At 38.8% G+C, this 266837-nt stretch overlaps 3 protein-coding genes across 9 annotated transcripts; 2 read left to right on the forward strand and 1 right to left on the reverse strand.

Annotated features, from left to right (window-relative positions):
- Window positions 1-7917: 7917 nt before the first annotated feature.
- MCPH1 (microcephalin 1) lies at window positions 7918-142001 on the forward strand. 4 transcript variants are annotated; one of them, XR_015258073.1, is made up of 14 exons: window positions 7918-8034; window positions 9502-9593; window positions 11685-11803; window positions 22754-22838; window positions 23474-23594; window positions 23902-24042; window positions 25246-25341; window positions 26686-27690; window positions 34100-34212; window positions 49178-49215; window positions 52693-52855; window positions 59294-59371; window positions 74522-74782; window positions 75309-75382. XR_015258073.1 is itself a non-coding variant. In XM_086743983.1 (14 exons), exons 1-14 carry the CDS (start codon window positions 8016-8018, stop codon window positions 141890-141892), a joined length of 2364 nt encoding a protein of 787 aa, XP_086600109.1. In that variant the 5' UTR covers window positions 7918-8015; the 3' UTR covers window positions 141893-142001. The 4 variants fall into 4 exon arrangements, 3 of the variants coding, with proteins under 3 accessions (XP_086600109.1, XP_086600110.1, XP_086600111.1); XM_086743983.1 differs by lacking the exons at window positions 74522-74782; window positions 75309-75382 and adding exons at window positions 138219-138456; window positions 141837-142001; XM_086743984.1 differs by lacking the exons at window positions 25246-25341; window positions 74522-74782; window positions 75309-75382 and adding exons at window positions 138219-138456; window positions 141837-142001.
- Window positions 62627-105466, reverse strand: ANGPT2 (angiopoietin 2). 4 transcript variants are annotated; one of them, XM_086743988.1, is made up of 9 exons: window positions 104809-105466; window positions 82047-82202; window positions 79877-79998; window positions 77898-78130; window positions 75495-75616; window positions 69127-69228; window positions 68435-68601; window positions 65341-65471; window positions 62627-63942 (listed from the first exon to the last, which is right to left on the reverse strand). In XM_086743988.1, the coding sequence occupies exons 1-9, from the start codon at window positions 105091-105093 to the stop codon at window positions 63782-63784; spliced, it is 1479 nt and encodes a 492-aa protein (XP_086600114.1). In that variant the 5' UTR covers window positions 105094-105466; the 3' UTR covers window positions 62627-63781. The 4 variants fall into 4 exon arrangements, with proteins under 4 accessions (XP_086600114.1, XP_086600112.1, XP_086600116.1 ...); XM_086743986.1 differs by having other exon boundaries at window positions 75495-75619; XM_086743990.1 differs by lacking the exon at window positions 82047-82202.
- Window positions 142002-173065: 31064 nt separating the features above from the next.
- AGPAT5 (1-acylglycerol-3-phosphate O-acyltransferase 5) lies at window positions 173066-232232 on the forward strand. The gene is made up of 8 exons (XM_086745245.1): window positions 173066-173511; window positions 190138-190207; window positions 190435-190550; window positions 196219-196308; window positions 203996-204086; window positions 212685-212846; window positions 227835-227958; window positions 229678-232232. The coding sequence occupies exons 1-8, from the start codon at window positions 173293-173295 to the stop codon at window positions 229901-229903; spliced, it is 1098 nt and encodes a 365-aa protein (XP_086601371.1). The 5' UTR covers window positions 173066-173292; the 3' UTR covers window positions 229904-232232.
- The last annotated feature ends 34605 nt before the right edge of the window (window positions 232233-266837 follow it).

The raw sequence follows: 266837 nt of genomic DNA on the forward strand, positions 1-266837 counted from the left end.
ACGTGTAATAGCATTCCTTGTTTTGCTGTCTGTTCCTGAAGAGGTGGTACCAAAGGGCTCCCTTCTTGTGTGAAGGGATGGATGGATGTCATCCATAAGACACTAGAAGCTCTAGTTGGCAAGTAAAGCATTTTAGATGCCTTCAAATGAGCTTTGGTCATTCATTTCAGGGAGATATAAGAAGTTCACACTTAACCATTGTTCTCTTTGCTATGTGCACTGCTTCAGGAGCTGCCAGCTGCAGCAAATGTGAATCAGAGCCTTTCCTGCTTCAGTTCACAGCCTGAACTCCAAACTTACCCTACAGTTGCTTTTCCTGAGACTCACATAAACTGTGGAGCTCACAGCAGGAGATGAAAACCTCTTAAATTGCTCTCACATGTACCAACCAGAACACACGCAACAGGACAGTGTTGTTTAACAGTATCTTTAGGGCTGCTTTGCCAAGTGAGAACAGCATAATGACGCATTTTGGATACCCTTCCTTAATGCTGTCTTCCATAGTCTGGATTTGCATCTCCACAAAGAGCTGTATGAAAAGCAAGCAGCCTGTAGTCAGCAGTCCAGTTCTGCATTGCTTGGGAAAATCACAAACCTTCAGCAGAGAATTTTAGTACAGAGGTCAGATAAACTGGCTTTCCCACCCCTTCACAGCTGCAGTCATAGCCTGAACTGCAGGCAGTGAAAACTGTTCAGAGGGCAGATGCATAAGCCTTCCGCATCAGTGTGAACAACACAGACACCTACTTATTAGCATGTTGTTGAGTTATGCTCTCAGTTACATGATGGGCTGTTATTTTTCAGCATGGTGCCGTGTTTTAATTCCGTGATAGGCCTTTGGGGTCATAGTTTGTCAAAGACACTGTCTTACTGGGTGAGTTAAAACTTACCAGGGTAGGTCTCTATCCTATGATCAGCATTTCACAGACTCAAAATAAAGTTAGTGCTGTGTCAGCAGACTAGCTGAGGATCTAAAAGGAGTGATTTCTTAAATTACAGGATAGATAGAGAAAATAAATTGGTGTCACTGCCTCAGTTGAAAGAAAAAAAAATAACTCCTTTTTCCTTTCCTGAAGACCTCATACTTAGTACATGTCATTTTCCTGATCATGAACATCAGCATTAGAAAATTAACAGTCATCTCATTGATGAGAACATTCAACAACTTTGTAAGACTACATGATCCATAATATTACACCTTCTCAGTGACAATAAATAAACGTTTCTCATATTTTTTTCCACATTCCATCAAACACAAATAAGAAGTGAGACTATCAGTAAAGTTTTTTGACAATGATAAATACACATCCATCTAACAAGTTTATGCAACCTTTTTTTCCCAATGTTGCTTACAAAGATCCTTTGGCTATTAAAAAAACCTGTATTTTTTGTTTGTTTGTTTTAATAATACATACTAATACTCCATATAACATATACTAAAAGAAACGGGGAAAATATGAGGTAATAATTTCCCCCCCGTCTGTTTAGATTGAATTACTCTGCAAAACAGAAAAGCTTTCACTGTTCTGTGGAACCAAAGTGGGAAGCTAAAACATGCCTTTTAAAGCATCAGTCAAAGGAGGAAAACTGGAAAACAAACAAGCCACTGCTGGCAATCTCAGGAGGCATTCTCCTTGTGCAGAAGCAATGAAACTAGAATGCCTCTGAGACTAGTGAGGCATAACTCCTATATCTTATTTACAACAGCTCAACACAAACAACAGCCGGTATGTGTGTCAGATTACTATGTGGTACAAAAAAAGGCAGTCAGACTTTCCTTTCACTAGTAAGGCCTCAATTTTGAGCTACATTAGCACCACTTTTAGCTGGTTTCCTGGCCTGTAATTCTACTGTGTGTCATCAAAATTCAGTTCTACCCAGCTGGAGGTGGCCATTCCTGGGCTCAAAGATGTCTTCCTGGTGCTATCTGGTCAGGAACAATTTTGCTGACTTTTATAGCAACTACAATAGGAGAAAGAAAAAGGCATTTAGGGGCAATGTATGGCATAGGGAATGGACAAACATTGTCAATGACATAAATTAGAATTCCTGAGATCATGCTACTATATACCTCTTTTTCACAAGAAAATTTTTTCTAGACAATGGTAACAAAGATCAAATCTATGTTGCTTTAATAATCCATTTCATATATGTTAAGTGATTATGGCATATGACAAACAAGGGGGTTTGTTCAAGAAGTCCTACATGGGGAAGGTAGATAGAGCTAAGATAGATCACAGCAGAGAGAGAAGTAAAGAAGGTTCTAATGGAGATCCTGAACCAGCAGTTAAGACCCAGTCATAGTCCCAGTTAAGTCTTAGATCCAGTTAAGATCCCATCCTACTTGCTATTTTAATTATGAGCTTGGAAATAAAGAAAGTATGTGCTAATGAAATTTGCAGATGGCCTGAACAGAGGCTTTATTAAAACAGAAGCAGACCAGAAACAATTGGATGAGCTCACATATTGGAATGCAATGAAATTAGAAACTAATAAACAAGCAGCTACATTGGTGGAGCTCATCAGCTAGAAATATTAGTCTATTGCAGAACAATTATACAGCCCTGAGAAAAGGCACATATGATCCTAGGGTGGATTATGTAAAGCATATCCAGAAGTCTAGTATTAACATCATGTTACATGGCAGTTGAAACGCTGTACAAGTTTGTATGCTACTTAAGAAAGTGACATTCCAACTGAAACAGGCACAGACAAGAACTGTTTTGAGAAAATGAGAAGTCTACTTTGTCAGAGGAGACTATGATATTTGATGTGGACAATCAGAGCTGCCTTCTGGGGCTTCCTCCATGAAGGCAACACGCAACTTTCCACCCCCTTCAAGCATTTCTTCCCCTCTCTACATCTGGAATGGTGAAGTAGCATTGTAGAGAAGATAACTCCAAATGTGTGTTGGTATACAAGCATTCAGGTGTTAAATACACAGATTGACTGACTGGCATTTATGACTTTATCCCAACTTTTAAAGTTTACCTGGGACTCATGGCTCACAGTTGGAAATGTAAGAATGACGAAAAATAGAAAAGGTTAAAACCGTTTGTCCAAATTGGAAACAGGGCCATAAAGCCAGCACAACAAACAAACACGACCCAATAACAGATACACTAAACTAGACTATACTTAATAATAACAAACCTTCTTAATTGTTCTAGGTATCTTTCATATGCTTAAAGAGAGTAATTCATAGCCTACCATCTGAACTCTGTTTCTGAGAAATTAACCTTGTCTCTGTGTTACAGCCTTAAAAAATATCATCCCAAAGATCCCTTCCAAGGTATATCGATCAATTAAAGACTGGATGAGAGAGATTTTTTTGAATTATCAAAGAAATACTTGAGAATATGGTTTCTTTTCATATTATACTTAATTTTGGAAAACTACTGCATTGTAGTTTTTTTTTTTTTAGTTTTTCAAGATTGGACATCTCAGAAATGTGTAGGTGTTCACAGGACTGTTACATCTTTGGGACTAGTACTTCTTTTTGATTAGGAGCTCAAGTGAAATGTAACTTTCAGTAGTGCTTCCTTTTTCAACATAATATAACCTGTAAACCCCTTTCTTCCTAGTGCAGCCTTCTATTACCTGTATGTCCTGTATATATAACCTTTAAGTACTGACTGTACAGAAACCACATCAATCTTACAGTTTATGCTACATTCCTAGCTTTATAGAGACCATGAAATTATGTATCATCAAGCCAAACAAGCCTATTAAGAGGGCACTTAAATTAAGTTTACTTCCACTCCATTTGTTGTCATTTTCAGGACTTCATTATATCACGAAACCTAAAACAGCCTGATGTATTCAAACTGGTAAAATAGCAGCTGTAAATATAGCTGCTTTCTGTAAGTACTTCAGGACAACAAATGCTAAGGAGGAACTGACAACAAGACAATACTGGCAAAAGAACAGACAGCTATTAACTACCAGTGCGATTACAAAGTTTTGTGACCATCAGAGAATGAAGTTCTTGTAAAGCTTGAAGTAACTGTGAGGTCAAAACTTCAACAGCTTGAGAAAAAAAAAAAAAGTAAATTCATGAGATACTTTCATTATTGTATGCATTTCTCTCTAATAAAAATATGGGTTTCCCAAGTCCAATGTTCCCATGAGTAGTCCTAGTCTGCTCCAATAATGAGTTGTACCACTTTTGGCAGCCACCACTCTTCATTGTCTCTACCAGTGTGGAATCAGAGCAGAAAGGTATAATTGCACATTTCAGCACACGTCCCTTTATAGTCTTAAAAACTACTTTTCGGTTAAAGGCTAAAAGACAGCCTGTGTTTTTTTTACTGAAGCTCTTCAGTCTGGTATCCTAGATTAAGTATTATGCCTGGATACATACGTACAGACTGATGCATTTTAATTATGCTGAAATTTCCCTCTCTCTGGATTTTACTTTTATTAGAACTGCTGCTGTAGGATCCTGATGTTTGTGTCAGCTTTGGTCACGTGGATTGAATTGTTCCACTGACACAGCTGGAAACTATTAACAAGAAAATGTAGTTTTCATGGATATGGTGAAGATAGTACCACCATTTTCTTATGGTGGTACTATCTCAGCTGTCTCACATTAGGTAGTTTCCTATCCCATATGAATCCAAAGAGATTGTGTGGGTGTGTCCAATTTTGAACTAATGTTATTTACATGTGCTCAACAGAATTTGATGTATTTACACATGCTTAACAGAACGGGATCTGCCTGCTGATTTCCTGAACACTCTAGTTTTATTACGTGTGTTTCCAAACTCCAACTGAAAGCTCACAGCTACTTATTCCACCCATAAGCACTAACTTAGAAATGGTTCTGAATCTAAGGAAGCACTAACTCAATGACAAGACCCCCATTAATTTCAGTGGGGACGGAGTTTCAGAGATTAAACGCTGCCTCTTCAATGTTATCACTTCTATACAGTCATACATGACAGAGCTCTCACTGAGCAGGAGGTTACCTCCAACAGCACTGAGAACTGAATCTCTCTGACAGTGTCCACTTAAATCTCCCCTACATCCACTTCTGGAACTGCCTTCAGGCCAATGCTTATAGACACTGCATTAAGACTAGACTCTCTTAAGCCATGGTTTAGAATCTTTGTGAAAATATTTCATTATTGCCTAGCAAAGAGCTGTGTAACATACTGGCAGAACTACAAAGGATAACTAAATACATACAAACATGCATACGTAGATTGATTGGTCACTTTATTCACATAGTGAATGCACAGGTGAAAGGAAGTCTGTCCCAGGTTGTCATAGTTCAGCCCTGATCGGGACCAGACTACGCAGTCTCTCTCTCACTCCCCCCACCCTCTGAGAGAACAGGGGGAAATGATATAAGGAAAAACGGCTCAAGGTTTGAGATAAGGAAAGGGAGAAATCCTTAAAGTTACCGTCACAGGCAAAACAGATTCGACTTGGGGAAAACTATTCATTTATTTCTAAAACTAGCAGGAGAATGAGACAGGGAACCTGCCCCTACCCCTCCTCCTTCCCGGGCTTAACATTATCTCTACTACCTTCCCCCCACCCCGGGCGGCACAGGGGGGAAGAGGGAATGGGGGTCACGCGTTGTTTCATGCCGCTGCTTCATCGTCAGGGGAAGAACTCTTCACATTCCTGCTCTGCTCCAGCGTGGGGTCCCTCCCATGGGCCACAGTCCTTCGTGAAACTGCTCCGGCATGGGTCATCTCTTCCACGGGGTGCAGTCCCTCCAGAACAGCTGCCCCAGTGGGCCCTCCATGGGCCACAGCCTCCTTCAGGCCTCCACCTGCTCTGGCATGGGGTCCTCCAGGGGCTGCAGGTGAATCTCTGCACCTCCATGGACCTCCATGGGCTGCAGGGGGACAACCTGCTCCACCATGGTCCTCAGCACAGGCTGCAGGGGAATCTTGGCCAGGAGCCACATTACTCCTCTCCCTCCTTCTTCACTGACCTTGGCATCTGCAGCCATTCCTCACAATAGGCTGACAGACACCTCTCAGGATCCTTTTCACATCTCATCTCCTCTCCACTTCTTGTAGCCAGGCCAGGCCGAGTTGGGCTCAGTCGGCTGCCCGGCGGGACGCCAGAAGGTGAGGCCTGTGAGGCCCACAAGGCTCGCGCCTCCCCCTCTCTGCCCCGACTCAGCTGCTTCACATCTTCTCTTTTTTTTTCCCTGTTTTTTCCCTTCTTAAATATGTTATCGCAGAGGCGTTATCACAGAACATTCTGCTACCAATTGGCTCGGCCTTGGCCAGCAGCGGGTCCGCCCTAGGCCCGGCCGAGTCCACTGAACAAAGGGGAGCAACTTCTAGCAGTTTCCTACAGAAGCTGCCACCTTAGGCCCCCCCTCACTAAACAAAATCAGAACACAGGTTCAGAAGACAGAGGAACCAAGACCTTGTGCCCAAGATGTGCAATAGATCTAGGGTCATGTTAATGCCCTGGAAATTAAACAAATCGTATCAATGCTAAAATATTATATACTAGATTAAGATACTTTAAATAGCATTGGTATAGCCATCTGCTTGGTAGACTTCTAGGGCCTGTCCATAACAGACCACACGAAAGCCTCTTTAGGTCAGCACTGTCTCTCCAGTGGGAGAAGACTGAAGATAGCATGAAAGAAAAGAAAAACCCAAAGTGTTGACTGTACATTCTCAGAGTCCAGCAACCTGCAATTCAGGCCTTTACTGAACTAAAGGTGGTTTTGTACATTTTTGATAGTCCTAAGATGGATTTCACACATTTGCTGGATTTCCTTCTAGAAACAATGTGGTTTGCCAGCACCCTAAGCACAAAATGATGAGGCACAATGTGGAAACATCTCGTCCAAGAAGACCCCATCTGCTAGCTTCATTTGGTGCCCACTCACTCTCATTGAGAATGCACCGCTCTATATCCACCTTCTTGACACGCTCATGATTTTAGAGACCTCTAGCACATCCACCTTCCGCCATTCCTTTTCCGGGCTGATGAGTCTCTGTTTAAATAGCTACTTCACATATGGAAATCATGCGGTACCCTATTGTTTTTCCATTTCTACTGCATTATTTTTCAGACAAAGAAACGAAGATTGCACACTGAATATTTCAGAACAGGGCCAATTTATTCAAACATATAGCAATGCCTGTGCTTCCGAGCTGTGCGAGTTGCATAATAAACCTGTGCAGCAACATTTTCCTTTAAAAAAGATGTGCTCCTTCTTTCTCTCTGTAAATCTCCTTATACTTACTAATTCCATTATTTTATTATAAATTTTACCAGTTTTTCCTGGGGAAGACACCAGGTTTTCTCTGTCTTAACTTCCCTCTGCTATCACACTTCCTACACTCCAGCCTTCCAGCACCAAAGCCACTTCATGTAGGGGTGAGCTATGTTAGGCGTGAACTATAGTTAACAGTACAGTTGCCATCAAGTAATTTTGGATGCTCTGGTAAATATTGCCAGTAGGCGCCTATTTTCTAGTTCCCATGTTGTGGGCCTTCTCTGTTTTCACTTCAGATGCTCCAGTTTCAGGCACCAGAGAGTTCTGCGGACACTGGTTCTCTTCCTATAAAGCAGAATTCTTCAGAGACCTCCCTATGGCTCTGAGGACTCCCCATGGCAAACATACACACAGCAAATTAACTTATTGTTTGGCTTTTCAAAACAGTTTTCAGCAGCATTCGGCTACCTATTTTTAAAAAAGGACTTCAGGACGCCAGAACTACTTGGCACCCCTGACCTCTACAGCCACGACGCTGGCACGACACCGCCCCTCCGGCCGGGCCGGGCCGGGCCCTGCCCGCAGACTCTCCCTCACCCGGCAGAGCCGCCCAACGGCCACAACGGCCACAACGGCCACAACGGCCACAGCGCCCGCTCGCTCCCGCCGCAGGCGGCCAGTCACACCGCGCAGGCGCGGCGGGGGCCCGGCAGGGGCCCGGCACGGCACGCAGTGCGCAGGCCCGGCGGCGGTGCGCGGAGGCGGGTTTGAACCGTGGCGGGTACCGGGGCCTGTCGGTGCTGCACCGCTAATGGAGCCCGTCCTGAAAGGTACCGCGCTGTGCGGGGGTAGGGCTGGCGGTCGGGCCGCATTTCTCCCGCTGCGGCTGAGGGGAGCTGCCGGGCTGGAGCGGGCCGGTTTTACAGCGCTTCTCCTGCACCCCTTCTTGCGGCCCTTTCCCGGTGCTTCCCGGCAGGGCTGCCACCGGGCCTGGCGGGTGAGGGGCCGTTGTGGGAGCTCCGGCTGTCGGTGGCCGCTCGCCTTTTTTTCCCGCCCGGCCCTCTTCCCGGGTACGGCCCAGCGCCGAGCCTGGGATGGGATACAGCCCTTGGGGCGGGGTCAGCCGTCAGCTCGACCTCTTGGCGTGGCTCCCCCCGCGGGTGGGAAGCCCTCCCGTGGGCGCAGGAGCGGGGCGAGACAGAGTGGGGTTCGCCGCGGAGCTGCTCTGGCTCATCGAGAATCCGCCCGAAAGCGGCGGCAGGGCCTGGTGGCCGCGCCGGCCCCGGCGGGACAGGGGTTCGGGCGGGCAGGGCTGGAAGCCTCCCTCAGACAGGGGCAGGGGCGGCTCCCGTTACGGCACTGGCTGGCGCTGCTGCCGCCCCCACCTCCGCCCCCACGCGTGGGTGCCCGCACGGCTCTTCCTGTCATAGTCAGTCATAGCTTCATACTCTCTGGTTTCTTCTCCAGCTTTCTAAATTTCTGCCTTGCTAGGTTGCCCTCTGATGTTTATTTTCCCCACTGCCATTGCCTTCTCTGAGACCTTCTAGCATAAGTTGCCCTTTACAAGAACTGAGGTCTACTCAGAGCTCTTCTCGTTCAAAAAAGCTACAAATCCTTCCTCATTTTCTTTTCCACCAACTGTACAAAAACTACAGTGCTTGTCTTCTGTTGGAGTATATTTGACTAGCTCAAATGGGCTAATATTGTAAAATACACCGTTGATCCTACTGCAGGTACATGCAGCTTTGAAGTTCTTAGTTTGACCTTCACTGAAATGATCTAACCTGTTTTTCTAGAGTTATAACTATGAAGGTTCTAAGATATTTGATGTAAGTAGAAGGTATTGTTTTCTTGAATGTGAGTGCAATATTTTTTACAATGGAGCAATCAAGAAAAAAAGCAACTCTGGCAAAAGCTGCCCTGGTCCAGTACTAGAGTGAACATAATTAAAAGCCCATTGAAGTAGACTTCTCTTAAGTTCCCATGTATATTTGAAGTCATAGTACTGATAATAAAAGTACTTGTTAAGCTGGTAGTGTGTTTTAAATAGATAAGTGAAAAGTTGTGTAACTAGTGTCAAACTTCTAAGTTTGTTCCACTACAACTATTTGGGGGGACAAAAATACTCTAAAGAGAACCTGCTGCTGTTAATATCTAATACTCAGTTTATTAAAAGCTATACTTGCTACTGATTACAATAGGTATAAAAGCAAAATTTTGTTTGAAAGGCAGTTTAACCAGTCTTACCATAGTATATACTTAATTAGCTGTTTGTTGTTTTCTCTCTTCTGATCCAGGTGTTTCCGCATTTGTAGAAGTTTGGTCATCTAACAGAACAGAAAATTACTCAAAAACCTTTGAACAGCAACTTCTTGATATGGGAGCAAAAGTAAGGAAAATATTTTGAAATAAATACAATAAGAAGGCTCTTAATTATAAACCAACTTGCTTGTTCTGCTTGTCGTGTATTTCTTCATAGCACAAGTTTTGAAAGTGCAGGAAAGAATATAATCACAGATCTGAGAATAAACGAATTCACTGTAAAAGTCTTATCAGTGACAGATGAGAAATGCATTTAAAGCCTCTATATGTATAAACCTCTCTGTATATTAATATCATAACATGCATTTGTTGTGAAGAATTTGGCTTGCCACATACTGTGGGCAAACCAAATCTAAGTGTTGAAAACCTGTGGTTTACAAATATGTACCTTATGTTGTTTTGTTTTCTCTAACTTGTAGGCAGCTGCTCTTTTGTTACTACAATATTTTCTAACCCAAGTAACATGACATTTTATTCTTGTAGGTGCAAAATATGTTTAAGTACCAGCTGAAAAATTTCAGTCAAAGACCAAAGTCAAACGGGCATCTTCCCTTCTTGGACATTATAAACAGTTAACAGAGACTTTTACAGACTACATCATGCTATAAATAACACTTGTGTGAACTCCTCGTGCTTTTTAAGTGGGCGTATGTAGGTGTGTCTTTGTAGTTTAGGAGTTTTTGCTAATCTTCCCAAAGCCTCTCTTTCTATATGAATTTAGCTGAGATAGCACAACAAAACAGTAGAATAACTATTTTTTACTATAAAAGAAAATACAGCTCTCAAATAATTTAAGTAAGAAATATTTCTTGTTCTTTTGTGCTGTACTATCAGATCTATGGAATTCTGATGATGTTAGGTTTTTCTCGCAGAAAATATGACAAAGCATAAGACTTCAAAATTCCTCAAGTTGATCAAAAAGTAGCTGGATATTGTGAAACATATAGGCAGATGATACAGATGAGCCTATTTAGCAGATCTCTATGACTGAAAAGGGGTGGTTCTGCCCCCTCACTATTCCAGATACTTCCTTGCCTTTTATTGGGCTGAGCACAATAGTAAACTGACTTGGCTCAATCTGTCAGGAAATAAAATTCTAAATTAGTTTTTCACTAGATTGTTGATTTGGACATGTCCAGCTAAGGTCAGCTGAGCAGCAGAGGATGACCAGGGTAAGGGAGGAGACAAGAGAGGTGAGAGGGAGGTGTAAGGTGCTGTCCTCCATAATTTGGAGGCAGAGCGACATCAAGCACCTGTCTTCTTAGGATAAGGGCTGCAAGCTGGATACTAGCATCAGTGAATAAGCAATTTCATCTGGAGTCATAACTTATTCTGAAAGAGATTAACTGGTCCTGTATACTTAGATACTTAAATATCATGGGTTTTTATCTTCTGAGAAGCAATAAAATCAGCTTGCCACCAGAAATTTTTGGAAATCTGAATAGTTTTCTTAAAGCCAAATATAGATCCAACCTATTGGGAGCCAAACATGGTGATGCAATTGAGAACGCAACAGAAAGCTACACAGCTATTTTTGTTTGGCTGTGCTGAGAAGATACTGCTGTAAAACAGGAATTGTATTCATCTCACCATGTCAGCAATCACAACTGATTGAACAATTTTATGCATAGGACATTTAGTCTTCACAAAAGGCAACTTTGGTCTTCAGTCTTCCTTCGAAACTAAAAGTTATCTTTATTGATTAGAATTAATTTAAAGAATGAGGCTAGCTGTGCTCTTTAAGCCTGTGAGTTCTTTGCTGAATAAAAAATGTAATTTGGCATTTCTTTGGATAGTGGCAACTACTTTCTGTTCTGGCTGTTGCATAAGAAATGATGTTGGGCTACATAAATAAAACTGTTGTAAGACTAGTGATACAGCTAGAGTAGGGAGATGAAACTGGTAACCTAGAGAAAATAAATTTGAAAACAAAAGGCTACTCTAGCCCTCTAGCATGCATTGCAGTGGCTTGACTAATGAGACTTTGAGTTTTGATTGCTTGAAGCTTATTGCGAAAATGAGAAGGGTTAAAAGAGCCCTTGACATAATGTTCGAAGTAGGTTTTTACGCTGATGGTTTATACATTAAAAACAGTCTAGTTTCATTAGCATTTTCTAATTAGCAGGCTTAAGGGTGAGATCTCTGTGTGCTTCTGCAGGTTTCAAAAACTTTGGACAAGCATGTGACCCACATAGTCTTCAAAGATGGACGTTTTGCTACCTGGAGAAAAGCACAGAAGATGGATGTAAAAATAGTTTCTGTACTCTGGGTAGAGAAGTGAGTACTCGTGAATATAAAGGATATGACCTATTCCAGAGATAATGGATTCCAGTATTGTTTTATTAAACTTAAGTACAGTACCTGTTCTTTTAATGTACTTGAAATAGTAATAAATCTATGAGTAAATTATAACTTTCCTATGACATTGTTTCTGTTATTAAGCATGTTACTTGCCTGAAAAGGTAAAGTGTTAATGCTTGAAAAATGAATGTGTTGAAGCAGTTCTGTAGGATATTTGTTAACCATTCATTGTTCCACTCCTTTGCTCTCAGATGGCACGTGTAGGTAGTGAAGACCAGATATTTATGTTGAATATAATTCTTCTATTTTCATATGAAAAAGTACATTTCATCAGGGACATTGTACTGTTTCTCTGCTTAACTCCTGTAAACAGAGTATCTCCTAGCAAGAAAGAAAAAAATCCATATGTAGTCTGGCATTTAAGACATTTGACAGGTTCAGAACACCACTGCTTGAAGATTCTCAACTAACATATGGATAAATAGATAAATTGCTCTGATGATGGAAATTAAAATATAAGTAAAGAGGCTCTTTCCTATATTAGTTGTAATAAGTATGGAGTGATAGAAGTCTGCCAAATGCAAAAGTGAAAAAAAAAAAAAGGGGAGGGAGGCAAAACTGAGCTTTGCAGCCACTTAAATGTAGACCATATAACGGCAAAACTTGTGATGCAAGTCTGTTAGCCAATAAACAAGTTCCTAGAGTTCTGCAGAAGCAGCAGGATTTTTTTTTTTTTTTTTAAGAGTGTCAGATATAGAAGTTACAGCTGCACAACCCAGCCAGCTTTAACACCGGGGAAGAAATACCTTAAGTTCTCAGAAACTAAGATGATGCAAAATTTTATGTATGTGAATATATCTTTCTGAGACCTGGTGCTATCTGAGTGTGTGAAAATTATCATAATTTCAGTAGGAATTTTTGGTTATAAAATTAAATATGCTCTTCAGATGCTCTGAGTGTATAAATACAGAATTTCAAATATTAATCACAGGAGCTATAAACTATTTGAGGACTTGAGTGTGCTTATAGTAAAAAAGGATCCCAGAAAAGGATCCTTAAGGAAGCCTACAGAGAGTAGAAGCAAGGACAGGTAGCCTGGAAAGATTACAGAGAGATTGTTTGAGCGGCAGGAATCAGGTTAGGAAGGCTAAAGCCCTGTCAGAATTATATCTGACCAGGGGTGTCAAGGACAACAAGAGAAGCTTCTTTAGGTACGTCAGGGATAAAAAAAAAAAAAACAGGGAGAATGTGGGCCCTCTACAGAAGGAAACAGAAGACCTGGTTACTTGCGACATGGAGAAGGCTGGGGTACTCGACAACTTTTTTGCCTCAATCTTAGCCAGCAAGGGGTCTAGCCGCATCACCCAAGTTGCAGAAGGCAAAAGCAGGGACTGGGAGAATGAAGAACCACCCACTGTAGGAGAAGATCAGGTTTGAGACCATGTAAGGAACCTGAAGGTGCACAAGTCCATGGGATGCAATCCCAAGTCCAATGAGATGCATCAGTTGGTCCTGAGTGAACTGGCGGATGAAGTTGCCAAGCCACCATCCATCAGATTTGAGAAGTCATGGCAGTCTGGTGAGATTCCTGCTGACTGGAAAAGGATTAACATAATGCTCACTTTTAATCAGGGAAATAAGGAAGAACTACAGGCCAGTCAGTCTTACCTCTGTGCCTGGCAAGGTCATCAAGCAGATCCTGCTGGAAACTATGCACATGGAAAACAAGGAGGTGATTGGTGACAGCCAAGATTATTTCACTAAGGGCAGATAGTGCCTGGCAAATTTGGTGGCCTTCTACAACAGTGTTACAGAGTTGGTGGATAAGGGAAGAACAACTGATCTCGACTTGTGCAAAGCATTTGACACTGGCCCACACAACATCCTTCTCGCTAAAGTGGAGAGACATGGATTTGATGGGTGGACCATTCAGTGGATAAGGAATTGACTGGATGGCTGCACCCAAAGAGTTGCAATCAATGGCTTGATGTCCCAGTGCAGAACAATGACAAGTGGTGCTCCTCAGAGGTCTGTATTGGGCCCGGCCCTGTTTAACATCTTTCTCGGTGACATGGACAGTGGGAACAGGTGCACCCTCAGCAAATTTGCCAATGACACCAAGCTGTGTGGTGCAGTCAACACACTGGAGGGAAGGGATGCCATCCAGAGCATGGCTGGAGACGTGGGCCCGTGCAAACATCATGAAGTTCAACAAGGCCAAGTGCAAGGTCCTGCACATGGGACGGGGCAATCCGAGGCACAAATACAGGCTGAGCAGAGAATGGATTGAGAGCAGCCCTGAGTAGAAGGACTTGGGAGTGATGGTGGATGAGAAGCTCAACATGAGCTGACAATGTGTACTTGCAGCCCAGAAAGCCAACTGTATCTGGGGCTGCATCAAAAGAAGCGTGGCCAGCAGGTCGAGGGAGGTGATTCTCCCCCTCTGCTCTGGTGAGACTCCACCTGGAGTAATCCGTCCAGCTCTAGAGCTCCCAACATAAGAAGGATGTGGACTAGTTGGAGAGGGTCCAGAGGAGGGCCACGAAGATGATCAGAGGGCTGGAGCACCTCTCCTATGAGGACAGGCTGAGAGAGTTGGGGCTGTTCAGCCTGGAGAAGAGGAGGCTTCAGGGAGACCTTATAGCAGTCTTCCAGTACCTAAAGGGGACTTATAGGAAAGATGGGGAGAAACTCTTTAACAGGGCCTGTTGTGACAGGACGAGTGGTAATGGTTTTAAACTGGAAGGAGGTAGATTCAGACTTGATAAAAGGAAGAAATTTATCAGAATGAGGGTGGTGGAACTCTGGAACAGGTTGCCTAGAGAGGTGGTGGATGCCCCATCCCTGGAAACATTCAAGGCCAGGTTGGACGGGGATCTGAGCAACCTGATATAGTTGAAGATGTCCCTGCTCCTTGCCAGGGGATTGGACTAGGTGACCTTTAAAGGTCCCTTCCAACTCAAATTGTTCTGTGGTTCTGAAAGTCCAAGTGAGTAGCACCTGCAGTGGAACAAGAATGACAGCACCTTACGGGGAGAGTCTAGGATGTGTCATACAGAAATTCTGTCTCTGTAGTAGCAGTTCCACCACAAGTGTCTCCTCTGCAATACTGGAATCTGAGTGGATGATTACTGTAGAAAGCTGGGTATGTGATACTGTAGGGAAGAGCATGAAGCTTTGAGATCCAGGTGCCTCAAGAAACCTGAACTGTTGCTGGATACCAGCAACAAAAGAAAAGACAAGAGAAAGGGATCTGGAGGGAAAACGTGAACTGTTTGGTAGGGAAGAGAAGTCTAGCATCTTCCTGATATTTTTTGAAGTGTTCCTAGTATCATGCCCTGCACATGGCAAGGTCTTGGTATATAGCTTAGAAGATGAGGTTCGTTGCAACCATCGGAATCATCTGAAATAGAGGTGTATTTTATTGTGGAGGACCCAAGCTGTGAATTATGATGGAACTTCTCTGTAATCTTTTTCTTCTGCCTTTTAGTTTAAAGTTAATGCCAAAAAGTACCCAAGAATGTACACCTTGGATGGATGTATACTCTAGGGAGAATTCATAGGAGTATCATATCTTTGAGCAAAGTATAGGTCACGAGCAGTAGAAGCTTACATAAGAGCTAGTGATGAATGGTCTCACTAGTCATAGCATTACTCAGGTGAGGCACAGAAAATACAAAATTAAAATGAGTCTGTGCAAGCATACATGCTAAAATTTTGTGTAATAATATGAGGAAACTGGAGTGCCTAACTTTAAATTATATGCGTAGTGTATCAATAACTCAGAGATTTGGTAGACAGAAGACAGACTGTTGAGCCCTGGGACAATGTAAACAGGAAGGACTGAATAGTATATGCTGCTCAAGTAGTGGTCCTTCAGGAATGGAAGCTTAGTTTGAACATGATAACTGTGTAAGCAAATAATGCAGGAGTTTGTATGAGTTGAAGTTTTAGCGTTATTAAAAAAAAGATGGCTCTCTTCAATAGCAAGTGGAACGTTCTCAGGATGGTCAGAAATGCTGTGAATTGTCATTTCAGGAAATGTGACAGTAAGGAGCACCTTTCTAGTGTAGACTGGGGATTGAATGACTCCTGTTGGAGTGCAGTGTGAAGCAAAGTATTTTAATTATTTCTTGGTCTTAATTGGTTTGTGGATGATTGTTCAAATTATTTCAGATAACCTTCTTGTAAGTATGGCCACAGTATAAAATGAGTGTTCATACCGGAACACCAAAACCCAAGTAGTTCTGTGACAGTGCTCAAATTTAAAAAGGAGTCTACTTAAAATGGACAAAGTTCTGTTGAGAAGAAGCTAAGACAGTGAAAGGAATAAAATTCTTACTAGTGTCAAGGAGACTATCTAAAGCATAAGTCCTCTTAAGCATATCAGAAGGATGGTGATCATCACATTGTGTGAGGGGAAAATTAAGATTTTGGGACTTAAAGTAAATGTTTTCATAGCATTGTCAGCTCAGCAGTAGTCAAAAATCAAACAAAATAGAACATAAAACCTCATGTATTGGAATGCCAGCATTTTGTCATAGTCACATGTGGAATGTTACCAGAGCATGGCAAGGGGCTGACAAATATGTATGACTGAAGTGATAAAATAGTTTTCCTATAAGATGTGATTGAAGAAACAAGAATGCTTCAACCAGGAAAAGAAGTGAGAGCAGAGGGAGAGAGACTCTTGTAAACACAAACATTCATATGGAGAGACTGAATAGGGAATGAATGTGTATTTCCCTTTCCAGTAGAAAATTTGGAAAGCATCACATGAATATGTCTGGAGGCAGATTCAGAGAAAACAGTAAGTGATGACTTAGCAAAACATAGTTAGGCTGTAGAACTCCTTGTTGCATAGTGAGCAAAGATTTACATGGGTATTGTAGTTTAGGCCTGCTTGGGACCAAGCTATACAGTCTCTCACTCACTCCCCCTAGCTTCCAGTGGGACAAGGAGGAAAACTAGTAAAGAAAAGAAGGCAAAACCTGTGGGTTGAGATTGAAAAAAAAAAAAATAAGAGAATAACAGAAGAAAACAAAACAGAGATGGAAAACAAACGAAACCAAATAACAGAAAGTACTGGGGCACACAGTTTACAGTACAATAGCTCACAGCAGATCTTGATACCCAGCTTCCTCTCAAGTAGCAGGATACTTCCCTCAGCACCCTCCTCACTGATATACTGAGCATGGTGTCACATGGGATGGAATGGCCCTTTGGCTAATTTGGTTAAACTACCCCAGCTGTTGGCTAATCAGTAACCTATCCCAGCTGTGTCCCCCAGCCACAGGGGCCACCAGCTCCAGTTCCTCTCCAAGCTCAAGTGAAAATTAACTCTATACTAGCCAGAACCAGGAAAATGGGTTTAAAAAATGATGAAGTAATTAAACATTTAGTTTTATCAAAAACCAAATACAGTATTGCATCTGATCATGTCTAAACCAGTAAGCTGTGGAACATAGCAAAGTAAAGTAGGAACCTTTATCTGTGTTTTCATGTTTTTGCATGCTTTTAGGAATCTTGATATTGAAAACAGGATGCTGCAGTATATGATATTTAATCTGGATGCTACTTAGAATCATAGAATCATAGAATCACATGGTTGGATGGGACCTATAAGATCATCTGGTCCAACCGTCTTCCCACTACCATTGCTGCCACAGGTACTAAACCATATCTTGTAGCTTCTCATCAAGCCGCCTCTTGAACACTGCCAGGGACGGCGACTCCACCACCTCCTTGGGCAGGCCATTCCAGTGCCTGACCACTCTTTGGGAGAAAAAGTTTTTCCTCACGTCCAATCTAAACCTCCTCTGGTACAACTTGTGGCCATTTCCTCGTGTCCTGCTTGTTGCCTGGGAGAAGAGGCCAAACCCCTGCTCATCACAACCTGCCTTCAGGAAGCTATAGAGTACAATGAGATCTCCCCTGAGCCTCCTCTTCTCCAGACTAAACAATCCCAACTCTCTCAGCCGCTCCTCCTAAGGCCTGTGCTCCAGACCCCTCACCAGCTTCGTTGCCCTTCTCTGGACACGTTCCAGGGCTTCAATGTCTTTCTTGTAGTGAGGGGCCCAAAACTGAACACAATACTTGAGGTGCAGCCTCACCAGTGCCGAATACAGGGGGATGATTACCTCCCTGCTCCTGCTGGCCACACTATTTCTAATGCAGGCCAGGATGCCGTTGGCCCTCTTGGCCACCTGGGCACACTGTCGGCTTATGTTCAGCTGAGCATCAACCAACACCCCCAGGTCCCTTTCCTCTTCACAGTCCTCCAGCCACTCAGCTCCGAGCCTATAGCGCTGCATGGGGTTATTGTGGCCAATTTGCAGGACCCAACACTTGGCCTTGTTGAACCTCATCCCATTCAGCTCAGCCCAGCGATCCAGCCTATCCAGATCCCTCTGACTTGGTGTCATCTGCAAACTTACTGAGGGTACGCTCAATCCCCTCGTCTAGGTCATCAGTAAAGATATTGAATAAGATGGGCCCAAGTACCGACCCCTGGGGGACACCACTTCTAACAGGCTGCCAGCTGGACTTGACTCCATTAACTACTACCCGCTGGGCACGGCTCCCTAGCCAGTTCTTTATCCAAAGAAGGGTATACCTACTCAGTCCACGGGCAGCCAGTTTCGCTAGGAGAATACTGTGAGAGACCGTGTCAAAGGCTTTGCTGAAGTCCAGGTAGACCACATCAACAGCCTTTCCCTCATCCACCAGTCTGGTCACCCAGTCATAAAAGGAAATGAGGTTGGTCAAGCACGACCTGCCTTTCGTGAACCCGTGCTGGCTGGGCCTGATCCCCTGGATGCCACGCATATGCCGAGTCATCTCACCCAAGATGATTTGCTCCATAACTTTCCCGGGTACTGAGGTCAGGCTGACAGGCCTGTAGTTCCCCGGATCCTCCTTACGGCCCTTCTTGCAGATGGGAGTCACATCGGCAAGCCTCCAATCCTTTGGGACCTCCCCAGATAACCAGGAGCGCTGGTGGATGGCCGAGAGCGGCTTGGCAATCACCCCCACCAACTCCCTTAGCACCCTAGGATGGAGCCCGTCCGGTCCCATGGACTTGTGGCAGTCCAGATGGAGGAGGAGCTCTCTAACTGTCTCCACCTGTACCACAGGGGGTGTATTCGGCCTGGCATCCCAGACTTCCAGAGTAGGGCGTAAAGTGCCCTGAGGATAACTGATCTGCCTATTAAAGGCAGAAGTAAAGAAGGCGTTGAGGACCTCAGCCTTCTCCTTATCCTCAGTGGTCACATTCCCCGCTGCATCAAGTAAAGGGTGTAAATTCTCCTTGTTTCTTCTCTTACCGCTGATATATTTGTAAAAGGATTTCTTGTTCTCTTTTACTGCAGTGGCCAATCTGAGTCCATGGTGAGCTTTTGCCTTCCTAACTTCCTCCCTGCATACCTTAGAAACTTCTTTGTAATCTCCCCAAGTAGCCTGTCCCTTCTTCCAGAGGACATAGACTTTCTTTTTCTTCCGGAGCCTCAATAATAGTTCCTGGTTCATCCACACCGGTCTTCTTCCCCTACGGCTCGCCTTACGGCATTCAGGAACAGCCTGTTCTTGTGCCTTTAAGATCTCCATCTTGAGGAGCGTCCAGGCTTCCTGGACCCCTTTACCCTTAAGGAGTGACTCCCAAGGGACCCTCGCAACAAGCGTCCTGAACAAGTCAAAGTCCACCCTCTTGAAGTTCAGGATAGCCGTTCTGCTAGTCATCCTTCTGACATCTCCAAGAATAGAGAATTCTACAATTTCATGGTCACTCTGCCCAAGACAGTGCCCAACCTTCACGTCTCCCACCAGTCCTTCTCTGTTGGTAAAGAGTAGGTCAATCAGGGCACCACCCCTGGTAGGCTCTTGTACCAGCTGCATAAGGAAACTATCTTCCACACCCTCTAGGAACCTTTTGGGCTGTTTCCTCTGCGCTGTATGATATTCCCAGCATATATCAGGGAAGTTGAAGTCTCCCACCAGAACGAGTGTTGGCAATAGCACGACTCGCTCAGGCTGCTCATAGAACGCCTCGTCCTTCTTTTCATCCTGATTAGGCGGTCTATAACAGACACCCACCATGATGTCACCCCTACAGGCCTTTCCTCTGATCCTTATCCATAGACACTCAACTGTATCATTCCCAACCCCAAGCTCTTCAATGTCAAAATAGACTTTAATATAAAGGGCCACACCACCACCCTTCCTTCCTCGTCTATCTCTTCTGAAGAGCTTGTAGCCTTCCATCACAGCACTCCAGTCGTGGGAGTGGTCCCACCACGTTTCAGTAATAGCAACCAGGTCATAGTTATCCTGCTGCACAATCGCTTCCAGCTCCTCCTGCTTGTTGCTCATGCTGCGTGCATTGGTGTAGATGCACTTCAGCCAAGACAGCTGGCTCAGCCGCAGATCGAGCGCCGTTCCCCTGGGCTCTTCCCTTGTGGGCCTTGTTTTGTCCCCTTCCCCCTTCGTAGCTAGTTTAAAGATCTGTCGATAAGCCCCACCAGCTCCTGTGCTACGATTCGTTGCCCCCTGTGAGATAGGTGGGTTCCACAAACAGAAGACAGGCCAGGGGCCGAGTAAACTGCCCCATGATCAAAGAACCCAAAGTTTCTCTCTCGACACCAGCCTCTAAGCCAATTATTCATTAATGGAACTTTCCAAGCCCACTCCATGCCGCTCACTGACCCTGAAGGTATAGAACAGAAGATCACTTGAGCTCCTGCTCCTTGAACCAAACGCCCTAAACCCCTGAAATCTCTTTTCATAGTACTTTTCGATGTTTGAGCTTTGAAAACACCGGACAAGGAATCAAATCATAAACAGCTGCTCCAGTGTTTCCCAATTCTTCTGCTTTGTGCTAAATACTTTCCCACTTAACAGCTAGTGGACCCCTACTTCCAAAGCGTTATGCGTGTACACTAGTGTTGTCTTTCCCTGAGACTGCTTGAGCCTTTCAGAGGAACATGCCCTATGATCTGAAAAATACCATAATACTCCCTGTTTTTTTGTAAAAGCCAGCACAAATTGCAAGAGTTTATGCAGTATTTAGTGAACACTGCCTTGTTGAACTCTTCCTGGATTTCCAGTGCTCTCTCTCCAATGATCTGCCTCAAACTTGTATTGGAAACTTCTGCTTTATAGTATGAGCATCTATTTAAACCTAAATTGAATGCAGTTCTACAGTTTAATAGGAAGTAATTTGTTTGGGAAGATGATTCTTTAAAATAAGATGATAACTGAAATTCCCCAAAATACTTAACTCCACAGTAGATGTATTTTTAATTAAAAACAAAATGAAGTGTTTTATTTCCTTTTTTTGTTTTCTAAAAATGGTAGATATATCTAACTTTTAAAGTAGTGCACAAAATCATGGACTTGCTATAAGATTCATGCAAATAAATTGTAAGTTTAATGCAAAATTAGTGACAGCTTCTGAATCACTAAAAAAAATTCTTTTAGTACTTCTTCAGCTCAAATACCTCAAGGAGCAGCCAAAAAAAAAATCAAAACCCAACAACAAAAAGGACCCTAGATAAGATAGAATTGCTACAATCTGTGTCCAAATTAAGAATACTTAATACTTCCAAATCAACCCCATAATTGGGAGACTCTGCCTACGTATTCTTAGTACAGTAACTCAGTCATGTCACAAATAAGACAGATAAATTATTTACATTCAGATTTGTCTGCAAAGTAAAAAAAAATCTTATAAGATATTTAATGGACAAATTTTCTTCTATTTAGCTTCTCTGAATCAATGAAATCTATGAATTAATGTAAATTTTTATGTAGTCTGCATCTATGCTGATTATTATCCAGAATTTAGTAACAGCTGCTGAAGTCCAGTGTATTGAATATCATCTCTATTTGATGCTTCAGAGAACTCTAAACTCAGTTAGTTTGACAAATGCATGTAACGGTTTGGCTCTTTATTCAAAACTGAGTAACTAAGCATTTGATTATAATTCTACAGCTACAAGCTTTATAGCAGTTTGATCACTAGGTGTCACTAGAATCACAGTTTTGAATGACTTCTGGGGGAATTTTAGTGTAGTCTGCAAAGGTTCCATGCTCTTTCCCATAATCGGTTTTATTATTTATTGTTTGAAAGTAAAACTGTATTTAACTATTTTGATCAAAATAACTTTAATTTATATATTACTAACCAAATTCTTGTCTCAACATCATCCTTAGTGTTCACAGTCTACTGTATTTGTATCATATTCCAAGATAACATTACTCCCACTGTCTTCAAGTCAGTCTTTGAAATGAAAAGACAGGGAAAACTAAGGGTAAGGTATCAGTTGGATTTTTTGTTTCGTAATTAGAAAAAAAAATTTATAAATATAGATTGCTTCTTAATAATGGACTGGTTTTAGCATTGCATATACAGAGAGAAGGTAGAAAACTGAGACTAATGGGTAAGATGTAAAAGCCAGAGTCAGATGAAGCTGCCTTCCTTATTTGCCTGAATAGAAGAATTTCCTCCCCAGCCCCCCACCATGACATTCTGTAGATTGTAGTTAGGAGTTCATTGTCATCACAGTGACCAAGTTAATGTTAAGTTCAGTAGCTAGTGAACAAAGAAGGCAACAGTCCTCACAAAAATCAGGACAGGATTTGAGATTCATGGGCATCTGGCCAGAAGGACTTAATACAGTGATTTTGGAATACGTGGAAAATAACTATGAGTGTGCATCTTTGAAGTGCACACAGCAATTTAGAGGGCATGATTAGGACAAAAATTTGTGTTGTGTCCTTTTTTTTTTTTTTCAGTATTACAGTACTTATGCTAAAGATACACACTTAGGAAGGGTTGATATTTCATTATTACAAACAACTCTTTATGCAATAAAGATTCTCATTCTTAAAAAAAAGTTAATACCAAATCTGTTCTGATTTGTTATACAGATGTCGAGAAACTGGAGTACATGTTGATGAATCCTTATTTCCTGCAGTAGACACTAATGAAGGATTGCCACTACTGATCAAAAAAGTGAGTGAGATTTTTTTTTGTTTTTTTTTTTAAGTAGACATACAGTAGTAAACTTTAATGTTTTGAACTTGACTTCCTGACCTCAGGCATTTGAACTGTTTATTTTCAGAATATTCTGTAAACTCTCCCTATCCATCTGAGTAGGTTTTTAAAGCTATGGTGATGTGACACCTTATCTGAAGAAAGCATAATAAAAGTGGAGTTTTTATATTGGTGAATAAAGAAATGAAGACTTAAATTAAAATGACATAATGATTAGCTAATAAAAAAAACCATGACTACCATGTGGCTTATGTTTCACTGAGTTAAAACAAACCCTAAAATCCTGATATTAAAAAAATATATTTTAAGCCTTAGCTTTGCTACAGGCAAAAAAGAAAAGATGGTGACTTAGTCTCCTTTCTGTTAAAATCTAATCTAAAAAAAATCTGTTAGGTTCTTTCTTATTTCATATTAAAGTTCACTTTGGAAAATGTTAACTTCTGCAATTACCTGTGACTCTCAACGAGGTGATAATAAGTAGCATACAGTTAAACACTGATAATAGATACTGTGATAAAGTAGTAGGCAAATAGGAAGTGTAGTTACTTCTGGCAGTTTATACCATATAATCAATAGTTTTGTGTGTCTTCTAGCACAAATGTATGCAGCCGAAAGACTTTGTTCAGAAAACTCCGGAAAATGATAGAAAGCTGCGGAGAAGACTGGACCAGATGGCTACAGAATTAGCTGTACAAAAAATAGCAGTTACTGCTGGTAAGAACTTCTTTGGACTAAGAGTCAAATATCTTAAGTTACTTCTTTAAAACACTTAATGGGTTTCAATTTTTGTTTGGTTTTGTTTGTTTGTTTGGTTTTTTTTACTGTTATGCATCTCACCATGAGAAATGAAGTTGACTTAATTTTTACACAGTTCTTTGCGAGTTCATGGTATTAAGGCATCTGAAGTGATGTTAGGTATAACGAACCTAATTTTTTCAATTTTTTTTGAAATAAGTGAAACTTCATCTGAAGCTGTTATAGCATGTAAATATTCATGTACAAATGCAATTTCTTTGTGTAGAAACTGATGTACCAGTTTTACTGTTTGAAGACGATGGTTCACTTATATACAGCCCTGTTAATAAGATAAAAGGTCAATGCAGTGCAATGGAAAGAAGAATAAAGGAGATGAAGGAAAAAAGAGAAAATCTTTCTCCTGCTGGTAAGAAGTTAAATTTTACTTATCCATGAACACGCACAAATGGCTACCATCTTTTTTGCTGAGTTTTTGGCACAGTTGTCTTCCTCTATTCTTCAGAATTTTTTTCATATCTTACTTGCTTCTTCCAAGGTTTTGAGTAGATGTTAATGTTTAGCTTTTAGTTTCTTTCCATTGAAGGGCACAAGAAGTCATGGAAGACAATGATTGCAAAAAGGAATTAATCACTAGGCTACTCAAGAGGACTAATGTTAAGCTAGACTTTCTAAACATATAAATCGATATTATCACGACTTGGTTAAACTTTACAGCAAGGCTCTAAATCTTATTTTCTGTTAAATTTTAATGTGAATGCTGTATTTTGCAAAGATTGTAATGTTATTACTCCCAGGCCAACAATTTAAAAAGGAGTCCAAAACTGATGAGACATCTTTTCAGATACTAAAGAACAGGATTTTTTAAAATTAATGAATTTCAACAACCTAATTGAATAAATCTAGTTGATTTCAAAATGCAGATCATGGGGAATTAAATCTAGATTGCAGTTCTGAAATTATTTTTTTTAGTATTTGCATTACCTTACTATGAAAGTATTGAGGTCTAAGTCATTAGATTTTGCCAGTTATTAGTAGGCTGGAATTTGTAGTATTGTAGTACTATTTTAAGTCTATGTCAACTAGACTGTCAGTTTATAATTTTGAAAATAATTGTGGGAGGAAAGTAAAGAACTAGTGATACATGGATGAGAAATTAAATCTCATATATTTTAGCATGGCTTGTATTTATTTTCTCTTTGAGTTTTAAGCTAATACCTTCAAATGTTTTGAAAAGTATTTCTGCTATATCTAGGCTTTGCTGCTAATTGCAGAATTTGACAGATTCTTTAGTAAAATGCCTCAACTGACTTAGAAGGGTCTATAGTATTTTTTAAATAGTTTGCCGTCATTCTTTAGTTTCAGAAAACTGTGATGCTGAATTACCTAGAAAAAAAATTGCTTAAAATTGTAGAATTTCTAATAGCTTTTCTGTTAGCATGTAAATTTGAGATATTGTTGAGCAGTCTATAATTATTTATATGGTTATAGGTGGTTTGCAAAGCAATGGGTTGTCTTTTACAATTGAGCTATTTTGAAATATGAATAGATGGTGTGGGAATCTGTATGTTTGCAAATAGTACTAACTAGTTTATTATTTACAAATTCCTAGCTTCACAAATGTCTCAAATAGCTCCAAGTAGTTCACCAGGAGACCGCCCACTGTCTAGCTGTGTCTTTACTAACTCAGAAGATGCATTGTCACCAGGTAACTAACACAACTTTATATATTACAGAAAGTAACAATAATGCGTGGCCTGTATATCTTATTTTGGAAAGTATGGTGTACTGAAATGGGAACTGTATGTATTTTGTCTGTCAATTATATTTAAAGCTGAATTATTTTAGTTTTTCTTAACTGGCAAAGTATGTAGAAGTGAGAATACAAGGAAAATGAAGCGTGAGGAATCATGTTGGGTAAATGCTCTGCCTGACTGCTGTGTTGTTTGCCTCACTTCCTCCTCTTTTCTCACACCATTCCACATTAATGGCTTCTTGTGCTGGCATGGTGTCAGTCTTCTCTGCTTTTAGTGATCTTGCATAGAATACAGAGTGCACACTAAACAGTGTGATGTGGGAAGTTAAAAAGATAATTGAATGAAAGAAACCTAATGTATCTTCCAGCTTAAGTATTCAGGGATCGAAGAAATAACAAAAGTAAAAATAAATCAGTTTTTAAAATGTTTTATAGTTGCAGGTGAATTCAAGTAGTTTGATGTCAAGGTTCTTGTTTTCATAAAGTTAAAGGTTTGTTCCTGCGTTTTGGCACAGTAGCAGGATGTAAGGGAGAAGATTATTGTGAAGGCTGTTGAGCTGTGTCAGCGGGCGTTTTAACAGCATTAATCATGTATGCAATGGGCGTGTACTTCAGACCTATATCTTCTGTCAGTCACACGAGCAAAAGCTGAAGTCAGATGCTCAGTAGAAAACTAAGGAGAAGACAGTCTTTAGAGTCTTTAGAATTCATAATGAGGGCCACTTGACCGGTCTGCCTACTCTCCATTCTACTCCAGCAGTAACCTGTACCTCGTACTGTTTTCAAGTATTGTATTTTGTTGACATCATACAGGAATTGTCATCCTAGCTTACTTGAGAACAGGGGTGGTATTTTGTAGCCATGAACAGCTTGGTATGCCTTCTTGCAATGTTAGGGAGAAGTAATATCTTAATACTGAAAGTAGCATAGCTGTGCCAACAATCTTTTTTATTTTGTTAAGTTAGTTGTGGTGGTAATGCAAGAGTGAAAGGGATTTCCTCTGCTGCTTTTTTTAAAGAAAGCAGAACAGGACTTAATGGGTGCTTATTACCACATAAGAAGAAATGATAGCTAAAGCTTTTGTAGCTTCTTGTCAACATAGAATGTGTTTTGTTTCTAATCCATTTTTTGTTTAGTTTTTGACTTACTGTAGAATATCCAGAGAAGTGGCTAAATCCTTGTTTCCTTCTTTCAGTAATTTTGTATTTTACTAACTAATTTTGTATTTTACTAACAAATTGGTACTTTTCCTGTTTTGTTAAACACATTTATATTGCCACTTTTCATATTTTGCAGGAGAACAAATGGAAGACTGCTTGAACTCAAGTTATGATTATCTTTGGGGAACCTGTAAATCAAAGAGACAGAAAACAGAGTTAGTAAAACATGCCTGTGATACTTCGACTGATATTCATGTATCCATGAATTCTCCCTCTCCTAGCCGTGAGCACAGGAGCTCAACACCAAAAAAATATAGCAGAAAAAGCTTAAGAAATAAAAAGATTTTGCAGCATGCTTTGGATGATAAATTGTCTTTAGAAAAGAAAGATCTAAAAAAGTTTCCAGAGAAAAATCAGAAGGATGAAAATAGCATGACTACTTCATTTGCAAATGAAAGTTCTCTTCTCCAGATCAAGGTCTTGGGTCATATTACTCCTTCCAGAAAAATACTCAAGTTAAATACAGTTCCTGCTTTGATGGATGATCTCTGTAATTCACCTATGAATAATGAAGACTTAAATACATATTCGTTGGATAGAAGCTCCCCTGTTGACACAAATGATTGTATTCTTGAAGACAAGAAGAGGAAGAAACTACAAACACTCCCTAGTTTGAAACTAACTACCTCAGAACTGGGTGCATCAGGGTCTAAAGAGTTCTTGCAAGCAATTACTACATGTAGCAAGTCTTTTTGCACTGAAGAGAATTCTTATGATGACTTCTTTTCATCATCTAATTTGAATGAAGTACGTGTACAAGTACCAAAGGAATCACAGAATCTTCCTGAGGTTTGTTGCAAAGACTCATTTACAAGCATGGACTCACTTGATATGAGTTTCTCTAAGCCACATACTACTTCCAAGAAAAGTAGGGAAAAGTCTATTCCAACAAATGATGTTTCAGCAAAGAAAAACTTCAAGCTAGCTGATAATCCTGGAAGTGTGCCCTTAAATTATATGTCAGATAGTGAACGAGCTGACATTACAGAAGCTCTAGATTCTGGTGATGTGAATAGGCTGCCTTGGCATGCTCATGAAAAATCCTACAGAACCAATGTGAATTACTGTACTCATACTACTGGTAAGTCGCTACATAGAGCTGGAAAATGAAAAGAGATCATATTGCATTAGATATACTCATGCAACTAAATTGCAAAATAAACTCATTCCCAAGGGAGAAATATTTCGGAATTACACCAAAGGAAGAAGATGCTGCAGTACTGACTTTATTTTTGAGTAAAATGAATGAGTGCATAGGATCCAAAAGAACACCCTTTGTTTTCCTATGCATTAGAAACACAAAGAAGTCACGAAGAGATAAGGAAACTGTGCTCACAAAATGCAACAAAAGTAGTGTGAGCTGCCTTTTCCCCTAATGCTTGGTATTCTGTACACTTTCTGCTGCTATTCAAAATCTGTTTAAGAAACAGTGGTCCTTCTGTTTTAAGTGTTATGGTACTCTTGTAAATTGTTTATAAGTAACTCCTTATCATTGAGTCCCCTGTTCAAATTATTTTTATTTCACAAATTAAAATTGCTACTTTAGATTAATTGTAGTTAAGGGCATAACATCTCTAGCGGAAAAAAAAAATACTTGAGTTAGCCTTTTCTAACTTGTGCTATGAGGAAGATTGAATGAGACATTTGAGGGCATGTGCAAGAGTAGCAGTGTGTCTTTTTCAGCCATGGCTTTTTTAATATGGAACTGATCCTAGTTTTTAATAATAATTTTAAGAGTATTTTTTATATTTTCTAGTGGGTTTAGCCTAATTTATTTCAATGTAATTGTATACTGGAATATTGAATCTCAGGAATTTCCCTGAAAAAGTGCACCTAACTTGCGTTGGGGTAGTCAATTTCAGATTTTGATATTTTGAGCTCTGTTTGTCAAATTTTACATAGGATTAAATATTTGTAATTACAATTGTATATTTTAGGCATTTGTTTTCCACAGAAAATTCTACAGCAGTCCATCAATGAATTATGTAAAATTAATTATTAAATTAAAAGGCTCAACAGACTTGGTATCAGACTTAGAAAATTATCCAGTAGAAATGTTGAACAGTGACTGTGCCTATATCTATGGACAATAAGTTGCTGTCAGCTGCAATTTTGGCTTCACTACATGTGTATTTTAATACCTGGATTGCATCATTATAATATAGGTTTTAAAAAAAAAAAAGTTGATGCAGGTGTATATTGTACAAGTATAAATGTACACCCATAAATGTATGAACCTACTATATATGGTTTTGCCATGTGGCGACATACTAGATGATCCTTAAATTATGAGTTCTTTATGTCAAAACAATCTAGTTTTTCATTAAACAATCTTGAAAACAAATGGGAAAGGAGAAAATGTTTACTACTTTTAAACTTAGGTATACTGGTTAATTTTAGAGTTAATTCTGACTTAAATTCTAGTGATGAAATTATTAGCACTGTTCTAGCCTATTATGCTTTTATTCTCTTGCTGGACAACTTGTTTAAGGTAGCATATTTTGGAGGAGAGGAAGAAGGAACAGTATTCAGCAAATGAAAGTTATCCAGTGTTTATACTTTTTTTCCTTTTTGTTAGGAACTTCTGTAAGTCTCAATTTATATTTCTAGTGACTTTAATAGTAACTGTGATTTATCAGTGATGGCCATTTTCCCAAGTATAATGTATTCGGCTTCATGCATTTGTCGTGTGTGTAGTCAAGTAGAACCTCAAGTTTGACAGCTCATATGAGCTCACTTAAAGATGGAAGGAATCAGTAATGAAAGATGAGTTGTATTTTCCCTAATAATGCAAATTCTGTGGAAGAAAATGAAAATCTTGTTTTAGACTTACTACTGTGACACTGTATGATGGAATAAGTGATTTTTATTAAATACAGGTTTCATATTTTCTTCTTTTCTGCTTCAATGTAAGTTATTTCTTGTCCCTGTTAAGGGGTAAATAAATAGTAAATTGCTTTGTTTTTCTGTATGTTGTACATTATTTGAAAATTGGTAAATACAGCATATTATTTTTTAAAACTAAATAATTATTTTTACTCATTATATATATACAGTTAGGAGTAATCAAATATCCATATAACATTTAATAATATCCGTATACATTTTAAATATCAAACATTTTTCTTGCCCATTTTTTCCTTATGATTTTAGGTCAGTGGCACTACCCAGTGTCTTTAATGACAAGATTTTATAAGATTTTCTTTCCACGGACTACTTGGAACATTTGATTTTTAAAGTAGAAGTGTAATATGCAGGCTAATCTGAAACTAATTTTTCAAGTCCTGATACTTATGTTGTAGCAAACTTCAGGTTCCTTTGTAGGGTATGGTCAAGGCTACCCAATTGTTCTGCTGAACATGCATAAACATGGCTACTTGTTTGCATCTTACTCTAAGTCATAAGTTGAGAACTGTCACAAATACAAAAGATGAAATTAATTAGGCATTATAGAAGTATTAAAAGATACTTTCCTATTCAGATTCACTTTTTCTTTCTCAGCTTTTTTTTCTGGAAATGAAATACATTTTCTGTCCTTCTGATTAAACCAGCCATACTTGATAAATTTCAGTGCTCTGTTTCTGGAGATGAAATACATTTTCTGGCCTTCTAATTTAACCAGCTGTACCTGATAAATTTCAGTGCTCTGTAATCAATAAGTGCTGTGTAACTAGATTTTGTCTGTCAATGCCTAAATTTTTAGCAGTTATAAAGTAAGGAAAATTGTGGCTTTTCTCTATCATAAATATAAGTTTATGGAAACGCAGTAACACTGCCTTTTGTGAAAGTTAATGATCTGTGTTACTAGGAAAGCCTTAAAATTTCTTTGTCATTCATGTTGTAAATTGCTTTACTTGGAAATCCAGTCCATCTGCTTATAACTTTTTCTCAGTAGTGCTGATGGTAGGATAAATTGGGACTTGAACCACATGGTTTAGAATGCCAATACTAGCTCAGATTTGATCAATTCCTATGACTTTTCATCTGAAAGCTGTAACTAAATAATATTGGGCAAGAAATGCAAGAGTATGCTCTTTTATGCTCTTATCATCCTAAAATTATTTAGCAATTTGAACTCAGACTTTGCATTATTTTCAGTCTTGAAAGTAAACTTAAGGCTTGGCTGAATTAATGTATGGTGAATGTGGGAGCCAAATATTATCTTAGTTAGCCAAAATACATAAACTAAGACATATTATAGAGTAATTAATCTAGTTCAATGTTAGCAGAATAATATTCCAGATTCTCCATCTTATCTGGTCCAAAAATGATTAAGTTTAATTTAGATTAATGAGTTTTTACCTGAGATTCTAGGTGCTTAATGCTGCTGAAATACTGTTTATGTCTTTAAAAATACATGTGAGAACTTCCTTGGATTTGATGTGCCTTTTTTTTTTTCTTCAGTTTTGGAAGAAGACAAGCTCACTAAAAATACTGTATGATGTCATCTATTGACATTTTATTATGTCCTTTTGAAAAAAAAAGAGAGATAAAAAAGAAAACTATTTCTTCCTTGATTCCGTGGGTTTTTTTGTCTTCACAAAAAAAAAAAGTTTAATTGTAACTAATTATTAAAAAAAAAAAGGAAACATATTTCTGAATAAAATAACAGGTTGAGGATTATTTTAACGTATAAATTTACAAAGCCTGATGACACTTGTCCTACCGCGCATAACAAACTAGATGAAATTGTTCTAAACCATTAACAGGTTCTCTTTGAGAATCTGGTAGGCACATAAGCTTTCAGAAGACTTGAGGAAGTTGTGTTCTGAATAGGAAAAACTTGGTATTTGCCTATGCTGGAGTAACTACAACAACAATGACAACAGAAGTTATTAAATATCCTAGGCATAGGTACCTGAAGGATTATTAATGATGACAAATTCTTACTTTCTTCGTAGTTGGGGTAAATAACTCGGTGGATAGGTACAAAACAGTATATATGATATAACTTAATTTCAGTTACATTTCATTATTATATTCTTAGAACACTATGCTGTAGTTAAAAATTTTATTAGGTAGACATGATTGATCTGATTGAACAAAACTAGCTCATTGTGCCTAATCATTACTTTGCTTTTTAACTCGAAACATGAAATGGAATTTTGAAGGTAATATTCTGGTTCAAAACTTCTCACTGGTGAGAAGTGATCATGAATGAGTAGAAGCTTAAATTGTAAATTAAAGCCACTCTAATTTGTTATAATACTTCAGAGGGCTATCAGAGTTGCTGATTTTGATACCAGTCATTGAGCAATTTTTTTAGAAGAGGATTTAGGGGATCTGATGGACCACAGTGACAATAAATTACCTGCATATTTGAGCTAAATTTAGGGATAACTAACAGTTGATGGAATTGCTTCAAAAAGTTCTGTTGAGTTTATCTGAAATAGCCTAGGAAGAGCTATTAAAGATTAAAACTCCTTACTTATGACTGAGGAACTGTTTTTAAAAGAAGCAATGAGGTGAAAACAAACAATAGACAGGGAAGCTTGAGACCTACAGAGTGGAAAAACTAGAAAGTGCTTGAGAAATCCTGATAGTCAGCAGAGAAGCAGTAGGAACTGAATCGCAAAGAATAGTCCTTCTTTATGTAATGCATAAGATTGCCAGGGTGATAATCAGATGATAGACATTGTCCCCTATACCTGTTTTCCTGTAAATGTGAAGAACCGATGAGAGTAAACCCTAACTGGAAAGAGGTCCAAGCATACAGGTCTTGAGACTTTAATCTCAAGTGGAACAAGAGCTGCAGAGCTTGAGCATTCAGGCCAAGAGTGGCAAAAAGAATATTACACCACTTCTCACTGCCCCCTCCAAGCCATCCCTCAAAAAAAAAAAAAACCCAAAACAGCGTCTCATCCTTTTACAATGACTGAAATTACTTACTGGAAATTAACAGAGACATACCTTCCTTTATCCCCATCTGCTTGGGGTAAAGCAATGGAGTAGATCATCTCCTCATGTCCCATGGTGTGGTTTTGTTTTGTTTTGTGGTTTTTTTGAGATTCTAAATACATGTTTAAAAAATCTGTTCTCCAAGTAAAAAGAGTAAAATTTAAATTTCTTAGCTTTTTTTTTTTAATTCTGTGGCAAGATCTTTCCTCCTCTTCCACTTGCCATCATTCCTGCTCTGTGATTGAAGATGATGGGCCTTAGTGCAATACCAAATAAAATCAAGATAATTAAGTAATTAGTTCTCCCTTTGTTAAATGATACTTTTTGTTTAAATATTGGGTTAAATTAGTGATTGTACTTGAAAGCCAGCTTTACATGTATTACACAATAATTACTGTAATACTATGTAAATTAGTGCGAAATTTGCAACATTAGTGTGAAGAAGTGATGAAACTTTGACTAGTTTAATAGGTTATAGTTTTAAAATAAATAATCAGTAGTGGAAAATGTTTGCCCTAATTTGTTTTGTTGTAATTTTTTGTTGTGTCATCTCAAGGATTACAAGTTCAAGTAGCTGACAGGAAAAACAGATTATTCTTAGTTATATATACAGTCAGACTAGTAAACATGGATAGTAGCCTTCAGTATTTTCCAAAAGTAATCAGAAGAAGTTTCTTTGGGAGGAGCTGAATTTAGACCACTTTAATCACTAATTATTAAACTTTAACTGGTCTCATGTATTTCTTTGAAATGAAAAATTTATGAATGTCCTAAAGTAGACTCCATTGAATTAAATTTGGGAAAAATTATGTACTTAAACTCTCAGTAATTAAAATTTCACTGATCGAAAGATAGATGAAAGTTTTTTCATCTTATGCAAGCAACCTAATTTCTCAAATTATTTAAAAGTTTATTATTTAGTGCTTATAAAAGTCATCTTGACAGTGCTGAAGAATTGAATATATGTTAGTTCACAAAATAAGTGACGAAAAATGCTGCTTTTTGGCAGCCACATTAGAGTACATTCTTATGATGGTGTCTTTTTCTAAGTAATTGAAGTAATATACTGATGCACATGCAATCCTTGCTTGCTAACAGCTTCCCAGATTTGCTTGCAACGTGTCATTTGAAAACATGTTTCAGACCTCCAGTCATTTTAGATAAATGCAGTGTGCACTGAAAGCATTGACATTTCAATAAGAAAGGAAAAATCTAACTACCACTGCTTCAAACTCTCAAAACAACTCTGTATTCAGAGAAACTGCAAATTTTTTAATAAACAGAAAGCAATTTAACTCTTTCTCTCCTTGTGGTTAATGTATGGTTTTCAAAATACTGGAAACTGGGAGTTTTACAACTAGTTTATTTACAAGATCAGATACTGAAAGATGAAGTCAGATGCTTCAATGTTGGGGGTTTTTTTTCTGTAACTGAAATATTACAGATGAAAAACCTGGTACAAATTATTAACTTAGGTATCTTAATTGTGCATAGCTCTACATGCTATGATAAAATAATTGGTGGCAGTTTCATTTCACAAGATTGCATTTTTCATTTCAAGTTTCTAAATTTATAATACACTTGGTTTCTAGGTGATGAAAATGAAGTTTCAGAGTGTCATGTTACTGATGGTTCTTGCAAAATTTCTCATGAAGAAAAGAATAAGCCCAATGGGAGGTTAAGAAAAACTAGAAGACTCCAAAAGGTCAGTTTAACTGGACACATTTTTAAGTTCTTTATTTTTCTTGGAGAATCGAGTGCCTTTGTATGTACAAAAAAGAAATGCATTCTTTATGCACTATCAACTTAAGAACTTTTCTGAATCTCACTTTCCTTTAAATGTTATGCAAATGGCGTTTAAGGACAATACACAGAACCATAGAATGGTTTGGGTTGGAAGGGACCTTTGAAGGTCGTCTAGTCCAACCCCCACATATAACCATGGAACCCACTTTCTGGCAACTTGTGGTGGCCGAGTCGTGCCACGTTGACATTGTAAAGGGGGTTGGTAAGCCAGCTCAATCTGGTTTAGTTTAAAAGCCACTGAAGTAACCTGAAAAGATGCCTGTCGTTTTTGTGGGAGTTATGAAGTGGGGTAGGGTATTTTGTTGGTTTAATAGTGGATCATCACAAATAGATGTTTCTGCAGGATAAAGATTTATGCAGTATTCTAGGTTCATGTAAAGCTAAATTTCTTAACTTTGAGCTCAATTGGATGCAAAAAAATAAGTGAGAGGACTGGATCAGCACTGAATCTTTTCAAGGTGTTTTTTTCCCTTTTTTGTTTTTCCCTTTTGTTCTAAGCAAATAGAAAACTGATCAGGAAAATAAATAGTTCTTTTTATCAGTAAGTAGCAAATAATGCAATTAAAATGAGCACTGAGTTGTTTTGAGAATGCGAAGTCCTAAAGCACTAAAAGACGTCCGAGGTAATGAATTATAAAATTATAAAACAAGTGTTTAATTGGTAGCTATTATTGGAGTTTCAAAGACATTTACATAAGTAAAAGTTCTGAGCAAGTGCAATTACTAGGATGTTCAACCTTTTAAACATCATGAAGATGGGATGTTAATCTCCATGGACCAGTGATCTCTGGGTTAAAATTATTATTTGCCTTCTTGCCTGCATCTTACTGCTTGTTACTTTTATTAAGTATTTGTTCACTTTCTTTTCCTAAATATGTACTTAAATGTTATTTGTATAACTAATAACTGTAAGTATTATGCAGAATGTATGAATCAACTTCAGTCTAGATCCATGTCCTATAGAAACATTAAAGCATACTTTCAGGCTAAAGCATCTATGCAGAACAGTTTCATTTCCTGAGACAGAAATCTGACTAAAGCTGCTAAATATACATCCACAAACTACAGTCAATGGCTATTCCTAAGGCTACCCACAGACACAGTGCTTCGAGATTTATCAGATTTGTTGATACTGATTGATTCCTTCTCCTGTACAATTTTACTACAAGAGCATTATACAGTAGTGCTAGTTCTGATTTATTTTCTCTTAAGAAAAGATGCCAATATATAGATATATAGACATATATAATATATAGATATACCTATCTATGTAAGATATATATTATCATATATAATAATGTATAAATTAATATATCATATAATATATTATTATTATTATATATAGATCTGTCTGTATTATATATAGATATATATGACATGTGTATCTCTTCAGGCATCCTAAAGAGAAACAAAACACAGTATGAAGTTCTCTTTTATTGTTCCCCTTTTTCAAACCAGGGGCCAAACATTGACCTTGTGGTCAAAGGTGATGTCTTTGAATGGTTCTGCTCGGTGTCTGCTAAGGTTTCTCTTGCAAAGCATGCTTGGTGAGGTGTTTAATGGTAGCAAAAGTGAAGTAGTAGCTGGACAAAATTCCTGTTCAGTGTTTTGAGGTGGCTTTGTTCATCCATCTATTTGGGCCAGGTGATAATACAATTTGACTCAAATATCAGTAACATAACACATGCTTTCTTTCATGTCATGAATGCTTTTTTTATAGTTTTAAAGGTTTCCAGTTGCAGTTTGGCCATGTAAATTCATATAGAGACAATGTTGGGGCTTTTTTCATTGAAAGTAAAAATAACTTCACAAAGAGATTTTATGTGATTTAACCAGTCTGACAACCAGACTGGTGCACTGAAAAGTTTTACTTCATACTTTCCTTGAGCAGTTGTCTGTTAATAGATATTAAATGTTTATGAATGTCTTTTTGAGATCTATTTTCCATTGCTTGTATGCATACATACATGCAAAATTTATAAAACCATTGTTGGAGATCCTTAGGAACTTAGTGAAGCAATATTAAGAGGATATTGTTTTGAACAAATTTAGACAGAATATCTAAATTTTTGTAAAGAATTAGGTAGCAAAGCTTCTCTAGTACCAGTCATATGTTCTTGAAGCTTTTTAAAAAAAATCAAACATTATACAAATTTTTAATGAATACTTTTTTCAATTACTGCAGCTTAAACATTGCAACATTTTGCTATTGTTTGATAAAGTGAAAGTGAAGTTAAGTTAAAAAATGTAGTTTGTTTCCTTTGCCCAAAGCAAAAAGTATGAGAGAAATAGCACAAGTAGTTTTTAAAAAATATTTCGTAGAATCGTAGTATTATGACAAATTTTCTAATGTTTATTTACATCTTAAAAGACAGTTCATTTAAAAAATGCAAGTGCAAAAGAATTGACATTTCCTAGCTATTTTAATGGACTAATGTTTCTATAAATGTGACTATGTGACTCTCCAGACCTTTTATATCTAAAAAATAAAAAAAAACCCCACCTTTAAATTATAGTCATTGTAGAGTATATACAGTTTTGTACTGAATAGTTCCCCTATGAGGCTACAGATTCAATTGCTGGTGTTCTGTGCATCTGATGTAAGTGTAATCTGTTAAATTCATTACTTAGCTATAAGTCTCTTAATTTGGGAAGCAACATAAATTGCAGTCAGTTTTTTTTCCTAGAAAAAGAGTTTGAAATCTATTACCTCTTTAAAAACATTTTAGATGTTTGCCGAATGTAATTCCTAAACAATGCCTGAACTGAAACTTTTTAGAGTACTTTAGTTATAACTCATTCACTACAGTGAACACTATGATTATAACTTACTTGCTACAGTGAAGGCATGTCAATCGGTAGTTAGAGTTCATTATGTGATGCTAAATTTTTTTAAAGCCATGCAAAAATGTCAGTAGCAAGTGTGACCATGCATAAGTGTTAACATTATTTACTTCCATGATTATTTCACTTTCTTGTTTGTAGTTTCTTTATTCTAATATAAATCAAGTTGTGGATTCTGTGTTTCCCTGCTGTACTATAGAGTTATGAATTTGTTTTCCTCAAAACCTCATTCACATTGACTTTCTTGTATTTTGTTTTAGCTCAAGTTAAAACCAAGAATAACTTTGTTTAGGTACTTTTATACCACAATTTTAGATTACAAGTACTCATATATTCTTTATCTGTACTATCATCTATAGAGGCATGCTTATTGTACTCTTAACATGGAAGACTTCTAATCAAAGTTATCTGTAATTGTACTGTCAAATAACAAAAGCCGTGAAGACAGAACAGTTTATAATGGTAGCTGCAGGCGTGCTGAGGGAAGATAAGAAAGATTTTCAGGAAACTTTAATGGCATCAGGAACAAGCTTTTTGGATTTAAAACACCACCACCCCCCTAAAAAAAACCCCAGGAGTTTCATTATATTGTACATACTCAAATGTAATGCATAAAGGTATATTTATAAAATTGGCCTATAGGTCTGAAATTCTTAGTTTTGAGACATGACAACCCATAATTAAGGATAGTTCGAGATTCTTCTTGCAGAGTTGGTAAGGATAAACACTGTAGATTAATGCCTATGAGTGTCAGCAGATGGCTTCCCTGGTCTAGAAATCTAAGTTGATGATACTGGAATGCAGGGATAAAATAAACCCTTTATTTTGTGTGATGCATTTTTCAATTATTCCATGGAATTAAATACATAGTTCTTTGTTACTTTGCATAGGGAGGACAAAGTGAAATAGCTAAAAATCATAAAGCCAAAAATGTGTTCAAACAAATTAGTTACAGTGGTGTTAATCTGTTGGTATGAGGGTTGAGTGCTCATTTTGTTGCTTAATGCCACAAAAACCTTTACATTTATCACAACTGTTACATATGTCACAGTATATAAACATTTTGTACTTTAAACAGATCAGGGAAAGACTCATTATGAATAATCAGTTAACAGCCATTTTTACTCAAACAAAAAGTTGTTTCATATTTTTAGAGGGATATGAGTGAGGATAGATATCTTTTAAGCGACCTAACAGTATCACATCACTAGAAATGCAATTGGAATAAATTTTACAATAAAAAACCCTTAAAATACTGTCTTCTGAGTGAATAGAGCAAACTCTTCAACCACATGAAAAAAACAGTTAAGCATCGTGAGTGATAATTAAAACCATATTTTCACAGAGAAAACAGTGTGGACTTAACTGAAATTCCTTCAGTTTTGTTTTTAAACAGATTCATCTTGGCTTGTATTTCTGCAGCTCTTGGACTTGGGTTAAGGTAAAGTTATCAACACTGAACTTAAGAGATTTTTGAAAGAAGATGAAATTTTTACAAAGATTCTGAGCTCATACTGTGGAACAATTAGTGTGAAGCAGGCCATTGTTAGATCCTGTTACCAAAATCCTTTGTGAAAATATTTTATTCATAGCAAAATAAATTTTAATATCCTGAACAATCTGTAATGATAAAGCACGAAGTATTTTGCCAGAAATTCAGGAAAGTAACTTTATGTCTATGTTTGATAAGTGCATTTGTAGACTGTCTAAAACAGATTGTATCTCTTTAGGGGACATCTTTTTATGTTTTCCTTCCAATTTGGATTTTGTAGTTGCTCTGAATAGGCACATATTTTAAACACTCACACTTGAAATGTTACTGACTTCAAGCTGCAAATGAATATTAAACTAGTGTGAATTAGAAAAGTGGAAGCATGCAAGCTCATTTACGGTTAACAGTGATGAAACTGGAGCTACCTATGCATTTATGGTCTGGGGAAAATACTTGGTGTAATGGGAGTGGTGGACAGGTGGTCATTGGAAATTATTCAAACTGATTGCTTCTGGGTGTACAGATAAGACAAGTGACGAAAGCTACAAATTATAGGAGTGCTTGCATGGTACCATCAGGAAACTTTTATGGTATTGACCATATGTTTGGTGGTGTGATTATAGAATCATAGAATGATTTGCATTGGAAGGGACCTTTAAAGGTCACCTAGTCCAACCCCCCCTGCAAGGAGCAGGGACATCCCCAACCAGATCAGGTTGCTCAGAGCCCCATCCAACCTGGCCTTGAATGTTTCCGGGGATGGGGCATCTTCCACCTCTCTGGGCAACCTGTTCCATTATATGCATATTTGATTTGTTCCTAGAATGTTTCTTGTTCACAAGATGTCTCATCTTACATGGAATCCCATTCTATGATTCTATGATTCTATGGAATAATCCTGACCAATTCTAGCTGATGACAATGGAATAGTTGATTATTGTTTAACTGTAGTTATTGAGCTGACTGAACATAAAGTTGAAGAAACAAGTTGCTGGCAAACAAGCTTTTGAGCAGACTATATTGTAGGATTTCCTTCCTTGTAGTGTCTGAAATATAGCACTGAAGGGGACATTGAAATCCAACAAGGATGTTTATTTTTACTGGCAACAGCTTATGCTATTGCTATACCCAAAATATAGCTGTGGTAACTTGTTTGTTCCAAATGTCCAGGTTTTGTAATAATATTAGCATTTGAGAACAAAATGTCATATCAATATGTAGTGTTGAAATTTGTTTCATATAAATGGAATATGCAGATGCTCATTTGATAAAATACTACTTTTCTTTCTTTTGGTATAAAGTTAAGTAATGAAAAAATCAAAGCACTTTATATTGGCCTAATGGATTTTTAAAATATTGAATGCTATAAGAGTGATGTATATGAAAAACTAAAATCAGTATCAGCAAGGTTAAGGTGAGATGGCTAAAATCACTGAAAAGTGTTCTTAGTAAATATTTGAAAAGCAGAGTCCCAAAATACTGTCTGTGACTTAGTACTTGCCGGTCATGCTCCTTCTCAGAGGAGAACACTGTAAAGGATGCCTTTGTACCCCATGGTTTGAGACAGTCTGCTGTATGCTCAATCTCATGAGTGTTTTCACGCAACCTTTGCAAGGCAGTTCTGGTTCTGGACTTTGTCCAGCTAGTGAATTTGTCCCCTACATTTATCCCACATCTAGTTGAGGCCTTCTAGAACAGAAACCATGCTCTTGGTATCTGCTGCTGCACCTTACAGTGCATGCTTTGAGCAGCCATGTCCTAATGGCAACAGCTTTGTTGTCACCACTTAGGGATGCTACCTTTCCTGCTGGGAAAATCTCCTGTAGATTGACCTAGTGGGCTGATTCATGGCCTTGGGTCCCTAGAAATCGTTCTTTTTATGATAGGCTTCATGCTAGCTATTGTGGACTACCTACTGAAGTGCTAGGGTCTATTTCTTAACTTGAAAAAAGCATCTTTTCAAGTCCAGTACCTTTCTATGGCAAAAGGCAAAACCTCCTCTTAACTCAAGTTTAGGGTGTTTCCTGTTGTCCCGGGGACACTTGCAGCTGCTGCTCACACTCTTGTATGGGTTGCTGTTTGGAACGCTGGAAACATGTGCCGTGACAGTGGTATAGGAAGTGGTTGACTTTGCAGTTTGTCCTCTTAGCGGGCAGGGTAATTCAGATACAGGAGTTCAACTCACCCAAGTTTTTATATAAAATTGTCACTAAATTCCTATTTGGTCAACAAATTAACATATTGGTTCTTTTTCAGAACATTATTCAGGAAATAGTGGCTTAAGTATATGGAGAGTTAATTTTTGTCTGCACAGAATTAAGAAAAAAAAACTTCACTAGGTTTTTGTTTTGTTTTGTTTTGTTTTCCCAGAAGATTGGTAGATACGGTGATTTTTGGTCCAGAGACTATTTATGAGGTCTTGCGCAAAGTCAGGATGTATTTTTTTATTATTACTTTTAGACAAGTAGGAAATTGCTTGAGAGCTATCCATGGTGAACAGTAGATAGTGATAAGCACCGAGAATAAAATCCTAGAATCCCAAGTTATTTGAAGTACATCTCTACCATCTCCATCTTTTTATTTAAAAGTCTATGGCATTCTTGGATTTGATGGTGGAACGGAAGGTTAGGGGCAAAAAAGAAATGCAACACTTTCTGGCTCAGAGCATGAGGGGAACAGCGCATAAACATTGTGTAAGAAGTGAGAGCATACAGTCCATGCTTGAGACATACATACCGCACTGCTGAAGATATGTGTATATGGTATAATTTAACTGTCATTACTGGTAAATCACAATTCTTTCTGGTTTTGGGGTACACTGTTACATTTAACACTGAGGTCATGAACATCATGCCAGAAAATGAAACAACCCACTGGACTGCAGCTGGCTTGGCAAAAAATCAGTGTAAAACTGAAACTGTTTTCCCTCTTGGCATCAGAAACCACCAGGATGAAAAGCAACTGCTGGTTAGATCCTCTTTTTTGGGGAAATTTAACTCTTGGAAAAATGAACGCCCTACATAAACCTACTGGTATCTGGCATGATGCTATAGGCTGGAAATCCTTTAGACGATGGAGCTGCTTTCTAAATGATAGCCCCACAGCTCTTGAAAATTGTTGAAAATCAATCTGAACAAAAGACTTCCTAAACTCCATTTCATCAGCATTTGACATGTCTTCATTAACAGGTTTTTTTTAAATGATTCACATTCTTTTCTACATTTAAATTAAACATTTAATGGATTAATGGTGTGATCTTTGTAGAATTGAATTATGAGCTCACAAGGAAGTCTGCGTGGAACAGGAATATAAATATGCAATCAGTTAAATGGGAAAAAATCTTGGACCACATTACTCCTTAGTAGGTACACTTCTTCCTACTGGTATAAAGAATCAGATATGCTGAAAACAGTGGCTGTTGATCATAAGTACGCACTACAAAAAATCTTTTTTGAAAAAAAATGTGTGCATGTATGATTAATTCATAATCCTCCAAGACTGTAAACATTTTTTGAAAGTGAGTGTTTTTTTAAATTATTATTCTACCCTTCATAATATTGCTGTTGCACCTCAAAGCCTGAGATAAGCATTGTTCGGTTGTTTATCATATTGTCTAGAGGGCAGTAAGCTTTAACTCAGGTTGTTGACTATCATCCACAAATGGGTTACAATCTTATCAGGAGGTATTTACTGAAGTTTACAATCTTGTGTCTTAACACAAACCTAACATATATAAATGCTTGACTCTTTTGAGCCGCAGATGTATTCAGGAGTATCTTCACCTCAAATCTCACTCCTTGCTGCGTAGTTGGCAATCTCCAGAAGACTTCACCTGTACAAATTTACCTCATAGTGTTAATAATTTTACAAATGGAGTATTTAAGAGTTGAGGTGATACAAAATGGTTCTTTCACTCTTAAAATTGTTCTATCCCTACAGTCTGTGCAATGGAAGTGCGTATCTGTGCCTCAGTTGCCTTTGTCCAATGTGTGATCCATACATTAGTGTTAACTGAGTCACTGACATCTGCAATGAAGTAGCTGAGGTAGACATCATTTCTAATGAACCTTCCATGGTGAGTGGCAACCACCAGTACCAAAAATTGAATGGATGGCTGATGAGGGCTTAAAAATCAAACCATTAATTTCACTGAAGCTACTCTACTGTTGCCCACTACCCTTGTGGCTTGGTTTTCATGTGACAGTTAGGGCATAGGGTGTCTCAAGTGAAGCTTTATGAAGTGCTTTTAGTTAGTCATAAGTCAACTGTCCAAAGAAATTTTCACTTCATTGCATCATTATGAAAGCATAAACAGTTTTTAGTGTCTGAAGAGACAAAACAGATCCATTCCTATGTCATGCTTAATTTTTTGTTGAAATTATTCACAGAAGGTTACAAACTATTTTTGTTAACCGTGGTGAAGCTGGGGGGTGGGGAGAAGAAGTTCATGTTGCTTAAAATTTCAGCAGAGAAAAATTAACTGTGCCTGACTTTCTCACAGATCATTTGGGAAGGTGAGTATACATTGGGCATTATTTGGTACTAATGACAGAATTAATTTATCTCGTAGTGTGAACTTTAAAATGTTTCTGCTTGCATGTATGAGTTTTCTCCATAACATAGTGTTGCTCCGTGATAGCCCTTGTTCCTCTTTCTCCTGTCTTGTGACTCTTGGGGCGAGCGAGTGTCCTTCCTTCACCTGAGCTTTCATTTTCTGCTATAATCTAAACTATAAAGTAGCTTTCTCATCCCCTTACCATCCCACTTCCTGAGATTCACTTCTGTCACATTGGCAGTCCCTTTCTATCTCCTCGGGTTTCACATTAGATGGTCTAAAGGAGAAACTTTCCTAGTAAAAGACAGTTGAGAACTGGGCTGCTTCTTTTCCTGAGCAATGCTAATAGGTAAGCTAACCCCTAATTCGTATCTGTTGGGAAGGCTTGGACTTCTCATCAGAATGGGAATCACTGCTGTCTCTGCTTGCAGAAATTATAATAATGATTGCTGGCTCTTTTCATAGCATGTTGAATGACTTGGAAATTCTTGGTTGCAGTCACAGGGGTCAGAAGGAGAATCTGCTTTCCCTTTAATCTTTGTCTGTCCTACCAGAAAAAGTCAGTGGCTAGTTTTGCTAATGATCACAGCCAGATAAACCTGTCCTTTGAAGTTGCAGATTGTTGTGAAAGCTGTCCCTTGTTGCAGAGTTTTGTATCCCCCATGGTTGATTTTATTTTTTTAATGTAGTTGTTAGCTATTATGGCTACAAGAGGAAAACTGAAAATGACAGTAAGTTGTAAACTGTGACACTGCAAGTCTGAAAAGACTGAAGCTATTCATCATCCTTAATCTTGCCTGAAGTTCTAGGAATTCCTACGTCTGTGATTACAGGATTTCTCTTTTTTTCTCATCTTTGTCAGTGAAGGAAAGCTGATGCCCAAGTACCTGTCATGTTGGCTTATTTTTCTGTCTTCTTATAGCATGCTTTGTTTTTTCATCTTTCCCCATGGTAGTATTGATTTAGTTAGGATGGATGCATTTTCCACATCTCTCTAGGACCAAAGCAGATGTACTATATTTGGTCAGAAAATTACAGTCAAAATTGAGCTTGCAGCCAGAAGAAACCAGGCAAATATCAGTATCAAAGGACTGATAAGAGGAGAAAGGCCAGCCAGAAAGTAAATTGCAGCTTTGAAATACTGAATAGTAACCATTCATTACAATTACCAATTATTTTCAGCTATGAGCCACAATTACTTGAATAGAATAAATTAATATTGCATAATTTATAGATTGTTTCTAAAAACAGCCTTAAAGTTTTGGATCCTTGTTACAACCTTTCTAGATAAAAGCAGAGTGAGATTAACCTGATTCTTCAATATTCCCTTGCTACACGTGGCTGTTTTTTGACTCATGTACTGACGATTGGACTGCAGGACTGAAGACTGTTCCTTCTGAAATACAGCTGTAAAGATCAAAAATGAGTATATGAGTTCTGAACCAATTTCAGAACCATCTGACGGACCTACAATAGCCGGAGAAAAAACAGATTGGAAGAGTGCAAAACAGCATAATAATCTTGTACTCTCCCTTACACTTCATTTGTACATGAACACACTATTTTCCCCTGCCTCCCTCTTGCCCCCTTTTATCCCTGCTATGTTGGCCAAACCACGTAAGATAAGTATCTTGTTGAGTCCTGAAGATGACGGTCTTTTTTGACTCCGTCTCAGCATATATCTGAGCTTGAGAGTACACTGAAGGTGATTTCTTTCAGAGCTTCAGTCAGCTTTAAGGCAGAAGAGAGGACCATTTGGACTAAGCCACAAACAATTCAAAAGTGGTATTTATTGGTTGAAATCCTGTCTTGAAAAACATCTGAGGCCTGGATTCTTGACCCAAAGAAAAAATAAGATCTAATATACTTAGGCTGGAATTTAACCAGCCACAAATGAAAAACTATTCCTATCAAGGCAATTCTTAGCAGGAATACACTTCATTCTTGAGACCTGTGCTGGAAAAACATATTTTATGGTTACATTTTAATTCATTTGTCATGAAAAACAACTCATGACATTCTTAAAAAAAAAAAAAGAATAGTTCACTTTCTTGAAAAGCAAGTTGTACGAAACAGGATTTTTCTTTTATTGTCCTTCAGCTCTGAGAAACACCTGCTCAAACATAGAAGAAATAAAGAATACATTTTGAGGTTGGATACCTCTTTTGTGGTGTAAATCAGTTAACATACAGGAAGTATCACGTTGTCTTCAAGTACTGGGAAGATTTACAAATGCTGTTTCCTTTAAGCTACTGAAATGCATGTTTTATATGTCAGATGAATTAGAAAAATCTCGTTGTTGGCAGACTCTAAATAAATACTTAATGCAACTGTGCTACCAAGAAATACATAAAGGAAAGCGGAAGCATGTAGTTTATAACACAGCGTGTCTTCCAGACCTAAAAAATAATTCAGAAAGAAGACTGTTCTGATTTAGAGTACAGATATGCAGCTCTTCAGGATTCAGAGTTTAAAAGACCAGTTAACTTAATAACACCTTTTCCAGTGTTTCATTAATAATAATCCTGTTACAAATGTGCATTAGAACCCATAACAATGCCTACAAGATGTGGGGTTTTTTTTGCTGGTCCAAAAAGAAAATGCTAACTCAAAAACATTTTTTGCCATAAAAGAAACATGTAAAATAAAACAGACACAAGGAGCATAGAAGAAAAATTGCATAGCAAGGAGGGGGAAGCAATTAACTTGAAAAATGTTCAACTGAAAATTAAAACATAGTTTGGCTAAGCTTTCTGCTTGGTAACTGTAATTAAAGAGGACTGCTTTTCTTACTGAAGCCATAAAACAAAATATAGTCTGCTTAGCAAATGACCTCTAACTTGCAAAAATATGCAGTTCTGAATGAAAATTAAATACTAGTTTGGAAGAAATTAAGTTTATTCCATTTTCTGTCTTTTGTATGCGTCCTTCCACATTCTTGCGTCTATCACTTTGAAGTGCACTGACAGAACAGTTGCCCGGAATACTCCCAACCATCTTGTATGCTATATGTTGTAGTCTAAACACTGCAATTCAAAAGCTGACTTTGCGTGGTAATGTCAGGACAGACTGCAGGTTTCCCAATTTGTGTGGATCCAGTATTTTCACTTCCATATAGATAAGGTATTAAGGAACTGTTAACAAATATTTCTGCTGTGAAGCTGAAGAAGCAGCTGTAGGATCTCAAGCTGCTCTGTCCTTGGTTTATAGTAATGCTTTTTTTTAACCAGAGTTTTGCAAAAGTAGCGGTCCAATTAGTAATATTTCCATAATATTTCCTTTATAAAAAATTGGGAGGAAGGATATTTTTCTGCACATTCTGAATGGGCACATCAGGATCTAGCTTTGGAGCTAGTACTGTACAAGGGCCCCAAGAACTGAGTGCAAGTCTTCTTTGTGGGTTTAACTCCAGACTTTAGCTAAAGAGTTTAATTCTGGTGGCAGTGGTGTTTGGCTTTAGATACTGAAGGAGAACATTAGGACCATGCTTAAGCCTACATATTTGATATAGATGCGATTTTCAGCCTAGAGAAGAGTAAAACCTTGCTTTTAAGCCATGTTTTATACCTCCTCAGACTGTCACATCCCAGGATCCTTAATGTTCAGGAGTTTATGCAAATCCAACAGTGTATATTGAGACTGTATGAGATATGTCCTCACTCTTGCATAGTGTGGCCCCATGGCTGATTTCAGTCATCTGACCTAACCTGTGCAGTAGAGTGCCTAATATTGCAGTCCTTCTGCCACAAGAACCCCTGCTGAATGTCTTACTAGATGTCTTTTTGAGTATATATACACAATTTTTGAGTTTGTATTACTTAATATTTAATACTAATTAAATTAATGTTGTGATAGATATCTTTAATATATATATTGTTGCATTGTTATTATTTTTGGCCAAACTCTTTGTATATAAAACTCAAATGTGGAATTGAAGCTATGAAGTTCTTGGAACTTCCAAGAGCAATTAAATGTGACTGCTTATTCGGAGTTGAAAGTAAAGTAGTGGAAAGTCATTAGGCTAAGAATACAAGAAATTTTGATTATAGATAAGTTCATAATATCTTCTCTTCAACTGTCAGGCTAGCAGTAGGCTAAGGCATCATCAATAAGTATTGCTGACAACAAGTTAGAATTTGGAAATTTACATTTCAAAAAATACTGCATAGAACTTCTCTCAAATAAATATTTCAATGTAAAAGTTTGATCTTTTCCTCATTTGAACTTTTATTCCATTTTATTATTGATTGTTTTTATATTTTCACATTGTATATATTTTCAGTTCTGAAATGTTGTATAGCTTGCATAATGTTGTCTGAGTGCATGTTTATAATGAATTTTTTTAAATTATTGAATATGCTACATCTTGTTGCTTATGAAGACTTAAATAGTATCTGGGTTTTTACTCAACCACAGAATGAAATTACCATTTGTATGTTGAAAAGATGACTACTTATGTTATCTTTAATATCTACCTTGTCAGTGGTATCTAAATGGTATTTTATTTATGCAAAGATTATTCATAACTCCAAGGAACTCCATTGTTAAATGTGACAAATTGCCTAAACACTTAATGGAGAACAGTTCTGTACTGATAAGAGAGGACGGATGAAGTTGCATCAGAGTATATTCTTTCTTACATTCTGTGGTTCATTACTAGGTAAAATAAGTTTCACTCAAGTCTTTTTTAGCCTGTGCTAGCAGCTATAATCCAATTCAAAATATTTTTGTGGTCTCAACTCAGTACATTGCTCAAAGGAAGCTGAATTTTAACAGTGACTTTGGGAGCTTACCATTTGTGGTTGTGGTAATATACTGGAGGGGCAAAAATGAGAATGATTATTTCTTGTAGAGCAGTAGTTATCTAGAGAAATAATTTGAAATTCATATATTGATTTTGAAAATTAGGAGGAGTTATTTGAAATCAGTGTATAAAAGTCAGTCGATCCACTTTTTCTACTAAATTAAAACGTTTGTGTATATGTCCTTGTACATGTTTATATAGCTACAATTAATTCCTAGCTGAGATTTTCAAAACCTCTTCTTACATATATTTTTTTTTTGATGATCATGTTATGTTCAGTTATGTATTTCTCTGATACTGCTAAAATTCATGTTCAGCCCTACCTTTGTGCATACTGGACGCTTTCATGGTCATTGCTGGTGAACAAAGGATACTTCTTCCTCTTCTGACTTCTCTAATACTAATTCTTAAAAAGCTTAATTAAAGTCTGTATGGAGCAAACACTCCTGCTTTGCACATAAGCTATGAGGATATTGCAGGGGAAGGTAGGGGTGTTTTTTAATGTGTCTCAGAATGACTAGTTTAAGGATTGCTGTACTCTTTGAGCATACCTTGTGTTTTGTATTACTTGGACAACTTTTATTCACTAGACAAGATTTAAGAGTGAAAGAATGTTTGCTTAAAAACCTGGACTTAAAATACTGAAGTTGTGCCAAAGAAAAGCTATACTATCAAGATAAAATTATTAAAATTATACTTTACAATAAACATACTCTTGTTTCTGCAGCATCTCAGCCAGTTTCTGCCTTTCTTTTGAAAGAAACTGGAATAACTTTAAACTACAACTTTTCTTTGTTGAGGGTAAGCTGCCTTTTCTTTCTACCCGATCAGAAGGAAAAGGCAGAAGACCTTTTTTCTGTGGCATCCCAGACTGGAAATCCTTTGCTTTTTGTTTTTACTAGTGAAAACTTACATTCCTGTCTCCTGCTATATTGGATGCTTTGATACCAGATGTAATTAAGGTGTTCCCTTCCTTCCTTGTCTTCAGAGTTTAATATTTCTAGTATATGTGTTAATTAGTGCAGCCTTCTCCACAGATAATACTGTAACTATGAAGAAATTTAGTCCTTTTAATGAAACAGTTTCCAATTTAAGTTTGTTTTTTTTTTTTTCTGAAGGGGAAAACTTTCCAGATTTTTTATGTTTTCTTGTCTCTTTCACATTTCTAGCCAACAAGGACACTTGTTATGACGAGCATGTCTTCTGAGTAAGTATTAAACATTTTTACTCTTTAGTCAGCACACCGTTTAAACTTGAATGTTGATAATCTTGTTATGCCTGTACAAAAGTAAATTTATCTTTGGGCTGTGTGTTACTTTATTTCATTCTATATTCTAGGTAGAACACATACATACATGTATTTGTTGTTGCTGTCTATAGTATCTGTGTATGTTTGTGTTGCTGTGATGCAAACTGAAGTAATTGTTTCATAGGTGAGCTCAACAGGACTTTGGAGCAATGAAACTAAAATCTTAGGCAAGTGTTTATTTTTTTCTGAAGGAAGTGTAAAAAGGAATTTTATGTAATAAATGGTTCAGACTTCGAGCCCAAGAGTTAGCTTTTTCCCCATACATTTTAATTATTTCTATTTTTAAAAGTCATAATCTGAAACATCAATTAAAAATGTTTTCTTTCATATAAATAGTTGCTGAAGAAATATCAGTTGTAGGCTTTTTAGCCACTTAGTTTCAAAACATTGGAAGCAGCTGCCACTGCATATTTTTGGGGAGAGTTAACAATGTTCTGGCATGCTCTTATCGTTCTCTTAATAGTCTTACAGCATAAAGAACATCCAACAAAAACAGTATTTTATTCTACACTTGCTTACAGTTTTTTTAATTCTTTTTCAAAACTCAAGATATTTCTACTACCCACAAATCTGTTTCAGGTTTGAAGTAATTAAATCTTGACAGTTATACAGAAACAGTATTCAGAAACAGCACTTACTAGCTATCCTTTTAGAAATTCTTTGTAAATAATAGAATAGTTAGGATTGGAAGGGACCTTTAAAGGTCATCTAGTCCCTGCAAGGTCATCAACTCCCCTGCAAGGAGCAGGGACATCTCCAACCAGATCAGGTTGCTCAAAGCCTCCTCCAACCTGGCCTTGAACGTTTCCAGGGATGGGGCATCTACCACCTCTCTAGGCAACCTGTTCAAAGTTCTACCACCCTCATTTAAAGTATTTTATTCCTAATATCTAATCTGAATCTACCTCCTTCTATTTTAAAACCATTACCCCTCGTCCTATCACAACAGGCCCTGCTGAAGGGTTTCTCCCTGTCTTTCCTGTGGAGCCCCCTTTATAGTTACTGGAAGGCCACTATAAGGTCTCCCCAGAGCCTTCTCTTCTCCAGGCTGAACAGCCCCAACTCCCTCAGCCTATCCTCATAGGAGAGGTGAATGGTTTTCAATAGTTATTAACAAGTATAATAATATATGTTTAGAAACATAAAATGGAATTATTGCTTTTCTTTTATTTAATGTGACTGGATGCTAGTAACACCAAGACTATAAAATGCACTTTGCAAGTCATGCAGTACAGATCGCTGTGGGGGAGGTAAAGATAATAGCTACAGTTCAGATAGAAGTAGTGGAAAATAGAGGCTGTGATCTGCCTAAAAGAAGAGAACAAATCCTGGCAGATCTGGGGAAAAAGTTATTTTGTTGAAAGAGATCATTAATATATTATTTCTTTTATGTTGCTTGTAAGTTGATTTTTCCCACTAGCCAATTAATATTTCATTAAATAAAAAGGTCTGGTGATAACAATTGTTTTTCTTCAGAACTTCTTCATCAAGGTTATGCTTTTGGCTGTCTACAGTTGTAGGCATTCATTGACCTGTAAATGGGTGAAGGGAATAGGACTGAGTTAAAGTTCTGAAAGAACTGAAGAACACAAAATAGTCCTCCAGAGTGTACAACCTAATGGCCAAAAGCCAATTCTGCTGCCCAGTAGCTACAGCCTCAAAAGTGATTCATTAGAATTTAAATTTAAAGATCATGAGTACGGTGGTTTCATGGCATCAGGTTTTGAGATTATATTAAATGCTGCTCACTGATTCATAGCCAACAGCTACTTGGTTTTCTGAATAAAAAAAAAAATCAGTGAAATTTTGCTGTATATTTGCATCTGTCAATTTTTGCAGCTGACTGAAGTATAAACTGGGGAGTTTTCACTGTAATTTATAAGACATCCTAGATTCAATTCTTGCACAACAGGACTTTTTCCTCTCATTGTAAGGAATTTTGTGTAAGCACAAGAAAGAACTGAGAAAAGGTTTAGGCAGAGCATGGAAATAATGCATCCCCTGAGCATGCAGTGTGGGCAGGGCCATACTTTATGGGTTGCAATGTTGCAAAAACTTGTAGGCTATATCAAGTTAAAACTCATAAAATCAAAAAGGAATAGTAAATATTCTAGTAACACTCAAAGCCATATAGCCAAGGCCAGAATTCACACTGGAGTGAGGGTCAGTGGTTTGATTTTTTTAATACAATATCACTTTTTGACTTAAATCTGGAGTGAATTTGCTACACTGTTTTTATTATTCCAATATTTGTTTGAAACTACTTAAAAAATAGATTGCTCTGTTTTCTGTCAAGACTTTTTTTCAGTTTTGTTAGACTTCCTCTATTTAGTGTTTGCTTTAGCTGGGGTATTTTGGGAGTTTTAACTAGTTACTTTGGAGTGAAATGTAAAAGTAACCCCAGAGGGTTCCGGAGATGTTCTGAGTCTGCTCACATGATGTCAGCAATTAACGTAAACGTTTTACCTGAGAGGATCACTGTTGTGATAGATGTGACTGTGTTCAATGTTGTGCTTAATTGTTTTATCTTGTGTAGCATACGATGAACGTTTCCAAGTCTGCCAGGTCAAGCAGAGAGGGCACTGGAACTGGGATTTCATTTACAGATTTTTAATGATCACTTATAATAATGGTTTATAAAAATAATCACTAATAAGAACAGTAAATTATTCTCATGCAATGGCTTTCCTCTAGTGATACCAAGATGTCATTGTTTTCACCATGATATATTTATGTGCTTCAGCATAGCTATGTAGAGAACTCAAATTAGAATTCCAGTTATAGGTGGCCATTCTGGATTTTATATTTAATTTTATATATTTAATTATAATTGTATTTAAGAATAAGTGAATTTTTAATTGAAACATTGGCTCAGAGGTATAGGTAGCAAGCCAGAACTTTAGGACTTCTCTCTAAATTTAGACACAGCATTTTATTCAGATGCTGAAAATCTGGTGCTTCCTAATGAAAACCTCTTAGGAGAGTGCTGTGTGTAAGTGTTTACATTCCCTGGTAATACTTTTTTGATAGCACTACAAAAGCAACCAAGAATGAGGCTCTGTTGTACTAGGCATTGTACACAACAATGTTAGATAATTCCTAACTAAAAAGCTTCTATTTAAACAGACAAGATAGATGTGGGCAACAGAAGAGCTTTGATGTGCAAGTAGATATGATTGTGTGATGACAGAAAAGGGTCTGTTTGGACTCTATGGGGAGGCTCATGAATTTAGGGCTAGCAAATAGGTAGAGGCTCAGTGAGAAAAGGATAAGAAATGAGGTGAGTTTGAGTTAATTTATGTTGTGTGTAAATGCTTTTACGATTCTGCATATCCATTCAGCTTTGTATGTTTTTTTCCCTTTTCTTCTTTTTAGGAAGCAAAATATAGTAATTCAGGTGGTGAATAAACTTGGAGACTTTTTGTTCTCAAATGACGTATGTGAAACAACAAGTCATGTGGTGACGGGGAGTCCTCGTCGTACCTTGAATGTTATGCTGGGAATTGCTCGTGGGTGTTGGATTGTTTCATATGAATGGGTAAGAAATAGTTTTTAATTTTACTATAGAATAAATTAACTTCATTTTATGTAGCTGAAATATCAACCACATAACCATGCTTGTGTCCGTGCTACGTACAATGGTGCGATGTTCAGATATGCAGGCTTGCCTAGAGTTAGTTCAATTGGAGGAAGTTTGTCTCTCTGAAGCTCTGTTACCATGACTCACAGTCTTTCAGTACTTCATCTAACCAAAGTATTCCTGTATTGTACCTCAGTTTGTACTTTAAAAATGCCTGAAGTCTCATCTAATGGATGAGAAACTCATGTCACATGTATTATTTTTCAACAGATTAAAGGCCGAACAAGCCATTTCTGCTCAACATCACATTATTCAGTTTGAATTTTTCAAATAGTGATTTAATGTATTTTTGTGGTGTTCTGAAACATATATTGTGTTCAGTGTTGGTATAAATGAAGGGGAATTATGAAATAATTTTCTGCATAGTGGAAAAACTGTAAAATAGGACAAAAATTAAGGATAGATATTTGTAGAGGAGTAGTTTAAAAACTTTAATTTACCTAACTGATTCCCAGATGTCCAGATCAAAAATCACTGTATATCGTCAAAATTTCTTGTAGGTTGCTACATAAAGTTACCAGGCTGTTAACATAGAGACAAGATATCAATGACTTGCTGTATGGAGTCTGGCTGATAGGGAGTTCGTTCTCTTCATTGCAGCCTGTATGGTGCTGAGTTTCAGACTGGTAACCAAACCAGTGTTGATAGCACACCAGTGCTTTAGCTGTTGCTGAACAGTGCTTACACAGTGTCAGGGTGTTCTCTGTTTCTCACACTGCCCCACCAGCAAGTGGGCTGGTGGTGCACAAGAAGTTGTGAGGAGACTCAGCTGGGACAGCTGACCCCAACAGATCAAAGAGATTTTTCCATACTGTATCCAACTCTAACCATTCTGTGATTCTATGTATGACATCACGCTCAAATACAAAACTGAGTAGGAGTTTTTCCAAAGCATGGGCATTGATTTGCTGGTAAGAATGATTACTTTTACATCACTTAGGGGTTTTCTTTACCTCTTTTTTTTCCCCTTCATTTATTAACTGTCTTTATCTTAACCCACAAGGTGGGGTTTTTTCCTTGCTTTTGCCCATCCAATTCTCTTCCCCATCCTGCTGCAGCTGGGAGTGAGCAGTGGCCATGTGGGGAGCTTACATGTCAGGCCAGGATTCAACCACCTCAGTTGCTCACTGTGATAATAGAGATTAACCACTCAATCTTACATTGCTTTCCTAATGTTTCCAGAGAAATAAAACAGAGCTGTTGGAATTTATGTGGAAACAGCTCTTCATAGAAAAGTCTTTTCTCTTCTATAGAAGAATAACTTTAAATTTCCTGGTTTCTTTTTTCTTATAAATACTTTAAAATTTGGTTGTGGGCTGAAAACAAAATAAACAACTGATGGCTTTTTGTTTTCAAGATATCTGGCACTTACCAGTGTGAAGCTTATCCTACATGATATACAATGAAGAATCTGAAGAATCTGTTATGATACACTTGGGGGTTTTCAGAACTTCTTGGTGATTAACTTCCCTTGGAATAAAGGAGTTTGCATCTTTGGTCACCTTAATGATCCAGCAATGTGCCTTTGTGGCAGAAAAAAAATGCCAATAGTATTCTTGACTGCATTAAGAGGAACATATTTGAGCAGGAGTTTGGACAAGACAATCTTCACAGGTCCATTCCAACCTCAAGTATTGTATGATTCTATGCATCTATGAATTAAATAGATTGAAATATCTGTCCCACATTTAGCTTTGTATGGAGTTTCAAACAGCAACAACATATTTGCTATAAGTTACTTTCTCATAACAGAAGAGTCAAACCTGAAAGCTGTGTATTTACTTCAGAAAAAAAAAAGATTTAAATAACTACTAAGGTAACTAAAGATGTAGATGATTACTACAAAAATCAAGTGAAATAATTTCCTATTTTATAGATAAGGCCGTATTTGAATAATCAGTATTCTGGCTATTGCTGTCCTGGAATTTCATTGCTCATTCGATGCACCGCACTTCTATTAATCAGTCCATGGTGAAAACATCGTTTCTTAACATTTTAAGAAGCTGAAATATTATGTACCACTGCCTTTGGACTTGTAACATGGGGAGAGAATTTAGGCTGCAATGTTTTTATTTCTTCGGAAAAAAAAATAAAATTACCTTTTTAAAGATGCATGTTGGAGAAATATCAAATTTACTGTTAGGCATTTAATCTTCATAGCACTCCCTTTACATATATTTCAAGGTGAGTTATTCAAGTACAAGTACCATAGGATCATTCAGTGCCCTAGCTGGATGGGTAAGAGGCCTTAAATAATGACTAGTCATGCAGTGTGTTTTCAGACCCTTAAGCACTTTGTTTGACATCATTTTTAAAATTCACACTATATAGTGTGAATGAAAGAACATAGCTGATACGGATATGCAAAGGAGAAGTTCGCACCAAAGCTAACCTTGTGGCTGTATAACCTTGTGGCTGTATTACCTTCTGGCTGTATAACCTCCAGGACACCTGTTGGAGCTCCATGGCATACAGATTGGCTGCTACTGAATTAGATAAAATAGCCCATCCTTGAGGACAAAGTAACAGAAGATTGATCAACAGGAGTCTGGAGGCCAAAGCCAAAGGAAAACATTATTTAAGACTGTAAAAAGTCCGCAGAAGAAAGCATGCTTTTCCCAGTCTGCTCTTCACTCCCTATTTCCTCCTTTCTTATGTTTTCCACGACCATTCTACAGTATCCGATATACGTAATGTCTCAGTGTTATGTGCTGTATTGTCTTAACTTTCGATATTCCTATATCCAGCATGCATGCTTGATCTTTACTGCTTTAAGTTAAATCTTCTTTTGTAACTGCGCATTTGTAACTGTAGATAGCTCTTCTCAGTCTGAAGTATTTCAGCTTTTCTTAGTCCTTTTCCACATTCTAAGGAACTGTTGAATATGAAGATATTACCGACTTAACAAGAAGTAGTAGTTTACTCAAGAATAATATTGCAAATCATAACTTGTTTTTATCCTACATGAATTTGAAGCATTTTTTTAGTGTTGCTGTGAAAATATACGGGTTGAAAATTTGTCTTGGCCAAAGTCAGAAGCAAACATTCAGTGACTTAGAATGGAGAGCTCTTGCCTCCGTGTTCATGAAAACTGAATGTTTTAGTGAGTGGTGACCTAATTATTTACTTCAGGACCTGTTAATGAACTCTGTATCTAATTTTCTTTTTATCTAGGAAAGTAGATATGATGCCTTTGTACTCAATTCCAGAGCCACGATAGACAAGCATTAATCAATCTTTTGTTAAGATAAACAAAATTCATTTCTAAACAAAATTCTGTAAATAATACAAGGATTGATAGAGGTTGTTACTGTAAAATTGGCCTGGAAAATGAAATGGAATTACTTAATCATAACTAGTCTTTTGAGTTTGCTTTATTCTATTTGGGTTGTTTGCCAGTTACTCTTGGTACAAACATCATTCTGGTACTATAAGGACATGATGTACACATACGCATGGTACATCTGTTCCTGCTCAAGATTATTTATGAAGAAATTATTTTCATGCAACATGTCTCTAAGAATTGCATCAGAACTTAAAATTTTCTTAGTTCAGTTAAAGTTGATTTATACTGTGATTAAGAGAGAACTGACTTGGATTAGCAAGTTCTTTTATTTGCAATAAATATATACAGCTACAAGTATAAAGCTAACATTTAAATATTCTTATTGTAAATTGTAAAAAGCAGTTGTAAAAAATATACACAGATACCACCTTAAAATTTGTAACTTAAAATCCTAAGTTGCACTATTAACTCCATATTTTTAAGAAGTTACTATACTTCTCTTGGCTAAAAGCAGCAAGGTGTTATTATGTTTTGACTGTTTTTTAAAGGTAATTGATTTAATAATGTGCTTAGCTCTTATTTTTAGGTTTAGTATGATATAATGACTACAGAAATAATTTTCTCTTTTTGTACAACTGTTGCATTTTCAAATATTTGGTTGTGTGTTTTCTAGAAGTAAACATAGTATTCTTTGTGGGTTTTTTAAATGAAGTTCAACAATAAGTTTGAAGATGTGCTGCTTTTCAATATGAACAAAAAAATCACTGTTCACTTCCACTGGCCTGCAAAATTATACACCTCGCCTCACAAGTGAAACAGCAGTTGCCACGTCATCTGAAGCACTGACTTTTGCAGCAGTTCATATAAGAGGTTGCTGGTTACCCTGAAAGTCATCAAGCATATGCTACTTTGCACTAAAGATTACAGAACCTGGTTTTGATAAAAATATTACTTTATAAATTCAGTTTGTAAGTTGCTTCTTGTAACACCAGATTTTGGGTAAAAGAGCACTTTAAAGGAAGTTTTTTTTTTCCTAAAAAGAATTAGGCCATCTTGTAAGAGTCACATTACTAGTTTATAATCAGTCTGTTCAGCTTAGAATCTTGTTTGGTTAGTGAGCTGTCATGTTATAAAGGATGACGTTATCATGCTTAATATCTAGTATGCCAATTTTTGTCAAAAAGGGGAACATTTCATAGCACTGCACCCCAAATTTTATGAGGTAAAGTTTTACAATTTAAACGAAAACTAATATTGTATGGATTTGTACAGCGTCTTCTTCCAACAGAAGAAAAAAAAGTACAGGATATTTCAGTTAATTGTGAATCAAGCATGGCAATGATTTCACACACTGATGAAATTCAGCTTGTTCCAAGGTGAATAATGACAACAGTTCGATGGTGTGTGGCTGTGCCAACAGTAAGAAATCTATCTGAAATGATGAGAGAACTACTTAGGGAAAATATTACTGCCAGAGGTAAAATTATCCTAAACATAGGTATTTACTTTCTAATAAATTCCATATATCCCATTTTGGGAGTATACATAACTTCTTGTTCATTTAATGCTACCTGTTGCTGTAGGAGCAGCAGGAAATTGGGGAGCTGCTGTGATTTTGAAGGTTGCATGTATCAATCCTGCTGTCTCTCAGTAGGTAACAATGCTTTTTTTTACTCTTACTTAAGGCTTTTCAATTGGCAACTACAGGAAGGGTGTTGCAAAGCTCAAATATCTGTAAAAGGGGAAAGTTGTTGAATTGCGTGCCAGTGGACAAACTTGGCAAAGTACTTACCAGTCTTTTACCTGTGCTTTATGGCTCACCTCACACTGATGAAGCCAATGAGGAGGATAAACTCCCCTTCCATCAGTGTGTATTTCAGAATTTAGACTAACTAGAAATTAGTAGGAAAAGGCCCTTTATATGACTGAAGGGCAGAGCCATGGTAGGAACTTAAGTCTTTTTCCATTTTGCCATAAAGCCAATGCTTTTACCACTTGAGCGATAGTCTCTGAACACTCTTTGTGAGGCTTTTAATATTATAGTCTACCAGCTGCAACTTATAATGATAAATTGTTTTGAAGAATAGTTTAGAAAATCAGCCCTGGAAAAAATGCTGGATGGAATAGTTTTGGGAAAATTTTACCCCCCAAAATATTAAAAATAGTGTATTTCAGAAATTAAAAATATAACCATTTCAAGTAGGTTTTTTTTCTGTTAACTGTTTTGTGATAGCCCCGATGGGAACAGAACTCTGAAAACTGTCCAAAGTGCCAGGATTGCTAGTCTCCAAGTATCATACCAATCCAGTGTTTGAGCTCAGTTGAAAAAAAAAAAAAATCATGTATATGTCAGGCAGTCAGTACTCTGCACTGTTACTAACCTTTTTTTTTTGTGCTCTAGAATATGCAGTTGTCAGAGGAGGATACCAAAGAGAATTAAATGCAGCTTTTCTTCTTTGCAGGCTGATTCACATACATAATATAGATTATATCAAATGGTTTCATAATCCCAGTCAGTAGTAGGGGTTGATACTGATCCAATATTGATCAACATCTTCATTTATGATCTAGATGGTGGGGCAGAGTGCACCCTCAGCAAGTTTGCAGGTGTTGCAAAACCGTGAGGAGTGTTTGATACACTAGATGGGTCTTCCCATTCACAAGGACCTTGACAGGCTGGAGAAACGGGCCAACAGGAACCTCCTGAAGTTCAGTGCTGAACTGAACCAAGAGAACAGAACTGATGGAGTATGACTTCCCTTTTCAAATCTTTGCTCTACTTTTATGTATCATGATGCAAAAAGTTCACTTTTCTAATATCCTCATTAGGTTTTGAAATTTAATGTAGCTATACGTAGAAATATGACTTTGGTATTTTAATGGTTTATTTGAATCTTTCTGATTGCTTGATTTTTCAGAGCATACTCATTTGGTATGAGTAAATGAAATATCAAACCAACTATTGTAACTGTACTGTTATGTCTAACTACGCATTCAAAGGGTTTGCCATTTTAGAAATTATAAGAGTTCTACTTATTGCTTAATTTTAGGTTCTATTGTCTCTGGAATTGGGTCATTGGATCTCAGAAGAACCATATGAACTTTCATCCAGCTTCCCTGCAGCTTCTGTAAGTTTAATGGCCCTTTAAGCTTGTGAACTTTCTTTTGTTTATCTGGAAAATGATTGGACCTCTAAATAGGTTTTGTGAACAAAAAGGCCTACTAGAAAAAAAAATGCTTTTTTAAAGCAAATACTGTATGAAGTTATTTTTACCTTTGTCCACTACTTTTTGAAGTATGTGCAAACACTTTAATATGAATGGAAAATGCAAAAAAAAAAAAAAAAGATGCACCAATTAACATCTGAATGTATTAGCTTCTCATTTAAGTACAAATTTATTTGTGCCATATCTTATTTCTATCTGTGCTTGTATATAAACTGGAAAGGCATGTTATCACCTAATGGCAAGATTATTTAGGTCAATATTTTCAGTCCAGAAATTATTTTGGCAATGGAAAATTACTATGGGCTTCTAAACTACTAAGTAGGTAAAATAAAGCATTTTTCCTGACTTTAATGATCATTCTCAAGTACTGAATTGTGAACTAGTGCAAAAGTGTGTATGTGGGGGCATGCTGTATCTGTGCAGGTCCATGTGTTACAATTGATTAAACAGTAATTTTATTTTGGTTTTAAAACAAGTAGGATTCTAGCAGGTTACTAGTCAATCACACTAACTGTTTCAAAAAAGGGTTTACAATTTATTTCATGTTGTAGCAGCTAGTTAAATATATTATCACCTGCTACATGTTTCTCAAAGTTTCATATGGGCTTTGAAGAATGAACATTTAATGGGGTTTCAACTTTATATTTACTATAATTTTATGAACTGTTAAGAACTTATTTTTAACATTCTTTCTAAATCTATAATTTATGTTAATTTACATGTTCAACATGAATACTTTATTTCATAAGTTGCATATTCTCAGTGTAGGGAAACTGTAACAGTTACTCTGAAATAAGCGCAGAGAAATTAATCATCCATTATAAGGCAGTATTTTTTTCTCAATAGAGGAGGTAGATGTTTTTATATAGCAAATATATTAAGAATTGTAAAACTTAATGAGAAAAATAAATAAGAAGCATGTTCTTTTTTTCACCTTTTCTGTATTTGTATGAAAAAAGAACATACTACTTCAGATAGATTGAGCTGGTTTGAGTTTTCTGTTTGTTCTCCGCCTACCTTCGTTAATAACCAAGTATGTTATCAGTACCAACTTACATAGCATTCTTCGGAAGTGATACCTGCTGGGGTTCATTTTTAGATTCTGTTTACAGTTTTTATGCCTAAAGCAGAAGTAAGAAGGGCTTGAGAGACAGTGATAAGATAAAGTTGAGGGAGGTTACGATCGTGCTGAGAAACTGCATCGCTTCTGTTTGCAGTGTGGTCCTCTTGCAGAGGAACAAAGTCAGTGTCCAAGGTGGTATTTCTATCACATTTCCAATCATTCCCTTCTTCCCAGTCATTCTGGTTTCTTAATGTAATAGATTCCTTATTTGAAAATACATTATTATTATTATTATTATTAGAGTATGAATGGAGTTTACATTTCCTTTCTTTTCTTGTTATTTCTTTTCTGCTTCCTAAGAAGTATTTAGAGAAAATGGAAAGGCATTCAAGTTTTATATACTGTTTATTTGATTACCAGAAGGAATTAAAAGAACAGGTTATCTTGCTGTTGTGCTTTAATTGTTAGTACCAAGTCCAAAACAGTGGTTGCAGCCTTCTTTTTCCTATTGTTGCATTCCTTATGAAGTGTCCTCTCACTTCACTTTGGCATTTGTAGTTTAAGCCATGCAATCTCATTTAGATAAAATGTCACTTTAAAACATATTTGCTCTAAAATTCTACATTTGTGTTGTTAAATTACTCCATTTTCCAAAAAAAAAAAAAAATTAAAAAGCCTTGCTAAACAATTGATCCATTCAATGTTTATGACAATATCTTCAATCCCAGAACAGTCATCAAAAAGCCTTTTGCCTTATACTTTTTCCAGAAAATTGAAGATAGCCATGCAATATTCAACTATTCTCGTTATACAGTGTTTTCTTACTAAAATAATGAAGGTTAATGTCAACCAGAAGTTAGCATTATTTTCCTTTGCCAGGTTGAGCATTCATACTGTGCCAGATTCCATTATGGTTTTTAAGAAGTTTTTTGGTGTTTTTAGATTATTGGGCTGGATATGCTTACTGTCTCAAATATTTGGAGTATTGTTTGAATAAATGCAGTGAAGCAGGAAATATCTAGACTCAGCATTTCTATTAAATTTAATAGAAACATAAAATATTTTAGATTAGAAGGGACCTCTAAAGGTTGTCTAGTTCAACACCCTGCTCCAAGGAACTTGTCCAGTCCACCCTAATGGTAATAAATAAATTAATTAAAAAGAAAATCCAACTATCTAAGTGGAATTTCCCCATTTCCAACCTGTGTTTGCTGGCTCTTGTCCCTGTCTCTTGTCTCATTGCAGTCCACATCCAAGAAGGGTCTGGCACTGTCTTCTCTGTGTCCTTGATAAGGTAGTTGTAGACAGCAGTAAGCTCTCCCCTTCCCCTTCTCTTATCCAGGCTGAAAAAGGCCAGCTCGCCTGGCCTCTCTTGCTGTCATGTGCTTCTTGGTAAGTCTAGCTCCTTTACTAGCTTGGTGGCCCTCTGCTAGACTTGCTCTTTAAGACCTTCTTAGAAATTCATGAAAGCAATTATGTGAAGTGTTGTTTTGGTTTTTGTTTTTTTTTAGTTTGGGATATGTTTATCCTTACAAGTTTGCTAGGAGAAACAATAAAATACTTAAACAGTAATCTTAGATTATTTTATGCAACTCTTCAGATGATGACTGTTAATTTACATTCATTAGATTTATTTAAAATCAGACCATGAAGTAATATTAGAATTATTTTTTTTTGTCTCCACTACCCTTTAGTAATGCTGACACATTTTCAGTGAAGAATGCTGGTAGTGTGACTGGTGGGGTACTGGGGTACTCTGATAGCGGCTTTAATGACTGTCAGTATGAAATGAAGAGTTTTCTTCCCTCTTTCTCAAAATTATTTAGTTTTTAAGATACAGTACCTTTTGTTAAGTAAGCCTCCAGAAATGTTGTGTCTGGGGTTTTTGTTCCAATATATGTTCTAATTTGAAATTATAAATTTACTTATTACTTTAAGGCAAAGACTAAGCATGAGAATTAAAACTTAATTCGGGGGAAAATCTACACAAAATTATCTTGTGTGATTTATGAAGAAGTATCTTCTCAATCTGAACTGCAGTGTACAGTACACAATTTTAAAGTATATAGTAATTAAAAGGAAAAAGGCAAAAATCACCCAGTAGAGTAATTTATTCACATTGTGTCATACATTGAGGGTCTACCTGCAGAGAATTTCTATGGGGAAGTCGTAACCTTACTTAAAAAAAATTCCCAACAGTATTACCTTAGATAACATTCAGATTTTTTTTTCCCTTTTTTTTAAATGTAGTAATTTGTATCTTAACTCGAGCATAAATTTATTTGTATCAAAGAACATGCATATGTTTTTCAGTTAGGTTATTTTTACAAAGCGTATAGATGTACTACAGCACCAGGTGATAACTGATTGTCATAGACAACCGGACATCTGGTGTTCATGCCGTTGTCTCCATTTATAAAATACTGATCAGTTATTTTACAGGTAAATGACAAGGAAAGGAAAAAAAGTGCAATCTTCATAAAAATACAAAGAAACAGATACTATATTGTAATTTGCAGGGATTTTCGTAACTTAAAGATAGTGACTGTAATAAGTACAAACTGAAAGAAATGGTGATTTTTGTACATGGTATTTCCCAAGAATAAATGCAAAATACTTAAATGCTATTTGTCCTCTGTTAAATAAAGTAATATAGGCTATTGGAAAAAATCCCTGAATAAAAGGATGAAGTTGTTTAGGAGACTACGGGGGGAAAGAATGTAGTCTTTAACTACAGTATTGAGCTAATTACAAGACAGTATTTTTTTTTATGTACATAAAAGGCAAACATGACACAGAGAGATAAATAGTTCTAGATCTAGTTAAGTGTTTTATATTAGAGTGACGTTTAAAGTTCAGCAATGAGGCAAAATGCGTATTTCTAAAACTATTTTAGGTATTTTTCACAGTTCCAGTTATTTACTAACACATACATAACATAAATGATCAGTAAAATCAAGTCCTTAAGTTATCTGGCAGTTTCTTGGATGTTCTCTTTATTCAGTCGCGTGGCCAAATCACTGCTGTATCAGGTTGATGCTTTAGACTTTGTGTCTGGTTGAATAACAGGAGCTTTAGCTGATCAAGGCTCTTGCAGTTCAGGAGTTGTACTAAACTGATCCCTTCAGAACACTAGCACATGTTTTCTGGGCTTGAAATTGAGACAAGTTGCAGATGTGTGTTTATATGCTTGGCAAATGAAGTCTTTGAAGACTATACAATACATAATTCACAGAATGCAAAAGCACTTAGAAATCTGCTGGTCGAATCATCATAGTCGTGGCTTTGAGAGAGTAGCCCGAGCCTTTCCAGTAGTACCACTTGATGCCATTGAACTTGTTGTTGTTCTGTCGTAATGGATAATACATTCCGTTCAGGTTAGAAGGACCACATGCATCAAACCACCATCCTGGGAGACAGAAAACAAAGAAAAACATCAGCAGAGGCAATTTTCAAAATAGCATATAAGGACACTTTGTTGTCCTGAAATGAGAAAGAAATCTAAACCCAGTTTTTCATTCTTATGATTTGGAAGTGTCAGTACAGAATACTTGCCTCAAACTCAGAAATGTATTTATATATTCACTACATTTTCTAGAAACTTATGTAATATATTGTAGTTTAAAACTGAGAAGGGATGGTGTTCAATCAAGCTTAATTTATTATCAATAATAAAACATTATTGTTGACAGTCTGAGGGCAGAACTCAGACTATAATGATACTGAGTCGTCTTCGGCTTTTATCTGCTCCTTGGTAAATTCCTGTTCTTCACAAATTTGAATGCCTTTCTTAATTCTTTTTAGAGGATTAACTTAGTTATCTGTTTCAGTTCTCCGTGCAGATCAGTTCAAAACCTCTGTGCTGAAACTTGGTAAGAAGGAAAAGGAGAAAAAGGCAGCCCAAACTTATTTTGTATCCTTATGGTCCTGACCTGTTAGTGGGTCATAAAGAAAATTTGTTTTTATTAATAAAATAGTATTTTTATACTTCTGTTATGATGGTGATAATGTGTGTGTCCTGTTTTGTAGGGCAGTAATCCAATTATCCTTTTGGATAAACTGAAGCTGTCTTTTGTCTTGGAACTTGTGCTATAGGGAAACGAACCATTGCTTAAGAGATAACAAGAAGAGAAGTCAAATTTACAAAACAGTTGTTTACATTTCAGAATGTGGAATTCTAGATTGACGTATTACAGAATGGCTTGTGTGGTTCAAGATAAAAATAACACCTAAAACTCCAATATCTAGTGAACAATCTTTAGAAAAAAATGTAGATATCTCATATATGTGATGTAACTTTGCCATTTCATAATTCTATTGAATATGGCATTAAATACTCCTACCCTTCTGTAGCATGTACAGTATACAGCAGCTTTTGGGAGTTTTCTTCTCCTCTGGATAGTTAGGGAAAGGGTTTGTGCCTAGAGAATCAGAAGCCATTTCACTGACAAAATGAATCTCTAAAACAGATTTTTAGAGGGGATTTAAGTGTTTTGATCTCTGAATGTTATCTCATTCCTTGGAAGAAGAATCTGCAGTCTCTGATTAGTTCCACAATTACAGACTTTTTTGTACCCCAGCTTTAGAGATATTTTCCCTTCCAGTTTTAACTTCTCTTGTTTTACTTTAACCTTTGTCAAGTGATAAAATATTTCACTTGGAGTCACCGTACCAGTGTTTCTATCTGTGAGTTTTGGACTTCTTCAATAGTCAAAATTTACCAAGTCAAAACTATCACCATTTATCTCATAAATAATTTCAGTGCCAATAAAAATAGGAAGACAAAGAAACAAAAAAACATTCCTACCTCCTGTTAGCATTTGTGAACATTTGCAAATACATTTGTCATTGTCTGCATCCTTTGTGCTAAAATCATTTCCTGGTTGGCTTATGCTACTTATTTTGCCTGCTGTCCCAGTAAGTCCTTTAAGGTAGATCCTGCAGAAGTGAGGAATGGAAAAACAATTATTCCATGGAAGTTAATGGTAATTGGTCTGCAAAATAATGATGGAATAGTGTGCAATAAATATCCTGTTCAAATAGTTGAGTTCTCTTCTGGCCACTGTACTGTTGTAAGCTGTTTTGCAGCATAATGTTTTTGTATGAGCAGAAATGGTCAGCACAATATTCTAATGGACAGCCTCCACATTTGTGGAGGTGATTTGTTTTGTTCCTGTTGTATTAGAAGGAAATGAGAGCAAGTAGATAACTCCTGGAATTTTTCATACAGCTTATGCATTTTTTTATACTGTAAGTATATTGTGTGCAATTATTTTTTTAAATCATGTTCAAAAGTTTAAACCAAAACTTTTTTTATTCCTGTTTTGCTGTTAACACAATATGGCAATGTAGCATTATAACTTTGCATCTGTGAGAGACAACAGCATTACCTGGACTACTAATTACCAACTAGTAACTGATATTTCAGGACTTTCTCAATATTTCTCTTTCCACTTTCCTAATTACTCTTCCTTTTCATATCTTTTATAGATTTATTAGTGTTAAATCATCACAGATATTTAAGTTTGCTTCAGTTCCCTGGCAAGGCAAGCTTTCAGTGGGGCTGCTACAGCTGGGATCTGCTCACACAGGTGCAGATTCAGTGTCAGTGGTGAGAGACACAGGGCACCAACCTGGGGAGGTGATTACACAGCTATTACTGTGTTACCTTGAACCGGAAGGACTTGAACCCTCTGCTCCCACAGCATCTCTTTGGTGATTGCATTTCTGTATCAAATAGCTCATCCTTCTCAGAGGTATTATATTAGTTTAAGGAGAAGATCTGACACTTTAACTTGTCCTGGTATCTGTCTTCATCTTGCATGTAATTCTCTGCTTATGATAAAAGTTGTCTTTGGTAGTTTAATAGATTATTTTAACCCATTTTATATCCCCTATTTGAAAATATTAAGAACGAATGACTTTTTCTTCATTTAAGTTTCAAAAGATCAGCTCATTACAGATTTTCTCAAAAATCTTTTTCAAAAAGTTAAATATTCTGTTTTTTCTTAAGGTGAGTTCAAAATTCTGTATGCCAGTTTCTAACATAAACGGTATTAAAAGGTCCAAGTATAGTGTATGAGCCTAGGCTTGATTTTCCAAATATCATTTGAAGTCTAATGTAAGAAGAGTATTATTCATTTATTATTATTATTCAATTTTTAAAAGTATGGCTTAGTATAACAGAAAATAAGAAGCAGTGGAAGTAAATTGAAATGAGAGGTTCTGATTGGATATCAGGAAAACCTTTTTCACCATGAGGACAGACAAGCAGTAGAACAGGTTTTGCAGTCTCCACCTTTGGAGGTTATCAAGACCCAACTGGATAAAGCCCAGTGGTCTGACCTCAGAGCTTAGAGATCAGGAACTTTGACCCAAACAAAGTCCATTCTGATCTCCATTTTTCTGTGAATCTATGAAATTTCAGTTTTATGGCCCAACTCATAATCTTTCCAGCACTGAGAATGTACTAATGTTTTTAATGTAGTGAAATATGTTATTTTTCTTTTTCATAATGTTAAATATATTCTTTAACCCCCTGCATTTTATGATGCATTCCATATTTGGCTGCATATTAAAATAAAGTGTCTACTTACAGACAACTATCTTAGTTTTCCATAATTATTTTTTAATATTGTAAATGGCCAAGAGTAATGACCCATTTTGAAAAGGTTGCCTTTATAAGTATTTTAAAGCATTACTTAAAAAAAAAATCTCTGCTGTAGATTCTGACTGATTCCAGATGAAAAAATATTTGCTTTGGAGTTGAGACAACTGTATACTACTAAGGCATTAAGATCTAATGTTTTAGGGGGGAAGATGCTGATAATTTTGGATTGCTTTGCATGTAAGATTTGAGTTTAAATAACAGCATCCATTTTCTCAGGTGTCAGATTGACTTTATTTACAACAAATAGGTGCTAGAAATCTTTGAGGAATTAATCTAAATTTAGGCAATTTTTCTGTCCAGCCACCTAAAGATCCTTATAAAGAAGCATTTCATGGACCATGTAGTGGAAAAGTATGTTAGACTGTAGATTCTCTACTTTCTTCTATAACCAATCAAACAGTATCTACTGCATTTACAGAGAGCCTGGAAAATGGAGTATGAACAGCCCATGTATTTCAGCTGTGGCTGATACTATTTCAAAAGGTGTAATACTATGATACTATTTAAAATGTACAATAATATTTATTTATATATAAAGTATTTATATTTTAAAATATATGCTATTTCCTATTTTAACCAAATAAGAAACTTTACATTATAGAGAATGATGGGAACATAAGTAACAGGTCCATTAATCTGGTGTTTAAATTGACAAGTCTGTTGGGGAGTGAGACTGGACATTTGCTATTAGCTTCATTTTCACAGGTAGGAGGGTTATTCTTTGAGAATCCAAGCCAGTGGGTCATGGAAGGAGAAAGCAGCATTACCTTAGTGTGCTCTTCATGACAACAGAACAGCTCCTACTGCCCACTGACTTAAGTGGAAAATCTCCTTGCAGTATTATTCCTCTTAGTCATCTCTCTTCCAGAAATGTATTTATTGTGGGGAATTGGGATTTGATAGCAACTGCAGATGGTTCCTACTGCCCTGAACACTGCACTGCCAATCCACTATACTGGCACACGTATCCTATCTTACACCATACCATCTCTTCGTCTTTGTGCATCTTGTGTGTTACGCTCACCCAGTGTGCACTAGTAAAATACACATTCTCTCTGTTGGAAAAAAATTGATTGTTTTAGGCAATAGGTGAAAAATGGAGCAAACATGATTTTCTGAGTGAACTGAAAAACTGTCATAATTTGTATGAAATAAGGTCATGCATCTACACAGTCCAGAATGATTATTATCAGCTTTTTTTTTTAAATTCAGATCTGATTTTTCTGCTTACCTGTATTTTAGTTCTTCACTTGCTAGAGAGAAGTGGTCATACAACGAATATGCCTCATTTCCTTCCCAGTCTTTCAGTTGTATTTTAAGAACATAACGCTTCTGATTAGTCAGTTGAGAAACAAACTCATTTCCCAGCCAGTACTCCCCAGCAGGATCACCAAATCCCTGTAATTCAAGTTGTATATTTAAATAGCTTTGTTTTGTTTTTTCTTTGAGTTTGAAATTATCACTTTGTCAGTTTTTAAGTTTAATAGTTTTCAGTCTGTCAACTAGGAATTTACTGTGTCTGTGAGGGTTATCGATCTGTAATATTTCAAAAAGTTAATTTCAGCAAAGACAAACTCAGGAATTTGAACTAGTGAATCAATATTACTTAGTAGATTTGGAGCAGTTTCTACTGTTACCACTAGAAACACAAATATAAATAACTCAAAAAATGTGGACATATCATAGAATCATGGAACAGTTGATTAAAGAAAACTGCAGTTTCGCTTTAAAAACAAACATCACACTTGCAAGTCTCCTTAGGCAAAGAACTTATACTACTCTGACATTTTCTACATGAACATCTAAGGACAAAGGCAACTTTTAAAACCTGCTTACATTCTAAGGCTGCAATTAATGTAACTTTATTATTTTAGATTGAAGATAATAATAACTAATATTAAGGCTTCAGAAAACATTGTTTACCATCTTGTACTCCTTCCATGTCCGGTGAAAGTCCACACTGCCATCTTCTCGTCTCTGGATAATTGTCCAACCTCCTCCACCAGCTTCCATGTCACAGTAGGCCTACCAAAGTGTGTAACAGCGTAAGTGCAAGCAGTCATGGGAAGACAAAAATACGAAGCATGTACTTTGTATAATTCTATACAGTGGCAAGTTTTAAAGTGTGCAAATGAAAAATGTATGTTAACCTAAAAATGCTGGTTTTCATAGCTTTCATACAAATCTGTTGTGGTTGTCCACAAATAAATGTGATTCCTCAGTATATATCACGCTTCACAGAATACAAATGATGCCTTAAAAACAGCTGATAGCTGGTGCTGAAAGAAGAAAAAAAAATGAATGTAGCTTCTGTTTCTATGCTTCCCTCTTGCACTGATATTGTTGTTAGTTTTCTGATGAAATATTTCTCCTAAAAGATGTTCTCACTTCATCTTTTTTGTGAGAGATCCATTCAAGTTTCCCATGGCTTGTCAAAGCACACATACTGTTAAATTCAGGCAGTGAACAAACTGAAAAGTGTTTTTATTTCCACTGTCATTGTTCAATGCCTTTGCAAATAGTCTGACCCCAAAGTTAAATCTAAGTGTAGAACAATTATTATCTGAAAGTTGAATCTTGAAGCCGTGTTATTATACAGATTGCAATGACTATCTTATATTCTAGAATGAAAAAGTAACAATTATAAGATGTTTCCAAATATTCATAAGTCATCTTTGATTTTACCAAGTTATTGCGAAGCATCTGAAAGGACTGACGGGTAATAGGCAGTTCACTGAACTGGGTTTTCGAATACCCAATAAATGCATCCCTGGCACAGTGAAATTCAAGTTTATAGGTGACTTGTTCAGTCAATTTAACAGTGGTCAAATATCATCGTTTATAGAAAAAGTTGTTGACTCTGAAGCTTCACCCCACTGAAATGACAGTTTAAGCAGCCAGATTTGAGAATAGAACTGTTGTACTCTTCCCTGAAACATGTAGTTTTTAACTACTTAGGGAGGGAAGCCAGGTATTAATTTACGTGGGCCACTGGTGCAGTCTGATATTGCTACTGTAGACGTTAATTGATGGTTTTGAATGTTACATGCAATTTCCTTGATGCCTGACATCTGAATTTCAATTCAGCTGGAATTATTATTTTGAAGATATAAATGCTTTGAAATAGCACTTTACTGAGTTCTAATGAGATTAAAGTATTATCAAACAGTGAATGACTGAATGTCATATGTAAAATATTCCTGTTACAGCCAGTATCATTTTGTATGTGAACAGTAAGACAACTACCTTCTATAGACACTATAGGCTCTTTGGGATAAATGCTGGGGTACTGCAAATTTGTTCCCAAAGGGAGAAGCGATTTAGTAGGAACTGAAACACAAAATAAGAAACTGAAGAAGAGAAGTCCATAAAAATCTCACATAAATTTTTCTTACCAGTAACGATTTTATCAATTTTATGTACATTTGGGAGTATAATTTTTCCACACCAAAAATTTCATGTCAGACGTGTAAGTGCTTCTGAAAGATGCCAGTTTTATGGCCTTGAAAAGGAAAATCCTTTTCTTTCTTGGGTGGAAAGCGTGGCACAGACAAAGGGAAAGTACTGGTTACATCATCTCCTTCCAGTGTCATAGTAACTGTTTTAAAAGATGAGAAATTATTGCTGTTTGAGATTTCAGTGTGCGTTTTCTAAGTGGTTGCACACTTGCTCCCTTGAACTAGCTAAAAAGTGAAAATTCTTTTTACTACCTATTAAGTACGCATCATACAGTGAAATGTCTTGCTTTCAGCCTTGACTGGCAGTCCAGAACCCTGCGTCTCACATGTGCAGCTTTGCTCATGAAACTGTTCCTTTGCTTTGCTTTGCTTTCCCTAGAAGTCAATTCTCTGACTAAACAAGATGAAAATATTTACTGTAAAAGTAGTAACTTCAAATTTACATAAAAGTTTGATTTTTAATTTGGGAAAAATAAAATCAATGAAGAAAAATGGCAGCAAAGACTACAGAAAGAAAATTAATTAAATATTTAATATATTTTTATTACTTTTTACTAAAAATACTGAAGAGAAATATCTATCTTCATAAGTCATTTTAAGGATGGAGATAGGCTGTTCAGTAAAACGGAAATTAAGGAAAGGATTTGCTTAGTTAAAAATAAACACAATAAATTGCTGTATCAGTCTGCAGAGGGAACAATTTCTTCATGATGTACATGAAAGTGAGGGGAGAGGAAGCATTTATTTGGACTGTAACTTCTTTTTTTAAAAAAAAAATCTTAATTATCCAGTAAAATGATAAGCGGATGAAGGCTTTCTCTAATACGCATTACTAGAAGAGAACTCTTCTGACCTTTCAGCCTAGCCTAGGTTTTGTATGCACAAGGAACATTTCATAAAACCAGCAAAAATAGATACCAAGATTAGACAGGCAGCAAGAGTCTTCAGACAGATGCCAAAAAGAATAAAGAGATTAGCCTCTCAAATTACAACAAATTGGCGGGGGAATATTTGATTTATCTTCTGAACTGCTTCAGTACTTACAGTTCTAGCAGCTGCAGCACTGTGAGAGCTAAGATCAGCTGCTTATGTTTTTCATTTTCAGATGAAGATCAGTGCTGTATTTTTGAAAATGCTGTAATGTATGTGTAACCAGAAGTAGTCCCCTTTCCAAAGATGGTAAGCACGTAAGCCGTGAGCAGTCAACTTGGTGTCTTCACTGACTAGGAAGCTGACTTTTAGAGCAAGGAATTTTTCTTCTTTTTTCTGCTACACTAGGATATTTGGGATGTAAGTGTTTTCAGACCTACTTTCTGAACGGTAAGTCTCTGGCTGAGTTATCAGGATGAAGATCCACTACAGTTTTTATACCAAAGCAAGTGTGGTTGCCACATCACTTCTGGCTGTTGTCTGAACACTTCTGAGTCACGATGCTCAATGATTTCTGTATTCTGCTTTCTCTAGCTCCTAAAGATGTGACTAGATAAGAATTTTAGTCTTGGTTTCCTTGTTCTGGAAAAAAATGACTACATGCATGGTTTATAATGTAATTTAACCTAATAACATTTACAGAAAAGAAAAAAACACAGATGATGAAACTTCTAAAATTCACCAAAAAAAACCCCCTCATCTGACCTCTTACTATATTGGAGAAGCTATACATATGTTCTTTTTTAATGCTTGGGGTTGGAAACAATTTGTTTATGTGTATTTTAGACATAAGGTCTATGGCATGGGCTCCTTTTGAAATGACTAGCTAGTTGTCTGGATGATCACTTTTTAGGAAAGTTATGCAAAACCATTTTCTTGGTAAATTCAAACTTGCCTAAATCACTCTCTGCAAGAAAGTTTTGGCTAAAAAGGCCTTGGCTTGTGTGTCAGTTCCAGGATGAAAATTCAGCTCAACAGGGGCAGAAATGGGGAAGAGCTTAGCACTGCTTCAGATGCTATTTTCAGATTTGGGGTAATATGTTGGTAATTAGTTGTTGTAACAGTTGAGCTAACATATTAGGGTCATCCAGTCTCCACTATTCTCCCTGGATAAGACCAGGAGGTTAATTGGTTCAGGTGACTGCTGTAAACATGAAGCCATTGACTTTCCATGCGTTTGCCTCTGCCACTTTTCGTTGTGTCAGCAGTCTTTTGCTGTTTTTCCTCAGTGTTTTGAAAAGGACTTAGCTTTTGTCCTGGTGCAGAACAGGAAAGCTTGAAAGTCTGAAAATATTAATGGAATGAAATAATTGTTTTCCTCTCGGCTCTCATATGCAATTCTATAGTTTTGGATTATGATGGGAGACAAATTAGTAAAGTGGGATCGGTTACAGATTACAGAGAAGTTGTTTATAAGCCTGCTGGGAGGTCAGAAGGTGTTACAAGAGGAAAAGATGAAAACATAAACAGCAGTGCAGCACTTTTGGCAAATCAAAAAGGTCATTCTGTTTCCTGGTCCGAGTAGCCATCCACACCATAAACAGCTGAAAATGGTGTAAGGTGTTGATTATCCCTAAACCTTCACTTCCCTTGACAGCTCCTCTTATGCATTTGTATTTGTATAAAAAATCTGCATCAGATTAAAACTTTCTAGTCTCTTATTTTTCATATTATATAGTTAAGTAAAACTTTCACTGTCTTATTAAGTGTCTTTTTCATTCTATCTGAAGTGGGACAAATAAGATTAAAATTCTTTAATATTATTAAATGAATTACTAATTTAATTCAATTATTACATTTTAAATACTTTTTTAAACCTGGGTTAAATGGGTATTTTTAAGTGTTTTAAGCCTCATGTTCAAATGTAAAGCATTTATTACTTTATAGTCTAGGAAATCTGCAATTGTACTTTTGTTTCAGGGACAGAATATTTTGGTGGGTTTTAGTTGTGTAGAAACATACGTTCCTCCAGATTCTCAGATTATATAAATTGCTTAAATATTTATGGCTTTGAAAATGCAGTGTTAAAGTTTCTGACAGAAATTTCATCCTGTAATATGGCATGCGCTTGTGTCTGCGTTTAGAAAATATGCGTGCTTTGTATATTATATTTGATAGTAAAATTAAAACCAAAGGTAAAAGCTTGAGACAAGTAATATTAAGAGAGTCAAGAAATGTTACCCTTCCTGAGATGTCTATCAGATGGCTACAATTTATTATTTTACAGATGCAGTAGCTTGCATCTCCTTTAGCATTTAAAATAGTGATTGTTAGTGATTGTAGATATCTATGTTATTCTGCTTCATGTGTAATAAAACACTTTATTGCATCTTATGAAACTAATTTTCTTGTAAAACAGATGTACTGAATATAGACCAGACCATTCCAAAGGAAAACCAACCTCTTTTTTTTTTCCCCCCTAAGAGAAGCAGACTACAGATATCATCATTTCTCTAAATTATATCTGCAGAAATTGCAGGTTTTATGTATTGTATTTTATAGATCTTACCCAAACAAATTGCTTATTGCCTTTAGTTGAGAGCTCTGTAAGGGTAAAGATCACAAAGTCTGGTTTGGGCTAGATGAAGTTCTGGCACTTCAAAGACTAGTCACTGGTGAACCTAATTTCTAAGCCTTTGCTATCAATACTTGGGAAAAAAAATGCTTTCTCTGTCAAAGTTTTGCCAATTGCTGTTCTACATCTGCCCTTATTTTTCTCTGCTTTTGTAAATTTTCTGTTAGGGTTCTTTTTCCCCAAGTATTTCTGATATAATAAAGTACAGCCTTAGGAATTCCATAAAATACTTCCTTTTTTTTTTGTAAGGAAATGTCTACAATATGAAATTACAAAATAAAAATGTTAGAAAATTATTTAGTGTTTGTCTAAGAAATATATTAAGCATTTTTGTTTATATTCAAATGTCCCTTAGCCTCCTCAGCCTGCTGTCTCTGAAAAGCTGGAAACAAACATTCATCATTTGAGCTCCACTCCTCAGAATGCTCACTGCAGTTTTTGGTTCTTTTCCCTCACAATCCAGCTGGGACTTTTCACCCTTTCAGATTTTATTGATTGTTTCAGCTGAATTATACTCTCTGAAGCATTATCATTTTATTTACGACAGTAAATGGAGCATCTCAGGCATCCACTGAGTGCCATTTTTGGCTCAGGGTCTCTTCTATAGAGGTATGTTGTATTTTTTTTTAACTTAAATTGACATTGAAGTTCATTTCAGTTAAATACACAGGGGAAAAAAATATCCAGAGGAATTTAAAGTGATCTAGTAAAACCACTGCAAACTCTCACTTTTTATTTCAATCAGAACAGTATTTTCCAGGAAATATTTTCCAGTGTCAGTGATCTAACTGCTAATCTAATTATTATACAAATGCCCTTAAAACTCTGCATAACAAAGAACTGAAACCCATACATGAGTCCAGTACTAGTACATTGCTTACATGAGTACACAGCCATGAGTACTTTTCTATGCCCCTGATTTTACTGCCTTTGGCCACCTGGAGGGACTTGACATATGAAGGAGCTAAGAACTTAGAGGAGACAGGAGACTGCTGATCATGCAGAGCAATTGTGTTAGAGATTTTATAAAGAAATTACAGTGCGATATTGCTTTAATTGCGTTAATTATGTGGAAACAAAGAATGAAACTCTGGCATGCTGAGGTGAACAACAAAATGCTCTTTCATTTCAACTGAGCCAAGATTTCTCCTGAAGGACTTTTTTCTTCCTGGAAGGTACTCAAATCTATAACTGATGAAATGCTCATAAAAAAAAACATCGTGAGTAATAAACTTCACTCTTAAATAGCCTTTAAAATAGTGTATTTATCAGATGAAATAACTTTTTAACGCATTGTGAGCCTAGGTAGCACTTTACAGCCATCATACCTTCTTTTCTTGCGCACTGTTTGTTAAGGTGTAGATTCCACTTGTTGTCAGTCCAGACTTGAAAGCTTCAGCACAGTCTTTGAAGCTGATTTGCTCCTCTTTAGCTATGAAGTTGTTCTTAGCTGCTAAAAATAAAATAGAAATTGAAGGCATTAAGAAGAGATGAATAGAAGTTACTAATAAGCAATTAATGATGTAATCAGCTAAAAGCTTTGCAGTTCTGAAAAATATGCCTAGTCCTGAAAAAAATTACAGATCAAGGTATTAATTATGTGTGTTGTTACTTTATATTATTTAGGGATGTTATTCTGATATGAATGTGGTTGCTTGACAGGTTGAAAAGTGCTGACACTTCTTAATATATTGAATAAGAAAACCTAGGCTATAGCATCTCATTCAGTTGAACAGTTTCTACTTCCATTCATTGCCCTTGCTGGACTCCTGTATGCATTACAACCTCTGCATGCGTTAACTTCTATTACAGACACATCTAACTAGCAACTGATTGTATTAATAATGATCTTTGGCTAGTACTCTAATGTTGTGAAATCTGACATAGGAGTTATGAACACAGATATTCCAGCTGACTGGAATAAGTACTCTTACAAAGTTTTAGCTAGTTTACTTGCCCCTGTGCTGAGCAGGAACAACTTTGTACATACCAAGCTGAAGCTTGGTAGCTCAGCCCAACCCACGAAGGCAACATCCCTTCTGGAATTCATTTATGTAAAGAAATACATTTTAATAAGCCTACGCCTTCTTATTTTACAGAACGATCTAAGGCTCATCTTTTTGTTCAGTTCTTTATTAACTATGGAGGCTGGAATTTCCTGGCATTTCGCCTGCTGACTGATATTTCATATTTGACCCTTTTGGGGTTGGTTCTGTGTATTTTCCCTTTTAATTTAAATTAACAAGCACAGCCACTTAGTACAAAGTTTTAGGTGCCATATAAATACTTGCTTATATTACAGTTGCTTATTATGTTCTTTTTAGCTTGCTTATTCATTATTTACCTGTTTACAAGCTTTGCCTTAAATATAAAAATAACACGTTCAGTGTTTTAATTGCTTTTCCACACTCTATTGTTTGTATGCTGTCTTACAAGCTTTCCCTGCTAATTTTGTCTTTTTGGCAAACATTCATTATTTTTTCCACTCTGAGTTTAACAGTGTTGTGGCCAACATGACTTTGACTTGTTTACTTATTTGTGCGCTAGTAGAGCAGATAACATCAGCAGGAACATGTACAGACTTGGTAATGGTATTTAAGGGGATAGTGTCAGCTATTAAGACCAAAAACTTTTCAAAAAACCTACAACATCATATTATTTAGGACACTACTGAAAGCGAGGACTTCCAAACACCCTTTTCTTTTTTTGTCATCCAACTTAGAGTAATGTAGCATAGTCCATCTATATTGTCTTTTAAACTGTAATGACAACTATTTTTAAATTATCCTAGTATTTAATTTTAAATCCTTTTCTTAGAGGTTCTATATGCTTGTGTATTTCCAGCCTTGAGAACTTTTACAATGCCAGATTCTTTATTCTTTTATATAGAACAGCTATACCTTCTTAATTTGTGAAAATTCTGTATCAGACATGAAATTCAAGGTAAGGAATTTGTTCATTTAAATCCTGTTTAGCCTTAACTTCTAGTTTATGGTTTGTGTGGGGTTTTTTTGTGGAGCACGTGAATCTGCATAAATTTGTAAGCTATGCTCAGTGGTTATGATTTGTTGCAGGGCTGTCAGGCATTTAGGAGTGAGATTATTGCCTATAAAATTTGCTAAAATGAGGGATTTTTAGGATTAACAGGGAAGCTTCCAGTGAAAGACTGGAGGACTTTTGGGAGTACCTGCTGCCTGGGCTGGTGCTTTCTGTTGTTTGGGGCATACGCAGGTGCTAAAAAATGGACCAGTGCTGAATCCTCTGCTTTTAATAGCTGCTATAATTCGTCCTTTCTTTGATCAACTCCATGTGCACGGAGCAATGAGAGGTGGCAGAAGTAACATTTGTAAGCCAGGAAGAAAAGCTACAGGCCTACATCTTGCAGTCCAACCTAGATACATGGTCAAGGGAGTGTGTCTTGCCAGAGGGATGAATGCCACGCGAGAAGAATGATACTTGGCATCTCTGTATTTTGTTGAACCACAGCAAACCAATATAAACCAGAGAAGATGAAGAAAATGCTGAAAGGAAACCGCATAAATGTTGTGGTTGTTCCTCCCACCCATAAAAAAAACAGGTTAGTTCAACTCAGATGCAGAATTTAAGGCAAAAAAAAAACCTTTTTGAGAAGCAGAAGTGTGAGGAAACTGGTTGTAAGACTTTACAGGTAACAATGTACACAAATTAGGGAATGTCACTCAAATTATATAAGCACGTCTACATTTACTTACAGTTTGGTGTAGATATCATAGTAAGCAAGTTATGAACAGTCTCCATCAGATCATGTTGCTGTTTCTGCAGAACTGAGTTGTTTACTGTAGCTGTAACTAACTGCTTTTCTAGTTCTTCTATAATAGAGTTCTGTCTGGCTACTAGGACTTGAAGCTGATCTTTTTCATCTTTTATTGACTTCAGCTGAAGTGTGTGCTTGTCTTCCATCTCAAGAACTCTTTTTTCTAGAAAGCTAAATGAAACAAAAAAACAATTGTGAGCTGATGTAAAGAGAATCAAGCCTGTTGTAGAAGTTTCTTTCTTCTAAGTACTCAACCTCGTTCTCTGATGTTGTGCATGCAGTAGAAAGCGAATTGAAAGCTGAGTTTAGTCTGATCTAGGTGCTTTAATTTATTGTGTAACTAATTAGTACATTAACAAACACCATTATCAAGTGTAGTCTATACTGCAGGCTTTTAAACAACTGAGTGTTTGATAATTCAGCATTATAAAAGGAAAGATCTAGTTTGGTCCTGAAAAAAAAGGATAGTAGTGCTAGAAGTACAGGGAGTATAAAATGGATGCAGACCAAAAGTAACCATTACTTATGACTATGAAGTGTCTTGAATACCATTCTCTCACAGGTTAGATGTAATAGTGAAAGATTTCATGTTTTTACCCTATTAAAAGATGTAACTTATTTAAGGATGAACCAATTAACTTTTCAAATGTCCTGTAATTATAATAAAATATATACTTAACATAAACAAATGTTACGACGTTCAGACAGGGAAATGTGTAAATAGTTACTTGAAGATGTTACCCATCTCCAATTCTGGAGCTGGTGTGAGTAGGTGACTGGCTGGAACATGATTTCATTGCTAATTTTCGTGATGCAGACTCTGAGAAAGCTGATGTTAAAAGATGCATGGCCAGGAGAGAGAAGTTCACCTAAAATCCATTGCTGTTATTGAAAAAAAAATCCTAAACCTTATGTTTCAAGAGATAAGCTCAATGTCAGATTGTCTTTTGTTAGGTGAGAAATACTTTTGTGTTTAGACTACCCTTGTGAAACCCATGTAAAGTCTGCTGAGTTCAATACACACAAAAAAAAGTGACATTTTGAAATTCAGTATTTACTTTGCTTTCCATTTGATAAGAATGCTTGTTTTTATTAAGCTCGTAGATAAAATCTTTAGGGAGCACATATAAATGTAGTGGAGTAGTGAACAAAAATGTCAAAACATGTCTCCTGGACTTTTTAGCTAACTCTTTCAAAATAAAAAGCACTTTGCACATATGGTTCTCATTGAAAAACATGGCTTTGAAGAAGAAAACTTACTGTTACTGCTGCTTTTAGATTTCTCTGTAAACTATTTATTGCCAAAAGTAAAATAAGACTCTGGTGATATGAAAATGAAACTAGCTGAAAAAAGGCAAGAGCCTTTGGAAAACAGCTGAGTACAGAAATTGACAGAAGTAACAGTTGGTTATCAGTCGGAATTTCAAAAGACTGATTAGTAAGGAAAGTTGAATATGAGTAGTATTTGACCTTTCTCACCAGGTTAGAAAAAAATTATGGCAATTACATGATTGTATATTAGGATAGAGGTGTACTACATGTAAATAAAATTGTAGAGATGTGGTTGCAGTGGCTTAGTTTGAGTCAGGCTTTATAATCCATAACTTCATCTGGGTAAGCCTAAAGAAGAATATGAATTGGCTACTACTGGAGTACTGAGAAGTATTTCAGTTTTAACCTTAAGTTCCTCATATAAAAAACTTTAGAAAGGGAAGAATGATATATAAACAGAACACAAGAATGAACCTGCATAATTCCCTGGGCCTTTAATAATACATGACCTTTGTAACAAGCATAGCTGGGTATTGGGAGCTTCTGTGCAGGGCTTTATTTTCCTACTTGACTACATCTGTTGCTAAAACCATTAGAAGGTCACTTCAAGGAACAGCGGTTTATTGGGTTGATAGGCAAACTTACCTGTTTTTTTCTTGTAATTTAGTTATCTCGTTGGTCTGATCTGAAATCTGTCTTTCTAGTTTGTTTGTTGAAAGCGAGTGTTCCAAAAGCTGAAGTTCAAGTCTGGTTGTCTGGTTTAATACCTAAATAAAATTTTTAAAAAATATTTGAAAATCAAGACACTACTTTCAAATAAATTGTGATTTTTTTATGTTGTGAAATCATGCAAATCTCTACTTAAGCCTGTAATTAAAAAAATAATTTTGAACACTTAATTTGGGCACAAATGCTCATAGAATTAGAAAGAAGAATACACAGACTTGCACTAATTTCATTGTTACATTACCATACACCATTGGGAATATTTCAGTAGTATGCTACGTTTCTGATCAATGGCTGAGAGTTACTGTGTACTTTAGTTCTGCTGTCATACCTTCCACTCTGTTACGATATTCTTACTTCATTACTGGAACTATTATGGTTGTTGTTCAGAGAATATTTGAAGTTGAGTTGTTTTCTCAATCTGGTGTAGAAAGGAAGTACTTTGGCCCAGTCCTGAAATCACTAGATAGTTCCCTCTTAGCTATTTTCCTTAATCCTAAATTATTTTTGAAGTGTTTATCATGTGAACCTCACTTTTGTTGATTCATTCCTGCATTTTAATGTTACCTTGTCTATATGTATTGTTTACTGTCTAAATTTATTTGCATCTTTAAATTAAGAAGTGCAGGTATTAGGAAACATGGAAGATATACATTTCGATTTGTATTGGATTGCATTACTTTGAGGCATGTTTTCTAGAAATATTTTCTCATTGTTTTAGAACAGCTTTTTTTAATTCAGTGGAATTTGGCTATCTTGGCAGGAAGAATTGATTACTCATGTCCTTCATGTTAAACAGTCATTCAGGACATGATTTCACACTTAAGTGTAATTGAAAACTATTGCCAAAAGTAAGCGTCCTTGAGAGAGCAATTGTTTGGTTAATTTCCTTATGTTGTTAATTAAGCCCTTAACCCAGTCACCAGTAATTTCAAGCAGCGAAGGAAAGTTAAAGTGATTATTTTCTTCCTCTAAGCACAAAATAATTGAATAATTTCCATAAAGACATTACTGTGAATGAATAACTACATTCTCTCAACATGTGCAAAATATTGGGCTCCAGAATAATGCAGTCAGAAAGTTGAATTCAGTAGGACTGTGAGCTATGAACTACCAGTTTATCAAAGAGTTCACAAAGGCTTGGTTTAGGTTTAAAAATGTAATGAAATACATTGGATGACTTCTACAGAAAGCAAAATGTCCAACAAGGATTTTAGGTTTTGCATCCTATTTGCGCTATATAAACTGTTATGTGCTGCATGCTATATTCATTATTTGTTTGGGGAACTGTATATCTGAATTTCCCTACCATGTTAGCAAAACTACAAATACATACCATTCTACATTGATTGCACTTGTATAAACCCATTATTTTTTTTGTTTGAAATAATTTAGAGAATAATATGTACAGTAGGCAAGTTTAATTCTGTGTGAATAGACTTTTCTAGTTGCCTACTCCTAATACCCTTTTTCTTTTCTTGATTCATCTCTGATTCGTTTATTTATCCCTCTGTTAACCAATAATAATACTGCATTGTGCTGGAAATGAACTGTTAATCCTACTGACAGTACCTGTGAAAACACTCATTAAAAAGATTCATTTTTTTTCTTGATAAGCAGTTTTTAAAAATGCAAAAGAAAATTTAAACGTGAAAAAGCAATTAGCCCGGTAAATGGGACAAAGGCGGTTTGAAGGAACTCTCTTTTAGCTAAGAGCTGGTGGTGAGAGGCGAATTATCAACAGAGCTATACAACAAGGCTTGTATAAAACCATACTAGTGCCCAGCTGATGTTTGGATATAGTGTAGTAGTTTTAAGTACATTATCTTTAAAGATGAATGTAACAAATGTCTTGCTGTACATACTTCAAATCCTGCTGAAATGGAAGTCTTTCAAGTGACAGCAGTGGGCTTGAGATGGAAACATGTATTACCAAATGCTAATGTTTCTGTGAGCTGGGTAGAGCTGTTGATTATAGTGATCGACTTCTAATTGTTGAACTGAATAGCATAACACTAAATTGTATTAAATGTATAATTATAGGTGGTTGGGAAGCAGAAGCATTTTTAGGTTGAAATGCATTACTTACTTGTGCTTCAACATCTGTTAATTTGCGGGTCTGTTCAGCTGTTTGATTTAGTAAGTTTGTGCCTATTTCAATCATTACTGCAGTCTGGTTCTGCACTGCAGTTTGCTGGATCTCTACCATTTCTTTCTTCATACTGTCTTGAATGTAATTCTCAAGCTACATGGGAAAGGAAAGAGAGAAGATAGTTGCATTCTTTAAATGTTGGAGGGGGGGGTAGTACAGTAAGCCTGCTGGCTGCCTTGCTAAACAGATTTGTTCCTTGTCTGTTACGCGTTGATGTGAAGTTTCCCAACGTTAAGCTCTGTGAGAGGAAGGGCAATGATGACAAGGAATGTATGGCCACCCGTTTTCTGAAGGCAGGAACAGAGATTTATGGGAGGTAGGTAGAAAAGGGGCGGCGGTGAGAACGCTTGTGGGCACTTGGAAGCTTTTCTGCCGTAGCGCTCCCACCATTGTAACCATCAGAGGAGCTTCACCAGCTTTGGCAGCCATGGGAATTTTTTTAGGAGACAAAAGCTGAGAAGTTTAGTCATCTTCCTGTATCTAGACTTAAATATTTTCAAAAGCATTTTTCATCACATGACTTGAAGTCAGAGAAGAGGTCAGATGTCATTTAACAGTGTTATGTGCACATTTTTATCAGAGAGAATTTCAAATAAAGACATGAAACAGTAGGAAAACCAATAAATACTTTAAATACTTAATATTTAGGAATGCAAAAACTGTTTTAAATACTTGATTCTGAAGTCATTTCTGTGTCTAAAATAACAAGGCTTTTTTGGTAGTCATTTTATAAGAGTACACTGCTTTCAAGGAAAGCAAGGAGAAAGTAAGTAGCAAGGAGAAAATTCAAGTAACCTCTCACAAAGTCTTTCTTTTCATGAGTCTGGATTATCCAAAAAGCAGTCTGATTTTTCTCCATGCTTCTTTAATATTTTCTCAATAACTTTGCAAGTAATTCCTATTTCTTTCATGAGTCATTGCTTATTTGAACTCTTAAAAATCCATACCACATGATTTCTTTTTTATCAATGAATGGGGAAATTTCTAGAAGTTTCTAGAATCAAACCTCTACTTCACTCCAACATTGTTCCAGCAAGAGAATCATAATCATTTTTGAGCTTCATGCTGTACCTACAAAGAAGGTACTAGCTAGTAAGAAATAGCTAGTGTCATTAAGTACAAATTATAAAACACCACCAAGTCCTAATCTAAGGAAAATGGTAAAACAGATCGACATCTTGATTTTTTAAAAGATATTATTTTGATAATGCTATCTTGATATTAATAACGGTTTGTAGTGAGGAGGAGCTTTGAACGTTATTATATCATTATTTTCCATATTGGTGAGGAAAAAGCAGCTTATGATTTAATATTCTACAAAACCACTGTTCAGATATCTATATTAAAAGTGGCAAATGAAGAAAACAAGATGTATTAAGAAGTTAAAATCTCTGAAACTGGAAGTATATTCTTAGTCTGAGGTAAGCATTACTTCTTTTTGTCCAGTGTGACCAAACTTTCAAAGCAGTATTTGTTCGCTCCGTTCTCCCCATGCAGCTGGTGAACTGCAATGCACAACAGAGATTTCAGATCTGGCACAAGCTGACCCACTGCTGTATTTAAGTGTACTTACTTCTCAGGTGTACCACAAGCACTTAAAACTAGCCTTTAGAAAGCCTTTACGTGGTCTTTGCATAATAACCTTTTTAAATACTGAAAATAAATATACAATCAACTGAGGTTTGGCATGAAAATTTAACATGAGTATCTTCAATCGCCATCACACTATGGCACCTATTCACAGGATCGGTTCTTAAGTGCTACCTTTTGCTCCTGGATATTCCTCATTTCAAAAGCTTCCTCACCCAGACACAAATCTAATTTGACCAATCATGTCGGAATATTTATGGTGACATTTTTTAGGTCAACTTCTTCTTTTCTGCTGAGCTAAGATGAGTGGCTTTTAATTGTGTAGTAATCGTAAGACATCTCTGGTCCTTGATGATTAGGCTAGGAGATGTCAGAGTATAGTGATAATTACATTTTAAAAGCAGTACAAGATGGTATTTAGTGCACTGTAGTCCAAGGAGATGTGCAAAATTCTGAAGGCTTTTATATAGATAAAATTAAGTAATTTTTCACTGAAGTTAGATGCTGCTCCATGAAGACTGAGAACAACAGTATGTGCCTCTGAAAAGGCTAGACATCTGGGGATTAAACAATTTCTGAGTCCAAATTAAGTTTAACAACTGAAGCTGGAGAACTGGACATCATTACAGACAACTTGGAAAAGACCTTTGCTCAAATGCACCTCTGTTACAAAAAAATGAAGGGAGAGCTCCAGAATGCATTTTATTTGCCTCAGTGCCACAGTCAAGTGTGGTAATGCCTTTATAAAGATCAAGGATATGGCCTCGCCTGGCAGACCCCATGCCAGGGAAGAAGTTACATTAGAAGGGATATTGGGGGGAAAAAAGAAAAAAAAGAAATGAGCCATCTCAGGTATGAGAGAGAAGCACTGAAAATACTGTGTTGTCTTCACTTTAGAAAAAAAGGCCCACAAACAAATAAATAGATGAACAAAGAAGATCAAGAGCTTTGATTCTTTCATAAAATAATTGTAGATACTAAACCTTATTCTTCAAGGTTGGTTCCTTGCTCACTAGGGAGAGATCAGAATTAGAATCTGAGCAAAGTCATCTCTGCAACTGGGATTACAGAACTGCATAACTTCTTTGAAAATGTTATCACTGAGTTATTCCAAAACACACTACTAGAAAGTGAGTTAATTCTGGGCTTCAAGGTAAGGTAAACATTTTAGGGTAGGCTTAGGCAATTGCCCAGTTAACACACACAGCTGTAAGGTTGCTCTGATCACAGAACACAAAACCTGTGATTACAATTTAAGGCATCTGGTGGTTCTGGTTGCCAGGTTTTTATACCCCTTGTCACCATGCTTGCAACCTTGGAAAGCAGTGTTGTTTGGACACACAGAGCTGCATTTTCATTATTTATCTTATTTGAATACCTGTAAGTATAGGCCCGTCTCCAAGTATCTAACCTCTTTCAAGTAACACCTCATTCATGTGATGTATTCTAAATCATTGAACTATTCTCTTTACTCCAGTTTAACAGCTTGTCTTCACATCTGTTTTTCAACTTAAAAATATTAAATAAGTAACTTAGGGAATATGGTATTTGTGCTTACTTGAAAGCATGAAATATGAACATCAAAAGGGATTTATTTTAAGATTTAAAGCCAGTTTCATGATCTGGCTCATTTATTCTCATTTAAAGCAACCTGAAGCATCAAAATGATATTGACCTACGAAGTGGCTTTGGAGCTCCTTGTCTGGTTTTTTTTTTTCCCCTAAAAATCCTACAAAGCATGATTACATAAACCACTTCTCCTCTTTACTTCATATTCACTAATCCTCTCCCAATTCTATGCATTCTCTGCATGTACACATCAAAAAATCTCTTTTCCTGACCTAAACCAAGATACGCACTCATCCCTCTTTGTTTATATTCCACTCTCTCTTCATCATACAATGCAAAACTGTAGAAAGTAGGACTTTTTACAACTTTTTTTTTGTGGCAGGTGCTTACTTTCTTTCACCTTTCTTCAAAGATGAATAAAAGAATTAGGTTCATCCAAAATGCCCATCATCTTCCCACTGACCTTAGCAAGAGCAAAACATGTTCCCATTGCATACTCTTGGAAAGCAAAGCCCTTGGGTTTCCCTTACATCAGCTCCTGCCAAGGAGCCTTCTTCCATTATAAGCAGTAGCACACTCAGAATTTCTGAAGTGGGGAGAATGCCTTGGGTCATTTACAACAGGGAAGGGCACAGGAATGAAATGCTTCAGTCCTCATCCATGAGTTCGGAAGCTTGGCAGTGTGGTTTGTACGGTATGTCTGTCTTCTCTAATATTTTGGTCAAATTTGGAAGATGCAGCAGGGATTTCTTACCATATTTCTCCTTTGCCACATTGGTAATTTATGGGAAGATAATTTTTAATCTCTTTTTAATTCAGTTAATAGCTGGAGTATAAGACTTATGTTGATGTATGTGAACCTTGATTACATGATGGTTATTTTAGACAAAGTAATTGTGAAAACCTCAGAGCTGACTATTAATGATGCATCTTTGAGAAATTCTGCTTTAGAGGGAGTAAGTCAATCAATGAATTCTGTCTTAAGGAAATTGCAAGGGAGATGAAAAGAGGTATTAATGCATTGAGATTTGAAAGAAGAAATAGTTAGTTGATATAATTTCAGTGATTCTTCGTGGGTTTTTTTTTCATGGAACATTCTATTTTTTGTGTAAGACTTTGGCTGGCGTGTATTCTTGAAGACCATAAATATAAAAATGAAAGCACAGATGGGAAAAAGCATTTCTCTTAAAGTATGCTTAAATTGCAAAAACAGCTGGGAAAATTGAAAAAAATAATTTCTCAATTAAGGTTTGTAATATAGTTATGGTGATGCATTTTGAGAGAGACAAAATTCTCCAAGGTCATCAGTTTGGGGCTGTCATGCTTTATTACTTCAAATCATATAAAATCATAAAATTTGACGAAAATACTTTTGCAAAGTTGCCAAAAGAACAAGGACAGATCAATCATATTGGAGCACATTCCAAAACATTGCTTTTATAGCCAAGATTGTCTTTTTTTAAGCAAGCTTTAAATTGGCAAGAAAGAAAAGACAACATGTAGAGTATGCGTTAAAAGAAGTTAGTTTTGTAACCATTGGCAGAGGGTTGCCAATACTTATTTAAATTAAAAGCCTTCCTGATTGCTATTTTATAGTTTGTTGTCCATATTACAGAACAATTTTCCAAAGAATCAATAACTTATTTGTGCATTCTGTAGACACTTCAACTTACAATTTCTTCATTTAAAGTTATAAAAGAGGTCTTGCTTTTGTTCTTTGCTGCCAAATGGTTAGTTTATACTAATTAAACGGTCATGTTCCTGTCAGCATTTACAGCTATATGAATACATCCATCCCTTCTTTGCCAAATGCTGTCCAATATAAATGGTACAAATAGTACTGGCTGCTAGTTTCACTTTATAGGATTTGTCAGTTACTGGAGCAGTCTTTCCAAATAAAGTTTGGTGATTTTCCTGATATATATATATTTATAATCTGATTGTATTGACTGTAACAGTTATTTTCAGAGAGAGGTAATGTTCCTCGTGAGTTTCCATATAGAGCTGTGTCCCATAGAAGTAGGTAGATGGCTGGAGCTGCATGATGCTTTGTATCCACCCCTAAGATCATCAGAATTTATCGGGATCTTTTTTTCCTTGAATCAAATATGGATTAATTACTAGACTAAGCAATTTACCACTTTCAGGGAATTCATCTGTAAGTCTCAGGAAATTCCAAAAGTATTGGTTTTAGGCTTTCTCACAACTTGTCTACTGGAATCTGAAGATGATCTTTATTCTTACAATATAGCATCCATTCCTGTACCTGCTAGGAGAAACAGCAGAGTGGTCAAAGTTTCTCTACGTTTATATCTCTATAGCCCTGTATTTAGATCGGCAGTTTCATTGCATGAAAAACATCATTAGCCCCATAAACTCAGCAACCGCTACATGTGATACCCTGCATGAAAGCTCAGCTGCATTTGGGTTGTTCATTCTGATGAAGGGCTGATAGCTGGCCAAATGGAGAGGTCACACGCCTCCGCACCCCAGCCACGTGTTCCTGCTCCCTTCCTTGCACCAGCTCTCACATTTCTTGTTGGACGTTTGACTAAGCCTGGAGGCACTAACCTAAAGAAAACAAGGGACAATTTCCTGTCAAGTTTGTTGTAGATCTCTCCTAGATGTCAAAACTGTTACTAAGAGAACTATGGCTGTTGTTAGTGTAGAAAAGTTATTTTTAAGAAGTAACATGATTTTAAATGACGTGTTAGATTTTTACATAGAGACTTTCCCTAACATTCTCCTTAGGATATCAGTACGTTTGAGGGTCATTATCTTCCTCTGACTGCAGTGACAACTGATTGTTCTCCTGCCATTAATATGAAGTTTTAGATCCTTCATACTCTTGGCAGTGGCGGTCTGATAAGTATGGAATAATTTAACTAAAACTAGCTTTCTTCATATTTTCAAGGGGGAAACCCAAGGAATATGCATACAGTTTTCATGAGAAAGTTATTTCTACTCAGACCTTGGTTGTTCTTAGTAATCAGTTTACAAAATAGTTCAAAAGAACTTGCAGAAGTATCAGGTTGTATTACAACATATACTGCATGCTTACACATCTAATATAGATACAGAGAAAACTGCAGACATAATAATGTGTCTGTAGTGTTTTTCCTCTAATTTTTGTTTTGAATTTCCAAAAGTGGAGTAGATCCAGTAGAAAACCTAGCAACAGAAAATACAACATTTACAGCTAGGCTTTTCTAAAAATATGCACTGAAGCTACATCGTTTGACATATATTAATCTGTCTAAAGCTTTTTAACTTATTGTTCTTGCATCCCTACTAAAAATGTCTTGTGCTTTACTCAAAACTTATCTTTGTGAATTTAAACCACTGGAACTTAATCAGGCCTTCCAATATGTGTGGTCATCATCCTGACATTTTGTTCCCCAACATCTTTATTTATACACAAAAGTGTATAATTTTGCTTAGTTCTAGTGACAGGGCAAAATATGAAAACCACTGATGAGTCTCCTCAGTTCTTTTTTTGAATACTTTTTCAGAGTACAGATGAGACCTTCCTACTTCTCATACTCCAGATGTCTCCAGTTATCTTTAACCAAGTAATGCTTGGCCTTAGTTGCCTTGCCCTTGTTTCAGAGTGGCAGTGTTCTTTGGATTGTGGCCACATCTGGTTTCTTCATAAATCATCTGCAGTAGAATTTAGCCCATAATTTGAAGCATTTTTTTCAAACTCTGTGCCAATGTGCAACTGTTTCGTTGTAGAAGGTCATCCATTTGTGCCACAGAATCCTTTAATTTCTGGTTTTCATATATAAAGAAAAATACAGAAAATACAGTTTTGTCAAAGCCTATTTTAACAGACTTCACTTTCAATTAAAATACTAAATATGTAAACTGTTTATTTGTAGTATAATTGAAGTCTGCACACTAGGAAGGGTTTCTTAGGATAAGATTATCTTTTTGGATCCTACTGAACATGAATAACAGTGATATGTAATGTAATCTTTATTAAAAAAAGAAAACACGGTCACAATTTCATCACAGCAGTTCATACAGGCAATATGAAGTATTTTACCTACATACATATGCCACACATGCTGCTTAATGTGGATGTATGTAATGAATGGAGCACCATATTGCCAGGCTCTGCATGTGCGCTTATATTTGTTCTTCCACATCACTGCAATTTATTAGTGCTATGAAGACAAAATACTTTACAAATTTGAATTTTGCAGACAGTTTTGTTCTCTTTAAAATAGCTTTTCATATTTGTTTTCACAGTCTATCAATGGTGCTACTGCTTAAAGTTAGAATAAAAATGGAAGAATCACTATCCCTTCCAAGATCAAGATCCATTTATCTTGACAAACCTAAGGGAATATTTTTTTAAAGTCATTGCATCAATCCCCATATTGATATCCCCAATCGATCATACTTTAAGCTATTTTAAATCAGCTTTTAATAAAATAATCTATTTCTCTATGTTTTCTGAAAGTCACTTATCAATTTTGGTAGCTTGTAACTTTTGGAAAAAATCAATACACTGCGGAAGAAAAAAGCAATCGTGTCTGGAAAGGAGACTTTTAAAATTGCCTTTTTTTTTTTTTATTCTTTTTTTTCTTTTCCTGGGACAGGAAGTCCCTATGGACTATGTGTTGTTTCTCAAGGGAGTTAAGAAAAAAATCTTTTGGGAATGTATATGGGAATGCTTGAGATGTCTCTATGCTGTTAGCTTCTTACATGCCCCATTGAGCATGTCTGCCTGTCCAGACCTCCAGCTAAGATTTTTCTCTTATCTCATTTTCCTGTCAGCAAACAAAAGGTGAAAGTAACATCATGAATGAATACTAGCTGAAAGTGAGCTGTGATTTATTGGAAAATATGCAAGCTAAAATTGTGTAATAAAATACTAAAGGTTTAAATGTGAACTCTTAAAATAGTAAATACAGACTTTAAATTATACGCAGGAGATGGTTCAATTAATGTCACTTGTGCACTAAATGAAAGCTTACCAATTTATTCTCATGTCTGATTACATCTTATTTAGAGGAAGCTGTTATGCTTTCATAATTCACACTTTCTAGCAGAAGGAAAAAATTCCCCCCTTCATTGGCAATAATCTATTTGAATAAAACCCAAGTATTTTGTTATTATAACATGAAACACCTTCATTGTCTGTGCAAATATTTATGAAGAATGACTTTCACTCTGTGTTCTTAACTGGAAGTACTTTGTACCTAATACTAAGAGGTATGACAGCATGATCATACTTTCTGCTGTATGTTCTGAACTAACTACAAAAGTTACAATCAAAATTATGACCTAGAAAAAGCAAATGAGTGCACAGGAAAAGGGGAGACACTTTGAGAGCTGAAACTATCCCAAAGGCTATCTTAGAGTTGAGCTCCCACCACTCCAGACTCTGAGCTTGTTTTGTACATGTGATACCGTATTACTGCTTTTCAAACTGCGCATGCGTTTTCCTGTGGTTTGTCACTTGGAGGATGACACAAGTTCTTTATACTGCATATACTTTTTACAGTGCATTTTTTAGGAGATGTAAATAAAATTGCAAATGAAAAATATTCTTGAGATTTCCAAAACTGATGTTAATAGAAACTAAATAGTCAACTTGACAAACCTTTTAGTACTGTGGATTTCTATATGGATAAGGAAATAATTTAAAATCAAAATTTAACAGTATCTTAAGAACTAAAATCAGTTATTTGGTGCCTAACTGTTCTCATTAAGAGTTAAGGATATTCATTAAGGCAGTAATCTAAGATTCTGAATCACCGTTTTTCAGGATCACAGCTAAGTGATATTTCTCTTAGAAATCAGGGAAGGAATTCATAAAGTTCCCATTAGGCTAAAAATAAAGAATAGATAAATAAATAGTGTGAGTCATGAATGGCATGTTGCCGAAGTTCAGTAGCACTGAAGCCAGGAAGACAAGCCAATGGTGCTTCTGCCATTCACTGAAAAAAAATATAAATATTCCTCGTTATGTGCAACAAGTCACCAACATTGAAAATTAGGATTCCTTATTTCTGAACAGTATAAGAAATATTGCCAATCAATATTTAATTTTTAAATACTGATTATAACATTGGGCTATAATTTCACAAATTGAATATTCAAACTTTTTGAAGAAAAGCCTACATGTTTTGAGTCATATTCTGTACTTGCATGCTACCATGAGGGAATCAGGACTTTACCACACTGGTGTAAAGATGAGATTCTGCCCTAAAAAGCCCACATTTGAATAAACACTTGCTATCCCAGATCTGAAGTAATCCTTTCCCATTTGTGTATTTTTTCCACTGAGCAATAGACAGCTGAAATAAACTTACCATCAGGTATGCTGGTGAGAGTACTTATGACATTTTTCGTTAAAGACATTGGCTGTGTAGCCTTATAAACTTTACCAATTTTTTAGCAAATTGGTATCTGTCACAGATTTTTCGTACTATAAAATCATTTACAATTTTTATCTCAACTTACAATATCAAGTCAATTTTTTAATTAATTCCTTTTCCAGCAAGACAGCCTATTTTAGAGAATATCTCATGAGGTGGTGGAGCAAATCACAGTGCAATTCTTTGAGGAAATATGAAGCAAATTCCTCTTTTCAAAATATGTTATTGGGGAAGTGAAAAAGAGCTAGGCATTCACAGTTCATTCTCAGCATTGCTTTCTAGGGAAGCAGTCATCTTGCATTCCACTTCAAGCCAGAAGGAAGAATGATTCGGAGTTCAAGGATCAAACTAGTTAGGAAGCTGTGAAACACAATTAGTCCCTTTTGTAAGCCATAAAACTGGGAGTCTCCTGTTTCGAAGCTGTATTCACAGAGCATCTTTCAGCATGAAAAATCATATAGGTTTTTTTAAAACTTCACAGATAAAGGAAACTGAAAGCATTTTGAGTAGTTCTTAAACTTTGCAACATACTGGCTTCTAAATATAGTTTATGGAGCTTTTATAAGATTTTTTTTTTTCTTGAAGAAGAAGCCTCAATGATGATGCTACCAAGACAGAACCAGTCATTTGAGCTGAAAGCCTGCCAATTTTTGAATGCGCAAGACTTTGAGACAGTACATGTCAGCTGCTGATTTCAGTTTTGAAGGACTGAATTTCTCTACTAAGAATTCAGGCACTTATTTTCCTGTACATTTAAAAAAAAAAAAGTTAATTTTAAGACATGCTGCATCTTTCTCTCCACTGTTTCTATTGCTAATATGCTAGATGGACAGGGGAGGTGGTGTGTCTGAAAAGCTGCACAGTTTGAAAATTCCTCACTTGCCAGACCAGCCCTGTCAGATAACTTCCCTGAGGCTTCCAAACCATTGGGTGGGCGAAGCAGGACTCCAGAACCCGAATGGACTTGACTGTGTCCACTGAAAGCACTAAGGGCTGCCTTAAGTAAGGGAAGCTCAGGTGGTTTCCTCTGCTTAGTTAAAAAGACTGAGCAACTGAGTATCTTGGTATGATCTTGACAAATGCCACTTAGTTATTTCCTTTTGCTGTTCCATTAGCACAGTTAAGAGTCTTGAAAGCAAAAGCTTCTGAGGAATTCCATGCTTGAAAGATAAAATAGGAAGCTACTGTGCTAAGAGTGGACAAACACAAATATTTGGAAATAAGATCAGCACGTACAGGCAGCATATTGCAGAAACAAAATGTAGTGTGTGATGCAGCGAAAAAAAAAATTAAATTACGTAATACTGATTTTTTGCCTCAATAGGTAGGATTATCCATCTAAAAGCAGGCAGTTTAGTTTGTTGGAACAAACCAAGAAGAAAACTCTTTCCATCCATTGCTTCCAAAGGTTCTGCTTTGTCTCTGGTGCCCCACTGAGTGGTCAGACAGTGATGGAAAGTCACCTCTCGAGCTGAGCTCCAGTCAGTGCTCCTGAAAGCCTGAAATCAGGCAGCTGCCAGTTGGTGCTGTGCTATGAAGACCAGGAACTGGAGCCAGATCCTCTCAAAACAAATGATGCTACTGGGATTTATTGTAAAAGAAGAGAAGGAATTCTCAGCAAAAGTGGTTGAGAACCTAAGCTATGCACTATAGGATGGGTATTTTACGGGAGGACTGTCCCTGGAGATCTGATGGGATGGGCCACTGAAGAGGGAGACTTTTAAATACAATTTCCAGAGACTCCCTTGGATGCAAGACTGTGCTCTCAAGATGAGTAACCACATCTAGAAACGGACAAAGCGCAATGTCACTGATACTGCTTGCAGCCAGCCAGAAAAATCAGCTCTCTGTCTTAATACCCAGAAGAGTATCCATGTAGCTGAGGGTTAAAAAGAAATATAACGAGGACAAAAGGATCCAGAACTGAGAATCCTGAATGACAAGGCATGTAGGGAAAAGGGACAGACTGGACAGCCAGGAAGCTGAACAGTCTTAACGAAGGGAAAGAAGAAGAGGAAAAAAAAAAATAATAACTGAATCTGTGTGAGCAGAATTTTTCAAATGGATGTGCCGGGAATAGGAATTCATAAAGGCAATGAACTGCAAAAGGGGGCTGGAAGACTGATCTTATAGCCAGCTGAGGGAAGGAATTGTCTGGTTGGCCTGAAAGTTAAAAAAATATTGTCAACTTGGAAGGAAATTCACTGAGGAAAATGGTGAGTGCGAAGGAATTGACTGGATGAGACTCTTGGGAAATGTTACTCCCATGTAGACTTGAGAGAGACAAGAAAAGGAAAATGTGATTTCCTTGTGATTACAATTATCACTCTTTTTTCTATTCCAATAGCATCCCTACTAGTTAGAAGTAGTCTGCACGAAGTAAGCCTTAAAGCATGTCTTATTTACTGGTTTACACCATTATCAGCCTCAAGTAGTTTAAAAAAAAAAAAGTTTCACGTTTTGAATCAAATGAGTTTTTAGATAGGTTAGATGAAATCTCAGTTTCACTAAGAAGTCAGTGGGAATTTTTCTACTTGCTTAAAGTAGAGCTAGGTTTTTGTACGCTGTCCTCAGAGCCTTTTAAAAATAATAAAGTTTATCATAACAAAGAAGCTGAACTCAAGACATGGGTAAGTTTTCTCTAGATACAAGTTAAATAAACTTATGTGCTGGGGAAAAAAAAATAGGGTATTAACTATATTTAAACTTTCTTCTGTAGCTGGTAAACTGTAGTTGTCAGAATCCTTGCTTGTACGTGGTAACATTTCAACAGGGTCAGATTGTTTATATTTGTTGCAGTTTATACTCTTTCTAAGTGTTAGTTTATTAGTCCTGTGGTTTACCTTCTAGTTATTTTAACTTTGTTTCATCATGTCAGAGTAGTTTTCAGAAAACATTCCCAGTAAGGCTGCAGTAGCTGTTACAACAAGGGTTTTTAAATTTACTATTACTTTACAGGCAATCATTATATCTGACAGAAAATCTGGCATCAGGATGGAAGTTTAACATCAGTGAAAACACAGGGATAGTTAATATGGTCAAAGTTCAGACCTCACGCAAGGAAGCTTAGTTTTATTAAAGTCAATTCCTTAGAAGCAAAAAAAATACAAGATTTGTCCAGTTTTACTCATTCACTTCAGCTGTCTTTTGCCTACTTTATCCATTTTCTAGACTTGTATTAAAAAACTAGAAGTTGGTGTTACCTTTGAATAGCTGAATTACTCTGTTTATAGAAAAGCTTTCTGAAAAGAAAAGTAAATCATGGAAATTGTTTCATTAAATCTTGACCAGGGAATTTTCTTGAATATTGAGCTGCCTGAATGGACAAGTTAATTGTTAATGCAACAGGAAAGTATGGCAAGCGTGTTTTCCATTGCTGCATGTATTTCAGTCTTTTTTGATGTTTGCATGTTGACTTTTTGCACAGCTGAGATTATCAGCCGACAGCTGATAGTGTGGAAAAATGAAGCTGCTGCTTCTTGACCGATTGGCACGTTCTCCTTAAGGGGCTGTATTGTTTGTATTTGACTTTGAAACTGTGGGTTGGAACCAGCATCTTGCAGGTGGGTACACCTTGCAAATGGAAAATTGGGAGGAAAATTGTTACAGAGAACATAATGTTGCAGTTCTAAGGAACGGACCTGAAGGCAGTATATCAAGTGTCTTAGTATGACATTTAGAACTCCCATGGAGGGAGACAAAACTAAATGATTTTTAGCCAGCTATCAAAATTAAACCTCTCAGCTTACTCACAAACCTCAGCGTAAGCCTATACATCAGGTGACATGATGATCAGCAGCCCTCCGGTACACTGACATCATACCACACAGGGCAGCTGCTGGTGCGGTACGGCTACGGCTATTGCCCAGGAAATGTCCTTTCCACTGACCTGGGTGTCTCCTCGCTCCCACACCCTGACAGAATGGAACAAAAGAGGCTTTTTTCCTTCCAGGATCACGCGTGTCAGGTGCAGGCCTGAACCAAACAGCAAGCATAGTGATGGAGCTGATACCATGAGTACATGAGTGGTGTTCCCCAGGGGTCGGTGCTGGGGCCTGTCCTCTTCAATATCTTTATTGATGATCTGGATGAGGGCATTGAGTGCACCCTCAGTAAGTTCGCAGATGACACCAAATTGGCTGGGAGTGTGGATCTGCCTGGGGGTAGCGAGGCCCTACAGAGGGATCTGGACAGGCTGGAGAGCTGGGCTGAACCCAATGGGATGAGGTTCAACAAGACCAAATGCCGAGTCCTGCACTTCGGCCACAACAACCCCAGGCAGCGCTATAGGCTTGGGGCGGAGTGGCTGGAGGACTGTGTGGAGGAAACGGACCTGGGGGTACTGATTGATGCTGGGCTGAGCATGAGCCGACAGTGTGCCCGGGTGGCCAAGAAGGCCAACGGCATCCTGGCTTGCATCAAAAACAGCGTTACTAGCAGGAACAGGGAGGTAATTGTACCCCTGTACTCGGCACTGGTGAGGCCGCACCTCGAGTACTGTGTTCAGTTTTGGGCCCCTCACCGCAAGAAAGACATTGAGGCCCTGGAACGCGTTCAGAGGAGGGCTACGAAGCTGGTGAGGGGTCTGGAGCACAGGCCTTATGAGGAGCGGCTGAGGGAGCTGGGATTGTTCAGTCTGGAGAAGAGGAGGCTCAGGGGAGACCTTATAGCTCTCTATAACTTCCTGAAGGGAGGCTGTAGTGAGCTAGGGGTCGGCCTTTTCTCTCGTGTAGACAGTGATAGAACTAGAGGCAATGGTTTCAAGCTGCGCCAGGGGAGATTCAGGCTGGACATTAGGAAATATTACTTTTCGGAAAGGGTAGTCAGGCACTGGAATGCACTGCCCAGGAAGGTGGTGGAGTCACCGACCATGGGGGTGTTCAAGAAACGTTTGGATGTTGTGTTGAGGGATACGATTTAGCTGAGAAGTATTGGTGATGGTTGGACTGGATGATCTTTTAGGTCTTTTCCAATCTTGATAATTCTGTGAACATGAGGTGAATGACTCAATCCTTGCAGCATGAGAGTGAACAGGTCTGCAGAGCTGTTGTTTGGATGGGACTGCTCAGTCAGTTTTATACTAGAGATTTGAAGGAGATCCTGTTTTTCCTTCTCCAAAGCTGAGAACTTTTAGCTTTTGTCCTTGTCAAAAAGTTCTCTTAAGTGGAGTGATAATTCAAGATCAAATGTTGGCTTAGTGTGTGGTTTTCACACTTTATTCAAAAACCATACTAAAGCTTTGCTTCTGAAGTGGCTCAAATGATGACAATTGTGTGGCTGATGATGCTGTACCACAGCACAATGCTCTTAATATGCTAGTTTTGACTTTATACTGAATTACTCTGGTCCTTGTGTATGCTTTAGCACAGCTTTTGAAATGGCACATAGCTATTTTCAATTTCTTGATAATTACATTATTAAAAAGTACGACAGAGTCTAAAAATTGAACGCCTCAAAGAATTTAAGTTGCTAACATTGAGAGAGCTGTAATGTATCAAGCAAGACTTCCCCCCCCGTAAATGTAAATAATAAGATGTCATCGCTAGCTATTCGATAAAACACTCTGTTAAGCTCTCAGTTATTTTAACAGTGATTTTAATCCCTGACCACAGTCAACGATAGGAAGTTGATAATGTTGTTCCTCAGAAGGTGAAGGAACCCTATACAGTTTCCTTTAAGCTCTATCATGATGCTTGAGTCCTCAATACAAATACTGAACGGAAAACATAATTTATTTCCCTACAGCATTAAAGGGAGTTTGAGCAAAGTTAGGACGCTATATGCCGCTTGGGTTTAACAGGAATCTCTAGAGACAGCTGAATTGGAAAGAAAGTTGCTGTCATCTAAGAATTCTGAAGTATTTGCTCATCTAGGGAGGAAAATATTTCACTCTTTACAGCTTCTGTGAATAATGTAACTCTGTGAAGAGTACTAGATTTCCATCCATATTTTTACTAACAGAGAAGTTAACGGATAGAAGGTTGCCTATTCTATCAGCCTTCTCTTTTTAGGAGTAAAACCATGTTATGACATTAGTAGGCTCCTGGAAGATTATTAGATAACCTGATAAAACTTTGTATGGGCAGTATAAAGACAGCAGAAAAGTTCCTGTAGCTTCCCTCTCTCTGTCCAGACTAGGCTATAATGTGCTGGAAGCTGGAATGAGAACAGACAGATATCTCCTGGATACATTTGCTGAGCTTTGTAAACAACATCTTAATTTTAGGGTTAACCTGTTCCACACACAGATAAAAACTAATAGGATTTTCAGTAATTATTGGGAAAATCGTAAGCATTTTTTTAAAGGCATTTAAGGAGTAGTAATGTATTTTCCTAGGCAGCTTGAAATTTGACACAGTAAGTGTTTGCAGAACTATTTAAGTGTGGGATTTTTTTAACACAAAACATGGATCTGGGTTTTGTAACCTGAAGAATTCTTTAACATTTTCTCTGAGCTTGGTTTACTTGGAATAGAATTTATGTTCACCAAACAGTATTTCATTTATTCTCACTAGAGAATAAATACAATATTTTTTCCTCTGCCCCATTTCCTAGAGATACATCTGTTAAAGGAAATGAAATGATCACAGTATTTCCAGTTGTAAAGCACTTTTTAACTTTTTGTGTGCATGTGAGGTTATCTGGTTTAATTTGTTCCACTGTGGAATGTGCCATATCTCTAAGGCATTTCTAAATATTAAATTACTGTGACATGCCTTCTTTTTTTCACCCAGATGCTTTGCCCTATGAAATTATCTGATGCTTCCATTATTTTTTTCACTTGTTATTTATATTTAGCTAGTCTAAGAAATTAAAAGAATAAAATGGCAGATAAAATTGTCTATACTTATTTCTGAAACTTCTCATTCAGTTCCATAGAAACTCTCCTTCTCATGAAGGTTATATTGATACTTAGGGTCCACTGACAAATTATTTTCTCAGTGGTTTAGCCGTTATTACCAGTGAGAGATTTCCTAGGGTGCATTCAGACTACCAAAATATTTTCTGGTGTGACATCCTTGTTTCATATACTAGTACATACATGAAATATTTTTTTATTCAAGAGCCATCTTCTCCCATTTTCCTTTCTGTTGTCTGTACAGTATCCTTATGGTCCATAAGGTATCCTTAAGGCTCCCATCAGTATCTTATTGCTACCTAGAGGTCAGAGCCTTTTTTTCCCTGAAGTACAACTTGCATCTTCTGTTCTAAGAAGATTTTTTTTTTTTTTTCCAGTAAGGGTGGTGAGACACTGGAACAGGTTGCCCAGAGAAGTTGTGGATGCCCCATCATCGGAAGTGTTCAAGGCCAGGTTGGATGGGGCTTTGAGCAACCTGGTCTAGTGGAAGGTGTCCCGGCTCATGGCAGGGGGATTGAACTAGATGACCTTTAAAGGTCCCTTCCAACCCGAACCATTCTGTGATTCTGTCAGGATGTGGGAATACGGAGAAACCAAAGTGTACGGAAAGGCCATCGGTCCTGGTTTGACTCTTGCACCTATGCTGTTTTAACAAGTGGGAAGCACAATGTTTATCTATATATTGGTATAATATTTTGCTGCCTAGTCCACGTTTCTACTTTCTACCTATAGTCTCTTGATTCTGAGGCTTACAAACTTCAGTGCCAAAGTAGTGTGCCAGGATGAGCATGCTAGCTTTTGCAACTTCTTCAGCAATGCTGATAAAGCTACCTCTTCAAGGAGGATTTAAGTTTTCCATTCCTCTATTTCTCTCTCTTCCAGGCTGAAGAGACAGACTGAACTTACTCTAGGAAGCTAATTAAGATAGACTGAGTCATCTGATGAAACTCTGGCTTTGCTAAGTTCCAGAGAAGGAGCTGAGAGTGGCACCTCTGTTGTAGACCCAAATCTAAGGTCTGACATTACGTCTTCTAAATCAGTTGGCAGCATTTTGCATGTCTAGCCCTGTAATAATGGTAATGGTTGAGGAGGACAGTCTTACTTTGCCCCCATCCTGGCTTTCATCCAAAACTGTGTAAAATCCCATGAAACAACAGATGCAACAGGAGGTTCTTGCATTAACATGTATGTAAAAGGTTGTTACATAAATAGAGGTTTACTGAGCTGCCTTAGTTCACTGTAAGAAGTATTGTAAATTGAAGAATGTATAATGTGGTATATTTTTCAAAAGCACAAATACTGTAATATGAAAAGGGCAGTATAATACAGTCACTGAAAATACTAGATGTCATATTTTGAAGGTTAGAAATGAGTATCTGTGTCTTCTAGGCAAAATTCTATTCTAAGCAATACATACATGATAGCTTGTTTCTTGTGATTAGGAATCAAGCAAATTATATAAATTGTTTCCCTCAGTAAAATATGGGGAGTGCATGTTACTGAATTTTTTCATAATTAACAAGAAAAAGGAGCAGTAACAAGACAATAGTCTGTAAAAGAAACACCATTCTGAACCTCAGTCTCTCTGCAAAAGTTTCTCAGGTATTCTAGAGGTTATGCTGTTAAGTTTTATATGTTAAGTGGGTATGCAAACAAAAAGGACTGCAAACTGTTAATTCAAGCATCTTCCGGCTCATTTCCTATATGTGCACTTGAAGAAAGACAAACAATAAGAAAAATAAAGCATTTCATGTCAATAATTAATGGAGAAAGTCTCCCAATTTGCTGTTTTGACCAGTCAAAGATGGTAAGTTTATGATCGTGTTAATAACAAACAAGGCACATGAAAATAGACCTTGAATGCCAGTAAGAGACTGGTTTGGTAAAACAAGCCTCTGTTTATCACATTTTTTCTGCTAACATCTTGGCGATGGTGAGCTCTCAAGTTCAATTTTGTCTTGTAGATCTGTACAAGAAAGTCTCTTGTCCTGTGTCGATTCTGTACAATTTCATACCTGTATCACCGATTTGGCATTTGTGGAATGATGCAGAAATAGTCTTTACAATGTAGTTTTTAAACACATGCAGAAGTGTCATTTAAAATCTTTTCACAGAAATTTACCTACAGAAGCTGTAACAACAAACTGCACAGGCATATCATCTAAAGTAGCATGGAAATTATATCCAATAACATGTCCTGATCTGAAAGTAAAAAAGTGTTTTCTTTTGGGTCCTGCCAGTACTCTTTTGCTTAGCAAATATATAGCTGATAGGCTGAAACAAGTACTTTTCTCAGTAAGTGAAAACAGATGCATTACTTAAGAAAGGAATGCAGCTCTTGATTCAGAGTCAAAATGATCTCTTGCGTACTTCAAAATCCAGCACTGTACAATATATTTGCCCTTGTGTGTTGCGTGCAGCTGGTTTTGGATGACGGCATGTCAGAATATTTTTTCGTATTTGAAAACTGAAGTTCAGTACAAGTATGACAATAATTGTAACCTTTCATTGGTAATTACTCATCAAAAATTACATGCATTCATTCCCGTACATCATCTTAAATCATCTGATTTTGTTGTGCTTAGGGAAGAAATACATTTCAAAGTGACAAAGGGTTTTTAGCTTCTCGGATATCATGACAAGGAAAAATGAATCTCAGCTCAGAGTATCCAAAGATACTCATCTCTGTCAGCAACACGTGCCCCTCCTAGCCTGCCGGGACGGCTCAGGATGAAGTTCTGGTCTTAGGTTTAAATGACTCCTGACACAGACTTTTATTTTCTAGCCTTTTGATCTGCTGATAAACTACAAATAAATTACCTGTATTCCATCCACTATAATCCATTTGATCATACATTGGTTGAAGCTGTTTATAACAGGAAAGACTAAGGAAATATGAGCCATTTCTTTTACACCATTGCTTTGGATGGAGTCATATCTCTGGAGTCTGAGGATGTAGTTTATGTACTAAGAAGTAAACTCAAGTCAGCATTCAGTTATTTCAATGTCTTAACACCTGAAAAAATGCAGTTCCTTGAGTAGAAATGCCATGATCCAAATAGCAAAGGTGCCATTAATTCAGATAGAGATTTGTTTAATTGTGGAACTTAAGGGAACTGCCTATCTTCTAGGAATATTTGAAAACCTGATGTCATTTTTATACAAAAAAAAAAATCCAAATAACCAACATACATGTCTACATTTAAAATTCCCAGTCTTGTATCTTAGCTGTATACTAATCTGCTATCCTCTCAAATTGACTGAAAATCTTATTATTGAGAGGTTTGTTCTCCCCGCCCCCATGCACTTTAGAAAAAAACCTTATACTTCAATATACAAATTGATCCCAACTTAGAGAAAGTCAAAGGAGAAAGTTCATTTCAGGTATATTGCTGCACAGTTGATCTAGGGTTTTGGCCTTTGCTCTACAGCATCGCTTACTGGCTTACTGCTAAATACTGGATTAGGTGGAATAGTGGTTTGTTCTGGTATGTAATCTGAAGGCTTAAATGTAATCTACTTTGGAAAAGACATTCTCCAGTTTCAGGCATGGTACGTACAACAGTGGCGTTAAGGCGTTCATACAGTTCAAAATAAAAGTTTTCATGAAGCAGCAATTTGTAGTAATTGTAGAACAAATTCTTCTGCTCTCTATGCAGGAGCAGATCAGAAAAGAACCTGGACCTACGTAACTCATTTTCTTCCCATTGTGTTTGTCTGTTAACCAGATGAAGCGCACACTTCCCATGCTGTTCCATTCATAGAGCCTAGTGTTCATTCAGAAACGGAATGTTTCCTTTAGTTAATGGATTAAAAGCAGGAGCGGGGGAGGAGTGTAAAAATGTTTGGGGATGTGCAATATTTCAGGAGCAACGTTTAAAGATTAAATCACACTAAAAGTTTGTCATATATTTTTTTTACACAACTTCAAAACAAAACAGGTGCTGCCTCTTAAATGAGCAAAAATAACTTTTTTAAAAAGCAAGAGCTAAAGCAATTTTTTGTGCAATTGCCGAGAAGTTAATGTCAGGTTATTTTTAAAATCAATCTTACATTACTGGGTGAACCTTTTTTTTCCTTTTTTTTTTTTGCCCTGCTTTGACTAATCTAGCATTGTACTTTGGTAAGTTGAAATACGAAGCTAGGAATGTGTATTAGTGACCTTAAAAAAACAGCAAGTAAACTCTGTAAGCAACGTTAAAGTTTATTGTTTGCTTTTCATCTTCACTTGCAGACCAGGTGTCTCTAGCAAAGCTAATCTGAGGAAAAGCTACTTTTGTTGGACTCTCTTTGTGAACAAAACAGATGACATAAAGAGCAGGTGTTAAAATAGTGAAAAAGGCAAACAGCAGTTATTTTACAGGATGTTCAGCTGTGGAACAGCTAGAAAAAAAAATCAGGCTATTCTGAAGCATCTTATTTGGAAATCTTTGCTAAAATAAAAGAAACACGTTTATCTGTCATGTAAAACAGAAAATCTACATTTTGATTCCCCAAATAATGGGTTAGATATACTTATCCTATTCCTCTTGTAACTGATTTCCCAGTGACTGACACAGGAAAAAGCATAGTTTTTACTAAATAAGGATGCTGGAATTTGCTTACTGGTTTCTGTTTACCTGATGCCACTTAAGATACTGTGTTTGCCTACTTAAGTGGCATTTAGCACTGGAGTCTTGTCTGTGATTTTACTATTTATGTTAGGAAATTGCTTAGCAGCTGGGTAGATTAGACTGTTTTACTTTGTGTGGTTTTCATCCAGCTTTGCACATCTGTTAATGTTGGTCTTAAGATTACAATAGTGAGCATTGTAAATTAGTAAGGAGAAAGGTGAGTATGTGGAGGGAAGTATGTTTGCCTGTGAGATTAAAAAAACAAAAGCTACTGAACTGACATTATTTGGGTGTCTAAATTAAGCGTCCTAAACCCATAAAGGCAGATGTAGAGGTCCACACTGCAGCCCTCAAGCGTATGGATTTTGGATTTAAGCTTCAAGGTTCATTTTCAGGTAGATGAAAACACTATCTTTCTGCTTTGAAGAGTGACTTCTGTTTCTCACACATAAATTGACTAGCAGGTTCCTTTGACTATATCATGCTAGTTCTGGAACTTTTAACTGATGAGAGAGGTGAACCCTAATGCAAAATTACGTTACAGTTGTGTAGGTAATGGCTACTCATTGTAGAGAACCGTGAATTCTCTTCATTCACATCAAAAACCTCTTTCTTTAGGAAAAAACTCTTATGACATCACTTTCACACCTATTTGGAGATACTATCTCAACTGTTAAGTCCTCAAAGTATTTCTTCCTTAAAAGACAGGCATCTTGGTATGAAACATAAATGCTCATAAATTCACGATGCAATTAAGCTATACTATTACTTTTTTCAGGTACCAGTGAAATAAAGGTTTATGAAATCAAAATCTATTGAGCTGTATAGCATTTAGAATCAAGTGAGTTTTGATTAAAATGTAGAATAGTGATCAGGTTTATTCTCCAGTAATATTAAGAACATACACAGTATAAATTCTTTTTCTGCTGTTTCAGGTATAATTTTACAAATGTTGCCACTGTGGCAGTAAACATGTCATTTTCCCTTACTTACAATGGAGCTGCATTAAAAGAAGCTATGCAGCATCTGCAACACCTTTTCCAGAATATTTTTCCCTTGAATATTGTATATTTGAGTGGAAATGTTACAGGATGCGAAGGATATCCGCTAATGGGCTTTCTTGAAATTCTATCACTTCACTAGGCTAATTTCACTGCAAGTCAGACTTAGGAGTCTTTGCTTAGCATCACAATTCTTTGTCAGCGGGGCTTACATCTGTTCATTTCTGTATGCAAGTTTTGAAATAATCTTTCAAATAACATTTTTCAAAGATGCCTCCAATGGAGGCACATTCTATATTCTTTAAATAGAGACAAAATAGCCCTAATTAGTTAATTATAAATTAGTAGCTGGTTCTTTCATGAAATTCAGACATTTCAGACATGCTGACAGTCTGCCTGTGCATCTCATGACTAGTTGTCCAAGCAGCTCAAATGTTATGACAAACTTTAAAGCATGAGCTCTGCGGAACAGTACAGCTCTCCGTTCCTTTCCAGTCAGTGAAATTATGTTCTCAGGCTTCAGAACAACTTTTTGACTGAAAGTTGATTCAGAAATTTAGTTTAGATCATGGATGTTGTGAATTCAGAAACCATTAGAGGAAAAAAAAACCACAGTGAAATAGGTAACAGGATGCTGTCAACAAGGTTTTTAGACTAGAAATGGTATTATCCTACCTTCATTAGCCACTGAGTGTTGTTTTCCATGATGTTTTCAAGTAGCTGCAGTCTCTGAACTGAATCATCATAGTCCAAAGGCGCATCCCTTTGCACTGCGTTGGACACGAAGGAAGCAGAAGAGCGGCAGTTGTCGGTCTCGGGCAAAAGAAAGGTGTAGCTGCAGGACCCGTGCTGAACCTGGTACTGCTTCTTGCCTATCGCCTCCATGCTCTTACTAAAGGAGTTGTATCCTGAAGCTAAGAAAACCCCGCAGCCCAGGCAGAAGTAAAGAGCCAGCTGCATTTTAACGCCCGCGGTGAGCCAGTAGACCTGGCCCGCTCTCCTGCGCTGGCCGAAGCCCAGACCTAGCTAACCTGGGCCGCAGCCGGGCGCTGGGCGGCCATGTGCCGCCGGAACGGGGGCTGGCTAGGCTTCCCGAGCTGAGCCTCCCAATCGCAAACTGGAAGCCCGCCGCCTTCTCCCCGGCCGCCTTGCCCCCAGCTGTCAGATGCGGAAAGGCCCCGTGGAGCTGCGGGGATCCGGCCCACGCCTGACCCACGGGCCCGGAGGTTTCTCCTCCTCCTCGTCCCGGTGCAAGGATCTTTCGGCCTCGGTACCCGAATCAATCACTTTCCTTCCCTTATATGATAACTTGATAAGCGCAGGCAGACATGTGGAGCGGGGCTGCTCCTCCCTCCCGGCTTCAGCAGTGCCTTCCTGCGGGACGGGACGTGCGGGGAAGGCGAGGGGGGGGTGGAGGGGGGGGTCATGTACAAAGCGGGCGGGGGGCGGCACGGGGCGGGAGGAAACCCCGGGGAGGAGCCGGCGGCGACCGGACCCCCGCGGGTTCCTGCAGCGCGGCGCGAAATGAGAATTTCCTCGAGAGAGAGCAGTCGGTCCCGGTAGCCTCCGACCAGGCTGGTGAATTATTTGGAGGGAGGGAAAAACACGTTCCTAGGCTTGTCTGTTCTTCTGAAAGAATTTTTTTTTTTAAATGCCCTGAACCAAGATGTAATTTCGTTTGTGTTTAATGCATTGTGTAATTACAGAGAAAGGCACTGTCCTAAGCATACAAAAGCAGGCTTGAGCACGTCCTTGCAAAGGGAACAAGACAGGGGTTTTAATTAAAAGTTTCCAGTTGAACACAGACTTTGTGTTTTACTGAATCCCTGAGAAGAACACTCATTTTTAGGCACGTCTTTCCAGAGTTCAGTATTTTTAGGCTTTTCTTTCTTCAGTGCTTTTTTTTTTTTTTTTTTTTTTTTTTTTTGTCTCTATTAAATGGCTAACTTTGGAAGGGCTATCATCAAGGGTTACAGCTCACAAGGCTGGGAGAGGGAGTCAGGACCCCAGAGGCAGTGGCAGTAAGGCATGCCTCAGGAAGCGGTGTGGCTGGATACCAATCACCCTGTCAGCCCAATCTTGTGCCCACAGAAATTGGAAATACCCTAAAAGGTGAGGGAAAAAAAATCTAAGAAAGTATTTCAAATGTATATGTAAGAGTAAAAAGGAGCTTCCTCTTGCTTCCCACTCCCATAATCTCCCAATGATCACTGATGTTGAAAAAGTGGAAAATTGCTAAGCAACTTACCAAACCCTGGGAAAGAGTTGATTCCACTGAAATTTTGGAAAAGTTTACTTCTCTGTTTTAGAAAATGTCTTCTTGAAACCAGCGCGATAGGATTCTGACTCCTGAAGACAGACTGCCTGAGAGTTTTGCTAGGTCTGGATCTGGAAGGTATAGATTTTTCTTAATTAAAATGAACAAAGAGAATGCTGTGCTAGTCACACTAACATGAATTACAGGTCAAAGTTTCTCTTACATGAGGAAAATCCCAGTGTGCCTTGAGACCTCTTAGGACAAGACTTTCTTACATAACTTGCTATATTTCATATAGTGTATTAACGTGGCTTTTACATCATGGAAGTTGTGTTCAGGGGTCGTGAAAAATAGTTATAGCAGCTAAAATGCATGCATTACATTGTTGAAGCTGTTGGGCTTTCTTTACATAATACATGGTTGCCTCTGGAAAGGAAAATCTCTATAATTCAGTTCTGGAGACTTCCAGAAAGGCTCAAATGATACCTGGACTGTGCCCTGTGTAACCACTTTGTCAAGTTTTCTTCCTTTGGAATGTTCATCTGCCATTGCTCATCCTTGCAGCCAGAGGAAATGGAGGAATATGTTCGGAAAGTGGAATACAGTCTAGATTATTTTCTACAAAATGTACATGTGTGGAGGGTTTGGCATATGCATTATGCATTCTCCATCCCTCCAACTTTGTATTGCAATAGCAAGGCAAATTAATGTGACAGCTACCTGCATTGTTGCTGAAGTTTCAAAAGCTTTCTCCATAGTGATTTCTGCTTTTGAAGATATTGAAGTCTTTGAAAGAAAGCTTAATTCCATCTGAATAAGTCTTTTGCAAGGTAGTTGAGAAACCTACTATTATGCAATGAGGACAGCATGTAGGATTAGATTTAGGTTTTTAGGTATCTAACCAGGGGCATTCAAATTCAGTATTTGCTTTTATTTGAACAATTTTTAATAATTTTTTAAGTTAAATGAGAATTTCCTATTGTGACTTGTACTTGTCCTTAAATTGGTCTGCTCCCTGCTTTCTTTTCCTTTCACAGCTAGGCCAAAGAATATAGGGCCCTCAATAGATGAGTGCTGAAAACATGAATGCTCCAGCCCTGAAAGCATCTCTCTCCTAAGTGTTGAGGAACTGAAAGATGATCTTAATTTTTATGATTGTATTTTCATGTGGTTTTAAATCCCTTTGTTAGATATTTAAGGGACAGACAAGACTGACCAGTGTAGTCTTTCAGGGGTTTTGTTTTTAACTATTAGACATCTATTCAAGGGACTCTACATACATAGAAGACAAAATTCAATGGATGTTGAGAATTCATTAGACAAGATTTCCATGAGAGGCTTGATTAAATCCTCAGTTTTTTAATTGCTACGACCCTTGCCATCTGTATCCACACTGGTGAGTCAAATCACCAGCATAATCTGGCAGCTCAGTTTCACTGGGTTTTTGAGGAGCGTCTCTAAAGGTCTGAACTGGAGCCTTGTTTTCCTTTAGGAAAGGCCCATGTGTGACCTCGGAAGGCCCTGGAGCAGTAATGGGGCCAGGAAGACAACTGAACTGGGAGGCTGCCTGAGCAGGCCTGCTGTATCCCGGGCCTCCACTAGGGAGAACTGTGGTTGTAGGAATACTGGAAAGAGAAACTACTTCACCTTTTACTGGGTTTTTTTGGCTGGGTTTTTTTTTTTTTTTTTTTTTTTTATGAATGAATGAATGAATTGTTGCTATGGCAGCTGTCAGCAGATCAGGGAAAAAGGTATGGAAAGTCCAGGTATTATTCTGAGAAGTGACAACACCTTACGAATGGAAGATCCTTACCAGCACGACAGGCACCACCAGTTAGCTACTCTGCTGTCCTCCTCAGCTAGCTCTTGGTGTAACACCCTGAGGTTCACCACAGCAATGTTCTCCCCAACTTTTCCTTGATACCTCCATGACAATAACTGGAATACAGGCCCCAACACACAGCCATAACTCAGGCAGGATTTTGCTGTTTCCCCATCTGGGTCCAATGGACTCGCGTTGCTTTCATGAAGTACTCTTTCCCACTGCCCAGGAAAGTTAGCAAGCATTCACCTTGCCAACAAAATAAATATACATCCCTTTAACCCTTCGCCACAGGACAGTGCCGTATTTGGTGCATCTTTTAGAGCATTTGATTGTGATCCTTCACCCTTTCCATCCCTTTGGGAGCAGCTTTCCCAGCTGTGGAGGAGGAAGTGGCCTTCTCTGCCTCCCCAGGGAGTCAAAGCCAGTCAGAGTTCAGGGGGAAAGAAAGTAGTAACAGCTAAATTTAGGGAACTGGTGTGAAAAGTAAGGCAAGTTAAATACACTTTTGTCCTTGAAAACTGAGGAGGAGGAAGGAAGATGCCTGAATACAGCCTTTTTACTGAGCCTCAGAGGCATAATAACAAGTCTGCTTGCAGGGCAGGGATTATTCCAGAAAAGCTGAATGACAGAGAAGATCTGTCTCCCATCAATTATGAGAAGGAACATCTCATTGTTAGACATGCTGAAGTAGGAAGGAATGTAAATAATTTGGCATGGAATCTTATATATGCCAGTATGAAATTGAGTAAAAAGTTATAAATCAGACCAGTTGCTTCCTCTCAGTGTTTTTTTTTTCATGTTCATTGTTCTCTTCATCTTTTATTTGTGCTATAGATATAGAGTGGTACATTTATTCTGCAAACTGAAATATAACTGCTTAGCCGCAATTTCCTGCTTGCTTTACAGCTGAGTGTATATAGCATTTGACATAAAATAGCAAATAGTGGCTCGGTATATTTAAAGTACAAATTAGATCTTTCCTTTTTTAGAAATAAGATACCAACTCTACAGAACTCACCTTTAAGAAGAGCTGAAATGTATATATTTTGTCAAAACTAAACATTTAGAACATTTTGCCAGATGTGTTGGAGGCAATTTCCTTTCCTGGGAAACAGTAAATTCCCTTACTCAGCCAATCATGTTTTTATTCCGTATAGCATATGACTAAGCTGCTTTGAGAGAGATGCCTGAATGCCACTAACATTATCTTTCCAATTATGATTTTACTTACAGCTGCACAGCTTCTGTTTGACAGATAAATACAGAGATCTTGTGAGATCTCTGACAGAAAAGGAACCATAAAAGTTTTTGAGGTAACATAAGAAAACGTTAACTTGGCTTTAGTCTGCTATCTGCAGACTTTGCCACCTAAAATTTTAAAGATGTTGATTTAGTAGATAAGCAAGTTCTCATTTCAGCAGTTTTCTTGTTTTAGCAAGGGAAAAATATGTAATGAAATATGTGCAAAATAAAGGCAGAACAATGTAAACAAGTAGGTTTTGGTGCTGCATTCTTACAGGGATATTTGATCTACATATATAAATTAAAATGCTGTAGTGTGAGAATATGGAACTTCAAAATCAAATCTGAGATGAAAAATTATTTGAAAGTTGAAATAAATTAATGAAGTATTTTATATATTCATGATATTTACATTCCTTACATTTTGACATTCAATGCCAAGTCCTCACCTTTGGTTCCTGGTACTTTAATATTAGTTTATGTTAGTTCCATTTGCTAGCTTCAAAATATTTTCTTTCACTGGGAGTATTTTAGCATGTTTCTCAGGAACAAATGTCAACAAGGACAAGACTCATGAACTCATAACTTAAAAAAAACAAGTAACAGGATCTTGGACCCTGCTAGATTTTTAGTCTGCTGAAAATCTTACCTGTTTTGAGATCTTACACTCTCTTTGAAAGAGAGCAGTGCCAGATTATGATGTTTTCCAATAAGCCAAACCAAATTGTTTTCATCAAGACCCATAGTCCAGTTCTTCAGAACTTCTAAAGTTAGTGTTAGTATCTTACCAATCATTCCTCCTTTTCCACCATTTTCCTTTTTATTCGGTCTGAACTTCTCCACCGGTCTCTCATGACTTCTTTAACAAAATCTCAGGATTTGGCTCACTTTCCCAGCTGCCACTTATTTCTAATCACTCCAAACATCTGGTATAACATCTTGTGAATTTGGAGTCATCTTTATGTTACGTGTCTGACCTTCCCCACGTCTTCTTTGAGTGCCTTTCCTTTCAAGGGAGGGCATTTACCCAGTAATTCTCATATTGTACTTTTGCTGAAGGGACAAGAGGTCAATAATCTGATCCACTGAAAATTTCAGTTACCACTCTGTCTTGGTGACAGAGTCTGTTTGTTCCCATCTTGCCTTGGAACATCCAATCCATCATTTCAGTACATGGTATTTTTCCTAGATGTCATGCTATTAGTGGAAGCGTAATGCAGCCCAAACCAGACTTTGTGTCTTCCCTTGGAAATGCTTGCATGCTGGCACCCTTTTCTCTTCCACAGTTGGTACTACCACCATCCTTCAATCCATTTCAATCTATGATCTGCAAGTTATGTTTATATCCCTTTGTTTCATTGGTATTTTATTCTCTCCTTTTTTTGATGCTATCCTTTCATTAACGTCTCTGAAGTTCCTATGTTGATCCTCATTATCAACACATTGAATTTGTAACATATTCTGTCTGGCTCCTCTGTAACATTTGAAATGTGAGCTCCTTATGAAGCTTATTGTATTAGTTCTGCCTCTTTTAGTAAATTACTTTCAACTTTATTTTCATAAGAATTGTTAGACAACTGTCAGAGCTTCACCCAAGTAGACTATCTACTTAATTGTTTCTAATTTGTGTTCATTTTTGGAAGCTTTAAATTCAGCACCTCTCCTACCAAATATGTTGACTTCATTGCTTACTTTGTAGGCGCTGACTAGATTTGCTGTCTTGAACTGTCTTGGTTAAACTTGGGATGTCTTTTTTCAGTTAATCTGACACTTAACGTGACCATATTTTTCATTTACAGACTTATTTTGATATCCTACCTTTGTTATATAACATCTGGTGAAGGCTTTTTGACTGACATTACATTAACATTAAATGAAATAATATATTTATATATATACATATACTTATATCTGTGTATATGTATATGCTTAGTATGCTGTGGATGCCACTGTACCTAAAATATAATTGGTCATGTTAATTTAAATTGGGAATTTATGGTACCACATCTTGAGCAATAATGATAACATGAACAAATGTTTTTTGAAAGTCCTGTCATTATGACTTCCACATTCCAAAACCTTCTTAAATGCAAAATGCTTCTTAGTTTTTTTCTGTTTCATTACTTTTATAGAGATTTCCTTTATCAAAATTTTCAAGGGATATCTAAAGTAGAATAAACAAATATCTATAAAACTGTAATCTATACAAGTAACGTATGCAGATATCTAAGAAGATTCTCACAGTGCATTCATGAAGTTCCTGTTTGTAGGACAGATGGTAGTTTCTTTCCCTGTGAGCATTTTTTACTAATGAATGTTATTTTAATCTTTGAACAATGAATCATCCACATACAGAAGTAGGAAGTGAGTCCCAGGATTATGAAGAATAGTTGCTGTATGTCCTTCCTCCCCTAACATTTTTATATTGTTTGGCTGTAGTGCCCAAAGGCTATGCTCATTCTCTTCAGAGTTACATGATGACAGCACACTTCAGCTGGTAACAAGTGTAATGACATCTTAAACTCCAATAGCATGGGTTCAAAATTAACATGGAAATTACAGCCAATGTTAAAGATCTTACAATGGGACTGCTGAATATCTTTGACAGTGTTAAGTGCTGGGCCCCATCTATCTCCCACACTGGGCAAAACGTACTACAGCACCCATTTAAACAGTTTACCATTGGTTTGAGTCCTAATGACATAATTTGCATGCTGCGTGTAGCAACTAGCTCTAATAAGGCCTTTAAAACCTGTTTTTTAAAATTATTTCCATACCACATGCATCTTCACTCTTCATTATTGAATTACATGTGAAAAAATTAACAGATACTTACTCTATATGCTCATATACTGTTTAAATGCTCTTTGAAAAATGTCTTTTTTATCAGTTTTGTGCATTTGAACAATTTAAACCTGAAATCTTTATGTAAGGTTCTGACTTTTGCTGTGTTATGTGAATGTCATATTATGTTGATGTGAAAAGGCAGCAGGCTGTGAAAGAATCCAGAAGGCTTTTGGAAAATGAGAAATCTGCCTTACTGCCATCTTAAAGAAAAATGCATATGCCGTTTGTTTAAAGGAATGTATTTTTAAAATGTCTAAGCAGTTGACAGTAATCTAGCCTTACAAATCACCCCAGTCGCTGTGATTTAAACCCTTCCTCTTGCAAGCAGTCATCCAGGTTAGTGGAAGGTTCTCTCATCTGGTAACAGCACACTTACTTGATAATAACAGCATGTCATACTTCCGAAGAGCGTGTTCAAGTTAAGAATCTGAATTCAAAGATAAACTGATGTCAAAGAGAGAATGAAAAGGAAGTGAGAAACTGTGTAAGAGGAATAAACAAAGCTTTCAGAGAAAGAGAGGACATTTATGGCAACAGTAAGGTACCTAGTTCCTGACATCTGTTTCCCTCAAGAGAAAAAATACAGTACATAAGCTAACCTTTTTATGGAGAGTGCACGAAAAATATTTGCAGCATATTTTCATTTATTCATATTTGTTGAACTGTACTATGGATCTGTAATTTGAAGAGGACAGAGCAACTGCAAACTATTTTTGCACTCCATAAAGATAAATCTTTGCTTTTTTCAGTACTAATAAACATAGTTCACTAATAGTTCTCAAAAACAGTGCCCACCCTCTTGCTGTTTCTGCCACAAAAACTGGGCATTGTTTTTATCATTGGTCTTGCTGCTGTACAAGCAGAGGAAGGAACTAAACTATTTTTTTTCCCTTGTTGGTGAGGCATCAGAACCTGTGATGCGACAGGAGAAAGATCACCTGCATACTGATACTAAGATCAGGGCTCCTTTGAGCTTGGATTCCTTACCTCCATATGACCATCCTAATGAAACTCCTATTGCTGTGTAAATATTAACACAAGTACCTCACTGGCTGAATAACAGTCTGTTCTTTATCACTCCAAATAAATAATTTGCTGGAAAGATAATCCTCCATCTCCAGTGGAATGTGTACAGAAGATCAAATCTCTTATGAATATCCTATCATTAAAATGGTATATTTTCTTCCCAACACAAACCACAAACCAATTAGAAAGTCTTCTTACTGGTCTTTCACTTTATCTAAATCTGAAATATTATTCGAGTAGTTTCATTAAACAGAGAAAATTCAAATCTTTGAAAATCTTTATTTTGTCTGACTAGAAAGATATGTAAATGAGATTTGAAGACTGTCGTTGGTGATGTCTGTTTGAACATGAATCCCCATTCACACTAGCCATAGCCAAACTGACTAATATTTACAAATCCTATCAAATTGTTCAATCTTGGCTTACTAGCTTCGTTTTAAACTTGATCATTGAAGGTCTTGCCTGTAGTTTTAGGTTCTCACTTGATTTTTAAATCAATAACTTCAGTCAAATATGATCAAATTCTATTTTAAATAACTAATAAGGCTTCATCTTTAGTGTTAAATGATATATTATCACTTGATACTGCTTCAGCTGTAGCCTGTAGGATTAATAGCAGTGTCCAGTGAATAGCATTTTTCTTGAACATAAATAACTTTATATCTTGTATCAAATAAAGGATCAGCTGATGTTATTCTACTAATTTCTATCTTCCTTTGCCTGTTTGCCCACTCAACTATCATTTTTAAGAACAAAAATGCGTATCCTTGCATAGGGTGTCAAGGTCATAGAATCATGGAATCATAGAATGGTTTGGGTTGGAAGAGACCTTAAAGATCATCTAATTCCAACCCCGCTGCCATGGACAGGGACACTTTCTACTCAGCCAGGTCGCTCAAAGCCCTATCCAGTCTGGCCTTGAACACTTTCAGGGATGGGGCATCTAGAGCTTCTCTGACCAACCTGTTCCAGTGCCTCACTACCTTCTTAGTGAAGAATTTCTTCTTTATGTCTAATCTAAACCTACTCTCTTTCCGTTTAAAGCCATTACCCCTTGTCCCATCACTACATGCACTTGTCAAAAGTCCCTCTCCAGCTTTCTTATAGGCCCCCTTTATGTACTGGAAGGCTGCTATAAGGTCTCCCTCGAGCCTTCTCTTCTCCAGGCTGAACAGCCCCAACTCTTTCAGCCTGTCCTCATAGGAGAGGTGCTCCAGCCCTCTGATCATCTTTGTGGCCCTCGTCTGGACTCGCTCCAACAGGTCCATGTCCTTCTCATGTTGGGGGCTCCAGAACTGGACACAGTACTCCAGGTAGGGTCTCACCAGAGCAGAGTAGAGAAGGAGAATCGCCTCCCTCAGCCTGCTGACCATGCTTCTTTTGATGCAGCCCAGGATGCGGTTGGCTTTCTGGGCTGCAAGTACACATTGCCAGCTCATGTTGAGCTTCTCATCAACCAACACTCCCAAGTTCCTATCGTCAGGGCTGCTCACAATCTATTCTACATCCAGCCTCCATCTGTGCTTAGGATTGCCCTGACCCAGGTGCCCTGACCCAGATGCCCTGACCCTGGCCTGGTTGAACTTCATGAGGTTTGCATGGGCCCACCTCTCCAGCCTGTCAAGGTCCCTCTGGATGGCATCCCTTCCCTCCATCTTGTCGACCGCACCACACAGCTTGGGGTCATTGCCAAACTTGCGGAGGGTGCACTCTATCGCACTCACCATGTTGCCAACAAAGATATGAAACAGCGCCAGCCCCAGTATGGACCCCTGAGGAACGCCATTTGTTACTAGTCTCCACTTGGACATCAAGCTGTTGACTGCGACCATCCAGCCAATTGCTTATCCACTGAGGTGGCCTTCTTTGATTAAATACAAAGATCAGGTCACTCAAGGCTTCCTTGTAGAGTCAGGTGGCTTTCTGTCTGTTGATCAGAAGGGGACTCTTGAGTAACAAGCTCAGATGAAAACACCTGAAGTTAGGTGAAATGAATGGGATGAAGTTCACTAGACAGTACAAATGCTGGCTTCATGCTTTTTATAAAAATCTCGTTGCTGTAAACTACATGAGAAGGACAGGAACCTTTTACGAATCACTTTTCTGCCTAAGGTGATGAGAACTGAGGATAAACCCACCTGATTTTTTGTCTTTTGCTAAAAGTTCTAGTTTGACTTACTGAAAGAAGTGATGGCTGTTCCAGATTTCAGATGTTTTCCATTGTCTCAAAGTGCTGTTATTAGTGTATTATCAGTATTTTTTCATTTTATTACAGTTTTTGGACTGTTATATCCCAGCTTTATTGTTTTGACTCTCATCTTTTCCAGTAATTTATTCACTTGAACTATGAATTGATTAAAAAACAGTCCACGAAAGAATTGGGCCTGAATAGATTATTCACCCTGGAAAGATAATTCTTGTATGCTGTAGGCACATTTTTCAAGGTTTAGAGCACTAAATAAATGCCAGTTGAAATGTTTAAGCGGTGCCTGTTCTGGAACCCCATTGCAGCCCTCCCTTACAGATGGCCAAGAAGGCTGGGCTAGCGAGGGACTGAGTTTTCAGCCAGTTGTGAAGTATTCCAGGCAGGACTACAGCAGGCAGGGAAACCATTAGGAGTCAGGGCCTCAACTGTGTTTTAATTTTATACTAAGTGTAAAGAAATAATTTCAGAGGCTAAGATCTATGAGGCTATAGAAGAGCCTCTCATGAGAAGCAGTGGAATCCCTGTTGCATGAGTGATTTAATATAGATGGGCAAAGCACTGAAATATGTAAGGGAAAAATCCTGTCCTGGCAGCAGTAAGAATTAAATGACCTAATAAGCTTTTTCGTCTCTTAATTTCTCTCATTAAACCTCATCACTTTGCTGAAAGAAATAAAAATGTTTATGTTGGACCTCCATGTGAAAAGTGCTTATAGAAAAAATATCCCTCTTCAGATGATAGAAATACAATTAATATATTTGAAATAATTCTTGCATTTTCTCACAGCCATGAAATTAAACCTGGCAGCCACAAGCTAATATTAATGCCTGCAAACTGCTAAACACAGTTATTGCAATATAATGCGGCAGTGGTTTTAATATTGGAAATTATTATGGTTTTAGATTTCATTGCAATATTGGAACAACTTCATTTTATATTATCAATTCCACAAGTGACCTGCAAAAGAATATAGTTAATCCTACTACTAAAAGCATCAGAGTGAGACTGTGCTTCATAGACTATTGTGGCCCACATGTGAACCTGCTTGGCTACCAGAGAACTTCAGAACCAGACAAATTATTCTTAACTATCAATAGCTTAATTGCTACTTTTGGTTTCAGATTTATTTTTAAAATAATGCTTATTTAAACATGTTTATAATGAGTAATTGAAAAAATGCACTTCATAAACATCATCAACATAACAAGCCGCAAAGTTTATATCAAAATCAGACCGCTCTTGGTTTTTATTAACTTGAGACAGATTCATTTCTGGCTTTTAAAACTTCTATTTTGGAACATTTATTCCATGTGAAGCAAAATCCTTTCTATTCATGTATTTTACCTTGCTAGTTCTGCAATAGAGTGGAGAAAATCTGCACTCACCTATCCCTTATTTAACTCGGCTGGCCCACAATTTTGGACTGCAGTACACCCAATAAAGAAAAAAAACCACATACTTTTAAGATAGCAATTTCAATAAACCAATAGCCTGCAGGACTAAGAAAAAAGTGATGCTTTAAGGGCAAACTTGGGCCTCTGTTTAGAGGCAGTCAGAACCTTTTTCGGACGTGCCTAGCGTGCACAATGGTCAGAAGCTGCTGAAGTAAACAAAATGTGCGTCTGTTCTCCATTATAATTTGCAGATACCCTGTGTCTGCTCACAGAGGACGGCCCAAGGCTTTTAAAGCTGTTAATGATGTGAACAGTGGCCAAAAACTGTCTTTATTTGAAATACAAGTGTATTTAAAAAGTAAACCAGAATGTGTGAATCGTCAACCAGTTGCCATTTGCATTAACTTTACACAGTGAGGATTTTTTTAAAAGATACAGATTTCTCACCAAACATTCACTGGACTATTTAAACAACTGGAAGTATTTTCAAGAGGTGTCACCACTAGTTAAAATATTGGCTTTCATGGCTGGTCCAGATGAGAATCGGGCTTTACAGTAAGTGAAACTTGGTTCACTCTCATCGATTTCTCAATGTTTGTAAATTCATTAAATGCTCATTCATCAAGTTCCATCTCTTTTCTGGCTCTTCCATGTCAGAATGAGGCATCTGTTTCCAAAAAATGAAGTGGCAGATGGTTTAGTAAGTATTGCCCCATATTACAGCTGGAGTAATGAAGTAATTTTAATGAAAAAAAGACAAACAGAAATTAAGGTATTCAGAATTAGAAATAAGGGAGAAAGGGTTTCTTATCTTGCCTTTTTTTTTCCTAGTTAATCTTCTTTTATAAAAGTAGAGTAGTGAGTCCTAAATACTGAATGTTGACATTCAGGACAGTTTGGGACTGTGTAACAGCTCTGCACATGGACATCAAATACACTGTAGTTGGTGCTGCTTTTCCAGTTTACTAGGCATATGAAAAACAGCCTGGTTTCTCTGAAAATATGTGGAAAGTCTTGTCCCATATGCTTTTCATATGACACACGAGACTTGACTGTGTAATACAGGACATCCCCTTTTATGTGGGACATCTGCCAAGCTCAGCAGAAAGAAAAGATACAGGCAAGAGAACAAAATGAGAGGAATAAATGATTACTTAATCCTTATTCTGTTTTTAATGTTTATATTTGAAAGCTGAACTGCAGCTATTATAATTTTTCTCAAGAGTCTTGAAGTAAAAAACAAATGTTACCTTGTTTTGGGGCATACCAGTTGCCAGTGCTTAGGTTACTCAGCTGGTTTTGTCTGTTACATCCTGGATTGTGAACTAATTAGATTAAGAAAAAAATGGTAGTTTAAATTCAGGGAAAATAACTCTTTTCCTCCTGGTTACAGAAGCATGAAAATGTTATCCTGCAAAATAGCAATAGAAGGTGGCAAATAAATAGAAAAAAAAACCCCATTATTTTGATTTTAGCATGATTTTGAAGCCAGAATCCTGGTTTCTGGGTAGTTCAGTTAGAAGTCCTGCACATGTAAATCCCACTGAAAGTCTCATTGTAAGACCTTTCTTTCACATTTCCAAAATTGGTCATGTAAAAACTGATAACATTCTACAGATCTGACTTTGCTTTTCAGACTTTTTTTTTCTTGCATCTATTTATACATCTAATACAGTTCAGCCCCTCTTTAGTGACACATATGTGTTTATTGTAACTAATGAGAAACAAGTCATCTCAGTACCTTTCATACTGTTGAAAACTTCAAATTTAAATTGGAATTGAGTCTCCTGCCTACAGGAGCCCAATACGATCCACAGTTGCATACAGGTTTCACATACTAAAACTTACTGTGGTGGCTACAGGTAGAAATTTCGTAGTGTGCTGGCTAGTGCATATGGAGTTTTTTTTCTAAGCACTTCCACTCCCAGTCTAACAGAAGGAATCCTGAGAATTTATACCTTCATTTGTCATGTTTTCAGTATCAACTATGTTACTAGAGATGGCAGAAACCACCTACCTGGCATCGTCTCACTTTGAATACCAGGTGAAAGAATGTGGTACCAGGCCATCGCCTTCTGCAAGTCATATGCTGCTTCTCTGTCTAATACTTTGCTGATGTTAGTTGGTCTCTGTTTCATCTGTGAAACTGGGAATAATCCCTATATTCATTTGAGACTTTGCTACAGACAAGAAAGAAAGGAACTTTTATATATTAAGGATGAGAATGCAAATGACTATTTTTATTTAATAAAGGCAGATTGTTGAGCCTGGCACTAATTTTATCCTTTATTACCAGTGAAGACATGAGAACTTGAAGTACATCCTGCTTCCATACCAGGGAAATTGGCTCAGACTGGAAGGAGGAAGACATAGCGTAGTTTTTTGTGGACTGTGTCCTTTAAATGTTAGTTTACAAAGGCATTCTGAGTCAAAAGGCCAGTCTTATCTAAAAGATGTTTTTTAAGACGTACGTGGCATATTCAGACAAAACAGCCAAGACGAAACAGTTTCAGAAACCTGCTGGACTTTATGGATGCAGCTGATTATTGCTCAGGGGCCCATTCTGGGAAGGATGCCCACCTACCGGTGTGGCTTCTGGCTGATGCACGTGGTTTATGCACTTGAGCACAAGATCGTGTCCTGTAAGGAGTTACAAAGAGCACGGGACACCCCACCTACCTGCTAAAAAGACCTCTGTTTTAGCTACATAGCTAATTCTCCAGGATGAAAATCAGTGTCTGTAATTCCTTTTTACCACTTAGTAGTCCCTAGTGACGGCACGATGGACTTGTAGGTCTCATTAATAGGACCTCGATGCCTTGCTACACTTTGGTCCCAAACCTTTTCACTGGTTACTTTGCTTGAAATTTTAATATGTGCCACCAGTATCTTCTCTGCATTCAACTAGTTTGGACTAACATGGAAATGAAAAATGAGTGAATGTAAATTTTTTGCTAAACGAAGGCGCTAAGTGTTGACAGGATGGCTGACTGAAGCCCAGAATTTTCTCTGCATATAAACATAGACTACATTTCATAAACCAAAACTGCAGTTTTTGTTTGTTTGCTTTTGGGTTTTGTTCCAAGTTTCTAGAGAGGAGATGATCCTTAAACGAGAAGAAATCCTAGTATGTGTTTCCATAAACTTATATGGGAAATACTGTGCTAACAAGGCACCAGAAGGGCAAGCAAAACCTGCAGTAAGGAAGCTGAAATTAGTGTCTAGATATTAAAAGAAGAGAGCAGGGCTCAGTCTTCTTTGCAGCCAATATTCATTGCTAGGAAGAAACAGAGTTTTATATTGTTCTTTTGATACAGTTTTGGTAGATTTCTGGCTTGCTGTAATTGTAACACATTCTACTTTTAGGTTATTATTTGAACTGTAACCTCACACTTCTAGAAAATCAGCATTTGGGGAAGCTGTGTTATCATATAAAAACATAGTCAAAGTTTTATTTTGGTCTTTTTTCCACGGTAGCAAAAGTCTGTTTAAGTTTATGTGCCTTTGTCTTTTTTTTTCTCTGCTGGTGATGTTACGCTGTGATTGTGTTTGCCTGTATGATTCACAACAAGCTTGCTGGCAGATGGTCACGTACACTTTGCAAGAGTGCTTGATGCTAATAATAATCAGCTTTTAGCTTTTATATTTTTTTTTTCCTAGAGTAAGTAATGTTTGTTATCCTAATGCCTAGAAAATCATGGTTGATTTCAGTCACTGCCATCTAAATACTTTTATCCTTCAGTAAAAAAGCTTTCTCTGTACATGCCCAACATTTCATGAGTGAAAGTTAAATTGCAGGTATGGATGGCAGCGACAGAAGAATTACTGTTTTGTCTTTCTTATATGAACAAGGTAGAAGAATAAGTGTTTCATGAGACCAGTATGTGCTACAAAAACCTCCTGGGTCCTGCATATGAGTGATTTTTTTGTTGGTTAAGCCATTGGAGCCCCACAGGGGCTGTATAGCTAAAGCTTCAGAAATCCTGCTTTGTCTCACTAGATCCCTACACTTGCTATGGTGGAAGGAAATTGTTTATGTACATTTTATTGCATAACAGTAAATCAAGCTTATATGCAGCGTTTATCTGTAATGGTTAAAATGCTGTCAGTCCAAAATACATTCCATCTATTTAAATGGTGAAATTGTAAAGAACTACTTGTATGTAACACAGTAAAATGTGTATAACAAGTAACATTGTTTTATAAGAGGAAAAATGTGTTGAATTATGTGCTCTTATCATTATAATATGACACAGACATATTTCATGGGGTTTTTTTAATACCAAGACTAACATGTATTTAACAGTAATTCTAGATGGAATAGCTGAAGGAGCCACAATATGGTGGAACTGCATGGGACTGTTTATAGCTATCTTTATGTTGGAAAAGGAAAATTTCTAGTCTAGCGGTTTTAGTGGAGACAGCTGTTGAGATGCTCTCGTTGGCTTTTGTTTATCATAATTGTAGTACACTATATCCAGGCAGTAAAATTAGTTATAAATCTGACTCCCTCAAAACACAAAGTCATGCAATGGTTCCAGCAAAAGTGAATCTTAGTAATTTAATTAAAGTTCCCTTATTTTTAACATATTCCTTGCTGTTTCTTCATGTAGTCATAAGCAAAAAGATGTATTGCAACTCTACTTACGTTCTTGTAAGAACATACAACACTGAAGTCCATAACAAGGTCTTCACAGTGTAGGATCGTGGCCTACAGACCTGATAAGATATTTTTTCTGAATGTAATTCTCTGTTAGAGGGCCAAGAAAGTCTTATTCACCTCCTGAGAGCACTAGAAAGTACATTTTAGCTGATGCAGCTCCTCTTTTCAGACTCTCTCATAAGTGTGTCTAAGGTATGGTCATAACTGTTGTATTCTCTCTTCCAAAATCAAGGCTGGAGTAATTCAGGAGAAAATGCTACATGAACCTGTGCCAAATGCTGTCTTGCTAGTCTTAGTTTCACTGATATAAAAGTTGTAGTAAACTCCTTTGATTCCTAACTCCTATACCTTTCTGCCAACCACAAAAAAAAAATCATCAATTTTAAAATGTATTCATAAGATAGTTGCAGAAACAAATTACAACTTCAGCTGATTTATTTTGCATTGTTTTTGATTTATTATACCTGTGAGTGTATGTATGTATATATAGACATACTTCTGTTCTTATTCTTACTATTTTGTGATTTATTATGTGTTGATGAGATTCTGGTTTAGACCTCAGAGGCTTTTTCAAAGACAAGAAGTTCCATTGTCATGTTTTTCTTACAATGATTTATGTCTTGTGTATTGAAGTTATTTATCAGAACTATTTAAAAGATCGTCTGAATTTGTGATTTTTAAAAACACTGTTATTTATTTGCCTAAAGTTGGTCCCAGAGGCTGCAATCAAAAAGAGTCTCACTTTGCTAGTCAGTATATTACTATCATAATGGTAATATTTCTTAATTATTTTCCACTGAACATAAAACCAGACTTTGCATCTTAACGCACTATACGAATCCAAAACAAAAGATAGTATCTGCCTCAGTAGATCTTTTGATCTACGGAAGAATATTTCCATCTTTTTTTTCTCCTGATCTGGCTGAATGGTCACACTTCACCCTTCCTTCATTTTACCAAATTTCTTTGTGGCCTGGAGGCTTTATCGACTTTGTTTCAAGCAGAAGACTCTGGCAATAGTGGGCATGAGGGACTTTTACCTGTGGAGTTGATTCCAGGCAGCCTGATTCTGCTGACCTTCAGTAGTCTTTGGTGCACGGCCTGACTATTTTTAAAGCAATTGCAGAGAGAGAGGTTTAATGGAGTATGTTTGCCGGAGGGAGGGGAGTTTTATGGGCAGTCTGAACAGGGTGGAACTTTGTTTTAACAGTAACTGTTAATTGTTATCTTTTAAATGAATACATTTTAGACAATTCAGGGAAAAAGTGTGAAAATTCTGTTTAATACTAACTGCCTAGAATCAAAGGGAAAAAAAAAACATTTAAGAATCAGCTTAAAAGGTTCCTTGCTAGCATGTTAAAACTGAAAAACTTGTCTTAAAGCTTTAGAGATCTATCAGAGGTTTTGCCTAGCCTCAGAGATTCCTACCTGAATTGAGCTAAGTTTTAAGTGCCTGAAAGAGCTGCAGTTTCAACACAAAGCAAGGTCAAACTTTTCGGGTTTTACTGACTATTATTATTGAAATTCTGCGTTTAGTCTAACATGAAGGAGGTAAAGAACTATGTATATCTTGATTAAGAAGTTTTACACAAAGCTTGTCATTTGAAATTATGTAGCTGAGTTGATTGTGGCTTAGAAGAAAAACTATAAAATAGGAACGGCATAAATAATGGAAAGTGGTTTGTCCCATCCCACTGAGTTTTTGGTGTGGCTCAGCACCTGGTTATAAGGCCAAAGATGTGCCTTCTTGAAGCGGTAGCATAGTGTGATCCCATCATATTCTCTGTGCAGTGTGAACTGGGCTGGTTGCTGCTTACTTATGAAGGAAATGCCTGAAGTAGATACATTGGTTCATCTGACATGCAATTAGACAATGTTTTTTCTTGGGTTTTTGTGTTTTTTTCTGGAGGTTGATGAGATCATTTCTCAAAGCTGGGATTTTTTCAGGATTAACTGGACTATTTCTATTTTAATGCTGTCTTTGGAGGATGTTGCAGACATCGTAGTGGCTATTTCTGTGATCAGAAGTCTTAAGCATCCTCTACTGGCTTCAACCATTTACAGTGCGTGTTTCTTCTCCTGCATTCCAGATTTGTCTAGAACACAACCCTGAGCAACTGACTGGGGTTTTAACTGCATCTGCCTGACAACTTTCCTTTGGTTTATGAGCAAAAGAAATAGTGCCCCCCACGAAGATATAATGTGCGCATGGACACTTTTTAGTAATAGTGAATTTTTTTTATCCAAAATGGCATTTGTCTGATTAACTATAACTCCTGTTATAATGTCATTTTAAGTTTGAGCTTCTGCCATGGTGAATCAGCACTTCTGATTCCACAGTTAAATAAATTTAGGAAAGAAACCACATATGTTGTAATATACAGGCTGTATTGTACTTATGTTCTGTTGTGTTTGCAGGTCTGGTGTTTAGATTTTCATGGGAAGTCGTCTTTCTCATGGTAACCACAAATGAAGTAGACAGAGGTCTTTCTTCAGGAATCTAAACATTAATAAAACCTGTGAAAATTAAGGAAAGAGGGCATTGTAAAGGATTCTTATTACTCTGATCTCATAGATCATGCTGAGGAAAATATAGGATCATTTCTGCTAAAAAAAAAATTCAAGTTGTGTGTTAAAGGATCTAGCAAGTTGTAATAATAGGTGAATTTTGCTGTACAGAATAGTGTATTTCAAGTATTCTGGTGTTTTAAAGGTGTTTTTGAATCACTTCACACAGATGGCATTATGTTTGTATGGCATTAGGGAAATTGATTATTACCTTTCATAGCTTTCATGAGACACTGTTAATGAAAACCCTGTTACCCCTGTGTCATCTCAGAGAACTGCATGCCAGTGCACTTCAAAAGCCAAATTGAACTGAATGAACAAAGTAACCAGTAAGGATGTTCTCTTGAGCATTCATTCTTACCATGATGAATGATGCTTGTTTTTCTCTTCTCTTTAATTAGAATGTTTCTACATTTGCCAAGGAAAATGTTGGAATGCGGACAAAAACTGAAATTATAGGAACAGGGCTTGATGTAATAGCTTATTTGTAAAGGAAACACAACTTGTTTGGTATTTTATTGAAACAGGAAGTTCAGAACCTCAGTACACACAAGCACAACAAATTCTCAGGTGCTAGTTGAGTCATCTGTTGTTGGAAGTAGTCTCATAGAAGGCTTCCCCTTGATTTAGTTTTAATCTTCAATTAACAAAGGGAAGGAAATTACATACAGATTTAGTTTTAGATTATGTGCAAAGCTCTCTGTTGCTTTTTAGCCGTCACCCTGATGTGCATGCTTTGTAAGTATATCATGTTGACACAACCAGAGTGTGTCTGGGTGAATATATTCATCTTTTAATATGCATTTAAAAAACCTGATGTATTTATTTCATTTATGAAATAATGTAAAGTTGCTTAATCAAAATATTCTGGTTTTTTCCACCTGCTAGTCTTCTCATACCTGATTTCAGCTTTACTGCAAACTGTAGAAGTAACCATCTCTGATAAGGTGATAATTGATAAAACTACTGGTTTGTCTTTAGTATGGGATTATTTCTTTTTTGTCATGTTTGTTTGTAATAAGAGGTCTGTTATACAGCAGAGAAGAGCATGACAATACCATGTAGTTTTCTTTAGCTGTGAAATCTTTAAAAGGCACTTGGGAGTTTGTGTGTGTATCTTCTCTGTAGAAGACTTAGCTTTTCCCTTCCTTCAAGGGCTGTATGAGACTGGCCTTCTTTGAATGAGAAGGATTTTACTGAATTCCCTCCAAATTCCATCATTACTGTTTGTCTGTTTAACTCCAGGAGTACTCCAGTGTTGTGCAGTGAGTTCTCCTTTCCTCCATCAATGGTCTGAGCAATGATGACTTTGTAGATCTCCCAGTAACTGGTCCAAGCATAAGGATAAGTGTGTTAGCACTTTAATCAATAATGTAATTTTAAGAAAAAAATTCCATGGGTAGTATTAGAACTATCATATCAGCTCCTAAATTTTAAAGTTAATATAACTTTAAAATAAAAATAGACACATGATCCAGTAAGTGTGCAGGACATTTTTAAACCTTCGTCGTTATGGAGGGCTAGCTAGATTAGATTCTTTTTCCCCATCCTCTGAGTATTGCAGTACATATGCATACCAACAGTACCTTCTGTTACATCATGGTAGTTTGTATTGTTAGAGAGCATTTCTATTTTACCTAAGCTATCCAGTTGTTTGACTAGAAAATAACTAGTAATTTTGTTTGAAGACTATGACTGTTTCTGTGCTTGAGAGTATTTATCCTGCATTGAAGCTGAAATACTCAGCTTCTCATATTTTTTATACAGTACTTGCTGAGTATCCTTTGGTTTTCACATTGCAATTGTTTGCTTATGCAGTGACAACCTCTTGAAAAGGCTTTCTGCTCTCACTAAAGCACTTCAGATAAAATCCAGATAGATTAAAAAGTAGTAGCCTTTCTGTCTTGCAACATTCTTAGACGAAGAATGGTAGGAAAATAGGAAAGGAACTCAGAAAGGAGGACAGGGTCAGCAGTTTGACCCTACAAACTTTGCCCAGCTCGCATGAGAAGTCGCTGAAAGTCCACTACCATAATAAGTCTGCCTAGTTCTCTGTATTTAACCATGTAATAGCTGGCAAGCTCAAATTTAAAAGAAAACCAAATTCCATATGGAATTTATAAATTTTTTTTAATCAGTTTTTAAAAAGATCACCACTCCATTTGCAGTAAACAGAAGTGGACTTTTCTGTGAATCAGTGATTCACTTTTCAGTGAATCTTCCTGCCACTTTAGATTTGCACTTTAATAGCTTTACCTGTAGAGTCCCACTTTTCTTTTATCTTCATTAATATAGTTCCTGCAAATATCAGATAAGTCAAATGAATATTGCTCCGTTACCTTTGTAACTAAAAAAAAAATTGAAGTAAGTAATAGAAAATAGAAAAGAAAAAAGCAAAAAAAAAAAAGTTAATCACATATTGAAATCTGAAATGCATTTGAAATCCTAATCAGGAGTAAGATTATATTCTAAATTAGATTTATGTTTTAAAATGGCTCCTTCTTGCTTGCAGCAACAACTGAGGTCCAATGCTAGACTTTTGTTTTCCTTCAGCATTTGATAAGGTTACCCACACAGTGTTTACTTTGCATCCTGTAGACACTTGAGAAGAAAGCAGTGAGATAATATTCTGCAAATGTGTTTGGTGCATCAGCTCAAAAGCTGACAAGCGTCAACCCCTCAAAACAGATATTGGAATGAATTATTGTTAGAAAGGCATCATTTGGTACCAGGCACAATTTATCATTGTGGTTTGTGAATTATTTTTTCACTTAAATAAAATAAACTCTTTTCAAAGGCTTGCCATTAACTTGAAAATTTCTCTGATTTAAAAAAAAAAAAAGAAGAAGAAGAACAGAGAGAATAAATCTGGTGCTAGCTACTATGTCTTTAGCCTACCAACTTTTATAGCTTTAAAATTACTCTATATTCACAACACCATTCTCCCTCAGCTATACAGAAGACCATCCCAGCTTGCTGTCACAATATAGTTCTTTCTTCTGTAATCTTACATTATTTTCATGCTAAAAAGTACAAGAGTTCATGGAAAGAATCTTCAACTAGACAATGTTAATCATGTTCTTTGTTTAGCACCTATGAAGAAAGCAATGCTCCTAAAGAAACTTTTCTTGAGTAATTGGCATTTAAAAACATGACTGACAAAAAGCACCTGGTTACATATTTAAACACTTTTTGTGTGTGTGTTTGTTGGCAGCACCACTTGCCACTCTTAGTGCTGAAGGATTAAATGTCTTTGCTTTCCATACTTTCTGTGGGATCTCTTCTTCCAATTGGTGACATAGATTAAGTGAAGAAGAGATGTTATTACACATAAAGAAGTATTGCTGCCAAGGAGTACTAATCAGGGAAATTGTAGACCAGAAGTGATTGTGACAGTAGTTCTATCAGGAGTTTCTGAAAGCAACCTGAACCTGGTCTGGTTCTGCAGTTGGCAGCGTTTCACAGCAGTGGCGTCCAGTTGTGTGGTGCCAGGAAATCTTTGGGTTTATTTCAGTAGTTTTTGAACACTGATGTAATTTCAACTGACTCTTTAGTTCATATTTCAAAAAACAAGCACTCCCTGCTAGTTGTCGTTGTAGTGCATGTGTTTCACTGCAAGTACAGAGGTTTGCATTCAACTTCTGAATGTAACTCTCTGGGTTTCTGCTGCGCTGAATCATTACCATGCCTCTTTTTAAAACAATTTAAGAAAAAAACAGCTTTTAATTATACATCACTTTGTCATTAGGATGTGGTCTGTTATGTTGTAATACACTGGGTGCTGAACAGAAGCATTTTATATTTTTGTTGATGAGGGAACACTTTAGGCTGCCCTACTTAGAGGGTACATTTTTCCTCTGTTGATACTAAAAAAAAAAATTAAAAGAACAAAGCATTTTTTTAAAAAAAGTAAATTGCTGATGCATGTTTTTTTAAAGCCAAATCCATTTTATTTGTCTCACTGCAGCATATCAAAAAGATTGAGAAAAGCCAATCCTAAGAAATTTGAAGGAAAACGAACTCACTGTGTTCAAGCTTTGACATATTTCATAAAGCTGTTGAAAACCAAACCATGAAAGCTAGATTTATGAGCTTTTTTAAAGTTATTTGTAGATTCCCAAGACGATTGTGTTCCCATCACTTACTGTAGCCTTTAAAACTTAAATGACGCTTAAAAAAATTCATGTTTGGCACACACTGAGTTAGTGCTGGGCGTTGCAATGGCATTCAGCTAAAACTAAAGAGTAGAGAGAAGAATGTACTCTGCCTTCACTTAAATCATTTCAGTCTGTTGAGGTAGAGCAAAAAGACTCACATATACATATTTTAAAGATAAAACTAGGACTTTTTTTTAATGTTAAGATTACTTTTATTGTGGGTTAATACAACTGTTTGGGGAATGAGCCTTTTGGGAGCATCTGTGTAACCCTTCACATTTGCCAGGCTTTTCCTTTCAACAAGATCACTCACTTTGTTATTACTGGAATAGAAAACTCTTTTATTTATCAAAGTATTATTAATCTGCACTTTGCCAGGTATAGCAAATCTGTTGACAGCACTGGATTTATCATTTACTGGTAAAGGCAAATGGAAGGATTCCCCACATCCCTAAGCCAGCAAAACAAATGTCATTCTCGAAGCCCGCTGCACAATATCCTGTGTTGATTAAAAAAGAAAGTTGGACTGTCTAAAATGATTCAATATCTGAAAAGTCTAAGGTAGTTAAAATGAACTTATAATGTTTAATGTATTTTATGCAAATACTAGGCCTCCAGGCCTTGTATCTTCATTATGTGTAGTATTGAACCACGGGGAATATCAAGTTGTTTTCCATGAACTGCAGCATGTTATTAGCTCATGGAATTTCTGTTTCAGTGTGGCCTTTCATCAGTGAAATATACTTAGCTGGAAATGTATTATTTCAGTCTGTAAATGCAGATGCATTTACTCACATATAATTAACATTGCTATTTACTTCATTACTACATTAATACTTCATTCCTTAAGCTACTCTGCTGAAATTAATGACCTATTCATAGATTAGGTACTGGTCTCATGCAATAGGTACTAGTCTGTTTAAAAAAACAACATCAATTAGCCTTATGTGGGTTGGGAGAGTTCAGTAAGCCTAGAGGTTACTATATGTAAGATATGGGTAAATGGTTGCAATATGAGGGCATAAATGCCAAGATGCAATTAATGTTCCTCCTTCCTGTTGCCATGTGAGAATGAATTATGAGATAACAATAAGGGCAAGTTGCAAACATTATTTAAAAATAGGCTAAATTTAGTTGAGGTCATTGGTTTTGTGCAGGTAATAATTCTCTTTGAAAGAAGCATCCCACACCCGTGTCTCTAGCCGATTACAGCTGCCAGAAGTGACTGCACGCTCACTTGTGCCTGTGTCTATAAGCCAGTAATACAGATGAATGGAATGGGATCTGCAGAGCACACGAGCTAGTGCCGAGAGCACCTTGCACACAATATGTGCATCAGGGCTCTGGGCTCGTTCCAGTCTGCTCCCCTGAACTGAGCACATCTTCCAACTGTATTTCATCCACAGGGATTACAGTTTGTGCCCTTGATGGCTGCTCCATAGTGGGAGCCAAAAGTACATTCAACAGGAATGACCAAGAGATTAGTTTCAAAGTAAGAATGTAAGAAGTATCTTTTTTTTTTTCTGAAGGTCTTGTGAGGATATATCCAGCAAGAATAATCTTTTGTCAGCTATGAGGAAAAAAAAAAAAACATGTCTATGTATATATTACATACCTTTTAAAGTCATGGCTGGTTGTCTAAAGCAAGTTATTTGGAGGTTGAGATTTTCTTGGTTCATACATTGGCTCAACTGCATTTGGTTAACTGTGAGTTCAGTTAGGGAAAAAACTCATTTAACTTTACCTCCTTTGCATTTTTGAGACCTATGAACCTGCATGCATTTAAAAACTGAGTTAGATAGAGAGTGCCAGGTACAGAGTGGCGGATTCAACACAGTTTACTTAGATCTGCTGCACAGAGGATCTGTATATGCCCAAATCAGCTCTGTGTCATACATGTAATGAGGCCACCACACCAGCATACATTGGAATAACTGGAATAAAATGTACAACTATCCCATCCATATATTGCATTTGTTGTCTAGGATTTTGCTAAGCTACCAGGCTGGAAAATCTGATTAATCATGACCTAAAGCAGTAGAACTGCAGATGGACTCTGTTTTTTAATTACTAAACTATCTTTATCTCAACCCATGAGTTCTCACTTTCACCTTTCCGATCCTTCTCCTGATCCCACTGAGGTGGGGGAGGAGCAAGTAGCTGTGTGGTACTTAGCTGCTTATCAGGGTTAAGCCACTACAGATTGGAATTAAAATAACCTTGAGAGCTATAAGGAACAATCAGCAACAGGCATGATGGAGTTCACTAAGGACAAGTGCAAAGTCAGGAGAAATAATCACCTGCAGAAACACAAGACAAGATTGACAATGACATATTTCTGCCAAAAAGGGCAACTGAGTATTTTAGCGGATCCAAAACAGTGTATGTCACCAATGCCATACTCCGATAAAAGAAGCAGGCATACTAGGATGTGTGAACAGGAACGCTATACACAAGTGTCACAGTTTAGCCCCGCTCAGGGCCAAGCTACGCAGTCTCTAGCTCACTCCTACCCCCTCTCCAGTGGGACAGGGATGAAAACCGGTAAAGAAAAGAAGGCAAAATTCATGGGTTGAGATTAAAAAAAAGTTTAAGAGAATAACAGAAGAAAACAGAACAGAGATGGAAAACAAAGAAAAAGTCCCAATAACAGAAAAACAGAAAATACTGAGGCACATAGCTTGCAGTGCAATAGCTCACAGCAGATCCTGATGCCCAGCTTCCTCCCCAGCAGCAGGAGGCTCCCCTCAGCACCCTCACACTTATACCCTGAGCATGATGTCCCAGGGTATGGAACAGCCCTTTGGTCAATTTATCCCAGCTGTTGGCTAATCAGTAACCTATCCCAGCTGTGTCCCCCAGCCACAGGGGCCACCAGCTCCAGCTCCTCTCCCAGTTCAGGTGAAAATTAACTCTATCCTAGACAGAACCAGGACAATAAGAGACATTAATTGTTTGCAGTATGGAAAGCAGTGGAAGGGCCTGAGCTGGAGTACTGTGTCCAGCTTTGGGTACTGCACTTCAAGAAAGATGTGGATCCATTGGAGAGAATCCAGGGGAGAATAACAAAATGATCAGAGGTCTACAAAATATGACCCATGAGCAAAGACTGAAAGAACTGTGTTTGTTTAGTCTAGAGAAGAGAAGACTGAGGGGACACATCATAACAGCCTTCAAATATTTAAAAGGTTGTTGCAAATAGGAAGAGAATAAATTGTTCTCCATGTCCCTTGGCACTAGGACAAGAAGTAACGGGCTCAACGTGCAGCAGAGGCAATTTAGGTTATATTATTAAGAAAAGCTTTCTAACTGCAGGAGAAGATAAGCATTGGACTACATTATGTAGGGAGGTGGAGAATTTCTGTCTTTGAATTTTACTGGGATCCTTGGGGCCTTGTCACTTGTAGTACATGTAATCCTCATGGTATATCGGTGATGCATGGCACAGTCCTGCTTTATTGATATTTGGGTGAGGAAAACACGTAATTATAATTGGTAATTATTTGCAGAATTTTGACATAAATTTGCAACTGCAATTGCAGTCTTATCAGTGTCTGTTAGTCACTTGACTTTAATTCTCATGAAATAAGACAAAAACGAGGATGGACAAGTTCTTGAGGTATTTATGAAGCAAGGTTTAAATTTCTAATCCTGAAAAATCCTTCCTTCGTTAGCTAATCTGCAATTAAAGGATTTTTTTAATTTTCAAGAATAATTTGCGTTGAAACCAAATGCAAATATATTTAATTCATAATGTTTTTGAAATTACAAACAAATAGTTATAGTAAAAAAATGATCTTAGCAGAGTGTTTTTAAGACGTGTATTGGAAATACAGCTCCTTGATTTAGAAGTTGTGCTTACCCTCAGAAGGGAAAAGACTTATTGTTTTAGCCTAATTTGTTTTTTATTAATCTATAGTTGATAATGTTGATATTACATAGTATTTAAAAATAGTTCTACCTCTGGAAAACAAGGAAATTAAACTAAAAATAAGTGAATTTGTATCTTTTTTTTCCTGCAAAAATGTGCTATGCCGGAAAAATGGTTCAAACATCTTCCAGTATAATTTTGAACATCCGCCAAACAGTAGATTTATTTGCCAAACATTTTTATCCAGTATTCCCAGTGGGACTCAGTCTTTCAGAGAGTAAATTGGTGAAATTAACTTTTCTTATCAGTCTATGGGATTTGAGAGAAGCAAGGTTGTCTGCCAACACGCAGTGGAAAGAAACAATATCAGCTAAATTGTCTGGATTCTAGCGTTCTTCCCTTTGCCCTCATCTTGGCCAGGAAACACTTACATGAAGGACTATACAGAGGAGGGGAAAAAACTGTGGTTTAAAGAATTTTCCAGACAACATAGTCTTGACTGTAAGCCATTTCTCCTTCTTTTACTTTCCTTTTTATTTTTCAAGACCAGATATCGAAGGTTTCTTTTTTTCTGGATCAAATTTTCCAGTCTATCGCCTCCCACTTCTGGCTGCTGGCTCAGTGCACCAGTCTTCTTCCACTGCACAAATCTATCAATCAGGTTTGCCCATAGGTATTCTCCGTTTGTATGTATGTGCTGGGGTGCTAATGCTGCCTTACCAAGCATTCAGAAAGTACATTCTCACTTCTGTCTGTCTGAAGGCTTACGCTTCTCTAATTTGACAAATTATATTGATAACTAATGGAAAAGCATTGTTTCAGTAAATATTCAGAAATAAGGATGCAATATTTGTAAATAATTTGCATGAATGTTGCAAGTTGAATTGTGCTCTGAGGATGGAAAAGATTGCTAGCAATAACAAATGCATTTCATGTCAAAGAGTGGAATGAAATCCCCGATGCTGCTGAGATAATAGTACAGTAGTACGGCCTGAGCCAGCTGGGGTCCTGCATCCATATGATGTTGCGTTAATTTGGATAAGATTCTTCAAAGCTGAAGATCTATTTCTTTGTGAAACAGCTTGCTGAAGGAAATTGTTTCCAGCTCTTAACACACTCCTTTGTACTGGAGAGAACCAATCTAGTACAGGTTTTCAATATAAATTTTAATTATTTTTAATTAAAGATTTTCAGTGAATGTTATTTCCATTTTAATACTTTCAATGTGTTAAAAAATAACAGGAAACTACTAAAATAAATTAGAGAGAAATCAAACTAAAATGCTGAGCTTTTAATTTAAGTAGAAAATGTATGTCACACACTGTTGCTACAAAAACAGAGTTGCTGTTTGGTTAGTCGCTTCTATTCTCCTATTAAACCTGGTATTTAGAAAGATGAAAAAGAGAGCATTTCTTCTTTGTCCTGCAGGAGGACTGCACTGTTAACACAAACTTCCTTGATCCCTGCAGGATCCTGCAGATTCTGCAAATTCCTCACTGCAGGATCACTGTCCTTCCAGAAGTCTGCACGCTGCAGTACGCTCCTCTTTATCGGAAGCAGGCTGATGCTCCACTTGTGTGGATGTGTGCGAACCCTTGATCTTTACATGTACGTGGGGTTCCACATATGTGTTTTTCTTTTAAATTTTTACTAAATGACGGACTGTCTGAAAACACATATAACCGCGCAAGTGTAGTGTTTCCTAACAGTTTTGCAGCTTTGAGTGTGTTCTTCATGAGGTCTTTGTACAGAATTACAGTAACTCAGAATGTAAATATTACTTGGCCAGTATATTTATCCATACTGAAATAATATGAATATTATAATCTTAGAGATTAACAGCAACATCACCCAACTACATTCAATGAATATGCGATTTCATGTGTCTCTTTTTGTTAAATTTGTAGATTATCAAAACAAGTCTGTTTTTTTGACTTTGACAAAATTTTATGGTTTTCTGTCATTTAATAGTTGCAGAGTGGTGAATTAGTCAATAAGACTTCAATGGTTCAATCCTTTTCTCTTAGCGAAAATGAGCAATTTCTTACCAAATTCAAATGAAATAATACTTGCTCTTTATATAGATATAAACCACAACATATACAATCTTCTCTCTTAAAACTTACTGCAATTTTGTCTTCTGCTGTTTGCATTTAATAAAATGTATTTATGACTTTTGCAAGTAACAATAACCAAGATTAATTATAGCTTTCCATAAGTTCAGTAAATATTTCATTAAAAAACAGCCTTTTCAAAGAGGTACTGGTAAGGTTTCCAATCCTATATTAAATGCCCAATGCTCAAATAGTAATGACAAAATAAATTGTAAGTTTGGTTCTGTAGATTTATTTACCTATGGTGAATAAGAAAAGTTAATAATAAAGATTTACTGTTATGCATACATTGATTGTGTAATGCATGCACAAATTTTTAGACATATATAATTATTACAAATTATTTTTTAAGCCAGTCCTTCACATTTTCAATTCTAGCCTACAAATACAATTTCTCTTAATTGTAATAAATCATAAATATATTATCCATTTCATTTTTGTGAAATATTATTATTCTAGTACTGCATTTTAGACTGGAAATTTCTTCATGGCCTATTTTCTGGAAGTACACTGAAAATTGTGTGCTGTACAAAGGACATTAGCAGTTTCAATGCTGAAAAATTTCCAAGTACATCCAGAATTAGTCTTCCATTTTCTGTTGCATGAATTCAGGTATCCATACAGAGATACCTTCAAGTCCCATACCTTCATGGGACTTGATGGCTATCTCCTGAGCCTCATAAAAAGACCACAGCCTTGGAATTTTATGGAGATTTTGTGTTTGTTCCTGCACCCCACTTAGCAACTAAGCAAAGTTGCAAAGTTTTAGGTGTTTTTTAATATATGCTCTTTTGGTTTGTAGGGTTTGAAAATCAGTTACAAGAGGAACAAAAGTTGGTGAAATGTTTGTTGGGGTATTTTTCATAATGAAGAAAGGCTCTATTTCTTTATCATACATTCCCCAAGTTTTACTTCTGTCAAGAGTGATTTTTTTTTTTTTTCCTTTCAAGACTTGGGTTCAAACAAACATCTAAATTACTGGTTCATTTCTGAGAAATAGATACATATAAGAGTCATCTTCCTGCTATTCATCCAGCTAGTGAAAGAATGAGGTTAGCACTTAGGATCTTACCAAAAAGAGTAAATAGATGCTTTTCTAACATTTTTTTTTCTGTCCATCTGCTAACAAATATATTTAGAAAGGAAAATTGGTGCTGTCTGTTATAATAGGGACTGACACAATTGTAACTGTAACTACCAACTGATATATACACAATTTGTGGAAATAGTCACTTTTGGGGTCTCATATTTTCCCAGGCTCCGTCTCTGCTGAGGAATTATTCATTTATTTGTAAAAGCTTACGTGAAATGTGTATGGTTTCAAAGGGCTGGGAGCACCCCTGGAGTGCCGCAAAGGCTTTGATGTTGCAAAGGCAGCTGAGTCAATTCAGGAGTAAGGGCTGGATTGTGCCCTCTCATCCCACCACCAAACCCTGTGTGGTCAGCTAGTTGCCTTTTCAGCAACTGGCTGGTAGCGTTTCTTTCAGGTTAGTGGTCCAGAAAGCAACGTGAACCCTTCAGACTACTCTCTGAGCTCTGAATGCAAGTGCTACAATTTTTCCTGTCTCTATGACCAGTGTCTGGACCCAGTGCGCTTGAGCAAATTCAAACCTGTCGAGAAAGCTGTGGTGGTGGTGATCGAAGGAAAAGTAAAGATGATGTTCCATGCTGAAGCCTTCCTTTGGCGATGCCACTGAGATGTACCATGTTCTTACCCTGCCCTCCTCTCAAATGCACTGATCATGCACACAGCTGGAATTTTAAAGGAAGTTTAAGAAAATCCTCTCCATAGTATGTCAGCATTTCACTTTCCTGGGTTCCTTTAACATGTACGAAACGTATAGAATAAAGCATTCTCTTTGTGGACATTAGCTGAGGTGAGCACTGTTTGGTGCTCCAAACTTGCATTTCATGGTTAGCTCTGTATGCATTTGCTTTTAATATTAAGTTAATCCAACCGTTCTCTCTATAGGAAGATGTATCATATAATGAGTTTTCATTACAGTGGCAGCAAATAAATCCTTTCAGAGGAAATGTTTGAGGAAGTGGGAATACAATTATCTCTTTTAAATCAAATTCCCTAAAATATGTGAAATAGCAGGATTGCAACAAGTTATATTTGGTGTATTCTATCTAACACAAGTCCTATTGCATTTTTAAGATAACAGCTTCTCAATCCTAATAATTTTAATCTATAAAATCTTAAGAGCTCCAGATTGACAAAAACAGTGTAACTTCTGTCTTTTTGAGTTAAACCTGATTTCTTTTAGATAAACTAGTATTAGCTGGTAATTGTCTTCTATCGGTTGCAGCTGATTTGTCCCAATAAACAATTCCAGAGACCTCTGTGTCAGATCAACTAAGATGGCACTGCATCTGTCATGAGGCTGTTCTGAGACTGATGTGCAGGGATTGTTACTTTTCCTTATAGTGCATTCTTTAATTCGTTGTCCTTGCATACCACAAGCACTTTTGTACTTTCAAAATTGTGCAGATTGCAGTTTTAGTAATATCAAAATCATGACACTGCTCTGTACATCAGAGATTGCCAAGTGTTTTATGTTCTTGAGCCAGTCCCATTTTAAGACACTGATCATAGCCTCTAAGCCCCACAAGACCCATCAGCAAGTGGTACACTTAGCGAATTCCAGATTTGATACCATATATTAAAACCATACAATGATTAGTTTTCTGTTTTTCATGACATCAAGACATCCAGCAGACAGATACTCATGGAAGAGCATTCTGCTCAGATGGAGGTAGGCAGTACTCTACCGCGCCCAAAACTAGATCTTCTGCCCATGTGTAAAATATCGAGTGCCAACTTACATACAGGAAGGGTCATCATATACATTCAATGAGCTTTGGTCCTCCAAAATCTGCAATATAACTCCATTTTGATACTGTGATCAACAAAACTATTTAGCAGCTGTTTGACTTCCATTAGACAGGATTAGGTGCCATGTCGTTCATAAACCTAAATTCAAAGAAGAATAGAAAATAAAGGGTATTTCTTGGATTGTACCGAGACTTTGGGGCTGCTTCAACCATAGCAGTCACTGTCTTTATAATTTGCTGAATTTAAAACACAAAGAATCAACTTAGTTTTATTCTCAGGAGAGAGCCAAGGAATTAACAATCATAGAAAATATATTTATTGATGGAGGAGATCTCAGAATTCAGATGAGGATTTACATGTCTAAAACGTAGGTTTTTATTATAATGACCAAATGTTACAAGCTGGAAAGCATTCACAGAGGACTTCCTTTTTTTGCTTTTGTGGAGACAGCTTATATGAAGCAGTTTGCTCTGAGTTCTGGTACATTTGTGTCACTTCATACATCTGAGGGAAAATGCAGATGGTAATGTGGAGCACAGGAAGGGAAAAGAGGTCCTAAAGTAGCTTAAACTCTGAATTAGATAAGTTTATAAAGTTCCCCGATACAAACTGATGAGCATTGTATATTGTAAAGGTTTTCACAGTGTGCATTTATGGTGAAAAACTGTAATTATTTAGAATATCTCTTGATATTTCTGTGTGATGGCCAGTGTTACAAATGTAAGCATGTAAGATTATGGTGAAAAATAATATTGTCAAGTGCTTTTAAAAGTCTTATAGGTAAACCACCTGACCTGTAACTAAATACTCTCAGTTCTGGTTTGGGAATTATATTGGTCAAGTATAGCATACATGGACATTGAAGCTCTTGTATCAAAACAGCTAAAACAATAAAATATAGCAAATTCTTTGTGCACTTTAACAAGAGTTTCTGATATGTCTGAAAAAGTAAAGTTCATATTTACATACTGTAATTCTTTTTTTTTTTTCTGAATTAATGAGGATAAGGATTAGATTTCCTTTGAGTGGAAATGCAACACATTGGTTAATAAATTTCCTTGTTTCCTCAAATATAGATCTGCAGACTTCAGCGTCACCTATCAACAGGGAAATACCAGCAGAATCTCTTTTCAAACCAGCCTGTAATGTTTGTATCTCCTACCAGTCAGCCGCCCTGCAAAAAGCTAATGGAACTTATACAGCTGTCAGGAGGGAAAATATGTAAAGCCTTACGGCAGGCAAAAATCTGTATAGGAAAAAACCCAGGAAAGAAGTACCAGGAAATAACATGTTTATCAGAAAAATGGATATTAGGTAAGACACTAAATTTCAACTCACATAAAATACTGTGGAATATGTATTCAAAAATTGACTGTAAATAGTTCACTAAACTGAGGTTACAGGGGGAAGAAAATAGAACAGACTGCTACAGTTAGGTTTTCGGGAAGGTTGTATCCATGGTGAGGACTTTTTCTTACATCTCGACACTCCTGAGGGGTAGGATGACATCCAGAGGGACCTGGACAAGCTCAAGAATTAGGCCCGTGCGAACCTCATGAGGTTCAACAAGGCCAAGTGCAAAGTTCTGCACATGGGTCAGGGCAACCCCCGGTATCAGTAGAGGCTGGGAGAGAAGGGATTGAGGGTAACTCTGCCAAGACAGACTTGGGGGTACTGGTGGATGAAAAGCTCGACATGAGCCAGCAATGTGCACTTGCAGCCTAGAAAGCCAACCGCATCCTGGGCTGCATCAAAAGAAGGGTGGCCAGCAGGTCGAGGGAGGTGATTCTGCCCCCCCTACTCTGCTCTCATGAGACCTCCCTGGAGCACTGTGTCCAGCTCTGGAGCACCCAACATAAGAAGAACATGGACCAGTTGGAGAGAGTCCAGAGGAGGGCCACAGAGATGATCAGAGGACTGGAGCACCTCTCCTATGAGGACAGGCTGAAAGAATTGGGGCTGTTCAGCCTGGAGAAGAGGAGGCTCTGAGAAGACCTTATAGCAGCCTTCCAGTACTTAAAGGGGGCTTATAAGAAAGACGGGGACAAACTTTTTAGCAGAGCCTGTTGCAATTGGACAAGTGGTAATGGTTTGAAACTAGAAAGATGTAGATTTAGACTTGATATAAGGAAGAAATTTTTTACAATGAGGGTGGTGGGACATTGAAAAATGTTGCCCAGAGAGGTGGTAGATGCCCCATCCCTGGAGATGTTCAAGGTCAGGCTGGTTAGGGCCTTGAGCAACCTGATATAGTTGGAGATGTCCCTGTTCCTTGCAGGGGCGTTGGACTAGATGAGGTTTAAAGGTCCCTTCCAACCCAAACCATTATTATGATTCTATGATCTAAGACTGTTTTATGATGGCCCTGGCACTCACCATTGTAATTTTACCAAGAACAAATTTCATCCAGAGATTTTCAAATTTATCTTTTGCATGATTGTTTCATTTAGAGCAAACTAAATTATGGGAAACTCCCATAGGTTAATTGTTTTAAAATGGCATGTATTTCAATTATAGATGTAGTAAAAAAGATTTTTAACTAGTATAAACTGGCAAAGCCCTACTGAAACATGGTAATTGGCACCCTCTAATAATTTGTCCTGAATTATATATTGTACCTCTGAAATACAATTTTCTGCAGTCTTTATTTCACTTGCAAGATGTTTCACTGGCAAAACATTTCTTTTTAAAACCTGCAGTCACTTTTCTGTGAGTTGTTAGTCCACTGCTTTTCCATTATGGACACCACAGTTCTAATGGTTATCTGTTTGCAGGGAATCAGATGTAAAATTGCAATATCCTCACCCTCAAAGAAAAGCTTTTGATAACCTATCTACAATTTACAGCTTCCAGCCTGACCCTCTTCCTTCTTAAGACAAGATGAGGATATTTCCCAGAAAAAGACCTTTTGCATACTAGAAAAAATAAGATTACATTTTCGTCATACACTATGTCAGAGTCCTCTAGATAGTGCCTCACTCAGACTCTAGTAATATATGTACTACATGAATTGATGTTGTACGAGACTTGCTAAGCAAGTCCTAATCTCCTGACCATTCATGCTATCAGATCATAATGACTTGAAACCTGAAAGAAAATAGCCCTAAAGAAGAAAGGAAAAGTGAGCCATAAGGGTAAAATACTAATCTAAATGCAAATGTTATTTGATCTTTTCTTAAATTATAACATAAAATCATGAAGATTTGAGAGAGAGGCATAAGAAGAAGATGTTATTTATTGTGCCTTTCTCCAGCTTCAAAAAAGAATTAAAGAGCAAGTGTAGCCAAGAGAAAGTGACCAGATGAGGAAACCAGAGGTTTGTGCAAGACTAAAAATATGATGTAGTAAATTAAACAAAAAAGTTTCACATAGTAGTACTCTGGTCATAAATTCCACATGGACAAAGGTAATGATCTAAAGTGGCATGCAACTCATATGGCACGTCCCACTCTTTTACTGGTCTCATGGAGTTCTGCTTCACTCCAGGTCCAGTATCTCATGAGCTTACTGCAGCCGGACAGGCCATGTTCAGTCCAGCAGTGGGTGGAAGGAATTGGGTATTTGGCTGCTAATGAAAAAGGAGTCTGAATTCTTTGTGCCCTTTACAAATTTCTCAGTTCTTTTCTGCAGTCTGATGGTCCCTTTTTTAATCCTTGTGTCCTGCTTGCAAAGCACGGTTATGCAAGCTCCAGCTAAAGGATTTTAAATTTGAATCATCAAAACTTGGAAAAAATAAGTATTTCTATACATAAGAAGGACATGGATCAGTTGGAGAGAGTCCAGAGGAGGGCCACAAAGATGATAAGAGGGCTGGAGCACCTCTCCTATGAGGACAGGCTGAGAGAGTTGGGGCTGTTCAGCCTGGAGAAGAGAAGGCTCGAGGGAGACCTTATAGCAGCCTTCCAGTACCTCAAGGGGGCCTCCAGGAAAGATGGGGAGAGACTGTTCAGTAGGGCCTGTTGTGATAGGACGAGGGGTAATGGTTTTAAAATACAGGGGGGTAGATTTAGATTGGATATTAGGAAAAATTGTTTTACAATGAAGGTTGTAGAACACTGGAACAGGTTGCCCAGAGAGGTGGTGGAGGCCCCATCCCTGGAAACGTTCAAGGCCCGGCTGGATGAGGCTCTGAGCAACCTGATCTAGTTGGGGATGTCCCTGCTCCTTGCAGGGGTATTGGACGAGATGACCCTTGAAGGTCCCTTCCAACCCTAACCATTCTATGATTCTATATGGTACTTTAAAGGAAAGATACATGCATTTGAAGCTCAGTCCCTTTTTCAGCAACTGCTTACATAGTAGTATGAACAGTGTCACCTATAAATTGGCATATAAATCAAATAAATCAAATCAGATCTGAAATTTTGTCTGATCTTTGACACTTCACTGTTGCAATCCAGTTGGTTTGTGGCTATGTGCTTTCTGCTGTTAAAACCAGCTACCAATTGATTCACTTAGTTGAACACAATAAAAAGCATATAGGTAGATAATGCAGCACCTTTTTTAAACTTACATAAATTATAACTTTTTGTGGTATTATCAGTTTACTGCTTTTTTTAGGGACCTTCTCTGTCTGGGTTCTCAGCTCCACCAAACTGTTTTATACCAGAAATGGCTCTGAAGTACATAGTTGATTTATAATCTGCTTCTCGTGCATTTTATCTTAAATAATCCTGCTTTTTTATTTCTTTTAGACTCAATCACTCAGCATACAATATGTCCCATGGAAAACTACATTTTTCAGCTGTGAGCTAACTCAAGAGCTTCCATATGGTTATAAGGAAACAAGCCTAGTTTGGATTCAACAAAAAACTAAACTGTGAATAGACTTGCTAAGAAAATGCAAGCTGCATATTTATAAATACAGGGAAATGTTTTCTACATTTTTATTACTTGTGTAAGTGCTCATCTTGTGAAATCTTTAGCTTTTTTTATAATAAAGTACATCTTTAATAAAAGTAATCTTGCTTTTATTTATTTGTTGAAGACCTTCGGACCTAAAAGTGGAATGAATTATTATTCACCAGGAGAAAGTGGAAAGATATTTTCTAATCTCTAAGTGAAGCTGATCATGTTACAGTGCAATTAAGATATGCAATTAAAGTATGTGCAATTAAAAGTATGAGTGAGGGTGCCTGAGTCAGCAGGAGCTGTACTAGCAATGCAGATGCATGGATCCCGTGGGATGCGAACAGCTGAAGGCCCATGTTGCCACATCTTCACGACCATTGCTAATTACGCTTCTTCGCTAAAAGGACAGTACATCATTCAAGTCCCAGAATATGTTGAAAGTGGAATATACCATTAAATCCTTTAGGTAGACTTGAAAAATGTGTGCAAATATCTTTAATCTATCACACTTGACTATCTATAAATGTACAACCTCCTTTAAATATCTGCAAGGTCCATCAAAATGATACATCATCATCATCATAGAGAATGATGTATTATCAAGTAACTTAATGTATAATGAAGTAATGTAACTCATCCTCCAAACTCAGTGCTCCCCTCAGAGTACTGTCAGTGTAAGGCAGTGAAACTGTACTAAAAATAATTATTTTGAGTTGTTATGGAACAATGAAGGTACAATGGCTTGTAAATGTTGCCATTCTATTGCGTTGTTCTAAATTCTTGGGCTTTTTAAGGGATTTGGATATACAATGTCTGTAAACTTGAGGATTATACAAATTTTTTCTTCAAAACAAGTTCAGCAGTATCTGGGTGGCAGGCTGTTTCAGGCACAAATTGCATTTGTATAGTTGCTCTGTAAAACATTAAACATACTTCTTAATGGAAAAGCTCCAAGTTATTTTATTTTATGGAAAATTAAACTGACTTTATGTTCAGAAATACTGAGCACCTGTAACTCAAAAGGTTAACATCTTCTTTTCAAGTATCTTAAGTGCTATATAGCTAGGTTTAGTATATAAACTAGAAAATATAATTTATTGAGGTCTTTTCCTTGCTTAGTTTTCTGACATGTACATTTTTAACAGCACCTTAGCTAGGAAAAGTATGCTTGAAACAAAACCTGGTATGTTTGATACAAAAATTTGTAATCAAGTCTGTCTAGAAATTGTGCTGTTTATAATCGAAATTATTTACCTATTTACTGCAGAGCACTGGTAATGCAGTATCACTCTTCACCCCTGACCTTATGAGTCCCTTTATTAAGAAACTACTTGCCAAGTACTATAGACTAAAATATAAATACTTAAATAGATTGTGACATGTGAACATATGGTTCCCAGTAAATAACAGAATAATTTGTTTGAATTATATTGCTTAACTTTGAATATTACGACCTCCTAGTTTATTTTGTAGTCATTTCCTAAGTGTACTACCCATAAAAATCTGTCACTATTAATTTATATAATATAACATTCCAAATCAGTTTTCTCATAAATCTTCTTAAGATTAGTCTCAGCTATTTCAATTGTAAATTCTTGGATCAACTTGTTGGTCTTTATTAGCCGCATGTGTAACAGACTTGACAATGAAAAGTCTGATGCAGTTTTTTCTAAATTAAAATGTTTCAGATAAAACAATCTGTCAATTTAGATAATGTAATCTTAAATTATATGGTTTGACAGAAAGCCCTATCTATTGGCTGTTCTTGCAGAATTTGTAGTACACAGGTAAATATAGCCAGCAGGAAATTAAATGCCTAATTTTGGTCTCACATTATGGGTAACAGGCGTGCTGTCCGTCCATACTGACTATTGCTTTGTAATAGTACATAGCGAATACAGGAGAGGTCGGAATTCAATCCAAAGACTAGCATGTTGTACAGGCAGCAAAAAAGAAATACTATTTCATGTTTATAGTCTGCAGTCTTTCACACAAACAGCTTCTGACGTCCGTACCCTAGTGTGGGTTCTCAACCACCCCAGCATTAGAAGGAAGGCACATAGAAAGACCCAAGGCCTCAACAGGAAAAGACACTGACCCTGGTCATTCCCTCAGTAAACCAACACAGGATGGGGAATGACCAAAACTTGTCAAATGATTTATTTGCCAGAAGAAATCTACCAAACAAAAAAACACTTGTACTTTAGGACAAGAGGAAATGGCCTCAAGTTGCAGCAGGGGTGGTTTAGAATGGATATTAGGAAACACTTCTTTACTGAAAGAGTGGTCAGGCACTGGAACAGGCTGCCCTGGGAAGTGGTGGAGTCACCATCCCTGGAGGTGTTCAAAGAACGCGTAGATGTGGCACTTCAGGACATGGTTTAGTGGCCATGGTGGTGTTAGCGTGATGGCTGGACTTGATGATCTTGGAGGTTTTTTCCAACCTTAAAGATTCTATGATTCTGTGATTGATACCAAGGTCCTAAGGATGGTAACACACAGAAGAAAAGGCACAAAACCCGGCAATGTGAAGCATCATTGATTCATAGGTAGTTCTGAGTTGATTGGTGCTAAGATCTTTCAACATACAGCGTGTAACTGACACAGGCATGCACTGTCTCCTCTGCTCACCTTATCAGGAATCTACTTTTTCCTTTTTTTCTCTCAATTTTTTTTTTTTTTTTTTTTCGGAAAACAGGTTGTCTTAACTTTACCTTTTTTATCCTGCCTGAATATTTTTGCCATTCATTTGTGAAAACAACTAAGCTCAGCTGCTGTCTCTCCTTCTCAGAGAGCTCCTGCACCCCTGCTAAAGGCTATCTCTAACAAAATCACAGTAGCATGATTAAAGATCTTTTTAAGTTAGCTTAATTTGATTAGGAATCTGTTTAAACCAAAATAAACTGAAAAGTCAAAATAAGTATTATTCCTTCCTGAGACTCACCATAAGTCCTATTTTAACTCATTTTACTTGCATTTGCGGTACAGGTGATATCACTCGGATGGCAGAGACCACCAGTATCTCTTCCCTCCTCCTCTTCCAGAGATAGGAAGAGGTTTTCCCATACTTTGCATAATTTACTGGGGACTCACATTGGCAAATGCAGAAATACTGAGGACAAACACGGGCATGACCTTGAAGAATGGCTTGCTTGAGTTGTGTCAGAATGGCAGCAAAATTGGTGTCCTCTTCAAGCAGTATATCCTTAAAAATAAATTAGGATTTAAAACAATTTCCTTACAGTTACAGTGACTAATAATTGGCTAAGGTTGTGTTTGAAAGCAAGACGGCCAGAAACTCCTAAGGTGGGTGGATCACACATCTCTTTTTTCCCATTTCTCTGCTTTTGTAATCAGTTTTAGATTAGATTACAACTGCATTTAGAGTGTGTATATCTAATAAGTAAAAAGCCTCTAAATATTCACAGTGCCCCTAGTATATGAGCTTATTGGTACTGACTTACTGGACTACAGATTTTTTGAGTTGGTTTTATGTTTCTGGATATTTTCCTGACTCAACTATAGGCAACCTTCTGAGGGTTGTTACATTTTAAACAAAAATAACTAGCAGAAACTATTGCATCACTTGATTTTCTGTTTACAGTTCCACTATAATAAACTTCTGTTATCTTAATTGAGCTGAAGAATGTAATTTAGGCATGACTGCGTTATGTAGTAAAGTGTTATCAGCACATTCAGCGCAAGGAAGTTGCTAGCACACACATGCAGGTTTTGTGGAAACCTATAATCAGCTTAGGGACTGTAAGGCAAAGGTGCTTTTAATTTGTATTTCTGAGCAGCAACCATGGCTTTGTGGCTGTGTTTCTAACACTTCTAGAGCATAAAATGGAGGTATCCTAGGAACAACGTCTTAGAAAGCTGATTAAACTTAGTTTCTCCTCAAGAGCAACACACACCACTGGGGGAAAAAAAAAAAAAAAAGAAGAATACTTGCTCAGACTGAAAACTGTGGAAAGCACAGTTATGCCAGCAATCTGATTTCTTTAATGACAGATCTAATACCAGAAAACCAAATGGCTGTAGTCCTATTGCATTAGGCAGAGCTTTATTTCTGATCTCCTTTTATTGCTGTGTTTCAGAATAAGCTCTTTGCATGATACGACCAAATGGTGGGGTCTGGAAGAGCATCGCCCTTACTACAGCACCGTGCGGCAGCTGACAATACACTGGTTTAAAGCTGTCAGTAGCAGATAAATAACAGATGGTGCTGAGGTTATCAGCACAGGTGTCTGCTAAGAGCTTTTGCTGGGAACCAGCAAAGCAGATTTTTTGTTCTGTTGATACAGATGTGAAACAACCCTCCAAGCACCCGGGAGTGGCTCAAACTCCTGCGCAGGGCTGAGGTGTTGATAGGTGGCAGCCAGGTGTAGTGTAGGACTGCAGGTTTCTTTGAACAGCTGGAGCCAGCATCCTTCAGAGGGACTGGCAGTGATTTGTGGCGTAGTGCCGGAGGCACAGCCCTCCCAGCCTGCCGACAGGTCCATGCCTTCCTCGCCCCTGGGAATCCTGAGGTCACGCTAGCTGAACCTTCATACAACTTCTTCCGTGCCAGCTTGTGTTGTTTGCCTAGTAGTTTCTGTTGTTTGGAAAGCACCTGAACTATCACTAGAGCCAAAACCACCCTGGGGTGTTTATTTCCAAAAGGGCATTTATCAATGCCCACAATGTCTTTCATGTTGTTCTTAGATTTAAAAAAAAAAAAAAAAAAAAAAAAAAGAAGTGAAGCTACATGTGAGGTGGGGAAAGGATTGTTACTACCAGTCCAGGCAGGTTTGGGATTTGCTTGGGATTTGCTTTTTCCTTCTTCATGTCAGATTTTATGGAACTATACAGCTAAGGCTTTTAAGAGAGAGAAAACTAGGTCTTTAGGGAGGAGTGTGCACATTGAGATGGTTTCACAATATTAGTGCTGTGACAGGATCTTTTAATAACAAGCAAAGCAGCTGAGGCTGAAACTTGAAAACTTCTGGAAGTGGTTACTTTCTGCTGTACCTAGGTCTCTCTTACGACTCTGCTTTTTCAAAACTTTGGATAATTAAATAAATATACTATAAAAATCACAGGAGAATATAGCTTTACAACTGAGAACTGATACAGAGATGATTTCATGAATAAATTACAATGCAAGGATATTTACATACAAAACTAAAAAAAAAAAATGCAGCCTGGAGCATGGTGTAAGTAAAGCTGAAATAGCCTTGACAAAGATGGAAAAACCTCCTTGGTAAGGATATCGCAGACCTTGCTACTAGGCAGTGAAGTACTGTCTGCAGAAGAAGAGAAACAAGCAAATCCTTTCACTCAAATCAAGAAACAGCACAACTTTTATATTATACAGTGACTGGGCATCATCTTTTCCTCCTTCGTATTCTTCAAAAATATCTATTTCTTGTACAGTACCTTCTGATTCCTTAGTCTTTGTCAATCAAATTAGTACAACAGCCTGTCTGTCTGTTTTAACAGAAACTTCAAGATGTATCACTCCCTCTCTGCCAGAACTGCTGTCCAAGCCCAGAATTATAGTTTCCATTTTGACTGCTCTTATCTTTCCCTCAGTCAACACTTGCAATATCAGTTCCTCTCGCTCACCAAACTCCTGTTCCTAAGATTATTTGTGCAGTTCTTTGCCATATTCCCAGTTTTAGTCACTACTTGTTTCATTCTTCTAGCTCATCAAACAAAACCTTCCTTTCTCTTCCGAGCTTCCGTCACTGTAGTCCCCCCTCCCTATCAGATCTGACACGTACCTACTTTTTGATTCTCACTTTTGTTTCATTAAAGCATACCAGCCTTAAGCATTAAATCTTGAGGGGAAAGAATGGGATAGGATGGTTAATAACCATTTTAATACATCTCTTCTCAGACTTCCCTTTTACAAGTTACTGTGGAAATCCATTGTGCAGTCCTTCATCCTCTCCAGGTCCTACACCAAAGCTCTCCACTTCTTTACCACTTGTAGTACACTGTAGCTACCTGGTTAGGGCTAGGCAGGTAGAAAGCTATGCTCTGAGCTCCTGACAGGCCAAGAACGGTATATTTGCTGTTGTATTCAGATAATGTTACTCTGTTCCATCTATTCCAGCCTTCTGGTTCACCTGCCTCCTTTGCACGTTCCCAGAGGAAGCTCTCCAGCACACGGGCGTGTTTGTGAGTGGACAAGTGCCTGGGACCATCAGACTCTACCTTGCCATAAAAATGGAAGAAGAGTTGTAACAGAAGGGATTCCCATCATATTAAGGCAAGACACACAATACGTACTTTGCACAACTCTGGGCCTATTTTTAACTATTTTTAAATACTGTTAACATATTATCCCGGAAACACTGTGTAGACTCAAACTGTATGCACATACATGATATGCTTGAGCCTTACATTACTTTTCAGGCTTTCTTTCAACTTGGGTGAGGCTGTTTGTTCTTTAGATCATTTTTAGTTGCTGACTTGGCTACAAGTACGCAGAGAGGTAAAAGAAAAGCACTTTCCAGCTTTTCCGCTCTGGAGTGAAGCATTCCAGCTCCTTCACTCACAAACCAGAAGTTCAGTCAGGCAAAGTTTTGCTAAGTGAGTAGTCCCTGGGATCCAGAGATAAGCCTAAAGCCAAGATTAATTGTATGTATGCAGTATGGAAGATGGAATGACTTTAAATGTTCTGTGCACCACATGTGGGTAAAACTAAACCAACATCCGAAATTCTGTATTATACTCTTCAAAGCTGAGCAAACTCAGGGTTTTTGATTTTAACAGCTGTGAGGAGGTTAAAGGTTTTAGTTCAAGAAATGAACAAATACGGACCTGCTCTGACTATAGCCTAATGTGTCAATTCAGATGAAAGTCAAGACACTTCAGAAACAGTACTACAAGCTTGCAGATACTTGACCTCTGTGAAGAGCCTGCCTGGTCCCTCTGCCACTTTTAATGTGCACTTAAAGAAATCTCGTGCTCCTCCTCCCCCCAACGGATGACTGAGTATTTCTGAATAACTTGAAATTCACACCCACTTGAAATGCTGACTTGGGAATACACTTTTTTGGACACATGCTTCATCATATTTCAGCTGTACAAAAAGATAAGCATTTTAGAACTTTGGAGGCAGAGCATTTCCTCCTACAGAAGAGAATTTATATTTTCCCTGACATTGCCCAGGCAACACAGGCTTGAATAAAAATTTGACGCTAAAAGCAGAGTTCTCTAGTCTGGGAATCGACACTGTTACTTTATTCCCAGCTCCTTTCGGTATCCTATTTGACAAAGAGAAGAATGTTGTCCTTCATACGTGCAGGGATGTTGAACATATTTTGATGACCCATACAAAAACTATTAGAGGGCATGAAGATGCAAATAAAAGAATGTGGAGTTAGAGAATAATCCAGCTTGGGATTCACTTTTCCCTGGCTTTATTCAGCCTTTTCTCTTGTGCTTTCTTGTAATCTTTTTTCCCCCTCTGTTGTTAGCAGTGGTATTTCGTGTCTATTATATTTTAAAAGTATTGTTTGAGAAACTGAATCCCATACTCTCTAAACAGTACTCTCCAGAACAGTATCATAGCCACTTAGCTACAGAATCAAATCTCCTCTTCTGCCTTCCCATTTTAAATCTTTTCTATACCTAGATCAGCACTGGTGAGCCACACACAAACCGTGAAGCTATAGAAATCTCATGGGAGACAGGAGCTTGAATCAGCCCAGGCAACAGGGGCTTTGTACCCAAGTCTTCAGTTCTCTAGATGCCTTTATGAGGGTTACTTATACCATCTACTTTGCTGTCTGACATGCAATTTAGAGCCTCTAAGTTAGAAGCCTAGGTGAGCACGAAGACAACAGAAGCAGGAAGACTCCTAATGAAAGTTATCTGAATATCCAACTGAAGTTTTCCAGGAGATTGTATCATTAATGAAGAGAGGTGTATCTTTCTGAAGGCTTCCTCTCGTGGCTAAGTTAGAGAGTTAAAGGTACAAGTAACCCAAAAGATCTCTGCCCACTGAATTCAATAAAACTTCTTTACTTCCTGCCAGACTAGCAGCAACTTCCTTTGCATTTTCAAACATGCAAGTAAAACAGTTCTGATCCCCCTGTATCTAAATAGATACAGTACATACTGAAAAGGCTTAGAGAGGGACAACAAAGTCAAACCTGCAAAGGGGTCTCTGTGTCAGAAGCAATTGCATAGACTGGGATTCTCCTGCCTGGATGAGAGACAGCTGGGAGGGCAATGTTGATCTTAACACAAAATATAACCAAGCTATGGAACTTAGTGGATGATAAAAGTTTATATGGTTTTAAAAACAACTGGACAAGTTCAAATTGGAATAACTGGGCTCATGCAGTTCCTGAGTGAGATTGGAGGCTGGACAACTCTGCTGAATGGCACAGTGACTCCCTTGATCTTATGGGACCAATTCCAGGCTCTTTCTGGCCTTTTTGTTGCCAGGCAGCAGTTACACAAAATACTATGCACCTTGCAAAACTAGCTGGAAGTGATGGATATGATGATCTACAATGGTTTGCAATTCTGCAGAGAGACAACATCCTTCCTGATGATGAATCATTACATCTGGTGAGGGCAGCGGGTAAGATAGGTGTTGCATCAGTGGCTATGACACAGTTCAAGGAAGCTAATGACAGCCAAGTCTGTTTGTGACTGTCACCCTGAAATAGTGTGGGTTGAATCTTCTGAATACCATACTACCTAACCACCATCTTTCCAACCCTGGAGGTGGAAGTCAGCATCCAAATAATCTTGGCAGTCCATATTTATGGTCCCATCATTACTGTCTTCCCTTTTTTGAAGTTCTTCTTACACTGCTGAAAGACCATGCCTTCCCATATCAGCAGCACAAACCTGTCACTCTTCATGGACCAGAGACTACGAAATGGCCATACAACCATAGGAAATGACTAGCAAAGTAGTCAGCTCTGCTTACTCTAACTCTCCTGGCACAGATGCCATGAACTGTTCTTTGTGGCATGCAGGGAGAGGGAAAGCTTGCTCACTTACAAGGACTCCCAATACACTTGCCAACCATCTCTGTGTCTGTGGTCAGAAAGGGATCTGTGATGCTGCTGCCTCTACAGGGGTCCCAGGGAAATGGGATATTGTTCTCGCTGTGCTGAGATGCGAACAGCAGCCTGGCTCAGCAGTGACATGCCACGGCACCTTCTGCAATGCTTTTCCTTCTGGTGGCTGATCTGAGAAATATCTTTTCACAGGAGCTCCCCAAACTCACCCGTAGTGCGAAGACATTCCACAGCACACAGGCTTGAGCAGTGGTAGGCTGGGCACAGTGCGATCCTGTAATACAACCAAGAAGCATCTGTCTGAGAAATCACTACTGGGTGGTTTTTTTTCATTTGTTGCTGTTCACTGTAAGTGTATTCCTTAGAGCTCAGCCTCTACTGCCAACTGCTCAGGGCTACAACTGCCAACAGATTTGGAGCTACAGATTGTGGTATCGCACACCTAACTAATCAGCTTCAGAACTAATAGTTTTTCTGTCTACATTGCTTCTTAGTTATTTACACATTCCTAGTAATAGCTAGGAATCATTCAGTACTTGAAGTAACTATACTTCCCCCCGCCCCCGAGCCATTTTCTTAGTAGCTAATGGTAGCTACTGATTAATACTGCACCTTATATTTAAAATGATCTTACAATCATAGAATAGTTTGGGTTGGAAAGGACCTTTAAAGGTCATCCAGTCCAACCCCCCTGCAAGGAGCAGGGACATCTCCAACTAGATCAGATTGCTCAGAGCTGCATCCAACCTGGCCTTGAACGTTTCCAGGGATGGGGCCTCCACCACCTCTCTGGGCAAATTGTTCCAGTGTTCCACCACCCTCATTGGAAAAAATTTTTACCTTATGTCCAGTATGAATCTACCAAAGTATAGTGTTTCAGGTATCTTTATGCAGCAGAAATGTTTGAACTTATCAACAAATAACCGAAGCCATACTTGATATCAACTTGATAACTTTTTGCTTTTGCATTTTTGGCAGAATTAGCTTCAGTTACTACGGTAAGAAAATATTTGCTTTTTTGTAAAGTGTCCTGCTTTGTCGTACATAATACAACTTACTCACATCAGTGGCCTTATCTTTTTTACAATTCTATCTCAGTAGCTGGACTTTGTAAAACCTGCAATTCACTAAGATGATAACTACTTTACTCCCTAGTAAGACAGAAGAAATATTCTTAAGCCATCTTCCAAATGCAGACTATCAACTTCCAATGCAGAGAAAAAAAATGTGTACAAAAGTACGATCTCAAGTTATACAAGGAAAGTACAAATACAGGGGTCTCTCAGGAAAACTGGATGGTGCAAATCAAGTGTGGGAAAATGCTAAGAGCTTCAGGTCATGGCTGACATTTAAACTCAACACCTCTGCTTCTGCATTGCTATTACTGGTAGCCAGTGACGTAAAACACTGCTTCACTGTGGGTTTGATATTGAGATAAGCTGCACAATGAGATACTGAATACAGCTGTATTTACAGACTTAATAAACTCTTTCTGCAGAATATCAATATGGGTACCTAGAAGCAATGTTTCTTTTTAACTAGCAGAGTTATGGGGTTTTGCATGACCTGCACAAGGAAAGTACTAATCTCTGCCTCACCACAACTGTTTTCTATCCCATTATTATTGCCCATGATTCAGGTAACTGAATACCTGAAAACTGACAGCTAAATTTTGCAAGTTAGAAAATTCAAAGAGAAACTAGTGAGGTGATTTCCCTCCACACTTCACTTCTGTTGCACCAGAGAAGGTCAGAGGTGCTTCATCCCTGACCATTGCCTGTGGTCTGTCTAATATGAGGAAAGACCAACATTTGAACTGGATCAGCACAGGCTCCGTCAGGCCACTGCTCCTGCAAAACAGTCTGGTGGTCTGGTTTACAGACAAATGATGCTATTTATTTTCCATCCTGTTTTTAAAATGTGTCGCTGTAAAACATTTTTCTATCTTTTAGAGAAAGAAAAATGATCTGAACTCTTGATGAATTTGAGATTTGCTGAAAAGGAGGCACACTGCAACAGAGGGAAATACATTTGAAAGTATCCTTTAAAAACATCCAGCATTGTCTTAGAGAATACTTGAGTGATATACATATGGCTGCTAATAAGGCTGTAAATGGCTGCATTACTGCCAATAAAAGATGCCATCTGGTAGGTCTGCCTATTAAAACACAGGTTCATCTGCAACCTTTTAAGTCTGTTTTTTCTTGCTGCAGGAGGTTGCTGAATCATTAAAAGAATCATGGCAGTGTTAATAAAATGATTTATGAAGTTATCAAAATGCCAGTTGTGATAAATTAGATCCTAAACTCAAACCACTCCCAAATAGGGCTTTGACTTCATCAAATCAACTTTACCCCAACTTTGGCCATCAGCCCTTCATACCATGAAGGGCAGTAAAAGTACGAGCGCATCAAGTCAAGCTTTGATGGCTTTCTTCTTTCAACAGTGAAGGCTGGTATCTAACCTGGGGGAGTTATTCTGCGCATACATCAGCACATGATAGCAATGTCATCTGTGAAACCTGTTATACCTGAAGGGGGAGGTGGGGGGAAAAAATTATACCTTACTAAAAAGGGTATTATTTACCCCAAGAAACCTCTTTGTCCATGCCACTGTGGGTCGCTACAGAAATACAGCCAAGCTGGGTGAAGGAGCGTAAGATAACGGAAGAACAGGCAGGTAGCTCGTGCATGCACATAGCCACCCCATGCTCCTGTTCACAGAGATTGCAGGCACAAGGTGAGACAATCTAGACACCCAATGCAAACATGCTTGTCCCAGAGACTGGAAGGACCAACAAAAGCACTAGCAAGCAAAAATCCATTTTAAAGTAAGAGGTTATCTCCTGCCTGATTAGTGGCATCACCACACAGTAGCACTTTGCTGACCCTAAAACCATGGCAAACTGCAAATAATACAAGGTTTAATGACTTGCACAAATTTCAGCATTAGGCAGGACCAAGGAGAAGCATGACTTAGAATAAAAATGTCCTATTGCAAATGAGAGCTGTCTCATTTGCAATAGGACATTTAAATCTACTATTCAATTTTTTTAAAAAAAGGGGTTTTTTTTTCTGAAGATATTAAAAGATACTTGTTTTAATACACTACTATCCATTTAGTAGTGATACTAATTGAAATACATTCTAATCAGGCAGAGTAAAAAGTGTTGGAAGGTAGAAGAGGTTTTTTTTAATAATAATAGTAACACTTTATAAGGTTTGAGTTTGGGAATTTTTAAAGAGATAGAGTTGATTTTGCACACTAACTTCATCAATGAAGCATAGCAGTGGGAAAGAATGCATCACTGAGATTTCATGTTTGACATTCTGCAGGTTACAGTATGAAAAGCTTCCCCTTAAATGTTTAGTTATATTAACAGTGTTATCTTTTTTTTTGTACTAATGAGCTGCATTTCAATATATTTCTGAGGTTGTACAGCACATTTATGTTTAGATGTCAGTTTGCCTCTGCTGATTGTGTTCATCTGTCAGTAGATTGGTAAAGAGATATTCCTACAGAGATCTTTAATTACTATGGCAAATTCAGGCTTGTTCCAGACTATTTTGACAAATGCATGAAAAGCTTCAGAGGTTACTTATTTTTGAAATGTAGTGGCTTACTAAGGTTCTGTGAGGATGGGGTGCCCTGGCCAGTCCAAGGAACCATCCCCGTAGCCCAGCCTGCCACCATCCTCACGTGGGTGATCCTGGATGCTGAAGCTTCAGAGGGAACCCTGTTGCAAAGCACAGCTGGGAATGCGCAAAATAACGCACCCAGTGATATGCAGCTCCTGCTCATGCATAGGGGAGCTCACTGAAGACAGGGCTCATGCTCAGACATCCAAGGATTTAAAGCATCAACAGATTTGATACACCAAAACAGGTAAAACAGCTGGCATGGGTTTCCTCTAACAGACAGTACGAATAAGCCTCTGGCAGTGGAAGATCCTAACTTGCTGTCAACAGCCACAGCTAGAGAGCAAGTGTGCCGGTCCCAACCACCCTCCAGCGCCGGGCAAAGTCGGGAGGTGCTGGGGGCAGCCTCGGCCGCCACAGGGCTTCGCACACAAGCCCTTGCCTGTTCTTCACAACACGGTGTGTGCATTTCACCAAATTAATGTCTTTACCTCATCTTTGATTTCTCCAGTTTTCCTTTCTCTGAGTTTTCATCAATCTCAGCTAGCCCATCCCGTGCTCAAAAGTCCCATTTAATGAAACCAATGGATAAAAAGCATATGCAACTTTTTCAATAAGATTTCTGACTTCACCCTTTTAACCCAAAGAATAACTATAAATAGTTTATAATGTCTGGGATTTCCACAGCCTAAGTGCAGCTATAAATAGTTCTAAACATTTTCCCACTTCATGCTTTTGAAAAGAACATTCTTCACTTCCTTTCTTGGAGAACCCCTGGGAATAACACTAGATCGCCGCTCAGAAAATATGTATATTAGGACAGTTTAGCAAAATAGAGCTAAGAGAGTTGCTAACAGCAGCTCTCAAACTAATTTGGCCTAAGGAAAGGGTCAGGCATCTTTTGCAACAAGTTCGTAATTCGTAAGCCACCCCAGGCTGCCCAAGCCAGACATTTGTGGTATGTCTCTATTCACTCAGCCCATCAGGGTATTTTGGGGGGGGGAGGGGGTTGTTTGTTTTTGCAAGGAATTCGTTGTTCTCCAAGCTTTGCAAGCAACGGCCGGATTTATTTGTATTTACTTGAAGTACGTGTGTGCTCGGCGCTTGGTATTTTAAACACTCGAGCAGGACACGTCCTTTCGGCTTCTCGTTATGCCTGTCTCCGCTCCACCGCCGGGCCCAGCAGCACGACCGAGCCCAGAAAGGCGGCTGCGGGCGGGGAAGGCGGGCAAGGCCCCGGACACCGCTCCGCGGCGCTGGGCCGCGCGGCCCGCGCTGCCTGCGCTGCGCGGCGGCGCCCCCTGCTGGCGCACGGTGGAGAGGGGGCGGGGCGGCCTCTGCCTGCCTGCAGAGGGCAAGGCAGGCGCAGCGAGGGGCGGGCAGAACGAACTTGGAATTGCCTTTTGGCGGAGGTTAAGGTAGTTTTGAAACGGGGTAGGAACAGGAGAGGTGGTCAACCTGCAGCTCGGAGCGGATGTTTCTGAAAGAGAAGGAAAAAAGGAAAAAAAAACTTGACCTAATGGCAAAATCTGTCCTTCTGCCATTCTGTCCTTTGTTTCCTCCACGTTGCCTTTTGTGTCTTGCCTTAAGTCCCCACAGTCCTTTCACTTAAAAAGCTGTAAAACCTCTGATATCTCTTTTGCCCTTGGTGTGAAGATATTTGAAGTCGATGATCAGAAAAGACTGTAATTTCTTGCTACAAAGGATGATAAATTATTCGCTCAGTGACAGCAGATCATGCTATCTCCTAAAGAACAGGTATTTGCAAGATGCAGCTACAGAGAATGGCTTCATACAATAAAAATTTAGGAAGTGTAGACCAGCAGAACAGCTCAGAGACCCAGACCATTTCTCCTGAGTGTCTCAGGAAAACATTTGTGTGAAAACAGAAAATCCCAATGCGCCATTTTATCTTTTCAAAATACAGAGCAGTTTGCCGACACCGTTTTATGCATGGCTTACAAGTATACAAAAATCTGGATGAGCAGTAATGAAAGACCAGATTCAAAACAAACATTTTTAAATTGGGCCTAGGAACTGGCAGGGATGTTGAGTTCCTAATATTAGATGGCAAAGACTTCTGTAAACAAGAAGCATGAGAAGAAAATGTCCGAACCCCATAGGGCTCCAGCAACTCAGAGAACCTCCATAGTGTAAGGTGTAACATGTGTGATGGCTAAGACTAAAAGCATAGTGAAATGGTTTAGCAGAGACAAAATCAAGCCGAGATGCCTCCAGTAATTCAAACTTGCTTACTTTTGATGCTTTAAATCAAAATGTTTTTAAATGTTTATCTATGCAGTGGCAAAGTTGTATACAAAATAAATAGAAATTGCCTGTGATGTAAGCAAAACCAAGATGCCGATTCCTTATTATCACAAAGTACTCTGCAAGCATTCATGCTCCTCGGCCCAGTTTCTTTTCCTTCCAATCTTGTTTTTCAAGTGGAACTCCTTTATTAGCAAGCATTCATTTAAATAGTCATAGTATAGGCCATGGCCTCAGAACTGGCAATTTCATTCATCTCCATTCTGTGCAGTGTTTCTTTTGCATGTCCCTGTCTCTTTAGGGTATAATGCAATTCAGTCTAATGCATTCAATTCAAAATGCTGCTCCCATTTGGCATGGAGCGAGTTCTTACAGAACCCAAAAGCCAAATGCACATTTTTCCAAACAGAAGTAATAGTGAGAGGGCTTGCTTCAAGGTTCAAGCCTTAGCACTATTCTAGGTAAGCTCTACTAGGCAGCTGAATGTGGAAGTAAGCTGAGCTAGGAAAGAGTTAAATGATCAAGCTGAAATGTTATTTAAATATCATGAATTAAAAGCTCCAGCCTAGCTGCAAAGAATAAAAATGGGTACAAGCTTGGCAATGTTCCTAAGGCAGTAAAAGCAATGTTTAGAGAGAAAGAAATCTTTGTCTGAATGCAAAAAGGAAACTCAAATTGGCAAAATGGAGGAAGGAAGATGTATCTGGGTGATAGGAAACTGACAGAATACAAATTTGCCTCAATACAAGGAGAATCTCCATGAATTTCAGCATGCCTGCTGTCAAAGGTTTCATAATATAGTCAAGGTGAAACCCCAGAAATGTCATAGTCTATTTTAAAAACTGCATTTAATTTGTGATTGTTTCTGTCACATCTCACTCTCCCCTGTTTCCCACTCTGAGGGAGGAAGGTCAGTCACTTCTTCCTCACTTATCTGTGTTATAAGAAATGCTGTCTTGAGAATTCACATTCTCTTCCATTTGCACCAATGTGGCTTTTGCTGATGATTTCAGTAGAATGGGAACACGGTCACCAGCTTCCCTGGAAAAAGTGCAGCAAGTGGAAGGGAACCTAAATCCTCCTGCCTCTTCATAGGAAACCATTAGCCAGAGGAACAAGGTTACACTAAGCTGGTGTGATTGCTGACTGTCGCCAAAAGAGGGTGATCCCACCGCTTCTTCTGCAGGGAACTCAGTCCAGCACCGGTGCTTTGAGATGGATCCAGCTCTGGAGTCTCCAGTACAGGAAAGACATGGACCTGTTGGAGCGAGTCCAGAGGAGGCCACAAAGATGATCCAGAGGGCTGGAGCACCTCTCCTATGAGGACAGGCTGAGAGAACTGGGGCTGTTCAGAGTGCAGAAGAGGAGGCTTTGGGGAGACCTTATTGTGGTCTTCCAGTACCTATAGGGGGCCTACAGGAAAGACAGGGAGAAACTTTTTAGCAGGACCTGTTGCAATAGAACAGAGGGTAATGGTTTTAGACTAAAAGAGAGTAGATTTAGATTAGACATAGGGAAGACATTTTTTTCCAATGAGAGTAGTGGAACACTAGCACTGGTTGCCCAGAGAAGTGGTAGATGCCCCATCCCTGGAAACGTTCAAGGCCAGGCTGGATGAGGCTCTGAGCAACCTGATCTAGTTGCAGATGTCCGTGCTCCTTGCAGGGGGGTTGGACTAGGTGACCTTTAAAGGTCCCTTCCAACCCAAACTATTCCATGATTCTATCAGTTTGCTGATTTGGCAGAATGATTACCCTTTGTTTCTTGTTTCAATGGGTTCGTTTTCTGTGGAATCATCTGCTTGATCAGGTTCAGCTCGTAGTGGCACAACATCTAAATCCCACCTCAGGGAAGCAGTGTGTGAGCACAGGGCTGCAGGGAGCAGGCCTACACCATACCCAAGGTATACTGTGAAATTGCCCCATAAGAAAAGTATGATCAGAAGCCTCCATGCTAGACTGGGAAGGATAGGATGAGAATTTCTCCAGGACGCAATTAATGAGATTATTGAGCATCCCTTTTCCTAAGTTCCAAGCCTGACATCAAAAACTGAGTGGGAAAATTAATTCAATTTCTTGGAGGTTTGTTGGATACCTGGAGTACCAGGGGCACTTAGTGAACAATCCAGACCGAATGGAATTGTTATGTTTGTGAGCAGCAGGCCTCAAGGACATCACTGAAGCCGCTTGTGAGAAAGTACTGAAGCTGCCTGTGAGAAAGTAAATGAAGCAACCTTGAGAAGAAGGAAAACAGCTGGCATACGTGACTGGGGGCTGAACGTGAAGCAGGGTGCAGGTGGAGAGAGCCATGCGCGTGAACATAGAGACTTAACGAATCATATTTTAGCTAGGAGCGTGTGCATGATATAGTTAACCAATTAGTAGAGAGCTTGCGCATGATACGGAATTAGAAGGGCTATATTAACCGGGATGTATCAACAATAAATCGGCATTTGCTTGATCATATTGGTCGTCAGCAGTGTCCGTTACTTCCGCGTCAACAGAGGTTTGTATTGCTTCAGAGTGCATTCATCCTCCCACCTCCCCCTGGCAGTGAGAAGGTCTCCACAAAAGACTGTGGAGGAGGGATGTGTGCTGCCCTGGAGCTGCAAAGTCCTTTAAACCTGCTAGACTGGGTAGGCCAGGCAGGGAGGCAACGTGAGCCCTGTCAGTCAACGTGGTGGCTGCCATGATGATCTACCCCACTCCGCAAACCCTGTGGAAAGGTTGCTCTGTCTGCATTTTTTTCAGTGGGTTTACTCTGCCCGCCACCTCCTTGCCATCCAACTCCCAGTGTCGCTGGCAGGAGAGAACAAATCATAATTGAGCCACAGCAAATGTCATCACTTCCCACAGCCCCTTCCCCTCTGAGCCAGGCACTCAGAGCTTCAATCCAGCGGGGGAAAAGGGACATTCCTCACCCACTGGGAATACAATTAAAACATGTCACGGTACTTCTAATGAAATCCTACTTAAAATGATTGTCTCTGTAGAATTTTCTGTAAGGAAAAACCCCAGAATAACTCAGTGAACTCAATTCACCATTGTTGTCTGTGACCAACGCCAAACATATCCGAGAAAAGGCCCTCACTGACATAAATTCCTGCAATCAACTGTACCTGGGATTTGGCCAACGATACATTGGAGATTCCCTAAACAAGTTCCCATGAGAAAAGGGTTTCTGGGTAAGGTTTCAGGACTCCGGTAAATTTCTCAGATTGGAATATGATGACAATATTCCTTGCAGTGACAGAAAGTAACAAATCACAAGATAACACTGGAAATTGATCTCTTCAGCTGGAAATGTGATATTACATGATCTGCTAATTTTTGTTTCTTTCTTTATATTTTCAAAGCAAAGTTGGATGAATGGTACCTATCCGCTGTGCTGATACTGACTGATGAAACATTTTTTAAATTATCCGCTCATGTGCTTATTACAAGAGAAGGATGGAAATTTAACTATCTGCAGCACTTTTATAGCCAGGTTTTTTTTCTTATGAATCTAACTTTAGTTTTACAGGACTGGGTTCTGTGAAACTAAGGAGTGCACTTGTACTGCTGCATGGGAAATGTCTTGTTTTTAATGAGTTGCCAACTTAATGACCTGTGGGATTTCAAAGTTCCTTTTTGGTTTTAAAGGAAATGATTAATATATATTCTGTCTTTAATTATGGTGCTATAATTGCGTGAAAGGAATTCCATTCATTCTTTTCTTCATTTAAATGGTGTACATTTGTGAATGTTAGGCAACGTATTCTCCTAAAAGGTGTGTCTGTAAAAGAGACGTATAATATTATGCACTTTCAATGGGAAAGTAATGAGAATAATTGTATTCCTCAGTTTTGGGGCAGAAAATTTTGCTTCTTACATTAAAAGAACATGCAAGTTGTTTAAATGATTGTTTGACTAAAATAAGGTGGATTTATATGGAAATAAATGCCTGGCTTCAAATATCTATTAATATAATACTGTCCCTTATTTTTTACAAAAAAAAAAAATTTATAAGACAGGAAATCTCATGTGTATATTTTTGTTGATAATGTAATTGGCTACCATAGGCCACTAGCAAATGTCCTAGGATAAATTTGGATAAATAGTAGTTATACTTCAGAAAGTAAATCTTAATCCTACTGTTCTGCCTGCATAATGTAAGGATTTTCAAGTTCTGAAAATTATTTGTGACTTCTTTCTCATATTTTTTCCCCAAGTAACTGGGAGATTAAGTGTCTGGGGTTTTAAGAACTAATATATGCACAGTATACAAATCCCATTTCTGTGACTCAGACATTTTGATCCCTTGGTTATCAGCCAGACATGTTTCAACAACCTGTGAATCTCTAGAAACAAACTATTTGATCTGACTACCCCTTATCCCTAAGGAGAGCCTGAGTTTGCAAAGACTTGATTTAGAAAAACCTTTTGGTGTGCACACCACCACCCCACACAGATGCAGAACACTCTTCTGCCACTACCTGCTGAGCTTTCCTGTAGCCAGCACCACACCAGCACCACACCAGGTGCTCATCACCAGGGATCCCTAATTTGCTTTCCCACATAGTTTGGCCTAGGGACCAAGACCCACTCCTTGACATGGGTCACAAGGACAACCGAGACTTAACTTATGAGACTGGAAACGTTTTATTTTGCATATGTCTGAAAACTTTGTTTCTTTGGGATTTTGAGTAGTTCCTAGTCTTTTAGAAAAACATGTGAAGCTTGTATTCTCTAATGTACTTCACAGCTTCTCATATGCACCTCCCCATCCTGCCAGAGACAACCGGCTCTTCTCCCAGCAGCACCACCGCCAAAAAAAAGGAACATAGACTAGGAAAGGACTACCTGGGTCATCAAATCCCCATTGTCAGCTATCTCAGGATGATGTCATATAACCCATTTATAAAGTTATCAAGCTCCATCTTAAAACAACTTAAGCTTTGTTGCCTCTCTACACCTGTTGGGAAGCACTGATTTCCAAGAGATAAACTTTTATCATCTAACAGAATTACCTAGTATTAATCCTTCAGCGCATTGACTTGCATTTTGCACAATTACATTTAATCTCACTTCCATTTCTCCAGTTTTCATCTACCCTGTTAAACGTCGGTACTTTGCCCTGACAGAGCTACATTGGGAATGATGTAAGTTTAATAAGTCTATTTGATACACAAGAACTGCATTATCATTCTGCTGATAAACAGAAAATGCTCTACTATCCTAGCAAGGTTACAGTGACCTTGCTTGTTAGTTCAGAAAGGAGAATATGCATACTTGTTCCATTAAATGAGTGTGCCGGCATCTTCTGCTAGAAGTGAAGTGCAAAGTTAAATTGCAATAATACATCACCATAGGATTATGAAAGAAGTGTTGAGTTAATTTTCACAAACGTAATTGCGTAGCCAAAAAGAATTCCATTACACTAATTGATATAATTATAACCTAATTTATTAATGTAAGAATCAGTATGGTTATGAAGTACTTACGAAAAGAACTGGCAGAACAGAGAACAGATAAAAACATAAGTAAGGCTCATTTTCTGCAGCTTTCCCTCAGGTGTGTTTCTGGAAACTGCCTCTAGCTTAACTGTCAGTCATGTCAAAATGAACAAAATAAGCAACTTAGAAAAACAGGAATGATAACTTTATTTCTCTTTAAGTAGGCCCACAGCTTTGATAGTAGCTTATTTGCATCCACACGTGAACCAGCCACACCCCAGGCGCTAGTCTGATGGGCCATTGCCATCATGGGCAGATGTTCCTACCTCCTCTGTCCTCACCCAGCTACTCAGCTTTGTGCCATCAGGAAATAACAATGGCACAGACCTTCTTTTTATGGCGAAGTCATTACAGAAACCATTTAACAGCATCAGGCTCAAGATCAGTCTTTGAGGAACTCCGCTTTCACACTAGTTGCCTTTTCTTTTTAGCCAGTTCCTTACCTTGCCTGCAGTTCTAACACTAATCTTCACGTTCTCCACCTTAATTAATAATTTTCCATTTGGCACTGTATCAGGTCCTCTACAGAAGCTGACAACTCTATTGCATTTTTTTTCAGTTACCTTATTAAAGAAAGAAACCAAGTTTGTCTGGTATGAAGTACTGCTGCCAAATGCAATTTGTGTTTCATCCTCTCTTACAGCAACTTTAGTCTCTTTAATAATTTTTTTCCATCAAAAATAGATTTTAAAGTCCTGTGAAGTCAGACTGAAAGACTATCCAGAATACCCTTCCTAAATATAGCACCAGGTATTGATATAACTGAAACCTTGCAAGCTGCAGGATCAATGTTATCTGTTTTCTTCATGCACGCTCTGCATACCCTCAGTAGGCCATGAAAGCACTGCTGGTAGATGAACAGTAATTTAAAAAGTCAATAAACTCCTCCATCAGGCATTTCAAGTAGGTTAATGAGACATGAATAAATTTTATATTGCCCAAAGTCGAATTGGATAAATTATCTGCACTTACTCTGGATTATATTGGCAATCCCTGCTATACCAGTGTGACAGCTCCCTGCAGGCCCCTGCGGAGTAAGAACATAATTTCTGCAGTCTGTGATGTTGATTCCCAGCTATGCTTCTAACTTCTCCAGAATTTTGAACAGATAGATACTTGAAATGATTATGTCTGAGAGGAGGAGCTCGGTATATGTCACAAAGAGTAGGTCTACGGCATATTGTGTCCTCAGCTTTACAGTCCACAGTATCTATGGGAGATTGTCCTTCCTTATTATACTGCAGTCACCTTTGAGAGGACAACACTATGGTTTATAATTTTGACTCTCCTTTTCTGGCTGCTTGGTTCTTATCTCTCCAAGCAAAAGAATTTGTAAAACATGAAAAAATTATTCTGTTCTGTTCTGTTTAGGGGAGGTTTTCAAACTTGGGCTTTAAGAAGTAGTTTACAAAACAGGGAGAGTCAAGGAAAAAAAAAACAAGTAATATGAGAAGAGATTTAGAAATTGTGGCATAGAAAGAAAAGATTGAAGAAATTAAATTTGTTTGCTCCAGGACAAAGAAGACTGAAGAGACTTCAGGGAAGAAGTCTGGTAATAACCTTCATTAAAAATGTAAAAGACTAACTAGGTATATTTGAGCTTTTCTTAATGCAAGGGGCCTGAAGTCGATAATATCTGGAGATGTGTCAGTTTTGCATTTCTATTCTTTTGTCTGAAGACAGAAAGTCATTACCAGTGTCACCAACAGATATTTTGGACCTAGCAATTCCACCATCAGTGCTTTTGCGCACTGAGATGGTTGTTATCATGCATATATCTGTATATGAACTGTTTTTATTTTCTTAAGCAAGTTCTTTGCAGGATATAGAGATAAAGATGGCCTACAGACAAAGAGGGGGCAACCCTCTACCTTGTTACATCTATTCATTCACAAATTACAGGTGAACATACATAGATGTATGTGTGCATCGTCTATGAAGTCTTTGACCACTGTGTGTCTCAGATTATTCCTTTGGAGATGAACAGAGATTAGTCTTGCTGAGTCCGGGTATATTATTAAACATAATGTATATTACTCTTTTTCTTTGGTGTGACAATGTCAGGTAAGGACATCCTCTTCCCTTTACAGGGTAAGGCCATCACCTGCCTTTAACAGGAAGATGGAGTAGGTAGAGTGAAGACCAGCCAGCTGCTTCCAGCTCTCTTCTTACACCAGAGTCCCATCTGTAGGCGAACGGCTTGAGCAACGTGTCTAATGATCTTAGAGACAGGAAACTGTAACGGAAGTATTGTGGGAGACAGCAAAAAGACTAACTGTAACTGCTGTGTCAGTCTTCCTTCTACATGGTTTATTACTTCTTAAACAGAGGGCTATACTCCTCCTTGTCTTGCGCAACGTACCAGCATTAAAGCAAGCAGTCCTGCTCTGAAAAGCTGACTAATGAAGGGTAACTTTGTTTTGCAGAAGACTCTGTTATTTCAGAATATGGCTTCTTTCTGCTGGGAACAATCTCCTATTTAGAAAAAAAAGGCATGAAACCATGGCTCCAGGGAACTGGAGGTGGACTGCCCCAGAGCCATGAGCAATGGGAGTCCCCACGCAGCAGGCTGCCCCACAGCTGTGGACACTGAGAGCTCCAGCTATCAAGGAAGAATGAGCCTGGAAGCCCTGAGAGCCATGGCTCCCGGCACTTCCCAGATCTTTGCCAAGGAACCAGGTCAGCAAGCTGTCAGGAAGCTGGGTAGCATTCTCATTGAAACATTAGATTTTGATGAGTCAGCAAATGCTCAATTAAAAACATGTCAGAATTTTTCCAACCCGCTCTGCTCACAAGCTAAACAAATAAAGGGTGTGGGGACGAAATACTCTCCTTATTTTACACCAGAGGGACTGAGGCATAGAGATATGAAGTAACTTATGCCAGGTGCTAAAGAAAGTCTGCAGTCAGGAGGCAAAGTTAGATTCCATGCCGTTCCTTAATCACAAGAGTATCCTTCCTCTAAACTTAATTACTTTGCCATTACAATGACTTTGTGAGGTGTCTACTTTCATTTTATAAATGGGAAACCAAAATAACTTGTACAACAGCAGATAGGAAGCCTATATCTGAGCCAGGACTTGAACCCAATGTTCCTAAAGCTGCTAAGCTTTACTAGCAAGCCTACCTGCTTCTTTCATGGACAAGGTACACAGACAGTATACAATCAGTCCTGGAATGACCTTACTTACCTAACCATACGAATTGAAACAATGGTATAGATTCCTACAACAAAATACTTCTGTGCTACAGTCTTGTTATACTGAAGCCATACAGTCCACACAAAAATGCTGGTTTACTATGAATAAAGCCCTTGTATGTGGTTGCGGGTAGTACAGAACTAAAACTTTAGATAGAAGGAGGTAACTAATGCTTCCTTGAATGCTAATACATACAGTTCAACTGGCTTTCCTGGTTCTGCTAAACACGAGCAGCTGTATCTATACGTAGGCACACCACATAAGCTCCTTTCCCAAGTCTTTTATGATCCCAGGTTTCTCAGCCTTCTGTATGTAAATATTAACTTCTCCTTCAGCTGGATTATTTAAACTTTGAACACAGCCCTAATTGTAGCCAAGACCTGTAGCATCACCTGGTATTAAAGTCAGTTCAGGTTTTATTAATATATTTTAATTTCAAATGTCAGGGGGCTTTTCTTTGTTGTCTTTTCTTTGCCTATTTTAAAATTTGGGGTTGACATTTCCTAAACTGCATTCTTTTAGGGAACATAGCTATGGAAAAATATGATATTCTGCTGGTGTTACTATCCTTATAATCTTTTTTTGTTTCTACTACTTTGGGCCTTTTGAACAGGAATTTGAAATTTGATAAAGTAGTGAGTAGCATTTATGCTATGGATGTGTTTTCTGCTGCTACTGTGAAAATCAGCTCAAATTCGAGCTCAAAGTCACAGACCTTTGCTAAATCTGTTTGCAAGTGTGTAATAGAGAACTCAGAGTTTACCAACTAAAATGCACAAATCCTGTTCTTACTGAACAGGCTATATAGATGCTGTCCTTTCTGAAAGACAGCGTGCTTTATCCCCTGTAGGCTGTCCAAGGACCAGCTGGAGGGAGGCAACAGGTGTGCCACCATACCTTACTGCTGCCATTCTCTCAGTGCTCACCCTGCCTGCACCCAGGTGCCACAGAGGAAGAGGTCACCCAAGTTACATGCAAAGGGAATGAGAGCTTGACCAAAGGAGGAGAAAAAGGCAAAGCTAGAACTGCTGGTCGAGGGTGAAGCTGTGGCTGAGAACTCTTGAAGAAAGACTGGACTGTGACCAAGTAGGCAGGAAGTAAAAATTAGAATTGCTTGAGCAAGTAGACTTTGACATACAGAAAAGTGGATAACAGGATTAGGAGCTCTCAAGGGAAATTAAGAGCAAACTAGGATTCACTAGGAAAAAAAGACTGACATTGTGTGAGAAATGTGAATGGGATGCAGAGGAGTCATGGGAGTAGATTTAGCTAGGTTTGCCTGGGAAGGAGATTGGAAAAAAAACATGTAGAGACAGAGCAGAGCTGAGAACAAAGAATGCATTTTGGAGGGGAGACTGAGAGTTTGATGGGTGAAAGCTGGAAACAGGGTAAAGACTCTAACAAGAGGAAGGAGAAAACTTGGAGGCAGGTGAAAGGTGATAGGGATCCAGCTTGATGCAAAAGAGTATATTCATTGAAACTCTCTTTCCTGAAAGATCTCTAAAGAGTTTTGAGAATCGCCATTTCCCAAGGGTCATCAAAATGTTTTAGAGCCATTTGCAATAAACTCCTTTACTAGTTTGGTTTATTAAATGGTGAGGCAGGGCCAGTGGGTGCCATGGCAGAGTGGGGCCAAGGTCACAGTCCAAGTGCCATGGAGGATATGCTGGATGTGGAGAACAAGCATATGGCAGACAGCCTGGCCAACAATCCTATGATTAGTACTTCTCTTCTCAGCCTGGAAAAGAGGAGGCTCCGGGGAGACCTTATAGCGGTGTTCCAGTACCTCAAGGGGGCCTACAGGAAAGATGGGGAGAGACTGTACAGCAGGGCCTGTTGTGACAGGACGAGGGGTAATGGTTTTAAAATAGAGGGAGGTAGAGAAAACATTTTTGACACTGAGGGTTGTAGAGCACTGGAACAGGTTGCCCAGAGAGGTAGCGGATGCCCCATCCCTGGAAACATTCAAGGCCAGGTTGGATGAGGCTCTGAGCAACCTGATCTAGTCTGGGATGTCCCTGCTTCTTGCAGGGGGGGTTGGACTAGATGATCTTTGAAGGTCCCTTCCAACCCTAACCATTCTATGATTCTATGTTATACTAGACCTGTAGCAGACAATCTGAACGTTATTTTTATGGATAAATGCTATGAGAGTGAATATAATGTCTCACATGAAATTTCAAGATTTATTTTTGGTAAAAGAAGAATCACTTGCAAAGTGAAACCATAAAAGTTAGCAAGTGCCATAGATAATGCTGGCTATGCTTGCAAGATAGAAGTTACAGAACAGCTTTCATATGGGGCATAACTGAGTAAAAGTCAGTCTGGAAAACAGCCTAGAGGGGATATTATAGAGATCTGTAAAAATCAAGAGTGGCACAAATAAGAGAGTGGAAAGGGATTTTCTATCTCTTTCAATACAAGCTCCAAGGCACAAAAAATGAAACTACAGTGAGGAAGGTTCAAAACAAAAGGAGATGATTCTACTGCTTGCCAAAGGTTGTTGTAGAGGCTAAAAGCCAATATGGGTAAAATGAAGAATGGATAGGTACATGTAGGATAAATCTGTTGGTGATTACTGGTGTATATATAGAAGTGGTACCTACCTCTAGACCTTGAACTACAAATGGGAGGCTTGGAGAAGGCTTGGAGATTTCATAGGAAGCAGAGAAAGACTGAAACCTGCCTCAATTAATGTGTAGCTGAACTTGAGTTTCCCTTTCACTGCAAGGGCATGATGCAAAAGACTGTAAATCACATCATTAGTACAACCAGGCCCACTGCCACCCAGGGACATAAGATGGGAAAACTTATTGTGGATCATGGAATTATCTCAGAACACAAGCTGGCACACTGGGCCTCCTCACCATTTTCTGGTGGTAAAATATCTATTCTCTGGGTAGGACATGAAAACAAGTAGAGCACAAGCATGTAGATGTGTTTCTGAAGTGGACCAGCTAGATGTTGTACAGCCTTACCGTGTTCTGTATGAGGGGCAGCCAAGGAGTCCCCTGGGACAGAGGCACAAGAAGGAGTCCTGCAAGGCCAGAGCCAGGGATGGACACAAACTACAAGTCTCACCTGAGATTGGAGAGGATTTCAGGATTGAAGGAAGCTTTCATCTCCTAGAACAAACATGGAGAAATGCAGAAGGTTATGGCTGCTGTTAGAGAATAGGCACACATCTAGAGGACCTGTAATCTAAACTAGTCCACTTGTCTAAACTAGTCTAACTGTAATCTAAACTAGTCTACCAGTAATCTAATCCAATTATTTTTATATGTTGCATTAAACAATTGCTAAGTAAATGCATCTTCAACATGAGAGATACTCATTATTCTTACCCTGCAGGTAAGATCAGAGGTACGAGTTTGATACTCTCAACAAACTGAATCCGTGTCTAATCCAGTTCTCTGTCCATGTGAGTGGAAATAGGAGGTGATGTTGACACCTTTCCTGGCCACATTTTAAAAATTGTGTTACCAAACCAAACTCAGAGAGAGAGATCTGTGGGTTGTGAATCTCAAGTTGACAGAGGTGTTTCTGAAATCCAGAATGAGGTCCCGCGAAGCCATATTTAGGCCACAATGCCATCCTCAGCGTGTCCTTTTACCTGACTTTAGACAAATACACATTGAGCTTGCTAATTTTAATCAACTTCCTGCTCAGACTGATGATTGCTGTGGATCCTGTTCTGTGCTGCTTAGCTCTCTGCATGCCATGTGCTGTACAGAAAGCCTAGATACCCACTCAGAGTCACAGACTCCAGGAATTTAGGTGCTTATTTGGATCTAGTCCTTTGGCCTTAATATCTGTGCCTCATTTCTCAGCACATATAAACAGAAGTAATACCAATAAATAATCTCCCAGGATATTGTTGAAGATAAGACCATCTGTAAAGGTTTAAAGTCTAAACCTAGAAGCAGTTTGATTTGTATTTAATGTTATCCGGCTTTGCTGAGTCTAATTGATAATTACAGTGAGTGGGTGGCAGAATTGTGAAACACCATCATGTGACTAGCACTACAAGAAAATCCCTTAACGTTCAGAGTCGGTGCTTAGTGACACAGTTTATGGTTCCTTCTAGAGGTACTGTCACTGGTATATTTCACTATGAGTCTGATGTTTTTCCAGAGTGTGATGAGGCCACCTTAGAGGTGACAACCACTGGCAGAAGAACCTAACAATAGAATAATCAGGTTCACACCAGATAATTATGCTCACATCAAACAGACTGAGCTTCTTAGGCATGGCAGACATGTTCTTTTTCCAAAATTGCAGGCTTGTTTAGTCTTTTAAATTTCAAGGTTGTTCTACAGAAGAAAATAATACCTTAACAGGTTTGAAGTCCTAATTTCCTAAGTGGAGTCCTAATCACCCTAAATGGCGTAATTTTGCTTCTTCCAGCTGAAAGTAAAATGACAAGGAATTAATTCTGCTGATAGACTGGCATTTCAGTTAAAGCAGGTGTAATTATGGCCTATGCTTTTATAGGACTAGAAATTACAAATTGTAGCAAGGATCAGTACATTTTTCTTATTTTGCCTCTGTAGCCTAGAATGTGAAAGACCAATATTCAAATTCCTGCGGCACAATTCAGGATGATATAGGATAAAAAATGCCTATGAATCAAGTGAAGCAAGGACTTGGTGGCAGTGCCCCAGATCTAATCACTGTGGCGTACTCATTTTGTGAGTGGAAAAGTTTGAGTTTCATTCAGTTGCAGACATTTCAACACCATATTACCATATCATACTGATAGAACTATACTAGGAAATTAAACAAGCCCTAAGCCTTAGTACAAGAAACTCTACTTTTTGTGTGACTAAAAAGTAAAACAGTATCTATACCTTTGATAACATATACTTGATGAAGAGAGGGAATTGTATTAAAAGAGTCTGTTGAAAATCCTAAATGACCAAAAGCAGAAATGAGGTGTGTGAACATGTGTGTGTGTGTGGTGTGGGATGGTGACAAATTAATTAATTAATAATGTGAAAAAGCATAAAAAATAAAATTCAAATATTACTGTAACAAAAAAGGAAAAAGAGGGGGCACGTTAAAAACGTAGTCTTACTTACTCATTGGTACTATAGGAGGGAAAAAAACATTCAAAGGAGTCAAGGGGCAACCATTCTAAAGATGGTAAAGGCATGTCTTTATATATGTAAGCCTAGTGAACTGAAGCACCTCAGTGCTCTTTTTTATCACTAAGGCAAAGGAATGAGTCAGATTCAAAACAGGAATAACCATCTATGCAGAACAGCTATGTATATAAACACATATACAAAAGGGCCCCACAAATCCTAAACTGAGAGAATATAATTAAAGTTGCAAAGTCAACCACTTAAACATATCAAGAAATGCCAGATCAAGACTGCTTGTCTGAGTTCAACTATGAGATTAGGTACTACTTTTCACTAGACTTCTATTGCATTTGGTACATAGAATGTGCATTATTTCTTGATGAGCTTGATATTTTATTTTGCTTTTTGTTCAAGGTGTGTCTTCAATTCTTATTTATCATGATGGTCAAATCATGCTCCAGAGGCAGAATCATTCCTTTCTCCAGATTTAGTAATCATTATAATATCCAAGTTCTTCAAAACTATGAGTGAACTTAATGTCCTGTAAGGAAAGATATGATTTTACATATATGGAATCAGAGGCCCCAAGTTCATTCCTTGATATGAAGATTACTTTTATTCCTTTCATATTTTCACTGCAACTCATCTCTTCAGGCTGTTCACTGAGTGTTTAACCCCATCTCACAAGCTCATACCCTACCTTAAGCCCAGCCAGCTGAATTTCCCTGTATTTTCCCAATCTGCCACCATTTCCTAGTCCCAGTTCACTGTTTATTTTACCTAAGTGCTAATTTACATTTTCCACTCCTGACTGCAGTCTCATTAGCCAAAAATACATAGTTGCTCTGAATCCTAGTCTCTCTCTGCAGTTGCCTTTGTAAAGCAACAGGTCTGGATCCACTCTCCCGTCTTGCCATTCCAGCCACACCAGTGTACTCGTTCCTGCATGGATTATTTTCTCCTCCCTGTATTGTGGCGAATTACTTTATCTTCCATGTGGCCAAGTAATAGGCATCACAAAACAGAAGTTTCCTCCTCAATTTTCTGTACAGTCTAGGTTTGCTTGGTTTGGAGCAGACAAATTCCCTGCCAAAAGAGGCCGTGATGGGGAAAGTTCCTCTACTCTGGTAGTCCTAAACCGAGGGTAGCTTATGCAGTTACTCAGAAAGGACAGAGATGTACATGCTGATCAGGATGGGGAACCCTGATAGAAAAGCTGTTATCACCCCTCCTGCCCCCACTTTCTGGAGAGGGGGAAGGAAATAAAGGCCATTTAATCTTGTTAGGGACACAGAAGCTACGATGGGTGTCAAATACAAGGTCTCACTGTGGGGCACAGGACCCCTGAGGTGGCTTGAAGAGAACGTTGGCAACGTACTTTAACCTAGTATCATTCCCCTCGTCTTGTTTTGCTGAACTATTCAGGATACAATTTTCAACACGTAATAAAAAACAGCTAGTACAAGGTAAACAACAGCAGAGGATGAAGCTTGTTCCAGTTAAAGCCTGGCAAAGGAAAACAGAATCTTAGCAGAAGGAATTGAGCATCCATTTATTTTAAAGCAATGAGATCTTCACAAGCTTCAGGATAAAATGTACTTTTTTAAAAACAAGGAACAAACGCTTCACTATGGGCTAGAGCTTAGTAAGAAACTCCCTCTGGGAAGGTTATTACACTGTTGTTTTCTACAAGTCTTCTTGCATTTTCTGCAAAAGAAGCTGGTGCATCTGGCTGCTGCTGTCACCAGGTTATTGGGGGCCAGGGAGGAGAGGATGGGAGGCAGGCAGCTGCCTGCTTTTCCAAGAACCTGGAGAAGTCAAAACACAAATTGGTGAACATGAAATGCGTACAAACCCCCAACCATCACTGTGGTTGTAGCTGACTAAAGTAGTGAATACAATTTTCTTAGCGCTCCACTTGAAGTTCACGGTAAAAAGTCGGGAGGAAAAAAAAAAGGAAAATTGCTTCCAACTTACACTACGCTAGGGTAAAATTAATGCTAATTACAGCAAATCAAATATAAGGGCGGGTGCCTCGCCTCGCACAGCGGTGAGCAGCCCTGTGCCACACCTTGAGGGCACAGCCCAGGACCCCCCGCGCCGGACGGGGGGTAGCCACTCCTGCATGCTCGGACCCGAGCGGGGAGGGACGGGGACGGGGACACGACTCAGGGCCTGCTCGTGAGGCGCGCCTGCGGGCGGCCGGACCAGCTTGAGCAAGGGCGGCAGCGGCGGCGGCAGGGCCCACAACCTCAGGCCGCGGCTGGGGTGGAGCCTCGTCCCGGAAGTTCCCTCGCAGCCGCCGAGGGGCCGCCTTCCTGCCGGCCCGGCTCCTCCTCCGGCCGGGCAATATGGTGGCGGCGGCGGCGCGGGGGGAGCCGTGAGCTGGTGCTCGCTCCCGTTTCTCTCTTCTTTCCTCCTTCCCTGCCCGTGGCGGCCGCTGCTGCTGCTGCTTTCCCGCCCGCCTGGCGGGTCCGCCCGGGGCGGCGGGTGATGCGGTCGGCGGGACTGCCGGTCTGAGTGCGAGCGCGTCGCCCATGTGGGTGTCCCGGTGAGGCCGGGACGGGCAGCGGGAAGATGCTGCTGTCGCTGGTGCTGCACACCTACTCCATGCGCTACGCCCTGCCCGCCGCCGTCATGATGGGCACGGCGCCCACCTACGTGCTGGCCTGGGGGGCCTGGCGCCTGCTCTCCGCCGTGCTGCCCGCCCGCTTCTACCGCGAGGTGGACGACCGGCTCTACACCATCTACCAGAGCATGGTGCTCTTCTTCTTCGAGAACTACACGGGCGTGCAGGTGAGCCGGGCGGGCAGGGCAGGGCGGAGAGCTCCGGGGGCCCTCGGGGAGAGGCCGTCGGTGATGTCGGCCCGCGGCTCTCGGCTCGCCTCCCTGCCCCTCGTTGCCTCCCTCAGGCCGGTCCAGGGCCTCGCAGGGCCCGCCCGCTGCCGTGTGAGGTCGGCGGGGAGGAAGCGGCCGCCGGCAGCAGGTGCGGGCCGTGGCCTCTCCCCGGTACCGGCGGGATCTCCGGATCCGTGGCGCACACTCGTGTTTGGCAGCCGCTGTTGGTGTCCCCTGGTGATGCTTTTCACGGAGTGTTGGTGTTGTGTTCGTTTTGCAGGTTGGGAAAACGGAAGGGATGCGACAGCGGTCGTGCTCTGTCAGCCCTCCAATGGCAGCCACCTTTGCACACTTGAACCCTGTGGCCTGTGTTGCACAGCTGTAGTATTAAATTGGCAGCAGATAAGAAAACTATAATCGCCTATCACTGTACTTAACACACCTACAAGTTTTTAATAAATAGATTACTTAACCTGTGAATTATTACAGCTTCTCAGTTTTCGTGTAGTCTGCTCCCCATCCATCTTTGGCCCTTAAGTTTTGGATCAGCCATGGCTTGTGATTATTCAGTACCTCAGAAGCTGAAGTCCAATGTTTCAGGTTAATAAGTTGGAATTGGAGGCCTCTCTTGCATGACCAGAAGGGTATCTGCATTCAAATAATACTTCACTTACCTCACAAAGTGTTAAATGTTTGAAAGGTTACATGTTTGTCTACAATTTGAGAAGTAAATAAGATGACTTTTAATTCTACTTCTAAAAAATAATTAAGTAAATAACAGGTGCTTACTGCTTTGAAACCTGACTTCCAAAGTTATCTGAGTATACAGAAGTGTATTTTAAGTTAGTGTCACCTGTAGGTGCTTGGGAATGAATAACAAGTGCTTGCATGTTGACTGGCAGGTGACAGAGCTGGTACAAATAGGCCCTTTTTCGTATTTATGGCTGAAGCATTCATTCACTGTCTTATGAGACATTTCTTTTGAAATAGAGCTGGGTACCCACTAACTTCCACTCTTGAGCTGTAGGCCTCGCTTCATACATAGTCTTGGAAACCCCAAAAGCCAGCTACAGATAGAAGAATTGCACAGTTAAACATCAGGGTAAATAGACCAGATACAAAAGAGAAGTGAGATCTTCTTTTAGTGGTAATTAGATTTTGATTCAGCTTGTAACTCAAGTAACTTCACCCTTGCATATTGTCCAATTAGTTAACTTGTGTTGTGATTCACATGTCTGGGTGTTTTTCTAAGAAAAAGGAGGAAAAAATGGAAGGAGGAGAGGTAGTTCACAGATTAAGTACTTAATGTTTTATCTGCCTGCATTTTTATGTAGCATCTTTAATGCAGGTGTTTTAATGTGTAGTAACACACTTTGGTCGTTAGCTGCTGAAAGTAGCAGTATAGTAGTTTAACTCATTTTAAGAATGAGAGCCAAAAATCAAGATATAAATTGTGGCAGAAAATTACTCAAATTTCCTACAAATGGTGTGCACAGAGTACCAACCACTTTGAACTTTTGATAAGAACTTCTGTTAAAAAAAAAAAATGCCTGTGACATAAAGAAAGGAAGAGGCTAACCAAAAGAAACAAAAAGACAGCCATTGTCTGCTAACCTCTATTTTATTTTATTACACTGATAAAACTTCATCCACACACAGAAAAAAAAAAAAAAAAAGATGGGAGACAGTACAGGTGATCACTTAGGACACAGAGATGCTTTGTCACAGTACGCAACAGATGATATTAAGAGAAGAAGAGATGATATATGCAAAGCTGAAATTAAGGATAACAGAAACAAAGAAGAGGGTCCACAAAACCAACATGGCGTATGTCACAGGATAAGTAAAATAGTAACTGAGACTGAAAGATAAATAAAAACTTGGAGAATATGATACATGTGTGGAGAGGTAAGAGGTAGAATCCTTAAAATTCATGTATCGTTTAACTGGAAGATATCTCCCATTGTTTTAAAGAGTAGAAACAGGGTGTCCTTTCGGACCTACTCTTGTGAATGCTGAACGTGTTTGACTTGAAATTCATAGTGGAAAGTTAAGCACGTGCCTGAGTGTTTGAGATTGGGATGGTAACCTGAGAGATACTGTGAATCGGCTGTTTGAAGGCATAGAATTAGATGCAGAAGTGTAGCATCGTTAAACTTAATCCCAAAAACTAATGCAAGAATAGTAACTTATGTGGGTTCATGAAGGCAGCTGTAGGGCTTTACTAGCATTAAGGCATTGCAATAGGCGTGGGAGAGAGGAATTCAGTCTCTCTTTCAGGTCTATTAATTTATTCAGTCAGTTGAAGTGTGTTGAGATTTTTTTTTTCTAACTGGATAAATGGGAGACCAACAACCTCATTCATCAGAATACTGGAACTTGTTGTGTAGTCTCACTGAAGTAATTAGGATTATTTAGGTGCTTAAGTGACTTACTGAATCAAAGCTTTAAGTGGCTTTTTCTTAGCACTGCCACCGTCTTATCCTATATAAAAAGTCTTTAAGATTACGTACTGTTTAGCTTTCTGTGGCTTACTACACTTAGAGTATTTGTGGTTTTTCAGTGCGGTAACACTCCAAGGCAGTTGTGAATGTTTGAGATGTATGATCTTAAAATAATAAGTTTACTGAAACTTTCAGCAATGTGAGTGGGGCCTTATAGAATAAAGTTGGTTTGGATCATAAACATAGATTATTTTTTGACTGAATGAAATACTAGTGTATCTTAGATTTTATTTTTTATTTATTTATCTGTCAGGAAGTGATGTTTCTGTGTATCATCTGCTGTTAGTCCATCAAGTACCTAAATCTGTGTCCCCATCACGCCTGTATGCACACATGTATTTTTCTTCTTTTTTTATTCTCCTTGCCTTGGGTGTTTTTAGCCAAGTTTATTAAAACAAAATCTGTACTTCATGCTAGCAAAGCATTTTATCTTTGTAGCAAATGTTTTTCAGTTGTGAATTATAACTAAATAAGGTGATAACCTGAACTGCGTGACAGAAGATCTTGAAAGACTAATAATTCCCTTTCTCTTAAGTATTTGACTAGAGATCTGAAATAATTACAGAGCTGTAATTGCTGTGAACCCTTACTGAGTATTTATGTTCTAGAAAGTGGCTCATGAAGTAATTGTAAAAGTTTCTTACTTTCTCATACTGCAGATACTTTTCCTTTTTACATTTTGGGTCAGACCTGTTGTTTTTTTTTTTCCTCCAAAACGGTTTGTTTTACAAAGCCTAAGAGCACTTAAGCTAAGACGGAGTCAGTTTAGGTTTTCCAGAAATATTAGAGTTCTGTTAATGAATTTCCAAAAATTGCCCTTTTTTTGACTGTCATGCAGGAGCTGGTTATAGAAAGTTGAAGAACCAGTATTTAGAGTAGAAAGAAGTAACCCAGAACATACCAATCCTGTAAATTAGGTAAACTGGACAAAACCCATGTGACTGTAAAGTGAAATCCTGTAATGATGTGTAAATGTGTCAGTGCAATTGCAGTTTAGCAGATACCCATGAATTTTATTAAGGAGCTGTAGATATATAAAATTAACCTATACATGGCATTATGACAGTGCTCTTCAACCATCTCCAGGATTATAAACTCGTAGTCCTGAAAATCTGTAATTGCAATCTGTTGGAAAGCAACATAGAGAGAATGGCACTGCTTTGGTGCTGTGTTGCCTTTGATACAGATGCAGTTGTGTTGCTTCCCACCTGCCCTGCTGTAAGCTGCAGAAGTGCTACAGTACTCTTTTCTAGGAAGAATGTATGTGAGATGCTTGAACTCTTTGTAAAGTGAGTAGTAAGTCTCAGAGTGAAGTATGTTAATTTTATCAGCGATGGGCCAAAGCAGTCACTGACACAAACAGGTGCAATTCAGGCGCTTTGGAGGACTTGTGTTTGCTTGTGCTAATAGTACATTTAGCCCCAAGCTTCTAAATCATCAAGTAGCCTGTGAACTGTGCAGTTGCGTTACTGCTTTTGTCTTTATTATATTAGGGAAGACTGATCTTTTGTTTTCATACAGACAATGAACAGCTGCAACTTGCCATAGAATGTGGAAACCAAAATGACTGCAAATATGCCAGTGATTAGGACGTTTGAAGGGCTGAAAGGACTGGTAGTTCAATATGATGAATGCTGTCATCTCACTGTGACCCTTAGCATGTTATCCCAGTTGCTGTCAGGGTGATGAAATTAATGCCTGTTGTGTTCATGCACATGTTTTAGATCAGATGAGGACTAAACGTTCTTCAACTTTTTGTTGTAATTGTGTTTGATATTTCGTATTGAGTGGCAGTGAAGAAATAATAAAGAAATCATCACTTAGAGTGCTTCCCAAAGGATCATTTTCCATCTGAAAGGTTTTGACAATTGAATAAAATCCGTGACTGAATTAATGTGCATGGATTTTGTTCAGTGCTTGTGTCGGCTCTCTTCCCTACCCCCACTTCCTGCTGAATAGGAGAAGTGGTGCTTTCATTAAAGACATTGTGAAATTCTGGTTTTCATTGTCATTACAGGACTTTGGAAGGGCTGTGAGAATCAGATGCTACCTCGTTGTTTAGCAGAGCTGCGGTATTTCTAGCAATTATTTTAGAAAATACGGGAGATCTCTGTTAAGGCAGTGTGATTTCTGGGTCAATATTGGACTTGCTGTGTCTCAGCCAGGTTGAAAACTACTAATAGAATGGTTAGGGTTGGAAGGGACCCTCAAGGGTCATCTAGTCCACCCCCCCCTGCAAGGAGCAGGGACATCTCCAACTAGATCAGGTTGCTCAGAACCTCATCCAGCCTGGCCTTGAATGTTTCCAGGGATGGGGCCTCCACCACCGCTCTGGGCAACCTGTTCCGGTGCTCTACCACCCTCATTGTAAAAAATTTCTTCCTAATATCTAATCTAAATCCATCTCCTTATATTTTGAGACCATTACCCCTCGTCCTGTCACAACAGGCCCTACTGAACAGCTTCTCCCCATCTTTCCTGTAGGCCCTCTTGAGGTACTGGAAGGCTGCTATAAGATCTCCCCGGAGCTGCCTCTTTTCCAGGCTGAAAAGCCCCAACTCTCTCAGCCTGTCCTCATAGGAGAGGTGCTCCAGCCTTATCATCTTCGTGGCCCTCCTCTGGACCCTCTTCAGCTGGTCCATGTCCTTCTTATGTTGGGGGCTCCAAAACTGGACGCAGTACTCCAGGTGGGGTCTCACTAGAGCAGAGAGGAGGGGCAGAATCACCTCCCTCGACCTGCTGGCCACGCACCTCTACTTAGTATTAGAGCAAATTACAACTTTGCGGAGACACTGTGCTGCTGAACTCCTGATTGTGCTTTCTAGTGGAGTAGAGCCTGGGCTGTGTTTTATTTCTTGGCTTCCTAGGAAATCTGCGAGGAGAGTTCAGTGTCTGAGCTTGGGATGGATGCCGTCTTCCAGACATTGGCCAGTTTGCATTGGAAGTGAGGGTTACAAGATCTGTGCCCGTCTCTATTCACAGGACAGAAGCCTTGCCAGACAAGGTTGTCGTTACTTACTCCCTGCTTTCCCTTTTGAAGCTGTTCAGCTATCCAACAAGTAATTCAGAAGGGCTCAAGGTGGAGGTGGGAAGCAAAAGAGGCAGCGCAAATCTAATGGCCAAGTTGCAGCATACTCTCATCAGAGAGGTGCTTCTGGTTGCTGGTGGTGAGGTGGGTTGTCATCTCTGAGGAACCTGGTTCTTCCTTTTCCACAGTGGGCGAGGCATCATAACCAGGCTTCATCAGGGCAGAGTGAAGGTTCGTCTTAGAATCATAGAATAGTTTGGGTTGGAAGGGACCTTTAAAGGTCATCTAGTCCAACCCCCCTGCAAGAAGCAGGGACATCTCCAACCAGATCAGGTTGCTCAGAGCCCCGTCCAACCTGTCCTTGAATGTTTCCAGGGACGGGGCATCAACCACCTCTCTGGGCAACCTGTTCCAGTACTTTCTGTTCATAGATGTGAGTGATAGGATCTGACCCATCTTAAGATGAGGACCCACTTCCTGGGCAAATGCCATAACCGGAAGGTCAAAAGGAGATGTCAGTTCTCATCCTTCTCCAGTAGCGCTTGGAAAAAAAGTGCTGGCAATTGCATTTTGCCATGAGTTTGGTTTTACAAACTTGTGCTCGGGTTTCTTGAGCTCTCCTTCCAGTCTGGCAGTTCAGGAGTGGGAGAGTACTGGGACTGTCTGGGAGCAGGGAGGCACAGAGCTGCTGGCAAGGCAAACCTCCAAGCTCGGGTGGTCGCTGAGCAACCTCTGAGGGCTTGCGCTTTCCTAGTTATAGAATCATAGAATGGTTAGGGTTGGAAGGGACCTTCAAAGGTCATCTATTCCAACCCCCCTGCAAGGAGCAGGGACATCCCCGACTAGATCATGTTGCTCAGAGACCTGTCCAACCTGGCCTTGAACGTTTCCAGGGATGGTTCATGCTGGTAGCTAGTAGTTCCCGTGCTCTTAGGACCCATTACTGTTGCCACTTTGCAAATAATGGTGTTAGCTATTGTGAGGCGTGTTGAGAGGTTAAGACAATCATAACTTGTCATTTATCTGCGATGGTAGAAATAATGAAATAAAGGTCTTGGGGGAGTGATAGACACTTGAGGACTGGTGCTGTGCAAAGATTCACAAGAAACTGGAGAACATAGTGAAGTGAATCTCTTTTGTCTGGTGAACTTTTGAAGGAAGCTTTTTATAATGAAATTTTTCAGCTGTGATACTAGCTCCATGAGGGTGATTTACCCTGGCTCATCTCATTAGAGGTTTCAAGGAGCAGCTGTCTTTTATACTGTGCAAGAGTCCTGTGTGCTACCGTAGCAGAAATTAAGTGATACCTGCTAAGCCTGAGGGATGTGGCTTGCAAATTGAGATGGATGCCTAATTTTAGACTCTTACGTTCAGCTGTGGTGTGAGGCAGCAAAATTAGATATATTAGGTATGCAAGCTTTGTGCTCTTTCTTTTTTAGATATTGCAAAAGATATATTTGCATATATCTTAAGTTTTGTTCTATATGCATTTGGCTACCGTTGTGAAGGTGAAAATGAAGTCCTTCATGACTCAAATTTGTTGGGGATATCAGCTAGAGTTTGGATATGCTGCAGCTGTGGCACTGGGGCCATCTGGAAATAATTTAGTATGGGGAGATTCCCACGTTCAGTGCTGGTCTTGATCATCTCTCCCTTTTGCCTAATGTATGAAAAATAAAATAAATTAAAACTGAGATCTGTTAGCATTTTTAGAAATCAAGTATCAGCTACCTGAACCAAAGCTACTGCTGTTTGGGTTCGTAAGTGAGAAGCTTTGTGTAGAAATTTGCCTACGGTATGTTTTCTAATTGGTGAGTCACAACTGAACCTGAATTTTTTTCATCCTTATCTAATACTGTCTGCAATTTAAAACCAACATGTATGTTTATATTTTAAAATTAACTGTCTATATCTAAGAAAATTGTAAAACGTCAAGTATTTGCCAGGTAAGAAAAGCTAAAGAGTCCAAGGGAAGGTTTGAAAGCCCTTATAAATTCTGATTCCAAGTATTTAGCTTGGAGTTATTATTAGTAGTTTTACAGTCCTCATGGTTTGATTTCAAAAAAATACTGTTTCAATAGATTTTTAATTTTAATATCTTGAGATTCATATTGTAGTCAGTTCTTAATATAATTTGTCCTAATCTTGCATAATTTGTTACAGTTGGAAATACAAATGTTACTTATCAAATTTTTTTGAGTTACTTTTTTTTTTTTTAAACTGCATGAGTTTTATACACTTTTATATTTCTTCATTTAACTGTCTGTTGTTAGATACTGGGCCGTGGAGTTCTGCAGTGCTCTTCCATGCCCTTTCCTTTTTCTTATGTAATACATCCAGATAGTTTATGTAAGGGTGATTGTTAATTGAGAAGTTTTTTTTCTCCTGGTACTCTACCATCAGACACTGTTCCTGCTAAGAGAAGAGTCTATTCATAGTTAAACATTTGACTACAATTATTTCAAGCTGTTTACCTCAGGCTTACAGAGTATCCTTTTTTTCCCCTCAGTTTTAGTTGTCTTAGATAAAGTAGGCTCAGATTTCAAGGATTTTGACATTGCAATTATGAAGAAGCGTAACTTCTCAGGGGAAAAATATTATTTAATCTTTCTTCTGACAATTTCAATTTATGCTATGAAGAGATTTGAGATAAAAAAATAGGGAAATTCTTTTCTTCTTTTCTTCATTTCATTTCTGTCACGTTACTTCTCATCTTCCCCGTTATAACTAGCTCCTCAGTGTGGGACTAGGAAATCACACAGTTCATGCTAGTTTGATTTTTAAATGTAAAATTAGCTACCAATCATTTGATCAAATCTGTATTTGAGCACGTATCTAGACATGAAGAAAAATATTTATTTTGGGTGACTTTGAACTGTGGTGTAGTAATTGCAGTAATTTTTCCTCTGGAACTGAAAGATCGATTTGAAGACTTACCCCGTCTCATTTTCTAATGCTGCTTGGGAATCTGAGGGCATGCATGTTTCTTTTTGTGTTAGCAAACATAGTGCACAGTCGTGAGCAAGCTGCAGGTGAACTGGTTCACACGCTGTGGTGGTGTGCAGATATTAGAGCAATTTTAACAGTGGCTATTTTTGGAGGCTGATTCGAGTTTACTGTTTTCAGGCCTGGAGTGAGATCAGTTGCAACTAGCTCAGATACCTCCCTCCATGTTCTCTGTTTGCTGTGTAATGTTGTCTTTGCCTCACCTTGGAAGTCCATAGTCCTTACATTCTAAATACTTACTGAAAATGATGTGTGGAGGAGCTTTAAAAAAATCTTACTCCACAACCACAAGCAGAGGACATGGAGGTTTCTTAATCATCCTCTTTCCCATGCGTATCAACTCACTGATAACTTCACAGCAGTTCAGTCTGTACTCAGTACAAACGCTTGTATGACCATTATAGGTAAAGATACAATAAACTCCTTGTCAGAGTCCTTGGCATTTAGAAGCAAAGTTCCTATTATAAACAGCTCTAGCTATATAGGAACACTGCGAACTGCTATGAGGTTTCCTGCTTCTACCTGGTGTTAGGTGCCCAGAGGATAACATTTCCAGAATGTGCTTAATGTACCAAGGCACCGTAGCTGCTATTTTGGGGGAAGTGGATGGGATGGGATGTGGACATTATGTATTTTCCACTACAGAAGAGCAATGAAGTAAACAATAGCTACATGAAATGAGAGTCACTTTTTCCTTTCATTTAAGGAAATTACAAAAATCTACGAGAAGAACAACTCAGAGGTGCCAAAGGCTTATAAGGGAGACTTTCTCTCCTAATGAAACAGGTGGAATACTTCCTTCCACTCTTGTGCTGGAAGGCACGTTCAGGTTTTGTGTAATACCAAGATGCCAGATGTTCAGAAAAACCCTTGTGTTGAAATCTCAGCTTGTAAATAATATCATTTCACATGTGCTATACACATTGGAAGTATGTGCAGTACTTGTTAAAATTGTAATTACTGGTGATTTATGGTAAGTTATTTAGATGCTCCAACTTTGACTTTCTTAAGTGGTCACTGATTGTAATTGTGGGCTGCTCCATGGCCTGTACCATAGAACTGCACTGTAATCAAAACAAGTCATTTGCAGAAAGATCCAGGAGGTTATTTAGGCATTGAAAATAGGATTTATTCAGAATTTAGTTGCCAAAATCATTATGTTCATGGTAAGTCCTGCTTTTTTTTTTCTGTCACCAAGACTGAAACAGTTAAGTTATACAGATGCTTTTTTTTTTTTTTTTTAAGGTTCTTCAGGTAGCTAAGGAGTCCAGGCAGAAATGAAGTACTTGTGTGCGCTTAAAGCAAAATTCCCAATCCATGTATAGCCCTGACCAGAATCAGAAGCAAAGCTCCTGAATCTACAAAGTACTGTCAAATGGTATTTAACATATGCTGACAGGACTGAGGACCTCAAAAAAAGTTTTAGTTCCTTTTTTTTTCTACTTAAACAAACAAACACTGAAAAGGAGTAAATTATGGTACCTCTCTTTAACTTATTGAGTTAAGAGTACAAACTCAGCTTACAGGATGCATCAGTTCAGTTCTCTCTACATACATATATCTCCACCGCTTCTTTGAAAAAGATGATTTAGCTGTTTGTTTTCAGGAGAGAGAAACCCCGCTCCATAGATGTACCTTTTAACAGCAATGAGCTGCATGTAAGGCGAAGAGCTCCTGCTTCTGGTTGATGTGCAGTGGGTAACCACTGAAGTGGTTTTATTGAATCTAGTGTGGCACTATTGTTTAAATAAGTGTTAATTAACTGAAATTGCCTGAAAGTACTTGGTATTGTGGCAACTTACTTTCTCTGAAATTAGCCTTTTGTTCAGATTGGATTTTCCCCTTATTACGGAAATTTCCCAGAACAACTTTGCTCTACCACATGCCCCTTTTCTAAAAACTAATCACCACCTGAATCTCCCTGTGGATGAGAAGCTGCGAAACTGTACACATCATTCTAGCTAATGTTGAACTGGTGTGAATAAAGTGGTTTGTAATGTTCTGCTCTAAATCACCATCTGAGGCTTCCGGAAGGTCTGTAAGGAAAGGTGCATAATTCTGCTGTAGGATTAAGTCCTTCACATCTCGGTCCTTTCTGCAGTATCTGTGGAAGCTGCAGACAGGTGTGCATTGAAAACAAAACTAGTCGGGTTAAACAGATGATACAGCTTATCTGTTGACTAGTGTCTCATTCCTTTTACAGGATTGGGGGGATTTTTTTTTTTTTTTTTAGAATTACAGTAACCCGGTTAAGAGTATTCAGAATAACGGGGAATGTTGGCATAATGAGCCTGCCTCTGTAACTAGATGCTTGTAGTTAACTTCCCTATGTATGAAACTCAGCTTTTGCTCTAAAGTAAGTGTGATAGTTGTTGTTATTGTTTATTTTATTTCCTTCAGTAAGCTGATGGCAGTGAAACTATCAAGATTTTTCTTCAGACTGCTTACCTGCAGTGAAAATTATTTAATTCACTGTAAAGCTCTAGAAAATTAGGCAACTGGTTTCTTATAGCCTAAATATTTGCAAGTCTTTTTTAATGCTCCAATACAAAAAATAGTCAAGTATGCACAGAATAAAAGACTCTAAAGCTGTATTTTTACTGACATAGATATTATAAATTTTATTATAAATATTAATATATGTTTTCATTTGCTTTAAGACTTTATTGATTCTGATTGTTCCAGAAGGAATTTTCCCTTAATTCAGGGGTCAATTATCATTTATATAGCTGAGAAACTGTAAAGCCTTTACAGTCATAACCAGAACTAGATTTTTTTTCTATACATGCAGCTAGTGCCATTGAATGAAGCATAACCATTCGTATTTATAAGTTTGTCAATTTAGACCATAAGACTAAAAGTTAGTATTAAAGTAAAAATGTGCAGACTTCATACTTAACATCAGATGGTATGATTCAGTCCTGAATAATCCATATATGCTGCTAATATAAGGAGAGAAAATAGCAGTTACTGTACTCTGTTACTGCTTTCTGGTTTGATCAAACGAATGTTTTATTAAAAAAAAAAAATTGAATTACATATAGGAATCTTCTCAATATTCCCCGGAGCTCGGTCTCTTAGCAATGGTTTTCTTCACTGAACCCCAGTAAAATACATAGCTGTAGAATATTTGAGTGAACTCTCTGCTTCAATAAAACAAATTGCATTGTGATTTTTATGGTTTGATGCTGAGACTGAGCAGCAGACTTCAGACTTCTGCAATTATGTACTGAGCAGATATTCTCTTTAACTAAAGAGGTTATGAGGTGTAGCAAGAATATGACCATTACCTAAAAACTGTATGTGACCTGAATATATTTTTAGAAAAATGATACTTAAAGATAAACTTTTTTTTAGCTCTAGAGAAAAAGCAACTAAAAATTAAAACATGGAAGTCCTTTCTCCTTCTGTCCAATTCATATTCCTTATACTGTAGGCAAGTGAAACCCGTATCTGTTAAAAGCAAATGAAAGTACTTCTCTGTTTTCTGTGCAGAAAAATAAACACTTGAAATTTTTACAGTAGGACATCTGAAAACCTGAGAACTTTGTGAGCACCAAGTGCAAGTTCCCCATTTGTATCCTGTCTTGAGCTTGCTTCTTGTCAAACAGAGTAAATAGATTCTGTGATCTGAGGTAGAAGCTCAAAGAACTGATTGTGTCATCAGGCAGGTGTTTAGACTAAGAGGTAATTTAGACAACTTCCCATGAGGTATCTGCAGCAATGCTGCAGAAGTCAGCTGGCACAGGGTTGTGCCTTGACTTCAGGAGCCGTATCTGGTAGTTGCTTTTGGTGGTTTGTTGATGCAAGCTGCACCCTTTCACCACAAAATTATATCCAGAGTTTTTAACAAAGAGATGAGAAATACATCCTAGGATACTATTTATTTTTATAAGCACTCATGTTGTAGTAGTGCCCAGCTAACAGAGACGCTCTTGTCCCAGACAGCATGCAGTCCCAGTTTAAAAAGTAGTCAGGAAGAAATAGCAAAGTGGAGAGAAGTGCATGTTGTGAGGATAGCACAGCTGAGTATATAAAGTTTGCATGGTATGGGGTTTTTTAAGTGAAGTGTTGATGTCTTGAATGTTCTGTTTATCGTCTCTTCCTCCAGGAGATGGAAGGAATGTTCTCCTGCTGTCATCCTACTGCTTTTATCCTTCTTTACAGTTGCTATAGCCTGTGCTTGAGGCTGACATTTTTCCTGATCAGAAGGCTCCATCTTCCCCTCAAAGTGCCCCAGTGCAGGTATCAGTTTTGTTGAAGTAACAGCAGAGAAGGGAGGATCATTCTGCAATTCACGCCTGTTTCTTCGAATAGAGAAGGGAGGAGGGTTAAGAAGTTTGAGGAACCGAGAATGAGGGTGCTGGGAGACACAATGGGCCATCAGATGAGATGGACTGAGTTTTTACCACCAATAACTAGCTGTGTTGCCTTACTGCCACTGAAGCAGAAGTGACAGATGTGCTTGCAGGTCAGCTCCTGAACTGCTCCCATTATCAGCCACATCAATGATCATATTCAGGACATCTCTTTGCTAGGAGTTTGATGTATTCACCAGTTGACCTGCAAGCAGGTCTTCTGACAGTATGTTTACTTTTATCTCTTGAGTTATTTTTGTCATGCCCCTGTTTACTAAGCTAATGTGATTAAATGATCTATTTAATTTTCTTTGGTATGTGCAGATTTCATAAGCAAGAAATAAAACATTGGGAGTGTCCAGCTTGTGGCAGTGAAACCCTATGCAAATTACGAGTTATTCAGGTGTGGCTGCCATGTACGACTGTTTTGCATATGTCTGTTTTGCATCATATGGTAGGTACGTGACCTACCACGTTAGCTCAGCCGTAGTTGCACTGGAAGAAGCAGAGGCTGCTAGGGAAGCTCAAACTGGTGTGAGCAGATCATCCAGGAGCTCCTGTTTGCATACCTGGGTCACCTATCACTGAATTAGTAAATTCTCCCATCAGGAGAATTTTTTGTAACCTCCTGACAGTGAATCAGAGCTTCCTCTGTTTGCGGCACTCTGAGGTGTTTTGTGCGTGCTGGGTGTGTGAACAGCTTGGCGTATGGCACCCAGGGGAGCTGGGTACCAGCCTTCCCACAGAAGGGAATCTGTTAGCATCCAGTTTCCTCTATTTGAGACCTAAGTTAATTGAGTTTGACAGCACTGCTATGTAAACAGATGTGAAACCTGATCTAGTCAGGCATGTCCCTGCTCCTTGGAGTGGGGTTGGACTAGATGACCTTTGAAGGTCCCTTCCAACCCTAACCATTCTATGATTCTATGAAAGACCGTACTAACAGTAACCATATTACCCGTTATTGTGAACTGGGCTGTGAAACAACCAAAACACAGCTAAAAGCACACAGTTTGATGTTCTATACCCAAGTAGTATTTGCCATGTTAGACTGTAAATCTGCATTTTAAACATTTTACCCTAAATCTCTGCTTACTTTGGCTTGCTGTGTTTCTCTTCCTTTGAATTTGTTTGCTTTGCTTGCCTTCTTTGTGCCTGTTTGTTTTTTTTTTTGTTTGGTTGGTTTTTTTTGTTTGGTTGGGTTTTTTTTGTTTTGTTTTTTTTTTTGTTGTTGTTATTATGTTTTAAACAAAGCAGCACCTATTCAGATGAGTAGGTTTTTCACTTGCTTCATTGTGGCAAGACATTTATCTTCTTAGTATTTCAAGCTGATACATCAGTAGAATGTTATGTATGCTGTGGCATTTGGAGAGCTGGGAGTAAAATATCTGAAACAGTAGGTATGTTAGCTTCTGAAACTGAAAATTGCCTCCCAAGCATGTCCTGCACCACTTCCCTGGTGTTGGCTAGTGAGTGCCCTGCAGAGGAGAAGACCCACCCCCTCTGGTGCTATGCAGACCCTGGGAATGGCACTGTTCTTCTGAGGAGGACCCAGAGTCTTTTAGCTACTGTGATCTCTTCAGGTTGCTTCAAAAGGGACATGCACATAACCTGGCACTGTGGATGCTTTTTTTCTGCATTGCTGTCCCTGGTAAATCATTCAAGTGCTTGCATTCACTGTGGTCCCCAGATCTCTTCCGCACCAGCAGACTGAGAAGGAGCCAGTTGCTGCTGTGCAGTCTCTGCAGCAGGGAATTCTGCAGTGTTAGCTACAAGCAACAGCAGGGAGTCAGAGGTTATTCTGGAGACCACGAAGAAGAGTACTTTATCATTTCCTTCTGCAGCTATAATATACATTAGGAGCACTAGTTCACCTAAAAGCATCAGATTGCCAGAAACTGAAAGCTTATCCTTAGGGAACTTTTCCCATACTTGTCCACAAGCAGGTGAGTTCTTCAGACATCATCTCAGAGGGAAAAGGGCTGCAGGATTGAAAGCTCTTAACTGTTAGCCCTCTGTTGTGTAAGGTCTATCAAAATTTCCAGAAACACCACAATAAAGCAAAAATGCTTCATTCTCAGAAGGAGAGCTGAGTGATTGCCCACAGAGTAGGTGTCTCTTGTGAAATCTGAAGAAACCTCTAGAGAATGCAGGTTGGTAGTTGCCATTCTTACCTCGTTATAATAGCAGTTGTATCGTTAAGTTTGTAGCAGTCAGTTCCTAGCTGTGACTGTCTAATACATGAATAGGTGTTTGCTGGCCTTTCCTGAACTCTGTAAGCTTTTTCTTGAAATGGGCAGTGCTGAAGTGAATGCTGCTGCAGTTAAAGCCATTGCATCCTTTTAGGCTGAGCCATCTGAGCAAACAAATCAGAGTTTCCAGATTTTCTCACTCATTCCTTTGCTTTGAAATAAAGTATCCATTCTTTTCTGTTTAATGAGAAGTAATTATAAATAGGAAAAGACAGAGTTTTGATTTTTATTTTTTTTTCTTTAGTTATATACAACAGTATGGCTACATGCTTTATCATGAGTAAAAAATTTTGGTCCATTACATTTAAACACATGTAACTTATGGGAAGACATAATGTTGTACACAGAAATTGCTTACAGTAACAATGAGCAAGTGTTCCTCTGGGATTAAAAAGTGAATGCGATCCAGTCTTATTGAAATAAAAAATAATACGTATTAACTGTTATAATTGGCAGACACAATCATACATGTTTTTTTAAGGGAATGATCCTTTATATTTGTTTTAACTCATGCAGTAGTCACAAGTGAATACTTTGAATTGGATCTGATTACACTGATATTTTGACTTTGTACATTGAAGTGGAAATTTTTAGAAGTTGAAGTTATAAATTCTGTATTTTAAACACTGTTTCTTGTGTGAGGTGGCTCTTAAAATGTCAAGGATAGATCTTGTTTTCCTCTTGTTCTTATTTTCTTACATTTTAAAAAAGCACAGATAGCATTCAGAACCTTCTGGTTTAGTGATTTGTTGTATTGGGGCTTTTCCCTTCTTCTAAAACATTCTTTGCCAGAAACTTCATGGTGGAATCTTAACTTGAAATTAAAGAAAACAGTATTTATGGACCTAGTGCATAATACTGCTGGAAAAGTGCATACTTGAAAAATAAAGCTTTAACTCCATAAGTGAGAGTAGGGAGATAATTTTGTATTTCAGTGGAATTTTTGCACCTGAACTGTAAGATCAGACCCTCTTATTGTTACCTTGCACTAAACTGTGGTACCTAAAGTGTCAGCAGTGAGGTTATAAATTCTCCTGAAACTTACTGAGAAAATTACTACTACAGCAAAATCTTGTTTTAGTTTCTTGGATGCTGTTCAGAATTGACTTGTCAACTGACTTGTTACAAATAATGTTCGGTTAAAATTTATTGTGCATGCAGTGGTTTTTTTTTTTTTAATTAATTCAAGTAAGTAATATTCTCTTTACTGTATGCTGGATGATCTCTTGTTCACATATTTACTGAATATCTCAGTTTGCCAATACCTGGATTCTTGCCTTGAAAACAAAATTTGATCAACCGTCTGTTAATGGTGCTAATGGTGCTAACTTGCTGGTAGGTTTCCTAGTAAGTAGCTAATTACTGCATTGGATTGCATCACTGCCTAATGAAATGAAAATAAAGTAATAATACATTTCTATATATTTTTTTTTTAGGTAATAATCTATGGGGATTTGCCAAAAACTAAAGAAAATGTAATATATTTATCAAATCATCAGTGTACAGGTTTGTGGGCTTTTTGTTTGTCTTAGCACTTTTATAGATTTTTAAAATCTACGTACCTGTTTACTGCACCTCTTTCCAGTTTTGGCCTAACGAGCAAGAACTTTCAGTTCAGAACTTCTAATTTAGAAACCTTTAATGATATTTATATGTACAATATGCACTTTTTGTTTCATGAGTGGCAATTAACAGCTAGTTTAACTAAACGTTTTGGGCTTTTGTCTTTGCAGTTGATTGGATTATTGCAGACATGCTGGCAATTAGGCAGAATGCTCTCGGGCATGTGCGGTATGTCTTGAAAGATGGGTTAAAATGGCTTCCGCTGTATGGCTGGTATTTTTCACAGGTAAGCCCATTCACTTTTCCCTTGCTATTTGTGAGTCAAATATGTAAGATGAACTTTCCTTCCATTTTCCATATGTGCTGGGAAGATGTAGTTCTGAGCTGGCACTTGTTTATTTGAACATGAAAATAGCTGATTTTACTCAGTGTATGTGTATCCTAGTTGAGAGACACTTATTAAAGAATCTTTTAATCTTTTAATCTTTTACTTTTCTAAATGAATACTTTTTATGGAAGATGTTTATTACTACAATTAAAACTGTCGAGTCTGTTAGAAGCATTTCAGAATATTCTATAACTTGTTCTTTTTACAGCTGAAAAACCCACTCAGCAGTAGGTGTAAACAGACTTTTTCCTATGTTTGGAGGTTTTTTTAATCATGCTACAAATTGGGAGTAAATTGACATTGCTGTGGTGTACTTACTTATTTTTTTCAATGGTGTTGTTTTAGCACAATATAAAGGAGGAAAACTGGACCTTAGTATAGGGTAGAGGAAAAGCAGATCCCAGCCTCCATAACAGCACTGATGGTTTTGCTTTGGACTTCAGTTAAGCGAAAACACTGTAAACCTGAGTCTGACAGTGTGCCAATGTCGTGGTTTTGTTTAGTAGGGGGGGGCCTGTTACTACCTTTACTTTTTCCACTTCCTACGTATTGCTCCTCTTGTTCCTTTTAGTTTGAGAGCTCAACCTGGTGTGACTCAAAATTATACAATTACTAAAGAAACAGTGGGACATGTTCGCTGCACAGCTAATGTACTCTGTGTGTGTGATCTTTAATCTAAAATGGTGGAGAACAGTGTACATGGCATGTACCTTCCTAAAATCCTCCCTGAATATGTCATGTCTGTTCTTTGCCTTTTCTGAAAACAAGACTATTTCTATATACAAATTAAATAAAATGTAGAGGTGGATGGTTTTGGAAGTATTGATACATTTTGCAAGGTGATCAGATAATGGCTTCACGGTACTTACCTTGGGATTTAGATGGGGGCTAAGTTATTAGAGTAGAAATGGATTAAGTTTTGGGTTACTGTTCCAAAGTGCTTGCTCAATAAGATTTTTCTCCTTCGATTTCTGTCTTTGATCCTTTACTTATTCCCTGAACATTAATCTGCTTTCCACCACCCTCCCCACCGCCCCCAGCAAAGAAAAGGAAAAAACACTTAGAAAAATACTTCTGATAGAATTAGGCAGTTTGATTGAATTGGCTGTCAGCCCAGTGCAAGAGGATGTGGGCTAGTGAGAGAAATACTACGCCAGGTATGATCTGAGCTATATATTAGTTTATAAAGGAGCATATAAAGAGTAGGCAGCTGCTGCCTACTACATAGGCAGCTTTATCCACATGGGAGGCTTTACTGTCTCCCTTGGCTGCACATTCCTCTCACTGCTTGCAGTCTTGCATCCATAAGTCAAGTCAAATCAGTTGATTTCTAGAACCAGCAGGAGGGGGAATACTTGGAGTATGTGGCCATGGGTGGAAAGAGGGGAGGAGGCAGGATAGCCTTTGTGTGATAGTTGAGTCTGAAACTGCGTCCAGTACACTAATGTAAGTTGGACTGGGTTCAGAGAGCGTTGGACGAAGGCAGGGACAGATCCATGAACTGCCTAGTTAGTAGGCTGAAGAATAGGAAGCCCCCTAAACAGTCGCTTTTCCCAGCAATCAGACGTAACCTTGCAAGTATCTAATTTGAACAGAGGTTCAGACCCTTGAATAATGTCACATAAGATGCCTTTCTAGGGTGTGAACTGTCTCGCCATTTTATCTTAGAGCACAGGTAGTGGTTGAGTTTCCTACTGTCTGTTCAGCGTGTAAGAGGTTAGAGTGTCTCCTGAGATACAGGGAGATCCCAGTTGGGTGTTGGTTTCAGCTTGATGGTTGAAAATGTTTGTCGTCTTCTGGATGAATGCCTTAGACAGCGAGTAGTCTATAAATATAGACTGCAGCATGGGTGGTTGCCTTCCTTTCTTTCAAAATTGCTATGTTTAGGAAAATATGCTGCAGAGAATATAAGAAGACTGATCATGATTTCTTTTTATTTGTGAGTTTGCTGTCCCACTCCCCTAAGTAAGTACAAACTGTTGCACTCTGTTGTACCTCACTGAAGGTATCCATTGGGAGAAAATGGACTTTTCCATTGTCTAATGGCTCTGGTTCTCCACATATTTCTCCCACTAAAGGGACCAGTCTGCTGCATGGAAATATTTTGCTCTTTGTCCTTGCCTGTAGTTGTTACACTGGTAGTGATTTAAGTCTGCTTTAATTAAAATACAGACAGGATATATATTCTATCTGCTATTACTAGGTGTCCAGAAATTATTTTTTTTTCAAGATTTTGGAAAATTAGTATGCTGTCTGGAATATCTGGTGCTTAGTTTCGTGACTGCTATATTGACTGTTAAAAGAAGGTTCCTGTGGAAATTAATTTGTGTGTAGGCCACATTTTAAATCAACACATATATATTAAATAAAATCTCTTCAGCTTTGGATTCCTCAAAACATAAAACCACTACAAAATTTAGTGGGGGGTGATAATATATATATATTTTATAGATATATTTAATTCAGTGACACAAATGAAAGGTAGCTTACCGACAGCGATGATGCATGTGTATTTAAATGAACAAGACGGGATGCAGCAGGACTGCAGTGCACGCTAATAGGTATTTTTATTGTTTTTATCACACCAAACAGTGCAAAAACATAAAACACTTCCTGCCCTTCCTGTTGATGTTCTGTCAGTGATGTCACTTACACTCCACTAAAAGTTTCCAGAGCCACGTAATTACGCCATGCTCACGGAATTCATATTCCCTGCCTCAGGTAAACATCCTGTTTGGAAATAAACGTGGTCTGGATGTCCAGGAGAGAGAATTTCAGGCACAAAGGAAGTATATTTGTAAACATCGTCCATTGTTGACTGAGAGAGGGGCTTTTAAAGTACAGCGGAAAAAAATTATAACCTTAAAAACAGTACTTCCAGAAATCTGTTTTGAAAAGCATTCATATATTTGATCTCTTACTGAAAAGGAAATGCAATACAAATCAGGGAATTTGAGCTATATACAACTGCATAACTAGCATTCTTCTTTCGAGGCAGCCATCTAATAGCAAGAAAAGAAAAGAACTACTTAAATTAACCTGTTATATTCCAGGTTTGAATTATTAGGGAGAGCTATTTCTTTTCATAAAACTGGCTTTATTATTTTTGGGTGGATCTGAAATTTTTTTTTGCGCTATCTTTCTCCACCAAAATGCAGCTAGCTCCTATTCATCTTGTACCACCTGGTGAGGCTGGGATGTAATTTTCATAAATATTTTTGATATCCCAGAGTTTGCTTGACTTTTTAGCATAGGAAGTATGTCTTTGTTTTTTCTGTTATTCAGCATCAGCTTGTGCACCCTTTTGTTTGTTACTGAATTTTAGCCAAATATTTAGCTAGTATGGCATCTTACCTCTCTTTAGCTTTTTAACCCTTTGCCATAGGGAGCTGACATATTTATGTAGTTGGATTGCATGCAGTGAATTGTGATCTTACAGTATGTAATTTGTCTGTTCTTATGTTAAGTGACTGTATACTCTTATTTACTTGAGAACTACAAATCTATGTTGAGCATGAAAAGGTCTGACGTGGGGACACCAAGCCTGTGTTGTAGTGTCCCCAAGTGAACTGTACAACAGTAACTTGATTTGTCCAAGTTCACAAATTAAAGACGGAAAAGATGGTTTTCAGTATTTTCCTAGTTTACTGCAGCTGGTTAGTAATTTGATAAATAAGAGAAGACTTTGATTTCAGCTTTCCATCATTTGTCAAAGCCTGACCTAGCTGAGCTTACACAGAATGATGATTTACCGATTGCATGGAAGTCTTTTATAGTGGATGCATTATTTCTCGTGCTAAACTGAGTTTGCCCTTCCTGAAAGCAGTTGCTGTGCTGAGTGTCACTGTACAGAGTAAGACTTCTACTTCCCTTTAATGGTGCCAGATCTTAAAAACGGTCTGACATGTGAAGTGTGTAGATAACATGTGGTGCTCTGCTGCACAGCTGGTGAACGTTTTTCTCTTCATGCCGTGATCTATCAGGGACTGGTACACTGCTTGTGGGATCGTGCTTCAGCCTGCTAAAGGCCAGGCTTGGTGGGCTGGGGGTTTCTGTTCTTGGTTTTGGTCCCCTGCCAGCCCCAGCAGCACAGCTGAGTGTTGCAGCTGGCTCCTTCGCCTTGGAAGGGAACCACACGCGATTCTGTTAAGACAGAATATTTAATATGGAGTTAATACGCCGTTGACTTTCTGTTCCTTTTCACTGCAGCTTTTGGAGAATAACTCAAAAGTCACATCAAATACCACTAGCTAAGCAGTTTGCGTGGTCATGTCCCCACACCATGAAAAGCAAAGACTTGAGAGCACTTTGCATAACTGCCTCTTCCGCCTGCTTCCTCCTAACCCCTCAAATTTTATTCTTGTCCATGCCACGCAAATGAAATTATAGCTCCCCACACACATGCCACCACCTCTGTTTCTCAATGTACCATCTTTTCCTGAGATACGACATTTGAATGAGGTTCAGCTCTCAGTAGTTTTCATCTTATTGTCACCTTTCTGTTAAGAGTTTGCAAAGCTGTAAACGGACAAATTATTTGACAAATCCTAATGCCAGCAGTCAGGGTGGGCAGAGAAGAGTATTACCAAGTTAGGGAATCAATCAGAAAACCAATGAAAACAATGTACCTTAAAAATTAACCTGTTTTATTTGTAAGCTTTTTTTTTTTTCTCTTTCTTCCCCCCTCCAGAATTCAATGTATCAGTAGTTCATTTTGGAGCATGTATGTTTACATCCTCTGTTAGCTATGCAAAAACAAAGCTAAAACAAAGTGATGGAAGAGGGAAATTCCTTTGTAACTCTCTTGCTTTGTGTGTAGTTTACTATAGTCCTTTTACTGAAGTTTTTGTGATAAATTGTGTGGAACAACTTCTAAAATGAATCTTCTCCAGGAAATGGTCTAACATTTTATAATGATTTTCAGTAAAAATACTTGTATGAAATCCATTGTCTTCTAAAGATTGTGTTACTTATTCAATTATTATCTCAGTATATAACTTTATTAAAAGTTTGATTCTCTAATAAAGTGCATAGAAGTTTTCAAGACCTATGCTAGTTACTTTTGTCCTACTCATAAATTTTGTATGTATAAGTGCAATACTTGTAGTTCCAGTATTTGCAGTAGTCATTATTTAAGAGCAGGCACATAAAACTGAAAACATTGGCCTATGGGTACATGTTTGTGAGTAGCTTCAGTTGTGTGATTTTTCCCTTGATAGACAAGTTAAGCTGCTCATCAGTGTTGTCAAGAGTAGACAGATCCCTGGGGTCTGTTCCAATGCCATCTTCCAGTTAATTATTTAACACCTTTAAACAAGACATTTCAGATGTCTTCTAATTTTTTTTCTAGCTCTGATCTTTATTTAAAAAGATTTTGTGAACTTAAATACATGCAAATATAAAATTAGTTTCAGGAGCTTTCATCCTAGGAGAAAGTGTCTTGTGGGCAATTTGCAGCATGAGTCATAAAGGTGACTTGTCAATGTTGTCTTGTTTGTTCTTCTATCAGCTATTCTATATTAAACTACTTAAATATTTAATACTTTTCATTTTTTTTCTCTGTTAGCATGGAGGAGTCTATGTAAAAAGAAGTGCCAAATTCAATGAAAAAGAAATGAGAGAGAAGTTGCGGGCCCAGACGAAAGCTGAGACTCCGGTGAGATTATGCCTTCCTTCCTCCTCATTTCTTTGACTTTTTTAATGGCAAAGGCTTACTGGAGAAATGAGCCATGCCTGATACCTACAAACTACAAGACAGTAATAAAGGATTTGTTTTCTTCCTGTATTTTTACAGTTACTTTCTGTGATTAGAGTGATGCCTTTAATTAAACTTAGGGAAATTTGACTTTATGAATGATACACACTTCATGATTCTGTCTGTAGAGGGCAGGGGAAATCTGGAGTAAATCTTAGAATATAAGCTGTAGCACCTTCCGTGAGAAACCACTGTTAGTGTTCCCTGTGTTTCAAAAGACAACATTTTGACTACTGTATGCTTGTCAGAGACAGGTATTTTTGTAGAACAGCAGTTGTTTTATCTTCTGAAAGTCAAGAACCATTCTTACCAAATCTTAATTAATCATCTCAATGATCAATCATTTTTAATGGCAGTGACATCCTAGAACTGAGTAACTTTGTCTACTATGCCTGAAGGAGAGGAAAAAAAAAAACAAAACCAAACACCCCCCCCCCTCCCCGAACTCTTTGATAATTTTCTATTTGAAGAATGATTGTTACTGCCAAGTGACTTTTCTCATGACTCCCTGTATGGTTTGTGGCTCAGTGGTTAGAATCACTGTGCTTCGCTTCCATTACTTGCTGTGCATTAAAATGTTTTCTGCCTTTTTGGATAGACTTAAGAAAACCAACTCAGCAAGCCTTGATTCAGAACAGTTACGCTTTCATTTTATTTAAAATGATGTGATTAGGACTTGCCACTTCAAATCCTAAGTGGCAAATCTTTTATAAGCTGAGGCTTGGGTAAAGGAATGCATAGGTTGTTTTGACCTTCATAATAACCATCTTTTTTTTCTTTCTTTTATATTTGGGAGATATTGTGTTATGTTTGTGCACGTGTCTGTATTGAAAAAGTAAACCAGCCTTATGCTTACTGAGAGGCTTAAATGAGTAAAGTGTCCATGTTTAAGACAGTGCTCAAACTTGTTTTGTCTTGAACTAAGATTTAGCATGAGCAGGGTTTTTTTTGTTTTTAATCAAGATGAGAAAGTGGATCTGTTTACAGTTTTTAGCATATAAATTACAAAGGCCAGAAATACATTACGGAGAAGTTTCCTATCCAATGTCTAATCTAATGATATCCACATGGAGAAGATGGCCGTATTCAACAGTGGTAACTTCTGCCTGCGTTACCAGGGAGAGTCCTGGGATGTGAAAAGGCTGCGTTGCATCAAGTTATTCTTTTTATGTCGGTGGCAAAGATTTTACTTTCTGTAAAACTTGCAGTGTAATGGAATAGGCAAAGACAAACTGCAGAATGTAGGAAACATAGTTGTAGTCATCCACCTAAGCAATTGCTCCTCCTGCGGAGTGCTGGTTAACTTTGCTTTAGTTAGTCTGCATGAAGTACTCTAGCAGGGTGTTTACCTGCATTAGGACCATGGATTTCTTGCTAGCCAAAGAGGCAGCCTCTGGTTCATTCTGTCTTCCAGGCTTCCCTCTGCTCCTCTTAAATGCAGGGGTTTATTGTAACAGTAAGGCTTTGATTGTGATAAGAGTCTTGATTTGAACTCTGCATTAAATCAGTCTGCTTTCTAGAAATGTGGATTTTTTTTTTTTTTTTAATAAAATCTTAGGCAGATGTGCCTAGAAACTCATCTAATTCTGCTTCTCTTTGGAAACCTACAAGTGATGTTTGGTGTTGCTCCAGTGCTATAAATTGACTGGACAGACCAGTGTGTGATTTTAGCCCAGCTGGAATGTAAGGGGAGGTTTAAGTATAAAGCTTTTCTTTAAAGCTACATCCACCATGGGTTCTGCTTTCCGTGGTGGATTTGTATGTGTGATTAATAAATGAAATAAATCCAGAAGACTTTTTTTTTTCTGGAATCATCTTTCTTCTCCCTCCTCAGTTGTGTGTGAATTGAAAACCTATACCTAACCTATGCAAGCTAATGCTGAATGAATTTTGGGACCACTTGGTTGCCTTTTTTTTTTTTTCTTTTGGTTGTAATTTGGCTATCTAGAAGTTCAGTGGTGTTGGAAATGGTTACAGAACCTGGATGTGCTTACCAGGCGGTTGTTACCATTTCTGTTGTATTATCTAGGGTAGCAGCATAGAAGAGAAGTAAGTGTAACTGCTGCAGAAATGCATTCTGTTTTAAATCTCTTTCAGTCAAACCATATAGGGAGTGACACTGAAGTTTTACAAAATCAAAGCTGTCAAAAGCCTATTTACGGAGACAAATGTTTGCATCTGCTAGGGTAAAAGACACAGACCACTGAGTTGTCATTTGAAGGCAGACTAAATTTTCTATAATCCACTTTGAGAATTTAAATGTAGATGCTGTAAATGCCCTTTAACCTACAATTACTGCTGGGAGATTAACATGATAAACTGTGTCCTATTGCAACCATATTGCTTTTAAAATGAAGACCTTTTAATCAGTAAAGTAAGTACGCCCTGAACTCATCAGCTTCATGCAAAAATAATTAATTTACTACTCTGGAATTTTTATTAAAATTTATGCACTGGAGGCTACAGCTCAGGGTGGGCTTTTCCTCAATTTAGGAAGTAGCTGTTGTTGCTTGGTCATTCTGTGTGAATGTGGCAGAGTTCTTCTTTAATGTAGTGTTAGAGAAAAGCTTGCCTTTCAGCTGCTAAGAAAAGAATTATATGCCAGTAGAGAGGAGATGGACAGGAATCTGTGCTAAGGGTCACTTGTTATTTGCAGTTTCTCCCCACGTACAGTTTAAACAAAAGAATCCAAATGATTAATGTTCAGTCTGTACGGAGCCATCCCTATTCCCATTAAGAAACTGAAGACGTGTAGGAAGGCAGAAGCAGTCATCTGTTCTCATTAGCATAGCAAGGTCTCATGTCATGTGGTGGGGATTTTTTTTTCTTTTTTTTTCTTTTTTTTTTTTTTAATAAAAAGTAAATTGGAGGTGGAACACAGACAGAAATAATAAGTCCGCCTCTTGGCCCCTACATTCACAGTAGAACTGGATTAGTGATCTGGTATGCTTCATTTTGTGTAGGGACAGTGGACTACATGATGCTCCTTGATTGCCTTGTCTTATGACTTCCACCTGCCTGCCTTGAACAGCCTCTTTTTCTGAACTGCTGTTCGCAGTTGCGCTGCTCTTCTTCCCAGATGCAGCAATATTACATGTGCAAAACTCTGCTAGACTGAAATGCTATTGCACCTGTGTTTTCTTAGTGGAGATCTTAAACTAATACATTTTCTTACTTCTCTCTGGAAATTATTTTGCTTCTCAAACTGTCATTGAAGTGTGCATTCAAATGGTTCATTACTGGGCTTTTTGTTGGCAAAACTCAGTTCAAAAGTTGTTATTTTGTTTAAAATTAGCTAAAATCTGACTGATTGTTAACAAATTGCAGTCTTGTGTCTTGTTGTGAGAGCAGACAGACTGTCACACGGTTTGAAGACACTTTTGTGTTAATGTTGTTTTAATCCAAGCTGTAACAAGATAAACACATTTCTCAGTGTAACAACATATCCAGCTGACATTTGATATAGTGAATCTGCTTGTTTTATAAAGGAAGTTAACTCTCCTGAACAGCAAACTATTCAGTTTAAGAACTGAAAATGTAAGTTACATTTCTTTTTATCCTGCATCAAGAGTAGGAAATGTGCCTTCTGAGATGTGGAATTTAACCAAGTGCAGGCAATATTTAGCTGGTTACTATGTGTTTTGTTTTTGTCATTCATTCAGTCACAGGCTGTGTCTTTGTCATGTGAAGCACTGTGAGCCAAAGAGTAAAAACCTGGAGGGGACAGATACCTTAATACAACTGCTGTAAGGCTGAATGTAATTATTTTGTCATATACTAATTTGCAAATCCCTGACAACTTCGTTGTAAATTCTGAATGTCCTTGCCTGCTTTCCTCACATCACCTTTGTATTTCATTCCGGTTATACCAGATATGCTTTCTCATACCATATCTTTTTCAGTTATTGATCTGAATGTTAATGTTTCTCATCTAGTTCCCCAGAAGCGTATCTTCAAGGCAGTGGTCTAAATGGATTCAGATATAAATCTATCTAGTTGTCAGGATGCAATAATAAATATTAAAACTAAGCAAATGCATTGTTTAATATAATTTTGAACTTTGTAAATAAAAATACTTATTTGCTCCTTGTCACCCATCCAGGAACAGCACAGTAAATGCAAGATATCTTTAGTCAGTAGTTACCACTTCTTGATGCCCTATGTTCTTCTACAGTGGCAGCTACACTCTCCAGGACACCCTCCAAAGCCCTGTCCTCGGCCAGTTTTTGTCTTGGTTGCCTCTTCTTGCTGAATGTTCGTGATGTCTGGGTTGACTTTGTTCTATACTCCAAGGACTGGTGTGTTGCTTCGTGCCCCTCTCCGCTGCTCCACCTGTACCAGCTCTTTTTCTGGCACTCTGATCTGTCTCAAGGACTTCCTCCACTGCCCTACTCCTCCCTTTGTAAGCACGGCCCCTCTCAGTGCCATTGCTATTTCTTTTTGTCTGGGAGACCTTGACAACACTGGGGAGATGAATATAGAGTTGCTGGTTGGGTGAAAACAGTTACCATCATCTGTTCATTTCATTTGTGGATTGTGGCAAGTTCATTGACGTTATGCTAGGGACTCTGCGGGTAGCCCCTGCCTCTTTTCTGGCTCCAGCAAGAATCAGTAGAGTTCTACTAAATTAATCCTGATCCACTCTTTGAAGCTTTCAAATTGATGAGAGATAGCGAGTGTATTGACACCTGCCCGTTACACAGAGACAGACATGAAAGTATCATGTAACTGAAAATAGGGACCTACTGTGCTTGGGTTAAAATTGGTACATCAGTGAATCAGGGATTGTGATAATGCAAAATTTTCTATGTCATTCTGAACATGAGCACTGTAGTTTGCAGTCACTGTGATAAAGTACATAACTTTTATGGAGCTAATTGCCCTAAATGAAAAATTCTGTATGAAAAATTGGCTTAGCTGCAGCTATTGTTTCTAGGCAGTTAAAATGCTCCTACAACTCAACAGTTCTAAATCCAAATTCAGGGGAGCTTATTTAGTTATTAAAATCTTAGACATTTGTAGTTCTTCTAATCTTTGGAAATACTGCTTAAGGATTTAGCTTCTGCTGCCCATGGCGGGAGAAAAGCCAGTCATACAAGTAGGTTTGGTAGGCTGAATTGCACTGGCAGAATGTGTTTTCTTGCGCAGGACTGTACAAGTAGGATATCTGTTTACATTCATGAATTTTACTCAGGTAAAGTATTCCTAATGAGCTACATACTGGGTTTATATATGCTGAATTTAAAGCAAAGGCCACTTCTCTGTCTTGTTGGTACGCTTTCAAATCAGAGCTATTCAGATTCTGGTCAACAACCTGTTCAGCTGCTTATGTTTTAAAGGTTTACAAGAATAACTAAAATATCATTTCAGCCTCTAATTTGTATTACGCACGTAGGACTGGAATAAGTAGATTCTGTTCTCTGTTGTATAATCAGCTTTTGGTGGCTGATTATCTGCTTTGAAGACTGGTGATGTTGCATGCTTTTAAGTGCTGATCTCTGTACCAGGAATGATATTTCTATCCTGCACGCTTCACTTTCTTTGCTGTGTTGATTACTACCTGTTACAATCACTGTATTTTCCTTTGAAGCTGAGCATTCAGTCTTTAGTGACGGGGGCGAGGGGAGTAACCTCATATTGGAGTACCGTTTTGAGGATCCAAATAATGTGGTTAGAATATAAGCAGGTTTATGAGAGGGGAAAAAAAGTGCATCTGGATTTGAATTTTATGCCCTTTCCATCTAACTCTGAGAAGTTTTACTTAGTCACTTAAATATCTCAACAGTGTACTGCATAGACTAAATGTGTACGTGACTGGGGTAAGTGTGGACTGCAGCTGGGTCTAAGGATTCCTGTACTCATCCCTGTCCTTATGCTACTCTTGTGTTAGAAAAAAGTAAGCACCTTGCCTCTTAAACCCATTTTCTTTTGTTCTTTCCCCACCAAATCTGTATACATCTTGGGTTTCTGCCATTCCTTCAACATTCTTGAACTTGACCTGCCTCTGCAATCCACCGGTTCTCCTCCTCCCTAAATGTGCCACGGCAAGTACAGCTTTTCCTCTAGCTCTCTTTACTCCACTCTACTGGCACTGGTTTTGCCATTCTTAGTATTTTATCTTTTTTTTTTCTTTTTCCCCTGCCAGATTCTAGGCTATGTACTCGATTCTCCTCTTTCTTGATCTCCTGTTGGCTTCACTGGTTGGCACAGTTCCTAGATTTCTTCCCTGCTCTGCATTTTAGTGCATCTTTCAGCCTTCCTCACTGTAGGCTAATTCTGGAGAGTACACTTTCTGGGTCCTGCCTTTCTGCATTCAGCCTGTTCCCTAGCTGTTCTCCAATCGTTAAGTGCAAATACCAGCACACTCTGATGTTTTCTGGGCCAGAAGCACAAAGTTCTATTTCTGTGTGACTCTTTCTGAGTTTTTATTTAACTTTGCATATTTTCATGGTGTGCACTCCCACTTGTACAGTGTCTTCCTGTACTCACTGATAATCCTTCTTGGACTGTTTTGCAAATCCACTATCTCTTTTTATTTCAAATAATTCTCAAGATTTGTTTCTGCAAAGATAACAAATTAAGTAGTTAGTCTAGGTAAAGTAGGCCTGATTTTACTGTGAATGTGTCATGTTCGACTCCATGCTAGTTACCATTTGTGGCCATAGCCTTGTCTTCTGCAGATGACCTCCCAACATGAAATTTTCAGTGCTTAAGTGATGTTTTGCATCAACTTTGTATGCAGGAGATTATGCAAGACACACACATACACAAAGAGAGAGAGATGGAAAGCTCTGTTCTGTTTCAAAAGCAAATGGAAAATTAATCAGATTCAACTGCTTCTATTTAGTTACATCATTTTAGAGTCAGATATGTGGATACTTAGGCAATCTTTACCTGTGTAATGGTTTGAGAACCCATAGACAGTTGTTGCTGAATAGCCAAGCAAACTAATTTACTTGGGAAATCTAACTTTGCAGACATGCATGTTTAAAGGAAAGTGACTTTAAAGTTCAAATTATGCTGAACTATGAGTTTAAGTTCATAATATATTTAATGTCTAATACAGTGAGATGCATATAGGCACCTAAGGTAGCTGATCTGTCATAATTTTAATTAAGAGTATTTCTGATTATGAGTGGAATTAAATGTATATTTCAGTATAAGGAAAGACTAGATGCAAGATCAGTATTAAAGAAAAATATAATTTAGGTCATCTGTGACCTATTTGACTGTCTTTTCAAAATCTCCTCTTATCCCACTTAACAAAACTTTTTTATCAACTCTTGTTGATATCAGCTGCTACTGACTTACTCACTTCTGTTGACATGTGCTCTCTCCCTTCCAAAATCACCTGGGCAGCCTTCTATGCTGTACATTAAAAGAAAATTGTTTTGAACCTTGAACAGTAAGTTTCTTAGAGCTAAAAAAATTTAGCTCAAGTATTCTGATTTTCTTTGGATCCTTACAGTAATCGATGATGTAAACTGAATACAATATGGATCTATCAAGTAATGATAATTTCTGTAAAAGGAATCAGCTTACATTCATTATAAGAACTTGTCTGTTTTGTTTGTTTTTAATCCTACAGATGTATTTAGTGATTTTTCCAGAGGGGACTCGTTACAATCCAGAAATACCAAAAGTCATTGCAGATAGTCAATCATTTGCTGAAAAGGAAGGTAAGCAAAAAAAAGCTTTGAAATCACTCTTTTGTTACAGTGTTAACATATGTTATGTAAAATTGTTATGTAATGTGAAGATTATCTCACCATAACAGGACTATTAAGCCTGCTTGATTGATACTTAAAGGTTAGAATAGCATAAGCCAGCGTTTCTCTTTCCACAGAGTAAGATTGAGAGTAGCTTATATACAAACCTTTCATGCATTTCACATTGTGCAAGAGTATTCATTCTTAAGAAAGCTCTCTTTAATTTCTATCTGTATCCTTTTCTTACTCCTCCAGGGGCATAAGGATTACCTGCACTGGATCAGGGCACTGTTCTAAGTTGACATTACAGTTGTTCCTCGGTATAAAGAAATTTTGCCTAGAGATTGTTATGCCTTAAAAGAAAGTCTTCCGTCACTTCATTTTTACTGTTAGTACTGCCGTGGCTTTTTGGTTTTGTTCCTCTCCCACCTTCCAGTCTCACCCTTCCTCAGTTGCACTTTATTCTGTAGCCGCTTTGATTGTTGGCGTTGTCTCTATAACAACACATGGAATTACTTCATCTTTGGAAGGGCTTGCAAAAAATTTTAGGGTCCCAAGCTTTTTCATTTTTTCTCACATCATACGCACAATACACGTAAACTTTTAAGTCAAACAGTTCAGTGAACCTGTTTCCTGGTTTTGTTTTTTCCTGTTGACCAAAAGTGAAGTAATTCACTCTGAAGGTAAACAAAAAGTAGCAAGTAGGTCCGGTAAATTTATTTCTGTGACACACTGAAATGAGTTCACAAGTCTGTGAATCAGCCTGTTGATATCATCAAGCTATTAAGTATTGTTAGCTCTTTTCCAAAAGGATATATGCTTTTCTTCTCTTTGGGAAGAATGGAATTTGTTTGCGTGTATAAGCAAGAGAGCTTAAGTCATAATGTATTTATTCATCGCTTCAGTTTCCTCTCGGAAATGAAAGTCAAATGTTTCATTTATGTTGGAAGTTCTTTGAGAGTTCGGAGAGGGGGTTTGATAGGGGTTTTTTCTTCTCCGTTTTCAGGGAATAGAAAGGGCTCTCATCATTATTATGATTTTAATAAACCTCTTAATTATATCTCTACAGTCTCCAAAACAGTAAAATGCTGCTTTTGTCCTTTCAGAGCACATATTCATTTCTTCTGGTGCTTTTCTTCCTGGTCTACTTTTATTTTGTAAGGGTTGCTCCGTTTAAAAACTCTGAAGACAAATATTAAACAGGAATCATCTCCAATTCTAGTGCAGAATCCTCTTGATCTACTTTTCGCCACTACTAAATTCTTCTGTTGTTGGTCTCTCCTTTTTGTATGGAGAGAATGGGAAGTAGTCTGGATGGGACCCTGCTTCCCTGCACGTTCGTGCAAAGATTGATATGCACTTGAATTAGAGCATCCCTCATACAAGCATGCTGAGAAGCAGGGATAGCTGACACTGAAAGCTGTGTATCAAGCTATCCTGACAGCTAGGAGCCACAAGGCACATACCAGTACAAGGCACGTACCAGTCCCTCAGGGAACTGCGGGGACGGGGAACTCCACATGGCCGCCGGCAGGAAATGATGATGAGTCCCTGGGGTCCCATCATGCTGCTGTGCAGCGGTGCTGGCCCTGGCTTGCAGCTTCCACCCAGCAGCCCCAGTGCCACCATGATCCTGGTTGCTGGCTGCATGCTGGGACTGCAGCATGAGAGCTGTGACCAAACGCCTCACCAGTTGGTCACATGTAGATTGAGTGCTAGCCACACTCCTTGTAAGTGTGCAAGGGTTGTTACGTGACACTGCAGAGCTGAACTGAAAACTCACAATTGCGTGCTTGTCTAAAAGATCCTTGGAGCTTCTTATTTTCTACAGTTTTAGGAAAGCTAGGAATGCCCAGTAGCTCTGCCAGTCAGAGGAAGTAGGATGTACTGTAACTTCTAGTTTGAAGTTTGTGTTTCATTCCTTGTGGAGACAGAAAGAAGACTGATAATTTATTTTTGTCATCTTAGTATATTTGTTACAGAGCACAGTGCTTCAGTGTTGGCTTTACAGACATGCAGGGGAATGTTTTTGTTTGTTTTATACCTTCAAATGTAAGCTTTATAATTATTTTTTTCCTGCGTTTTTGCATAATTTATATGTTCAGAAAGTAGTGCAAGTGAAATATTGGAAAAAGTGGTTTAATCTAGAAGAATTAAACTTTAAATTGATTTTAGGACTAGAGGTATTGTACACGAAGTTAACAGAGCTATTCCTAAAGCACAAGCATAACTGATGTTTATCATGCCGTCCGAAATACTGGTTTTGACATAAGCATGTGTATATGTTTTAGTACTTTTGGATAGAGAAAGTATGAAAAGGTTTTGTGGGGTTTCTGTTTACTTTTACTCTTCATGGTCTGGATTGTCTTCTAGAGAAAGTTCATTGGTTCAAGCAGAATTATGGGGCTGAATTTAATTACCTGGTCTTAGCATGACCAGCTGATGAACTGCATCTCATATCTTGATATTCTTTTTAAGTAAACACCAGTTTTGGACACAGTTACTACCTCTTTACAATTGGTCCTAGGACCAGTTCAACAAAAGGAAATAAAAAAAAAAAAAAAGTCTTAGGTTGACATCCAAAGATACACTTTCACATTGCTGATTTCAACTATTATGTCTTTCCTCATTGATATGAATATATAAATAAATCTTATCTGTCTGTGAATGGGATGGAAAGATACCAGAGTAAAAGAATTTAAAGATGATGGAGGCTGCCCTTGAAAGAAAGGCAACGTTTTAAATACTGACAGTATTTCATGTTACAGTTTATTCTGCCATAGGACTTGGGTTGGCTCCTAGCAAGAGCAGATGAATGTCCTCTTTCTGAAGCACAGGCACATCAAACACACAGGGTAGATCAAATAGATCTGGGTACATCTGGATATGAATGAGTTGAGACTGAAAGCACAGAAAAACTTATAGGGAAGGAGTAGGGCCATGTGCTTTCTTACTATTTTTAGAAAGAAATCAAGGATATTGTACAGTAAAAAATGAAACCCGTGAACTGATCTTACAAATTTGTCATTAACGACCTTGCCAAGTTCAGGTTGCATGTACTGCCAGGTTTTTGTTGTTAAAACTGAAGAATGCCGAAACCATCTAGAGGTAAAAATTATATAATTAGAGCATTAATATTCCTGGTTTTCATGTTGGAGGCTGACACATGCATATTAGCCTTCAGCACTGATGGATTTGAAGCAACAAAACTCTATTCTAATTAAACTGAACTCTGTTTTAAGTTCTGTCCACCATAATTGTATTCAGTGGGATACAGGAAGTTGCTTTCTTCCAAGAGTGCTGGTTTTATGGTGATAAATTGAGAATGTTGTCATCTCAGGGTAATGCTAGTACCCTCAGAAACTGAAGATTACTTATTCTATGCATTTTACAAATGACAGAAAATTCCAATCAGATCAGATTTTTATGCAAGATAGAACAGGCAGCATTTTAAAATCAAAGTACATTTGATTGTGCTGGGGAAGGAAAAATGCACTTCCCAAAGTTTAAAAACAAAAAGCAAAAATTATTTCTCTAAAACTAAGTTGTTTGGTTGTTTATCATGGCATTAATGCAGGAGGTATTCATAGAACAAGTTAAAGTCTGTGGAGGTGAGAAAATTAGTCATGTATTTATCTTTGTTGGCCAAAATAGCAATATTTGCTGGGGTTTCACAGCCACGGGAAACCATGTAAGCAGTGTTGCCAGAATATCAGGTGACATCCTCTATCAGGTTTTCACGTTTCTGTCGGAGGCAAATGAAACCCCACATTTCCAGTCTGATGGAGATACATGCCATGTTGCTGGATTTGAACGTGATGCTATTTGTTGTCTTCTCATGGGAAGCAGGTGGCTAGCGATCTAGCAATCTCTACCAGAAAGCGCTCTCTTTTTCTCTGTATTTCAGTATTGTTGGTCACTAACATGTTTCTAATGGGACATCTTGCAAGATTCTCATGATCAAACGAAATATTTCTCCCTTAACACACTCTCTCTCTGATCTAAGAATGTGAAGGTTTGTGTTTTCCTCCTTGTCCCCTGAGCTTTTGCCATCCACTTTCCACTACTTAAGTATATAGTCAGTAATCTTAGTTTAAAGTTTGCTTTAGTTTTCCATTGTAAGGGAGTAGTTGGCTAACGTGATTCCCATCTTCAAAATCTGCTGCAGTCATTCAATTAACTTATATATTGGTGGTGCCTTTTAGGCTCTGATCTGTTACTTTAGGCATCTTAAAAATGCAGATATTCTTCCATACTAGTCAGTAGACTTGCTGAGTCCAGGCAATTAAAATATGTAGGTGGTACTCATCTTTTTATAGGGATTTAAATCTATAATCTTGTCATAATGTTAGAAGTGGTAATTTTTATTTTATGTATGTATTTATCTATTACTGTAAGTCTTTTAAGGCTGGGTCTTTTTAGTAGTACTGGACTAGAGAACAAAATTCCTGTAAAATTCAGGAAATACATTATTTTTTGTACTAGCTTCTGGTATAAAATTTGTTCCATTTCTGTGTTACCAAAATGTATAGATTTCTGATTATTTTCTATAAGCTAGACCTCTATAATGTTCCAAACAACTACAAATTTCTTAGGCTTAGTAGAGTATGGATTTTATGCAAATGTTAAGAAATGGCATTCTAAAGATTTGAAAATAAATAGGAATAATCTGAAGCCCTCCTACTCCTAATGTTGCTCACTCTGAAAAGTCAAAGAGAATGGGATAAGAAGCTTGTTAAATTTGACTTGGCGTACTCTTGCTGAATAGAAGACAAAACAGTTTTCCCTGGTGAAAAGCCATTTGTGGAATTGTTTGGCTTCTAACAAAGGTCATTTTATCAAGCAAACATTTCAGGTATTCGTTTATTATCTCCCTTGTTTCTATGCAGAAAAGTTGCAAATGTGAATGGTTTTTAATGCTAAGTTTATCTTAACTAGTATCATGCTTTCTACTAAGATGTTTGTGCGTGCAGGATATGCTTATCTCAAAATTGCTTTTACAGGTCATGTAAAAAAGAGGTATTTCAACACTGCTAATCGAAATTGTTTCCCTTCTAGATCTTGGCATTGGTTTTAGATTGTATTTTAAGTACTTAACATCCAGAAATGTTATTTGGAACTGTCTCTAAAAAATAAGTTTTGGTGATATTTTTTCCACCCATTTTCATGTAAACAAGCTTGATGTAAATGTGCACAGCGAGATGTGGAAGGAGAACATAATTTTTAAAAAGAGTGGGGAGTATACCTTGAGTAACATTTGAGAGACATTCCATAAGAATGAAGAAAGGATTTCTGTTATTGAGGTCATCCTTAGAAATTTAAGTTGAGGAAAGCAAGAAGAAAACTTGTATTTCTGGAGGTAACCATCATGGCAGTCAGTGTACCAAAGTGTGGTGTCTCCTATGTTTTGCTGTGGGATGGTCATACTCTTCATGAGAGGATTACTTGCCTTTCATGTACTTTAGTTCATGGTAAGAGAAAACACTGTTTATGAGAGCATGCAATTTTTGTATACTATCACCAGCTGAGTTATATTTATGTAAGTTGATGGAATAATAGCATACAAATGGATTTGCTCTCCTACCATATGTCATTTGATAAGTCTAACTCTGGACTCTGGTTTCAATAAGTAAGGCTTCGATCACTGGGGGCATTCCAGAAGGCTGGTGGGAGCTCAGTATTGGGTGAGTACTTAGGACACTCCAGGTAATTGCAGAGCTTTTGGTCTAATATCACTCCTGCACATACACAAACGAAAAAGGAAAAAAGAATGAAAGAAAGATTTAACTGATACTGAAATAAATTGGTTTTCACCCTGCTTTCAGTTTTTTATTACTATCAAGTAACATGGTTTTATAGGGAGGAAAAATCCTGAAATGAATTCTGACATCCACTTTTAGTAAGCACGTAACTTTTGTTGATGAAGCGTGGTAGTGCTGAGGTAATACACATAGAGTATTCTTAATTTAGAACTGATTTTTTTTATTGTTTTCATTTTATAACGTAGTGTGTGCACATGTCAGGGATAGAAATATGACTAATGGAGTCCAAGTCTGAAAATGTAGGTGGCCTACCACACTGAACAGCTCAGTGAGTTTTTTGCCTTGATGAAGGGAAGGGGAAGGGAGATCTCCTCCATAGGATTGTACTCAGCTATTACATATGTAACTCCACCCTGAGAGGTTAGATAAGTGGTGTTTCGTTGGGGGGTTTTTGTTCTTTTGTCTTTAGGTGAAAAACTCAATTCTATAGACATTAGTGATTTGGGCCTTTGGACTTGCCAAACTAAAACCTTACTTTATTTCATTCAGTTTTCTTGCAAAGTTTCTGAAGTAATTCTGCATTGTAATATAGTCTAGTAAACCAATTATATTTTAAGTACCAATGTTCACCCTATTTTTTCAGATATTTACATTATTTTCACTTTTTTAATGTCTGTTTATCATTTAAAAGTTAGCTAACACAGAAGAGCATTTCAAGGTAGAGTATTACATTATCAGACATCTAGTTCATGTTCGTTGGCATTTAAAATAAAATCTCATGACCTCAAATACTTTGACAGAGAGTTCTAACTTAGTATTGCACAACATTAAAAACAGTTTAAGCACAGTGTGTTTTGTGAATTGGATGCAGGCAGCTTGCCAAGGTAACTATACTGTAACTACTTGGGTTTAAATACTGTTATGTTGATTTTAGCAAAGATCATCAAGTAATTGCAAGAATGTGTGGTTAATGTTTTTATAAAACAGATTCTTTAAAAGGATGTGCTGAACTCCTGTTTTGCTGCGTGTTTGTCATGCACTGGAGTGTTTCTGAATAATGTATTATGGACTTTCTTTATTGATTTTAATTACGTGCACACTCATTTTTTACTTAAACCTTCAAGAATTGACTGGTAGCACATGGAGTAAGAGGGGCGTATTCTACAGTTGCACTTCACAGATTGTCACTGACCATCTTAATCCCCAAAATTGACCATGGATTCAAAAACTCACCAGTGAGTAGTCTTAGATACCTACATTAATTTGTCTAGAGGAATCAGTTCTCACTGAAGTCTATTTTCTCTCTTTCTTCCCCACAGTGATAGTTTGATTAAGGGGAAGATGAGTTGGGCAGGAATGACAGTGTTTTTAGAAGATGTTTAGGAATTTGGGTCAACAGAAGTTGTGTTGAGTGGAATGTCCACACTCATATCATTGCTGACACAACACTAGAATATTCAGTGCTTCATTTACAGAGTAAACATTTGGAAACATAACATAATTAGCTGTTTGATGTAGTAGTTCACAAGCTAAGAAAACACTACTACAATGTTATGCTTCAAAATATTTATATGATCCATATAACATTTTACATAGACAGTTATCGCTATTGCTGGTAAAGCTTAGAACAATTACTTCAGAAGAAGTCCTAGTAAATAATCTTTTATCTCTGCGTTCAAACAAGGAGAATCTTAGCAAATATTAAGAAATTAATATAATTATTTATACTGACATTTTCAACTATAAGAATGTTAGAGCAGTGTTGAAATTAGCATTATCTTACAGTGTTCAGTAGATATTTTCATTATTTTAGATAAGATAATGCTTTGCCCAACGAGGGAGAGAAGTTCAGTACAAAATCATGACATAATATCAATTGATTGTGCAAGCAGAAATATATCAAAAGCAATATCACAATATTTAGATTTAGAAAAAAAATCTGCTTCATCTATCAGGAACAAATAGCACTAGTGGAAAGTTATTTTAAAAATGGACTGAGGAGGAAACTGATGAGAAGTAAGGCTTAAAAGGAATAAGCTGTCTTGAGTCTAACTGCTTTCCCCCATTCTTCCCCAAAACTAGGACCCTCAGAGTAACCATATCTAACATCTCAGAATGTGCCATTAGGAAGAAGGAAGCAAAAGCAGAAAAAGCTAGACTCTATCGTAGAAAATAACAAAACATACTGACATTTCTGGTAGCGTGGTAGCTTTGGAGAAATGTAGCATCCTGTTTAAGCATGTGTAGTTTAAGACAACGACTGTTTTGTTACCATGGGGCAGTATTAGGATTCAGTATGTTGACAAAATTGGTTTGTCCTTTGGAAGTAAAATGCCAGATGAGCAGTAGACGTGCTTAAAATTATCTGTGCAAGTACCAAATCTGTTCCTAATAAAGAATTTCAGGAGGTGATGTCCTGTACATTTAGTATTTCTCAGTTAATTTACTCATTTTTTTTTTACGTCAGTTGGACAAACCTAAACAGTAGAGAGAAGTGCTGTTTCATCGCTTATAAGCCACATTAAAACCATCCCTGCTTTTAGAGCAGGAGCTGTAAAAAGAACTCATTTGTTGAACAGCCTTTTTGTCATTAATACCCTTTAGGGTTTCTGCGTGTGCTCTGTAGAGCATATGCAGTCTGCACACACAGACGCTCTCTCTTTCAACTGAGAATTGAGATTAAAAAGAAACCTTTTGTGATTTTGAGTGGAGGTGCCGAAGTTCCCTGGCATGATGTTCCTTTTGTGAATGTAGACCAGTTTACTTTCAAACACTGTAATTGTTTGGGTTTTTTTTTCCCCTCTAGGACTTGCCATATTAAAGCATGTGCTAACACCACGCGTGAAAGCAACTCACGTAGCCATTGACACAATGAAGGACTATCTGGATGCAGTGTATGATGTGACTGTAGCTTATGAAGGTACTGTGGACCACAAAGGGCAAAGAAAACTGGCACCATCCATGACAGGTGAGTTGATAGATACTGGACACGCTACAGCCATATACTTGTTCATATACAGAACCAACTTCAGGTGCTCAGCCATCTTACCACACCTTGGTAGGACATCGTTCATCAATGACTAGGCTTTACAGTAGTTACCTGTGACATTCTTGCCCTCTCCTTCCTTTCTCTGTTCCATGCTGAAAATATTTCTGTAGTCAAATTCTGCATACAAGTGCTCTTTGGAGTTAAAATGAACTTGAGGCCATAGGCAGCAGGTGTCATTTACCTTCATGTTTCTTCTAGCACTGGGATTCGACATAATCGTAAATTCTCTCTTTCCCTTTGCTGTCCTACGTATGTGTACATGTGATGTAATTATTGAAATTCATGTCTTTTAAAGGGAAAATGTGTAGTAATGGTATTCTACTGGCAGTTTTTCAAATTGCTATACATATCCGTTAACCTTACAAACACTTAACAGCATTTTATGCAAGTGAGCTTTACTTGCTGTAGTATTTGAAACCACCTAAAACACCTTAAGAGAATGGGGTAAATTTGTTGCATGTTCCTTGAGTAATCTAACAAAAAAAAAGAGTTCTGGGGTTTCTGTTGAGGAAAACTGGGACAGAGAGCTTCAGGCTTTGCTGTTTTCTGATTGTGCTTGGTGGTGGATATTTTTTTTTTAAGTAGTTCATTTACCTGTCAGTGGAGGGCCAGACATCATCTTTCTTTCCAGTTGCAGTTGATGTGTTACGCAGCTATATCTGTGCAAAGCTGTCTGCTGCTAGGTGGCTCAAAGTGGTCCTTTGGAGTCTTTTTGCACTCCTGATACCAAGGAGGGAAAAAAAAGCCACAGTAGTTCCACAGAGCTGTTCAAACTTTTGGGCAAGGGATCATTACTGGCTGAGGGACCTGCAGGGAACTTCTCACCTAACTCCCTGCTCCTCAGCTGGCCCAGTATTGCTGTGGCACTGGGACTTGTTCCTTCTGCTGCTAAAAATGGTTCATAGTACTGTTTCATAGTAGCTGTTTCCATCTCACTTCATTATCAGGTGTAACTCCTTGAAGTGGTGTAAAGTTCACATGAACTCCTTGCAGGTGCTGGTTGCTTAGAAGTTCTGGGGTTGTCTGTTTTCACATTTTCACCCTACTTAAAATTCTTCTGGATAGGTGAGCACCAAAACTGTAACACTCTGTATTACTTCAACACTTGTGTTGTACAACAAGGTCTTAGGACGGCTTTATTTTACATACATTTTGTTCTCAACAGGCATTTTTTTGTGGCTAAATATCAAAAGCACTTTTTATTATTTAACATTTTTATTTATAATTTGGACTTGATTTTAGAGATTTTTATTACTTAAAGTTTTGGGTGGGTTTTTTTTTTGGTTTGGTTTTTTTTTTGTAAATACTTTATGACCCTCTTATAGATTCCCTTGAAGACTGGCAGGCTTCCTCTTGTCCTGTCACCCAACCCTTTTCAAGGCCCCCTCTAAAACAAAAGGGATTGTTTCCCCTTCCCTGCAGCATATCTTGTTTCGTGACTTAATTATTAGGCGGTTTCAACCATTCTCATGCTGGACTTCTCACTGCCTGATGGTTAATTAAACTATTAAAATGTCATTACCTAATGATAAGATGGCAAATGTTCAAATTCCTTATAAGACCTCTTCACCTAGTGAACCTTCCAGTTTACATGAAGTATGATATAATTATGGAAAGGGATCCAACAAACTGAATTTCCCTGTTGGCTGTTTCTTGTGTCCTGTGTCAAGTGGTCATCAGGTGGTTTGGGGTAGCTACTCCACATCCAGACTTTTGGAGACTCCACAGCAGGCAGTCCAGGTGTATCTTTTCAGCCACCCTTACCGTTGAGGCTGGAGTAATTACTGTCTCAGTCTTAGTTAAAAATAAAGGCAGTAACACAGAATGAAGTGCAGCCAAGCAGTTGTTACCCATTACAGAGTAGATAAATGAAATATCCATCCAGGCCATTCCATGCTATTGTGGCAATCACATGTGTTCCATATAATATAAATTATGTCGATTAAAGACACTTTATAAATTACAGTTTGGAACATAGTTGTCATTCTTTTAGGCCCTCCAGACACAAAATGGAAGAAAAACAATTTCTGTTCTAAGAGGTCATGATCATTTCACCATTTGTTATGCAGAAGTCCAACAATTGATCTGTTCAGAAATATAATATAACAAGAATTGAATTACACCTTGTTATGCATTTGAGATTTTTTGTATTATCGTTCATTTACATCACTAAAGTGAGTTATAAAATGTGATTTTCATGTGTGCATTTCATAGGAACATTTCGTGTTTGTATGAGTGCTGAATGAGAATTTTGTTTTTCATTTTCATTGGAATAAAATGGCAGTGCAATCCTGGTAATTTTTAAAAGATAAGGTTAACATGTCTTTTTCAATCTAGCAACACTGACTGAAATTTATTGCATGGAAAACAAACTTCTGATAAAAACAACTTTACTAGAGGACTGTATTTCCCATAGTATGACATTTCCCATGTGAATGAAATCTGAATTCCACACAGATACAGTGTCTTTCTTGAAATGCATTTTACTTTCAGTTCTGTAATTTTCAATTCCTCAGAAGAGCCTGTGCCACTTCTGGAAAACCCATACTTGCCCATGGATATGGTCGGCTCTTGGCTGCTGTCTCCAGTAGTAAACAGAGCAGGTTAAAAGGAAGAAAATTCTGAAGAAAAAATGAATTGCATTTTAAATTTTATAGTATGGAAGTCTTAGTGTAAATAGCTTTTTTTAGCAAAATTGGATTATTTTTTTTTCAGTCCAGCAAGCTTAAATATCATAATGTTGACTTGCTCAACAAGATTAAAATAAAACATAGTATACGAGCAACTGGAAAAACAGACATTCACCATGCTTTGTGCATTAGTGCTTTGACAAAAACAGTGAATGCCAGGTACACCTCATAACATGATACCTTTTTAGAGCAGGCAAATTATTATAGTATATCCTTTCAAATCTGTTGAACTTTTTGTCACTCTTTATGCATTTTAATATTTTGTTTGCACTTTCCAGCTGCAAGTTGTTTGGTTTAGAAGACCTCAAATTTGATTAGTCTTAGACAGGGACTAAGATTAGATTAGCTTTAGATGGGGATGTTCCACTAATGGATGCAATTTTTTTTCTCTACCATTTATTTGCTATTCAGTCCCTTTTATTTCAACAAATTTGGATCTTGGTACATTTCCAGTGGAAGCTTGTTGTGTACAGGGCAGCCTTTCCAAAGCGTAGCGATTTCCCACAGGTTTCTCCCTTCTCACTACTGAAGATGATTTGTCCAGATCATTAATGACAAATGTGATGGTCCTGCTTAGGGAAGACCATGCTGCTAGACAGTATTTGTTTGTGGTTATTAGAATAAGAAGCAAATAATCATATGGGCACTGTGGCACAGCTGAAGTGCATCTTACATACTGAATTCTGAAAGAACTATTTAGAATGGAAAAGGAGGGAGAGAAACTCTTGTGCAGGGTTTATTTTTATTGTTTTACTACATTGTCATTAAGTAGAAAGTAGAAATAAGCTTGGGAAGAAAGAATGAGAACCTAGTTTTCTGAATTAATGTCCTAAGTGTTCACATCCAGCTTTGCCTGGTGTTAAGGGGCAGATCTCGTGGGACGTGGGAACTGTTGTCATTCTTGCACCTGAAAGAGCATTATGTACACATCTACGTCTTTATTATTCTGCCTGAAGGCTTTAACATAACCAGATGGTATTTATCTGGCCGTTGAAGATGAAAGAGTGTGTGAAATAGCAGCATGTGACAATGATAAACACTGAATAAAAATAGCAAGAACATGTAGACTCTATCTTAAAGAAGTCAGAGGAATTCCTGAGAATTATTGACTCTGCTGTACATCAATTCCAGAACAAACACTTTGAAAGCATGTGTATGTGTGCATTTCTGAAAATCAGTACATCACTTTGATCGGTATAATTTGAGGAGGTCAGACTGGCCTAACTTCCCTCGGGGAGATTACACTTTTCCAAATGTTGGTCCTTTTTTAGGACCCGGTTAGACAGTGAAGTACAGGACAACAGAAAAGAAACTGGAGTAATAGAAACCAATCTTTGTCTGGACTGTGGCCCAAATTTTTATCACATCCATTGTCTTTCAAGATCCAAAGAATGATGATACCAAGCACATGGTTATAGATATGTTGAAAGAATTAAACTAAATTAATAAACTGATAAAGAGTAACAGCAATGGAAAACAGTCCAAAGTAAGACTTATAGTGATGAAATGACTAATAATCTGTTCAGATCTCTGCTAGCTGTCATATTCTTATTACATGAAAAAAAATACTGTAAAGTAAATGGCAATTATTTTAGAGCAACCAAAGAAAGGATGTAGATTAGAAGTGAGGCTGGACATCAGCATTGGTGAAATTTGTATCAAGTGTGGGATGGCTTTTTAATGTGTATAGTAAATCTCACATCAAGAACTTGTCATTCTGCTTCTGTTCATACTTCTGCAAAATTTAAGTAACTACCTTTCATATTTCAAAATCTAAATTTTCCATTTAACTATTTGGAGGATTTTTGATAACAACACTAGTCAGCAACATAGGTCTAGTGATATTCTATCATACATTTTTCCTTTAAAGGAATACTCTGGTTTGATTTTGTGCAAAGTATTAAAATACAAATTTTTAATAACATGATTTCACCAGGTAGGACAAAGTAAATAAACTATCATTCAATTTTAAACTGAATGCATTTTCACTTGTCCTCTGTAGGACTAGATCTGTCATTTTAGGACCCTTGTAATTTCCTGTTAAAAGTAGGCTGAGTAACATGAAAGCCTCGCTGTTAGTTTGTGGTTGACTTATTTGAAATGGCACTTTGAACACAGATTTGCACATGTGCATCAATTTTCTACAGATAAGAATGGTCTGGGTAAACACAAAGTATTTTCATACTGTAAAAATTAAATATTATACTTCTACTTGAAAATAATGACATTGCACTGAGCAGCAACATCAGTTTATGGCAATGTATGCGGGGTTTGCTGTAGTTCTCCATAGGACCCCAAAAATTGTTGAAAATGAAGATCAGTCTGAGCATAAATAGCACCTCTGTTTATTTATGTGTCTCAAAACAAGGACATAAAGATGACTATATTTTGAGTCCCCATAGCCCAGTTTCTTGTCTCCACCAACAACTAAACTTGAATGCCTAATAACACCCCCCCAATGGACGTAATAACCCCCTTCAGCATCCCTTCAAGGCCAGATTGTGTGTTCCTCTGGTTCTAAACTAGGACCTTGTGTATTGCAGTTACTTTCAAGCAGCTCCTACTGAAGGTAGGTATCTGTAGCTTCCCTTTGGGAACGTGTGATCAGAAATCACATGGTCATCAGAAAACCTCTGCTACACAAAGAGGATTTTGAAAGTATTTTCACTGGAGATTCATAAAATCACCCTGCACCCTGGGCCTCATGCACATGTGAGAGGAAGCATTCCGCTCCCCAGGCAGCATTTATGTACAACAGCTTGAGGAACTCCTGATCTTTATGCAAAAGTGTATCTAAACCCTGAGGGTAACAAAAACAACTTTAATTTCTTCACAATGTCACGTTTGGCCAGAAGTAGTTGCTGGTTTTAGAGCTGTGTTTATTTTTGCTCTTTTTTTTGTGCATCAGTGTCCTTTTCTTCTATTCTCTTTGTGGTGCTGTTCTCTGTTTATCAAAACAGACTGGCTGAAGGAAAGGCAAAAACATCAATACTAGCAGCACTGGCATAGTTCCTAACAGATCCTGTTTATTTGCTGGAGAGACCATTGTTTTGCACTGGTCTAGTCCATGTATCTTTTATTGCCTTTTTTTTTTTTTAACAGCATAGTTTAATTTTTTTTTTGTTTTCCATTTCTGAAACTTCAAAAATATGTCAAGGAAGATGTGGATATCCATAAAGTGAATGTCCTAAATTTGCTCCTTTTCAGTTACCATTGGTGGGACCCTTTAGATGTAATCCACAGACCTAACCTGATCAAGGCTCTGTTGCCCGTAGCCTATTGATCAAAACTGTTAAAGTTCTGCAGGAAACTTCCTGCAAACTTGTCCACCATACAGTATTCATAAATTGCTGTAGAGCAGTACAAAGGCCAGAATGCATCTGTTAGAATAACAGGTTAAAGCCAGTCAAAGATTGTTTCAGTGAACTATGATGCGCAAGCACTGCAAGTCTTGATCACATACCATCTTGTTTCAACAAGAAAGCTTACAGTGTTACTCTGCTGCTCTCTGGTGCTAATACCTGTACAGAAAACTATATGTACCATTTTCTAATAGTGATTTTTAAAAATCTTTTCATTCTAGGCATCTTTAGAAGGGCACAGAAATGTGATTATGTACCCTTGAATTTGCAGGATTTTGTTGAGTTAGAGGAGTTCTCTGCCATCTTCAGGATTTTTTTTTTTTTTAAAGCTGTCATATCTTTCCTTGTTTCCCTTCTCCAGACTGAAAATTGAGCCTTTGAAATCTTTCCTTGTTTGTAATACAGGTGCTTTTTCTTCTTAAACATTTTAGTTGTCCCTTTCTGTAGTCATCTTTGACTCTATTAGCCACATCCTCTTTGAGATACAGAGACCAGTATTAAAAATGTGAACTAGCAATCTTACATATCTGCAGGGTGACTTGCTTTGCTCTGCTTTCAGTGTCTTTTCTGATGCTGCCCAGCATTTGGAAGGGTCTGGGGCTGCTGCTGCACAATTGAGAGGATGGTTTCAGAGAAGGGTTACTGAATTGTAACCACCAGTTCCAAGTTAAGCATCATGTAATCAGGGTTTCAGTTATTTTTCCATGTGTTTGTTTATGCTGAAGCTCAGCTGCCACATTTTCACCCTGTTTGCTCTGTTTTGAGGTCCGTTTGGAGTCAGCCAACATTTGACTACCCAAATGAGCTTAGGATCTTCTGAAAAAGGTGTGAAAAAGTGGGGAGCTTACTGCTTGCTCCCTTCTTCAGCTCATCGATCATGACACAGAATAAAACTAGTCCTAGTGTTGATCCCTGGAGGACCCCAGCTGCTGGGTCTTTTCCATCCTGAAAAGTGACCACTAAGTCCCTCCATTTGCTTCCTCTCCTTTAAGCAGCTTTCACTCTGTAAAACATCATTTCCTCTAATCCCATGGCAGCTTAATTTCTTTAATAGCCTTCAGTGGGGGCCTCTGCCAGAGGCTTTATGAAGATTCAAATATATCCCACCCAGTGAATCCCCTTTGTCTGCCTGCTCCTTGACACTGTTGTAGAAATCAAGCAGATTGGTGAGACAAGATATCCCTTTACAGAATCCATGCTAACTCTTTTTCCAGCAGACTGTGACTATCTCTGTGCTTAGTGATCTTATTATAGACCCTACTATCTTACCCAGGGATGTAAGACTCTTTGGTTTGCATTTCCCAGCATCATCTCTAAAGCCCTTGTTTGTAGAAGGGAAACTCCCCTCTTTTCTGGCACAATGGCTGTTTGTGATCATAGGTTACACATCTTTGTTTTTAAATTCCACATTTGAGAGCTTTTGGATGAATGCTGTCTGTTTTTGGTGACTTCCTGACATCTAACTTGTTTATTTAGTCTGATACATTCTGTCTGTTTACTTATTGATCTAGATCCTTTGAGTGATCTGGTACAAAGAATGCAGTGAGTGTAGGAATCAAACATTTTCAGCAAGAAGAAAATAATGCAAACAAATATTTGAGCTTCTCTTGCATGGGCTTATACTTTACTATGAGTGCTGCTCTTCACACCTTTTCCAGCAGTCCCACCAGTGCTGTAGCTGGTTTACTGCTTTTGATATATTAAATTAAAATTGTTAGAGCATCCTTTGCATTTTTCAAGTTCCTTTTTAGTCCTCTTAAATTAATGTTTACGTTTGGCATGAGTGGTTTTGTGGCTTTTCCTTATTTGGACAAGCTTTCAATTCCTCAAAGAGGAGAACACAGGAATATAGTGGTGGCCTCCTTAATTTTCCCATTAAGCCACACAGGTGGGTTTCAGACCCACCTAGACTTTTTCTTTTGCAGTGTTACACATTTTTTACATGGGTTTCTAATACAAGTGTTTCTGACATTCAGTATTTAGGGATTTTTTTTAACAGCCTCTAGGCCACCTCCTTTTGGACTGCGTGTTTTGACACTTGGCTTTTTTTTTTTTTGTCCCCCATTACATAGTTCCATTAATAGTGTGTTTGTGTGCTGTAGACTCTTTACAGTGCTGAAATTAGTTGTGGTTGCAGAGCACTTCTCAATAACACTGCACCACTCAAGACCACATTAGGAATAGCTTCTTTTCTTGTGGGTTTTGCAACTAATTCTTCCAGGAAACAATCTTTATTTTTCCTTCCCCCCCACCCCCCTTTTTTTTTTTTTTCATTTTTTCCCTCTACACCTCATCCTGATGGAAGCATTGATGCAGTTCGATAAAGATAGCTGGACTCTCACACTCTTGCTACCAGTCCTCAGTCTAGCTTTGCAGTTTCTGATCACTGTTAGCAAACTTACTAGGAAGTCTTTTAATATATCTATCTAATATATATTTTATTAGAGTCTGGGATCTCCATCCACAAGGATTTCATGGTGCTTTTGTCTCCATATTATATAAAGCTATTACACTTTATATAATCCTTTGTGCACACTACCGTTCCCTCACCTGTGCATCCTATTCTGTCATTCCTATAAATCAGGTAGCCTGGTAACGTTGCACACTCCTTCAGGGTCACCAGGACACCTGCCTTGCAGGGATAATCTCTTGGTGCCAACAATTCTTGTTCTCCTGTCTTCATGTTTAGGCTTCTCTTGTTGGTACAGAGGCGGTTCAGAGTTTTGCCCTCACACTGAATTTTAGCCACATCCACCTCATATGTCAGTCTAACCAGGCTGCTTTTCCTGACCTTTCACTCTCCCCAGCTGCTAGTTGAAATGCTGTCTAAGACCTTTTCAGTTCTCATTGCCAGCACATTAATGATGATTCAGGTGCATCCCATTTCTCTTTTCTCAAAAGGTCCCCCAGCTCCTAAGGTGTTCACTCCTTATGCTGTGTTCCTTGTGGATGCATGGAGGCTCTGATCTCTGCATGCATCTCAGGCCTTGCACAGGGGATTGGCAGTATTTCTGAGAGTGCTATGCCTCACATCCCAGGCTTGTCTCCTGGCTGCAAGCTTCAATCTAGCCTGCAGAACATCCCCCCACGCTTCCCTACGTCAGCAGTACCAGCAGGTACTGGTACTGCCTGCTCCTCTACCACTCCCCAGATTAACCCGTCTAAACAACCTTCACTGTACCCTGGATGTTTACTTTCCTGTCTAGTGCTGCTTTGCTGTACCACCGCTTTAATTTTGTTAGAGCAAGCCGTGAAATAGTTTCTTGTCAGCTCAACTTGAGGTGATGGAAAGCGTGAAGCTGAGAAACAACACAGCACTTAAATTTATGTTTGTTTTGCCAGTTGATTGTTAATTTGGTGTACAAAGTAAATGAAAGTGGAGAGGTGGGATTTCTTTCATTGAGGAGGAGTTAATTTAGGAACGGCTTTGGTAGCTGAACACTTAAGTCCAAGCTAATGAAAATTTTAGAAGTTAAGAAAGCATCTGCAGTTCAAAAAGGAATGTCTTTGCTATTGTGGTTTTGCCTGTAAAACTACGCACACCACTACACGCAATCTTCTGTTACTGAAGAGATGTATTCTTACACGTCTGAAATACTGGTTACTTCCAATAAATAGACATCATTCAGATTTCGTTTTCCTGTGATATCACTTTAAATTTGTTACCAAAATTACTGAAATATGTTAAAACTGGAGAGAATTGTCGGCTCTTTAAGCAGGCATGACTATGTCAGTCTTCAGTTTGTCCTTTCTTAATTTTGAAGGACTTTGGCAATAATTACGTTGCAGTAAAAGAGCCGATGTAGGAGGCTGAAATCTGAGCTGCTTGATTGCTGTCATATTTAAAGTGCATATAAAAATAGACTTCATTAGTAACTGAAAACTGCAATACCTGTTTAAGTGTAACACCACTGTCATAACTTTCTTAAGGGGCAAGGCAAATAATTTGGAGTGGTGGAATGAACTTCTGTGGCAGCATTAAAGGGAAGGTGGTTGGAAGCCATTTGTGAGTCCCTTCTCAGTTACAGATATCTTTATGCTTTGGAGCTTCTCTCCTTCCCTCAGTTTCCCTAGGAATGCTGATAATCCGAAACAGAATTAATTGGCTTTTGAAAGTAGTTGAAAAGTGGTAGAATTTTGTGGCTACAGTAAGCAGAACACCCTCCCAAAACATTCATTTGCCATTAAAAACTCTGTGGATCCAGTTCCTTCCCTGGAGGCTGCTGCACCCTGCTCATTAATTCTGATTCTGCACTGAGTCCTTCAGTCCTGTGTTAGTGTGAATCCTGTTCTGCAGAAGGAGGGCAACAATGTCACGATTTAAGAACAAAAATGCTTGATCTGTGTTATTATTTTCAGTTTCTTCCTTCTGCTGTGGCTGGTCATGAGAAGCATTCTAAACATTCTGCACCTGTATCTGTTACTTGGCCAGACAGAAAGTTTTATTAGGAAATTATCTGCTACACGAAAGTCAGTCCACTTGGCTCCCACACAAGTTGTTAGTGTTCATTTAACCCAAATCATACTCAGTTCTTGATTGACCAACACTGTCCCCAAAAGAATGTTTGATTATAATGCATAATTTGCACTTACGTTTTGTCTTTTGGAGCGAACTTCAGCCTTGCTTGTTCCTGCTGTTAATTATAACAAATTCTGGCAAGTTTAAGGATCTGAGAAGCCTGTCAGATGTTAGCCTTAAGGGCTAGTGTCCCTGAAGTTGGATGTAATTTGCACATAATAAATTGCTTCAATAAGATTTTGTTTCTTAGCTTAATTACATAAGTCTTTTGGGAGTCAGGCTAATGTGAAATTAAGGGTCATGGGACCACCACAAACCTTTAGAGATTGTGGTGATAAAATCCAGCTGTTTCTTCTCAAAAACAACTTCTCAATATATTATTCTTATCCACTGGTGTTCTTACGTGATTGCAGTGACATTGTGGATTTAAAAAAAAAAACAAAAAAAAAACAAAAAAAAAAACTTGCATTAGTTGCATTAAACCCTAGCATGAATTGGATAATTAAAGACTAGTCTAATTCCCTGACTAGCTCGATTGCCTGCATTACAATGTCATCTGCAGATATCCTGGATGCCCAGGCTTTGGATAAAATGGCCTTGAATCGGTGGGTGAGAACCGTGATCCTCTCTAGGGGAGCACCTGCAGTTGCAGATCACACGGCCTTCAGCGAGGCTGTACGAAGTCTCAAACTGCAAGGGAGGGTAAGGCTGTGTAGAAGGGCACTGGGATTTACAAAGGTGGGAAATTAAGATGAAGTTTTAGGATCTTCACATACAGGGACTCAGTTTAGACTAGTTGAAGACAACTAGTGTAGGAAGAAGTAAGAATCAACTTGCATTGGAACCTGGGCATAAAGTAGAAAGCCAGCAGCAACACTTAGATATTTGTGGGGAGTTTTTTGCTTTCTAAGCAGATTTGTAGAGTTGCTACATTTCAGCTTTGGTTGGGGAAGATTTTTCTTTTGAAATACTTATGTCTTATTCCTGTTTTGTAAATAGAGCTTATTATTGAAAATGTACTCTGTTGCTGTCTTTAAATGACCAAATATCAGTATTTTTTAAGCAGTATAACATTAGTTTTAAAAATACCATGTAAGCTATTGACAATGCGATCTCATCTACTTAGAATTTTGCTTGGTTTATAATTTTCCTTAATAATTTATAACTGAGTTTATAAATAACATCAGGAAAGAGTTATTTGTTCCTGTACAGAACAACCTATGTGCTCTGAAGCAAAAGAAGCATACACTATACAATGCACAGAATGTTTCAGATATAAAGCTAGATCTTTAGCCCTAGCCGAATATGCAGAGCATAAATGCTTTTTATCAGAGTACAAAAAAGACCATATCATCTGTCTTCCAGGCATTTGTTTTCTAGATAGTTTTGCATATTTTTAGAATGTTCCACTTAATAGGTAATGCCACTAAAAAGAGGATTTGTACATCAGTGAACATTATAAGCATTTAAGACACGGATAATACGTCTGTCATTTTAAAATATTAATAGTATGCTTTTAGGTGTTCCTGTAGTGAATGATCTTCATATAGTGGCCTGGATAGCACCCTCAGAGAAACAGATCTGGAAAATCCTTCCTTACCATTAAAAGCAAGAGGAAAAACCTGCTTTCAGATACATGAGCACTGATTTTTGTGGTTAGTAAAATGTTGCACATAAACCTGAAGATAATATCTATACCTACTATCATTCTGGACCTCCAAGTACTTAACTGGCCTGCCATCTAATAGCTGTAAGCTAGGAGATGGTTTTACCAGAAACTTTTTAGTGACAGTTGTGTTTGCTACTCCATGGCTAAGAGGTGGACTTATTTCTGGTTAGAGCCCTGTATTGGGTTTGCGTCACAAGGTTTTGGTACGAGGGGGCTCCAAGGGTGGCTTATTGGGAAGCTGCAAGAAGCTTCCCCCATGTCCGACAGAGACAGTGCCAGCCGGCTCCAAGATGGACCCGCCGCTGGCCCAGGCTGAGCCCGTCAGCGATAGTGGCAGCGCCTCTGAGATAACATAGTTAAGAAGCGGGGAAAAGTTGCTGCACAACAGCAATTGCAGCCAGAGAGAGGAGTGAAAATATGTGAGAGAAACAGTCCCGCATACGCCAAGGTCAGCGAAGAAGGAGGAGGAGTAATGTTGCTCCCAGCAGAGATTCCCCTGTGGCCCGTGGTGCAGCCCATGGTGGTCCACAGAGGAGCAGAGATCCACCTGCAGCCTGTGGAGGACCCCATGCTGGGGCAGGCAGAGGCCTGAAGGAGGCTGTGGCCTGTGGAGGGCCTGCACTGGGGCAGCGAGTTCCTGAGGGACTGCACCCCGTGGAAAACTGACCCACACCGGAGCAGTTCATTAAGGACTGTAGCCCGCGGGAGGGACCCCACACTGGAGCAGGGGAGGAATGTGAGGAGTTCTTCCCCTGAGGAGGAAGGAGTGGCGTAAAGTGACATGTGATGAACTGACCGTAAGCCCCATACCCTATTCCCTCCCTGTGCCGCTCGGGGGAGAGGAGGGAGAGAATCCTGGAGTTAAGTTGAGTCTGGAAAGAAAGGAAGAGCGGGGGGAAGGTGTTTTTAAGATTTAGTTTTATTTCTCATTATCCTATTCTGATTTGATGGCGAAATTAGTTTAATTTATTTCCAAAGCTGAGTCTGTTTTGCCCATGACAGAAATTGCTGAGTGATCTCTCCCTGTTTTATCTCAACCCATGAGCCTGTTGTTATATTTTCTCTCCCCTGTCCAGCTGAGGAGGACAGTGACAGAGCGGCTTTGGTGGGCACTTGGCATCCAGCTGGGGTCAACCCAGCACAAGCCCTCAGCCATTTCTTCAGTTGATGGTGCGTGGCCCATGTTGCTCCCTTTACATTATGGTGTGGTTCAGTGAAGGGCTCTCTCTGCCCGAGGACTAGACAAAACTGCACACAGCACCTTACAAATTTCTTCATCAAAATGCCCTAAGACTTTGCTGATCTCTTTATCTCTTCTCCTTTCCACCCCCTCTACAAGCACACAAACATATTTGCATGAACAGGGTTTTAAAATTCTTTAAGGCAATTTCTAGTTATGATAAGGATTGCTTTTATAGCAAAGTCCTTAAAAATAAATAATCGTATAAAGAAGAAAAACAAATAGGGGAATATCTGCTTTGGCAGACAGTAATAAAGATGTACAAGCAGTGATAATTATTTTGCACAATCATTCCTCAAGATACCCCTTACAGTTATGGGTCAAAGTCTTCTGTACATCTGTACATCAGCACTGCTATCCAAAAAAATGTCAGCAACCTAAAGGGACTACCTAGTCTGTGTTACATTTGTTGCCTGCCTGTATAGTAGGAAGGTACTTCTGGCCCCTCTTCAGAATATGAAGATTGTCCAAATTCCCAAGGACTTCCATCCTCACATCCTGCATCTCTTTGTACAGGGATGCTGTGGTTACTACAATGCCCCTTGCTACTGATAACTGCAAATTATTACAAATACACAAATACTAGTGGGTTTTTCATCCCATGTGCAGTATTTTTACCAGTTGATAGTTTTAAGAAATCCCACAAGGCTATTTGAGTAACGGAGTTTTGTTTGTAACTGGCTTTATGCTTGCTTGCTATATTTTCCTAGGGACAAATTAAGGAAATGGAGGAGGGGAATTGCAATAGGACTCTCTGAAGCTTTGTAGCACTGTACGACAGAGGGAAAATGAAGGGATACAAAATGGAAAGTAGCATTTTGTTCTGAGTTTGTTCTGCTCTATGATACTTTTTAACTATAGGCTATTACTTAAACTGAAGCCCACTTTCTCCTGGATGTGATCAGGAAATCACTGTAATTCTGATTTTGTCATCCAGGAGCAAACAAAATTTAGATTGTAAAAAGGATAAGCAAAGAGGATTACTAACTTTAATCAAAATTACAGGCTGAATAACTTTACAGCATCAAGATTACTGCATCCCACACTAGAGAATTAGTAGATTACTGCTGAGGTAGAAGTGTAACATATTCAAGCACAGCACTTTGCAGTTAGCAGGTGCATTTTAGGACAATATTCCCATGCTGCACATGACAATGGGCCACCATTTCAAAAGTGTGTAGGCCAGATGGCTTCTAAGATCAGTGAAGTGCTCAGTATCCAAGCATAACAAGAGGAGGCTTTTGAAAACTGAATCATAGAATCATAGAATGGTTAGGGTTGGAAGGGACCTTCCAAGGTCAAACAACTGAAGTTAAGCTTCCAAGGCACTTCCAGCCTTATGAGGTCAGATTTTCAGCGTATTTTAGATTAATAAATGCTCTTCAGTGTTTCTGTAATGTGGTCCTGTTGATTTGCTCCCTTTTCAGAGTTTCTTTGCAAAGAATGCCCAAGAGTTCATATTTTCATTGATCGAATTGAACTGAAGGACATTCCAGAAGAGCAGATGTATATGAGAAGGTGGCTTCACGAACGTTTTGAAATAAAGGACAAGTGAGTAGCAATATGCAGAACTTTCTGTTTCAGTAAGCTTTCTTCCTTCTTTTATATTAACAGATATACCTATGATTTCTATGTTACCAGCAGTGCAAGCCATAGGGCTCTCTGAAGAGAGGTGATGTTGGCACTCCTGTGCATATTTTGTGTAATACCCTTGTGGTTAAAGCTTTTGCTCAGAATTTTGGAATTCCTGGGTTTTAGACCTTCCTTAGACCAAAGAGCTGTGAATCCATGTTTCAGGCAAGACTTATATTCATCTGAATACTTCCCATTTATCTTCTTGAAACTGAGCCATGCACAGCTACGAATGTAAGATATGCAAGGTAGGGAAGCAGGTCAAAGGAGTTTGATTCTAGCCTCATAATTATTGTTAGAGTTAGAAAAGGGCAGGTATTCATCTAGTATCTTCTGCCAAAACTGTTTATGCAACTTTGTTAGACAGCAACTGGATACAAATACAAGTAACCCTGAGATCTCTACATTCACTGGGGAAATTAGGTGAAGTACAAGTTTCATCTGTGCATCTTTGAATCATGGTAGAACTAAAGTGCCTGACTTCCTGCAGCGTCTCCAGATAAGGTCACTAGTGAGCGTATGCAACAGATGCTGGGGGACCCTGTGATGTGGAAGGACTTTGTGCCTAAATGTGGGGCTCAAGTATTGTTTGAGATATGATGGTTTAATTTGCCACATCTGAAGTCTAGCTTAAGGGAGCTGAATCTGTTTACTTTCTAAATCCTTGAATACATTCTGTGAGGCAGAAATTTCCCTGATTCTTCAGGTATGTTCTGCTTTAAAATTGTCCTGCCAGTCTCATACTCCATGGAAGTAAAAAAAACAGATTAATTTGTCCTGTGATCTTTGAATCTACATAAAAGTTGATGCCATGTTTACAGATAGTCATGTTATTACTAAAACGTCTTAGAAGTTTAAGATCACTAAGTTTTTTTTTTTCTTTTCTTCACTTTTGAGAGGAAGAAAGTCTGAATTTCATTTTATAGACAAGGAACTGTAAAAAGCTGTCCAGTGTCCCTTAAGTAGTCTTCTGCTGAAGACCAGCAAAACTGAACCCCGATCATCTGTGTCTCATTGTAGACTCGACTGGAAAATCTTTTCCTGGGACTAAAGCAGTCTGTCAGGCAAATTTAGAGATACTTAAAACTGCAGCATTTTTGAATTCTTTTATTACTGATTTTCAAAAATAGGAGGAAAAAAAGTTCCTACTGAACCAGTGGTGTGGCATTTTCCTCTTGCATATTTGGCTTCCAAAATATATAGTGTCTTGTGAGGCCTCGTTATTTATTAGTTTATTTTATGAAGATACTTTTCCCCCACCTTTTGGTGTTCAATGATTAACTGTGTGCTATTTTGTCTTACGATATTGCCCAGTACATTGGGCTTATGTGCTATATGCTGAATGAAAAGGATTATTTTAAACTTTTATATTCAGTGTTAAAATTGGTCCCCAAGGAAAATCTGCTTTTATTGCTTAAAGGGTTCAGGTTGAGTACTCTGATATGCAACGTTACTTCGAATGCATCATATTCTTAAGGCATACTGATTGTTTAAACTTGTTACAGATGAGCTGCTACGTGTTGTGAAATCATTTGTTAAATAATGTGTGATCAGAAGCAGTTATTGGATGAAAGTAAGTTGCTTAAAACTTCTTGCACTAATGCATAACTTTGACCATCTCCTTTTGTCTGCTTGTAGGTTACTAATAGAGTTTTATGACGCAAAGGATTCTAAAAGAAGAAATAAGTTCCCTGGGAAAAGTGTTCATTCCAAACTAAGCCTCAAGAAAACTTTACCATCTTTGCTGTTTTTAGGTGGCCTAACTGCTAGTATGCTTCTGACAGAATCTGGAAGGAAACTTTATGTAAAAACCTGGATTTATGGGACTTTAATTGGCTGCCTGTGGGTTAGCATTAAACCATAAGCAGATGTTAGTCTCCAATCAGAAATGTGCGGTCTTTTCATGCACATTGCACCAAACTTTTTCCTGACTTTATAGTAAAAAAGTGTAAAAAAAGCCTTATTGAGCAAACATTGGAAATAGTAGAATTTGTGACTTAAACCTCTGTGTGGTTGGTCTGGGGAAAATAAATGTAGATTTGCAAATTTGCTACTGATTTTTGCTGGAATAATGACAGATAAACTGAGTCGTATGATAAATTGCTTTCCCCATGAACTAACATCCATCTCTATCTGCAGATTTGGTGAAGTATGAGTTATGCATAAGAGTGTCTTAAGTGGACCTGTGAATGTATTTACAGAGATTAATTTAGGGTATATATTTATTCTTCTGGTATTCATGTTGAATTTTCGTTACTCTGGTACATTGCAGCAGCTCAGTTGCATCTATCCCAGCTGTATCACAACTAAAATAAAAACTTTTTTTTCTTTGTAATTTTGCTTTACAGTTTTAGCTAAATACTGTGTTCTTTAAAAGGGACTATGTAAGCTGGCAAATCATGAGATGCTACCTGAAGCAGAATAAAATGTTCCTGAGAACTACTGTTCATGGGGAAGAAGCTCTGTTTATCTAGTGCATGATTTTTTATTATATTGCAGTATTAGCTGATTATTTTACATATGCAAAACATTAAATTTTACTGAGCAGCTTATTTTGCACACTCCGTATTGTGCATAAAAGGATTGTATGCAGTGTAATGAAATGTTACGTTTTTGTTTCTGGCCTAACCAGACTGTAGCCTACCTTGTGTCTGCATTGTCCCTAGTACCTCGAGAGTTTCAGCCGAGCTTACAGACCTTTCGTGTGTACGTGCCATAAGCAGCGGTGAACGCTCAGAAGTTTCCTGTTACCTCACGATTTTCTGGAAGCAAACTTTGTCATTTCGGTAATGCAGAGCCTGAGTGTAACTTCAGGAGTGTAAGGGTATGGTAACGAGGAACCTTCAGATGTTCCTGCTCAATCTGAAGCATGTGCCTTTTCCTACTAATCTGATTTAACCTGACACTTCTTAATCTGGCAGTCACCTCCATGCCGTAATATCACACTAGATTCTCAGATCATTCTAGGCAATGCAGACTGCAGCTGGATTGAAGTTACAGGGTTGATGTACACAATTTGCACAATAGACTAGTAGTGAAAGAAATGCATATCCTATCAGTGTTTCACCTGCTTTAAAAATCAAAATCAAGAAACCCTTACTACCAGAAAGTCTGCGATTCCCATGGCTGATATTTTTGCTGGGGAAGCACCATTTCCTGAAATCAAGGGAATAGTCTGTACGTACAGCGATAGGGTAGGAAAGAGGATGTACTTTATCTTCTTCCATTAGGGAACTGGACTCCGTGTATCAAAATGAAAGAAGTACAGAATATTTTTGTATCACACTTGCAAGCTTTAAATGTGCATCTCTTTTTAGTTTCAGCGCGATTTGTCTTGCATTAGAGTCCATCGTGAGTTAAGTGTCTCTTAAAATGATAACTCAGTTTTTCAGATTCTGTTGCCAGTTAACTAAAGATACTGCTTTTATCGTGTGGGTTGTTTGTTTGGTTGGTTTTTTTTACAGAATTTTATAGAGTAATTACAGTTCTACCTTAAAACAATTCAGTACAACTTTCAGTTTGCAGTTCTGTGTCCTTCCATAATGGATTTTATCACTGGAGTTATTTATATCAGTGATTGATTCAGGATATGTTGATGCACCATTTCAAAAACAATGACTGGGAACAATGTTGAAAAACAGTATTGTTATGAGGCTGTGAAACTAGAAAAAAAAAGCCATTTTATGTAACAGCCAAACGTGCTCACATGTAGTTCTTCCTATTCTCAGCTGTTTCCAGTGGGTATAACCAGAAGGCAGTGTTCCTATGTTAGTCTGATTTTCAGTCATGGAATTAAATTTTACTCTGACATGACTAAAATTCTTTATGACAGCTAAGAATAATATTTAATTATACATAAAAAATAAATGCAAACTGCTTAATTCATTTGTAGAAAAATAACTGCTATTTTGAAGAGCCTAATTACCATGAAATACTGGATCTCTCTTGCTGTTTAAGTACCAGGAATATAATTGACGCAGTGCAAGAAACAAACAGGATGTTTATTTTGAACCTTATTTGCTATGTTAATCTTAATTATTTTTTTTCTTGCCATTAATTTATAAAATTTTGAAACTGTAATTTGCTGATGTGTTTGGCGTTGGGAGTATCACATGCTATTTCTAAATATGCACTGATATTAATTTGAAATACTTCTTCATTAAAATAAGAAGAGCCAGTGCTCATTCAACTTTTCTGTCCTGTCTGCGTTCAATTTTTTCTGCACTTTTGTGTTTGTAATTCGGTTAACAGGGACTGCTAACAAAAGAGCTATGGGTCTGGATCAGCTGAAATGTGTTAGAATTGATTTGTGCCTGTTCCAACACACCACACCACCAGGTCGGTTGGATTCCAGCAGCTTTTCACCCATGAACACTTGCATTTCTTGGTGCATGTTAATAATGATGGCTAATGTGCAGTAGCACCGCTCTGGCCAGGAATCGGGCTCTGCCAGACAACAGGTCTTGCACAGACACCGCTTGCAGACAGACTGGACAGACCTAGGAGGTGGGAAGAGGTATTGCAGCCAAATACATGAAGTATATCTCGGTAGCAAAAGCCACCCTAAATTTTAGTGACATATGAAATCTGAGAGGGACCTATATGCTCAACAACCTGTTCTTCTAGCTGATAAAAGCAATTTCCCTCCACACAAGCGCTGCTCTGTTCATACACATAAACTGTAGGTAAACCTTTTATAGTCAGCAACACCACCGCTATGTGCTGGTTCACAATGTTTACTTTTGTGGAAGGAATTAGGCTAGTAAGGAAGCATTAACTTAAATAATGGAGAACACAAAAAGTGAAGTGAGACAGAAAACTCAAGCACTGAGTGATGCTACAGTGAAGTGAAGAAATGACTGAGGAGGACATGCGAGGGCCTGCGCCTGCTGCAGTCTTTTGCTTACTCCTCTGAAGCATTTTCTTGGTGCAGTATTTGTTTTTTCTCCCTTCAGTAAAATGTAGCATACCTGTAAAACTGTTTTTTTAGTACTTAAAAATTGGCCTCTGATTATTTTGTCATTTTAGCATGCATAGAATATATATACTCACTTTGGGGGAGAGAGAGGTAATTATTTTAGGATTGGATACAAATCCTGGGACCAGGAGCACCTTTGGGATTTTTTGGCTTAGTGTTAAAAATGAAGAAAGAGACTTCTCCCCCCACCACCTCCAAATAAAAAACACTTTTAATGGCAGAAATTTCAACTTGGCCCAGAAAAGCAATGGAAAACCAGTTAATAGGTTCAAGATCTTGGCATCTGCTTTATAAAGGCTTTTCCTTTGTAAATATGGTAACCACAGTTTGGTCCTAACCTGTAGTTCAGGTCACTTTTTAGCAGAGTGGCTCTGATGACAGGGCTTGAAGTCAACACGATGGAGTTTCCCTTGTCCTCCTTTCAATGTTCTTGCCTGTCTCATCAGTTTGGAGCTGTGTGATCCCAGTGAAGCACGTTGCGCAATTTGCTAAGCATAAGAGGAAAAAAAAAAAATTGTTAGGTTTGTATAATGGCAAAAGTCACACAACTAAAACAAAACACAGAGCAAGTCCAGAGGAGGAAAAGCAGCAATAATCTAATACAAAAAAAAAAAAAAAAAAATATTAGAAACATCAGCTCCAGTCAGGCATGACCACATCTGATTGATTCCAGGGAAGACTTGTTTTCCGTGTGGGGCCCAGTTTCCCTCTCAGCATGGTGAATATTTCTCCTACCTGTCCTCCTTCAGTCCCAGATTTGCATCCCTAGCCTGGAGTGACTGGTCTGTTATTATCCTAACGAGGAGTCCCTCATCACTTTTCAGACACTTACGTGAATCTTGGGTTTCCTCCATTCTCCTCCTGGGCCCAAATGTTGTATTCAGCCAGATAAACTGCTGACAGACAGATCGCTGACACCCACCTCCTTCAAGCTATGTTGTCCTTTTGAAGACTGGCATTCGGTGGGCAAATGAGAATGGAGAGGCTGGGGTCTGTTGCTGGTGCGCTGGAAGGAGATGCTGCTGTTGAGAGAGGGGTTATTTGTAAGTCTGTATTGCACATCCAAGGCAGATCTCCCTCCTGCCTCTGCTGGAGCTTGCTCCTCCACTGATGGACACTTTGCACGGCCATAAGTAAATGCAATAACTAGACGCTATCCCGAAAAATGAGGGTGGTGGAACACTGGAACAGGTTGCCCAGAGAGGTGGTGGATGCCCCATCCCTGGAAACGTTCAAGGCCAGGTTGGATGAGGCTCTGAGCAACCTGATCTGGTTGGAGATGTCCCTGCTTCTTGCAGGGGGGTTGGACTAGACCTTTCAAACCATTCTGTGATTCTAAAATAATGACTTGTGCCTAGGTCCTATTTCAGAGCCATTCTGTCTCCCTTTCATCTTGTGTGGGAACTCTGTTTTCGGAGGACGTTTTGATGCCTGTGTTTGTGTTCCCTGCATGACTAATTCAAACCAGAGCCATTTCAACCTGTTTCTCTGATTAGCCCAAAGATACCACAGAGGATGCAGATGTTTAAGGGCAGAAGTTGCTGTCGGTCATCTGGCCATGCAGTGGCAGCCAAAGCTGCTTGTCTGAGCTACCAGGCCTCCGACAAAGCCTCTGTGATAAATGGGCTCCTCAAATCCCAGTCTCAACACCATAGAGTGAGACAGGAATCGCCCAGAGCTGCCAGTACAAAGGGGTTTGGAGAGATACCTCTCTTGGCTTCCTTGCCAAGTATCCAGGACCTGGTGTTCTCTCCAGAGGGTCCCTCTGAAAGGTGGGCTGGGGCTCATTCATGCTTTGAAGCATGGACAGGTGATCAGTTGGATGGTGATGCCTACTTTGGCGCATCAAAGCTCAGTCACTGGGATGGGAAGTGGAAGATACAGTCTCAACATCTCCTGGCCTGAGGAAGGCCAGAACTACAGCACTTCCCCCACCACCTCATGTCCTCAGAGAAGTGAGCCAGTGTTGCTTGCCATCCCTTGTGGGTGCTCTCGCAAAGGTCAGAAAATATTTCAATATTTGTAGTGCCAGCATGATTGTAACCAGTGAAATAGGTATTGGCTGGGTACATGGATGTCAGCCTTCAGCTTCAGTCCTGGTGGCATTTCTGCACCCAAAAATGAACTGCCCTAACGACAAGGTGGAACCAGAGGTCGCCCTGCATGCTCACACCAGCACGCCCGCAGTTGTAGCCTCCAGGCTGCAGTTATAATATGAGGAACAGGAGAAGGGTTCTGGTCTGAAAGTGTTGTATTTTTGAAGTGCCTTTCCTTGTTAGGAATGAATGAGACTGGAACATCACGGGCAGTAGCAGACCTTGTCGCTGCTGTGCCTGTTGCAGTCCCACACTCTACACCAAGACCCTCCTTCCCAGTTGTCTTCAGAGACACTCACGAAGGCTGAAACTGCCAAAGCAATTTTGAATTTCTGGATGAAGCCAGCCGCTGGCCTTACTCAGCTGTGCAACTATTTCATCCAGTTGAGACCACAAGGGAGAATTTAATTTGCTGTTGGCCAAGATGGGAGAGTTAACACTGTAATGATCCCAAAAAATATCAAATGCTGTGCAACATCATTAGGCACAAATAAAAGACTATGCAGAGTTCTCAAGGCTGAAATCTGAACTGGAGCTATTAAGTTAAATTACTTTTCATGCCGTATGCATAACGATCTCTGGTTAAGGTTTTCACTTATGGTTAAGCAGGCATTTACATCTCCTATAGTCTCACGTTGCACTTTTAGCAGAAACTTTACAGGTCCAGAAAACGCCATTGACTTCATGTTAGTTTGCACTTGAGGCTTTTAAACTCTTGTGTGATAAAGAGAATATAAACATTTGCCTCTAATCCATATAATCTGTGAGCATTTTTTTGGCTTCTATAAACTAAGAAGTCTTCACTTCTTGTCAGACAAGGTATAAAAAAGAATTGGTTTGACATTGAGGTGCTTTAATAAATTCTGTTCACCACAAAGAATTGCTTTAGTATGGTCATGTTGACAAATGTTGAAAATATTTTTTTTTTAAAAAAACATACCATTTTTTTATAGCCATGGAGGACAAATCAAAATGCAGAATTACTTCTTTCTGGAACCACACACTTGTAGATAGGACTTGATTGCAGTCAAAGGCCCACTTCCTTTTCTAACGAGAGAAATAAACAAAGGTGAATAACGTAACCCACACTGCTGTTTAAAAAGACAGAGAAGTAGAAGTTACTGAAGAAACAGTGGTTTTATTATCCAGGAAAGGAAAAATATTCCAAACATCTGACAAATAATTTTGCATAGCTATTGTTTTCTGTGTTTAAACAATAATAAGACTGTCTATGTATCTTGATACTGTCTGTTGTATTCCTGTTCTGTCACAAGATAACAAGAGATTCAAGAAGTTGCAATACTTAAAACGCATCCCCTTTTTTGGAAATGCCAAGTGGCTGCCGTTGCTAGCTTGTCCCCCACGTCCCTTTGGAAAGCCGGCTGGTGCTTTTGGAGCCAGTTTAAGACTAACAATTATTCTTGGCAGCGCAACATGTATAACAGCGAAGGTGTGAGCAGGGACACGTCCTGCTACCAAAAATGCCAGTCACAGTGATAAAAACTAAGTGACCCATCAGCAAACCCTGCAGAAGGTGGGGATGGGAACTCAAACGGTGGAGCTGTAGTCACGGTGCGATGACAAAGCCCCTGTTTGAAAAGGGAATCTCAGAGCAAGAGGTGGGCACTGGCAGCACCACTGGGTTTACAGCAAAGGCAGCCTCTCTGGGGGCCAGACCAGGCTCAGCTGAAGTAAATAGAGGCTTTGCATTCTTTTTTTTCTTTTTTTTAGTAAGACAAATTTGAAACTTTAGAAGACAAACCCTCTCCAAATTTTATGACATCCTGGAAAGGAAGGAGTGCTGCCAAACCCTCAAAGTTTGGAGTAACTTAGTTATCCAGTGATACCCTGGAACAATCGGATAAGGGTCTACCAGGCTGCAGGTTCTCACCTCTCGCTTCCTTCTCTAGGAAATACTTCCAAACTCTGGTTTTCTGTTTGTAATGTGATGGTCATGTCTGCCATTGCATTTTAGGGGTGTTCAACAAGCATTTTGTTTTGTTTTGTGAATCTGGGCCCTCTTTTTATACCAGTCACCACGATGGTATCAGGAGGAAAAGTAAAATTTCTGTCTTCATTACCAGGTTTATTGAACGTACAGCCAGTAAGGTATGGGAAGGCCTTCTGAGTGAGCTCCAGTGTTCCTAGGTGACCTCAGAATAATATGCAAAGAGAGGCTGAAATGAGATCCCTCATATCCTTTCCCCACGCACTATTTCCCAATTGCCTTGCCAGACTCTGCGCTTTGCCGTGCCTCAGTCTCCTCTTCATCCTCCAAGTCCCCCCCCAGCGCACTTTGGGTCCCCCAGCACTCTGCCAGGATTCATCAGTCTGCTCCAAATCTGCTCTTCCAAACTATCTCCTCCTGCTGCACATCTCACCTCCTCTGAATTCAGTCCAGCTGACATCTTTCATGTAGCCTGGAAAAAAAAAAAAGATAAAAATCCATGCTTTCGACTCTGAGTATCTGGATTTAGAGGTTCTCTGGACTGAAGCAAGTTAGGAATTGCAACTGCTAAGCAAGCCCTGCTCCAGGCCCTGGAACATGTCCCATGCTAACAAACTCACCAGAGACTGAAGCCTGCAAGCTCTAGCTGGCCTCTGGCGAGCACGTGTGAAATACAGCTGGCTTGGTTTTTTTCCAAAGCCTTATAAATTGGCCAAATTGGGACAGATTTTTCTCTGAGATTGCATAAAGTCCATCTCAGCAGTAAGGTTATTTTTTTTTGTCCAGTTCCATGTCCTTCTTCCACTAAAAAAAAACACCACGGCTTTTCTAAGATCGCCAGAGTATTGGGAGGAGGATGTGGGCTTTTGTTTGTCTTAAACCTGGCCATGCTTCAGTTAAGGAAAAAGGATGCTCTCAGAAATGTGGAACTGTTTTGGCTGAGAACTTTGAAGAAAATCCAGTCTTCAACACACATCTGGCAAGGAAAGCTTTGGTGTAAATATCTGCTGATTATGCAAATAAAGCCAGGATCTAGACGGCAAGATGCGCTGGGCAGACCTAACCATAGATTGCACTACCAGCCATGTAAGTTGCAGCTTTCCCTCCCTCCACCTTGAACTCTGAGAAAATCTGGACTCAAGGATTGATGTGGGATCTGTTGTGGTTTGGACCAGATTTGGCTTGGTGTTTTAACTGAGTTTCGTCAGTGAATCCATGTTATGGCTGCATTTATCTCAGATTCTGCTTTCTGTGTAATGAGGTTTGGCTGCTTGAGCTGAACCTGATAATATGCCAGGACAGCTTGGCTATAGAAATGAGGTTATAAAGATTTAATTAAACCAAAGGGCTGAAGCAGCAAGTAGCTAAGTCATGTACAGAATATCTAAGTGTTTTGTTTCCTCAGGTAAGTAAATAATGTTTTTCTCCACTGAGTATTCATTTCTAACAGCTGTTCCAGAGTATACGTTCAATGTCCAGCACCGATGTCTCTAAAGTAGTGCTCAGAATTGCTCCTGCCACCCAGGTGACATCCATGTCACTATAACCAACTTGGCTGGCTGATACTGCTAACTTCTGTCTGGAAGAAATTTGATAGTTTGATTATAAAATACACTAGAAACCTGAAACTTAAGGGCAGTTGGAGTGTGCATCTCTATGCTGCACAGGTTGGTTGTGAGAGGCAGGGCTGTCAGAACCTAGCGTTCTGCCAAGTCTCGCGTCCTCTTTTGTGGATCAAAGAGGTCCTCTTACACCTCCTGCCATCTAAGTGACTCTGTTGAGTTTGCACAGGAGCAGAGCCAAGGAGCAGCTTCAAGCAAACATCAGGAGGCAGCAAGAATGAGCTGAGAGCTTTGTCCAGTGTTTATTAGGACCTGACTTGTTCACAACAGCAGCAGCTCAGCCAGAACCTTGTATTAAACCCCAGGATCTGGGCCCAGCTGACACATGCGGTGTGGATGCTGTCTTACAGGTCACTCAGCACAAGCCTCTCCTTGCTCATCTCCACTCCTGGAGCGCTTGGCTCGCACAGTCCCATGGGGTTCCCTCTCTCCTTTCCTCTGCTGTGGGAAACTTGCCTTTGTGTCACCTCTGAAGTTACCACGGACCAGGCTGCAGCAATGAGCATGAGGGTACCAGCTACATTTCCCTGTGCAAATGAACTCCAACTCACCTGTCCTCTCATCATCACCAGTGGGAGAAACCCTGTCCCTGCAAGCTCTGCTTCCTCTGGAGGCAAGATCGTACCCTCCGACCCCTGGGCCCTTGCAGTGATCTGGGCTACCTGGGTTTTCCAAAACATTTCACACCAAATTCTGATGTGGGTGAAGCTCCTACCTCAAGCTATGCAGAAGGACTGGAAGAGATGTTACAGTTTATAAGCCAGTGGCTTGGAGTTGTAAGGATTAGAGTTGTAAGGGGGTATTTATTATTTGGCAGCAAGTACGTGCTGATGCCAAGCACGGTCTGGGGTCTCATGGCATCTGCCCGTGGGGTCCGGGTCTCCTGCATGCTTGCAGTAGGGCGCACTGACATAGAATCATAGAATGGTTAGGGTTGGAAGGGACCTTTAAAGGCCATCTAGTCCAACCCCCCTGCAAGGAGCAGGGACATCTTCAACTAGGTCATACTAGAATCATAGAATCATAGAATCATAGAATGGTTAGGGTTGGAAGGGACCTTCAAAGGTCATCTAGTCCAACCTCCCTGCAAGGAGCAGGGACATCCCTGACTAGGTCAGGTTGCTCAGAGCCTCATCCAGCCTGGCCTTGAACGTTTCCAGGGATGGGGCCTCCACCACCTTTCTGGGCAACCTGTTCCAGTGTTCTATAACTTGCATCGTAAAAAATTTTTTCCTAATTTCCAATCTAAATCTACCCCCCAACTATTTTAAAACCATTACCTCTCGCCCTATTGCAACAGGCCCTACTAAACAGCCTTTCCCCATCTTTCTTGTAGGCCCCCTTGAGTACTGGAAGACCGCTATCAGGTCTCCCCGGAGCCTCCACTTCTCCAGGCTGAACAGCCCCAACTCTCTCAGCCTGTCCTCATAAAAGAGGTGCTCCAGCCCTTTTATCATCTTCATGGCCCTCCTCTGGACCTTCTCCAGCTGGTCCATGTCCTTCTCGTGTTGGGGGCTCCAGAACTGGACACAGTACTCCAGGTGGGGTCTCACCAGGGCAGAGTAGAGGGGGAGAATCACCTCCCTCGACCTGCTGGCCACGCTCCTCTTGATGCAGCCCAGGATGCGGTTGGCCTTCTGGGCCGCAAGGGCGCATTGCCAGCTCATGTTAAGCTTCTCATCCACCAGCACTCCCAAGTCCTTCTCCTCAGGGCTGTTCTCAATCCATTCCCCACCCAGCCTGTATTTGTGCCTGGGGAGATACAGGGTGAAAGGACTGTGTCTGTGCATAAGGACTGAGGGGGATTTCCATTCTTCCATCTTTTTCCATGTTAAACTGCAAATGCAGAAGGGACATACTGGTTTTCACACAGTGTAAAGGTCAACTCCAGATCTTTCTGCAAGGTTTATAACAAAGCTTCAAATCTGAGTTGTCACAGCTTTTATAATGCGGTGGCTACTCTCAGGCAGTCAATACGCATTAAGAAGGCACTTTCTGTAAGGCAGATATTCCTTAAGGAGCCCTGTGCCAGAGCACTGGGGAGCCCAGGCTGCGAGATGCACTGCCTCTGCAGACAATCCTGCTTTGCCCCCAACAAACCCCAGGTGTAACCACTGGTGAGAGCTGCCGTCTTTTTTTCCCTGCAGAACAGCGTGGTGTGAGACAGCGTGCGTGCGAAAGAAGGCTGGGAGGGCCCTCCGCAGCGAGCCCCTCACTCTGGTAGCAGGAAAACAGCAGTGCTGGTGACAAGGAGTAAATACGGACAACGAGTCTTTGAACATCCCGAGTAGGGACTATAGGAACATAGAATGGTTTGGGTTGGAAGGGACCTTCAAAGGTCACTTAGTCCAAACCAAGGCACAGGGACATCTCCAACCAGATCAGGTTGCTCAGAGCCCTGTCCAACCAGGCCTTGAATGTTTCCAGGGATGGGGCATCCACGGCCTCTCTGGGCAACCTGTTCCAGTGTTCCACCACCCTTATGGTACAAAATCTTTTCCTAATGTCTAATCTGAATCTACCTCCCTCTATTTTAAAAGCATTACCCCTCATTTCACAACAGGCCGTGCTGAAGAGTTTTTCCCTGTCTTTCCTGTAGGCTCCCTTTAGGTACCAGAAGGCCACTGTAAGGTCTCCTCGGAGCCTTCTCTTCTCCAGGCTGAACAGCCCCAATTCTCTCAGCCTGTCCTCACAGGAGAGGTGCTCCAGCCCTTTTATCATCTTCGTGGCCTCCTCTGGACCCTCTCCAACTGGTCCGTGTCCTTCTTGTGTTGGGGGCTTCAGAGCTGGATGCAGGTGGGGTCTCACCAGGGCAGAGTAAGCGGGGGAGAATCACCTCCCTCGACCTGCTGGCCGCCCTTCTTTTGATGCAGCCCAGGACGCGGGGGTATTTTTATGCCATTAAAAACGTGAAGGAGTCAGAAGTAGACAAAACTGCCAGCATTCGGGGGTGCCCAGCACAGCCCGGCCCCGGCGCTGTGGTTCCGGCAGGGGAGGGGCCGGGCAGCCGCTGCGGTGCGGTGGGCGCCAGCGCTGCCCTCTGCCACCATCTGCTGGCCGACCGGCGCACAGCGGCACAGGGCCGCTTCCCCTCCTGGACGGGAAGGGGCAGTGAGCGGCTCCTCTCGGGTTTTAGGGTCAGTGCTGTCCCTGGCCGCAGAGGAGATGGCGGGAACTCGCTGAACGGGGTTGACCAAGGGCGAGGGAAGCGTTGCCGGCTTCATTCCCGGGTGATCAAAATGTCGGCCCCCGCACAGCCCGACAATGTCTATCTGCCAGACCCGCGCTCATCTATGCCAACCAGGCTCCCAAAACTCCAGTGAGAGGCCTGCCCGCCAAGGAGGCCTCAGCCCTGAGTGGTGGTGCAAGAGGACGTGGTGCTTCTCCTCCAACATTGGCACAAAATGCTCTGCATTTGGAGGGAGGGAAAAAAACCCGACCTCCCTGCTCCTTTTCCTGCAGGATGGTAAAATATATGAAACCAGCAGTGGCAAAAAGTCAGGTTGACAGTGAAAAAACTGATAGAAACCAGTTTAGAAAACAAAATTTCATGGGAGGGCAGAGGGGGAAGAGGGCTGCCAAAATGACAGGGAAGATTTATGATTTCCTACTGAAAATATGTGGAGCAACTCTGAGCTTTGCTTTAGCTGCTTTCAGAAACCAGGGAGAGAGTAACAAGCCTTAATGCCCCATGTTTTATGTAGGAAACTCACTTAATGCACAGTGGATTAATTTCTACATTTGAGATGCTCCCCAGCCTGATAATAAATCAGAAAAGATCTCGAGCGTGTGCATTGCAGGGGTTAGCGAGCTGCTATCTGAACCGGACGCAAGGGAGCTGAGGATTATGGCAACACAAAACCAGCGATGCTTACTGAGAGCCCTCAGAAAACAAAATAAGTATCTAAACAAATGCTCATCTCATGAGCTGGGTGATTTACATCTGGTTTACCCATACAGAGCCTCATCAGCTGGACCTCAGCTTCCATGTATTGAGTCACCTGTGGCCCGCAGGAATAAACTATTTTTTTTTTTTCCCTACATTTTCCACTTTACAGCAAAAGCAGAGAGAGCAAGAGAGATCCTTGTGCTCTGACTTTCACCTCCTCCAGGAAAAAATAAAGGCTTTCTTCTCCCATTTTTGAGGGATCCCTAGGGAGGACTGTTTTGCCTGTGGATCCCATGCCAAGCTCCCTGCATTCCTTTGCTCACTTCTTGGCTGTCCCGGCTAGAAAGAGGGCGTCTGATTTAGATTTGTGGCCGGTGATCAGCAGGCCTGTGAGCTGTATCTGAGCAGAAAAAAAGGATTTGAGATCACATTCAGGTAACTTGAGACATCCAGAATATACACAGCTACAGCTGATCTGTACACTCTTATAGGAGTGAGGATGCCACTCTCCTGGGGGCTGTTAAAAATTATCTCTGAGCTGCCAAAGCACCACACCTAAGCACCTGCAATATGTGCATGGTTTTGCTTCTGTGTCTTGACATCCTCATGCAGGGTATCCCACTGTCCTCCCTTTTGGGGGATCTGGGGAGAGATCTGCCCTCTCATGGGGTTTTCTTTCTCTGCCTCTGTTTTCTTGATATCCAGCTGATATGGAGCTACTTGTGTCATACTGTGGAGAATGACAGAAGCTGAGTTATATTTAGCAACGCTCCCATACAAAAGATCAGTCTTGTTAGGCAATGTTTGACGTACTTCATCTAGTGAGGTTTGTGGCTAAATGTCACGCTTTTATCCAGAAATTTCTATTGCCCAAGCAAACAGGAAGCCCAGAAAGTATAATTATGTGCCTACTTTTAGAAGGAAAAATCTGAACAATGGTTAGGTCTATTTCTACCTTATTCTGGACACCTCTCAAATGCATTTTAAGATAGTCAGTGGTGCACTTAACAGGATGACCAAGAAAAAAAATCCCAATGTTTACAACCATTACCCAAGCTAAAAGTTCTGTAGAGTGAGATGGCCGGGGCCATGGACTCTGCGCAGTGTTCAGCTGTGGCACATCGTTCCCATGGGCTTCAGAGTATATTGCTCCTATCCAGTTCTCAATAAACTTGCATGAAACCTTTGAGTCCCTGGACTCTTACAAGTTTTATTTCTCCTCTCAGGCAAGATCACTTTGTGGTGTTAATGATCTCCTAAGCATTCCTGTTGTTTAATTTTCCATGCGGAGTGATGCATGATGAGAGTGGGGCTGTGTTATATTACATTATAATAGCATTTCTCAAACTGATATAATGAAATACCTGCAGCAGAGCCAGAATGTCCAAGGCATCCTGGACACCACATGCAGCTGCGCATTCGATCTGTGCAGCCCATTGTCAAGGAAAATGGAAGAGCAGAAAATGGAGGAATTTGTCAAGTCTTGTATTGGAGGACTGGGCACTACAGCAGAGCCGAATTTATTTGTAGAGCACCTTGGGGCCTGTCTTCTCAATTGAACTGTGGAGGGACAGACAAAATGGAATCACCGCTCTAAAACCAGGCAATCGTTGTCACTTCTGTACTCACTGATACACTCACTGCAACCTACAACCTCCCTCACCTCCACACCGTACCCCGTATCTTCAGGATCTAACAAACACATGCTTTTACCGCTCGCAGAGAACACAACTTACATTGCCAAAAGCTTGTTTTGTATTTAGTTGTTATTAAAAGCTGGGGAAAGCAAATAAAAGACACACTATTGGCGCTGAGAAGCTCTCCGCTCTGCAGGCGGTCAGATGAGATGACCTTGAGAGCTCCTCCATCGCTGGCTGCTGCAGTAATCACTGTTGCTGAGAAAATGAGCCTGAACAGAATGAATTCAGCACACCATTTTGTTACATTTTTCTGTACTTTTTTTTTTTAATGGAAAAGCCTCCCACACTCTCAGCTTTCAACTTTGTTTCTCTGTTGTTCAGTTGCCCTAAAGGTTTCTACCCTCCTCAATTCATGCGGTCTTCCCTCTTCTTGTTCTCTCCCTTGTGGTTTCTAGATCGCTGTCCTCTTAGCCAGACACACAGTCTATTTATTTGTCTGCTGTTTTATTGTATCCTTGCTACTTCTGTTACTTTATCTTGCCCCTTCTGTCTATCTTTTACTTCTCTTCACTTTGGGGTACGTTTTTCCCCATTTTTTTTTGCATTGTGCTTTTTTGTATCCTGGCTTACATAGTTACTTGCTCTGGTTTTTGTTTGGTTTTGGGTTTTTTTTAAATTATTTTTGCATGTAAAACCCATTTCTTTAATCTTCTCTAGTATGGTCTCATCATCACTTATGCTACATTGACTTCATCGATCTCACGGGCACCAGAAAGAATAAGATGATAATCCAGTTTGGGGGAGATTGGGACCCAAACACTACAGAGTGGCAAAATGAGGAAGGGAAAGGCTATGATAATCCTTAAGCTAGAGGTTGCTGTCTTGCAAAGGGAGAACTCTGCCAGGTGTAGGGATTTGCTGGGCCCAGGAGCAGCAGGAGATCTGCTGGCACAACTGCGATGCACAGGCTGGGCACGGCGTAAACTCCCTTGAGCTTTCCAGAGCCAAGCAAATAAGGAGTCAGCTCACCTGCATGACTTTCCAGCTTCCTTATGGAAGAGCAATGCATTCTGCCACCAGCCACACTCCCACGTGAGGTATTAGGAGTGAATTTGGGGCTGCAGATGTCTGGGGAAACTGAGGTAACACAACCTGCATTTGTATTCCCCTTTCCCCCCATGGCCAATGATGGAGTTATTCTTTTTCCCATGTTACCTGTCTCTGGGATATGAAACACAACCAACATCTGTCCCTTTTTGCAAATAATTTGTTAAAGACAGAGAAGTATTTGAATTAGGGAGATGACTCCTATTGATGAAAACGGCGCTATCAGTCCAGTCTCTAGCAGGAGGCAGTTACCCAGCACAGCAGCACCTCACATCCCCTTTGTTTATTCCCTGGCTCGTGGCTGGGTCAGCAGGACAGCGGCTTGATCGCCAGACTGTGCAAAAGAAAATGTGAGAGCAAAATTAAAGGACCAGACCTAATAACAATGAGTATCTGACCCAGGCCGTCAGGTATTTCAGCCACCTCCCTGATGACTGAGCTTGCAGGGTTGGCAATGCTGCCAGCAGCGTGACTGCAAACAGGGGAAGGCTTCCCAAGAGCAGCTCATTAGTATGCATGCATAAAAAATTGCATCCAATCCATCCTTATTTAGTCACAATCATTTAATATGTGAAACATGCTCATCTGATTTAATCCCCATTAGTTATGTTCAAAAGTCCTCATGTCATCCAAAGCCCTTTCAGAGTCCCCAGGCCACCCGGATAAACGTATCCCCTCACTGTCTCTGCACTGTATGGCTGTTCTTTTTCATCTCCAGCTGAAGAACAATTTTCAAGTGTTCAAACGCTCTCTCCCACATAGTGATTTAAAAATCAAAAGAAAACCACATACAAAAGAACAACCAAAACTAGTAAGGCATGCTCTGTAAGGCTGGCTCTGCAAAGCCAACCTGCTGAATGGCCTTTGGTGCCCCAGCTCAGCCCAAGGGATGCTGGCCATGCCGTGGATCTCCATCAGCCCCTGAACACCCCAAATGCAGAGCGCAGCCCTCCCCACTGGTGACAGGGACGAGTGGGGATTGCTACTTGCATGCCATCAGAATCTCTGTCAACATTGAAATTGCTGTAAAGCTGAAATGGCTCTGTGACTGGCTGAAGAACCTGAGGAAGCGGATACAGTGTAGAAGTATATTAAATCATGTCTTTTCAAATTGCACAGTATTACACATTTCTCAAAATAGCTGCACCAAAAGTTGTCTTGACAACATTCCCAGTGCAAATGCAGTAATTTTATCTATTTTACCTAGAACAGATTATAATGGGGATATGAATATACCATCCCTTAAATATAATTGCCAGTTCTTTTACTTAAATAAATTGCTCCTTCGCACTTTACAATGGATATATTTTTCATAGCAGGAATGTTTAAGCATTCATTTTCCTAATGAATGCAGACAGTAGCACGGCTTTCCCACGCTGCCCTGGAGATGCAGTACTGACTGATATTTCGCTGTCCAGAGCTGTCAGGATTGCATGTGCTGGCTGAACTAGAACTTTGCTTCCAGCTTCTCACCTCTCCCCGTGCACGTCCTTGCCATCTCACATCCCTCCCATCCCTCCCTGGGGCGACTTCTCATGCCCCAGCCAGCAATCCCTCAGCATCCTACTCCTGCTTCCCAGCAGCCTAAATCACTAGGGGATGTTCTTGGCCAACTGTCTCATGAAAGGTAGTATTTTCTGCTGTCTGCCCTTTCTCAGAGGAAAAACATACCAAGGTTTGCACAGAAACTTCATTTCGGCAGCAAAGATGCTTGAGTGGTTAAAAAACAGGCCTGGTGCTCAGTGATGTAGTTCAAACCCCACCTTCATGACTCCGAACAGGGCAGTCAGTTTCATTTCCCTCCTCTTGCTTCTCTCATCATGGAGCTTGGTGGTTACACGCTCACAGAATGGCTGAGGTGGGAAGGGATCTCAGGAGATCATCTAGTCCAACCCCAGGGTCACCTACAGCAGGTTTCCCAGGACTCTGTCCAGTTGGGTTTTGAGTATCTCCAAGGCTGGTTTGTAGAGTGTTAGTGTACTACTTTGGTGGCAACTCCTGTGCTGAGTTGCCAAGTCGCTTGATGAGCCCCTCCATGCAGGGCAACAGACCACTGTCCTCCCTGCTCCTGTGGCAGGAAGCCACCGATGTTGCAGCCACGCCCTGGGTCTGGCTGCAGCAGAAGGCACGAGGCAGAAAAAGTAGGAAACATGGATTGATGGAGGAAAAATAAGGGTGTAGTGGAGAGAGGTGAGATAAGGGATCCCAGCTGCTGAAGCCAGGGAGGGAGGTTGGGGTATGTTAGGGATCCCAAAGTAGCAAGTAGGAGAGCAGGATCCCAGACTGAGAGTGGGTTGTTCACAGGACAGGGGTACATGGGGTTGACGTACTAGTGTAGTGGGATAAGATTATGTGAAAGGAAAGGTGGGGCTGGAAGCATGTACAGCTTGTGTACAGCCCATCCAAGGCACATCTGGAGACAAGCAATTTTCTCTCCTCCCCTTGGTCTTCTTCTGAAGCCTGAGCAGGCCGGAACAACAGGGTCCCAGCTTAGGACTCTTTTTGTGTTGCCTTGCTTTTCCTCCCTGGGATTTGTTTTCTTCTAAGCTTTGTGCTGCTTAGATGTTTCAGCTGCGACAATTTTTATCACGCTCATATCAGGCAGGAAGCCTGACGGTGCATCAGCCTTTCAACGGCCCGCTGTTTGATCAGGTGCACAGAGGTAGCAGGGAGAATTCAAATAACTCTCTATCCATACAACAGCTATTGTCTCCTCTATCTCCCAACTCCAGAGCTAGAAAAGAAAGATGTTGTTTCCCATCTTTACTTCTAAAAGCCAGGGGTTTCAAACAGCCTTTTGATCTGGCTTTCACTGACTGTTAAGGCGACCGGTTCCTGGCTTGCACACAAAGGGCGCTCGCTCTCCCTCACCTACTCAGGTCAATAAACTTCAGGGCGAAATTCGCTGCTGGGTTTCACTTCAAGTTGGGAAACTACTGCTGCCAGGTAGGTTTACAGTGCTACTGTGCCATTTCTGTAAAGTTTCTTTTCTGCTTTCCAAAGCAACATGTAAATCCATGGACAGCTATGCCTCCAGTATTAATTTCCTAATCAATTAATTGCGCCAAGAAAACCATCACTCAATCACTTCAATGTGACATAAAGTACGTCTCAAGAAAACCAAAGCATCAATCATGAGAGCAACAGACAAAGGGAAAGAATGGACAGATAAACACCACAGACTTGGTGATTTAAAAGCTGCGTGAATGTGAGAAGTCTGCATTTGATTACTTTAAAGAAATCCATTCCCCTCATCTTGTCTCTCCTTTGCTCGGACTGTGGCAGCGGAGAAAATTCACCCCTGCTGTAAGCCAGCAGAAGTCATTCTGATCTCACTGTTTTTAATGCTTACTGCTGTGCTTTTTGTATTTATATGAAGAAATAGCATAAAGAAAGAAAAGAGAGCGAAAAATTAGGCAAAGTTAGAATAACAAGTGAGATACCAAGCAAAGATTAAAGCAAGAAACGAAACATTACAGCTCAGCATGGGGTCAAACACAGAATAACAGCATTTTATCTTTAACTCTCCTCTTCCCTCCTCGTCTATACATTTGTCTTGTTAGACTGTCAGCAGCTGGCCACCTCACATAGGCCTGATATATTTTATATCTTAAAAATTGAAAATGGCAGAAAGATGAAACTTTGCTTTTCAAAAGAGTGGACATATCTACATAGAATACACAAATTCCAACCAACCTTAATGCATTTCTGTAAAAAAAACAGAAGGAGTTTCTCAAGGACAGAGTAGCTACTTTTCTTTGCTGCGAGAAGCTCGCTCCATGCTAGGAAACGCGGTGAGCTGCTGTGGAAGGGACCCTCGCCTTCCACGCCCACTCCTCATGAGCCAAGTGCAAAGCTGCTCAAGTTTGCCAAGTCTTTGCATATTTATCTCTTTTTCTATATATGTATGTGTGTGTATTTGCATACCTGTACATCTGCCTGTCTATAGGTAATGCTCTGCAATTAATAAAGCTGCAATCCTGCTGAATCTTCCAACTTTAGGGGCAGAGAAAGAGTATTTTTCAGAATAGCAGCTTCACATAGACACATCTAAATCTTTCCTATATCCTCTTTTTGTCTGGACACAAATCTCTATGCCTTAGTACCCAAGGTATTTATTTTATATGGTAACACTGCTTTGGGGTAAAGTCTGAGATAAAAAGTGAATTTTTCCCTCACCCTCCTGACTCTTTCTGTTTAGGGAAGAATAAAATTAAAAAGTTAACTGGCAATGGAAAATCTTGCACAATGGATAATGGAAAATTGCAACATTTCAGGGACTTATACGGTTAATAAGTAGCAATAAATAGTATCTTTTTTCTTCCTATCTAGTTATTTTGGATAAGTCAGCATTTCCATGTACCCTTCCAACTGCAAAGCAGTGTCACTACTGTTGTTTAAAGCCCAGCCTGGCCAGCAGTAAGGGCATGCTGTATGCACACCTGGGGAGATCTGCTGTCTGAACTGCAGTGTCATGCAGAGGCATCCACGAAAAGTTTTAGAACCAGCTGCAATAACTCTGTGTACTGAAGGTGCAAAACCCATGTAACTGGTCAGCACTGGAACAGGCTGCCCAGGGAAGTGGTGGAGTCATCATCCCTGGAGGTGTTCAAAGAAAGTGTAGACGTGGCACTTTGGGACATGGTTTAGTAGGCATGGTGGTGTTAGGTTGATGGCTGGACTTGATGATCTTGGAGGTCTTTTCCAACCTTAAAGATTCTATGATTCTATTCTATGATTCTAATAAGAAAGGTCAATTAGCAACACTGTGCTTATGATGTGGGTATCATTGCAATGACTGCTTAAAGTGTTTGCAGTGCAGATGTGCTCTGCACAAAGACAAAGCAGCAGTCGGGGACGGGTGTAAACCAAGATGTCCACAGTTGGAGGCCTGTCACCTATACAACAAACACTAGATGAGGTCTAATGAGTGAGAAATAAGGGGAATAAGCATCACCCCAAATCAACTAACCGTACCCCTATTATTACAAGCCCAGATGCTGTTGGCCGTCCCTGCTGCTAGGGCTCACTGCTGCCTGAGGCTCAGCTCACTGCCCACCAGCACCCCCAGGGCCTCTTCAGCACAGGTGCCTTCCCCCGGCAGTAAGGTCCTCGTATGAACCACTGACAGGGATTTTTCACAGAATCATAAAGTGGTTGAGGCTCAGAGGGACCTCTGGAGGTCATCTGGTCCAAACCCTCTGCTCAAGCAGGGTCACCTGAAGCAAGTTGCCCAGGACCATGTCCAGATGGTTTTTGATTACCTCCAAAGACAGAGAATCCACAGCCTCTCTGGACAACATGTGCCAGTGATCAGTCACCTTTCTGTGTTTCAGTCTGTACCCATTGCCTCTTATCCTGTCACTAGGCACTACTGAAAAGAGCCTGGCTCCATCTTCTTTACGTCGTCTCTTCAGGTATTTATACACCTGATGAGATCCCTCTGAGCCTTCTTGAGGCCGAACAGTCCCAGGTCTCTCAGTTTTTCCTCACAGGAGAGATGCTCTAGTCCCTCAATCATCTTTCTGGCCCTTCACTACATTTGCTTCAGTATGCCTCTCTTGTACAGGGGAGCCCAGAACTGGACACAGCACTCCAGTATGGCCTTACCAGTGCTGAGAAGAGGGAAAGGATTGTCTGCCTCGACCTCCTGGCAACACTCCTCCGAACGCAGCCCAGGATAACAGTAGTGTTCTTTGCTTCAAGGGCACATTGCTGGATCATAGTTGCCATCCTAGGTGTACAACTTTGCATCTATTCTTGCTGAATCTCATATTATCTCTGTTGGCCCATTTCTCCAGCCTGTCTAGGTCCTTCTGAACAGCAGTCCTGCCCTCAAGTGTACCAGCTGGTCACCTATCTACCCCACTTTGATGGTGTCTGCAAACCTGATGAGAATGCACTCCCTTGCCTCCTCCAGGTCATTGACAAAGATGTTCAACAGGATAGGTCCCAGGACAGACCCCCGTGGTACCTCCCTTGTTACTGACCTCCAGATATGGTACAAACCATCAGCCACCACCTGCTGAGCCCCACCATCCAACCAGTTTCTAAAGAATGCTTAAAAACTTGCATCTGAAGGTTTAGAAAACCTTATAAGCAGAAGTAGGCCAATCTGAGACTGATCAAGACTGGTTCATGAATATCTGAGGTTTCAGTTAGTTTTCAGCTAATTTTTCCAGATAATTTTGATCATTACTACCAGTGGAGGAACTGGTTGAAGGAATTTTCACCTTTGGCTCCCCTTATGGTCAGTAGAGAGACAGAAAGCAAGAGCCTTATGCAGAGGATAACCCATTCCATCCAGTCTAATATGGATTTTTAAGCCAGATGGGGTAAATCACTGTGGGCTATACGCCTCCACTAAGGAAGGAGCTGAAGCAACTAGTTCAGTATTCAGCATCTAACTTGCACACAGCTTACGTCAGTGAGATGAGCCACCTCTGTATTTTAATTCTGTACCTGTAAAATGAGGATGCTAATGCTTCCTTCTTCCTCACATTTATTTGAACTGTATCTAACTACTAAGTTGGGCTGAAAGGTGTTTGCCTGGTGTCCAGAATAACAACAACTGACATTTTTTTTAGCCTCTGTTACTGGCTTCATGCTACCACTGTTAATGATCAGGGGATGGAAGATGGAGCTTCTAGAGCAAATACATTTTGAGCACCTACACACAACCTAAAAAAAACACACATAGAAAATGTATGAAGGGAAAAATAAGGCAGCGAATTTCCACAATTTCTCATTCTCAGCCTTTTGAACTGCTGCCAGCTTCAAATCTAAACTGGCATATTTCTTATTTTGCTGTTTTTAACAGATAATTATAGCTCATTGTTCTACAGCTTACTGTGTAAAATGCTGAGCAGTACTTCTGTCTATTCTTCTTAGCTCTGCGGAACTTTAAGTAATTTTGATTCTTGTGTCCCAGATAACCACTATTTAGCAGTTAAAATTTCATTAAAAATGAGTCCAAGCATAGATTAAAATGCCAACAAAAACATCTCTCAAAAGAGATTAGCAACATGGCAGTGCCAATAGAAACAGGTTTTCTCACACTGTATTTTGAAACATATTTAATGAACATTTTTTAAACTTTATTTGATGAAGCAGATTTTCTACAAAGTAATTGCCTGAAGAAAACATAAATGATACTCTGAAGCAGCAACCAATGAGGATACTTTCTGCAAATATCCATGTGTGTCTCTTTCCTGACCTAGAGTTCAGATTTCTCTACTGTTTTGCACAATACGGAAATATATTTAAACTATAACGCACAATCAAAATGAAGATGGGAAAAGCATGTTTGAGTTGCACTCCTGCACTTTTCCACAATTAGGAAGGCAACAGTTCCCCTGGGTTTTCCTTCTTTGGCTGTGAAGGAAAATGGCTGGTTAGTATTTCCAAAACATTTCTGTGCTATTCCACGACATCAGTTAGCTCAAAAAAAAGGACATTCCTTCTCTCATTCTTTTAATCCAAACTCCAACTGAAAAACACATCATTAGAAAACATTGCTTCAGCATTTCCTCAGTTTTTCGTTTTTCATTTGAAGTTTTCCACACTGAAAGGAATCTCAGATCATCCCTTCTCTCAGCTTGAACTTTGCTAATGAGAAGGTCTGCAGCTTTTTTCCTTGTTTGTGGATGGGTAGTGAAAAAATAGTGCTTTTCTTGCTAGCAGAAAAACAGGCTGGATGAACAGGGCACCAGAATCTTAGATTAGGACACAGAGTCATCACTGACAGATGGGACAAAGGTGAAATGATTTCTTACTAGAAAATACCTAGAACAGTGAAGCACACAAGCTGCAAGCAGAATTCCTGGCCAGATCACAGCAATAAAATCTTTTTTTCCTGCATTTAAAACTAACTCTAAAATACTCAACAATTATTAGTAACCTTTGTGTTTTGTAGCACTGGTTGAGAAGCCTAAGAAGCTGGCAGAGTGAGGGCTGGCAGAGGCAGCAAGGCAGCATGATAACCTGAACGGGGTAATAAACGTGTGCCTCTGCGTCAGCAGGCACGCTTCACAGGCCAGATGTTTGTGGAAACACACATACACTGGAGCCTGAAATAATTGTTCAGAGCACAAAGCAGGGCAGTTCTAGTAGAGATACGGGCTCAGTAGCCCCCACCTCTGCTAGGGCACTGGCTGGCAGGAAGAGGATACAGATAACCAGCGATGAGACTCTCTGTTATGAGTGGAACAATTTTTATTTGCCAGAGGCAGCAAATATCCCTATGAAAACTGCTGTTCACCCATTTCTAGCTGTTTACGGCATTGTTTGCAATGTATTCCAATGAGAACCTGATGGTCATTCAGAGATACAAAATGAGCCTCTATGTTTGTTATGCTATGGGCTGATAAAAAGAGACAAACATAAAGTTCTTGTTAAAGAATAAAAGAAAACCAGAATGTTTTCATTAACCCATCAGAGGCCTGACATCGTACCAAGGATCACTGACTAAATTCGTATTTGTTTTATAGGAACACGTTTTGGTGAGAAAAATATCTGGACTTAGGTTGATTGGTCCTTGTTTATCTTAAGAAAATTTTATGTAATAGGAATGGCTGGGCAGTGCACAGAGAACCAAGCAGGTTATAATGCAAATCTCTAAGGAGATGGAAAATCACCCATATGGTAATTATTTATCATGGAGATGTGCAAAAGCATGCAACCTTCACTGGAAGTGCCAGGAGTTGAGTTCATAAGTTCCCTGTACCTTCAAAGCTTTTTCTCTTCTAGCGTAATGGAAATTGAAATAGTTTCTACATGTTCCTCTTAACTGCTGCAGAACTTGAGGAATAATGATCCAATTATTACATGTGCTGTGCTCACATGAACCAAAACAGAAAAAAAAAAAATCTAGTACATGTGAAATGTCAAACAGAAGAGAAACAAATTCATACAACTACATGAGATATAAAAAAAAAAAATGAGGCTAGAAATTACATCTGGCTATGTGGTCACCTTGATAACTTCAACAAAGAGCCTTTCCAGATTGGTTTTGAGCCAACCTAGTGCTTTTCTCTTATTAAATAACTTCAATGATTTGTAGTCCTGTTTGTATGCTATTTCCTCCTATTTTAATCTTCACAGGATCAGTGAAATGTTAGCTCAGGGATACTTTCTCTCTGAAGCACAAGAGGCTTAGTCAACCTGTTCTGCATAAACATCTGAAAATACATAGATCAATTGATTTACCAAAGGCAGTACAGTATCTAACTTGCCCATTCCTTCCTGTCCTGAGATAGTAAAGATTAGAGACACAAGACACATTTATTATCTTTTCCCTATGCTTGAACAATTGTCATAAAAATGCAGTTCTGCTAAGCCCATACACTAAGAACCAAGGATACTTGGACTCCCTGTGTGTTGCCATCACAACAGGGCTTTAAGGTATGAAAGCTGATCAGGTAGCAGTCAAATCCCACCTGGTTTTCTTCCTCCCATTTCTGAAGAATAGTCAGGCAGATCTGTAACACAGGACTGAAATAAAAGGAATGTCTCAAAATTTGGTAAAGTGAGCCAGTCCTGTTCCTTTTTTAGGGCCTGAAATATATAGAAATAAAGTCGGTAGTGCTTCATGCTTCTGTACAGCACCTTCCATTCAAAAGAATCTCGGGGACAGATGGTTGCTTTCACACACTGCTGAGAGCCTGAAGCTGCCCAGGTGGAGTTCTGGGGCTGTGATCTGAGACAGCCGTAAGGACCAACACACGTAGCTGGAGCTACTGGGAGCGGTAGCACAAGCAGGCTGCTCTTAACTAGACAACAGCTAGCTAAGTACCAAAGATCTACCCTTGCTTTAAAACAAAGCCTGTGACATCTTAAACAACCAGAGTTTGTTGGGACAATGGCCAAGCCAGTGTTTCCAATGTCACCTGGAAATCTGATATCCTTCATCTACCAATTAAAGAACATTCTTCAGGCTCCAGTGTCCCAAACTGTGCAGCCTTGATAGTCTCCCAGCTCTACCTGCTTGGCCAAACTGCACCAGGAGCGCATTTGATTTGAACCCACCATTCAAAACACACGTCTTCATCCTCCTTGTGCCACCTGATCACAACCATGACCAACAGATTTAATCACTCACAGGTGAATCAGCCTGAGTAAAGGACTGACCTCCATCTGAAAGTTTTAAAAGCTCTTGTTCTAGGAAGAATACACATCACCATTGATTTGAGCTTCTCTGGAGTAGCTGGAAGGAGATCTTCTGTTTTCCCATGGTGTCTATTCCAAAGCTGAGGAAAAAAAAACTGCCGACCGTGAACACAGCTGGAACAGGCACATCTGTATCTCTGCCCGAAGACTACACTGAGCCCCTATTTTTACCCACTGTTATAGCTAAGATGGCTGAATTACAAGGTCATGTATTTTGCTGAAGGCCATATCATGAGTCATTTGATTAAAGCTCTGCCCTTCCTGGCTCTCAGTCCTTTGCTCTACTCATTAGTACACACAATGCAATGAAATGCGGGAATATCCCCAGAAGGGAGTCTTGCTTAGACCACTTCCTCTCTAGTTCACCACCACAGACCTCAATTCTTGGCTTGGGCAGCCTTCCAGCTGAACTACATGATGCAAAATAACATTTTAAGTTAAATTTCAAGTGGGATAATGAGCAGCTACAGAACTTCAACATTGTTCTAAATTTAAACAAAACAGCTAGAGGAATTTTAGAGAGTATTCAAGAGAATAAACAGAGTAGAGGCTAAGCAAATACATAGTGGACACTATTCGCCCTTTCTATTATCCATCTTGACAAGCGTTCTTTGATGTGTTTAGTAACTTATGACCTCCCTTGCCTTTTTTTCAATTTTTAGCAAAAACCATTTTTCCAACTCTCTGGGCTAGGATAATTGAAAACTGAAAAGCTGGTAAAATTAACCAGCTATGCTAACTGATGAGAAATCATTGATAACATCAGATACTTTATTAAAGTTGCATTAAAACGCTTCTATTTAATAACACAGTTTAAGGAAGGGCCCATTTTATAAACTCATAGGGTGTTGGAATGAAAGATGTGATAGTTCCCATGTAACCTCATAAATTCTCTTGCTAGTCCATCTTGAGTCTACGAGCTCTAATAAAATTCTCATGAGAACACAGTATCCGTCCATAAAAACTCCTGAACCCCCCATGGGAACTGGCTGGTTTAGAAGGGTTCAGAGGTTCAAGCCTGTGGTTTATTTATTAAAATTTTCTCAGTAAATATATCATGGTGTAATAGATAACAACCACACTGTTCTGTGTTAGTAACATCCATCTTCTGTAAAATACATGAACAGTAGGCATCAAAAATAGGAAGAGGAACCTTAAGTTACATTTAAATGTGGGTGCACTAAACCTTTTCTTAAAAAGAGGCTAGAATCATGAACAAGAGTAAGAATTTGCTTCCTTATTTTTCCCCTCACAAAACCACTGTCATCAGGAGCAGCCTAAGTGTCACTCTGTGCAAAGCTATAAAAAGGGAATTCAGATCACCTGAGCCAAAAGGTGTATAGTCTCAAAAGACGACAGTGACTTAAGAGATAACATAGCTGTAGTATTAGAAGTGTGACTCTGATCAGGAACACCATGTCCACGCTGGAAACTCAAAAGTCTGTGGTTGAAGGCTCTCAACCAATTTTACCTCCTCCCTCTATAAAGCTTCCAAACAAAACCTAAAAGTGCAAACTCCTTCCCTTGAAGCCAGTGACCAGCAGTAGGAATGTGACGGACAACAGTAGCTTCTGTGAGGCAGTATTGTATCCAAGAATTTCTCAGATACGCTAGTGATGAGTTCGATAACTAGTTAGTGTCAGCCTAATTATTCTAACATGGGATCTGCACAATCATTTCCACCATAAAAGGCTCCTTAGCAAGGAAGAGTATCACTAAAATCCACCTAGATTTTTTTTTCTCTTGCAAAGCAAAACTAGTTGTTGTAAATCCTGGTGTTGTCTTGAAGAACACTTCCACCCTAAAAAAGAGTAAGTCCTTCACAGATGTTTTATGGCAGGTCATTTCAGGCCTTTAGAGGCACGTTTTTAGGATGATGGGAACAAGGAGGTGACAAAGTCCCTTCCTCCCAGCACTACAGCCAGCTACCAACTCTGAAAATGAACAGGCAGCCAACCTGGTTCAAAAGATGCTGCTTCACGCAGGTACACAGAGCATCACAGCCCGGGCATGCTGCAGGACCCAGGACCCCTTGTACCAAAACCTCCATTATTCCAAGGTGCCATGGACAGTTCTCCACTGTTTCTACTTCTCAGCAACTTCCATATCCTCCACGCTCCTCCTGGTACTTCTGTATTACAGTCCCTAACGCTGATGCAGTGTTTGGCCATAAAAAGCACAAGCCTGTACTACAAATGAGCCATTAGCCTCGTCTCCCTGTAGTCTGCGTGCAGGCAGATCCTGCTTAGAAAAACGGACTTGGTTCTGATCTCTGCCAACCATCTGCTGAAAGGTAAATGTGTTTAACATTTCATTCTCAGTATATTTCAAACAACTCCAAGTAACTTCACAGGCTTCCATCACTTACCATAACAACACCTCGTATATGTCCAGAAAATTTGCTTAGGTTGCATAAGAAAGTTCTGGCTTTGTATTTCAAACCAGTGTACTTCAAACCCTGCTGGGACTGCATTTTTATTAAAAATTCTCTGTATCTTTCCTTTCTCTCCATGTGAGCTCCACACACGTATAGTATTTGAATGTCGGGATTACAAAGGTAATCAAAAAAATATTAAAACAACCTTTTTTTTTTTTTTTTTCTGGAAGAAGCCAAACTTACTCTATGTGTGCGTGTGCATGCTCATGCATGTGACAGAGCTGGTTTCCTTCACAGTGACACACCTAATAAATGTTTAAATAGAAATTTGTGAGTAAAATTCAACTGTTCAACATGTAACTATTAAAAATCTTTCTTAATTTTTTAATGGAATCAAGAGTTTGATCTTACAAGTAGTATACGCTATTATTTACTGTTAACCAGCCACAGCTGTGCACATACAGGAAGTCTGCAGGCACAGTACCTTTACATATCTATACATCTTTTATCTGGAATAGAGCTAGCATTTGCATTTGCCAAGTGATTTACACCATAAGGATAAGAAAGAGCAAGGGAATATAGCATTCATTGACTTTTGCAAAGTAGAAACTAGATCTGAATTCCATTTTAGCCCCCTCAAAATCCTAAAGCTTCAAGGAAAGCTTCTGCTTGGATTTTAGCTCCATCAAGAACAGTGACCTGTAATTTACACAGCACATCCTTTGAAAAATCTCAAACTTACAAAGATTTACAGATGTCATTTCAGCCAACAGTGAACTGCGGAGACAGGGGAAAATAAGTTTGTGACATAAAGAGATAGGACACAGAAGTGAAAGACAAAACACCAACAATACTGCATTCCCTTCAAAAATGTAGAGGATAACAGGTAGACACACTACAAATTCTAAAACTGGATTATCCTTCAGCTTGTAAAAAATGTCAGGAGACCTTAAATACCTACTGATGATCAGTGCCTCCATTTTCAATTACCTCTGACAGATGGCCCTTCCGTATAGCCCACTGCTGATTTGCCAAGAACAGGGATTAGAGATCGACTCAGAGGCAAGAGCAGTGCCATACTTTGCAGCTGTATATAGTTAGACCCAGAGTTTTCCTTGCATGTCTATCTGCAATTCAAAAACACCGCCTAAAGACATACTGAAACAATAGCAGTCACATAGCTCTATCCCCCCACCCTGATTTACCACCATCAATCACACTGTATTGAGAGAAAACGTTATTCATCACTTACATTAAGATCCCAGAACTCATCTGGATCCTTTCTAGAAGCTAGCAGCTCTGCGTACACTTCATGCATTAAATTATCAATGCAACTCTCTTCCATTCCCAAAAGTTGACGATTCTGTTTTAGATCAAATAATCAGTTAAAAACTATTGGCTAGTAATCACAAAACCCGAGCCAACTGCTGACAAACCAAATCCATAACTGGTATTTTATACTAAATTAATCATGTAACACGTGGCATTTGTTAGCGCTTTACCACATTGTACACAGTCTGGTTATTTCCTGACTCCAGTTCTAGTTTCAATCACCGCTCTTCATTTTATGTAAAACATAAAAAAAAAAAAAAATGATCCAAATGTCTTTATCACCTCGGAAAATGTAAACTGTGGGAGTGTGAAATATAAATTCTTCACCACCCAAAGCACCAGGCCCAGACGGCCTCTCTGCAGAGTTTTTCCAATGATCCAACTTGGTGCTCCTGTCTCATTTATGATCCCTTTACGGAGAATCATAATAGGTGTCCAAAAGACATTTAGTAAAGCAACTGTTAATTTTGGTTTTGGATTTTGGAGCCTGAAAAGAGTCTAAAAATAGGTTTGCTTGCCCACTTACCATTACCTTCAACCATGTGGGATGAACATCACAGAACATCACAACTCTCTCTGGTTTGAGCAGTGTCAGCCACATGGCTGCAGGCAGCTGCTTGGCTGTGCCCGTTGCTCTCCCTGCTCCCACGTGCCTCCCAAGGACGGCTCTTCCTCACTAAGGACCTGGCGAGCACGCACAGCCCCCTCCTTGACAAATGGCATAGACAATGTCACCTGTGAAGATAAAGATGCATCCAAAGTGTATATCTGTGTGCCTCTTGTCCATGGATCAAATACACCAAACATCCTGGTCAGCATTTGCCCAAACTGATCACGTTACAGAAGATGACCATCAGCCAGATTAAACAGTTACAGAGGAATTGCAAAGAGACTTGACACAAAGCAAGAGTCAGGCTGCAAAGAAGTACAAAAGACGTGAAAACTCTTAACAGGAAAGAGAGACCCTGGAGGGGAAACAGCTTTCTCAAGGGCATGTGGTTCAGCCAGCAAATTGTAGGGAGCTGCAGGGGTCTGCATAAAGGTAGAGGACCCACATCTCCCACAGGAGGCAACTGTAAACAGGGAGACCTGCAATCTTTGGGAAGCAGGGGTGCATACAACTCTGTGGGTGTGTGTGTATAAACACTAAGCAGGCTTTGAGATTAGTTAAGGAGACTGCTCAGAAATAGCTAGGATGGTTTGCCTATTGTATTATTGACCTTGTATGCATAGTTCGCTGATCGCTGGTTAATTATATACTGTCAATAAAGCAATAAACTGCTTTGATCCATATTTATTTTAAACTATGTGAACTATGTGCAGTTTTTTGCTGCAATGTCTAACAAGTTGCTGAAGCAACTAGAGATCTCTGTAGCACAAGGATTTTATGTTCTCTTCCAGAGCATTGGCACTGAATCAATTCAAAGAATAAATGCATGTTTAGTGAATTATAGAATCACAGAATCATAGAATGGCTGGGGTTGGAAGGGAATTACTAAATACAGGTGAGATCCCTTAAGTGCATGCAGCATTTGTCTCAAAATAATTATTCTGAGCTAAGACATTACACATATGGTTACTTCAGACCTATTTCCCAGGAATTTATATGAAGATATTAGCATTTGCAATTAAACATGCTGTTACACTTCAGTTTGGGGATCAGCACTCACTGTTTGCACCGTATTTTCCCTTTCAGTTGTCTGTGAAAAGAACAAACTGGGTTGGATTCAGATCCCAGTTACCACAATTTGACAGAGAAGAGCTTTAGCTAAGCCCCACTAAAGAATCAAAATCTTAACTGTACAAGTGTTTTTTGCATGTTGCAGCTTCACTAATCCTATAGGTTTTGAGAATTTTTTAGTAACATCAATTCAGAATTTCCTTTTTGTGTAAGACAGACAAATCTTTTCAATTTTATCCATTTAACTGGCCTGGCCAATTCTCCCTCCTTCCATAGCTGTAATAAAATACTCTAGTATTCCCTAAAGCACGTTTTGCTGTGCATGCCTGGAAATGCTAGTCAGTGCTAATTTGCTATAATCCTGCTGTCCTGACTTTCCCAGACCACACTGATACAACTCTAGGCGGTTTGGTCCAAAGGCGCTACCTTTGGACAGCAAACTCTCCACACATTCTTGCAGTGTGGACAGGGCATAAGCGGGCATTCAATCAGGAAAGCTCTGACACTTATCAAACAATGAACTTTGAACAACTTGGTAAAGGAAACAAACAAACAAAAAATCTATTTCTGGGCTGAGATTGTAGCTGGATATCCCAGCCAAAGATAATTGCATTTCACAAAACTGCAAACCTCACATGAGGGTTTATAGTGGAAAATCACTGACAGGCCATTGTCTGCAGCACTGTATTCACAATGCTGTAATCACAGCTTTACCATAATGAGTGTAACTCTGTGGTCAGGAAGATGGCAAGAATATGGTATTTTTCCATGGAATACTTCTTCCTTCATAAATGTTTGGCTTGAAATCTGGAGTTTAAGTTGCAGTGTTGTTGTAATTATTTTTCTCACATTTTCATTTTTTGGGGCTGATCTATAGAAGTGCTTTAACTTGGCTTCTCCTTTTAGGTGTACAAATAAAAATTACTTCATTTTTTCCAAGCTTGATTAATTGCGTGTAAAAGTAGACACGTAAACACTCTCTGTCATTTGATGTTTATAATCCTCCCTTTGCACCCACAGTGTAACTCCTTCAAGTATTATCAGCCACAAAAATGAAGACAGCAATTGTCATTGCTGTTATTAGGCGAGATCCCCGAGGTCTCACTGAGCTGTGCTCCTCCAGACTGGCTTGGCAGGAGACATATCCTAACCCACGCTGCCTGATGACAACCAGCATGAGATACCAGTCTTACACCCACCAGGAGCTCCTTTACTACATGGTTATGGAAGGTTTCTGGCTCGTCTGCACTGAAGGAGCAGCAAAAAAAACCTCAACAGAAACCAAAGATCTGCCTTCATAATCAACCAAGCATGAAAGTACTGTCTAATATACCCTCGTGTATCTAAGTGTGGGATGAGCTTTGGAAGGGGAAGGAAAAGAACATCTGAACTGTTAAAAATGTTACTTCTGATAGGTCTAAAAGATGGGTTGGTAATCATTACTGGAGGCTGATGAGTAGTGGATGGTCCTCCCTGGATGTCACAATTCTAATGAGCTCTGAAGAGGAAACAGTCAGAATCTCACTGGGAACGTGCTGGAACAAGAACATTGCTGTGAGGGCCCAAGTCTGCTCACCACTTTTTCTCAGTAGTACTTGTGTAAGCAATACTCCTGATGTTAATGTGATTATCTAATGGCAGATGGAATACTCATACAAATAAGGGTTGGGATTCATGCCTCGTAATCTGTCTAATCTGGCACTCTCTCTCCTTCAGCTGCACTAGATGTTTTCCAGCAGAAGACTCTCAAATAATATATCCAAAATACACTGATATCCTGGGGGAAAATTCTATCATAGCTTATGAAATCTTTCCTGGGACATGAGTACTCATCAAGTTCTGTGCAGATGGAGCAGAAGGATCCCAGGGGAAAAATGTAACATCGAGAGGGCTATAGCTTACTCTAAGGGTCCCTTTCCAACTGCTAATACTATGTGGATTGTCCTAAAACTGCATATTTCCTCAATGGGGTACAATGCAGTGTCAGTGATCTAAGCATCAGGTTTCACTGAGATAAGAGAACTCTGAGATATCACCTTAAAAAAATAAAACACAAACTCACACCATATTTATCCTCACATACCTGCAGACACAAAACCAGGGCCCTGAAAAGAACATGAGGGATGCCCTGATGTCTCAGACCAACATCCAGCTATCCCCAGTATCCTTTCTCCAGTAACAAGAGATACTATTTAAAGAGAACATGCAAGCGGGGCATATACATTTCCTTCGCTCTCCTCCAGCATCCACAATCACTGTATTAGGGATTTTAGGGAGCACATCCCTACTCATTCCTTTTAGCCTCTCTTGATGAACCTGCAGTCCATTTAATCATTTAGTTTCCTTTCCAGTCTTCTGACTTGCTTCCAAAACCTCTGCAGGTAGCAAATTCCACAAGTTCACTATACTTGCTATGTTAAAATGAAAACAAAAACATTCCCTTTTAACTTTTCCAAACCAACCTCTATCGGTTTCAATGAGTGTTCCCTAGTTTTAGTACTGCAGGATTTGGAGAACAACAGTCTGCATTCACTCTACCCACTGCCTTGATTTTATAAATCCTGATCATATTCACTCTCTCTAAATTTAAGCTTGTGCTGTGGATAGCATCACTTCCTTCTGTTTGCCCCCTGAGAGCATGGCATGTGGGTTTGAGCAGGACTGTCCCTCTGCCTTTTGATATATGAACACGGATCAGCTCTCTAAGACTGCAGTTCCAGAGCAGAAATGTCGACAGTGAGGTAAATTTTCTGATGATTTATCATCATGGCTCAGCACAGAGTTCACCAAATGCCAGAGGTGGTTCAAGGAAGGGACCGAGAATGGGGAAGCCAACAATAGAAGCAAGTCATGGCAAAATCACAGCTTGAGCCACTCTCTGTGCACCACATAAAAGCTAGGATGTCACAGACCTCTTCCTTCTGAGAGGGATGTTGTATTTTACTTTCCCTTCTTTTTTGGCATGAGAATGATCTGAGGGGTGCTTATGATTTGGATACTCCTATCCATAAGTCTGCCCATACTGGACCTGAACAAAGGTCCAGCGAGCTCATGCTCCTGTCTCAGTCAATGGAAACAGCTGTCTAGGAAACAGTAAGAACAGGGCATGCATATACGAACTTTAATCCTAAAACTTTCCTAGTTTCAAACTATTTTTCAGCACAGGAAGCTGCCTTGAGGCACATCCAGGTTTTACGTACGCCTCAGTGTATCTGCTAGAATTTAGAGAGGGCATGGGATCCTGTGGCCCTGTCCTTCAGTGAGTTGTTGTCTGGAAAATTCTTGTCTCTCAGTGTGTGCAGTTGCAGACAGACTCCTCTGTACCAAGCACATAGTGGTGAGAAGTATCAGAGATGTGATGTCTATCGCAGGACAACAAATAATGGGGAAAGGGTGTGAAAAAGCACGTATAAACACACACACAAACACACACATACATAAAAATCCCTCCTGCTACCCATGAAACTTTCATCTTCATGAATTGTTTTCAGTCAGCTGAAAACATCACACAATGACAAACAAGCCACTTCAAATGTCTCCGAAATCCCTTGAGGTTTCACTCTGACTTCCTGAACCGCTTTAAAATGCACACGCTTATTGAGAAAGATGGGAAATCTGGGACATCTCAGAAGCAGAGCACAGCTAGTGGTCCTAATCTGGATTTATTTAGACAAAGGATTCCTGAGATATTGAAGACAAAAACCTCAATTTCTTAAGGAGATAGAGTCTATCAGCTTTTGAGAACTCAGCTAGGGAAACCAAATTGCCATGCTGATCAGAACTCGGGGCAGTTTAATCACTGACTTTTAACATCTGCTACAGTCCTTTGATCATGCCTGGTGGGCAGAAACAGTTGTACACATGCTCTCCCAAATCACTGCATATCACAATCACATTCTGGCATATCTCCAATATTAAATGTAGCTAGAGCCTAATTTTGCTGGAGGCTTCACACTAAAATCATGGATCCTGTCAGCTCACAGTAAAATTGGGTATTGTCAGCTCGCAGGGCCCACAGATAGGTCTCTGTGGGCAGGTACCTTATTTCAGTGTTTGCTACCTTCAAGAAATACTGGTTTGTTAGACTCAGCGTCTGGGAAGATTCCTGAGATACCACCGAACAACCATAATTCTGAGTTGCATTTCACTGGATTTACCAAGAATTTCAGTCAGTGCCACCCCATAATGCTTTCTCACAGGCAAAGTTCCCTGAAAAGTTAGAGGACATGCACAGCTTCAGGTTATCTCACTCTCTCCTGCTGATGCTTGCAGAGGGTCTCACCAGCCTCCCACCCAGTCATGCAGTCACAACTCTTCCTTTGTGCCCTGATGCTTGTAGATCCTCCTGACTTAACTAATTGAAACAAATGACTGACTGAACAAATTCAGCAGAAAGCTATGCATTTTTCTGCCTGGCTATGTTTCTGCTGGGCTACTGAGCTGACTTAGTCATTGAGGACTGGGAGAGAAGGAGCAAAACCCATCAATTACTGCACAAAACAAGGGACTGGAAAGCAGACTTGGAAATGAAGAGGGTCGTTTGGCAGCAGTGACCTGTTAAATTCAAGCACCGTCTCCTGTGAAATCATTGCCCAAAAACCCACATCTTTTTCCTTTGCAGGCTTTAATCCATGTTTATGTGTGTTTAGTTCACAGAAAAGGTCTTAGTTTGTGTGGTTGTTTATCAATGTATATGTTCTGACAGATTACTTCATGGTTATTATAAAGAGTAGTATCTCTGCTTTTTACCATCTGATTGAATTGCCAGGGATGATTCTGGATCTAAGCTTTCATACTAAACTTTCCAGGAAATGACACCTCAGTACTGAAGGGTAATGACCTATAAATGCAGCCCAATGAGGCTGTGGATCAGTCTCTTTAGCTTTTTAACACAACCTTCTACTATTATAACACTACTCTCCTCCTCGCTGCTTATACACATGCGTGTGTGGATATATATCTATATACGCAAGCTCTTCTTTCTAACAGTCACCTTTTTGTACTGGAACATGACAACTGACTGCTTCTTTATCTAACTATACATTATTAAACTGAAGCCGCTGAGTTTACATTTTTAAAACTGTAATTTGTTCCGCTTCCTTTTCCATAGTCACACCTGAGGAAGAGAACAATCCTTTGCACAAAAATCTTCCAGAATTACAGCTCTCACAGCAAGCCTAGCTGCTAATTTTTTTTCCAGCTCAGGACCTCTTCTTCTGTCTCTGGTATTTCAGAGCCACTCTTCAATTTCTAGAGATCCCTTCTGGTATCACATTATGCTCTGGGATGCAGTTAGCATTAAATTTTACTTGCGGCTTACAACTATGAGTAGCCTTTAGCATTAATAGAGGAAGATCAACAAAAACTGCAAACAGCTTACAGCAGGAGACAGGTCTTTTATGTGATTCATCCTGCCAACATCCTCTCTAACAACAGGTAGCCTAAACAAAAATGTTCAAGGGGAGGGAGATGAGCTGTGTTACACAAGCCCCTTAGGGGTTTCTTGTTTTATACAGAACATTTATACAGAGCACAAGCTGAGCCTTTCTCTGGAGAGAGTGCATACATTCAGATGTGCATGTAGGTCGGCCTGACAAAAGGTCACACATTATCAACATGGGTGGAACTTTCTGGGGACTGGGCTGCACAATTTTAAGAAGACTCTGCTCAGCATTTTTAACCTTTTTTCTTTCTCTTCACGTCACATTATCAGGAAGACAGAAAAATGTATCCCTGAAACTAAAGCAATTTACTTGCCAAATTCGAAAGCTGGTTTTCCAAATCAGAAAGATGCTAGAGGCTGTTCACTGAAATTGTTATGTTTATAATGGACAAACCGTGTATTCTCCCCTGAATTCAGCCTGGTAGTTGGCTCAATTGTTGTAAATGGAACTTTCCAAAAACAAAGCAAACACATCATCACACCAAACAAAACAACCAAACAAGCTAAAATAAAACAGC

Source organism: Chlamydotis macqueenii, chromosome 3 (assembly GCF_036417535.1).
Source record: "Chlamydotis macqueenii isolate bChlMac1 chromosome 3, bChlMac1.mat, whole genome shotgun sequence".
NCBI lineage: Eukaryota > Metazoa > Chordata > Aves > Otidiformes > Otididae > Chlamydotis > Chlamydotis macqueenii.

Coding starts and splice junctions, on each gene's coding strand:
- AGPAT5 (XM_086745245.1), top strand. CDS start 173,293: ATGCTGCTGTCGCTGGTGCTGCACACCTACTCCATGCGCTACGCCCTG. Junction 190,551..196,218: donor ATGGCTGGTATTTTTCACAG/GTAAGCCCATTC, acceptor TTTCTCTGTTAG/CATGGAGGAGTCTATGTAAA. Junction 204,087..212,684: donor ATCATTTGCTGAAAAGGAAG/GTAAGCAAAAAA, acceptor TTTCCCCTCTAG/GACTTGCCATATTAAAGCAT.
- ANGPT2 (XM_086743986.1), bottom strand. CDS start 105,093: ATGCAGCTGGCTCTTTACTTCTGCCTGGGCTGCGGGGTTTTCTTAGCT. Junction 69,229..75,494: donor ACAGTGCGCAAGAAAAGAAG/GTATGATGGCTG, acceptor ACACTTTGGTAG/GCCTACTGTGACATGGAAGC. Junction 65,472..68,434: donor AGTGAAGAACTAAAATACAG/GTAAGCAGAAAA, acceptor TCACTTCTGCAG/GATCTACCTTAAAGGACTTA.
- MCPH1 (XM_086743983.1), top strand. Junction 24,043..25,245: donor AGAAAATCTTTCTCCTGCTG/GTAAGAAGTTAA, acceptor ACAAATTCCTAG/CTTCACAAATGTCTCAAATA. Junction 49,216..52,692: donor ATGACGAGCATGTCTTCTGA/GTAAGTATTAAA, acceptor TCTTCTTTTTAG/GAAGCAAAATATAGTAATTC.